General features: G+C 42.3%; 6 protein-coding genes across 8 annotated transcripts in view; 3 read left to right on the top strand and 3 right to left on the bottom strand.

Annotated features, from left to right (window-relative positions):
• TMEM272 (transmembrane protein 272) overlaps nt 1-6772 on the top strand; it is a 16602-nt gene extending 9830 nt beyond the window's left edge. Inside the window, exons 3-4 of the mRNA XM_074157950.1 lie at nt 3514-3596; nt 6410-6772. Of these exons, the coding sequence (XP_074014051.1) occupies nt 3514-3596; nt 6410-6772 (446 nt within the window). The remainder of the gene's footprint in view (nt 1-3513; nt 3597-6409) is intronic.
• An 11412-nt stretch (nt 6773-18184) lies between these two features.
• On the top strand, nt 18185-51700 carry DHRS12 (dehydrogenase/reductase 12). 2 transcript variants are annotated; one of them, XM_074151266.1, is made up of 10 exons: nt 18185-18276; nt 18756-18889; nt 22609-22691; nt 29535-29627; nt 31078-31159; nt 41704-41765; nt 43161-43265; nt 43799-43889; nt 45263-45400; nt 48634-51700. In XM_074151266.1, the coding sequence occupies exons 1-10, from the start codon at nt 18221-18223 to the stop codon at nt 48759-48761; spliced, it is 972 nt and encodes a 323-aa protein (XP_074007367.1). In that variant the 5' UTR covers nt 18185-18220; the 3' UTR covers nt 48762-51700. The 2 variants fall into 2 exon arrangements, with proteins under 2 accessions (XP_074007367.1, XP_074007359.1); XM_074151258.1 differs by having other exon boundaries at nt 18221-18276; nt 43161-43277.
• Nucleotides 51701-56324: 4624 nt separating this feature from the next.
• On the bottom strand, nt 56325-127241 carry WDFY2 (WD repeat and FYVE domain containing 2). Its single transcript, XM_074151639.1, has 12 exons — nt 127105-127241; nt 91503-91570; nt 86154-86227; nt 78938-78992; nt 70160-70310; nt 67667-67779; nt 66092-66218; nt 64198-64303; nt 60225-60326; nt 58580-58710; nt 58127-58235; nt 56325-57483 (listed from the first exon to the last, which is right to left on the bottom strand). Exons 1-12 carry the CDS (start codon nt 127239-127241, stop codon nt 57454-57456), a joined length of 1203 nt encoding a protein of 400 aa, XP_074007740.1. The 3' UTR covers nt 56325-57453.
• An 18597-nt stretch (nt 127242-145838) lies between these two features.
• INTS6 (integrator complex subunit 6) lies at nt 145839-194438 on the top strand. Of its 2 annotated transcripts, XM_074159797.1 has the most exons (19): nt 145839-145902; nt 146246-146406; nt 146669-146746; nt 147586-147735; nt 166622-166711; nt 176957-177140; nt 178024-178149; nt 179047-179201; nt 182121-182273; nt 182413-182545; nt 183053-183147; nt 183561-183671; nt 185260-185475; nt 185584-185710; nt 186987-187129; nt 187801-188035; nt 188776-189147; nt 189623-189716; nt 193849-194438. In XM_074159797.1, the coding sequence occupies exons 2-19, from the start codon at nt 146296-146298 to the stop codon at nt 193940-193942; spliced, it is 2667 nt and encodes an 888-aa protein (XP_074015898.1). In that variant the 5' UTR covers nt 145839-145902; nt 146246-146295; the 3' UTR covers nt 193943-194438. The 2 variants fall into 2 exon arrangements, with proteins under 2 accessions (XP_074015898.1, XP_074015822.1); XM_074159721.1 differs by having other exon boundaries at nt 145841-146406.
• A 1827-nt stretch (nt 194439-196265) lies between these two features.
• SERPINE3 (serpin family E member 3) lies at nt 196266-216750 on the bottom strand. The gene is made up of 8 exons (XM_074156900.1): nt 216492-216750; nt 211971-212204; nt 210508-210705; nt 203960-204158; nt 202794-202894; nt 199776-199862; nt 197338-197421; nt 196266-196306 (listed from the first exon to the last, which is right to left on the bottom strand). Exons 1-8 carry the CDS (start codon nt 216748-216750, stop codon nt 196266-196268), a joined length of 1203 nt encoding a protein of 400 aa, XP_074013001.1.
• A 27555-nt stretch (nt 216751-244305) lies between these two features.
• On the bottom strand, nt 244306-287564 carry FAM124A (family with sequence similarity 124 member A). The gene is made up of 4 exons (XM_074156611.1): nt 287506-287564; nt 276264-276295; nt 257506-258245; nt 244306-245109 (listed from the first exon to the last, which is right to left on the bottom strand). Exons 1-4 carry the CDS (start codon nt 287562-287564, stop codon nt 244306-244308), a joined length of 1635 nt encoding a protein of 544 aa, XP_074012712.1.
• Nucleotides 287565-288358: the final 794 nt, after the last annotated feature.

Raw genomic sequence — 288358 nt, 5'->3', positions numbered from 1 at the left:
AGCCTCTGATTTTCTGATAACATTCTGTTACCATGATCTCAGAGAATAACTTGCTGATGTGCCTCCAGTCATTTTGGCGCTAGCTTTCTGCAGAGGAAAACTGTGAGATATTTTCAAATGTTAACAAATAAATTATAATAATATTCATTAAAACTCAGAGATGAAGAACTGGTAGCTGCGGTAATAATTACACACTAACATTATACACTTCTAAAATTTGGTAGCACTGTAAATCACAGCATAAGTCAAGATACATGAAAAGGACTCGGCAAATTTTCCAAGCTCCAGACTTGCGACATCATTTAAGCCGCAGATTGTTTAGCAGCTTTCTAAGTTTTCCTTGCAGAGATGATCCCCTTTTTCTCACTAAACACTCAAAAAATAGAGCGAGCTATGGAAGGACCTTATAGAAATTTTTTTTGAGAATTTCTTTTAGTTTCCGGGACAGTGAAGGATTGCTCCCAATAACACATTCTTGTACTTTGTCCAGACTGCCTTTATACACAGCGTCCCCCAGGGGTAGCTAAATCACATCTGAAAGCTGATGACATCGTTTCCTCAATAGGCAGTCTAAATGTTCCTCTGTTCAGATTTAACCCAGTACTACCGCTCATGGTTATATCTACACCAAATAATTCCTCAACTACCAAGTGCTCCCGATAGTTGTCTGAAGCCTGTTCTCATACTCTGTGCCTTTATGTGGGAGCCAGTCTTGCTCTTTGGCGACTGTTGTTAACATAATCTTTCCTTGCATTTCAGTCCTTCAGCCACTCACTGTTTCTGTGCGCTTCTGTTGATTTGCTGAGATGCTTTCTGATAAAATGGTGCCCAGAAGCAATTACTTTGAGATAAATCCTCTGCAGCATCCTAGTGTAAAGACCACAGTCCAGGGCCCAACTGAGGTCTACGCTAAGTGATGGCAGCTGCAGCCGTCCACTAGGAACAACTGAAAATGGCCTGGCATGTTGTGTCCTTTGTCTCCTATTAGAATCATAGAATCATAGAATTGTCTAGGTTGGAAGGGACCTTTCATATCATTGAGTCCAACCATCAACCCAACACTGACAAAACCCATCACTAAACCACGTCTCTAAACACCACATCTACCCATCTTTTCAATACCTCCAGGGATGGTGATTCCACCACTTCCCTGCGAAAAGAGAAGATGGGGAGCAGACACCAGATTAGCCTTGCTATATAGCAGCCCTCCTTTATTATGGGATGCACTTTAGGTATTTTCAGCTACCTGAGAAGAGCAAAGCAGCTAAAATGAGGTCAAGCATCTCATGGATAATCACAAGTCACAAGGCCACTTGGTTAGTGTGGCATTTGTGGGCCATGCCACAGCACTGCCCAAAACAGTGTCCTTAGAGAAGCTCTTTTGCTGTCATATCTGCCTGCAATATTCTCCCAAAACCTACAGAGTACCGCTCCCTGTCATTCAAATCCTTCCCAAGATGGACTGCTGTCATGTTACATATATGAAAGGACTCCAAAATAGATTTGTCTGGGAAACAGAATCATAGCTTCATGAAAAAAAATGACATGTTTTCTTGATTAATTTTTTTTCTTTTGGCCTCAACTCAAAATCGCAGTAACACACTGGAAATAGCAATTGCCTAGGTTCCTAAACTGAAATACATTCCCTGAGATCCCTGGCCAGCTGCTTTTGTGGCAGGCTATTACAGGGCCAAGGACTCTGAAACCCCTGGCAGCTGCTTTCTGAAAATGATATAATTTGTGACGATTTCCCTGCTGCCCACCCCTGTAAAGTTGGGAGTCTGAGCAGCTCTCAGTGTTACATAGTGGCAAAACGGACAAAAAATTACAGCCTTGCAAGAGGGGACAAAAAGGGAAAGAGTCCAAATCAGTCTAAGTCCACCCCTTTCCAATTATGAGAAGGCTGGTAATAAATACTTAGTGTAGAGGAGTCCTCTGGACTCCACAGTCCTTACTCTCAGCAGATCACAAGACACCGCCTCGTATCCTATGACTAAAGTAAGACCTATAGCAAGCACCCACAATCCAGAACACTGCATTATGCTATGCAAAGAGCACAGGAGAGGTTCAGGACATCAGCAATGTTCTGGACCAGCAATAGCAGTGGATTTGGCATGCAAATTGATAAGCTGAAGAGGATTACAGGTACAGAAAAAAGCAAAAAAAAAAAAAACCAAACCCAAACCACTGGTACTTCTTTCCTGATTTCTCCTGTTCAGTGTAGTTCTGAACATGGAGGCAAGACCATGTTTAGCACTAAGGCAATGTTTAGCACTAAGACAATGTTTAGCATGAAGACCATCACATTACTTTCAGTATCCTGCATCTAGATAACCCCAATTATTCAGAGAAAAATTTCTCCTTGAAAATGACTTACACAACAAGAAGAAAACAGAAAATCCTTTCTGTCCCCTGCGACTGATGAGTAGAAGTCCTGAAACACGGGATCAATAACAATATAATTATAGTGTAATGAACAGTTTAAAATCGGCTAAAGATGCCACTGGGTAAGAGACTTGGGCAGGGGATTCATCTCAGCTAACTTTAGATATCTATAGCTGGCTGTCTAGATTCCTTGTATAGCCACAGAGAGAAAGACGCACTTTCAGGGCCCAACTCATCCGACCTATTTTAAATGCCTGTCTTAGGATGAGATGAATTGAATTTTACAAGTGTCTATTTCTCACTATTGACTATAAAGAGAGTCTAGGAAACTAGTTCAGATATGGATGCCTGCATTGCAGACATCTATATTTGGACAGATGAGTCTCTCTGCCACAGACCTGTATCACAAGCTGCCGTGTCTACTGCCAGCAACATCCTTGTACTGCCATACACTCCCTTCCCTAAAACTTACCCAGCTTTCTCTTTCTAGCAGTAGATTTTTGAGGGTTGCCAGGATCCTTGGCTCCATAACAACCAATGCTTTTAGCCTCCAGCAACCCAAACAGCCTGGAAACTGGAGCTTCTGTGGTTCCCTATCAGCTGCCTGGGAAGCTAAAATGGTTCCAGGCACTCCCATGGGTGCTGGGTCCCAAGCTTCAAGGCATTTAACTCGGGAACATACCACTCACGAGAGCTAATGAGCAGGCAAGGCTTGGGAGCAGCTTATCAGAATTCCTTCTTTTCACAAACAGTTTTGATTTTCAATGAATTTTCTACTGCTGATGAAAATGTCCTGTCCAGCTCCTTCAGTCATTCATTTAACAAAGATGCAGGGGCTGAAGCTAATGACCTGTGTACATGGCTCCAATCAGTAATGCCGGATCAACCATAATGCTGTTGTTACCTTTGCTCTCTCTCTTCCTTCTCCTGCCTTTCACTTGTTCACGGTCTCTCTCCTGGAGTGGGGGATGCAAACCCCCTTTAATTCAGCCCCTATTTCAGTAGATGCTGGATACAAGTCTTGAGTCTAAGCACCACACTTCACTTACACTATCTTTAGTTTTCACTGTACAGCTTGCTGCACTATTTGATCACTTGAGATAACAAACATTAATTTTTGCTGTTCAGGAATGAAGTTTTTGGAAGATTGCCCAGTTCAGCCACTAATTCCATTATATCTGCTGGTGGGTGGCGTGATTGGCAGCTTAAAGGTAATGTGCCTTCTGTGTGTGAGAAATATTTTGTGTGCCTAGACTTTGACTTGCTAGTTAAGACATAATGATGGCTCCAGACAGCTATGTGCATGCTGTGCTGCAGAGAGCTATGGGGATTGAACTGTGCTTGTTCCAGCACCTAAAGCACCCGTCAGTCAAGTGAGACACTAATAAGTTCAGCCTCCAGCACTGTCCCACACATTGTGGTGTGACTTCCTCCTACATCACAGCATCTGTGCAACCATCCCTCCTGAGGGAAATGACTACATAACATGGATGCATGTGGTAAATGGGGTCTTATTTCCACAGTCTTCCAAGCCTGCCAGACCTTTCTCCTTCATTTTCAGACACACAGGCTGGACAAAAAGTGAAGTTTCTCTCCTAGCTTTGGCAATACCATAAAACTACAGGTGTTCGTACATAGCCCTTCACAATTTCCATTTATTCCCACTCTGACCTGGCCAGGAGCAATGACTATGCAGCAGCATGGCTTCCTTCCAGAGTAAATATACCCTTGCATCACAGCAGGGCTTATTACTCTAGCACAGCATTTTCTAACCACAGCTACCTGTCTTCCAGTGGACTGTGCTCACTTATACCTTCCCTGAGCCAGAGCCTGGCTGCTTGACAAGTAGAGACATCCTCATATCCATGCTACACCCTGATCACTATAAAGCCATAACCCTGCGTTGACTGTAGGGTAAAGGATTGCCCCGTTCTGACAGTCCCTTTGCAGACGGTGTTAACTGGCTGCTAGTAGGCACGAAGAGGCTTCTCGCAACAAACTGCAGAGCTACTTTAAGGCTTCTCAGCAGAATTAAGCAAAACTGGTTTTTGCTGTCCCAACGATGCTCCTACCAAAGGAAGGAAGAGGGGCAGAGCTGAAAGAAAAGCTTTGGAACCACATGAAGAGCTAAGAAGAGCAAGTGCTGCTTCTGGGGAGAACATCTGTACTGGTAGCATGGGCTGTCCTGCATAGCTAATGGTGGCAGCAGCAACCCAGCACTCTTACATTCCCAGGAGCCTGGCACCAGCTGAGCAGATGGGATAGACCTGATGGGCTGTGGCCTGATGTTTCAAGGGACAAGCTTCTCCCTTGAAAGGGAACCTGCTAGTCTCCAACTTGACAGCATGGCATATTGCAGCCAGCAGACGCTGCAGACAGGAGCTACCTACGTTCCCCTTGGATAACATTTCTAGCCCCTTTTCTCTGCCAGGATTGAAAGAAAGGGGAAAGAATATTCCTCTGCGGGTCTCTGCATCCCCTGGACTCTGTCACAGTGGTAACCAAACTGCAGTAGATCACTGGGATATGCATCACCCCCCCGAGGATCTTTGGTCAGTAAATAAGTAAACGGAGAAAAAAAGAAAGTGCTTAATCTCGTTATAAGGAATTTGCTATGCTATGAGCTCTACTGGCAAATGCTTAGTCATTCGGTCACACCAGTGGACTTAACTGTATAATCAAAGGTTCATTTAATAATAGTTTAGAAAAGAATAGAGAAGAATTGAAAGGAAATTCTCACGCTGATGAATTGAGGCCTTCATCAAAAACGTTGACCGTTTCTTAGCTATTTCTGGTTTAAAGTCAGTTTTTCTCACCCTAAATAAGACGGTAAGCGGGTCAGTTGATATTCTTGCTGACGTCAAATAATTTGGCTTCAGTTGACAGCAGGACTGCCTTCTTTGCAGTCTGGCAATACATTTGGTCAGAATTTGATTGGCCTAACTCACGTGTCACCTCATAGTGCTTAATCTGTAGCCAAATTCCACCTGTCTCAACTCTGCCCTCTCTTATGTTCATCGGACCGCACCAACTTCACTGAGCACTACATTTGCTTGACCTCTGAGAGTTAGAAGGTCAGAGGATGGGTATAGGATGAAGTCTGAATGAACGCTGTCCTGCGACGGACATCATTTAGCGGCAAGTCATTCTGGCCCAGATCTGCCTTGTGGACTGGGGCAACTGTTTCAGATGCAGCAAGATAACCCAGGTTTCACAATGTTTGGCCCAAATCCTCATTGGGCCCTGTATATACCCCTCCTACAAATCTACCAAAATGAAGAAAATCACTTAGGGGACAGAAATTTAAAAGCTTCTCTACGCTGCAGTCAACCTACCTACATACTTTGCATTGCCAAGACTAAACTAGAAATCTTCTAAGCATTGCTGATGAGTCCTACTGCATTTCCCTGCAGACCAGGCCTTCCTAACCTCATGGTACTATGATATTCCATCTATTTCTTTGCTAGTACTGACTGAAGGCAGGAATGGAGCAATCTGAGAAAATGATGCTTAATTGAAGAAAACTTGACAGAATCATTCCAAGTATCTGAAGCAGTTTATTTGGGGTTTAGGTCAAAGTCTAGATCCTTCAAATTTTATTTAAGCTGATTCACCTATATATTATGGAAAATAAGAGTTAGGAGAGACAAATCCACCCACTACAAGGCAGGAACTACTCTACTTAAGTCATTTAGCAGTTACTCTAAACTGTTCTTAAAAGTCTCCAGCGTGGGAGCTGCTGCCATCTCCCTACACAATCTGTTCTCATGCCTTTCCATCCTTACCATTGGCAAGTTTTTTCCAATGTCTGGCCTAAATCTCCCTGGTGAATAAACTGTAGGGAAAAAAAAAAAAACGGGTTATTTTCCAGCAGGATCTGCCTCATTTGTGGCTCCTCAGCTTTCTTTTACATGATTTTGACACACTCAACCTTAATTTGGTCCAAAGGCTGGCCATGGCCAGAAGGTGTTCATACTTTCTGCAGCCAGTTTACTTATTCCTTTTTCTCCCCCAACGCCTCCAGGTCACTCTCCTGCTGTACGACTCAACCAGGATGAGGCAGCTGCTTTCCAAGTCTGTTGTGATTGATGATGACGATGATGACGAATATCCCTGGAGGCAGAACGCTCACAAGTACTACATCCATCTAACCCTCAGCCTTTTTCTCTTTCTCTGGTTCATTCTTGGGAACTACTGGGTTTTTTCTGTGTACCTGCCAAATTTCATCCCACCTTTCCATCAGCCTCAGGATTACTGTGACAAAACCCTGTACATTTTTGCTGTTGGTGTTCTCATTATTAGCCACACTGTTCTCTTTCTCCTTATCTTTTGTAGCTGCTGCATATATTGTTTTTCCAGGCAAAGATACTCCTCGGAGGAAGACTAAATGCCACATAAATAAAGCCCCAGATGTTTGGGAAAGAGTGTACAACAAAGGACAGGCAATAATTCACTCTTGTGTACATCTTTGTTGTACTATATATATGTATGATAGCAGTGAACTGCAAGAGGAAATTGTAAAATACAGTGCCATCTGGAAATAGCTAAGCTGGAATACAGCATAGTCAATGTAAAACTGCTGCTACAGGTGCCAGGGTGCACTCCTGCTAACTTCTACATTCCTTTTTTAACTCTTGCATATTCTATCTGGAGTAAGCTCTTGCAGGTGGCAAACTCTTCTAAAACCAGGTCCCCTTATGTTGTTTCAGCACAGTACATCTTTGCCTAAAAAAAGTAGCCATGTTGTCCTCTTCACTGGGACCTGAACGTCTCCATAGCCTTGCTGAGGTTTGTTACTGTCCCTGCATTACAGAGGAGGGAGCCAAGACAAAGAGATAAAGGGCTGTACTGGGACCATTTTGCATGGCATGTGGACTTTGACAGTAACTTAGATGCTCACTAGGGAGCTATTCAGGCCACTGCTGGACCAGTCAGTAAGTAGCTGTGATAGCAATACGAGCATGTATAAAAGGCAGCCTGAATATGGCCCCCAGGTCTCTTCTGAACTTGGATTAGAAAGCATCTATATCTAATTTTGGTGCTAAAACAGTCTGTACATATCCACACATATCCAACACATCCAACCGAGCCACAGCCACTTTGCAAGTCTTTGGCAGAACGACGAACTGAGCTACTGGGTATCAGAACAGTGCTTTAACCAGGGCTCAGCATCCCCCAACCTGGGGAGACTCCTCCACTTTTTGTATGGCAGTAATTTGTCGGTACCACACCAACACAGAGGTGGTTAATGAATGATTGTGATCGAGTTCATAGAAAACCTGATGACGTTATGTTGGTATTTTAAATATAAAATGATAATAAGGCAGGGATGTGAGAATTTCAGGCAGATGCATTTACTACAGCAGTTCTCTGGTTGTGGTGTGAGTGTACATTTGATTTATTCACCTTGGTGCTGTACATATTGAAATCTATACTTAATGGACAGATGTAATGCAAACAGCTTTTAAGCCAACAGCAGTGTCAGCTTTAAAAGCACCAGCATGCACAGAGACAATTGTTTTGTGACATGTAATGGAACAAGCGTGTAACTGGTCCTGGTAGATTGTTTTTTAAGTGTTGAAGAATGCAGTGTAAAAGTGCTCTTTCTGCTTTTGCTTTTATGGACTTCTGTTAATATGGTCAAAATGGAAGGGCTCCCCTCTCTTAAAGCATGAGGGTGGCCCCACGCACAGGAAGAAGATGTGTGTTTGGGGTATTTTTTCTGTTAAAACCCACACAGCTGAAACCTACATTTTAGAGAAACCTAAAAGACTTACACTATGCCTGTGGAAGGGCAAGATCTGAAAAAGAACATCAACAATATGCCACAACCAAACAAGCTCTGCGCAACCATCCTTCCTAGGACCGAGGCTGAACACAGCGTAACATCTGTGGGAAACATCTGTCCTTGACCATGAACATTTATGTCTGGGGCTACTGTATAGAAAACTAAGGGTGCATTCGGTCCAGAAGGATTTGAATTCAGGCCCTGGCTTTAAGAACTGTTCATTTCCCGAAAACTAATTCTAAAAAGAAGGGAGGATAAAGGGTGAAATAATCTCACAAGACGGCAGCATCAGTGTAGAGTTCCCCTGCTCTGCAGCAGCCACTCAGGAGAAGTCACAGTCAGGCTATCCCTGCTCAAAAATCCATGGAATGGGAATTACTAACACGGCTGGCTGACTTATGCCATGCATGGTTGCATGTAGGGAGATATGACCAATGGAAATATTTCCTTTTATTTGTGGGCCTCAGATTGTGTCTGGGAGACCTAGGCTGTGGACCTGCTCCACCCCATGCTCTCCACTGCCTCTCTAAAGGTACTGCTATTTCTGAAACACCACTGCTGCCAATGGTGGAACGCTAGAATTCCTCCTTTCCACCCCAAATACTTCACTGGCTCAGCACCTGGGCTCCTGGATTTCAGCATTCAGTTCTCAACTGGTCTAAGTGATTTTACCTTCAGTGGAGAGCATCTTTCATTCATTAAGATGTCGAAGTGTTTAAGAAATTGCCTATCAGCAGGCATAACTCCATCCCTCACTCAAATGCACCAAAGCAGCTGTTTATCATTACACACGAATTTTACCCAAAAGCTTGGAACAGGCATTACAAAAAAAGAAAATTATACTCAGTTGATAATGCAAAAGAGATTTAACAAGAAAGCAGCTACACACATTTCACCCATAGAATTCCAGTACAAACTTCCCTATTCTTGCAAAATGCTGCTAGAATCTTTCTTGGTGACAAAGGATTAAGGGCTCATACTCTGAATTTTAAGTCTGAATTGAGTCCCATGTTGCTGCGCATCCAGTGACCCTGCAGCAAGTGATGAAGTGTGCGCTCCTATCTGAGCAAATATGGGGTGATTTTAGCTCAGCCTGGAAGAGAAGAGCTGTAAGTGAAGTCACATTGCCTTGTGTTTTCTGTGTGTCCGTGTGAGCCCAGTTGCAGCAGCTCAGCAGATGTGCAAGGATTTATCAAACTTCAGCCACGCAATGGTAAGCGTGAGGCCTATGTCCCATTCACGGGAGGCTAAAGCTGACTGATTCTCTGCAGTCCACCATGGAGGCTTAATTCTTTAGGGATGAGAACCCGGTGCATTCACTGACATCGTGGGAAAGCACTGCCAAATCACAGTCCTAGACTTTCAGTACCAGGCTGGCACAAAGACAAAATGACAGAGGTATTAACGAAGCAAAAGGCATTTGTGAAATACTTTGAAGTCATACAGAGTAAACAACAAGCTTTGTTAGGACTGGCAGAGGAAAATTCTGAATTGATAGTATTTACCTTTACTTGTGTACATCAATAAGCTATGGCACATGGAAGTGTGAATATCAACACCTCCAAAATTGTTGGAGCCATCGTGTATCCAGAGAGATCTGAGCAGACCTTCTGCACTTTCACTGCTACTGCCTCCTTCAGCAGGCTGGAATCATGCATGTGTGGAGCAGGGACACCTGGTTTTGGGTATATGATTAAATACAATGGAATTACAGTGACTTGTTAAGTTACCACTCTTCTCCTGACCTGCCATCAGCAGCACAGTTTCTCTTGGGTTGCTCCAGTGGCTAAATAAAACACTCAGTTTAAGCCCAAATGAAAGAGGTTTAATTGAAGGTACTTTATCTCACTTTGGGGTAAGCTGGGAACATGTGCACGGTCCACAGCCCCTTAGCTTGCAAGCAGCAACATTTTAAATTGCCACAAACTGACGGTGTCCCAGACATATGCTCAGTCTCTGGAGAATTAAAATGTTCTTTTTTCTTTTTTTTTTTCACAGTAATATAAATGTCTTCTGGAAATGGAAGAAAATACACCCTTAAGCTAATTATTATGAACTCAGAAATTTGTTGATTACAATGCAGGAAACCAGCTGTAACTGTTCCAGTTAAATCACCTCCCCATCTTGAGAAACAAAGGTCTATTTCTAGCTTTTAAAGGGAAAAAAGGACGTAATTTCAATGGATTAGATAGCCTGCTCACTGCTAGTCATGGGTACTACAGGAATCTAATAATATAAAGACACAGACTCCAGACACACACAAATCATAAATGCAATGGTAGCAGCCATGAAATAAATCTCACTTCATTGCCCACAGTATATGTTTCCTCCCACTACTCCACCTTCTTCAGCAAAGGGCACAGTATTCCAAAGCTCTAGGGAACAGCTTCCCACAGCTATTTTAAAAGCTGCAGCCAGACAGGCAAATGCTTTGTTCCTTCATTCCAAATGTTGAACACAGACAGCTCCTACCTCCTGACCCAGAGAAGAAAGATGAGCATCACACATATCACAGACCTCATCTCCTCAGGAGCAGAAACAGGAACGTTGTGCTGCTGGAGAAGAGAAGTAGATTTCTCTCACACAGCACTCGCTCTGAGCATTATGAGGTCCCAAGAAATCACACTTTAAAACTACAAGGTGACTGTGCAGAAAAAAATAAAGATGCAGAAGCTATTCTAGGTTATGTCAAGAGCTGTTCTGCATGTCTCAGATACTGAAATGTGAACAGTTGGTGTAAATGAGCCTAAATGCTTTGACTTCACAGACAAAGGGCTATGAAGATTAAACCGGTGATAACTCCTATACCTTGTACAACATTCTAAACCAGATGAGTTTCTCTAAGTTATCTTGAATCTTACCTTTGATTGTTCATCTTCCCCAGATTCTAGTTGATAGGGACTTTGCATCACGATGAAGACCCATGTATGTTCTCCATATAATATAGAAAGGATTGTTACTTCAGGACTGCAATTTGAAATTGTTGCTTCTTGGCTTACGTTTCTTGAGGTTCCTGTTCATTACTTGAGTACATGAAAGTCCCACAGATGCTTGCCAGAAGAGGAAAAAGAAAACATTTTTAGAAAGTATAATATTTGAGGGAAAATAAAAAAGGCTGACAACTGCCATCTAATATTGCATAATACAAGAAAACAAGGTACAAGAAAGCTGCTAACTAGAACAATGTTATATTGCAAGAACAGGTTTCTGAGAAAATTGTATGAAGTTCTGAGAAATCACATATACTTGTTTGTAACAGTGGTTTTATACTAAATGTCTCATTTGAATAAAAAAGCAGTGAGGAAGATGTTGACCAGTGTAAGTGCATGAACCTATGTGATCAGAGTTTAAAAATTAAAGGTACTTTACATTTACCAGTCATGCTAATTATAATCAACCCTGCTGCAATTTCACTGAGATGAATAGCTATATCAGAGACTGATTTCGCCCACAAATTTGAATCTAAGCCATATTGACTCTTCTGTCTGATCATTAATACTCAAGCAAAGGGGGGAATCTGTGATACCTTTCTCTGTGCTGCAGTACAGCAGTTGAAATATGAGAGGTGCTCTGAGATGCAGACTGTGGGCCTGTAGGCCAACGTACATGAAAGCTTTTTTTAACAAAGTCCTCATGATGTGCATGTGAGTTAGGTACCTGCATATCTTATGGATTTGACTATTCTCAGTCCTTTGGAAGAAAATATTTAGCCTTTCAGTATCAATATGAAACGAGCACACAGGCTGCAAACAGTGGAGAAAAAAAAATCCACTATGCACACTTATTCACCAGTTGCTATAGACAACACCTTTTTATAATCATTGTTTATTATTTTCTTTTTGTACTGCTATTCTACTTCTGCATGGATTTAATATTACTAGTTCATAAATTCTATTTATTTTCAGAATATCTCAGAAGAAGAGTTGCTTCATTATTTTTAATGGACTTCTAAAAAAATTTGTCCAACAACAGGTGAAATAAGACTTTTAATAAGCAGGTCAGGTGGTTATTTGCAGGGGAAGGTTTGGCTCCATAGCTTTACATGGATAAGTTTTACATATTTCTGTGGGTTCTGTTACCACAGCATGTGGACTGCTTGCAGACACAAAACTTCAGTCCATTCCACTGACATTTGAACATAACATACAGCAACCACATAGGCTGAGGTGTGCCTGTTGCCCTGCTTGTAGATATCTCTTGGTGGATACATGTTACTAGATAGTACCTGCAATTTGGTAACAATCATGCTAAAATAATAAATGCTAATAAACTGAAAGATTTTCACAAGAAAAATAAAAGTATGGTCAATAAGCCCATGAGCATCCATCTCCAATAACTGGTAGTAAGAACAGTACGACCCAGTAGTAGAGCGGAAAGAAGACAAACACATAGCTGAAGAAAGTACTAGTACAGGTAACTACATTATTGTCACAGCGTAGCAACAAACGTGTGCATTCAACTATGTTGCCTACTGTAAGGGCATAAAGATAATTTTTCAGTCATGGGAATCATAAAATTTTTTATTGACCTAAAGATTTACTTTCTAAGATGAACTATAAAGTTCCTATTATGTTTAAAACAGCTATAAACTGAAGCATGCATAAACTATTTGATGCATACGAGATTAATTAGGTTAGCAGTAGGTTGACCTCCTGCTCCCTGTCAATTCTTTTCACTTTGGGAGGACACTCGGGAGTCCCTTTCCCTGCCAGGACATGCCTATCCCTGGGAGGCCCTGCAGGCTCTCAGAGACCAGGGCCCTCAGGAGCCGATGGCGCAAACCTATACTTCTGATAAGGCAAAGTGAGATTCCTTTTATGGGCCCCTGAGTAAAAAGAAGTGATTGAACTGAGCTGGTGACATACTGCCACATTTGTTTCTTGAGAACAAAAGGCTATTTGGTCTGCAGAAAGCTTGACTGTTCATTGGAAACAACACTGCTGATGACAGCAGCTGGCAAACTTGGTGATGACTTGGGTATAAGAGCACACAACAAAGAAAATACCCTGCTGTTCATAAAAACACCACACATACTAGAACTTCGACCCCTCCCTGAGTTCAGGATGGGCAGCTTTTTCTTCCCTCCCCCTGCTAATAGCACAAGCACTTCAGACGTGTGCCCGAGACCTCAGGGCCTGGATGTTCCTCTTTGACCGCTCGCCAAACCCCCTGCTTCAGCCAGGCAAAAGGAAGAGCACCGACTGCCTCTCCCCAGGCTGCTGACAGCTCTTAATTGCTATTACACTCACTGGGGCAGCGCTAGTTCCTAAAGCTGGAGTTTTCAAGTGTTCTGCACCCAGATCTGAGGCCAGCAAGGCAAACACAGGGTTGGGAGTAAGCCACAGCGACAGTGGCTTGCACATGGTTACCACTTCCTTTGAAAACCTGGCCCCAACTACAGATGCCAAGCTTTTCTGCAAATCTGGCCCTTAAAGCCTGCTCCAGTTCCCATTGCAATCAGTGGCGATGTTCTGATTGATTTAACGGGGGCAGGCATACAGACTTAATTAGAAAATTGGTAACTGCAAGGAAAGAAGAGAATGCACAACTGCCTGCCAGATCTCTGGTAGGAAGCAAGCAAAGGAGCCAGTTGTCCTTAAGACAGAGATTTTAGCCTCTCAAAAAAAAAAAAAAAAAAGAAGAGATTGGCAAGATGGCCTTGAAGCTGCTCTTAAACATCTTGTATAATTGCTTTTCAGCTCTTGAGAACTCTATCTACCTTTTAGATCTGTCCCCTGGGAAGAAAATATGAAACATGCTGAAACATACAGCCCTTAACAGCAATCAGTATTTTCAACTTTTGTGTTGGGAGGCAATTAAAACTTTGCTTAAAACTCCTTGCTCTTTGACAGGTACAAAGATGGATCAAGTCTAAAGTGTGTTTTTCATATTAGTCCAGCTGGGGGCCAGAGCGGCGCTTCTCACCAGCTCTTGTGTTTTAATAAAATACTGAGATTCTTAATTCATTACTGTATGAAAAATCCTAATATCTAGAGGCTCACACTCACAACACTCCAGAATTTTTATTTGCTTTGAGGATTATCTGCATTCATGGAGGTCCTACATAACAGATGCAGGGACTATTTCTACACTGGTAAATGCATCTGCCTGAAAGCAGGATCACCAGTGCCAAGCCAAACTGTGCAGTGTTAACCCTGGTGCAGTTTCATCCATAGTGTTTGAGAACAAATTTTTCCTTGAGCAACCTATCCCCCTGACGACATTTGAGCTTGTTTTGGTCAGATGTAGCTGTTTAATACCTAAAGAGAGTCTGGGCATCAACAAAGGTTTAGCTAGTTTGGGCAATAGAAGGATCAGGACCTGAGAATCTGCTATGAGTTATTTGATAGTGTAGATATACCTTAAGTGTTATAGTCCCTGAGGGGAACACTTAACTTGGGTATGTTACATCAGGACTAAACACCGACAGGGTGAAGCCATTTCATTCTGTGCTCAAATGAGGGAAATTTTAGGAGCTCGATAGACTTGTGGTTCTCTTGATCTCCCCACCTTCCAGTGGGGGAGCCAGGCTACATGTATATATCAGTTGCTGGCTGTGATAACTCTCTGAGATACTGGCTGCCTATCCATGAGAAGAACTCTTTATCTAAAAAATCCCTCACATTCAGAGCAGTGTCCTATCGGAGTTTAATGCTAAGCTAGTAGCAATCATGAAAGAAACCAAAAGCTGTAACTTTCCAAATCTCCAATCTACAGAATCGATTCTAATTCAGCTAACAAGGTGTATCAACCCAGAATTCGGCACAAAAGGCAACATGCAGCCAAAACTCTTGATATGGGCAAAAAATTTGCCTGCGAGAGCACTGTGAGGCTGGTCCTTCAGCAGCACCAGCCAACTCTTGGCAAAACTATGTTTTACCCTTCTCCTGTAACACAACCCATACTGCCTTATCCCTGAGATGGCTGGGTTAGCAGAGAGCACTCTACAATCTCTACAGTCTCCTGCCCCTGGAACAACAATACAAAAGCAAAACATCACAGGGGGTGAAATGAGGTAGCAGAAACATCTAGGTGTTAGGACAGTGTGCAACAGCTCGCTCCTGATGTGAAGCTGCTCAGACAGAGAGAGAGAGATTTCATGGCTGAAATATTTATGCATGGATGTGTCAACACCGTGCTGCGATGTTTCCTTTCTGGGTGCAAGCTTAGGGCCTCACTCTGGAAAAAGAAAGTGTTTCTAAGCAGAAATCTCCCAGCTGAGTGCGCTCAGGGATTGTTGCAGTCTAGCAACAGCATCACTTCTCAGCGTTTACAAAATCTCCTGAAAAATGGCATTTTTTAGAAGGGTAAGGCTAACACCACAGTAGTGGTGCTACAGTATTTATATAATATCCTCAGATAATTTTGTGTGTGCACCAGGGTGACGCTGGTTCCCAACCCTACATTCAGATGTCTTCCTAACAATCTTATCTTTTCTAATGTTAATAACAGTAACATGCTGTAATTGCCCATCACTGCTTAAATCCCAAAATACTGTAAGCTGTTCCCATTGTCTGGCTGCCATAATATATTTTTGTGCTTAACTCACGGACAGCTTCTGCCACACATACTCACATTGGTCAGTACCTCAGGGCTGCACCATCCAGCATCTTGCTGATTACAGTCCAAATGGTTTAGCCTGCAAGGAATTATGTGTATCTGTATACACCCCATTTACTTTCAGAGGTCAGCAGACTGCAGGGATGTACCCCCCAGTTTATGAGAACATAGACTGAAACTACAAACAAAACACATCAGAGCCATCATCCAATTTTTGCTTGTGCTAAGGCATAGTCTCAGTGCTTAAGAAATAAAGAGGGTAAACAGAGAAATGACAAGGGAATAAAGCACAGCCTGCCTTATTACATTTACTTACAGGAACTTCCACAGGGTTTTTGTTTTGTTTGGGGTTTGCTAATGTTTTTCAAGCCGAAACCATATTTCCTGTAAAGAATGCAGCCAATTCCGTGGCATGAGCAACAGTGGAACATTATTCTTCTCCTTAGAGCACACTGAGATGCACTGAGGGTTACAAAGCCCAAGGTGAGACATTCTCTAACTAGCATAAAAATGTGGGGCGGCACTGCAGTTTTCTGCCTGGATATTCGTAACAGCAGGCATGACCATATAATTCTCTGGTTTTCCCCTGCTGTGGGGTTTTCCTGTTTCCCTGAGCCAGGGTTCAAGGAAAGTAACCAGGCAGACTCATACAGGCTGAGGGAGAGGAAGAAGCTCAAGGACTAGCAGGGCGAGGGACTGAAAGTAGGAAGAGGTGTCATTATCTCAGCCTGTACTCAGGACTTGCACAAGCCTAACATCTGCTCTGTTCACAGCGAGTGTGATTATCTAACATCATTATAGCAGTCTAGGCTGTACGGTTTTGGTTGCTAATTGCATGTTGTAGGTGATAATCACAAAACTATTTCCATATAGCTCACAATTATATACTTACAGACATCACAGTATGTATCAGTAGTTCAGGCTACCATTCATTTTCCATTGTAGGAAATAACATTCTGCCACTCAGACTATTGCCAAGCTGTTCCTTTCTGGGCCAGAAGTCTCCATTTAGAGCATCAGAATCAGGATGAATTGTTTAGGAACACTTCAGTCAAAACCTCCTAGCCATGTCCAAGAACAAAATCAGTTAAAACTGACTCAGGCTGCTGGTTTTAAATAGATTCTTTTAACTGCTTTAATAAGGACAAGCATTTTCAGATTTGGTGCAAAGGTATGACATTTAGTGGCATGGTCTCTGTAGGGAAGAAAATATCACCGTGAAAGTGTGTCTTTTTGCCTTCTATAAACTCTTATTTCACGCACAAGACCTAGTACAAGTGGACAGTGCTGAGTTCAAAAGTTTTTACTTCATGGTGGGAAATACCTTTTGTGTGAGAGCCTAATACTTATACAACACGCTGAGAAAGTGGAAGACTTGAGTATGAGGCCTTTGCCAGAGTGAAGAGATTTAGAAAAAGAATTATCAGGCTACCATACAGGGTCAAAAAAAGACAGAATATTCCCATTCCTCCCCTATCTCTGCTACTGAAACCAGGTAATTTAAGCTCTTGATAGGGTTCTACAGTTCTTAGATAGTGTTCCCAAAGTAGCTTCTCTGCATGTGGCCCTGCATGCCACATAAAATACATGAATTTATCTAGCTTGCAGACCAAACTTTGTAAACGTGTAGTTCTTTAATGCGCTTTAAAATGTAATTATGCTTATAATGACAACTTCCTTATGGCTAACATGGGCTGTCCAGATGTGCAACTCCCAAGTGATTCTCTTGCGCTTCATAGGCCCAATACAAGTACCAGAGGAACGGAAAAGACATTTTAAAATTTCATTTCCCCTACTGCCACTTGTCTATCCTTTCCTACTGGTATACTTTACCCCATTAGTAGGAGCCGGGAATTTCACAGGTTTATTTGTTACACAAAATGCTACTTGGCATGGCACAACACCCTTGGTTATGTTTCTGCGAGAGCAACCCTTTGACAGCTTTCCAGGGCAGAAGATGCAGGCCCAGATCTGTAGCACCAAAATTCATTCCCAAAACCAGACATCCCATTTCCAGCCCCGGCTCGGTTGAAAACAGTATTTGTCCTGAGCAGGTACTCCATAAAACTCTCCCTCCTTCTCCCACAGCAGCCTTCACAAGGCAACATGGCACCCACTGTTGCAGCCCCCAGAGCGGCAGGGGGCTACCCACAGCAACCACCACATGGAGACATTCTAGCTGGGTGGCTAAAAGCAGCGCTCTTTCTCTGAGGAAAATGAAAAGGATAAAGAAAAAACAACCCACACACCGCTGTGGGAGAGGAGGGCACAACTCCTCCCTCCCTTCCCCCCCGACACACGCTACCCTCCCGCACACACACGGTCGTGCGGCCGGCCAGTAATGGCGGCGCCGACGGGAAGGGCAGGGCCGCCCCTCGGCCCTTACCTAAGGGCGGGCAGGGCCAGGCCGGGCGCCTTATGTAAGGGCAGAGGCGGGGCCAGCCCGGCTGTGGCGGCGGCGACAGCAGCAGTACCAGTACCACCGCCATGTCCTGGTACCGCAACGCCGTGTGGTTCGTGAAGGGTCTGCGGGAGTACACGAGGTACGGCCACCGCCAACCCCAGTAGCGCCACCCGGGCCGGTAGCGGGTGGGGCGGGCGCCGCGCTGTGGCCAGGCCGGGGGCGTTTCTGTGTTTAACCATTTCGAGGCGGTGGTGTTTTTTTAAAATATTTTAAATGGCAGTCCCCGTGCCGCCGCTAGAGCGGAAAAATTTTAAGGCTTTATCTGTGGGAGCTGCCCAGCGGCGCTGCCTGGGCCTGCCCCGCCCCGGGGCTGCAGCCGGGCCACCTCCCGAGGGACAAAGTTTGGGCTGTGTGGTTTATGGTGGCGGGCACGTGCCTCGAGTTGTTGCTACATCACTCCTAACAGTGTCACTGGTGCTGTAGGTGGCCTGTCCCACGAGTATGGAGAGTGATGGGGAGAAGGGGGTATGCTGGGCTGTGAGGGGAGAATGCGTTTTAACTGGGTTTTTTGGAAATACTCCCTTCTAGTTTTCTCACAGGTGTCTCTTGTTTATTCAGGAGCGGCTATGAGTCTGCTTCCAAGCACTTCAATCCAGCTGACACAGAGGTGAATGTGGCTGGAAGATCCTTTCTGGTCACCGGCGCCAACAGTGGCATTGGCAAGGCCACAGCCACGGAGATAGCAAGGAGAGGTGAGCCAGGCCCTGATGAGATCTGAGGGATCCATACAGAGAGGATGGAAGGAAGACGGCTTGGCCTTCCAGCACAAACACAAGGGCACAGTTCCCCGGGGACAAGGTGTCAGGCATGTTAATTTTCAGAGCTGTTAGTGTGGGTTAGGGGTTTAAGCATCATCTGTACTGTGAAAACTGGAATAATGGAACAAAATTAATGGAGAGGATCTGCAAAGTGTTTTTCAAATGCATGTTTACCAAAACTGTGTCACAGTGGCATCTGAGGATGTTAGTGACGGATCAAGGTCTGCTTAAGGCTGTGTTGGTACCAGTAGCAGCCTGGCTGCATTTGAACTATTTTGAAGAACTTGTAACTGTATCAAATGATGAAGAAAAACCAATTGGCTTTGCTAAGCTGAGATGAGAGTATAAAAGAAGCAAAAGCTGTGCATGGTCTTAACAGTTATAACCTGTGCCCTTTAACTGGTCACATGCAACCAGTTTTTCTGTGCTCGCTGCAAGCGAGGAGGTGGTGTAAACTGGAACTAGCTACTGTTGAAGGATAAACCTAATCCCTTCCAGAGTTGGTGAAATAATTCCTGTTGTGCAAGAGTGATAAGAGTTTTGGCATGTAGGATAAAAGGGAGGAGCTTGTGGCTCTTTGCTCGCTCTTTGTCTGCTTAGGTTTCATAACTATCTTACGAAGGAAAGTGGCGACTCAGTTAAATTAAAACAATTCAAAATTATTAGCATCAAAGAGCCTTTAGGTTAAAGATCCCCATCAACGCCAGTATGTGATCGATTTCAGGTTCCCACTACTGCCCTTATGTATAATAGCCTTATATAAGTATTGCCTTGTCTGGTGACTGTTTTGCTCGCAAATGGATATGTCTGCCAGGTTTTACAAGCTGTCAAGCTGACTGGATCTGCATAGAATTTGGTCACCATGTCTAGTATTTGGAGCCCAAAGAACAACCTTGGGCTCACACTGCTTGTCTGGTACCTTGTGTGGGTGTTGCTGTACATATGAAGTTAAAATGACTAAATAGTGTCTTCCTGATCTTATCCTTGCGCATGTCACTCTGAAACACAGTGTCAGTTGTTGGGGCTCTGGCTTCTAGTTGAATCTCTTCAAGTACATCATAACAAGAAAATAAGGAGTTTGGACTCAGCAAAAGAATAACCAAGCTACATTGGCTTTACCTTCAAGCACTTCAGATCTTTGTAAATAATGACAGTCCTGATGACAGTTTCTTTACCCTGAGCTCAGCTTTTCTCTGAGTTTGTGTTTTATGGGCGTTGCAGATTTGGGCTTCCCTGGATGGCTTGTGGACTGCACTTCAAGTTTGATGCAGTCTTCTCCCAACCACTCTGACAATACCCACGTGCTGTTTAAGTTCAAATTATTTCAATCTTTACCATGGAAAATATATTTAAATCCCTTTCCTAGCCCATAGCTCACGCCAAAACTACCCTCTGTCTTTAACAGCAAGGAAAACCTTATATTCAAAGCCCTTAAAACCCACCACTGTTTTTATTGAATGTTTTCCACTGTAGGCTATGAGAATGTTCCTGATCAGCTCAAAGGCCAGCTACTTCTTCCATGTGTTTAATTTGTACCTGCACACATTGCTTGTGCTGTCTCTTCTTTGGGAAGAGCTCCTTAAACAGCTGCAAACGCACCTCCTTAACTGCCTCAAGATCTGTAATTAAAGCCCTCTTTTGCAGTGAAGCCTGTAGTCGTGAGAATGCCCAGAGACGAGCATTGGGCATTGCCCCTTCTGATTATCTTTTCTCTCACTCATGAGATCTACTTTCTCTGGGGCAAAGACTGTCTTTCGTTCTGATCTGTATATATTCAGTGCCTGTCTGCGCACAGTTCCTTCCATGCTTGGTATATGTGTAACACAAACTGAAGATGAAACTTTTATTAAACATTGGTTAGTGTCATTTGTATGATTCTGCCAAATTCAGGAGTTTCCCACTGTGGTTGTGCACTTGGTAAAAGTAACCCAACCGACTCTGGCAGTGCAGTAGAAGAGTCACACTCTTAGAAATTTTCAGAAGAGCCTTGACGCTTGTTGCATGCATCAGCTGCATGCCAAGTATACTTGCTGTAATGGTGGCTAGTGGAAAAACATCTCTTGTAGACAGAAAAATTCATTATCAGATCCCATGCTAGGCTGTGCAGCGGGCAGTGACTGCTCTATCCCTTAAGGTAGACTTGGTGTCTTGTGTTTGGGTTCTGGGCACTAGAAGAGTGACCCAACACCATTGTTTCTATTATCACACCGTTGGGATTACATTGCTTGAGCCTTCCAGTAGTGGACTGCTAGCAACCCCTAAAACACCTTTAATAATAGGTAAAAGAGTGTGATTAACACGTTACTTGTAATCATCACAAATACATAATGATATAAATACAAAGCATACAAAGTGAATTATGCCTACCTGTATTTTAGTCCTGTTTTTGAAGGCTCCCTTTGATGTGGCTAAGATATGAGGTCACGATAAGTATCCAGGCCTTTTGAGAGGAGCCTTGGCCTGTGTATTCTTTTCATAGAAAAGTTGGTTGGAAGGAACCTCTAGAGGTTGTCTTGTCCAGCATCTCACTTGAAGCAAGACTGTTGCCAACACTAGATCAAATCGGCCATTGCTTTGTCTCGCTGGATCTTGAAACCTGCAAGGATGGAAATTATGCAGCCTCTTGGGACAGCCTGATCTGTTTAAAAGAAAACCAGTGAAAATGTTTTTCCTAGTGCCTGACCTAAGCGTCCTAAGCTGTGATTTGTGCTGTGGTCCTTGTCATATCTCTCACTGCTAAGAATTCTGATATCTGGCATTTTTAGTTCCTTTTCACAGAGCAATTCCAGTCACTTGTGTTGCTCAAGGCCATTATTGATCTTTCTAAGGCATATGTCAAAAGAAGCATTTACGATACATATGCCTTAGCTTCAATTGCCAGTGTAGCTCTGGTATTTTATCAGCACTAAACATGATGTGCTAACTTGACAGAAAATGGTTTGGACAGACAGCAACTAGAATGCAGTGGCGTTCTCCAGCCTTGGGAGAGGACCCTATTACAGCATGATGCTTTCTCCCTCCTGGGTGCCTTCATAGGGACCAGAGCCAAGCAGAAATCTTCCAGCTTTCTTACTACATCTGTTTTTTGTGTCCTAAACCTTTTGTTTAAAGGACCTGTAGCTCAGTCCTTTCACAGACCCTGTTGAGATTCTTAGTGTGTCTAGTTTGCCTGATGGTACTGGGTCGGTGCCTTTTGGGGGGAATTTGACCGCAAAGCTGGTAGACCTGGGACTGCTATGGGGTGCTGCGGCCCTAACCAGCTCATCAGCAGAGTCACGGGAGCCCTGAGAGCTCCACAGACCTGAGCTTCAGCAGGATTGATGAAAAGCCACCGCTTAGCTCTTGGCAGCAGAGAAGTGGGACTGTTGGTTGTGGGCAGCTCAGGAACATTCTGCCTGCTGGGAAGCTCTTGTGATATTTTGGTGACCATCTGACCAGTATTGCCACTGTTACTAGCAAGCTATAGATGTCCCACAAACTGGAATGCAATCACAAAAGGGTTTTTGTTTCATTCATGAGGTTGTATCAAAAACTAACCCCAAACAAACACTGCAAATTGCACATCCCTTCCTGGCACTCCCTTTTTGCTGATGCCTCCCCCAGATCCAGTTAGTAATTAATTACCAAATGTGTTTCTTGTCAAAATCCACCAGGTGGCACGGTTCATCTGGTTTGCCGGAATAAGGAACGGGCTGAGGTTGCCAAAGGAGAAATAGTGACAGAAACAGGCAATCAGGTGAGTTGTTTTTCAGTCTTTTGTTTACTCTTAGAAAGATTGTTAATATTAAGGACCTCAGAGGCCTTGATATATTCTGTTTTGTAATTTTGCTGTTGTGTTTTTAATAGTGTTTTCGTATGGACATGGAAACATCTAGTAGCTTATCATCCACGTGGTTTGAAGTGATTTAATTTCACTAAGTGCTGTTTTCTGTGATTATATTATTATATATTATATATATATTATAATATTATATATTATATTTCTGTGATCACCAGCAGCATGCTGTATTGTTTAATGCTTGTTTTTGTATGTTTTGTGATGTCCTTCTTACTATTCCTAACCATGTGGCTGAGACTTTTAAAAATTAATGCATTGCAACACCCTTGCAACAACATTTATGAGTTTACGGCATTAGAGTTGAAGGTTTTATGTGTCTGAATAACATGCTTTTGATTTGCTGAGGTTGGCTGCTCTGTGAAGTCCCATGTATGGTCCTAGTTCTATGCTCTACAGACTTTTCCATCTCCTTTTCTTATAGTATCTCTTCTTTACCTCCTCCCTTCTGTTACAGATCCTTTTTGCTCCTGCATATATCACTGTACAGTATAGCCCCGTAGCTGTCACTCTTGCTTTTGCTAATTATTCAGGAGGATGTGCTTATGGAGAAGTGCAGTCATTGTATTTCTATCTTGGTGTACTGGTTTTGGCTGGGATAGAGTTAATTTTCTTCATAGCAGCTCCTGTGGTGCTATGTTTTGGATTTGTGACCAAAACAGTGTTAAAACACATGTTTTAGTTATTGCTGAGCAGTGCTCCCACAGCTTTTTCTGGTTCTTGCCCTGCCCCACCAGAGAGCAGGCTAGGGATACACAAGAAGTTGGGAGGGGACACACTGGGACAGCTGACCCCAGCAGACCAAAGGGATATCCTTTACCCTATGATGTGTTGAGCAATAAAAGCTGGGGGAAGGAGATGGAAGGGGGGACACTCACAATTACAGTGTTTGGCTTTCCAAATCACTGTTAGATGTGATGAAGTCCTGCTTTCCTGGGGATTGCTAAACACCTGCCTGACAAGGGAAGTAGAGAATGAATTCCTTATTTTGCTTTGTTTGCACACACAGCTCTGCTTCCCTTATTAAACTGTCTTTATCTCAACCCCTGAGTTTTGTCTCTTTTACCTTTCCGATTTCTTCCCCCATCCCACTGGGAGGGGAATGAGCAAGTGACTGTGGGGCTAAACTGCCTACCAAGGTTAACCCACAACACTTGGATGGAAAGCTATCTTCGTTTTAAGGAGAGAGTGACTTGGCTCATGAACACAGTATTTTGATTCCAGTGATAGTTTTTAATGTGGATCAAAAATTCTGAAGACTTCTTATGGTTAGAGATACCACATTGACTAAATTTCTGCTCTTTGGTTTCAGCTCCCTAGTGTGACACAACCAGCATTACACTTCAGTTCTTTAATGGAGGTGAATTAGATCAGTCCTTATGTAGAAATAAATACTTTTCAGCTGTCTATAACTGTGTAATCCCATGGCTGTAGTAAGACTGGTGATTATCTGTGCTACCTCCTTTTCTAACTGCAGTCAGACAGCCTGGGAAGAGGGGTGAGTTCGATGACCTCTAAAGGTTCCTTCATGTTCTGTTTTCTGTCGTTTGGTGAAACAAAACTTGAGGCAAATAATGTTCTTCCTCTAAAAGCAGCACAATTGCTGCATTCCCACTTTTTGGTAGGCTGCAAACCTGTAGTTTCTCTAGTAATGAAAGAGTATGAGGGCACTGCAGAACTTGTTCATGACCCTGGGGAGAGGGCACTTGTACAGAAAGCAGCATTCAGTGAAGTGTTAGATGAGCTGTACAAGAGGCCCTGTGGGACATGTGACTGCACTGGGAAGAGTCATTTTAATAAGGAGTCCACAAGAACATCCTCCTTTATAAGCACTTATTCAGAAGCAGTCCAGGGAGATAATAAAATGCTTTATCTGCAACGTGACAAGCTGTATCCAGACTTAACTTGCTCTGCCTGATCATATGGACAGAGATCTTGTTGTAGTATATGCCAGAGATGTGTTTTTTTCCATCTTCCACAGCAACACATACTGGAGTTCAGCGTTGAATGGAGTTATTATTTGGCAGGCACCTGCACCCAGACCTGGGAGCTGGGAAGTTCTCCTAATCTGTTAAAGTAGATCTAGTCATGGAGATTAGGTCTCGCTTTGAAAATGACTTTGCCACCATCGAGGACTTTTATAGGGAACAGGGCTGTGGGTCCTTTTTCTGAGCCAATGTGACAGTCTTCAGCAGATAAGGGTTGATTTAGATCTTTTTCAGTCTCTGAAATCACTTGTAATATTGAACATCTGCCCAAAAAACTTCAGCTCTTCTGTTCCAGTAGATAATGGTAGAAGTTTAAAAAGTAGAAAGCTTTTAGAGAGCTATCCAGTTAGAAACAGTAGAGCAGTGTCAAGTTTTTGGTCAGAAATGAACATTACGATGAGAAAATTCTGACCTTACTCAAATAAGGAGCTGAAATCCAATGGCTCTAGAGAAAAAGTAATGTGTTTTTTATCTGCAGGGAAGCAGAATTATAGGCAGGGAATAATGCCTTATAATTTTCTCAGCTTCTTCACTTACCTCATTTGCTTGTATAATGAGTATTTAAAGAAACAGCTTTGAAAGAGAGGAGGTCTTTTAATGACTATTTGTTGTTTTGCATGAGAACACATCCTCTGCATAATTATTTTAGAACTGCCTTTTTCTGGGATACGTCATAAGACTATCTGTGGTATGTTTTTGAGACTAAGTGCTATCCAGGAGAAGAGTAGGAGTTCACATGCCTTTTGTATGCTGATAAATGCCACTGTGCTTGTACTTGGTAGAACACAAATTTGCAAAAAGCAAGAGACTTGCCTGTAACAAACAGTAAAAGGTTTTTGATGTTTTGTTGAGAGGAGATATTTCTAGCTTTAGTGACTTAGAAAATTATAACTTTGCTCGATAACAAGCTTTCTTTATTCTGTTGCATCCACATCCCTGGCCATAGTATTTCAAAACATTGCCAGGCTGTTGTGATGTGGGGCGGTTAACGGGGACTTAGCAGTTAATACAGCAGTTAGCATGGAAGGGGGTGCGGAAGGCACCCGACGCTCTGAGGCAGCTGGAGTGGGTGCAGTGATGCACCTGAAAATGTGCTTTTCTGCCCTGGTTGGAGCGACTGTGCCTGGCAGATGGGAGGCTGGCCCAGACAGAGCTCCAGGGGAATGATGTGGCAGATACCGGGCTGCAGGGAGTGACTGGGACTTTTCCCTGAGCCTGGGGCAGAGCTTGATGGCCTCATCTGTTGAGTTCTGCTGTGGTCAAGGTGCTGGGATGCCAGGTGAAGCACCTGCAGGAGATGAGCTGGCTGCATAACTGTAAGGGACAGAAACAGGAGATTGACGGGGTCTTTGCAGAGAGTAGGAGAGCACAAACCCCACTCTGCATGGATGGAGGGACAGCTAGAGGCTATGCTTGAGTAAGTGGTGGATAGAGACTCCTAAGATGGGGAGAAATGGAAGATTCTGCTGGCAACAGAAGGCAGGCTCGTTCTCTGTCTGCAGATGTGCATTTATAGGATAGGTATACTGCCATGGTAACCGATGAGGAAGAACAAGCTCTGTCAGAGGAGGTGTTGGAGCCAGATGAGCCTGAACTCTTGTCTGCACTGGGAGGAAGTGGTGGGTGATAGTGACTGGAGGCTCCCTCCTGTGGGGGATGGAGGCTTGATGTCTTAGGAGGTTTGTCACTTCCTGAGGACTCAGATCTAGGGTATTGTGGAGAGTCTGCTGAGGCTCATGTGGCTGTCAGACTAATACCTTTTGTTGCCCAACCAGATGGGCACCCATGGCATTGTGAGGGGTGACTTCATCGGGAGTGCTTACAGAGGGTGAAGGGCATAGGGGCCCAAGTAGTGCTCTCCTAAATCCTTCTAGTGAAAAGGAAGGGTTTGGGTAGGAGCATACGCACCCTGGAGGTCGACACCAGATATGCAGCTAGTGTCACTTTAGCTGTTGTCACTTTGTCTTTGGCCTTTATGACCTCTTTGACTTTCTCTGACAAATGAGCATTGCTGAGCAGGAATGACAAAGTGGAGCAAGAGTATCTCTGCCAACAGATCTGCTAAGCTAGTGAGGAAGGCTTTAAACTGGTTTCGTTGGAGGACGCAGTGACCAAACCCAGAAGAGTAGTGAAGTCACAGGAGAGTGAGTACATGCCTAGGGCACAGCAAAATGGAGGAAGCTCTTGCAGCTCTCATGTGAAAGCAATATGAGTGGGAGCCCATCTCAGATGCCTATACATGAATGCACATAGCATAGGGAACAAACAGGAATCCTTGCATGGTTGTACAGCTGTTATCTCACTGGGATTAGAGAGAGATGGTTGGCATGACTAGAGTGCTGGAATGGATGTATACAGGCCCTTTTAGGAGTGCAAGCTGGGAAGACAAGAAGGAGGAGTTGTGTTCTATGAAAGGAGTAGTTTAAATGCACGGAGCTTTGCTCTGAAACAAATAATGAGCCAGTTGAGATCTTATGGGTGAGGCACAGAGGTCAGATCAGTGCGGATGACATCATGGTGGGTGGCTGCTACAGACTGCCTGATGATGTAGAGGAAGTAGATGGAGCCTTTTTCAGATGGCTAGGGAAGCCCTGTGATCACAGGTCCTGGTACTCATGGAGTACTTGAACCATCCTGATATCTCCTGGCAACATGGCAGGGCATAAACAATCCAGGAGACTTCTGGAGAGCATCGACGACAATTTTTTGATATGAGTGTTGGATAAGTCAGCTAGGGGTGATCTCTATCGGACCGGCTATAAATAGCAGCCTTGAATAGCTGCCTTGATGGAAGTGGCCATGAGATTGTGGAATTAAAGATCAAGACAGGTGAGAAGGATCACTAGTAGAATTGCAATCTTTAGTTTTAGAAAAGCAGATTTTGTCTTTTTTGTGGACCTGGTCAGCAGGATCCCGTGGGAGACAGCCATGAAGAGCAAAAGGCTTGGGAAAGCTGGTTGATCTTCAAGGGAAACCTCCTCAAAGCGGGAGGTGCTTTCTGTGAACTGGAAAAAGGCAAACCACTTATCTTCAAAAAAGGCAAGCAGGATTTGAGGAACCACAGGCCATTCAGCCTCACCTTGCTCCCCAGGGAAACTATGGAACAAATGCTCACAGAAGCCATGAAAGACAGGAAGATGATTGAGAAAAAAACAGTGTGGATTTATCAAGGGCAGATCTGGCCTGACCATCCTGATTGCTGCCTTTGGTGAGATGATTTCTGCGTATGGACGAGAGGAGAGCAGCACTTGCCACTTTCCTTAACTTTGCCAAGGCTTTTTACCTGGTCTGCCATACTACCCTTGCAGCCAGTTTGGAGAGATGTGGTTTGAACTGGGGGATGACAAACTGGGTGGAAATCTGTTGGGAACAATTGGCTCAGAAAGTAGCAATCAACAGTACAAAGCTGATCTGTTAATCATATTATAGTAGCATCCTCCATGAGTCAACACAGGGGCAAAAACTGTTTAATGTCACTTTTAGCAACTTGGACGACAGAGTGAAGTGCAATCTTTGCCAGATTGCAGATGATGTCAAATGGGGGAACTGGAGAGCGGGGCTGCTATTCAGGGGGGTTTAACAGGTGAGGAGTGGGCTGACATGAACCTCATGAAGTTACCAAGAGCAGATGCACAATCCTGCCCTGGGATGGAGTAAGCCCGTGGAGCAGTACAGACTGGGACTAGCTAGCTGGAAAGCAGCTTTGCAGAAAAGGACCTGGGGGTGACAAGTTGTCCCTGAGGGAGCAGTGTGCTCTGGGGCAAGGAAGACCAACCACATGCCAGGCTGTATGACCACAAGTGTAGCCAGCAGGCTGAGGGAGGTGCATCTTCCTCTCCATTAAGCCTTTGTTAGACCACAGCAAGAGTCCTGTGCCCGGTTTTGGGCTCTGAGGGACAAGGAAGTCATTGATGTCCCGGAGTGAGTCCAGTGGAGGGCTGCCAAGGTGACTAGGGAGATGGGACATGTGATGTGCAAGAAGAGGCTGAGAGGGCTGATTTTGCTCAGTATTAAGAAGAGAAGGCTGAGATGGGTCTTACTGTAGTCTGCAGCTGTGTGATGGGAAGGTGTAGGGAAGGGAGTGCCATGCTCCTCTTGGAGGTCTGCAGTGAAAGGACAAGAGGCAGCAGACATAGATTGTAACAGGGAAAAATTCTGACTATATAGTAGTATTATTTTTTTTCGACTGTGAGGGTGGTCAAACACTGGAGCAGGATACTCAGAGAGGCTGGTGAATCTCCATCTTAGGAAATAGAACTTCCCTGGACAACCTAATCTCAGTTGCCCACCTTGAGACAGCAGTGGGACTAAGCAGCCTCCAGAGGTCCCTTCCAACCTAAATTATTCTCTAATACTGTGACCTTGAGCATTGCTTTGGAAAGGTGCTTTGAGCTACAGAGGAAGCTGCTGTATGAACTGTTTAAACAGAAGGTTTGCAATCTTGCAGTATTTTTCTAGTTCTCTGCTATGCCTGACTGTCTGTCACGTCTATTTGTCTAAGTAGCGCTCTCTTTTAATACATTGAGCATTAAAAAGCTATGGCTCAGAAGCAACTGATTTGAATGACTAAACATGTTTTAAGAACTATAATTAGATTTCCCAGTTGTGCATGTTAACTGTGTTTTAGTTGTGTTCTGGATAATAATATTTTTTTCATACTGCTTAAATACCTTTTTACCTAGTCAGTCCTTAGCAGTGAACAGGGTCTCTTCACTTTCTGTGTTGATTGTAACTTACTTTTTTTTTTTTCCTTTAGAATATCTTCTTGCATATTGTGGATATATCTAATCCCAAGGAAATCTGGAATTTTGCTGAAAAATTCAAAAATGAACATAAATTGAATGTGTTGGTAAGTTTGCATACTTAAATCACGTGTTTCTTTGGAGTGTGTAGCCTCTGAAGTTGTTCAAAGGGTGGTCTAGGTTTTACAATTTGACCTGTGGTTTTTTGCTTAGTTTTTCTCTAGATGTTGCTGCAGTAGTCTCCGTTGTCCATTTGCCCTTGTCTATTCTCAGTTCACATACACAGATATGACCCTAAAAAGAAATAATAGAGAAATGCAGTGATTCTTTAGCTGCATCTTTTGAGGTTCTCACCATGCAAACACCGTGGTCTTTATGTTGCATATCAGGCTATGCATATTCTGCTAAACAGAATATGGCAGGGACTGATGCCTCCTCCCAAGAGCAGATTACACTTGCTTCAAGCTCGTCCCACTTAAAGATTAAACTTTTATGGAAAGTGTAGTTAGAGCAGCCTAAAACAGAGCCAGGGAGAGAGCAAGCAGTTAAGCAGCGTGACTGGTAAGGAGCTCAGTACTTTGCTCTTTATTGAGCTGTGAAAATTTGCTCTGGGGGGTGAACTAAAACTGAAGCACCTGGAGCAATTGTTTTGGTGCTCACTAGATGAGGAAATTCTGATAGAAATGAGAAAATAGCTTTTGAGGAGTGGCCACAAACAATCAGGAAGGTATGTAGGGGCAGATATCTTTTTGAGGTGGAAAATAAAAGCTTTAGCTTCCTCTCGAAGGCAAAGAAAGAAGTGTGTCTGAGAATATGCTAGCTGCACACAGCTTGTAAGCTTCTGACTGTTCATGAGGTTTCACCTTACAGTGCATCCATGCTGTGTGGTGCAGTGCTGTTTTAGCAGTGTGTGACTCAGGTGGGGTATCTGTGCGGGATTACTGGGCAGAAAGAAAAGCTGGGGGTGCCTACAACCAGGGCACAAAGTCAGTATGAAGCACCTCTACTGGTTAGCTCTACTCTTCTCAGATCTAACTAGGATGCAGCAACCTGCTGACCTGGCTAATCTGCCAAGTTTGGAGCTAATTTATTTAATTTACTGAGGGTGGGAGTTCCTGCAGGCCATTCTACTGCATGTTGCACAGCTTCCCATAAGTGAACGTCCCCTAATGGAGAATCCATCACCACATAGCACAGATTGTGTGGGGTGAGTGTGGTCTCTCAGATGAGACCAACAAACTACACTGCATATTTATGTTCTAATATCTGCTCTACAACTTGCATAGTACTTTCTGTAAGAAAAAAGGCACTTAAGGGGACTGCTGGCTCTTACTGTAATACATCTGCGGTGATCCATTTCTCTGAAGATCTTTTGTGAAAAACCTTTGCAGTCAGTGACAGAGTGGTGCAACTTGGAATGGCATGATTTATTGAAACAGTTTGTAGCTTTGTGTTGCAGTGTCAGAAAACAGCAAACTAGTGTGGACTGCTTGAATGTATAGTTTTGTTTGTAGATATCTGTGTAGATTGTTTTTGTTTACAAGAGTTGTCTTACAGATCAACAATGCAGGATGTATGGTGAATACCAGAGAATTAACTGAAGATGGACTTGAAAAAAACTTTGCAACAAACACTTTGGGTGAGTGTTGAAGGCTTAGTTCAGAGATATGATACTTCTTTTGTTAAAGAAGTATGTGTTTACAGCTGGGTTTGTGAGGTGTGTGTTCCAGCTCAAAGAGTGATTCTACCATTGCTGTACAAGGGGAAGAGCGGGAAAGGAAAAGAAGCAATATTTGAGCTTTTTTTGGAGTGTCAGCTTTTAATTTCTCCATTTTTCTGTTGTTCTCATATCAGTGCCTTTATTTATCATAGCAGCAGTGGACAAATGCAGCTAAGATTTAATTAAACTGATTCTGAAGTTTGCTTGGAAGCTTTCTTCCAAACTGTGCTGCTAACGATATTCTCTTTGTAATAAGCGTGCTCCTGTGCCTTGGGTAGAGGTTGGAGTATGTTCAGATATTTAAAAAGACATTAAAATGTTTCAGTAGGCCTGAATAGCCCCATTTGTTGTGATGTAGGCACTGTATAGGAAGACTGTGCATTATATAGTGCTCTGGGCACTCTCAAGCAGTCACAACGTAGTGAAGCGATGGAGCAGTACTGGGTAAATCTTAGGCACCCCACATACAAGGGGTGTATACCATGAACTGTATGGTGGAGGTGGACAAATTAAAGTAAGCAAATGAAGAGGGAAAGGAGAGATGTGGATGAGCAGGGAAGACGGTGAGCGAAGTGGAAGGTTACCCCCATACAAGCCACGGAAAAGATGTGAGCAAACAGCCAGCCAGCAGAGAGAAGAGCTGTCTGCTGCCGTGGATATCTGTGGGGCTGAAAACTGAACCTCCTGCACATAGAGGTGTGCTTCCATCAACCAATGGTCCAGACTGTCCCTCGCCTCTGTGCAGGATAGGTGGCTTTCTCAAGAGACTGTCTTTGTTCCTGTGTTTTCCTCCTGTTCATCAGTATCTGGGACAAGGAAGAGGGAAGCTTAGGCTATAAAGATTGGGCATTTATAGAACTAATGTAGCCTGGAAAGCATTGTTGGGTTTTAGTCTTAGCCTTTTTCCTGCATTGCTTCCTTAACTCCTATTTACTTTTGAAAAATAACATTTTAGGTATAAATGTCTTGTGCTTAGCTGATATGGTGCATACAGATTGATTTTTCTGCAAGTCTGACTACATTAAACTGACAATTAACTCAAGTATAAGGGCACAGATTCATTTTCTTCAAATTAATCTTCTGCTAACATTCTTCTGTTTCTCATGGCCAAAATTCAAATGAATTTTATTTTGCCATCAAATTTCCCCTGGCTGCAGAAGTACAAGAACCTTCTACCTTGAGAAATTTATTCACCTTAAATTAGTTTAACCCTCTTGTGGTCTTTCAAACAAAAATCCAGCAATGTGCGAAGGTGCAGTTCTTCCAGAGAGAAGCAGAGTGAAACAAACACAACAGTCTGAATATGAAAGCATGTTTTGGTTTAGTTCTAAACATTGAGGAAATTAATTGCTGAGGAATTGTAGTAGTGCATCACTTGAATTGGATTTTATCGCACAAGTAGAAGCGGCAAGTTCTCCTTTCCCAGCTGTAAATCAGCCTCACAGGAGATATACAGCTGCACAGAGGAAGCTGCATTACAGTTGTAGTGAACTAGGAAAATGCCTGTGTTATCTTTTATGAATGTTATGTAGAGATCTCCTTTATTCTTTAGTCTATCACTTACTGCATGACTGTATAAGAAGGTCAAGGAGGTGATTGCATATTTGAGCAGATAAGGTAAAACTGATAACTCATCTTCTGTTGTCCAACTTCTGCAGAGTTCAGACAAGGACTGGGTTGTTTGCTTAGACTCTCTGGATTCTCTCTAGGCAACAATAAGGATTAAATTTTGAAGCTTTTAGAGCAGAGCAGGACTTGGTTGAGCTGGAAGAGGCTGTCTGGGCAAGAGAAAGCTTCTGTGCTTGCAGGTCAGACACACATAAAGGACCAATGCTATCAACAGTGCAAGGATTTTTTTTCTTCAGAGTTGAAGTAATAAATCATATCTGCTGGAGTCATAGTAGGAGAAAGCTGTATGGAGAAATATATATCAAAGTAGATGCTGTGTTAAATCATTTCCCTAAGCACTAAGTACCTTTGGGCATGCATTACTTTGGAGAAGTTATTTCTGTATCTGTAACTGTCTGTGGTTATAGGTTCCCGGAGAAAAACTTAGCTAAATTAGTATGGTTGCTATATTGGTTGGCTGTAAACTAGAATGTGGTCCGAGAGAACAACCTAAATTCCCTTCTCTGCCTCTTGCCCCACAGCTAAAGCCTGAAGGGTGACATGGGCTCAAGGCCCCTGTTTTGAAAATCTGCAGTTGGGCCCCTCAGCAGCAGCATAGAAACAGTAACTCATAACTGCCTGATTTCTGCAGAAATAAGATGGAATAATATTCATTTGTTTTTTTTCAGATCTTCATATGCTGAGTGTTCCTTCCATCTTTCTTTCACTGTTTGTTTCTACCCTGGATCTTGGCTCTGGTCTAGAAAAGGATTGTGTAGGTTGTGACTATCTAAAAATGCAATACTCTGAACTATAACATGCTTTAAATGCAAGACAGAGTCTTCGAATTCTGTATCTGATATCTGATTAACATTTATATAAGCTGTAGAATTGCTCATTTAGGTGTCTGAAATGCTGTGAAGCTTTTAAATCCAAACTAGGAATATTTTCCTCTTGACTGACTTGTTAGTCTGTTTTCAATCATAATGGATGTTAGAGTTAGTTCTAATTGATGATCTGACTTATGAAAGTAGTTTCTATCCTGATCGTTTCTTGGGCATACATGGGACAAAAATGAATGCATAAGGTAGATAAGATGAATATGTACAAAAGTAATGCAGGTTAGAATAGAAAGTAAAATTTCCTTAATGTGAAATACCACTGACTGGCTAATTGAGGAAGGCTCACTGAAACAGGAGGTGCAGAGTGTTCTCTGGTATTGTCACAAGATACAGGTGGGTGAAGGTCATGGAAATGCAAAATGTGGATTGATAGTTGAGGCTTTGTAAGGTTTCTCTAATATTCAGGTTCGAACTGTAAACTGCTTTGAGCATGCAGCAGCAGCTTTGTCTGTGCTGGTGCCTAGAATCCTCAAAACGGGGCTCAGGCACAAATGCCATGTGGCTTGTGGTTCTGTTGTTGCTGTCACATGAAATGCCTTACCTTTTTTCCCATGCTGGGTCCCCAGGGATTGTTGCTTTGATTGCTGGAGCTCAGTGAAGGCGCAGAAAGCAGAATAGCTGTGGAGCACTTAGACCATAATGTGGGAGCACTAGCCAGGCACCAGTCTGAAATGGCTCATTGCTGATTGACTCATGCTTTCAGTATGAAATTACCCCAAGCCAGTCGCCCAATGTGGGCTGATTTCCTGGGGAGCTGCCGATCCTGATGGGCAGATTTTATTTGTTTCCTTTACCTTGTGTGTTGTTGCCCCTGTGTTTGCTCCTGTGGGCTGGCCTTGTACTCAGGGTTGTGTCCAGGAGCTGGGCAGCAACAAGCAATCATTTCTTCTGATGAGACTTGCAGGCTTCTGAGTCAACACTTCTTTCGCTTTTTCTTTTCTTCCAATTTAATTTTATTTTACTTGTTTTAGTACAACTCCCAACAAAGACTATTCAAACTGACAGTATTCAATCATTATGAAAAAAAAACCCTGTCAGCATTGATAGGCTAGTGGAGGCAACAGAAGGGTGTTCTTATTGAAGCGCTAGACATTGAGCTGAAACAGTCATTGCTCCTCTATTTTATAGGCTGCCTCACTTTACTTTTACTCAACACATCTTCTTGCTTGACATGGAAAAATGGCATATATGTTACATTTTTATTGCTACTTAGCAGCCAAGGGGATGCTAAAACACACTCAGAGATAAATAAATGATGCTCCCAGTATGCATCTTTTCTTCAGTCTAATGTGCTTTCATGTTTTAATGATATAGCCATATACACTTCCTCTATGTGCAAGAAGAGGTAGGATCAGAGGAAATGAAGATGCTTTTCTACCATAGTACCAGTGTGGCCCATCTATGGCAAACTGTCTAACCTGTATGAATATTTGTTGGTCTCTTCCCTACACATAAACCATGTCTAACTGGCGTTTCGCACGAGCCAGCATTGCCTGGTGGACTGTGTTCTGAACTACTGGGAGGTCAGGCAACTTGGGTACCAGCTGTCAGTCTAGCATAAGGTCAGTGACTTGTCTTTGGCAAGACCACCTTGCCTGTGAAAAGGAGACCACAATACCAATTTTCTTTCTAAAGAGCTTTGAGACTTACAGATGAGAGGTGCTACGTGAAAGGATAAGGATGAATATACTTACACATCCACTAGCTATACTGAAGCCTGGGTTCCCAGGATATATACGAACCCTTATTGAGCTGAGCTTTGTAATTCAAGGGAAATGTAAACCTTTGTTTTGTCTTTCATGTTCATTAGCTCTTCCCATACACTCTCAGATACTGCTAGTGGGGTGGAATTGGCCCTCAGAGACAGCACACTAAAATCTTCATTCCTGATCTTGTACTCAGGAAACAGACTCAGGGATATCTCTTGCTTGGAACCGCATAAATTGAAGGCTTGAAAAGATAACCAGGTCAAGGAAGAATGTCAGTTTGTTCTTGGGGTTTTTTTTTTGTGTTGTTTTTTTTTTTTTTTTTCTCAAGACTCGGACGTAAGAAAAGCAAGCCAGTTTAACTGATTTTTACCAGATGAATGAGCTATTGAAATCTGTACAATAAAACTTTATTTTTTGTTCCCACTTTTTTCACAGTTGAAATAACACTGTTCCTAATAATATTGCAAAGCTCAGGCAAATGGAACTTCACTGAGTGTGGTGCTGGCTGCCTGCCCTTATCTGAATGTTAGCAGATTAAAAACCTCACCAACAGTTTACCACTAATTGCCAGATAGAATAGTTTTCACCTGATGTTCTAGAATCCACCAAGAGACTTTGGGTCTGCAATAATTGCATCATCAATTAATTTGGTGTTATAAACAGGTAGTGGCTTTACAATATTACTTCTGCTGAAACCATGATTTTCTTTATAAATTGATTTTAAGGTACAGGTTTTGGGGTCACTTTAAATCGGTAAAGCAGATAGGAGTATGTGTTTATGTACTATTATTATACATGATATCCTGCTGACTTCCAAAATCTGATGCATATGAATCCTAAGGAGTCTTCCAGGTTTTAGCAGGCTAAACACCAGTATTTTGGAAATCTGCCTTCACAGTGTTTGTTTATATTTTCTGTTAGGGCTGTTCTAGGTTTTGTTTAGTTTCATGTTCTAGTACAGAAAGATTTGTGGCCTTCTGTGTCTAATATACTGTAGGCTTCTGTTCCTTTCACTTTGGTTATGCTGTGGTAGAGATGCTGAGATCCACGGTGAACTAACTGTTGCCAGAACGTGCAGAGCTACCTTCCCACAAGACCTAACAATAATATGAAGTCCCCTCAGCTTCTACTTCAGGTCATGTGAAAGGTAGCCTCATTTTATTTAGGAGTTTATGAAGCAGACAGGCTGATTTTTTTTTTAGTTTTTTGGGGTTTTTTTTTAAAGCAACTTGGTGTTCGAATCGAATGTTTAACTCCATAACAACTCCTCATTTTCTGCCCTTACATCATTAAAGTTTCACTCTGATCGTGGAAACCACTGAATTACTGCTCATACAGGTTGACAGAGGGGTTCACTGTATGGGGTTAAAAATGGGAGTTGTTAATTAGCACACAGTATCAGATTACTCAGCTACATTGAGAAGATCTCAGAGCAAGTGGAGCCACAAGGGAATGCATGGTGATTCTATATGTGTATATATATATTTATTTTTTTTGGCAAGTAAACATGAAACTTAAACATTAATGTGATCAGCAGTTGGGAGGGTGTGTATGAACAAAGTGTGTTCTCATTAAGTGTCATTCTCGTTGCTTTTACTGGAATTACCATGTGTAATACACAGACTGACAACCCACACTGTCTCATCTACCACATGATAGAGTTGGTTGAATGGTGTGTAATGGTGGAGTTGCTGTATCCTTATAGGGAGGCTTTATGTATAGTATGTATGTACTATACATGATTTCCTATTATGTAAGCTCAGCTTCAAGACATAAAATTTACAGGAATTTTTCCAAAGAAAAACAAATGTTGAGAGGTTGTTTGTCTTTAAAAGAAATTGTGCATCAATTCCAGGCAGGAGCCACTTTAACTGGAGGAAACATGGCCAGCAAGTACCGTGTCAAACCTCATTACACAGAACAGGGCTGTAGCCTGTCCAGTAGGTTTCTCTGGTCAACTCTTTTATCTCAGCAGAGTTCAGTGAGGGTAAGATGAAATCCTTGGGGGTGACAGACTGGATGGTTGCTCACCGCCTCCTGCATTCCTCCTGCTTCTGAACAAGCTTCCAAATTCATCATGCTCAACTCCTTTGTGGCACAACAAATATTCCTTTTCAAAGGGAAGTGTTGTATACCATTTCACAGCAAATTTTCCTATTTTTTCCCCCCTGTTAAACCAGTGGGAGTCAAGCTTTCAGGCAACGTAGACAATACACCTTCCAATGGCAGGAAAAGATGATGTGTAAGAGTCTGTGGCCTCTGTCATGCAGTCATAAATGCAGGTAGTTCAGCCATATGTCCAGCACTGCCTTGTAGGTGTACTCATAGCTCCCTGCCTCCTGGGTCTCAGATGTGTGAGGGAGAGGCTGCTGCTCAAGTTCCTGCCACACGAGTAATTCGAAGTAGCCTGCTCTTTTCCACAGGCGCTCAGACCTGGATGAGAAATGGGACGTAGTCATAGAATCATAGAGTGGTTTGAGTTGGAAGGGACCTTAAAGATCATCTAGTTCCAACCCCTCTGCCATGGGCAGGGACACCTACCGCTAGACCAGGTTGCTCAAAGCCCCATCCAGCCTGGTCCTGAACAGTTCCAGGGATGGGGCATCCACAGCTTCTCTGGGCAACCTTAATGAATTCAGTGGCAGGCACATCACTGTTGATCGTCTTTCCCTCCATGCACCTTTGTGTTCTCTCTTGGTCGTCTTAACCAATTTAAAAAAAAAAAAACAAACAAACCCTCAAAAAAATCTGTACAGTTGGAACACAGTGATAATTAAGCATTAATCACATTTTATATGCTTTACCATTTTTAACTAAGCTCTGTGGGAGGAGGTTTCTCCTGTAACAGACAAAAATGATTTTTGTATCAAGGAAACCTACTAGAATGCTGAAGTGTTCATTTTGAAAAGGCAGAGGTCCAGTACATTGATATTAATAATTATTAGCAAAAGGATATATAATTTGCATGTTGTCTTAATTTCCTTACGTGGGGGGAGATGGGAATGTAGTTTCTTCTACCAAATCAGTCTTGGTTTCCTTTGGAATTTTATTTTTTTTTTTACTAAAAATAAGAAAATTTTCCTTTTATGTTTTTTATAAGGACTGTGGCAGGCAATGCATTCATTTGCGGCTTCCCCTTTTACTTAGAAATTCATTCCTGTCTTACTGCACGCTGCAGTACAGCTGTGATTGGCCAGATACATGTGATGAGGTGCAAGGCTGTGCTAGGCCTCTACACTGGCTGTACTTTGCATTGTTCAGACCTATTTGTTTGAATGTAACTATCAAACTACATGCCAGCTTTTACATGAATAAAAATGTGGATGTTTCAGTCACGGAATCATGGAATTGTTGGAGTTGGAAGGGACCATAAAGATCATCTAGTTCAACTCCCCTGCTGAAGCAGGATTGCCTAGAGCACGTTACTCGGGACTGCATCAAGGCGGGTCTTGAAAATCTCCAGAGAAGGGAACTCCACAACCTCCCTGGGCAGCCTGTTCCAGTGCTCTGTCACCCTCACCATAAAGAAGTTTTTCCTCGTATTTGAATGGAACTTCCTATGTTCCAGCTTGTGCCCATTGCCCCTCGTCCTGTCAGTGGGAACCACTGAAAAGAGTCCAGCTCCATCCTCCTTCAACCCACCCTTTAGGTACTTGTAAACATCGATAAGGTCTCCCCTCAGCCTTCTCTTCTCCAGGCTAAAGAGCCCCATCTCTCTCAGCCTTTCCCCATAAGGGAGGTGCTCCAATCCCTTAGTCATCTTACTTGCCCTATGTTGAACTCTCTCCAGTAGTTCCCTGTCTCTCTTGAACTGGGGAGCCCAGAACTGGACACAGTATTCCAGTTGTGGACTCACCAGTGCGGAGTAGAGGGGGAGAATGACCTCTCTTGACCTACTGGCCACACTCTTCCCTACGCAGCACAGGATTCCATGTCGATGGTGTATTCCAACCAACAATATACCTTATTAATAAGGACTATCTATTCTGATATTACTGTGCTAAATTTCTTGTCCAGGCTATTTTGCCTGACAGACCAGCCCATGCAAATAAGAATTTATAATACCCAAGTATAGTTGTGAAAGTATCAAGGAGTTTGTGTTTGAACACTTAAAATGGGGACAACAGTTGGTGAAATATTTAGTAGTGGGAGAAATGAAATGCTTCAGCCTTAACGCCTGATGTGTCACATCTGTGTGTGTTTTGAGGTACTTGTGCTTACCATAGGAAGCTGGGATCAAAACTGGTCTTTTTGCGCTCTGTCTCAAAGCAAAAGAGCAAAGTGGTTTTGTGGGGCAAAAAGAATGAATGCTCTGACTCTATGGGATTTACTGAATTCTTGATAAACTTGAGGAAGAGAGGAGACGCTGGCTTTGCAGTTAGTTTGTGGTTTTAAATAAGCACATAAACTTCTGACAAGCTGTAGTTGCTGTAAGCAGGATTTTTGGCATAGAACATTTCTCTCATCCAGCTGGAAAACAAAACAAACCCCAGTTGTTAATGAGGCAATGTTAATGCATTCATCTTTGCATCCCTTTAGAATTAACAAACCAACATGAAGCCCCTGAAAAGTGTAAATTAAACTGCAGAACGGTAAAATGAAGCAGGCTCATAGCTGGTGCATTGCAGCTCTGCCTTTAGGAAATGCAGCTTCTTTACCTGAGACATGATGTTACTTTGCATTTGAAGAATCCATAGCAAATCAAAATTTAATCCAGGCTCTCAGCTTGTACTGAAGTGAGTTATTTATTTTTATTTTTTTTTACATCGTGGCAGTCTCCCATGACAATCTGCAGTAGTTCTTGTCCTAATGATGTCATCGTTTAGTCTCCCCGCCACTATCAGGGGAGACGTACGGGCTCTCGTTACTCACTGGCGACTGCCTTTGCTTGCATTTTCTGCTGAAGACAGGCTGCATTTACTCATCTGCAGTGCATTCGCTTTGTTTGATTTGCCAGGGTTTTAAATATATTGTGTGCATATGGATGTCCCTCTGATTATATAGAGAAAATGAAGACTACTCTGACTGACGGGGGAAATGTACAGTTTGTTCACCAAGCACGTAACACGCTTGATTTTGGTAGCGTATTTATAAACATGCTGTATTTTAGCTGGGTGATCTCATTGCCTCTGTGGAAGAGAGGTTATAAAGACACATGCTGAAGTCTTCATGTCTAGTGAAAAACATGGCCTTGGTAACTCATGGAAAAAAATACGTTTATCGCTGACATAGAATTGTTGAACTAGAGCCATTTGTGAATTGATGAGAGGGGGAAGTATTAAACTCAACGAAGAAAAGCTAGACTAAATGGGGCTAGATCCATTTTGAATTAAACATTTTTTAAAAATACAGCTTGAAGGGAAAAAAATTAAATATCTCTGAAGAGATAAAGACAAACAAAAATCCCTGTGTTGCACTTGAGCGAGTGAAACATCACTAGGTGGGTCTGAATCAAACACACCAGCAGTTGAACAATGTTTTGCATAACAAACTTTGCTGGTCATGGTAACAGCTGTAATGGAATATATTTGTGTGGTGTGTACAAATCTATGCTAAACGAACTCGATTACAGTGGGGAAGGACACAGTTCAGCTTCCCCATGTAATCTTAGCTCAGCCTTGGGCACGCAACTTCAGGATTTTTTTTCCCCCAAGCGTTCCTTATCTTTTGTAATAGCCATTCTGAGGATTTAAGAGGCAGCTTTTGTGTGCGACACCAATCAGAAGTGTCGGGGTACTCTGAGTGATTTCATAGTGAGAAGGTAAAAATGGATGAGTCTTAAGAGCATATGCAAGGGCCTAAGAAACACAAGTGTGACGCATGGTTTCCTTCTCTTGTTTGTGACCCGGCATAGATATGTGTATTTGTGCCACACGTGGAGGGGAAATGCATTCCCTGTTTCTTCACTGGCATCGCCTCACTCCCAAGGAAATCCATATCTGAGCCGTTTTGCCTTCAGAGTCATGGTGGAATGTAGTGAACAGTTTGCTGTATAGGTACAATAAACATAAAAGTCTATAAAATAACTGTTGTGCCTTTTGATAAATATGCAGCAACGTGGACTGCTACAAGTTGAGTTGGCATATTGCAGGTGAAGCAGCAAAAAAAAATAAAAATCATTGAATTCAGGTCAAGGTTCAGAAATAAAGAGGCTTTGGGTTTGGGCTCGTTATAGAGGGTGGAGAGAGAGAAGAAAGCTTTTTTTAAAAAGAAAAGTTAATGTTGGTGCCTGTCTGTCTTGTAGGTACATACATTCTGACAACTGCCCTGCTGCCCCTCCTGCAAAAAGAAGCTGATGCCAGAGTGGTGAGTCCGTGTGTTATGGTTTGAGAAACCCCATAACAATCTATTGTCGTTAGACAATTATTCTATCACCTGATGACCCCTCCGCACCCGGAAAGGGGAATCCAGGAACACAAAGAAACACAAGGGTTGAAATATAAATAGATTTAATAGACTAAGACCAAATCATTAACAATAATACTAAAGAACCAGTATTAATCCCGATACTGATATAAGATATACAGGAATTATACTGATCCAATTCTATCAGTAGGAAGCTGTGCACTCCCAGCAGTGGACAGCAAATGTCGGACACTGGGAGCGCAATGGCTTCAGGAGGAAGGGAAGGCCTCAGGGTTCCGGCACCGGGGCAAGGAGTTGTCTGGACCACCGCCATCAGGGAGAGAGAGAGAGCGCTACACAGCAAACTTTTCTAATTTACATTGAATGTGATGTTCATGGTATGAAATAATCCTGTTGGGCAGCCTGGGTCAAATGCCCAGGCTTTCCTCCTCCTTGTCCCTGCACCTGACAAGGCTCGAAAACGCTAACCTTGAATCCCACAGAGCCTGGCTGGCTATAAAGCAAATATTTTCACAAATTCAGACACTAGAGTCTTCTAAAAGTGCAATTTTCCCCAGCATTAGAAGAAAAGTTAGTCCTGTGTCTCTCAACCCAGGACACCGTGATACTGCTGAAAAATGGTGTTTTACTATTCTTACCTTCTGGTTTGTGACAGCATTTCTTTTATTGTGCTAGCAGTGCAGGATTAGCTATAATGCTGTAAGCATCTCTAGAATCCTCTTGGATTTTGCTAACAACAGCCTCCTTTTCCAAGGCAAAGCTCCTGCCTGCTGCTCTCAACTCTTCATTGGAAATCAGAGTAAAACACTTCCTTTGGAAACTTCCCCTTTGACTTTCCCTGGGGCAAATTATCTCCTGCAGCATAGTGCAAAATACCTATAATAAGAGTATAGGCTTAAAAAAAAACCTTTCAGGTCGTGGTGTAAAATAGGACAGCAGGTACTTTTTTAAAACAAAATTTCCCAGGTTTTGTACAGTCTCTTGTTTTCTAATTAGCTTCCATAAATGCTAGACATATAAATTACAAATAGTGCTATTCTGCTATTTTCTTTCTCCATATTGCTTTTCAAAAGGAAGAAGCACAAAGTTCCCTGAAGGAGTCACCACCACATTGAATGAGAATCACTTTCTAAAAAACATTCTTTTCCCTCCACCTCATCTCCAGGTATGCTCCACTCATGAGCGCAAGCATAGTACAAAGAGCATGCAGAGGAATCCTGCTCCCGAGGGACTTCAAAATACGGCTTGGAGACCACGTTACATGCATGAGTGTGATTGTGGGGTGTTCCTGGTTTTGTTTATTCATTCATTTGCTTTTCATCCATTTGATTACAGATAACTGTGTCTTCTGGGGGCATGCTAGTTCAAAAATTAAACGTATCTGACTTGCAGTCGGGAAATGGGACATTTGATGGAACTATGGTGTATGCACAAAACAAGGTACAGTCCATGGCTTTGAAAACAAAGCCCAGCGCTTGTTTGCGAGGCGGCTCATACCGTCTGCTTTGCAAAAAGACCGTTGTTCACTGTTGCTTTCCCATTGCATCCAACCCATACAGAGACGCACAAGCAATAACCTTCAGGAGTACAATGGCGTGCACTTAGGAGCACATACCATCTTGCTCAGAGAGCACGGCTAGACTTTCACTTGATTTGATTTAAGTCCCAAGGGGGGAGAAACTGTCTTTTGCTGACAAACCCTTTCTGCCTGCTTAATTCTTACCTGCAGTCTGCGGAAAGTAGTCGTGGTCAGTAGAAGCAGTGTAACCGCTTTAAAAGTAAGCTTGTGGCCAGGATATGGATTGCGATGACCATGGTGGTCTCTGACAAAATGATCTAATAAATCACATCAGGATGAGCAAGGGTATATACATAAAGCCCCTGTTTCTTACAGCACATTTGATGTAGTTTATGTCCCTGGCGGTCAGGCTGTTGAACTTGATGCTAGTCTGGCTCTTTTTGTTCTCTCCTAGAGACAGCAAGTTGTCTTGACTGAACAATGGGCAAAAGCTCACAGAAACATCCATTTCTCTGTTATGCATCCTGGCTGGGCAGACACTCCAGGTAACATCTACTTGACATTCTGACTGTATTTTTTTTCCTGTACAGGTTTAGCCTAAAAGCAAAGAGAATTGAGACTTTCTGGTAGATTTTTCCAACAGGTGCAGTGATTTCATGGCTCCCAACTGGTGCCTGAAGTAGTTTTGTACCCCCTTGGTAGCTCTGTTCTGTGCAGCATCTGCCATCTGGATATAGCTAGAGAATAATAACGGGCAATGAATGAATCCAACCCCGCACAAATGCCCAGCCGAACCATACTGCATTAAGCTAACCTTCAAGTTACATTTGTAGTGGGACTGTTAAACACACAGATAAAAGCTTTTGCTTCCGTGAGTACCAGCGTGCAGTTGTTGGAAGTTTGCAAGGGCATATAGAAAAACAGAGCACGCCCCATCATGCAAGTCCTGTTCCTCTCCTCTTCCTCTAAACATTTATTGCTGTGGAGAAGCGGCGTGTTTGGGCAGACAGCTCTTTGTCTGAGCTGCAGCTGTTCTTCAGCGAGTGTGTCTCAGCAGGGGGCCAGCATCAGTTACCCAGGGTGCGTGTCACGTTCCGCAATACCTTACCAGCCCCTAACACCCAGGCTTGGGATGCAGACTGGCAATCTGATCTCTAGGTCTTTTCTAGGGACCCAGTTTCCCAAATTTGCTTCTGATGACAGAAGCATTTACCCTGTCTATTTTATGCTTGAAAGCTGCCCTTTCCAACTAAATATCCTAGTATTTATTTTTCTTTAAAATACATTTATTTTTGCACACCCTTTGTCTATTTCAAACCTAACGAACCATAAAGTTATCCCACCTTAAAGTTCAAGGACTCTCCAACCCCCAAAATAAACAGCTGCAGGGGATGGGCCTTCAATCATCACCTGTTGGACAAAATAAAAAGAATCCAGAGTTTAAAAATGAATTATGTAGTTGGTTTAGTTACTGTTCATCATACTGTTTTAAATACAATGTTGCAACTGGGTCCCTAAAACTGGTGAGAAAATAAGAGCTAAAAATCCTGTTAGAATACCTGGATTTTGGTATTTCTGTTTCTCTCATGTCTTAGTTCTTTGCAGTTTAGAATTGAAATTGGCTCAGCAACCTCTTGCTGATCCTGTTCTCAGTTCCTACTAGTTTTGTCCCTGTAATTTGACCCAAACAAACAACTGGTGGATCATCTGGCAGTTTAGCATTATTCCACCACAAGTCATTGTATGGGGAAATATGGGGAAATGCTCATTCTCTGTCATAAACTGAGATGTCTTCTCTTCTTCCTATGCTCACAATGGCAATTTTAAGCTGTTTGGGGTTTTTTTGGTTTGGTTTTTTTTTTTTTTAATTAAAAAAGCCTTGCATGACAGACCACCATTCCATTGTTATTCTTTCTAGCTGTGAGATCAGCAATGCCAGATTTCTACCAGAAGATGAAGAACGCTCTGCGCACAGAGGCCCAGGGAGCTGATACTGTTGTATGGTTGGCAATATCACCCGAAGCAACAAAGTTCCCGAGTGGCTTGTTTTTCCAAGGTAAGATGGTGAAGGATTTCTCAAAATTGTTCCAAGACTAAAGGCTCAAGTGAGCATTGTGCAACCAGAAAACAGCTGTGTTGTTACGTTCCTGCTTTTGTCCTCTAAAGGAGCTGATATAAGCTTCAAAGCATTTCTTTAGGGAGGGTTGGGGTTGTTTTAAGGAAATTGGCTGTATACAGGACTGTGTCCAGTGAAAGTGAATCACAGAAGTCAAACAACATCTTTTATAGTGTTGGGAAACTAGCATACTTCTCACAGAGCACTAGGGGTTGGCTTAGCTTTGACAGGCTCTTCTTCCCACTGTTCCATGCTAGTTAAAACTGCCAGTTCTCCCTTTCTCTAATGCTGGGCTTGAGCACAGAAGCATTTTTTGGCACTGTAAGCATAGGGGATGGAAAAATAGGGCAGAGCCTTTCTTTTCTCCCAGGCAAATGACAGGCATCTTAGTAGGAGCAGCTGGAAGCACAGATGTCTTAGTGGTGATGCAGGACAGTCTTAGAATCATAGAATGGTTTGGGTTGGAAGGGACCTTAAAGGTCATCAAGTTCCAACTGCCCTGCCACGGGCGGGGACACCTCCCACTAGAGCAGGTTGCTCAAAGCCCCATCCAGCCTGGTCTTGAACACCTCCAGGGATGGGGCATCCACAACTTCTCTGGGTAACCTTTTCCAATGTCTCACCACCCTCACAGTAAAGAATTTCTTTCTAATATCCAATCTAAATCTACCCTCTTTCCATTTAAAACCATTCCTCCTTGACTTATTGCTGCACTCCCTGATAAAGAGTCCCTCCGCATATCTCCTGTAGACCCCCTTCAGGTACTGAAAGGCTGCAATAAGGTCTCCCCGGAGCCTTCTCTTCCCCAGGCTGAACAACCCCAAATCTCAGCCTGTCTTCATAGGAGAGGTGCTCCGGCCCTCTGATCGTTTCGTGGCCCTCCGCTGGATCTGTTCCAACAGGTCCCTTTCCTTCTTGTGTTGAGGACTCCAAAGCTGGACACAGTACTGCAGGTGGGGTCTCACCAGAGCAGAGTAGAGGGGTAGAATCACCTCCCGCAATCTGCTGGCCATGCTTTTTTTGATGCAGCCCGGGATGTGGTTGGCTTTCTGGCCTGCCAGCGCACATTGCTGGCTCATGTTGAGCTTCTCATCCACCAACACCCCCAAGTCATTCTCCTCAGAGCTGCGCTCCAGCCATTCTCCACCCAATCTGTATCCAGCAGGAGAAGGATAAACCTCAGGGAAATTACTGGGAAGGCTGGTACTTTTGTTGTATGTGGCACTCAAATCCTGATTCACTGAATTTCTAGGCAGAACATGCAGGAAATTCAGACTCTTCTGGAGCTGGTTTGACTTTGTCCCTTCTCTCTCCTCCCAGATAGTCACACAGGGTTGGTTGACAGATATTTAACTAGACCTTTTTCATGTCATCACGTGGTGGATGCTGAAACCCTACATCCCAGCTGGTCAGTCTTCTTTGTAGAACCAGACTTTGCCTCTTTTGTAGTCCAGTCACTTTCTCTGGTCCTAATGCTTCTGCTCAGATGTTCTTGCTCTAGATCATAATTCCACCAGGCTCTTGCCTTTGCCCATTGTCCACCCCCAGCTTCAGTTAACAGGGAACATGCCTTGGCTCTTTAGCTGTATATAATGACTTTTGAGAGCTTTGGTCTTGGCATGACTGCTCTTAAGACTGCAAGAGAAGTCCTGTTTCCGTGTCCTGTGCTTATAAAATAGTGAAGAAGGCAGTTATTTCTCTCTCCTACTGCCCTACTGAGGGAGCCACACTTTAGTATGGGCCCTCTTCAGGCTCTTTCAGTGAAGGGCTTTGTGTGCAGCAGCACTTTACCCTGCTCTTCTGGTCCTAGATGGCATTTCCTCAATCAGTCACACCTTGCCTCCATTTCCTCTGTTCTCTTTTTATTTTGTTCCCTCTGAGTGCAAACCAAAGCCACCAGTTTATTATTTTTTTCCCTCAGTAAAAAAAAAAAAGGGAGCGGGGAAGGGGAAATGAGAACATGACTTGTACAACCACATTTCTCTGCATCTGCCAAAATAAATAAAAAAATGTTTGAGAGAGTCCTGCTTTCCAAAGACTAGAAGCATCTTGTCCATGGAACTCGGCTGTCACACATGGTTCCCAAACTTCAGCGCAGGCTACTGGAAGTGCTACAGTTAGGTAGGAAGCAGTTCCTATTCGCTAATGGAGAAGGGAACGTTCCTCTGCATGTTTCTCTCTCTGCAGTTTTCCATATGCAGAGGTTATGTGGTGTGTGTGCAGCCAGTTACAACACTTGCTCTTAAGAGAGCAAACATCTCCACTCCCCTGGGAAGCCTGATGGCAGCCCGCGAGGTTTTCAGAGAGATCTGCTGCCCAGTGTTGCAACAGCTCATGCTTTTAGTCTCAGCTGGCTGCCACTGAAGTTTGACTTACTGCAATAGACTAAAGGTGCTGCACCAGCGCTCTGACAGTTGCTTCCTAGACATCTGAGAGCATTGTCATAAGGTTCCCAGGCTCTAGACACCATGTTTTTTGGAGAGAAAAATCCCTTAGAATGGATGGTGATACAGCTGTATTTACACAGAGTAAGCGAAGAGGATGGGATTTGGAAAACCAATCAAAGCATCAAATTGAGCAAATTTGGTCAGACCTTTTTATGTTGGATACATGTTACTTATGGCGATTGAGCAATTGGCGTAAGTTCTTTAGCAATTAGAATTTAACTATTTATTTTTAAGGATGAAAATAAGCATTTTAAGATTATAATCCAAACTGCAAAGTCCCAGCTGGGGAATTTGTGTAGCACCAGAAACGTTGTCCAGGAGGCAAGGACAAGCCCTGTCTCGTTCTGAAAAAGCAACCTCTGCCTGCAGCAGTAATCTCAAGTTACTGGTCTTTTTCTATAGGAGTTATGCTAATTACAGTAATTTAATCCTCCTTTATCTATAGTGTCCCTAACTGCAAGTGAGGTTTTACTCCCCGCTCTTAAGTCATATCATGCTGAAGGACAATCGCCCTAGTTCCAGAATACAAATGAAATTAGTCCAATTTCTGGTTTGGAAGAGATGCTTAACTCACATTGTTTACAGATACCTAGGAGGTAAGTTTCCTGGCTTCAGGACCACGAGGTATGTTTGGGCAGTATAGAGCCTCACAGAAAAATCTCCTTTGTGCTAGAAGAGGTAGTTAAATGTACCCCTAAGGATTTTTTTTCATTTTTTGTCTTCCAGACAGGCAACCAGTCCCTACACACTTACCCCTGGCGAGCACCCACAGCCCACCGGAGGATGAGGAGAAGCTCATGGAGATGCTGGAAGAATTCTCCCAGAAGTTTAAATCCACTTCTCCAGGAACTTAGTGTTCCTACTAACAAAGCATAGCCACAAAGCTTCTAATTACACAGTAACAATACCGTAGTGTGCCTGCCGTTGAGGGGAAGTAGGATGGCATAGGCCCTTTAAAAATAAATTGTGTTCAGGTGTTCTCATCACGGGGGAGAGCGGTGCCTGCAACTTTTTTTTCTGCTTCTGAGTGTCTCTCCCATAGTGAATATGCACCTGCTGTTCTCAAGACACAGTAAGGTTGTGTTCTTTGAATTGGGAAGAAAAATTGGGAGGCATTAAAATAAAACCCGAGGCTTTGTGAAGTTCTCCGAAAGCTTTTAAAGCACTCAGCATACAGAGAAATGCAGAGGAGTGCACCTTCAGTAGCCCTCATGAAAGAAGCAGTGTTTTAAACAATGTTTAACCACTGTGTTTGACAGGTTGGTGGCTTCCTTCCCTGTGTGAGGGGGACTGGGCTCAAACCTGTAACCGGGAACGCAGAAGCTCTCTCTCTCTTGCATCGCCTGCTTCATTTAAACGGAAGGATTCCTTTCGGCCTTCTGTTTCTATAAATCAGTGCTGGTATGCAGAAGTGATCTGCTTCCTCATGTTTAAACAGCAAGAATTTAGGAACGCTGCCAAATGCCTTTCACATTACTTTATGGAGCCAGGGCTGAATATTATCCCGTTTATGTCAATACACCATGAAGTAGGAGGTTTCAACACGTACCGCACCCAGACGGGGCTGGATTCAGCGGAGAAATGGCTGGATGACTCTGGGCATGAAAAGAAATAACATGCTAAGCCACTTGCCATTTCTGTGAAAGATCAAAGGGAATTGCTTTATTATGAATGGATTAGGAGAGGGAAGGGAAGACTGGGGGGCACAGGTTTTAGAGGGGAGAAGCCCAGCTCCTGGTGGGAGGATTGTATTTTGCCTGGAACTGTTTATTTGCAGACACAGAGGATGGGTTTCATCTTACCTGACCTGTGGACATTTGAATTATTCATTGGGATTCTCAGTGTAAATCAGTAGAGAGAAAATAGGCTTTTTCACAGTGATTTACTGGATCTAGTTTAAGAAACAACCCCCTACATTCCTACCTCTTTCTACTGCTGGTGAAGACAAACCAGCTCAGACTGAGACATTCAGGTGGGATTAATTTCATCTTATATATTTCAGGTTTACTACAAAGCCAAGACCCTTAGTAACAGCAGCGGTAACACATTTTCTCCTGAACTGAGCGTGTTTGATAGCAAACTGCCTACAGAACCCAGCTGGGTTGCACTGCTGTTTTACACGTGGCTGTGGACTGGTGTGGGAGGACAAAAGACCTAGACACGAATCTGACACAGGTGTTCTTGAGCCCTCTGCAGTGACTGGTAGCTGAAGGCCACGCTGATGGGCAGAGGAGATCTCGTTATGCCTGCTTTATATAATTTAGTTTCCCTAAAGATATCCTCCTGGGTGATGGTGTTTACTCATTATTCAAAGGCATCCTGTTAAGTATCAATTTAGAAAAAAAACCTCCTCTTTTCAGCCTATTGTCAGTCTCCTTGGAAATAAAGGCTTTAGTATCAGACAGGCCCTGAAGTAAGTTTTCCCGTGACAAGCGGTGCTGAGACGCGTCAGGCTGTCACAGCTCTTCCTGAAGAGGCTGGATCAAGCTATTGCTTCATTTTAGTAACTTAACTCCTTCTCACACGACAGTGAAAAAAAAAGCAACAGCGAGGCTTGTACAAATGTTTACTTCCTAGAAGTCTGCTATTAACATTGTACAGGGTCCAAACTCTTAAATATAGTTACTGAGCGTGGCTTAAAGCATCTATAGTAACTGCATTTCTCTATCCAGTAGCCGCAAAGCTAAGAAAGACATTTGCATCCTGGAATATTTAAGTCAAGTTGCTTTTCAGCTCTGCAGTATAGAAGAAAAGTTTAATGACTGGTATTTAAGTAGCTCATAAAAATAACCAAAAGTGCACAGTATATATAAAACATGTATTTTCCTCCACGTGCTGTATTGATGTATTTGAATAGCCCGTATTTTTCTTTTTAGTCACAGCTTAAAAGTTAAGCCAAAAGTATGAAAACTGCTTTAATCGGGGTTTGGTCACAGTGCAAAAGAGCCAGATACTATGGTTTAAGAACACTTGTGATTTAAAAAGAATTAAAACACAGGACAGCGATGAAAAACAAAATCTGGGGTCTCCCACACTTTGGTATTATGGTCCCAGTGCTGCTTTATTTCAGCCCTTTGCCCCAAGAGCAAAGGCGCCATGTGGCTGTAAAGCCGGCGAGGCGCTTTGCGTTAATGCGGTTCAGAATGCCTTGTACCTGTGTGTAAGCAAACGCATTTAGTGCCACCTATAAAATTTTAGGGGCAAGGGGAAAGAAAATGTGTCCAGTGACAGATTAGCAGAAATAGGAGGTGGCATAAATCCTTGCGAAGCAGGGCACGCCGTGGGCTTCGCTACACACCTGGTTTGTGGGAGCCAAGCAACAAGCGGAGCGGCTCTTCTCACTGCCCTGCCCTTTCCACGCTCAGCCCAACGCTGCTTGTGTGGGCTTCCAGGCTTAGCTGGCTCTGACCTCGGCTGGTTTCCACATCCTGGAGGCTTTTGCGTTTCTCTTCATTTGGTGAAGGTTTTTGCTCTCAGGGATTTTGCACGAAGAGGAGTGCAGGTGCCCCAGACCATGTGTGGAACCGCAGAGCGTGTGTAGAGGAATTCCGTGTGACCTAATGGAGAGGCACAGCCCATCATCAGCTCAGCAGGACTCACCGCAGTGATGCAGGTGCCACTGAGACATTTCTCTGTCTTGGGTGAAAATTTTAGGAGGTCAATTTAACGGGTATCGGACAATTTTGTAAACTGCATTTCATCTTCCACTAAGTTTCATTTCTGGGCCATGTTTATTCTTTGTAAAAAAAAAAACCAGACAAAAAAATAAAACAACTTGTGGTTGATTAAAGGTATAAACGATGGTTTTTCGTCTGCCTTTGAATAGTGGCACCTTCCCATATGTATCTCCTTATTTTGGAGGGAAGGGCAAAGACCAGGTATTTGCATTCACACCAACACACCCACCAGCTTCTGTGCTGTCCTAATGCTCCACACTCTCTGGGAACAAGGTGCAAGCAGGGACACCCCTTCCCGTTAAACGTGACTCTGGTGGGGTGTTGGACATGCCCTGCTTGGGCTCAGAGAAAGAGGGGAGGTTTACTATGGCCTTCGACATAAGCAGACTTAAGTCAGTGTTGAAAAACTCAATGATGGTTAGAGTTGGAAGGGACCTTAAAGGTCATCTAGTTCCAACCCCCCTGCCACCTCCAACCCCACCTCCACTAGAGCAGGTTGCTCAAAGCCCCATCTGGCCTGGCCTCTGACATCTCTTCTCTGCAAAGACTTGGCCAGTAGACTGTGCTCTCTTATTTTCATTTTGGTTTGAGTTCGGTGCCCCAACATGGCACCAATTTCAATGCCTTGGAACTCAACGTCTTTCTGTTCTTAGCAACACAAAGTTGTCCTGCAGCAAACAAAATTTCAGAGATGGCTAAAGACCCGTCACAAGGGAAAATCCCCCAAACTGGAAAAATGCAAGGAAAGGTCACATGTGACCACACAGGGTTAATCTCAAATTCCAGAACTTCATGTTATTGTCAAATCAGGGACCACTTTTTTTTTTCTCCTGAAGAGCAACGATTTCCTTCCAAATTTCACATCCAATTTTGAAGAGAAAAATCTGTTTCTTCCTCGGTATTACACAAGAGGTCAACGCGGAAGGGACTTAGCACATTCATCCAGCCTGAAAAAAAGGATCAAGTTTGTTGTTCCTGCTGCATACTATTGTCACATATAGAAACAAAGTCTCCTAAATCCTAATTGAAAACATCTGGGGTGCTCAGTATGGTCTCCTGGAAAGGACATGACCCTGTAAAACCATGCATTGTAGACCTATTTCCTATGTGCTACAAAACAGAATTTTGGTTGTTCTTACCCAAATCCTACTGCAAACAGTGAGGATGGACAGATGTAGTATTTGATAGTACCCCAAGTATTTTAGATTTAAATAAAAATACATCTTATTAATTTATCTCATACAGTAGATGCAGACACTCAGTGGGCTTTGAATTACAGAATGGTTGAGGTGGGAAGAGACCGCCAAAGGTCATGTAGTTCAACCCTCCTGCTCAAGCATGGCCACCTAGAGTCAGCTGCACAGGACCATGCCCAGCTGGCTTTTGAATATCTCCAAGGACAGAGAATCCACAAACTCCCTGGGCAACCTGTGCCAGTGCTCTGTCACCCTCACAGTGAAAAAGTGTTGCCTGATGTTCAGAGGGAAATGACTGTGTTTCAGTTTGTACCTCTTGGCACCACTGGAAAGAGCCTGGATCTGTCCTCTTTGCACATTCCTCTCAGGTGTTTATATACATTGATGAGATCGGCCCTGAGTCTTCTATAGGCAGAACAGTCCCAGCTCTCTCAGCCTTTCTTCATAGGAGAGATGCTCCAGTATCTTCATCATCTTAGTGGACCTTTGCTGGACTTTATCACAGAATCACAGAATGGTAGCAGTTGGAAGGGACCTCTGGAGATCATCTAGTCCAACCCCCCTGCCAGACCAGGGTCACCTAGAGCAGGTTGGACAGGAACGCATCCAGGCGGGTTTTGAATCTCTCCAGAGAAAGAGACTCCACCACCTTTCTGGGCAGCCTGTCCCAGTGCTCTGGGACCCTCAAAGTAAAGATGATTTTCCTCATGTTCAGATGGAATTTCCTGTGTTCCAGTTTGTGCCCGTTGCCCCTTGTCCTGTTGCCGGGCACCACTGAAAACAGTCTGGCCCCAGTAGCTTAATCTCTCTCTTGTACTGGGGAGCCCAGAACTGGACACAGTTGGGAAAAAAGGCTGCATATTCTTCTCTAACAGTAATTTCCTCAGCAGGCATAAAGCAAACTTTTTCCCCCTATACCTTTTTTGGATCATACACAATCCTTTTTGCGCGTCCAGCCATCCGCCGCCGTATCAGCAACCAGCCCCATGCAGAGGGAACACACCCCTCCTTTTCCCAGTACCGGAGGTACTCATGCCCCCCTCTCAGGCAAAGCGCAGCTATCACTTTTGACGTGCTAAAAGTCAATGTGCTGACATTCAAGTTCAAGAGGATGAGGTTGGGAGGTGACTTGGGCTTCACTGTAAAGAGCAGCTGTAGACAGGAGTGCTAACAGCTGAGCACGCTAATGTCACCATCCGGGACTGTTCTCTGTTGCACTGGCTGACTTTCAGCCCAATGCACTACCCTGTTTCAACCATGTCAAACCCTGATGTTAGTCTCCCATAGACGGAAGGACCATCAGTGCTATCGTTACAACCGGTTACCAGCATTCTTTTCTCTTTACTTAAATATTTTCAGCTTAAAAAGACTGAAGTTTGGGGCTCAGGTTGATCTTCCCTCAGCCACCTGAAACACAAACGACCGGTGCCTGTGCCATCACCTGCTCAAGTGCTACAGATATTGTTAATTTTAAAACCAAGAATGCTCTGAAGATCACTGCTTCTTCCTCCAAGGAAACACCAGCTAAGTGAGAAATGAAAATCAATTTTTCTAAAGCGAAGAGCAGAGGAAGGCCAGCATTGTTTGTACGCCCCTTGGCGCAGCAGGAGGTATCACTAAAAGCCTGCTGCTGCACGTCAGCAGCCCTGGGGAAAAGGGACTTTGCTTCCTTTGAGTGTGCGTGGGGAGCTGCGCAGTTTACGTCTGTACCAAAACACACCCTACCCCTTGCTCCCCAATAACGCAATTCATAAAAATAACTCAGATTTATCATTCAGCAACTAAAATGGAAATAAAAGGAGCAGGCAACAGGGATCCCTTTTTGTGTGGATCTAGAAGACAGAAGAGATTGAGACTGTTAGACTAACACAGCAGAACAGGAAGGCAGGCATTTTAACTCATCCAGTGTTAAATCCTTCCTGTTTCTTTTGGGAGGAAAAGGAATTATTTTTTGAACTAGGAACAACTATTTTCCCTTCGTATCTCTACATTACAGCTCTTAGGGTCATAGCAAAGGGACACACTTCCCCTTCTCCGCCAGCTTCACTTTCAGCTTATATCACTTTCTAAGCCAAGACCACTCTGCCCCGAGACTGCAAGATAGGGGAATGTTCACGTTAAATTCAGATAACCCTGCAGGTAGTTTAGTTGGAAAGAACAGCAAGGGAAACTTTGCAAAATGGATTTGTATACCCAACATCCACCCATAAGCAACACTGAACCCAGAACTGCATGGAAGAGAAGGGGGGGTGGCCAAGAGTTTACTGCAGAGCAGTCCAAACACACATCTGTCCCAAATTTAGTCTCCTTTTGGAGTCAATTCCTCACCTTTGTTTGAATGTTACATGTGCAGAAGGACTAGGCGTTGACCATGGGGCAGATCCTCAGCTCACTGACTCCACCTCTCCACCAGGGCAAGCACAATCCACGCTGGAGTCCCAGGCTTGTTGCAACCACTACGTCTCCTCAGGAACAGAGCGCTGAAGAGTGACTTAAGTTCACTTCGGTGCTCCCATGTTTCTGCCACTGCGAGAGCTACTCTTTGCACAGCAAAACAAGTCAGGTCTTAGGCCAAAAGGCCCTGAGCTCAAGGTAACGTGGAACAGCATAGTCCAGCAAAACTTCATACATCTTCTCCAGCTGGAATGAAATATTGGCAGGCAACTTGCTCATCTTGCATAGCTTCGTCAGCCAAGAACGCTTCAGTCATCAGCAAACATGCACAAGGTGTAATGAAAAGCCTTCCAAGAGGAAACAAGCATCCAGCTTCCAGGAGAGAAAGTGGGAGGACTTAGAAAACAATTAACATTCAAGCTGGAAAAATAATCTTTTAATGCTGTGTGAATTACGTTTGAAAATATGCCTTAAAATATGCTGCCTAGACGGGAACCAAAAACAGGCTGTGTGACCAGGAAAGCCAGAGTGGCATCATTTCAGAGAACATGACTGCAAAACGCTTAAGCACAGTTTACAGGATGTTTGAAAAGAGAATTTTCCCTGAAAATACGTAGCCGTCCTGCAACATGCACATGAAAGTCCCCTCATCCTTTACTGTGGAAGCTCACTGGTCTAGAATTAATGCCATGGATTGCGTTAACCTTTCTGTTTCCTCAAAAGTGAATTACTGCCGGGCAAACAAAGGAGAAGCTTTATTTTCTTTTATTGTTACCACTCAAGCAAAACCACAAAGCTTCTCTAGGTAGCAGTGTGCTCTGTAGTGGCAAACATCCTGGCCTCCCCACTTTAAAGGGGAAAAATCAAGTCCAAAATGGGGTGAAACTGAGCACAGCTGATGTGCTGTGTCACAGCAGCTACAGACCACAAGGCCTCCTTAAACAAGAGACAGGGGAAAGCCCTGGGTCTGGTCTGCAGTTCTACTCTCTACACCAGTTCTTTTGAAGCACATCAGCAATAGGTTGCTAAAAAGTGAAATGGATTAAAGGAACAGTGAGCTGACTCTTCAGAGAAGATCCCTTTGGAAAAAAGGTTTTTTTTGTTTATTCATCTTGACAATATCCTTCTAAAAAGGTAATTGGGGTCAATCCAGGTTTTTAAATACTTTTTATTTTTAAAAGAAACCGTAAAATATGACAACAGGACAATGGGCATCATTCAGCAATATCAGTTTCTGGTTTAGAGAGGAAATTAATAAAAACCATCAGCATTTGAAAAAATAAATATGACTAACCATATGGATAATGGGAAAATCAAATTAATCTTACAACAACACAGACAGGTATAAATGCTGAAATGTTGCTGCGCAAGGTAGAGGTAGAGGTAAATCAGACTTTTCAGACTTAGATCAGTTTTAGATCTGTGCCCACCGCCCCCCCCACCCCACCCCACCCCACCCCTTTCTCCCCGCAAACACTCCCAAAAGTTCCTGTTGCCAGTAATTTAATTTGAATCAGCCTGTCAGCCTCATCAAACTCAAGCGGGTCTGTGTGCTTCTTGTAATGCTCTGAGCCGGAAAACTATTTCGGTTTTTGTAGAAATTAGTTGCTAAGCAACCTGCCCCCCTGGTTTTGCAACTTGTGCGGCAAGGAAAGAGGCAGAAAGCTGGATTTTAGCTACTACAAGCCAATAAAATGCTCTCCAGATTATGTCCTCTAGGACAAGTAGATGGTAGAGCCCTTTTAGAAATTGCAATAGTCCGCCAGCTCCTCGGTGGTCCACCTGGAGAATATGTGATGCCGCACCTGGAGTTCCTCCACTGAAGAGAGCATGGTCAGCAGAAACACCCCAAAACAATAGGTACTCGCTGTGGGGAGAGCCGATTGCCTTATACAGTATGTGGATACTGAAAACTCACATGGTAGGACACAACCCAAGAACCCTCTGTACAGAGCAGCAAGTATCTTGACACAGTGAAATAGAAAAAACTAAAAATTGCACCACACACGGATTTTCCAAAGTCGAGACAACCGAAAGTCAGATCGTACAAACCATTAGTTAAAAAAATACCTTCTCGTATATTTTGAGAATAAGTGGAAAGAGTCTTCGTGCAAATGTTCAGCCTTGATCAAGCAGAGGACGTAAAATCGTTGTAAACGCATTAGTTCCTTTCTCATCTGCCGTACGCGCCCAGCATTATTTATCTTCTGCAGTATGATTAGGGTTAGGAAATCTGTTCCGTCTGTAAATACCACCTTTCAAGTTCCACTGATGTACCATCAAGACACTACTGGTGTCATATCCCACAACTGTTAATATAGCAAGATATAATAACATAGTGAGTAATGGTAAAAGATAATAATATAGTATATAACATCATCTCTAAATAATTTGCACCTTGTTTTTTGCTTAAGAGAGGCTACACAGTTAGAGGTGGGTGCAGCAAGCCCGAAGAAGTTTGATTTCATTTTCCGGCACTCATGTCAGACTGGTTGAGGTTGACCAAATGACATTCTCTATGTTACTCTGCTTTACCCTTATGAGCCAGATTCATAGCTGGCCTACAGAAAAACCAAAAAACCCACACTATATTGCTGACTTGAAAGATCAGCATAGTCATAACACATTGCGAGCTGGTTTTTTTTTATTATTATTCAAGCTTTGTTATAAACTTTTTCATTGTTTTGGCTATTTCTTTACCTAGCCACACAAACGGAGATTCTCCATGTTGAAATACAGTTTGTCTTCCCAGAGGAAAAGCTACATTGAGCACTTGCCCCAGCCCCTTCAGGCAATAACTTTATAGACCAAGACCTCGTTGGTCCTTATTGGGCAGAAGTTCACCAGTGAGGGGTCTCTGGGTGGAAGAAAGCAGGTAGGACATACCTGCAAGCACATGGGAAAGGAAGGGGAAATGACGTACAGGAGCTAGAGCAACAGCCTTGTTCCTACCTTTATAACCTTGTCTGTCCCAGAGGTCAACAGCCATCCCCTGGTGGCATCAAAGTGTACGTGAACGATGTTGTGCTTACTGTCGTGGAAAGTAGCTGTGGGCGCCCGCCTGAAGAAAGAAATCCGAAAAATCAGCAAAGACTGTGACTGCAGAATTTTCCCCCAAAATATTCTCTATTGAGGAAATAAATATTTGAATGCTGCTGCAAGTCATTAACTCAGCAACCTCTCTGTAAACTCCACTTTGAGACTTTTCCAGCACAAGAGGAGCAGGAGTGAAGGGCTCTCCATCCCTTGAGGTTTGCTGGCACCACAGAGGCTTATCCTGCTGAAAGAGCTCCGGGACCACCCTGCTGTTCTGTTCCCACCCAGAGCCCCACATCCGCCCAGGCCCTCCCAGATGCGGGAGTTTTGCCCCACTCCAGTGCAAGCCGGCTCAGCGTCCACACTTACTCTTCATCTGTAATGGACTCGTGACAGCTATCGCAGACCCTCACTTCGAACTCAAACCCCATCAGTGGGATGGAGGAGCGCTTGGAGCTGCATTTGCCGCACACGGCTTTCCCACACTTCCGGCAGTGATGCTGTAGGAGACAACACACGGAAAGACATCCTCAGCCACAAACCCAGATCACTGCTCAGGTCCCACTGGCTCTACCATCTCACGCCAGCAAGACCCAGCCAAGGCTGCAGCCAACAGGAAAGTGACTCTTCCAGGGAAGATGAAGGAAAACAGGCAAGGACTTCAGAATAAATGGGGGGGAAACAATAAACAAACAAAATCTTGTTTTTTTCTCACTCCGCTACCTGGGGCAAGCAGCAGCTGATCATTAGCACGGACACTGGGAAGTGGCAGATAAAGCACTACCCAGGCTAGGTGGACTGTACCTCTCTCCCAAGCTCCAGGGTGACACCATTCACCACCCAGTAAATCATCGCTGCCTCCACCATTTGGCATCTGTGCATGTAGCTGTGGGTCAGGGCTTTGTCACTGAGTGCAACCAGTGTTACAGAGGGGTTTCAGCAGGATAGAAGGTGGAAGAAGGAAATCCAAGCTGTCATCTTTTTGTTAGCACAGCTAGAGATGGGATGACAGGACAAGGAGGCCCCTATGAACCTTGTGTGTCCCGGCCAGCCAGGCATTGGCCTCAGGGCTAGGAGCTATAATTACCCCTGTCCCTGGGAGTCTCACTTTGGGGGTGGTAGGGGATGACACCACCATTCAGCAGCACATGACACATTAAAACATCTTCAGGTCAAGGAAAGACAGGGCTACATTAGCAAAGTGTCATTCTGGAGTCCCATCCCAGCCTCTCAGTACCATCTAATCATCTCCGTCAAGTCCTTTGGCCATTTTCAGCCCCAGAAGCACTAGCGTTTCTGCATTTTGATGCTACCTGCCTCAGGTTTTCTCATGCACTGGCTGTGTAGGACCACAGGGCTGCCTCACAGGCTGCAGAAGAGCCAGGCTCTGCAGTGATGAGCATTACACAAAGAGAAGATGCAGCTCAGCTCTGCCCCAGACACCTGGCTTCTCCAAGCTCCACGAGAAAATCCCTTTCAGAAATTTTATGCCACTCTCCCAAGAGTCTGTGATCCGCAGACCTCTCCTGCTGGGCAGGAAAACACAGTGGTGTGTTCCAAGCAGACCAATTATCTTTTTCCAATATAGCCTGAGCAGTTAGAGATGTTTACTCAAGCCCATTAAAAACAACTTTTGGTTCTAGCACAATGTCCAAAAATCAGCTGCAAATTTCTCTCTACAACACAGTCAACTAACAATAAGCAAAATCCCACATGGCTAAAGCCATGGAAGTCCCCAAAACAATTTACTCAGCCCAAGGCCCATTACATGCATTTGCTCTTGGGACTGGCTGGGAAAAAAAAAGAAAAAGAAGAAGAAGAAGAAGAAGAAAAAGTATTCTGACCACAAAATCAAGCCACTCCAGAGGGGAGCCCACTGTCCCACTATCGAGCACTCAGTGGAAGAACAAAGTGCAAGTTCTCAAAGCTTTAGTGGAAAAAAAGGTTACCACAAGCTATTATGAGAGAAAAGCCTAATCGTACCATGTTAACACACCAAAGAATGCATACAAACCTGCCTGAGGCCTATTTTCTTACTGTCCCACATTTGCTTGAAGTTCCAGAAGAAAGGCTGGTCACATTTTTGACAGGAATCACTATCCAGCCACTCAGGGGTCTGCAACACACATACACATAGACAGAAAGAGGGAGTGAGCAACAAACAGAAAAGCTTCCAATGGAGCCCAGAGACGGGACAAGAAAGATGTATTGGGGTGTGTTAATGTGGTCAACTAAAAAGAATTTAAAACCCCCATTATCACAAGATGCCATTTTGAATGTTCTGCGGGATGTCTTTTTTGGCTCATTTCTGAGCCTTGAAGAGCATGGGAAGAACACTTCTCACCCAAATCATGAAGCAGAGTTCGATTATAAGACCATAAATAACCCAGGAACAAACAAGCCTCCTCCACCTCTCCAAGTTTGGAATTAAGCATATGAAAATATTCTGTCCTGTCCTGTCTGGACAGCATTTACCATCTGCTATTACCTTTGGTGGGAACTGGAGGCAACTAGTATTTCAAATAGCCAAGCTACTCATCTGGAGGAAAGGGAGAGGTATCTGAAATGCTCTGGTTTTCTAATTATTATTTCTTTCTTTTAATACTGTAAGAGGCGTTCCTGCTGTCAGAGGTGCCTGTGCCACAAATCACACATAGGGGTGAGCAAGATGAGATTCACTTGCACAAACCTAAAACCCAAACCAGCTCTTTTCCCTGCTCTTTTACACTAAGATGATGGAAGGAAGGTCTTCCATTTCCTAACATGGTGCGTAGCTTTGCATCTATGCCGTGGATCATAGAATCATAGAATCATCTACGTTGGAAGGGATGTTTAAGATCATCTAGTCCAACCATCAACCTAACTCTGATTAAAAAAAAAAAACAAACAAAAAACCAAAAAACAAACCCATACTAAACCACGTCACTAAGCACTATGTCAACCCGTCTTCTGAATACCTCCAGCGATGGTGCCTCAACCATTTCCCTGGGCAGCTCATTCCAATGCTTAATAACCCTTTCAGTGAAAAAATTTTTCCTGATATCCAATCTGAACCTCCCTTGGTGCAATTTGAGGCCATTTCCTCTTGTCCTGTCGCCTGTGACTTGGGAAAAGAGACCGACCCCCGCCTCTCTACAACCTCCTTTCAGGCAGTTGTAGAGCGAGAAGGTCTCCCCTCAGCCTCCTTTTCTCCAGGCTGAATAACCCCAGCTCCCTCAACCTCTCCTCATAAGACTTACTCTCCAGACCCCTCATCAGCTTCATTGCCCTTCTCTGGATCCGCTCCAGCACCTCAATGTCTTTTTTGTGATAAGGGGCCCTTAGATGAAGCAGGTAAGAAGATTTAAAGAAAGAAAATATTATAGGTACTTCTCTCTCCTGCAGCTAGGTTTTGCTGCACAGAGTAGCATGGACCAGATGCCTCATGTAGGGAAGCAAGTCTTGCCAGATCCTGAAAAAGCTCAGGAAACACCGGACATGGCAGGGGGACATGTGGAGGGAGCAGTCAATCTCCTCCCCTACATTTGGGTCCCTCAACACTTGTCCTCCATTGAGTTACTATGGGACATGCAGTGCATCTCCCCACAATGTTTAGGAAACCCTCCCTGGGATGTGAGACTTGGGAAAAGTCTTGGTTCTTGACCCCTCTCCAGCTGGCTGTCAGTCTGCCTGTCCTAACCTGGCCTAGCAGGAGCGACACTTCTTCCCGGCAGATGACTTCTGCTCCTTTCTCAGCCCCACCAGGACAAGAGCTCAGCCCAAAGCTGCCAAGCGGGTCCATCCTGTCCCTGCAGTGGGGCAGCCCCAGCCAGATGGGGCCAGCCCTGTCGGTGCTGCCTCAGAACTGCAATGTGCTCCCACCAGCCCCACCAACCCCATGCGACTAAATAAACACTAAATAACATCTAATACTTTGTAAGGAAGTGCTATTAGCAAACTGCAGTTTGTTTAACAGAGCCACCGGCTTCTGACATGCTGCAATTTAAAATGGCAGGAAACACAGCTGAGATTGAGAATTAAAAATAATACAAAGGCAAGGCGAAGATAAGGTAAGGCTGATGGAGGCTCTCAGCCCCCAGGACAGTGTTGACACCCAGCAATAAAGCAACCACCTGATTCAGCTTCTTCTGCCAGTTACCTTGAAGAGTAACTGGGACAAATCCCTGTCTTTTCTATCCGCAACAGTCTTTTCGTTTAATGCCTACAGATTTACATCTGTGTGTATAAAAGTTTTCATCTCTTAAGCATCTGAACACTGTACATGAAGAAGACATTTTGCTTGTGACAAGTAACTACATTGCAGTCTAATAGAAACACAGCTTCTAGCACCTTTCAGATGTTCTCCACTTCCAGCTTTTTAAAACTAGAGATTAAAATAAGGAATCAAGGGCTAAAATGGCTTAATTCACTCTAATGCAATCTCAGAGATGTGGGAAAATCTGACAGCATCAAAGTGAGTATTGAGCACACATCATGGAGAAAACCCCTAAGGGCAAAAATCCCAAATCCAAAATTCAGAAGAAAATTCTCTAGAACCCTGAACCGAGGTTTGGTATTAACAACCCCAAAGGTTCATGTTTTGGAGGTGATTTAGCACCATGAACACCCTATTGCGCCACTGATAACAGGAACAAGCCCACATAGCCATAGTCAGAGAAAGCAGCGCGCTCGTTAGCACCTGCTGCTAAGCCCTCATTTAGCTAATTATATTTCTCCTCCACTTTTCAAACCAGCCCTCTCAACCCCCCCTCAACCAGCATTGCTGCCTGTTTTGCGACAAGCCAGTCTTAACCCTTACTGTAGCCTTTCGAAGGCAGCAAATAAATAAAGGTTTTCATTTCTGGATGTTCGAGTTGCAGCAAAAAGGAAACATCTGTTGAGAAGGAGGAAGCCGCTCTGCTTTCATTTCACTTTTGGAGCCGATGACATAATTGGCCATTACATTAGCCCTTAAAGAGAGCCAACTGGAATGCTAATTCACATAAAAAGGGGAGCTCAGTTCCTGCCTAGGCCTATTTCAGTAGGGTTTTTTTTTAATCCAATTTTTCACTTAGCTTTCCTCCTTGGCTCCAGGGAGACACACAGGATGAGGGGAGGCCAAACCCCTTGAGAACCAGTAAAGCTGGTGAAAGCCCACGCTGCCAAAAGCCTCGCTGAGATCTACCCACTGCAGGGACTCGGGGTGCCTTCCTAACCCCTGTGGGAGCAGGGCAGAGGTTTTGCTGTGACTCGCATTACTGGGATTTGCCAGGCTGCCAAGCAGGGCTGATGCCTGACTCACTCAGTGCAGCGTTTGCTCCCCCTCTCTGAGTCAGGCCTCCGAAATTGCTGAGCGGAGGCTGCTCCCGCAGCGCCAAAGACCCGGGGATGCGTTTTTGCGCCCGCTTACATTAGTTGGCCACGCAGCACAAAAGCGATTAGGTGCGTGTGGGTGAAATCTTACTGTCTGGATCAGCATAGTCATCATTACTCCACTTCTGTGTGGTTACACCAGAGGGAAGCAAGACTGAGTAGCAGGTGAGATTGAAGCCCTAGTTAAATGTCTTTTTAGCTAGAACAGGGGAAAAAACAAAAAACAAAAAACAGGACTGCATGTGTCCAGAGATGACAAAGAGCTTTCTTGTTTTCTTTTCTTAAAACACCAAATTATTATCAATCCATCCATTTACCTCTGAACTGATAAAATTTCTCAAGTTGTCCTGAAAAACAAAGCAGAACACCTCACAATACCCTCCTTAGAGAATGCCTTTTGGAGCAGTAATGTAAAGGGTAAGAGCCATTTAGCAGCCTACTTAATAAGCATTTTCTGCCAGACAATTTCCCCTGTACCATATTATCAAAGGCACGGCATAATTGCTGTATAACAACTGGAGCATGTCCAAAAACATTTTTAAAGCCTGGAATGATATTGTTCAGGTTGAAAGTTCCACATTTTAGAATGTTCCCAACACTGTTTCAGACCAAATTGACAAGAACCAAGTATCTACCTCCTGCCTCTCAACATCCATGTTCCAGACGACGATTCCCCCATCTGCACCACAGGAGATGAGCTGCCGAGTGTGGTGAGCGTAGGAGAGAGACTGAACTTTATCGCTGAAAAAGAAACGAGACAGTTACTAATCAACTGTCTATGGCTAGCACACAAGTAAGCACAGAATATACAATAAAGCAGTATAAACTACTTGTTTGCCCATTTGACTCCCCCTCCCTCTCACTGTACATGGCATCTATCACATGCAAATCAGTCTTTGCTGGTCCCAGCTGGGACCAGAACCAGAGTGTCATTCATCTGGGCAGCACCCACAAAGGCAAAGACCTGTTCCGATAACTGCTTTTGGGGCTCCTGAGATGGGAGGTCACAGCTGCACTGAGAAGCCTGAACAGAGCTGCGGTGCCGGCCCTCTCTAAAGGCACACCTGGATGCAGAAACGCAGCCCCGGTAAGGTACTTTCTTGTCAGAAAGCCAGTAACAACTTTGTTTTTGTAAGTCTCTGCAACAACTACGAATGAAGAACTGAGGAATGACTGAAGACTTTCTTTTAGCACTAACAAGCATAGAGAGTTTCAAAAATAATATAGGACTCACTAAATTGTTCCTAAGCCTTCCCAAGGTAAGGTGGAAGATTTATGTGCTTTTGCTTCTTCTTTTAAGGAAAAAGCAATATGGGACAAATAGTGCAATTTAAACCCCCAAAGCTGTGCTCATTACTTCGTAAAAGAAAGAAAACCAGGCAACATCCTTAGGACCAGGTCTCTATGCTGTACAGTGCCAGCCAACAGATGTCTCTGCTCATTGCAGGGTGTTTGGACTAAATGAACTTTAAAGGTCCCTTCCAACCAAACTATTCTATGGTTAAGATCCAAAGGCTAACTTCGTATTAGGAGAACCGATTTCCATAGCAATAAATCTAGCAGCAGTCCATTAATAAGCACCACTGGTCAGGTACGAGGGTGATCTGGGAATTTCAGCAAGAGCTCTGCAGTGATCCGAAATCCCAGCAGCATCCAAATAGCTCAGCAGAGTGCAGCAACACTCAAAAGACAAGTACGAATATGTAAGAAACTGTTAGACCAAAACCACCATGGGATTTTGTCTCTCCAGACCTGAGCCTGGTACACAAGTCCCACATATATGCACTCCCAAGACATTGAAACAAACTAGTTGCATTGCTAGTGCTAAAAGGCCAGGAGGTCATTGCAACTAGAGCCATTCTGATCTCTCCTCAATGGCCAGGACAGGCTTACTGTTCTTCAAAGACATAGAATCATAGAATTGTCTAGGTTAGAAGGGACCTTTAGGATCATCTAGTCCAGCCATCAACCTAACTCTGATACAAAGCCATCACTAAACCATGTCACTAAGCACTATCTCAACTGTGAGGTCTGTAGGTGCAAAGACGAAGCCTCTTTGGATTGAGGAGATGGTGAAGGCTCCTATATGTAAAGCACATTATCTGCAGCCTGAGTTCTAAGTAAAGTGCTGTGGAAAAAGTTAGCATGAAGGAAAAAGGGACTAATTGTCCAAGCCTGATGCTCCCTCTAGGGGAAGGAAAGACCCTGACACCTAAAAAGCAAGAACTTCCCTGCAGCTGATCTCCTTTGAGGATCCTCCTCTTTCCAACAAGGGTGCAGGCTCTGGCATAACACATTCAGGACTGTAAATATTGTCCTTTCCTTCACCACCCTTTGAAAACTCTCAAACAAGCATGTGGGCCCAACACTGAAAAACTCACTACAAGCAACTTATTCCAGTTGTATACGGACCACACATACAAGCTTGAGACATGTGAAGACTGCAAACTTTGGGCTGTTTCTTTCCAGATGTGGCTTCTGCCTTTAGCTTTTCTCTCATAAAAGCAGGAGGAAGGGCTTAGAACGTACTTATGTCCTTGCAGCTCGATGGCTGTTCCTTTTCTTCCTCCAATGTCCCACATTATAATGGAATGATCAGAACTGCCTGAGAATAAAACTCGCTGTATAGGGTCCCAACAGAGAGCAGTGACACCACCTGAAATAGAAGGCACACACAACCATAATTTCATTACAGAAAGTGGAAGACAGGAATGTAGCTATATATATATATAAAAATATAACAAAAAATATGGAGAGAGTGATTAAACTGGTGAGGCCACAACTGGAATACTGCGTCCAGTTCTGGGCTCCCCAGTTCAAGAGAGACAGGGAACTACTAGAGAGAGTTCAACATAGGGCAACAAAGATGATTGAGGGACTGGAGCACCTCCCTTATGGGGAAAGGCTGAGAGAGATGGGGCTCTTTAGCCTGGAGAAGAGAAGGCTGAGGGGAGACCTTATCGATGTTTACAAGTACCTAAAGGGTGGGTTGAAGGAGGATGGAGCTGGACTCTTTTCAGTGGTTCCCAGTGACAGGACGAGGGGCAATGGGCACAAGCTGGAACACAGGAAGTTCCATTCAAATATGAGGAAGAACTTCTTTATGGTGAGGGTGACAGCACTGGAACAGGCTGCCCAGGGAGGTCGTGGAGTCCCCTTCTTTGGAGATTTTCAAGACCCGCCTTGATGCAGTCCTGAGTAATGTGCTCTAGGCAATCCTGTTTTAGCAGGGGAGTTGGACTAGATGATCTCTAGAGGTCCCTTCCAACTCTGACAATTCCATGATTCCGTGATATGCAGGTCTCTTTAGCAAAGGCCATGCAGTCACTGTGCTTGCCAGTTGAAAACTAACAGCCCAGAAAACTGACTGAAGCCCCATCCTGCTTTTCTGCGGTCAGAGGGCTCCACTGCCATTCGCATGGATGAATTCACTGAGCAGTAAAGCATGGTGGAAGGATGGTCATGGTGTGATTACACAGCTTTTCATCTCCATCATTCCAGGAGATAGATTTTATTACAAAAGAGAAGCAACTGTGGAATATTATGAGCATCTTCACAGCATCCTAGCACGAGGATTGAACTACCTTGTGCTACCTTGTGATTGAGCTATTAACATTCAATCAGAGAGGAGGGATAAGGAGAGAAAAAGCTAAGGAATGACCTCTATATCTTCTGTTAGATGGCAAGATCACATCCTGGAGTTGCTGTTTTTAAAATGTGATGGGGCACAACTCCCAGCAGCAAAACAAGCAGTTAGTGCCTCCAAGATGTGCCTATCCCACTTGAGCAAAAGCATCTACCAATACGGGTCCTCCTCTGGGAGGAACATCCTTTTCGCTCTCAGAGTTACCACAACTTGTTCTACTTTCACTCTGCTTTAATTAGCAGCTACTGATTGCGGTGTTTTCTGCCACAGTTGTCTGATTGCTCTTGGTTTTACCAATAAAGAATAAACTTCCCTGAGCTGTAGGGACAGTTTAAGGTCTATCTCCCTTCCATGCTGTGCACTGACACAAGCCATTCCAGTGTTTCACAGGAGAGTCAAACCACCATGATGCTGAGCACAGATGAAGAAACAAATTTTGTCTCCTCCTGAGGCCTTACCTGTGTGTCCCTTAAATGTCGTAACCAGGCTGCAGGACTCTTGCTCTAGTTTGAGTATGGTCACTTGCCCAGAATGATCACCAACAAACACATGCCGGGTTTCCACGTCAAATCTGATGGATAAATGCTGAGGAAAAATCCATTGCTTATACAAGCTTTGCATTCCTTTCATGACTTGTTAATTCTTTTAACATGAGTATACTGCAACCTTGTGAATAGCACTTCGGTCTCAAGGAGATATTCAGAGTGTACTTTTAGGCATCAAGATCATACCTGTTCATATTAATAGTGCAGTCTCCTTCAGTAAACCAAAGAGTGAGAAAAAATGAGGATGCAATTTGTATTTTTATTATGAAACACCTTTGAAGTAGACTTTTGCCATGAACATAGGAGTCATCTCCCCAGGCTCTCTAACTTAGGTGCTAGAGTTGGATGGTGTCCACTCTATTTCCCTTCCAAAAATTGTATAAGATACCTATTACTAGTTTTTTCTCCTTCATTATGGTTAAGTATAAAAGTACAACGAAAGAGCATTGTTTTATGTCGTATTTAAGAAGTGTCAGCTACATCAGGTGCATCACACATCATATTCTAAAGTGAATAAAATCTGGACCCATTCAACCACCTGGAAGAACCATTTATCTGGACAGATTCTGACCTCTTCATCCAATTTAATTCCACATTAAGAGTCCATACTAGATATTTAAGGAGCAACTGGAGCTTTCTCTTCTTCAGGCTGAACAACTCCAACTCTCTCAGCCTGTCCTCATAGGAGAGGTGTTCCATCCCTCTGATCATTTTGTGGCCTTCCTCTGGACCCGCTCCAGAAGGTCCATGTCTTTCCTGTGCTGAGGGCTCCAGAGCTGGATGTAGTACACCAGGGTGGGGTCTCACCAGAGCAGAGTAGAGGGGCAGAATCACTTCCCTCGACCTACTCACCACCCTTGTTTTGATGCAGCTCAGGATATGGTTGGCCTTCTGGGCTGCGAGTGCACATTGTCAGCTCATGTCCAGTTTTTCATCCACCAGTACCCCCAAGTCCTTCTCGACAGGGCTGCTCTCGATCCCTTCATTGTCCAGACTGTATTGATTCTGAGAGTTGCTCCATTACACTGCAGGACCCTCCACTTGGCCTCGTTGAACCTCATGATGTTCACATGGGACCACTTCTTGAGCTTGTCCAGGTCCCTCTGGATGGCATCCTACACCTCAGGCATGTCAACTGCACCACTCAGCTTGGTGTCATCTGCAGATTTGCTGAGGGTGCACTCAATCCCATTGTCAATGACATTGATGAATATATTGAACAGTACTGGTCCCAATATGGACCCCTGAAGAACACTACTTGTCACCAGTCTCCATCTGGACATTGAGCTGTTGACCACCACCCCTGGGATGTGACCATCCAACCAATTGCTCATGCACCAAACAGTCTACCCATCAAATCCATATGTGTCCAATTTAGAGAGAAGGATGTTGTGGAGGACTGTGTCAAAGACATTACAGAAGTCCAAATAGATGACATTCATAGCTCTTCCCTTGTCCATTGCTGTAGTCACTCCATCATAGAGGACAACTAGGCCATCATGATCTGATGACCCAAATTACATTGTCTTCCAAAATTTTGAACCACTCGAAATGGTCCATTCTCTAGAGAGGTTTAGGAAATACAGGACAAATTCCTGCATCACACTTCCAAAAGTATTTAACTTTCAACTAAAAATTAAGTTCCGTTTTTATGCTATTTAGATTGGCTGAATGATATAAAGCAAGTCCGTGTTCAGACAGTAATTTAGAGTCAGTCTCATTTCCCATGAACTAGCAAAACACACACCATCTATACCACATACACTATGGGGCACTAAAAAGTCTGTTTATGCTAACCCCTGGTTTCAGCCTAAGAGCTCATACTTTTCCACTTCCCTTTTCATTTGCAATAAAGCTGAATTAATATTTCTTTTATTGTCAGGCAGCTGGGGCAGCTCTAGGTGAATAAGCCACATGAGTGCCATTTCTGGAGTCATTTACTCCTTAGTTAACCCAAATTCCCAATACATACTGGGCTATTCCAGAGTGAAGGACAAGTACTCATTATTTTATATTAATGTAATTTAATTTTTACCATGCATACACACAGGCATGCTGACCTGATCACCGACCTACTTTGCTACTGTTAATTCTTAGAAGAAAGCATGCCCTGCATGTTTAAATGAAGGTCCTGTCCATATTTATTACAAAAGCAGACCACAATAGGTTGCAGATCGCCCATTGTTTTGCTCAAAAATGCTTAGACCTAAATATGCCACCATGCATTAAGGAGACAAAGCAAGAAGAACAGACAGTTTTTAAAATTGGCTTTAAATAACGGTTCCTCTCACAAATCGCTGAACCTACACAGGGCACAAAATTTGGAGGACAATTAGGAAAATAAACCAAAGAGGCTGTTTAAGTGCCAAAGAGCAGAAATAAAGCTGAGAGCTCAGCAAAGGATACTGCAGGCCACAGGCACCCGCGCTGGTGCGGTACCCTCCCAGCCGCTGGCCGCTCTCTGAACAGTGCCACGTGAAGTTTTTGTCTTGTCCGGTGCTTAGCACCCACTCCATCTCCAGGACAAACAGAATCATCATGACCCTGCTTTGATGAGCTGAAAATGAAGCAGACAGACACATAACCGCATTGTGGAGAAGAAGATAGGCACAGAGCACCACCACAGATACCAGCTGCACCCAAATTCCTCCACTCCCGTTCACCCTTCCCTACAGAAGCAGCTGGGTTTAACAATCCTGTTGACACGAGCTACCATGCAAGCTTGTAAGGTCCCTGCTCTGCATGTTCAGCGTTTGCACAAGAAAGAGCAGAAGCAAGACTTAATTCCTTCCATGCCTTTTGCAGCCATTTGTCTTCTACAGTAGCACAAGTCTTCCTTCCATCATCGTATCATCACCAACAGAGCTGCCATTGTGGAAGGCACTCTGGGCTCTACTTAAAGCTCTTTTGAGCTGGTTTTATGACAGCGGTGCAGATGCCTACGCTGCCGCTCCTCCTGCTGTGAGGTCTGGTGGATCTGGGCTGCAGATTGTGGTTCTCACCCCAGCAGAACGGTGAGTTACAGCACAGGCACAACCCTGCACCAAAGGGAAGTTTTAGCATTGCATGTAAACGAGCTAAAAAGGAAATTAGAGGAAATAAAATACCCCCCCCCCCCCAAAAAAAAAAAGATCACAGCTGGGCAAGATGAATAAAACAGCTGAAGGAATAAATTTCTACTGCTACCTAAATAAAGCCATCAAAAGCTTTTCATTAAAGCAAGAGAACCCAGGCTTGTGCAGACGGGTTTTTGTATGAATGACCAGTGGGCTTGGTCGTGAAGTGCTGACTGAGCCAGCTTTTTAATAAAACAAGTGGCTGGAAAGACATGCAGAATTATTCCCAGCTGTAACTTAGCAGTGAATGCCACACTCCTCAATCTGCCCTACTGCTTTATTACTGTTCTGAGACCCAGCAACATGTGTCGCACAAAGCGGGCTGCTTGTATTTGTTTGTGTAAAAGCTGACACACTGGAAAGATTAAACATCTTTGGAAGCTTACAAAACCAACCCAGATCCTCTGTTTGAAATGCAGAGAAATTGCTCAGAACAGTACGGGAAGATTGCTGCCTGCCCTATACAAATACACAGCATAGATAAGAGCTGTCTTCAAACCCTATGAGGGGGAACTAGTTGTAGCAGAGAATGGGAGGCTTGCACAAGCTAACATCTGCCCCTGATCCACACTGCTTTTTAGACCCACATTCCCCGAGGAGAAAAGACAATAGATGCATTGATGCAAGGTGACATAACTGTGATTGGCAGCTGGACTAGTTTACAGCATCAGAATTGAACTGCACTCAGATGCTTTCACCCTTGCCCATAGAAGAGCTCAGATTTTGGCTCTCATTTCCATACATTTTTAAACTCCATGTCTGTAATCAGGATAGAGGAATGGGGACCACACAGGAGTCACCTGAGCTCTTTTAAACAGATCCTCTCTTCTCTCCACCCTCCAGATTTCTTCTCTGGGAAGAGACTCAGCGACCCCATGGGTGACTAATGCTTGTCTTTACCTTTCTGTTGGTTCTGCTCTCCTGGGAGCATCTGCTCTAGCTGGTGGAGTGGTGCACTGCAGAAAGGTCCACGATGGGATGGGATGCATGCATCTACAAGCACCTGATGGGCTTGTACACATGTTCCAGGGGCTTGTGTGCACCAGCAGTGCCATAGACAGACCCATACACTTCCACATGTCGTGCAAAGCTAGCTGAGATCACACTGGTCAAGGCCACTCCAGAGATGTTGTCTCAGCCTGTGGCAACGGCTATCAAGGCCGCCAAGGGGGAGAGAAGGGTTTCTTTGACACTTGCAGAGCATCCCAAATGGCAGTGTTGAAACACTTGCACCACCCCTCCTCACACAAGGGAAGGAGTTGGTGCCTGTAGGAGGCCAAAGCCCCATGACCCACCCCAGAGTCCTGACTAACAGTGTGTCACGCCCCCAGTCTCTGCATTTTAATCCCCTTTTGAGAAAAGGAAGATTTTGCAAGTCCAGACACAGTGTCACAGCAAAACCTCTGCAGAGCATGGTGTGCCACCTCCGCTGCCAATGTTCAGTCGTCAGATGACACCGGACCTGGCCACAGACCCCAGCCAAGACCAAAGCACAGCTTATCCATGTTCTGTCTTTCTCTGTCACTAGCAGACCATTTGACAGGCATATTCATGGCCTTTCAAGATGCAATTAGTGTCCTTTAATCACTACAGCAGCTTCAGCTACTTAAAATAATACCTTTTTGTGGGACATGATCAATAACCAGCCAGGCGCGGGGCAAGAGGCTACTTTTAACAGCATTGCTGAACATTTACAAACAAAGCTAGGACAGGCAAAACCAGCCAACCATGGCTAAGCTAAAGCTATTTGGTAGACTAAATAAAATTATTTACTCCCCCTAAAATATCTTTAAAGGCCTTACTTGACAACTTTAGACAAAACCAAACACCCAACACTTTTTAAAGTAAGGTTTTTAACAAATGAACCACTAGAAGGCCACCATACTTAACAAAATTACATACTCCTTTTTAATTATGTTTTTCCTTGCCTGAAGCCTTTGCCAAGGTGCTTAAGCCAACCCCTATACCTTGGCACAGCCACGTGAGGAAGGTGTACTACAGGAATGCGATTGTGGAAGGGGAGTCACCCTGGACTAAGAGAGGAAGGTTCACCTCTGTTCGATCATAGAATCATAGAATCATAGAATGGCTAGAGTTGGAAAGGACCTTAAAGATCATCTAGTTCCAACCCCCCTGCCATGGGCAGGGACACCTCTCACTAGAGCAGGTTGCTTAAAGCCCCATCCAGCCTGGCCTTGAACACTTCCAGGGATGGGGCATCCACAACTTCCCTGGGCAACCTGTTCCAGTGCCTCACCACCCTCACTGTAAAGAATTTCTTCCTTATATCTAATCTAAATCTCTTCTCTTCCAATTTAAAACCATTGCCCCTTGTCCTGTCACCACTCTTCCTGACAAAGAGTCCCTCTTCAGCTCTTCTGTAGGCTCCCTTCAGGTATTGATAGGCTGTTATAAGGTCTCCCCGGAGCCTTCTCTTCTCCAGGCTGAACAACCCCAGCTCTCTCAGTCTGTCTTCATAGGAGAGGTGCTCCATCCCTCTGATCATCCTCGTGGCCCTCCGCTGGACCCGTTCCAACAGGTCCATGTCCTTTCTGTGTTGAGGACTCCAAAGCTGGACACAGTACTCCAGGAGGGGTCTCACGAGCGCAGAGTAGAGGGGCAGAATCACCTCGCGAGACCTGCTGGCCACACTTCTCCTGATGCAGCCCAGGACACGGTTGGCTCTCTGGGCTGCCAGTGCACACTGCCTGCTCATGTTGAGCTTCTCATCCATAAGCACTCCCAAGTCCTTCTCCTCGGGGCTGCTCTCCAGCCATTCTCCACCCAACTTGTATTTGTGCCTGGGGTTGCCACGTCCCAGGTGCAGGACCCTGCACTTGGCTTGGTTGAACTTCATGCAATTTGCACGAGCCCACCTCTCCAGCCTGTCTAGGTCCCTCTGGATGGCATCCCTTCCCTCCAGCGTGTCAACTGCGCCACCGAGCTTGGTGTCATCAGCAAACTTGCTGAGGGTGCACTCTATCCCACTGTCCATGTCACCGACAAAGATGTTAAACAGTACTGGTCCCAGTACCGACCCCTGCGGAACACCACTCGTTACTGGCCGCCACCTGGACATTGAGCCATTGATTGTAACCCTTTGGATGCGGCCATCCAGCCAGTTCCCTATCCACCGAGTGGTCCATCCATCGAATCCATGAGTTTCCAATTTTGAGACCAGGATGTCGTGCGGGACAGTGTCAAATGCTTTGCATAAGTCCAGGTAAATGACGTCAGTCGCTCTGCCCTTGTCTACCAAGTCTGTGGCAGTATTGTAAAAGGCCACCAAATTTGTCAGGCACGATTTGCCCTTGGTGAAGCCATGTTGGCTGTTTCCAATCACTTCTTTATTCTCCATGTGCCTTAGCAAGGATTTCAGGAGGATCTGCTCCATGATCTTGCCAGGCACAGAGGTGAGACTGACCGGCCTGTAGTTTCCCGGGTCTTCTTTGTTTCCTTTTTTGAATATTGGAGTTATGTTCCCTTTTTTCCAGTCAGTGGGAACTTCACCAGACTGCCACGATTTCTCAAATATGATGGAGAGGGGCTTAGCAACTTCGTCCGCCAGTTCTCTCAGGACCCGTGGATGGATTTCATCAGGTCCCATGGACTTATGCACCTTCAGGTTCTTTAAGAGGTCTCGAACCTCGTCTTCTTGTACTGTGGGTGCTTCTTCATTCCCAGAGCCCCTGTTCTTGCCCTCCGTGACTTGGGCAGTGTGGTTAGGGCCCTTGCCAGTGAAGACTGAGGCAAAGAAGTCATTCAGTAGCTCAGCCTTATCCACATCCTGGGTGACCAGGTCTCCCGTTTCCTTCCGGAGGGGACCCACAGCTTCCCTCGTCTTATTTTTATCCCTGATATATCTATAGAAGTTCTTCTTGTTATTTTTCACATCCCTGGCTAGATTTAGTTCTGCCTGGGCTTTCGCTTGCCTGATCAGGTTTCTGGTGACTCGGACAGCTTCTCTGTATTCTTCCCAGTCTACCTTTCCCTGCTTCCACCCTCTATAGGCCTCCTTTTTGGTCCTGAGTTTGTCCAGCAGTTCCTTGTTCATCCACGCCGGCCTACTGGCTATTTTGCCCGATTTCTTCTTTTTTGGGATGCACCTCTCCTGAGCTTGGAGGAGGCAATCCTTAAATACCACCCAGCTTTTTTGGGCCCCTCTCCCTTCCAGTTCTTTTTCCCACGCTACCTTACCAATCAGATCTCTCAGGAGATCAAAGTCTGCTCTTTTGAAGTCCAGGGTAGCCAGCTTGCTGCGCACCCTCCTTGCTGCCTTATGAATCTTGAATTCTATCATCTCATGGTCACTGCAGCCGAGGCTACCCTTGAACTTGACATTCCCGACCAGCCCCTCCTTGTTGGTGAGGACAAGGTCCAGCACTGCTCCTTTCCTCGTTGGTTCCTCTATTATTTGCAGAAGAAAGTTGTCGTCGACACATTCTAAGAACTTCCTGGATTTCCTGTGCTCTGCTGTGTTGTCCTTCCAACAGATGTCGGGGTGGTTGAAGTCCCCCATGAGGACCAGAGCGTGTGAGCGCGATGCTGCCCCTATCTGTTTGTAGAGGGCCACATCCTCGCTGTCACTTTGATCTGGTGGCCTGTAGCAGACTCCTACTGTAACATCACCTGCCCCCGTGCTCCCTTTAATCCTGACCCATAAGCTCTCTGTCTTGTCTTCACCCATCCCCAGGTGAAGCTCCATACATTCCAGCTGGTCCTTGACATAGAGGGCAACACCCCCTCCCCTTCTGCCCAGCCTGTCCTTCCTGAAGAGCTTGTAACCTTCCATTCGAACACTCCAGTCGTAAGAGCCATCCCACCACGTCTCGGTGATGCCAATAATGTCGTAGCCCTGGAGGCGTGCGCACATCTCTAACTCCTCTTGTTTGTTCCCCATGCTGCGTGCATTTGTGTAAAGGCACTTCAGCTGGGTGCCTAAAGGGGCCGACTTATTAGCTGAGATGGCAGGTTGAAGGCTCTCTTTGAGTTTTTTTCTGCTCAACCTACGCTTAACCCCCTCCCCCTTCGATCCTAGTTTAAAGCCCTTTCAACAAGCCCCGCCAACTCACTTGCCAGTATCTTTCTCCCCTTCTGAGACAGGTGTACTCCATCTGTTGCTATCCGACTCGGTGCCATATAAAATTCCCTGAGTTCAGAATACCCAAAATTTCGGTGATGGCACCAGTTTCTGAGCCACTTGTTTATCGCAGTTGCCTTTTTATTTCTTTCAGGATTTCCTCCTGCAACTAAGGGTATCGCTGAAAAAATTACCTGTGCCCCTGATCCCTCAACCAGTTTTCCCAGTGTCTTAAAGTCCTTTATGATTGTTTTTAATTTCCTGGATGTATTATATACATCATCACTGCCTACCTGAAAAACTACAAGGGGGTAATAGTCAGAAGGGTTGACTAGAGCAGGAACTTTGTCCAACACGTCCCTGACCCGTGCCCCAGGGAGGCAGCAGACTTCCCTGTGAAGCGGGTCAGGACGGCATATTGGTCCCTCTGCCCCCTTCAATAGAGAGTCACCCACAACGATGACCCTTCTGCTTTTCCTTCTTGAACTAGTTGTGATGCCAGGTTTGCGGCGACGTGGTCTTTCTGGCACATCCTGCCTAGTTGTACCATCCTCCTCTCCAACAGTCAATTCCTCCTGCAGGATTCCATACCGGTTCTGCAGGGGTAACTGGGGAGGTGGGAGAGGCAGGGAGGGGATTCGCCTGCTTCGCCGACTAGGGACCTGTTTCCATTCCCCCTCTTCTCTGAGATCCCCTTCTACTGTCGGGCGAGAGATGGGGAGAGGGTCCTCTGGCTTGTGTGGGGCCTCAACATGTTCTCTTACTCTCAGGGAGTGGGCCCACCAGTCAATCTCCCTCTCACATTCCCTGATACTCCTCAACCTTTCCACTTCCTCCTTCAGCTCAACCACCAGGCTGAGGAGGTCATGACACGCCTACCCAAAGGACTAACTGACCTTCCCTTGCATAGTCTCCCAGAGAACACGGCAAACATGGGGCCCTTCCCACCTTGTCTCAGCAGTGCTGTAGGACTCTAGTCCCAGTGACATCCCCAGTAAGCCCAGATCCAGCATCCTGGATGGAGGCAACTGTGAGCAGCACAGAAGTACCTTGTGGTGCACGGTCCAATGGAGATGTAGGAGCCTGTGATTAACAGCAGCTCCCAGAGCATCTCACTTCTGTGATGCTTCCCCATTTTCCAGTACAGGTCCAGACAAGCCCAGGGAAGTGGCAGAGGGGCTGCTGCACTCCCCTACCAACACATGGGATGAAGAGTGGGGGATGAGGAAGCATGACTCTATGGATGGGGGTGGTGGGAGGCACTGTGCTGCAGAGCAGCAGGCAGCCTCAGGTCATCCACGTGCTGCAAACAGCAGGGAATCAGCTTTGTTTTCCTTGCTTGAACTGTCCCTTGGGACTTTGAGTGACACTTTCCAGTGGAGCTGAGGCAAGCTGAGATTGTCCCTGAGTTGCTGTAACCTACTCAGTGTCACGTCATTCTTGGCCCGGACAGAGGGGGTTAGTTGTGAGGGGTGGGGGATGGAATCCATGATCACTGCTCCAGATGGTGCCCGTTCACTGGGACCCATGTCATTATTATTGTTATTATTCTAGTTGCCGGTTGGGGTTAAACCACCACACAGTCAAGCAGCTACTCTGCCATACTGACAAGATATATGTTCCCCACTTGAAAATTTTGAGCCTTTTCCCTGAAGAGCTTGGCAAGAAAGGTGGTCTCATGCACATGTTGTAATGCATGTGCAGAAGAAAAGACTTCAGCTTGCCCTTCCTAGGCTGTGATTAGTCTGCAAGCCTGAGTCCAAGCACGCAAATGCTCATAGCAAAGCAGGCTACAGAACAGCAAGTAGGAGTCTTCAGTGCAACAAGCCTCAAATATGAAACCTGACTGTGTCAAACTTTGGTGACTGTGGAGCAATCAGAATTTTGGATGCTAAAGATTGATACCATCAGACTGCAGCAATCTTAATTTAAGACTCACATATATGTTTTTCTTCAGCCTTTACAAGCCAAGAAAAAAAGCAGGCATTCTAGCTTAATTTTACAACACACCAGACATTCATGAAAGAGCTGAAGTAAAATAGTTGAAAGTCAATGCATGTTAGCCATGCTCTACAAAAAAATCAAGATTCTCTTCATACCTTAAAATCTAAATGTTACAAAGTGATCCCCAGAGCTTCCATTTAGAGATTTAAATTATCCTCCCAACCTTTCAAGGTATAAAACTCAAAATATATGAGTAAAAACATATTTTAAAACGTATGTGAGAAATCTCAAGCCAACATATCACAGGCTTCTATACAGAAACATAATGCTTAGCATATAATATGATATGATACCATACAATATCATACCACCTCTTAGTCTAACAGCAAAGGAGATACAAGAATAAATTGTCACATATATTTGTTACTTTAACAAGAATATCTATCTCAAGTGCAGTGTCCTTTAGAGGTCTGACAAGGATAAATAGCCAGGTTTCTTAAAGCACCACATTAGTGAATATCAGAATATAATTAGAGAAGGTATGGATTAGCATTTCTTGACCTTTTACTATGACATTAAAAAATACCTGATTATCAGGTATTCACTGATAATCTTGAGATTACTGAAACTGACAGTTATTGAAATATAACCAGATTAACCCCAAAAGCTACAGTCCTAAGTGCTTTAGCCCTAAAAGGCGGGTTAGTTCCCTAAGTGATTTAATTAGATACGCTGAATTATTAAAGATTAAAAATTAACACTCCTCTTCCCCAAATGCGATCTGGACAGTTTGTTTTCTATAATGATATTCCAAAGGAACATTTAAAAGGAAAAACAGAACATGAATTAGCTCTTTAAAAGTCTTGTAATCTCAGAACAAAGCAAATTATTGATCTATTGCTAAAACCAGTATTTACATTAGTTTAATAAATAAATAAATAAAATCACTGTAAAGGAGACTTCTCTCCATTCACACTCCTTAAGAGAACATTAAACAAAAATTAGTGACAATACAAACCAATTATCACAGATCATGCTTCTTACCCTGGTAATTTTTCACTAGTGTCATCTTGTTGTAATCTTCTGATAAAATGAATTCCTGAGGGAGGGGAAAGAAAAAAACCAAAAGAAACAGAGCTTAGAGATGTAAAGTGTTTGAGAATGGTTTTATCTGAATTTGTTACCAAGGTAAGCTCTCCCTTCCTTGCAACCACAGCCTTGTCTATAATTTTGCGTACCTCCACCTAAAAAACTAAATTATTTCACTTTTTAAAGCTGCCTAAGGAACAACATCATGAGTGCTTTTGAACAGAATGGTGGAGATAAAAGAGGAACTATTTAAAAAAAAAAAAAAAAAAAGGTCAAGAAAGCTGACAGAAATGGCTGGCTACGAGCTGAAGTACCACAAAAGGAGACCTGAGATCTGGTGTATAGCAAATGCCTGTTGCTTAGGACTGCCTGGGCAGAAACCTGCATGTGTGTGTCTATACACATGTGTACACTATGTACATACACTACACCCATGTGTGGTGGGACCCAGCCTGTGGGCTTGATCCTGTGGCCAGGGAAGAGCATACCTAGGGGGACTGGCTCAACTGTCCTGCTGCCTTGATGCTGCTGTTTAACCACCGATATGTCTTTGGCATGAGGAAATGATGAAAAAAGCAGCTAAGAGTCTACATGGGAGCCTCAGTTCCTGGAAAACCCCCATGTGGTTAAACTGACTGAGCACCTGGATGTCCCTGTGGTTGGTTTTAAAGAGGAGAGGTTGCTCAAAGCAGGGGAAACAGAGTGGCCACGACACAACTCCTGCAACATCTCTCTGGAGGAAACACCCAGGCAAGGGGTAGGCTCTGCAGCACCTCCGCATGAATTAGCTGTCAAACTGCTGTCAGGCATCTACATGCGTACACCACGTACTCAGAGAAACACAAAGGAAAAACAAGGAGTGTAAAAACACATCATATTAATAATTTATAGCAAACTACACAGAATCACAGTGTAGTTTTCACATAGAAACTCCCTGAATCACAGAAACTTCCTGAATCATAGAATCATAGAACTGTTAGGGTTAGAACGGACCTTAAAGATAGTCGAGTTCCATGGGCAGGGACATCTCCCACTAGAGCAGGTTGCTCAAAGCCCCATCCAGCCTGGCCTTGAACACTTCCAGGGACGGGGCACCCACAACTTCTCTGGGCAACCTGTTCCAGTGTCTCACCACCCTGACAGTAAAGAATTTCTTCCTGATATCTAACCTAAAACTCCTCTCTTTCACTTTAAAACTATTACCTTTTTTTTTTTTTTCCTATTGCTCCACTCCCTGATGAAGAGGGGACAGAAGAAGTAAAACCTAATTTATTTAATCTGGAAATAGGCTGAAAATAAGAGGATTATAAACACAACATAAGTTAAATTTTAAAGCATACGGTTGTGAAATATTCATGTATAAGCACTGCCAAAAGCACTGTGCAACAGCAGAGAAGACTGGACTTCAGAAGCCTACAAACTGTTTTTAAGGTAAACCAGACATTTAGTGCAAAAGAGCATGAGAAGACATTCTAACTACCAAAAAGCCATTATTTACCCACAGTTTCCAACCAAGAATGAAAAAAAAAAGTCATTCTGCATTTTCTGTGGGGTCACTGTAGGTAATCTGCACAGCTTTCCAGCACCAGGATGACCCTGACAGGTCATGTCTACTGCTTGGCATCAAGGTGGAGAGGCTACAATACTCATTGGTGAAAGTTCTACAGATCCCAGCTTCCAGGAAAACAACTGTGAGTCAGTTGAGGCAGCTATGCATTTTACTGTTTCTAGGTTTCTGTTCCTAAATTAGTTATAAATATGTTCTCTTAAATCGTTCTACTTCTTTCTTTCCTTAATCTGCTCCACCTCCCGTTAAGCTCTCCCCTAGCAGCTGAGGACTGCAGTGGGGAGTATTATTTAAACAGCAGTAACAAATCAATTAAGTCAGCTGGATTTCTATACCAGGGTCACCTTAACTCTACAAACCACAGCACGTTAAAAATCTGATATACCTCTCTAGCTACTTACAGGGGAAGTGGTTTTTGTTAACCACTGCCTGAAGAATGCTAAACCACCACATGAAATTCTTTACTACAAAGCCTACTTGAAGCAAGACCCTTTGCTATGAATGCTAACTTTCTGCTATTGTTACCTAAAGAGAAACATCTTCAATTGCCGCAAGACACGGTGGGAGACTATGTCTGCCTTTCCCACCAATTTGGCTTTTGTGGTACCGACCCCAGCTTTCGCTATGCTAGCACACAGATGCTGGTGACTTCAGGCAGGATGAAGAGTGTGGTTTGCATTCTCATTTTTCTTTGCATTTTCCCCTTGATAAATTTGATGTGGCCATTCTATCCCATGATCTGAACAGTCCAATAGTTTTAGTGGAAGACTGAAAAGGCTTTTGAGTCTGTCCATTATAATAGAGTGAATCAAACACTACTGCAGTTCTTAAGATTTACCCAAGTATTGATTAGCTCTGTACACTTTAACACAAACCACAGCTATGTACTATTAATATTCTGCTCCATCCAAAGAGATAAACAAACAGTACAAAATCAACGCAGTTCCATTAACCTGAATACTGGATATAATTTTTTCTTTTTTTTTTTTTTTTTCTGAAGACTTCTTGCTTCTCATTTTCTCCTTTGAAAGCATATGATAATTTGCAACGCATTTTCTTGTTTTGCATTTTCTAATCTTTCTCCAGTTCTTTTACACCCTGCTCCCCTTTACACTATCACATGTTCTTCCATTGCATTCATTCCCCTCTCTTTCTCAAGGCCAAATGTTTTAGTTGCGTCAATAGACAGGTATTTTAGCACAGGGCACCTTGCTCAAGAAATTCATGCCCTATTGCACATACATTGTGTCATCTGCACTACAAAAACACCGACTACATCTCTTTAACATTGTACCAGCAGAAATTGTTTTTTTTTTTTTTATCCTTCCATACGTAGATGTTTTGCTCCTCTTAGAGCTGCTGATGCACAGTTCTCATTATGCAGCCTTTTGGCTCTTCTTAATGAGCTAGAAAGGCTGGGGTCACCCACACAGCTCAGTCAGTGCTTGTTAACAGAACAGAGAAAAATTTCCAATTCCTTTGCGAGCCCTTTTGCAAAGGAGGGACATATATCAGAGCGCTCAAGATGGCAAAACCAAAACCTCTCCTTGCAGAGATTAAAAACATTTTTTCTGGCCAGATCATTCTCTGCTCTTCAGGGGGTTTTGGGAGCTACTTTACTACTCTTTTTGCCATATTGAAAATGCCAGTTTTCAGTCTTGGCTCTTTCAGGTAAGCTTGTTATTCAACAGTGACTTGGTACCATGAAAGCCTTCATAAAGCAGAAAGGAGAAATCTCAAGTATCTGAAAAGACTGTCCAGTTTAAAGCTCACTGTTGTACAAAGACTCAACTATACCTTCATGGAGCACACCTCCCTCACACTGAAACATATACACCCCCCACAAACATCTCTTAAGCCTAAGACCTCTGTAAATCCTCATCTTGGAGATATTATAAGGATTTTGTTTCAAATTACTCTTGTTAAGGCAAAAAAAACCCCCACACTCAGGTGTGTGCTATTTCAGAGGCTTGGCTACAGAGAGGGCTGACATGGCCCAGGCTTTAAGGAAGACTCACATCTTTCCAGAGCTGCAGGTGGATGCCAACTGATGCACCCCAAAATAGCACTACAGACCTCTGCTTAGGCAGCTGAATCAATTTCTGAGAGTTAATAATCTTTATTTATTGGTTAGGTGTTATTCATTGACAACCTAGTTCCCACCTCAGGGAATTTACAGTTCGTACTCTAATAGATGACAGCATTTTGACAGCACATTGCAGATCTCCTTAAAGGCTTGACTTTGTCCTGTTAACACAAGTGGCCAACAGTACTCTCACCATGTCTTCCAGAGATCAACAAACCTGCTTCAGAAATGGAAGAGAATGAAGACTCTTAAATCTACTGTCAGACCCTACATCTCTGTCTGTTGCAAAGAGATCTCTATAAAATGATTACGGTGTTTTGACTTTATAAAGTATAAAAGCTGGGAGAGGACAGAAACTATCACATCGTTTTCTTGAAGTTAAAAATAGCAAACTTCCCATAGTGGCAGAGGGGAAAGGTGCACATAAGCAGGTAGAGCCTGACTCAGTTTTGGGTATTCAAAGTATTCTTTCTATTCATGTAGACACCTGCAATATCAAATGATGTGGAAGATGAATCTGTCTTAATAAGTACCACTGCCAAGGAAAAATTCTGAAGGGGTTATTCTGGTGCCCTGTTTTCCTTGTGGCCTGCTCGAAGTGTGTAACAGCTTTGTCTAGAGCTTTGTACAAACATGCTTTGTACAAGCATGGTCAGCAAAAAAGATCAATTTAATTTAGCTTCAGCTACCCAAAAACTAAATCCCTCATTTAAATCTCCCAGAAACAGGCAGATAGATTTATGCCATTCTAAGACATCTCCTAGAGTAAATAACATGGGTGCCTCCAAAGGCACTTCACCTCTCCTCTACTGGCTGCAGAACATAATGATTAACTTTAGAAAGTTAACTTTCAGATAGACAAAATTAGGTGAGGAGTCTCGTCTTGCCTGTGGAAGTCTCTTGTCTACTGCAAATAATAGACCTTTCCTCTGTTTCTTCTTGAAATCTTCTTGTATCTTGAGAGACTTGCACCCATCAAAGCATGTTTTTCTCCACTTCAGAGCAAGGAATTTATGACCATGATAAAGTCTTTTGGCTTCCAAAAGGGACATTAGGGAGTCCCTAAGATGTAAAGTAACAGAAATGCAATTTCTTCTCAAAAAAAGTTCACAAAGTATAAAAAAAAAAAAAGATCATAGAAACTTTTTTTTTTCTTTAGGTACCACTGCTCTTCAAGCAAGATGCTAGACAATGTTTCACTCAAGAGAATGGTCTGCTGTGCTGCACAAATGTTTGTGCAGCCTTCATGTTGAGAAGTTACAAAAGGTTGAAAACAATCTCTTCATCTTTGTAGAAGCCAAAATTGCCACCCTGTTTCACAAGGAAAGGCGGCCATACAAGCTCACCTCATGGTGGCTTTGCTGGAACATCTTTCTTTGACAATAGCATTGCTGCCCGTCCTTCTCAAAATGCACCATACACATTTCTGAGGTGCCAGGCTTACAAGCAAAATCCATACATTTTACAAAAATTTCATGTAAAAGAAAAGAGGCAGTTCCACTTTCTTATCCCCATCTACATCTGAAAGCAAAAGCAGTACTTCCTTGCACTGCAAAAAGATCAGTTTGAGATAATGTGGCACTTGCATGAGTAATTATATCAGTTTATAGCCCTTGCCAGGAGTCCTTTCTTTCTACACAAAGCAAAGATGCAGAATGATTTTCAGCATTTTTTGTCATCCTGCACCCAGCCTACACAAGAGTGCTGGGCATTATCAGAAGTGCCAACATGGAACAGCTGACTAATTCCCAAATATTTCATGCCTCTCAAGTAAATTGCCTGTACTTTCCTTTTGAGGGCCATGCAGTTGAAAGTAAGGGCACCAAGGTCACCTTGTTGCAGTAAATTCTCTTATTTTGTGGTCAGTGTGCCTTACTTGTATACTCCTGTGCTAAACTGATCATCATAGCTGTGCCAGAGAAGAAAAACTTATCCTTTCCTCCAGAGGGTGGTTGTAACCCGCTTCCAAGTACCTGGGGGTTTTATCTTACACCCCAATATTGCTGGGACTTGAATATGGTGCTACCCTTGCTCTTCTTCCATTCCCACCTCCATCACTTCTTGTAGCACATTACAGTTGTGGCTTCTCTTACAAGCCTCCGGTTTACTATAGAGAGGAACATTTCATCCCTCGTGGAAGTTTGTGGAGTTCATTTTCTGCACAATCCTCTACCACACAACTGCCTGCAGCTACAGGGGACTAAATCAACCAACACAGACAAGCCCTTCCCCCTGTATCCAGAAGACTGGGAAAAGAAAAGCCCAGCTTAGCAACAAATAGAATCTGCCTTAGACATAGCAATATATAAGTACCCAAATTCACATGTTGGTTTCTCACCTGCTATCTCATTTACCTTCTTTAGCTTCAGAATGGAATTTGACTCCCTTCAGACTCAAGCACCCTCTGATTCTTCAAGGCATAATGCCTCAAAGACAAAGGACACATCTCTTCCATCATGCCATTTAAATACCTTATTTACAGTCCTCACATTCCTCCACATTCTTCATAGGCCTGGTGAAAACAAAAGTGTCCAATAGGACTGGCAAATTACAGCTATTTCGGAGTGGGAAGGAGGGAATTTCAGAGGTGCAGGGAATTCTCTGGCAGCTGCCCCATCTCCTACATACAAAAAGAGAAATCTCCTACAGGCACCAAAAAAAAAAAAAAAATATCTCTGCTACTAGCCATTAATAGCTTTATAGGTCAAAAACTTCGCATCTTTGATACAGCTCACAGGCAGCAGCTAAAAGGGTCACACAGCCTTTCCCAAATACCATCTCAGCTTTAGTGCAGAGAGCTGCCCTTATGTCAACCTGCAAACACTCATTCAGTTATAAAGCCCATAAGGCAGAGACAATAGCAGTAAAAATCTGAAATGATGGTAAAGTGATCTTAAACTGGAAGAGGAGTCTATTGATGAGGCAGAGGTGAAAAATACCTCTCTGACCCATGACTTTTCCACAAAGTGATATAGCTCTTTACTTATCATCCTACAAGAAATACCCAATGAATAAGGTTAACTGTTACCCTCTGTCCCAAATCTAAAAGACAGACTTGTTTTGTACCCAGCTTCCTTTCCACACACATAGATTTCTCTTAGGTGTTAATGAACCAAATCTTTCAGCAACAGAACTGCCAGTTAGGAGCAACTCCTCTGAAGATGGTTTTTCCCCTCTTAATAATTGCTTTCAGAAAACTTTGGTGTGGCATGATTAACAAGGCAGTCAAATTTAATAAAACAACAACTGGTTTTCTGTGTTGTTATTTTTTTTAAAGATATGCAAATTAAGACAGTTTGTTTAATTGCCTAATAAATATTGTAAATACCACCCAATCTCTTTGTGGCAGTTGGAATGAAATTTGTAATAAACTGCCATTTTCTACACTACAGCTTCAGTTCCACTAGCAGTAAAAAAGTCTCTCTCCCAAACACTAGCAAAAATATCCTCACCACAACATCACACATATACTTCTCAAAAGGGAAGCATTTCAACTAGAAATCTTTGGATGTACTTACTGAGATTGTACCATTGTCTAGACCTATGGACAGCCTTCTGGTTTCCGGGTTAAAAGACATGCATGAACATGGAGCTGAAAAAAATGAACATGTTGATGAAGTTAACAAAACTGAGATTCTCATTTTCTTGAAATTCTGGAAAGCCTAAAACTAGCTAACATGCTTTATGATGCTGTTCAGCATTTTTCCCCTTCCAATAGACAGCATTTAAAAAAAAAAAAGCGTTCTTGCAATTCATTCAACCCTATCCTATTAGGACATGGAACAATGGCTATTTCTTGCTCCAACTCCTTCATTTTTTCTTACTAGTTATCTGAAAACAGGCATGTCATACAAGAGCAGTGGTAGTGTTTTGATATGAGGCACCTGACATTTCAGTATAAATCTGAGAGATTACTTAGCTGAATAATTTTGTTTTTTACATTTGCCTGAACTTTACTGACAATAAAAGAAAACAGAGCATTATGTCAGAGCCTTGCATCCCATACCTGCAGTAAGAAAGGTAACTTGTAGGAATCAACATATCAGCCAATATTAAGGACTGTGACTCCAACTACCCCCCAGACAACACTATGACAGTATCACATACTATGGCCAAAATAAATGACTATTGAAAACTAGCCATTGCTTTATTATATCACAATCACTCTAATAAACATCGGGATATACTCTTAAATGGCACACAAGTCAGTCATACTATGCTCCCTTGAGGATCCGGCAAGGTTCACATCAAGTGTAAAACCAAACTTTTCTTGCAAGGATTCAAGAGCTCTGGTTGGTTTAATTGAGAAACTGAAGTTGCATTCAGAAGGCATGGATCTTTTTAACTGCTCCACACAGCAGCAGGCAGCTGGGAGCCCTGCTGTCCCGACAGAAACCTTCCAGAATCATTTTTCAGCAGCAATTGCCACGTGCAGCTAGGAGCAGGCATTCTTACTTCTTTGATAGTGATAAGAATGTTTTCTTAAACCATATTCTTGTGATAAATATAGAGCACAGTCAGATGCACTTTTAGCTCTGCTATCCTCCCCTCCCCTTGGTTTCTAGTCTCCTTTTTGATTACTCGCAGTGTTTCTGTTACTAACAAGCTTGGAGTCCCCTCTCTCTTTTGCAGTACTGTATATCTGGTATATTCTCATTTTGTGTAACATCTCACATAGGATTAATCAGTCCATAGCTCAGCAAGTCTTCCTTGATAGTTTAGTTGGCAGCAAAGCTATATGAAGAAGAGGAAAGTCTATGTTGACTGTTTAATAAAACTGGTTCTACATTCAGTATTGACTTTCCCTTGATATGCTTCCTAAAGGACAACCAACTGCAAGCAGAAAGCCTACCAGATCCACATCCAGGCAGGCACCTCCATTTATTTCTCTCCTGGAAGGGCTGACTGAATTAAATCAAAGAAAAAGCTTCAGTTCAAGGAAACTGCCAGAAGGGAAACACTTAAATTAGGGCTACTAACAGTGACATAATTGCTTCTTTCTATACCTCTCCCTCAGAAAAGGCAAACTCGAATCATGCCTTTGGATGGTGGTGCATTTACTATTATATTGATGCTTCTAGGGTTGTAGCAGAATGAGATGGTTGTAGGAAAAACAGACAGAAAAAAAAAAAGCAATTCTAAGCAGAATAAATATCAAATCCTTTTAAAGGCACTTAATGCCAGAACAGGCATATTTTACATATCAGCTTTCAAACACTAGGCACTGTGCATACATTGAAAGAGGTACTAGTAACTCTGAAGGCAATAAACAGCTCGCAGAGAAAAAGTCTTAGGTAAATTAGCTATTTGAAGTATGCTTTTCCCAAATAGCCTGAAACACTTCAGACACAAAAGGTGCAAGCAACTGCTTGACACAGGTTGATTACAAAAAAGTCCCTTCTAAATTCCTGTCTCCTGTGTACACAGCCATAGCAGTGTAAAGATACTTATTTTGCTATAACCATTTTCCTAAGGGAATTCTTCAGTAACATGTGCTCTTGGAAAAATCATTATGTCAGCACCAAAACTATGCCCACACAAGCTACACTAATGTAGTTAAAGTGATGCCAGTTGTAACAAGACTGCAGCAGCTTATGCTTTAGTAGAAATGACATTCAGATACTTAAGCACTTAGACTCATTAAGAAGAGAGGGAGGAAAAAAACCCAACAAACCAACAAAATGCAAACAACCCCCCCACCAAACTACCCCAAACCCTAAGCTTCAGAGATTTTTAAGATCCCTTTAAAATAATAGCCAGGAAAAATAACAGCACTCTGAAGGCTGCCTACATCAGTACCTAGCTATGATTTGGACTTCAGACTGGAAAAAAGATTGATCTGAACTACTACAGAGGACAGGCAGGATATTACTGATGCAGAAGTCTGTAGTCTTTTTCTTAAATACAGGGCAAACACACACTGATTTTAGCTTTTGGAAAATGAATTATGGAGTAAAAGCCCAATTACATACTTCATGCTCTCATCAGTGTATCACCTGTATTAGAGGATGACAGAAGTAGAAGAGAAATAGAAACTTTCTACCTGCAGTTTCAAGAACCACCCTTTGAAGAGCCTAAAAGCAGCATCGTTTAAGACTGAAGGGGCATGTTTTGCTTTGCAGTTTTTTTAACCTCCTGTTCCAAGCACAGGGTTAGCTAGGAAAACCATCATAAGACAGAGAGTGTATTATCTGCCTTAAAGACTGGATATGGATACTCCACTGTTCCTCACTACAATAAATCCTTTACTCTGTTTCACATCTGTGAGAGGTTTTTGGTTGGTTGGGTTTGGGTCTTTTTAGTTGGCTTTTTTTTTTTTTTTGGCAAACCTTACTTCTCTTGAATACAATTCCTTTCCATTTCATTAATTTGTGTCCACTAAGTTGGCTTTTTTCTCCTGTACAGATACTGCCCAGAAGTCACACATCTAACCACGATTACTTGTCTATAATCTGTGTTGCACATGTGTAACCAAGGGAACACATCAAACCATGAGGAGGGTTAACCTGCTCATCAGAGGTCTGTTGTTAATACAGCTGTTGAGACAACACTGGCTGGAATGAAGAAGATGCGTTAGGTAGGTTTCCAGCTTACCAACTTGCCTTACTGATGATTTAACAGTGTGTATAACATCCACAGCTTGCTCTTTCTCATGGGCTAGAGGAGTTGATCAAAAACGTGGCCACCATGCTGTCCAGAATTTTCCAACCACAGAAACACCCATAGGCAGGGCATAGAACTTCATAATTGGGGAAATCCCACCTCTTAACAGCAGCAAATGTAGCTATTTAGAAGGGATCTACAATCTTGATCTTTTTTTCCAGGTATTTAATGGGTTTCACGTTCAGAATGCACTGATGGCCTCATTTGGGTGCAGAGCTTGACCAAAGCACATGGCTAACTTGGCCCAACTCCTCATCCTCCTCATTTCCCAGAGTACCTGGCATGCAAACTCAGTTATTAAGGCTACCTGATATCAAATCATAAAAGGGTGTGCGTCATGCACCACCATAACCAAAGTCACAAGTCATGCTAAGGGCGTATCTATGGGTGGAACTGTCATTCAGAGCTTGCTAAGCAGCACAAAGGCCCAATCATGCCTACTACATTTTTACACAGAGAACCTCTGGGCAATTGTTGTTCTCTAGACAACAAAAACCAATGTGAACCTAAAGCAGAGGACCATCAAAAAGGTGTTCCACACAAACAGACAGAATGATCATTTCAAGTGAAGTGCAGACTTGTACAAAGGCTGACTCCGAGTCCTTCCTATGACTTCCTAGCTTAAAGCCATGGCTGATAGCAATGTAATTGGCATTGCTCCAGTCGTTAATTATACCTGATCATTCTTGAAACTGGTGAATAACACAGCATAATTTTAGTATCTTGTGGCTCAAAAGCTTACCAGCCTTCTAAGTGAAGGAGCAGTGTCAGGTGTTCAAATTTATGAAGGAGCCTTAAAATAGTCCCCTTTGAGTGGATCTGGATCTACTCCATCATTTCCAGTGAAGCTGTTATTACTGGCAATAACACAGCCTTGCTAAGACCAGAGGAGGACCTAACAAGATTTTAAAATGCAAGTGTATGCAAAAGTATCATATGGAAAAAGAGAAGGATCATTGCCAAACTGCTAAGACAGTCATTTCATAACAGTTTGACTGGGGAAAGCAGAACTCTTAGGACAGGTCAAGGGGACTCAGGCCACCGCTAGTGATCGTGACAGAGCTCCACAGACTGCCATATTGTTATCTGGTTTCCCATACATTTTCGAGCAAAATATTGAGCAGAAAGTACCTTTGAAGCTTGACATACTCTTATGAGCTAGTCCATCACCAAAGGAAGAAGAGAGATCCTCCTCTCTACAAAATGAATGCTTTCTTACAGCAGGCAGTCAAACACCATGGCCACTCTAGGGTCCCAAGCTGATGTTATTGTGGTATTAAAAGTTATATCTATTCAATATTTTATGTATCATGGAGACAGATGTCTCTTCGAAATCTAGCCATCTTAGCTTAAAATAATTCTTTTTACAGTAAGAACACCTTGATGGGACTTGATATGTGCTCCCAAATCTGTGAATTTAAGGTCAGCTTTATAAGCTTTCCAAAGACAGGCTAACCTAGCACATCTTGAAGCTGACTGAGGAGTATCAGCACACCCTTGCTGCTGGTGACCTGCAGAGTTATACTCCTGCACTCAGCCACAGGGGTCATGACAAACCGGTATGGCTGTGATTTCTTCAACTGTCTCCTGCAAAAACAGACACTGATCTGCAGTTTCTTTTAAAGCATGAACACTCTCTGTGGGAGAGAAGACATATAGCTGATCGTACTGGAGGGATCCATCAGGGAGACCTGGCTTTCCATATTTAATTGCAAGGGTAAAATGATTCTTCTTCACTGGAAGATCTGCTTTCCCTGTCTAGTATCCTCTCTATCATATAAGCTGCTGCAGGATATTAAGCTCTTATCAAATAAAACCATTTACCATTGCAGTCTAATGGACTGAGCACACGCAGTAGGAAGGGCAGAGTGATTTATACTGGAGACTTACAAAGCTTTACGGACACCATTAGTGGCAGAATATAAGACTACATTTTGAGCTCCCACATTTTTTAATCTATGTTTGCATTAAATGCTCGTCCCTTGCTAGCATATCTGTATCCTTTTGCTGCTGTAATCCCTGATGCCTCTCAGAAGCATTAGCATGCAACTTGGTAAAGCTTCACAGAAATCAAGAGGATTGTTCAAGAATAATATTTAACACAGAGTGGTAAGCTTGCATAACATAAACATAAAGCTTCATCAAAAACAGAAAAAGCCATTTTACAAATACACCATAGATAATGAACATCTCCTTATACTTACATGGCATTGCATGGTATATGCTGGGCCAGTACTGCCCACTGTCTCTCTTCAGCCAGACACGAACTGTTCTACAAAAGAAAAAAAACACAAGACACATGAGGAAGAATGAAAAAGTAACCATGAATGAAAACAAAGTGGTGACAATGAATGCACAAGACCTTCTTCAAAGTTAAATTATTTTTCTGAGAGGGGAAAACAAACATGCAAACTCCTACAGCAGCCTTGTGCATCAACCTCAAATTAACTTCTGTAAGGTGATGAGGGTAGCCCATTCCTTGGTTCCACTTAACACTTAACATCTTGGCTGAACACAACAGTATTTGGAAACTGCTATGGCTTTTTGTTCTTTGCTTTTCCCAAGGAGTGGAATACCACTGTTCATTCAATGCCTCAGATGAGGATTTGGGATACCCCTCGTGTCCCAGGAAGCCACACCTGTACCAGCCCATCCAGTTCCCTGCAGAAGCCTTCCCTCTGCTCTCAGGGTAGGCTTTGGTCCATCTGCTGCCTGTTGTTTTGCTTCAGGAAAACTTCTAAGCAAAGAAATGAGGTTCTGAGATTTTCAGCTTCTCTTTACTAAGATTATGTCCATTTGTGCCAACAATGAGCTCTTCAGCTTCAGGACCTTCCCCTCTCTCCTTGATGTACTCAAGAGTGCTATCAGACGCCCACTGAGCATCAGGCTGACAAAGCCAAACTCTTATCCTTCTCTGAAGAGGATGATCAAGGCAACAGGGAGCCTGGCAGTCCTCCTCTGCCCCATCAGTTTGGAGTTGCTGTCCTCAAACAGAGGCACCTACAACCACACAGTGCTCCAGGCCTCTCCACGAACACATCAGTGGTCTCCTCTCTGCTACAAAAGAGGAACGTATCCCAATGTATCTCAGGATTACTTTTGCTTTCTCATAACCATGCCATACTGGCAGCTCCCTGTCATTGAATCCACACCCTTCACACACTTGAGATGCCTGTTGCTTGTCTTCTGAGCAGAGGATTTGGACTGATATACTATCTGGGTCATTAAATATTTATTATTTCAGTCATCAGTGTCATCCACTTGTTTTGGTCCAGTCTCTGAAGCCTCTTTCTAATTGAAGCTCTCTCTTGAGTTCATCAGCTAATTTCATCAAACCATGCCTAGTAACAGTGTCACCAGCTAAAGCAGCAGGCAACCAGTAATCTCCTGCTGGTTCCTGCATAGCTGAGGTGACTGTCATCTCAATTACAGCCAACTGTTACCTGCCTTACTGTTCCTCAAATCCTTATCATCTTCATTTTTAACTAGTAAACTCTCCATATAATACTGTGTTCCATGTGTTACTGATTTACACCAAATATACTAACCTTCTCTAGAAAACTTAGTTATCCAAGACAGCATCATGTTAGTGTAGAACAAGAGATTTTTAACCCAACACCCACTTCTAGTCAGTCTTTTCCACCAAAGTTAGTAAGCAATAGTAGATACAAGAGGGATCTTTAAAACTATTGTTAAACATAGCCTTATTTTCCTGTATAAAAACTATAACTTGCACTTGGCAATATCAAGGAAAAAAAAAACAAAAACAAGCAAGAATGGCTCTTTCCAGTTCATGAAATGTGGAAATATAGCTCATGAAGAAGACTACATGGTCATTACACTGCTACCTCATTTTCATGGAAAAGCCGTTTTCAGCCCTTTTTAGCCCGGAAAAGTTTAGAGCAACATGTTAATCACAGAATGATATGGGGTTGGAAGGGACCTCTGGAGCTCATCTAGTCCAGCCCCCCTGCCAAAGCAGGTCCACCTAGAGCAGGTTGCACAGGAACGTGTCCAGGTGGGTTTTGAATGTCTCCAGAGAAGGAGACTCCACCACCTCTCTGGGCAGCCTGTTCCAGTGCTCTGCCACCCTCAAAGTAAAGAAGTTCCTCCTCGTGTTTAGATGGAACTTCTTATGTACGAGTTTGTGCCCATTTCCTCTTGTCCTGTCACTGGGTACCGCTGAAAAAAGACTGGTCCCATCCTCTTGACACCCACCCTTTAAGTATTTATAGGTGTTGATCAGATCCCCCCCTCAGTCTTCTCTTCTCCAGACTAAAAAGACCCAAGTCCCTCAGCCTTTCCTCCTAAGAGAGATGTTCCAGGCCCCTAATCATCTTTGTGGTCCTCTGCTATACCCTCTCTAGCAGTTGCCTGTCCTTCTTGAACTCAGGAGCCAGTTATATATATATATATATATATATAAAATATATTATAAATTGTTCTAAGATGTTACATTCACAAGTCTGAACAGAGATGTCATGCAATACAATAAAGCAATTCAACTAGTTATCCACCCTGCAAGCCTCAAGCTAAGTGCTGCACCATTATGTGTTCCCAGATTGCATATATCCAAAATCAGATTTCTGCTCATCCTTCCCTGCATCCAAACTCATTTTTCAGCAAGTATTTCAGAGACCTGCGTATTGGGCACCACAGGAGCTTCATCATTTTAGAAATGTCACAAGCATACACTTTGACACAGCACGTGGCTCTAAAAACCAATATTCCACTGGGTTAGAAAGCAAGTCCCATGGTTAGAAAGCACTCACAAATTACTCAAAACATGTAAAATTCAGTATAATTAACTTCCTAAGTCTAACCGCCTTTTTGCCACGAACACATTGCAAAATTTGAAGTAGATTTGAAGCAAAACCACTAATACTTTTTCAGGGAGAATTCATCAGCTGATAACAATGCTGATAATCGTATTGTCAATAGGGATAGGGCCAAATCCTTCTGTCATTCCTTGCTGTAGCTGACCATAGCTGTTGTCATAGCAGCACTCTGATTCCAGATCTCGGGTCTAGGAAGACATCCACAGGCAGAGGGCTCTATGCCAGGGTCCACCCAAAGGGGTCCATCTTTGCTAAGGAAGTGGTCACTGTAATTCCGGAACCACATCAGCCTCTCTGTTTCCCAAAACAGGCAAGCTCTTATTAAGGTGTTTATCCTCATCAAGTGAAGTTATTGCAGGAATGAATGAGTGTGCACAAAAAAATCATGGGATGAATCACAGGGAGCTGAAATATATATATTCAGTGCTACCAGTTTCAAAACTCCCAGGCTTTGACATAGTTGCCTCTCCTTTCCACTTTAAGGCTCTGGCAAATAATAAATCCAGTACAACATCTTACAGATAATTCAGCTTGTTAAAAAAAGACTATGCACAAGAAAAGATCTTTCAAAAGCTAGAGGAAATAAAAATCAATTTTATTTGCAAAAATGGCAATAATTTGGATGCTTTGGGTTGTTTTTTAAACTGTACCCACCATGGACTTACTAATTAATTTGACAAATATGTCAATGTTAAGACTGTTAGATGAATGATAGTAAAACAAAAAATATTTTCTGCTTAAGCTCAAAAAAAACCCCCAAACCTGGTGGAGGTTCCTAGTTAAGAGCGAAACTACTTTTACTAGTGTAGGCCTCTTCTGTAGGCAGACAGTATGCTCATTTCTTTACATTGTCAAATATATTTCCATTCAATGACTAATTCATGCAAAAATGAGAAACAAAGCATTCTAAGAATAAAAAGACTATGAAAAGATGTTATCTAAGCCTAAGGTGTGTGAAAGGGAACATAGTTCCCTTTCAGTTCATGTAGTTCATGTAACTCATTACAGAAATCCTTATCCCCCCAGTATATCATTTTAAATAAAGGAAAACAAAAGAGCTCATAAACAATTTATTTTAAAATTAAGGGTGATTACTATGCATATCCTCAAAAGAAGCATTTAAAAGTTACGTTAAGCATGATAATGGAATTCCAATATCTACATATCTGCTGATGTAAAAGCATAAACATTCTTCCTCATGTCAGAAAATGATGACTCATGATTTTCTTCCTTAAGATCACTGGATTAGATATGGCATTTTATTGAAAGAAGAAAAAAAACTCACCTCAGTTCATTAAACTTTTCCAGGTAACTTTTTCTCAAAGTAGATCTGGGCTAAAGTACAAACTGCACCAACAACTGAACTTGTGAGAAGACAAATGCTCTTGGAAGAGAGCGTCTTTTATTCAGCTGCAGTTCTGCATATTCTTGATACTTCTTAACACAATACTACCCACTAGACACCAAACCCAGAGCTTTTGAAGCTTCTAAAGAATGCAAAGAAAAAAAACAATCATGAATGAAAATAAGCTTTTTTATGGATATATAGCATGAAGAGTACTTGGTGGTTGCATGGTTACTGGACTCAAACAGAGCACCCACCCAAGTCAGGATGCATTCTTCAACTGCTCTAGAGCGATTCAATCAGCATCACCATGGAAATTAGTTGTCCCTTCATTTTGTTGCCAGTGAATTGGCTTGGAAAGATTTTTTAGAACCTGTCAAATCAATGGATACTCTTCTAAGTCTTTTCGTAACAGAGATGATTTATTTTTAAATGAGACAGGCTACGCAGAAATAATTGTGCCATGCAAAAGACAGGCTATGTCTTCATATATTAAGGGGATTTGAAAGAAAAATTGCTTCTCTCTGTTATGCTCAAGAGTACGTGTCTCAAGTCCAGGTGGCTGTGGTTGTACCGGTACATCTCAAATGCGCTGCTAGGCTGTGTACATCTGCAGGAGGTAGGCTTCATCTAAGCACCCACTACTCACAGAGGTGCCTATGTCAATAGCAGCACATCCACCTCAGCGTGGCAGCTCTGCTCTTCACCATCTACAGAAACTTATTCAAGTAGTGGTAAATGCCATGGTATCTTCTTTCTGGTAAAGACATTTTGCTCATACAAATCCTAGGGTGTGTATTTAGGTTGCAGTGTGCTCCATGAAAGCCTGAACAATGCTGCTGGGCAGGACGCAAGATTCTCTACTTGATCCCTAGTCTGACCTGAGCTGCTTCTCATCTCACTGCTGGAAAACTCAGTCGCGCTTGGAGCTGTGAAGCTGAATCTCTGTGACTGACTCATAGGCAAATTGAAATTAAGGCAAAAGACAAATATTGGTGTTACGTACAGTACAGACATATTAGACATGTCTAAGCATTGTCCCAAGACGTTCGCATGTTGCAATACTGTGAACTCTGTTGTAGGGAGATCCAACACCACCATTATCTAGAGAAACAAGTTATTCCTATTCCACTCCACTTCTTCAGAATATCCGTAAAACCACTAGTTCTAGTTGTGAGTGAAGAAATCCGATGTATCAGTGTCCCATATTAGATTCCTTCTCCCCTGTTTGTGGATGTTTGCCTTCCTCACTCCTGCCTTTTTAAACATTTATCTTCGCTGAGATGCACTTGTGTAATGCACTATGCCTTCATGCCCCAGGCATACGCCAGCTGTATAACAGAGCAGAGGTAGTCCTCAACACATACAATTTACTACAATATTTTGTAGGTATTCTTGGACTTCAGGAAACTGTTTTAGATGGCATTTTAACATATTCCTCATTATTCTTTATACCTTGGACCATATATTGTGGGTAGTTTTGATCTCCTGTCTTGCCAAGGGACCAAGAGGGGTAAGTATCAAACCCAGTACAAGCTTCACAATGAGTTTTATTCCTATTTGTAGTGAGTACCCGGTACAGAAATTTTCATGTCACTTTCTAAGTCGTATAAATCTCATCCAGACATCAACGCCTGCCCCATGCACATTACTGCTCCTTGGGAAAGGGAGGCAGGTCAGCAGTGCAAATGACTTTACATGGTTAAAAATGAAGACATCCCCTTCTGTCAACTGTCCTAACCACAGAGCTGATTGAACACAATTACAGAACAGTTTCCAAATAGGAAAAGGAAGACACTAAACTGTTGTGGAAAATCCTTTAAAATGCTAATCTAGCTATTTATTTGACAGAAGAAAGGAAAAGAGATTAGGATAATACTATATTCAGGGTTAGTGCAGTCTGTGGGGTTTCAGGCATAACTAATGGAGTATTAGCACATATTCTCACCATCAATATATCGAAGTCTTCTTTAGTGTTGAAACAAAAAATTTAAAAACTCTGCCTGTTCCTAAATATCCAATAATAGACAATTCAGAAGTATTCAAAAGCCATATCTCTCTGGAAACTAAATAATTGCATTAGAAACAGCAAAAGCTTTATCTGCTGTCATTAAATAAACATGACAATAGAAGCATTTGAAGTTGAAATACAGCACTGACAGTTTTACTACCTTTAACAGAGAGACACTGTCATTAGAAGTGGGATAAGGAAAAATATTTAACAACTGCACTAAAGATACTGCAGTACTATAAACCCCCCAACTTCTCCAGGGACTTTTGCGGGCAAGACATGTGAAGAGATTCTGACTCCCAGCAATTAATGACATGAGCTGCTACTGGGATTTTCTGAAAGAATAAAAGATCTTTAATGTTCAGTGGCAGCTCACGAACCACTGCCAGCGTACTGGAACCAGCAACAAGGAGTTTCGTTTCTCTGATAAATTTTGAAAGAAAATATATGAAAGCAAAAGTCAAAACCAGATCTGATTTCTGAGCCAGCCTGTGTTTCAGGGAAAACAAAAAGAAGTTTAATGGCAGAGTGGCAAAACTGCAGGCACCAAAAGGACTTTATCTAACAGGTCCTCACCCTATGTTCTCCTGAAAAAAAACCAAACCCAAACCAACCCAAATCCCCAACATTTCCACACCACCTCCAAACCCAGTCCCAAAACCCCAGGAAAGTGCATGACACTGTTTCTCAGGCTCACTCATGCTAGGCCCCACAAAAGCCCATCACACAACTCTGATGGAGAGTTCTGCATAAACCCTACGATTTTGGGCTGGATTCCAGTTTCTATCTTGTTTTCACTGGTTTTGATGAACAAATGTGTGATTTAAAATGAACTAATCAAGGGTTTACTCACTGTACTTTTTCTAAGACTATGAGACAGTATACAGCTATACATCACTGTAGACATGTTTCAGGTTCTTTCATATTACGAAAGGGCATGTTTGGTTTCTAAAATGAAGTGCAAGAGCTGCTAGTTCAGGAAAGGGAGACAATGCATGGGGAAAAGATTAAAGAGTTTTGAAGAACGGGCTTTATTTCAGGGCTGTTTTAGAGAGGTTCTCTCTTCGCAGCGATTACATAAGGGCATTTCTAGAAGATACAATATCTTCATTGTAACCTCAGTCTGTAACTCAAGCATCGTGCTTCCTATAAAATAAAAGCCTTTTGAGCAATAATTGCAATTGCACTCTTTACACTCTGTATGACTCAAGCCCTGCAACAAAGCAATAGAGTCATAGAATGGTTTGAGTTGGAAGGGACCTTAAAGATCATAGAGTTCCACCCCCTCTGCCACGGGCAGGGACATCTCCCACTAGAGCAGGTTGCTCAAAGCCCCATCCAGCCTGGCCTTAAACACTTCCAGGGATGGGACATCCACAACTTCTCTGAGCAACCTGTGCCAGTGCTTCACCACCCTCACAGTAAAGAATTTCTTCCTGATATCTAATCTAAATCTCCCCTCTTTCAGTTTAAAACCATTACCCCTTGTCCTATTGCTACACTCCGTCATAAAGAGTACCACCTTCAGGTACTGGAAGGCTGCTATGAGGTCTCCCCGGAGCCTTCTCTTCTCCAGGCTGAACAAGCCCAGCTCTCTCACCCTGTCTTCATAGAGTGGTAAGGTCCGGCTTCAAGAGGAAGCAGGGCCAGCTCCCAACAGCCAACACCTTTGACATCCTACTGTTTTATCCAAAAACGCCACTGCCATTGCACAAAGCTCAGAAGCACCAGAGAAATACGACAGCTGCAAGGCAACGAAACCAAATAACAGCTGCAAGCAGTCCTAGATGTGAACAGCACAGGGAGCATACCAACACCCACATGGGTGCAGCTGGATCTGGTAAAAGTTGCCTAGGCGCTAACTGACTAAGGAGTCTGATGAGTCCTTGAATGTTCAAGGGCACTGTCAATCCCACACAGTGATATAAACCCACCCCCCCTGCTTCAAATTTATCCATGCCCAGGCTAGCAGAGAATGTTTTTGGTGAGGTTTGTCACTACAGCAATCTCCATGATAATGATCTACATGGCGCTTGTCAGACAGGGGTTGATAAAAGTCCAGACTTCTCATTTCTCCTCCTGCCACAAAACGGCAATGCCAGATGCAGAATTTACAATGCAAACACTCATCTGATGCTGAACAGGCACCTCAGGAGCAACTCTATAGTCTGGTGCAAAGAGTAGAGTAAGGGGAAACACACAAAGGGTTTCACTCATGGACTTTTTTTAACCATAAGCTACTGGCAACGAATCTGATTTTTGCTACCTTTGATGATCCTCCTTATTAAATCTAAATAGTTTTATTTGCTCTCTTTCATAATCCTCCCCTGTGAACATCTCTTCCTCATCCATTCTCAAGAGTCACTAGTATAGTTTATTGGCTTGGACCCCAGCAAGACCCCGGATCCTACAAAAAGTAAAATATACATGTTATATAAAATCCTTGATCATGAATAATCTCATTTTGAGCCAACATCTCCAGCAAAGACAGGGAATGAGCTACTAAAGAGTTGTACAAACTAAGCTCAGAGGTTAATGGTCTTGCAGAGTGCTTTGCTAGTTCCTTTCTGCTTAGGATGAACACAAAGGAAAAATCTTGGAATGAAGCTCAGTGCAAAGGTACACTAGGGAAGAAACTGCAGACTTCAAGTACTGTACATTTACCACCTATCTTCAGCAAAAAACATTGCACAAAACAGTATGCCAAGCAATCAGGCAGACAGACTGAAAGGCAGGAATTTTTCACACAGAGCTTACGCAACATCCTAACTCAAACCATGCTTTATAAGTTATTTCCTCATTTAATTCATGCTGCTGTAAACTAAATGCGAATGAATATTGCATAATAGGGAAAATGTCAAAGTCTTGATAGGTTATATGCAGCTATAGAATCGCACGGGTTTATCAGGCAAAAAACCGTTACAACCATCAGTGGTACTTAGACCTAAGAGAAAGAGACGCCACTTTATTTAACACAGTTTTGGTTTACATAGAGGGCTTTTGGGGTATTTTGTGGGAAGTGACTAGAAAACAAAAGATTCATAGGAGACAATCTCAGGAGAAATGGATTTTAATGACTCAAAGCCAAATGATAGTGACATGACAGTTTTACTACTCAGTTGTGAAACAGTTTCCACCCATTTTTCAGTTTTCTGGACAATGAGCAATGCAGTTCAGTGATTTTTCCAGTTACTCGAGCACATATGCCTGGGAGCAGTACATGCTCTGCTGTTCAGGCCCTGGACCAAAATCAGATTCTGACCATTTTCCACTGCAGAAACTTTGGGCAAGTAAAGATAGAACAAGAAAAAATGAACCAGAAGTCACAACCACAGAAAAATATGGTGTTACCTTGAGGTTACTAGCACAAGGTTCAGAGAGCTGAGCTGCCTCAGGTCTTCAGCAGCTCCACAAAAGCACTGCTCATCATGTATCATATGAAGCAGTGCAGTGAGTATACCACATTCCAGCATAAATTTTGTAGGGAGGCTAATTTTATCTGCAAATGAAGGTAAATGCAGGGCTGGAGTTCTCAGTGAGCATCAACCTACAGCTTCGGAAATTATTAAACAATGAGTGTTATATCACGCTAGGATTTTTTTTCAAGCAAAGTTTCAAAATTAATTTCCTCATTAAGGCCTGTGCATCAGTCTTCCTTACAGAGCTTTGGGGTAATAAAATGATCTTCATCTCTCCCTCTTGCCCACAGACCTTGCCCGCCTACACCCCACCAAATGTGCTTCCAGAACAGATGCAGCTTTGGTGCTTCTTGTACTGATCGATTCCCGTTTGCATTCGGGAAGCATAAACAGACAACCTTTTGAAGGTAATCACATTGGATGATTTAATTATTGCAATCCAATTACTTTCACCTCCTTCCCACATTCAAATGTTTCAGTAATGGAAGTTATTAGAAAGATCCTCATTAGATTAAAATACAGGCCTGCTATGCAATAAGTGACTCAGTGGAACAATGCTAAAAATACCTACCGGATCAACGATTGGCAAGAAAGCAACCCTCCAACTCCCCTCTAAATTGTCCGTGTAGCAAAGGCGAAAAGCAAGAACCTACCAGGTCACCAGACTGCTTCCAGCTGCCCAGTAGGAATATCTGTCCAGAAGAACATAACACATTTTTTTTCCAAAGCTACTATGGACTATCAACTAAGTTAGTGATCATTTTTAAGTTATGCATGCTTCCTTCTGCATAAAAATGAATTAATTACTCAACAGATGAAAAAGTAAGCTTATGCTTTTGAATCTATGAAATGAAATCTGGACATACCCATTTTCAATATACATACCACCAGCATGACATTTCTTAGAAATTATATTCCTATACAGGTTAATTTACAGAAAAAGATTTATATTTGATCCCAAGCACTAAATTATGTCCCTAGCTGGAATTTACAACAAACATAAATGCTAGTATGCTGGGACAGAAAGAACTTCCTCAGCTTTACTCTTCTTTCCCAATTTGCTCTGAAATGATAACATGACATCAGTAAGAAAACAGCACAGCACCTTGGAGGAGAGATGAATGCAAAAGAAAAAACCCTCCAAGTAATAAAGGGATATGGAGGAAGACAAGAGATCCTGCTTCAAACAGTCATACCCTTAGAACTCAATTTATTTTTCATATAAATATTTTCCTCGGTTAACTATACAGTGCAGCCTCTAGTAAATCATGCCTTTACTGTGGGGGGAGGAACCCACATTTCCACATCCATAGGATGATGCTCTCTCTCAGCATTTTAATTTCTGGATGTAAGTCATCTGCATCATCCATTGTGAAAGACTAAATTAAATCATTAACTACTTCACTGCTTCTTGGAGGATATTTGATGTATTAAATGGTTTAACCATTCATTGCAGATATTTGAGAATCCTAGTGTAAGGAAAATAGGGTTCTAGCTGCAAAAAGGCAGGAGCATGCACAGCCTGTAAAAGTGTTATTTTCCCTGACAGTATACTTATGGCACTCAGTCAGAAAGCACCTACCATTTAATTAATGCAACACAAAGTTGTAGAGGAAAACCTGTTTTTTAGATTTTGAGAAGAGCATCAATCATATCTCAATGCAAATGAACCCCTTTCCAAGCAAGCAGCTGTTAAGTCCTAACATCTGCACAGTTACCATAAAGGTGTTACCTCTCAATTTACACATCTATTTCTGTCACTATATGAAATTTCACTTTAATTATTTTTCTCTGGTTTTGTTCTTCGTGAAAAAAAAAAAAACAACGAAACAAACCAAAACCTACCAAACCTAAACCAAACCCAACCTTCATACCCGTATGGTAAAGGTAAGTTCTTCAGCCGGCAAATAGGACAATCAGCTGGTCACATGTGGCTGTAGATGTTGAATGCTTATTGAAACACCCTCTCTAAGAACAGATAGGCTTTTGTATTTCAAATATTGATGAACAATTATGGCACTGTTTTTCCAAAGGCAGCAAACACACCTACTTGGAATGTATTTGCGTGCTCTGCACCACACCAAGATGCCTCTGGAAATGCTCTCCTTTGAGAAGGACTTTCTGCAGAGGAATCCCATTTCCAGTTTCTCCAGTTTACCATTGAACTTTAACAATGATTCATGGGTGATAAAATGTTCCCTCAGCTTTTCTCCTCATTGTTATTTTCCTCTCAGGGAAGCCTGACTCAGAGAGATTTTCACTGTCCTCGCACAAACCCAATTCTCCTACCTGCTTTGCTTTGCTAGAGGAGGCAAGAAGCCACTCTCTTGTTCTGATCCAGCAGGGCAACTTTGGTTGAGGACTCACGGTACTCTCTGGGAAGGAAAGCAGCAAGCCCAGCAGCTTCAGTGCCAGCAAAAAGGGACGAAGAAAGGAGGGCAAAGCAATGCAAACCCAACCCCGTACTGAAAGGTCTGCTCTTCAGCTGCAACCCTGAAGTGCCTTGCCAAGGGTTCTCAGATTTCTTCTTACCACTCATACTGAGGAACGTGTTGTTAGGTGCCAGCAAAGCCCAAACCTCTGATTCTGTAATTTAGAAGTGATCTGGCATTTCAAGGGCTTACAAGACAGTCATAGTTTGTCACCTCTGCATTACCATGGGGGTTGTGTAGGGAGATGGAAATCAACACAAGTGAATAGAAACAGTCTTCAAACCTGTATCACAAGACTGAACATCACATCCTAAACTTTAAGTTTCATAATTAAAAAAATTGATCTCAAACATTTAGTTTCTCTTCACATCCAGCTACTTCTTTCATACTTCTTTCATCCAGTTACTTTTCTTTCAAAGCCTCGTTACAGATTTCCCATTCTTCAGCATCTAACTTCATACTGTACTAATTTTATTCTATAAACTTTAAGATAGTTAATTGCTAATTTCAACATCCTCTTGCCCTTGGGTTACAAGGCTAGAAGTTTCTATTGTCTCTACTTTCTCTCCTGGTTAGTTGCTGTGTATACTCCTAGCATTTCTTACACACTTCCTCTTTAAGGTAATCAATCTTTCCAGTCCCTTCGGAAAGCCATTTGTGTATCTTGTTCTCCTTACCTGTCTTCCAATCCCTCTAATGAGGCAATATCCTGTCTGAACTGCCATCTTCTGTACTAAATGCAGTCTCAATCCAGACACAGACAAACCTGCTGAATTATAAGAGCATTATCATTCTTTTCTTTATCCATCTTCTCTCCGTACATACCCTAGCACTGTTTGTTTATTTGGCAGCAGCTTTACATGTTTTTTTTATTCACACTGGCATGATTTAGAAACTTACAAAATATGGATGAGAGAAAATGTATATTTATCAATACTAGATTCTCTCTGCGATACACTGCTGTCCACTTACGATGTTCTCCTGCAGCTCTTCCCATCTCTGCAAACCCAATCAGCTTATCTCCTAATTTGAGGCAGACTGTACTTGTAGGGGAGGGAACAGAAGATTCACCAGCTACAGCTTCTAGGGGCAATCCCAGAACCACATGTTCCTGGCAAAGAGAGGTAGAAAGAAAATGATAAAGGAGAGCAATAGGCAGAGGCAATCATAGGCCAGGGAAAACCTTGAAGGTATACAACACGCTTTCTCCTTGTGCGGATGGGACAGGAAAGTCATGTTTATTACATAAGCGTAGGGAAGGACACAACCAACTCCCTCCTCAGGTATGGAAAAATACATTATTTGAATATGTGAATACAGTGCAGCTTTGTAAAGACTTCTGTTGGAATTGTGTCTGACAGGAGGCCACTGCTTAGGTGACTGCTACCCATCCACTAAACCAATAAAGCCTGCAGCTGCTCCCGTTTATTTATCTTGTCATTGCCTTATAGGTAACTGCTGCTTTGCAAGAAGAGGCAGCTTCCAGTTCATGGCAAAAGCATCAAACATTAGAAACCCTCTGCTGGCACCTTGTTAGTAGCTTATTTTACAGACCTATCTTTCTCTAGAGGGTTACAAGAAGAGTCCTCTGCAATTCCTGTCCAGATGCTGTCTCAGCTTGCATTCTCCAGATCTTTATTGCTGCCATTCATAGAGGAAGTATCAGTCTGATTTTGGAAGAAACAGATTTGAGGTCTTGAGAAAAAAAAACAAACAGCTCTAAAGATCTGCCTCTTTGTTTTGCAACCCCTCACATTAAAATCTTATTCCAAGATAATACAAAAGGCAACATCCTGGAGGTCAAAAGTAGGAAGTTCTTCCTAGGTCATGCTATTAGGCACAGTGATCACAATAAAGTCTTAATATTTATATATTCACAGAAATCAGGGATTTGAGGCAGAGTGCTTTCAAAGCAAGAACTTTACGTCAGGACTTTACGTCATTGCTGATTTAACTACTGAGCAACTGTACACAGTGACTGGAAAAAGCTGATCAGCTTTCCCCATCCTGAATAAAGACAGGGTTCCTTACCAGAGACCTTCCTTTCAATAAGCTCCTGTACCAGCCTGTCCAAATTCAGACAGGTAAGGATTCTTGAACTCACATTTAAAAATACTGACAGATACGGAGATTACAGCAGATGTAAACCATTTTATAACACGTATCACAGAGCTGGCCTACAACAGCAGCACAGCAGGTATGAAGAGCATATCATCCACTGTTCTACACCATCAGAGACAGCGTATGCTGCGTGTAAGCACTGTATCATCCATCCCTATCACGGTCAGGGTGGTGCTGTGCCTGTCACTACTATTAGCAAATCAGGCAATCCTCTTGAAGTAAAGTAAAGATTTGGAGTGTAAAGATGTGGAGAGACTAAGCTATTCTACTAGTAACAAGAGGATGACTTGCATGGTTTCTTTTCAGGAGAGGATAACTTGGTGTTAACTGAGATCACACATCACCTATCTTTGAGTCAAGTAATATTTTCCCAGTGACCTGAGTTATGAGCAGAGGGGTTGCATGCACATGAACACAGCTTGTGCCACACCACTTCATCCAAAGATGTTGCCTTCCAGCAGGAGGCTGCTAGCTAGCATAGGCATGGACAGTGCAAAGAAGGTGTCTGAAGTAATGACTTCGGGCTATTTGAGGGCCGTTGAAAACAGAGGATGGCAGGAGATTGAAGCAGACTAGATCTGTCACTGACCTTGGCAGAGGACACAAGATTTTAAATGGTAATGTAAGATAGAAGACAGCTAGAGACCACCCATTGAGAAAGTAAATCCTTGTGCTATTAGTTAAAGCATAAAATCAGATCACAGCATCTGCCAGGAAAAGGATGAGCAGAGATGGGGGTAAGGGCAGTAAATAAGGGAAGGGTCCTCTATGATCCTGCTGCCTTGTGGGCTCAGCACTGCCTGAAGCGTTAAATCAGGTTTGTAATTCTGGCTCAGCTATTCACAGGTCAGACAGGATTCCTTCTTATGCAGAGGGCAGGGAGGGGAGGAACAGCTTTCCTTGCAGACAGTTAAGCTACTATGCAAAAAGGCTGAGATGACACGTCCAGTTACCTCAAGCCATGAGATATGTTTCCCACAAACTAAACCCCACTCTTTTGGTTTCAAAATCCAGGTGTTCTGCTGTGTCAAGCAGTTCCTCCTCCCACTCTCTTGTTCTGGTATCTGAGGCACGCTGAAAACATCCAGGTGGAACGACCTGATGGTCCAGTAAGTCTCTTGCACATGTCATATCTAACACAAATCATATTGTGTCTTCTTATCAAACACACAGAGTGAGCTCTGGAGAGATAGACACAATTTGTGAGCGGTTATCAAGAAATGTAAATCATTAACAATCTGCAGCAGATTAAGCAGTTTAGTTAATTCAGAGATGTCCCAACCACTGAGCACCCAGGAGAGAGGCAGCACACATGGAGGGCATTTAATAATTTACAGAGGCCAGTGGCAGGTAACAATTTTAATAATCAATTTTTATTCCAGTTGGAGGGGAAGAGGGAGAAGAAATTAGACAGAGCTCTCCTGTGGACAGGGTCTGGCCCCTAAAACAGATCAGCTGGACCGCTTGTTCTAAATAATACCAATAAACAGGAACAGCAGGTTTACAAGAAAGACCCAGAACAGTTATGACCTTGAACACTGTAGTGAACAAAAGGTTTGTTTTGGAAATACACACAAATTTTCATCATCTGTGCTGCACAGTATAAATAAAAGCAGGCTAACAAAGGCTCTTAGAAACGCAACAACCAGATCATTTCACAAATGCATTTTTGCCCCCTGGCACTGCACCATTAAAATACTTGCTTCATTCACGTAAGTCTGAAAGACCAAGGTTTGTCTTTGCTTTTCCCATTGACTTTTTTTTTTTCTTTTTTTTTTTTTTTGTGCCAGAGCATTTAATAGTTTTGTTTGATCAAACTTTCAAAAGGAAAATACTTCTGTAGAGGGAAACAAAAGCTCGTGGTATGGCAGCTAATTAGATGCCACTGAACACTGGGGATCACACCTTAGCTTTCCCAGTGGTCAGCCAGTAACCCTGCTTAAGACATAGGAACCAAAGATGACAGTCCAGTAGTCTACTTCCAAATCATACACTTAAAAGCTTAGAGACATTTTTCTGTACTCCCATCAGTTCTCCCAGTCATCCCACACTGTCTGCTCCTCTGGCACCCTTCAACTGTATGCACATTTCAACAGGCTACTTCTCTCCCCAGAGTTCTGGCTCCAGCACTCTGGTTCAGCAAGAGCTGACAGTGATTTACAAGTCCTGATAGACTTGGCCTTTTAAAAATATTCATGCTATTGGCAAGAACATAAGCTTCTGATGTGTATGTGTGTGGGAAAGGTGCAGGTACTCCCTCTGCATCCCAGTCCTTCTGTTTTCAGAAACACCCATTAACCAGTAGATACCTGGCTACCAAGGTCACCTCCCCTTGGCAGTAGAAAGCCTTCAACATTTGTGCACCCTCAAGCAACTGCCAAGGTAGCCCACATACCTGCTCAAGCAGCTGTTGTCTCTTTCCTCACTAAGTCAAACATGTCTTTGAAGTGATGAGGCAAAGGCAAACATTGCCATTCCCTCCACCTCATTGCAAAGGAAAGAGTCTCTTCCCATTTGATTTCCATTTCTCTACTGCTTGTAGTAGCCCTGTCCACTCCACGTTGCCTGAAAGGCATCACACATTGACTGTCTCTCAATTACTCAGAACAATTCAATGCTTTTTAAATAATATTGAAACATGCTAAAAAAAGATATCCATTAATAAACTGTTTTTCAGAAGGCAACATTTGGCAAATAAAAACTACTAAACACACTAAACACCTTTCACCTCACCAATGCTCAAGGTGGTTTTAATTAGATCACTGGTGCCAGTAGTTTTCCCCAATCCAAGCTGCCCCATTTTGACTTTCACAGCAGACGACTGCTTGATATTGGTATTTAACAGCAGTCAGCATTAGCAAGGATGTGCGGCTGCTCCCAGAGTTCATGCAGGATGGAGGCAGCTGTCCTTTTTTGAATTTGTAATTGAAAAGACGGGGTCACCAAAAGAATGAACAGGAAGGTGAGGAAAGGAGGGAGCGAGTTGAGAGGAGTTGCGTTAGAGATAAAACATGAATGGGAAGAGTAAGCAGTAGGGAATAGGTTATAAAGTACGAATGATACAAAGGCTGCAGTAAGGACAGCAGCGAGCAGCTGGTTCCGTAACCCCTAGACAAGAAAACTGAAACAGCAGAGTATTTAGGTAATAATATACCCAAATTGAGGCAACAAGCTGAAGACAAGCCCTTCAAACCCCAAGACTCTCCACGCATCTCAGTTACTGGGGTATCAAGAAGTCTGTGAATGAGGTCAGCCCAACCCCAGCTTCACACTTTGCATTTACGAAGCACTGAGGTGGTGTCAGACATGGTAATGAAAACACTTCCAGCTGCACTAGACAACTGATTATTACCCAGTGTGTAACCTCCAAATATCTATCGTGGATAGTATTTCCTACATTAAGGATTCTCCAGAGAGTGCACTTGCACTTACCTTGGTACCTCACAGATAGGACGTTCTTGCTCTGCTACTTGGGTCATTAAATTAATTAGGCTGTTACTGGTTTCCTGTTAACAGGATTTTTTTTTTATTTTTTTTTTTTGGCATTTAAGGCAAACAAAGGTTCTGTATCTATCATTGTGAAGTAACCATAGAGGAAAATACATGATAGTTTAAGAAAGGAAGTCATATGACCAAAGCAGATTATCTGAATTTGATTTCAAGTGGTCTTTTGCATCATACTGCAAAGTTTGTACTTGAAATAAAACATTTTCACTGTACATTTTTTCAGGGAGAGAAAAAGCTTCACTTCAATTGCCTTCCTCTGCAGTGCTCATGGAAAGTTCCAAGTCTCAGCACTGACTCACTTTGTAAGTTTCTCCTCTTGTTCCCTCCTCAACTTGAGTCAAGTTACTACTGAGTCTCAAGAATAAAACTTTTTTTCAAAGAAGCTTAGCTTTTGAATAAGCAAACACACACCATGGAATCAGGCTAGGTCCTATTGACAGAATATTTACAAAATATTACTATTAGTCAAAATTAAAAAACAGATGTTTGAGATCCTTCCAAATCAATCCTGGACAGGAAGAGAAAGCAGTGCCATGACCCAGCTTCACAAGAGAACTTAAGGACAGGGACACCAAACACCAGCAGGTCTAAGGTAAGTTCCCGGGTCTGGAAGCATTGCTCCCACTAAAGAGGTAGGTACTCAAAAATGGGACTTTCATTAAATATGGCAGTTCAAGCTAATCAATGCAAAATGCCAAAGAGATGTGTGAAAACGCACATGCTCCCCAGACCAGGACACACTCCTGCAATCCTAATTTGGACTGCATAAGCACCTGGATCCCAAACGCTCACCTTATGACACCAATTTTTACTCCATAACAGCTTAGCTGTAAGAGCACTCAACGAGGAGGACAAAGCAGGCTATAAGATTTCCTGAGAGTGCAGGGATTGACACCACCCTCCCCAGAATCAAAAGTCAAACACAAGTTGGGGCAAGGGGGAATAATTAAATTAACAGTTAATCTGGGTCACCTGGCAGGATGGACATTAGCCTGGTCATTTTCTCCCCAGGAGATTCAGAAACCACCTGTACCTACTAAGTTCTTACAACAGCAACTAACCACTATAGAAACTTATCAAAGCTGCACCAGCAGTTAAAAACATAACATAGAGACCAGATACACACCAACTGAACAAGAATTAAACTTCTCTGCAAAGCAGGATGGATAATCATACATTCCCTCCTTCTACAAAGAAACTTTCAATTTCTACTTTCAGCCTTGGCAATTTCCCCCCCCCCCCCCAATTGCCCAATTGTTTTCAGATCACACATAACCATAATACATTGCCAAATGGCAACACAAGTGTCACTCTGATCTGTGATTTCAGGAAACAATATCAATTTAGTTGCATAGCAGAAAGGGGAGCCAAGTTAGACATCTTGTTCTGTTTATTCCCATGTTACTTCTGGATAATTGATACCTATTCATAATTTAAGTTTATTTGACTCCAAAATCTGCCTCTCTCTCAGTATCTGGTTAAAACTGTTGTTTCCATAAAATTCGATGTAATGGAGGCCAAGCAGAATTTCTATTTGGGTTCAGAGTGAGAAAGTGCGATCTTGTGGTTCAGCAAAAGCAACAGATTCTGCTGAGAAATACTATAAAGACAGCCGTAAAACTTTTATGTCCTGGGCATTCAAGGTACACATGATTCTAAGGAAATCTTGTTTGTTTCTTGGTCTTCTGATCTTGGACCTTAAAAAGGCAATCATAACCTTGTAACAACTTAAGAGCTGGGCTAAAATAATCTGACACAATTTCCTTAGTATCAGAGGACCCATGCCAGAGAATAATTTCAGACCAACCATCCTGAGACCAGTTAAAGTGATATTAAAAACTAAACAAGAAAATTTTCATAGAAAAGGAGTAAACATAAAAGGCTCCTACAACAAGACATTCCATGCAAGAAACCCAAACTAGAATATATAAATTCCCTCACAATCCTGGAGGGAACAGTAACGTACTGTGGAAGATGAGGAAAGCCCAACACTCCTCACCACTGGAAAGCCTGACTCCAAGACACTAATCCCGGCTCAGCAACTTGTGTCAAGCTCAGGAGCAGGAGGAGAATGCAACCACCACAGGGCAGCACCATGCCAAAGAGTGTCAGAACAGCAACGCTACATCCAGCACATATTTTTTGACTCCACCACTGCCCCATCCCAATTAGTGTGTCAGTGACAGCTAAGGGATGCCTATCATCCTTCTGCCTATTGCAGCAGCTGTAGGTGTACTCCTCCAGTAATGCAAATATCAGCTGCGCTTCTGTAGCGCTCCTCTGATCCTGCTCACAATGAGGTCAGCAGCAAAACTCTCAAATGACACGGGAGCAGGATGAAACCAACTGTGATAATTTTAGTGTTTGCAAAAGCAAATTACTACTTCTTCCTAATGGGAGATACATTGGTGTTCCCACATCAGTGGGTAAACAATAAAAAAAAAAAAAAGGGACTGAAATATCGTGCAAATCCTCAACCAGATACCCAAATGGAAACAGCTTGTAGAAAAATAAGCTATGTAAGACTACAAAAGAGAGACTTTCTCTCCACAAGCCTTTGCCCTAATGACATCTGTAATTCCAGTTACATTGTCAGTGGCAGGTAAACTGGACAAGGCAGAAAGACCTATGCAATAATTACAGAACAAGCATCTCTAGCTGTACAGTGCTTTCTATTGCAAATGTGCTGTGAAGATTTAATTTAATTATTGTACCTCAAGTTTTCTATGCTTTTCTCAGGCAGAGAAGCTCACAAGCTACTGAAGTAGCACACTTTCTCTTCTTGATTCCTTTGTGGCACCACCAGTTCTACTAGGAAAAGAAAGTTTATTACCTTCTGTCCACCTCAAAGCTATAATACAACCTTCATATCCTATTAGAGTTTTCTATAGTCATACGGCAGCAACACCAAAGATCTTCTTGAAACCTTGGTTACATGAGAAGGTGTATGGGTGGAAAACAATGGTTGGAGTAAGGTCTGTGGCAACTGTACGCCCAATTTATTTCAAGTATTTTAGGAACTGAAAGAAGCAGAGATGTCATTTTTATGACTGAAGATCTTTTCATCTTTGAAAAATCTTAGGTAAAGCCTCCCTGTAGAGAGTCTCTGGACTTCCTTGATCTTCTCCAAGCTTTGCTCTACATTTGGATCACCTCAATGAAGAATTCTCTCTTCAGTCTGTAACACCCAACCGTATATGCATTTCAAGGGGTTTGTATTTCAAAATTGGGCATTACTACAGCTTAGTGCTGCTCTGTGACTTCAAAAATACAGGACCAAAGCTTTCCCTTGGCCTGAAACCATGGAGAGACCATCACACTTATCAGAAGTGAAGCTTGGGCTCTTCTACTGGCAACACATGGAACAGCCCCAGTGCAGCTGCAATGACACCAAGCCCACTGGAAGGATGTCACCCTAGGATGGTGTAAGCAGGGAATGAACTGGCATGTAAAGAAGCACCTGTGTCCAGTCTCGCAGACCTACAGGATGTGATGAAGCAATGCTCTGCTCAAACCAAAGATACTTCCCTGGGTGTCAGAAGCAAAGGCTCATAGAGACAAATTATCTCGATGGCTGTTGAGGAACATGAGATGTACTCACACAGGTTACAGGTCCAATGCCTGGGCCTACAGTGGTGCTGCAAGTGAAGACAGGAGTCTGACCACAGGACTTGGCGACAGAGGCCATGAGTGCCACCTCCGTGCTCCAGCTGGGTTCCAACCCTGGCTACGGCCTCATGGGTCACTGGCTGATGTTGCACACAGGAATTTGGCAGCACATGCACTTCGGCTCAGCGTTGTGGCCCCGGGAGACCTACACTCCCCCACACATCTGGCTGAAGTTAGTCTTAAGAATTATCAAACTATTTTTGGTCTCAGATTCAGGCTTTTTATTAAACTTATTGTTACAGATCTCAAACCAGCAGAAACATTTACAGTCTGACCAGTTTTAAGGGCTGTGTCTTGTTTAAACCACCAGCTTGGTTTGGTTTTGGTGTGTTTTTTTTTTTAAATCACAGAACCAATTTCCCATAGGGAATCTGACTTCCTGCCAGCAGGGACAGCCACATTGGTGCCCTGGAGATGTGAAACACACCTAGATTACCAAATTACACAGGCCTGGGACCAGTCTCTGGCAGAAAGGCCACCTGTCATAGAAAACAGCAGCTGCATTCAAACTGGGAATGGTCCCTGGTCCAAGCTGACTCCCAGACCCTGGCTGGGGATTGTTTGACGCTGTGCAAATTGGCTCACGGTGAGAACAGTGCCTGGTACAAACAACCATACTGTACAGCCAGCCAGATCTCCGTGCCTGAATACATGCCCTCATGCTACTTAATTTGTTAGAAATACAGTCATTACAGCAAGTGGCCCTGGGTTCAGCTGCCTGTTTTTCCCAGCTGGTTCATGCAGTCGTTGAAAAGAGGAACAATATTGATCCCGCTGAAGTCTGCCCTACATACACCACCCTGTGCAATATGGGGCTTGTTTAGAAGAATTGGAAAGTCAGAACAACAAGGTGTTTGCTGTCTTTGCTCACAAGAGCCCTCCTTTCTTGTTACATTGTACACCACAATAATATCTCAAGGTGATCCATATTTTTTCCAACTTTCCCTCCTTTGTTTTTATTAGCCTGAGGTCAGCGTAAAGGCATTGGCCAGCAACTGAATAAAGAGCAATTTCTGGCTTAACTAGAATCCACCATAAAGGGAAATCAAGCTAAAAACAAAAAGATGAGCATTGTCAGGATAATGCTTCAGAGTATCACAACAGCTGGCTTTCAAAATAGGGGCCTGCCTGCAAACACAGGGAGTACCTTTTAGTTCTGGAAGAATCCCATTGAGTCTGAGGTGTCAATACATGCATACACACCACCCTTTGAAACCACTGTTTGCACTTGTTAATCCACATGCAAAACACTTGAACAGATAAACTGGGACTGTTTAGTATGAGGAAGAGGAGGCTGAGGGGAGACCTCATTACTCTCTACAACTACTTGAAAGGACACTGTAGAGAGGTTGGTGCTGGTCTCTTCTCACAGGTAACTAATGACAGAACGAGAGGGAATGGCTTCAAGCTCCAACAGGGTAGGTTTAGACTGAACATTAGGAAAGAATTTTTCACAGAAAGAGTGGTCGGGCATTGGAATAGGCTGCCCAGGGAGGTGGTTGAGTCACCATCCCTGGATGTGTTTAAGAGACGTTTAGATGTGGTGTTGGGGGATATGATATAGGGAAGAACTTTGTAGTGTAGGGTAGATGGTTGGACTCGATGATCCCAAGGGTCTCTTCCAACCTGGACGATTCTATGATTCTATGATATCGTTAAGCAATTACCGATGTCATTTGCTTTACCCACATCCAGAATTTTTGTCAAAATGGTTATTTATCTACTTCTCCCACATGATTTTGTATACAAACCACTTACCTACATAGTTAATAGTCCTATTTTTGTGATTAAGAGCTGAATAACGATTACACTTGTTTCTAAAAGAATGTGGCTCTTTACGTAAAAATGCCTGTTCGTGTCAAAAAGTGCACGCGAATACAAGCTTAGTTTTAGAGCAAAGGAAAAACCATGGGAGACACTGACCGAGGCAAACCAACTCATTTGTTAGGTTTATCCAAGCTTCCTGCTGGTCACCTCAACCTTTGCAGGTCTTGGGTTGTTCATTCAGGTGTGTTCACACCTTGTAAAAAGCAGACAATGTTCATTCCTGATTCCTCAAAAAAGAGCTTATAAGTCATCAGGCTTTTAGAAGGACAAATATAAGCTGTGACCAAAAGGATGCTGTGGATGAATCCCTCAAGGGTCCGTGCTGGGATCGGTACTGTTTAACATTTTTATCAAAGACATAGACAGAGGGATTGAGAGCACCATCAGCAAGTTTGCAGATGACACCAAGCTATGTGGTGCTGTCGATACACCCGAGGGATGGGATGTCATTCAGAGGGACCTGAACAGGCTGGAGAGGTGGGCCCAGATGAATCTCATGAGGTTCAACAAAAGCAAGTCAGGGTCCTGCACCTGGGCCGAAACAATCCTCAGTATAAATACAGACTGGGGGATGAGGTATTAGAAAGCAGCCCTGAGGAAAGGGACTTGGGGGTGCTGATGGACATGAGCAGGCAATGTGCTCTCGCAGCCCAGAAGGCCAATCACATCCTGGGCTGCATCAAAAGAAGTGTTGCCAGCAGATCCAGAGAGGTGATTCTGCCACTTTACTCTGGTGAGACCTCACCTGGAGTACTGTGTGCAGGTCTGGAGCCCTCAATATAGAAAGGACATGGACCTGATGGAGCGGGTCCAGAGGAGGGCCACTAAAATGATCAGGGGGTTGGAGCACCTCTGCTATGAGGACAGGCTGAGGGAGCTGGGGTTGTTCAGCCTGTAGAAGAGGAGGCTCCGGGGAGACCTAATAGCGGCCTTCCAGTACCTGAGGGGGGCCTGCAGGAAGGCTGGGGAGGGTCTGTTTACAAAGGCCTGCAGTGACAGGACGAGGGGCAATGGTTTTAAGCTGGAGAAGGGAAGATTTAGATTGGATATTAGGAAAAAGTTCTTTACTATGAGGGTGGTGGAACACTGGAACAGGTTGCCCAGGAAGGTGGTTGAGGCCCCTTCCCTTGAGATATTCAAGGTGAAGCTTGACGAGGCCCTGGGCAACCTGGTCTAGTCGGGGGTGTCCCTGCTGACTGCGGGGAGGTCGGACTAGATGACCTTTGGAGGTCCCTTCTGGCCTGGACCAATCTATGAATCTATGAAACTAGTGAGGGATGGAGACTTCTTGGCTTGGTTTCCTGTTAATGAAAACTTATTAAGGAAAACCTCACCAAGCTTCTCTCTTATCTACCAAAGAGTCTGCTGGGGAGGAGGGAAAGAAGGAGTACAAACATCCTAAATCATAGAAGCTTTCAGAATTCAGATAAAGTTCATGCATTTTCTGGCACTACAGCATGTAAAATTTTTTTAAACAATCAGTACGTTCATAACTCCCTTTTCCTACTGCTTTCTCTGATATCTAATATTGGTCAGCCACAGTATTTGAGGAAAAGTTAACTGCTGGAAACCTAAGGACCATAACCACTAGCATTTATAGCATTTCTTGTTTAACAAATAAAACGACCCTTGCTTTTAATCCTTCACTACAAAACTAACTTTGGAACTGAAGTGGCAGCACAAGCTACTGTGGGATTTCCTACTTTCCCGCTGGTCCTGTGCTCCCTCACCATACAAGCAACCATAAAGAGTGTACAGAGAAGAAGATGGGGGGCCAATCAACAGAGATCACAAATGTCCCCCAGAGCAATGTCTGCAGCTGTGCAGAGACCTTGCCTGCAGCAGGGCTGAGGCCATGTCTCTGCAACAGCCCACCACACTCAATAGGGCTTCTCATCTGCCAGTGTGTCACAGCTCAGGCCACCATGGGACTCCAAGAAACACAGCATCCTCTCCAAAATTGTATGTGCTTTTGCTTTTTGGCTACAAATAAATGTAGCAGCAACAGGAATCAAGACATGAACCTGAAGGTTCTGTAAGTGTTTGTAAGGGTCTGAGCTGATGCCCCTGCTGAAGTCCAGCAGGATCACTTACTAGTTGATACTTTGAAAGCATGATGATGGATTTATATATTCCCACCCATTTACTGGCAGTTGCAGAGGTTAGCGAGACGAGATTTGTTCATGAATTCTGATTCGCTTCCTGAAGGGAAAAGACTGCGCTCTTCTTTGGAAATGGATTATTGCCTATAGATTGTGTAACCAGCCACTGCTACGTAACACGCTGTGCCAAGTCCAGTGGTCTACCACCCATCGCAGTTGATAGTCTTAAGCTTGCTGCTTCCCTTGCTCTCTCCTGCCTGGATAAATCCAGCATACGTCCACTTTTAGCTGGCAATGGCAGCTACTGCAGTCTCAAAAACTCCTATTGCTCCTAACTTCAGATGCAACACAACCTAGAAAACATGAGGTAATATCAGACAGGCTTTTGCTCACAGGACAGTGCTAAAAGCTTCAGCTGCTAAGGCAAGGCTCTGATAGACCTGACACACACTTTTGGAGCTTAATTATAGTTATTCTGACTGAATAGGACATAAAATAGTGCTCAGTGGACAGAATAAAATGCATAATTTCACTGTAGCAAAAAGCATCAACTTTTTCATTCTGGTCATTAAATAACTTTAGTCCAGGCTTAGGGTACAATAAAGTCAAAGTTGTCAATTTTGACTTGATGGATACATTATCTTCTCACCCCACTCCCTCAGCACAATTCATGTTGGGCCAGCTGTAGTCCCCTCTTCCCCCATCAGCACCTACCATATTGGTCTATTTTGATCTCTTGCTTTCAGTACAAGCAGAAGCAAACCATTAGCAAAGAAGAAAACCATTACCACAGCACATTAGAAACAATCCTTCAGCTGTGGAAGCCAATGCAGGGCTCTTCAGCAAAGGCCTTTCCACCTCCCCTTGGACTCCTGGCTGGCAGAAAGGAATTTACACTAAAGCTGCTGCCTGACCAAGGACTCCTGTGTCACAGGTGGTTGAAGCAATGGGACCAACAGGACAAGAGTAGGCACAAAGGCTGTATGCCTGACGTTGGAGAGCAGCATAGGCTTGAGATTTCCTACTGGGCTTCCAGTAATGGCAGAAGTGGAATTGGTCTTTCATCCTATTCTATGCATAGGCTACTGCAAAACACGAGGCCTTTGCAGTATCAATTTGAACCACTTGTTGGTTGACTCCGTAGCCCACATCTGCTCTAGCAAAACACATTGCTGCGAGGAGGGACAGAATTTCCTTCTATCAAATAGGAAAACAGGGATGGAGTAGGGGAGTGAGAAGATACAGCTTAATAACACTAAGTATCAAGAGGAAAACATTTAAAGTGAGAATAATTCAGCACGTAAGCAAAATGGGTGCAAACTAATTACAAATAAAATCTAAGCCATCTTTTCCAGTTTCATGGCATTGAGATTCCTGAAGGTTCCAACATACATAAAGGGGGCAAAATACTTAATAAGGACCTGTCGCTTAAGAGAGATAAGAGGCTACTGTTTTAAATGAAAAATCTTTTCCAGATCTTTGTGTAATAAACTGGTCCAGAAACACACATATAGGCAAATGCCTTACAGAATTTTGAGTTCAATAATATATTCAGCCAACATCTGGAAGGGAAGAAACCTCAGTGTACATGTTCTCAGAGAAGCATCCAAATCAGAGGAGACATCTATAAGATAAGCTTTGCTGTTCTGCTTCAGAAAGGCTAAACAGGAACAAGAAGGAAGGCAACAAAACAGACTAATTTTCAGTAGTCTCCTGCTTCATCTTATCTTGCAACAGAATAAACCTACTGGATTTCCTTTCAGTGACTGCCTATATCTTTTTTTATTCTAAGCCATGGATAAGCTAAATAGCATGGAAGTCAGAGACTGTTGATACCTATATATCTAAATTTGGAAACCATTATACCAGGAGAATGAATATGTACCACTTATCTGAACCAACACCAAAACCCTCTCTCATCTCCCATTGTCTAGCATGCATTACCTTGCATAAATGTAATTATGTTTTTACTATACCTTTTAAGCTAAAGTCAAAGCTTTAGCACCAACTCATGATTAGACCTTGCTAAAGCTTTAAAAGAAAAAAAAAAGCTGTTTACTTTAAGACCCTAAAGTACTACATAAGGCAGATGCACCACCTGCTTAAGAATACAATTAAGCCTTTATTTGCTATTATAAGTGAATTGGAAGCCGATGGTAAATTTATCAAATTTGCACTCACTGCTGGAGGTGCAAAATCTCATTATCTGTCATGTTCTAAACATAGGCAAGAATCTTCTTTCCATATCCCTTCAAGGCAGGGCACTGTATTTGCTCTATCACTTGAATCCAGATAATTCTAATCCAGATAATTCAACCTGGTGGCAAAATAGGCCAATTCACATTAGGACAGACTTCTCTCAGATTTCTCTCCACAGGACTCAACTCCTAAGGAAACTGCTATTACAGAACTGTAAAGGTCAAAAGCATTGCCTTCTGGGGCTGATCGATCACTACCGTTATTTCAAAAACCTGCTAAGAACATCAATCTTTTACTTCATAGTAAGAGGGAACAGTACAGGACTTGGAGAAAAAAGACAACTTTTGATCAAACTTCTCAGTAAACTTGGCAGCAGAACAGCAGTGCTCTCCTACCCAGAGCTGTGCTTTGGCATCGCCTTCGATTCAGTGCTCAAAACCTTAAGAGTTCCCTGAAAAACTTAATTTAAGTGGTGAATACACATGGTATGACAAGCAAAGCCCATATGTTCGAAGTCTGGCCAAGGTTAGTTACACAATGCTATTTCCTGCAGACTGACTAAGAGAAAAATTAAAACACCATTTTTTTTTAACCCAATCTCCACAACTGGTTCTTCCTCTTATGAGGATGAAGGCTGTATTTTGTCTATCTAAAATTTCAGCATACTCTAAATTGCAACATTTTTTTACCTGCTTTCTGATGGCCAAATATCCATTTTGACTGTTATTTATGCACACTTTCAAGCCATCAGGCACACAGACTGTGACATATGAAGAACCCTGAGAGATGCATATGGTTTCATGATTATGTAAAGCTCTCTCCCTGGAGGGCTGCCTGGTAAACTTGCCCTCTCCCGCTTCTCCTTTCACAAAATTGTCCTTTGCCTTCTCCAGGCTTGCTCCAGCTACTCACCCAACCTGCTTGCTGGGCTACCTGCCGTTCCTGTGGAGACGTTTGTTTTATAGTTTCCCCATTTACTGCATTTCATAATTCACCTCACAAAAAGTATAAAGAAGGAAGTTTTATTTTCTCTTTCCCAAAATGACCCCATGCAGGACAAGGCTCTGCTGAACAGGATGCATCCTGCTGTGTGTGGCTATTCTTGGCAGCCCACGGCCACTGCTCCCGTCCCCACCCATGATGCCCCATCCCAGCCTGTCACATCCTGCAGCACCAGGACTGCATCCATCACTCTCTCACACCATATGCAGAAGGGAAGCAGCTGTGGCTTTTTTTTTTGCTCCTCTCTTTGCAACAGACTGCACTAGGGACTACTGCAATTCTCATCAAATCCCTGGGCAAATACATGCAGATACTGGCAGAGTTTTATATAAAACAACTCACATTTGACAAGTATGTGACAGAAGCACCGTGGGCAAGGCAATTAAACATGGCTTCTGGGGTGCTTTAATGCAAATGGTCTTCCAGTGTCTGAGAGGTTACAGGGCACAGAACATAGCGATGTACATAAGATACTTGTGCAAAAGCCAGTTTGTCTCCTTAGGGCATTGCACATCATTTACAAAGCTTTTAGGGCTCCTGAGCAGAGGAGTGGTGTGTGCCTGCATTACACCCTCCAATTTTCTCATTTCCCATTTGCTCTCTTAAGACTGTTATAAGCAACATTATACAAAACTTGTGCCACTTTTGAGCAGTTCTCTTGCATGCGTTATCACATAGCTGAGAAATGTTGCTGGGAAACCTGTGCACAGACCATGGTCAAGAGATATCATGCAGGAGCTGGTGCAGTTGGAGAGAGGGAAAAAAAAACGAGTCTGCCTCAGTAACCAAAATCCTATAAAGTAGCTCAAACAAGCTAATGACATACTTCTATTGTGCTACAACTTCACATGCTATTTGAGATGTTCAGTCCGCTAAGTGAACCTCAGTGAAAGGCCAGCCATACTGAACTTGCCTGGTAGCTTCAAAACTGTTGCAAAACCTTTAGGTTAAGGTATTGCAACCATTTAACTTCGTAGCATTACTGCCTCTTCTAGCCCTCTTCAGCTTTAGGAGAAAAACCAACAAGTTTCCTGCAACAGTACGTTTTTACTGATATGCTGGCTCTGGACTGCACATATTCCATAATCAGCATTTGTTTTTCTTCCAGGGGCCACAGGGCATACACAGAGGTGGCATTGTGCAGCCTCCTCTCAGCGAGGAGCGTTGTTCAGCTGCAGAACTGGAGAGTCTGCAGGGGAAGGTTACCAAGCCTGACAGATACAAGACACGCTGATGAGACATCCAGCCTCTGTGTAAGCAGATGCCAGTGAAATTAAGACAGGGTCAGGGAAGACAAGAAGAAAAACAAGAACTAGTTAATGTGGGAGGTGGATGCACCATCCTGAAACTTGGAGCAATGCAAAAGCATTGTTCAGCAACTGGTAGAAAAAGAGACTACCATAAGGCAAACGGAAGGTGTATTAAGTAACTCTTCTTCTTCTAAATAAAGCTTGTTAAGATACAATACATAAAGAACTATCTCTAAAACACAGAGGTGAGTAAAAACCACTCCATCTCTGACTCTAAAACACTCAAGCGCCCCATGTTCCACTCTATTTTGATGCCTAATTGTGCTGCTGAAATTGGGTCTGTACAAGTCGTGGTCCAAAGCCACGTCACATCACATTTTTGCAGCTGCCACCTTGCAGTTAAGACATGAACTTCATACAACTGCAGGAGTTGCATTGATTTGCACACTGACCTCCATGAGCTAGCAGTTGAAGGATAGCTCAAATCATCAAGACAAGACTAAATGCTTGTGTTTTAAATCTTTAACTAAGTACTTGGGAGAACATCATAAGGTAAGGGGTATACAAGCTTTGGCAAACTTCAACAAGTCATCTCCTGGTGGCACAAAGGGCCACAGGAGGTTAAAAAAAAATACACTGCAAGGTGTTCCACAAGTTACTAAGTACAGTTTATCATCCCCAACAAATACTCAGAAAAACATTTTATGTGCTACTCCCAGGATTTTGGCATCTCAACAGGATACATGTTAGTCAAATCAGGAACAGTTACTTTTCAACATCTGCAACAATTTCTGAGTCCAAGAGCTTTTGGACCTCCTGTCTTCTCTTAAACCTCCTGCCAGTATCCACTTCTTTCACTCAAACAGCCAGCACTAACCTCCACCCTGAGCTTTATTCCAAACACAGTCATCAAGTTGCAACACATCCATTTAGTTTAAAAACATTCAGAGCAAATAAGTTGCATCTACAGCAATAGGTCTCCTAACGAACCTTTGCAGTGTTCATGGAGAGTTCCTTCATTTTCTCTCAACAATTTTATCGGTGACTGATGTTTTTATAAAAATTTAAAGAACCTCCAGGCAGGGACATGTCTTTTTACACCTGTGAAGAGTATCCACACCTTCTGGGCTGCTTGCTCATGCTGCAATAACCTGGGTGTGAAACCTACAGACTTGGACCGATGAACATACACAAACAGCCAGCACCCAAAATCAGTTCTCACACCACCTGCACCTCTGGTGCAAACCAACAGCCACACACAAAGCAGAGCGGCCCTCAGTGACATAACCCCGTGCTTAGGTAAGAATTACAAACCTATATTGAAACCATAGCTTTGCAAAGAAATCACTCTCTACCACTCCACCACAGGAGAAAGGAAACCCAGAGAGTTTACCAAGGGTCTGCAGTTCCTTGCGCCCTGCCTGGATGCAGAACTGAGTAAAGAATCCCACCTTTCCATTAGAGGTATTTCACAGGCATGAACTATAATGCTGCATGCTTTATGTTCTGGATCCGGACAAGAAAACCAGAAGGAGCAAAAGATTGCTTTTGATATATTTAAGGGTGGAAAGATCAGAGTTATCCATGCTAGAAGGCATGTCAGCAGGACGTCAAAAGACAATCCTCACATTTTTTGTCACATATGCACATTCCCATTCCTAGTTCACCATTAGTTTAGCAAAGTTGAGATTTCATTTATACAGGATGGCCATTCATTTTTTGTACCCCCTAAAATACCTGCTACTTAGCACACCCAGGAGACAAGTCTTGGACAACACAGTTAAGTGCACATCTGCATTTAAAAACCTCTTCAGTATACATCTGCATTCAGTTTTCCCTATGTGAGATGAAGATACTAATATGAACGTACATGACAAACCATTCAGGCTCACTGTTTATACAGCAATCCATACAAAGAAGCTGAGACATCTCAGTTCAAAAAGAACTTAAGATGATACAAGGTAGTGGAGAAGACAAAGATCTCTGATGCATTATCTAAAAAAAAAACCAAACAAAAAAAAAAAAAAAGAAGAAAAAAGTTCCTATGGCATAAATATTTTTTCCTCTAGGTTTTGTCACCTTCTAGGAGACTAGAATGCCTGTTGACTATGAAAGCTTTTACCTCCCATGAATACACTAAGGACAACAGCTCTTGACTGCAACACCTATATTTCCAAGGTCTGTAGCATGAAAGAGAGCACAGAACTCCCACCCAAAAGAGGGCACAGACCAGAGTTCAAAATTATCAAGAAAGTTGCCTACAACAGCACGTGTCTAAAATTTCCTCACTTACAATATAGCTAGTGGAAAAAAAAAGATGGCTAGTGGCAAAGCGCAGGTGTACCATGATGACACCTATCCCCCTCCTGCCAGTCTTTCACAGTGACACATGACCAGCCCATGGGACACCCAGCTGAATTAGCACTCACATCAGTGGCAGGCCCTTGAGAAACACAGAAGCGTGCAGCACCAAGCAGAATCAAAAGCTGGGTGAGTCAGTGCACTTCTCCCACCGTATCCCCACGCTCAGGTAAGATTAATGATACTAAATCTCCTCCGGAGCAGAGTTGATATGTCTCAACTTGACATGCCAGTGACCTACTTTTCAGACATGCCCAACACCCACATCTCCCTCTGAAGCCAACAAAAGACAAGGACGCTCAGCAATTTTGAAAAGGTAGTACACGCTTTTAACACACATGGGAAGCTGATGACAACTTAGGGCCAGCTGTGCACATTAGGAGAATCCCATTTTAGCTTTACATGTAGCACCTAGGGCATTCAATGCTATGGATCACTCAAGACTCCACACGTTTGGATACATGTGTCTGTTAATTCCACTCATTTGCTGGCAGGTGAAAAAGCATGGATGAAAGCTAATAATTTCATTCTTATAGCCTTCCTGCATCAGATTTATACATTCTTGGATAACAAATGCTGCCACTCCTTCAACTGTCCCCTGCCTAGACAGGTGCACCCCTTTTCCTTAGAAGCAAAGCACAAAATAAAATTACGTCTTATGCCTCCCATTGCACACCAGCTGTACTGTAAGCAGATAGAGGCTCAGTCTGTTTTACCCTAGTAAGGAATCAGCCAAATTAACTAAGATTAGGACACAATGCACATTGTTCAACTGACATGACTGACTAGGATTCAGAAGAGAAAATACGTAGAGCATACAGGTGATGAACACTTAAACTCCAGCCTTGCAGGTTATGTAAAGTTTGGATAATCTAGTTAAATATGTAATGTCCCCCTGGGAGATTCCTTCTTTCCCCATCTATGCCATTCTTTATGAGGAATAACCACACTCTCTATTATTACTTAGTTTTCATTTTATTTCTTAAAATACGTGCATGTATGTGCTACAAATGCAATGATTCAGGGCTATATGATGCATTACTATGTCTGCAAGCTATAGCTGAAACCACTTCCATGTCTCTTAAAACCAAATATAACCACTGGTGCCATAAAAATAGAGACTAGAGATGGAGCTCCTGCTTTGAAGGGTTTACTGATGTAGAGCCACATCGAGCACTACAGAAAACCTTTAAAGCAGTACCTAGTTGGCATATATTAAGACTACCAGCAACTTCAACAATGATATATATATTCGGCCATTAACCAGTAAAGCAAAGGAGAACTCCCTCCTCTTCATCTCCAGAAGACCCTTCCTCCTCAGCCTGAAGCAAGTGCTGGAGATGGCAAGTCGTTCCAGCTGAAATCCTCTGCAAAAGTTTCAGAACATTTCTCTCATATGAGCAGTACATATCATAGGCTGGGAAACATGGCCAAAACTTACTATTTAGCTAACAAAAGACAGATAACATCTCCTGAACCTGTCCTTTACAGTTTCCAGGAATCTCTAAAAGGTCTTCACATTCCAAGGCCATTAAACAATCACATCAACACTAACACTAGAAGGCAGGTCCAAACAGGAAAAGGTACGTAAGCATCTGCACAAGCCTAACCATAAGCCACAGGTATTGAAAGTTCATTAAACTCTGCTTCCACCCCAGGTAACCCAAAATCTCCAAGTTTGACTCCCAATCTCCTATTCCTTCCAAATAAGTTTTAGCCTTTGAATGCTTTAATTACAATAAAAATGCTAATGCAGGCAGAAAATGAAAGAAAAAGCCATCAATCAACATCTTCATGCCTAAAGAAATGAAAGGCACGATCATAGCTTATAGCATGTCAAAGACACTGCAAACCGCCCCACAAACAGGCAAATTATCTGCTTAGTGCCTTTAATCAGAAAATAGCCTGGAAACCTCCAGACTTACTATGGTGTTCTAATGTCCACAGAGCTATCCTGTATCACCAGCAAAACTTCAGACATCTAGCAGCACATCTAGCAGCAGATTTCTTTACCCAGTTTCATCAGCAAGCAGGACCTAACTGACCTACCCCAGGGGCTTGCTCTGGGATGGGAAGGAATAGGGATGGTTGCTCACGAACTAACAAGTTTCTTAGTGTGAAACCCCCAGCTTCCACTTCACCACTGGTTTCTTGATCCCGACATCTCGGTTACTAGTGAAACAAAGGTCTCTGATCAATTCCTTTCTCTACATAGAAATATCAACTTGGATAATCAACCTATTCTCAACAAGTCATACTTGCTAAAACAGCAGAAGCTATTAATTTTTTCTAAGGTGTGGGGACAGACAGAGATTGAGAGACCTATACGAGAGCAAATGAATTTCAGGAATAACTTTTTACAGATAAAGAGAAATGGCTGAGTAAGCCTAAGAAGCTACAGTGAGAAAAAACACACTCAAACTTTATTCATTTTCACAACAAATACATAAAAAAATGTAAAGACAATAAAAACAGGAGCTCGTAGCACTGTAAAACTCTGCTTAAAGTCGCTTTGACAGTGTACTTGTTTTATGTAGCTCAGTTCCTCTTGCTACGAGGCATGAGAGTTCACTTGAAGACCACAGCTTAGATGAACTTAAATGATCTTAAATTTGCACATATTTGACAACTAGCTGAAAACTAGCTCACAGTGAGGACAAAGATGAGATGAAAGAAATACTGACAGTTTTCCAGAAAGCTAGCAGAGACATAAAAGCAGACACTTAGCAGCATAACAGAGATAACATCCAAGAGAAACAGTCCACCAAAAAAGACTTGAGAATCAAAATACATTCACACACTGGGCAACATTTGTCTTTCAAGCTGGGGACACAGGTTACACCATGCACCCCAGTTGCAAAGAAACTCTGCTTAAAATAATTACTTATGGACTCTGCAACAAAAATAAGTTCTTACTTTAAAGGAAGACAGCTTCAGAATGGAGTTTTAAAGCTCCAGCTGCAGGGCTGAATGAAGTTTGAGCTCTTTCAGAAGAGATGGAGCTGCCTCGGGGCAGCCTCAGAGCTCAGCAAAACGGCCTGAAAACATTCTCCTCTTTGGCAGCTTTACAACACGGGATTTTAACTCCAAGATCTTATCACTGACACATGGTATTTTTAAACAATTACCAAGAAACCTTTGGAGAGGGGAAAAGGGAACCAAAACTACGGTTTCAGCCAATGCCACGGCAATCTTAAGGCAAGCTCAAAGACCTCCAAAGCCCCCTCCACCCCGGCAATCCTTGTGATGAAAGCGCTCTCAGATCCCATTTTACCTGCGTTAAAGAAGTCACTGAAGTCCTGCAAGTTTCAGCAGCGCCCCAGCCCACCCGCTGCTCTGACCCACACAGCGGTGGAGAAGGAGATGGACACCAAGCTGCACTGCCCTGCCCCAAGCTCCTTCTCCTCCAGGACCAGCTGGCTGTGGCTGCCTAAAGCCATGTCCCCATGCTGGACCACCACGACCCGCCTGGACTCCCGTGGTGGAGTTGACAGTCACATCAGTGATGGTGGTGGTCTGTCACCACCACCACTCGCCGGCGGTGGTGGTGGTGAATCACCGCCGCAGGACCTGTCACCTCCCACCATCACTGACCCGTGATGGTGGTGGACCATCGGGGTCCTGCGGTGGTGGTCCATCACCACCATTCCCGACGAGCGATGGTGGGAGGTGACAGGCCATCGCCACGGCCCCACAGGACCTGCGGACGCCCGCTCTCGGTACCTGTCCTCGGAGACGCTGATGACCCCATCCTCCTTGGGCACTATCGCTGCCATGTTCACCACGTCCTGCGAGCCCTCCACTTTGTTGAGCAGGAGGGGCTTGCGAGTCAGCGCTTTGGGCTGAGGCTCCGCCGCCATGGGCGCCGCCGGGCCGGCGGACACCGCCGCTGCGGCCGGAGGACGCTGCAGCCGCGGGGGAGGCGGCCCGCACTGCCGAGACGGAGGAGGGACTTGCCGGAGCCGGGCGACGCCGTCCCTGGGAAGCAGGAACCGGCGGGGCGGTGGCGGAGGGGGCGGTGGCGGCGCCGCCCCCGAGACGGGCCGGGCCGGGCCGGGCCGGGCTGGGTGGGGCGGGGCAGAGCGGGGCGCGGCGTTCTGAGGCGCGGGGGGGGGGGTAGGGAAATGGCGGCCGCCCGCCGCCATGTAAAATGGTGGGGCCACGGCGCGGCGCCTCTGTGAAGGAAAACCTTGGGGCAGACGGCGGTTTAAACACAGATCTCCTTCAATGGCCGCTCTCCCGGGGGTGCGGGCTGTCCGGGCCGGCCGCGGGTGGGCCTCAGGGGGCAGCCGAGTAAACCCGTCCCGCTTCTGGCTGGAGGTGCCTGGTGCTCCTCCCTGCCCCACTGTCTGCCCCCCAGTTGTCCCAAAGCGGGGTCGTTTACCCGGAGGGCAGAAGCCAATATACACAGAGTAGGGGTATTATTTATTGCTATTAACCCTTTTGTGAAAGAAAGGGGAGCAAAGATTAAACGGGGCGATTGCTTCCCTCTATTCACGTTACTATTTTCCTGTCCAAGTTTATCTTGGGACTGAAGGTCGGCACGTGAGGTAAAGATGGGATTCCTGCCATCAGAAAACAGCAAACTCGCACTAAACTTTCTGTGGTACGTTCTGCACCGTGCGAGGTTTACATAATTTAAAAATTTCTACGTGGATTTCAGTATTCGGTGTTGAAAATGGGTGAAATAGAAGACGGGGCCAGCCTGGGTGAGGGCCGGCAGAAGCCTTGGGCAGGCAGGGCCTGGCAGCGGGTTTGCAGTTTCTAGGGCTGTAGAAATTCACCATCAGAGAGCTTATTCCCAAGGGAAACGCAACAGACTTCCAGCAGCTCGTTTTCAGCAAGATGCTACTTTTGACTCCCTTTTCCTGGCAGATTCGTCGAGGTCCAAGAAGGTCAGGTAACTTACACAAAGCTCTGCGCTAAAGCCAGAGAGAAAGCGCTTCCTCCTGAGGTATATGCCAAACTTTCATAATCTGCCTCAAAAGATTCTGGAAAATCACGCTCAGTGTCTGAACTGTTGTCCTACATTGCAGAAGTTGTCAGCAGATTGGAAAGCGTTATTTCAGCTGTAACTTTAAATTTACCCACACTAAGCCGACGAGCAGCAGCTCTCCATTAAAAAAATTCAGTGCTCCCGCCCATCAGCAGAAAAACTGAGGAGAATTATTGTAAGAGTTCAAGTATGAAAAACTCAAAGATCAAATGTTTACTTTTTCTTGGTGAGTAATATACAGCAGCGTCAGCAGCAGAACAAATCCTGATTGCCCACTCGGCACTTATATTGCGTATGTAGTAGATACAGGCAACAGAGGAAAGATATAGTGAATTCTTTGGGGCAGAAACAAAATTTTCACAATGTTTAGAAATCTGTGTTATGCGAAACAAACAAGCAGTATTTGCAGGACCACAGCAAGATGTTTAAGCTTTACTCAACTAAACTATTCGAGGTTCCCTGTGGAGGGAAAGGTCTGGTCAGCAACAGCCCATGGCTGTATAATGGCTTATAGGAAATGAATCTGCAGTCTCAAGCTATTTCCCAGAGGATGTGTGATTGCACTAGATAACATCTCTTTCTCACAATTCTTAGAAGGGAACTACTACTAAAGAGGCAAAGACCAATCCTCTTACCGCTATGGATGATCCTGTGGTCCTAGGAATGCCTGTGTTGCTACTTGATGAGGCTACTTGATGAGGCAATGTGAGATATTCTTTGAAGATGGCCGTATACTTGACAGTTTTCAGAATGGATGTGTATCTAAAAATGTCTTTTAAAACTGAAGTCTGGCAAGGTCTGCTGTTTTTGCAGTTGTTTGCATTCAAGACTAGGCACTGTGCATCACTGACAGCTAAACAGGGGCTGTGAGTATGTGGGAGACAACAGACTGCCGGCTCTTGGGAGACCCAGAATACTTTTTGCCCAACAGGCCTTTAAGGAAGCAAGTAATCGAGAAAACGAGTGTCTTGATAGGCAAAGGCATAGTTCACAGGACTGGAAGTAGGTCCTACATATCCCCCAAATTGGCTGGATTTTCCTCAATTGCCCATTGAGACATGTTACTTTTCCCTATTAACCTTGTCTCTCCTACATCCTTAAACAGTTTCAGGTCCAACACTATTCCTTCAAGGTTTAAGACACTGTTTGGAGGAAAACACTGAAAGGCGGACATGCATTTTGGACCAAAGCCAAATAATAATATGCCAAAATCAAACATATGCTTTATATAAAGGTTTGGAAGTAGGTTACTTTTTGAAAAAACAACAACAAAAAAAAAAACCCTAAACCCACACCACAATGCAAGAGAGGCTCCAGCAGCCAGTCCAGATAAAAATCTTAGAGGCATGTTTTAAAGCTTATCTGTAACAGTGACTTCCTCCGCAAGACCGGGAATGCACTTGAATAATAGAAAGGTGCCTTGAGGTCTAGTACATCACTTTGCCAGGTGTCCAAACTTGAGGTCAGTGCTCTACTCTCTCTTATAAGATGGAGAAATAATGGTTTTATTGTACACAAAAGCAGTTTTGCTATGACAGAGGGAAAAAGAAGCAATATATGAAAAACTGCGGAGAGGAGGAAGGGAAGCAGACAAGAAACAGAAAGATTTCCAAGTGAGACGGGAAAGTGGAGCTTCCTCCTGCATTCCACCCGACAAGCTAAAAGAACATTGTTGCAAAGGTGGAAAAGGCCCTGAAATTACGAGCAAGACCTGGATTTCTCCCTGATCTGCCATGGTCACACACAATTCAATCAAAAACTTTTAAAAAACAATTTTGCTCTAAGGACAAAAGCTAATGGACAAAAAGACTTTAAGTTAGAATCACTGCAGACATCAAGTTTAACGAGTACTTACAGAAGCAAAATTAGGGTAGTTTAGAAAAGTATTTCCCCATATAATTGAAAAAAAAGAGAAAACCCATCAAAAAATAAATCTTATAAATACTTCTTATCCAATTTTTTTCATTTTCTTTCATAGCTTTCAGGTCAAATTGCATGGATTAAAAATATTGCTAGCGCCAAAAGCAAGATGACTTAGTAACTGAATTTGAAGCCAAGAAAAGCAAGCTTATTTAGTTCTTTCTCCACATTCAAAAAAAAAGTGTAGGGTTAAGAATTATATGATGCTCCTCTGGTATGTGCCTTTTGAAGGTAATCATAAAAGGAAAGAAATTCATATGACTACTTCATTTAAAGGTTCTTCTTCATAAATTCTGAATTGGTAGAGAGTGTGGTTACTAGTATGGTATTCTTGGATTATTTGAACTTTCTTGGAATAAAGTTCCATCAGTAGCACAGAGTGAAAAACAAGCTGAAAAATGCAGCTTACTTTATATTGAATTAATATTACCTCATCTTTGCTTCTCAGTGTCATTTCTCTTACTCTGCATTTTGGTGTGACACCACGGTAAATGAAACATCCTTCCCTCTGTTAGTTTTGGCCTGTATTTTCTTGACGCGGGTTGCCTTTCCCTCCTTTGATTTGGACAGAGCAGAATTAGACTGCCTGGTCTATGAGCAGTAATAGCAGCTGATGTCTTCATGTACAGGACGATGACAGAAGACCTCTGGGGAGAAGCAGCGCTGGTCTGAACCGATGCGTTCACACACAGTGGAGCCACTTTCCACACCCTCGTACCGCACCAGAGACTTGGGGGACTTTCTCCAATTCCTCATCTGCAGCCTTGTTGGAAGCTTGGGAGTTGGAGCAAATCGAATCCCCCATCTTCTTTTCTGGCAATTTGCTTTAAAAGCTGCTCTCTGGCTCCATCTTCTGTTTTGTCTGTTGGTTTGGGCTTGATTTTTAAAATTTTTTTTGTTTGTTTATTTATCAGGATGAGATTCTTCTGAGTTTTACCAACTAAATTTGTTTTAAAAAGTAGGTAAACATGTTTTGTGTGACAGTTGAAGCAAGCAGGAGAGAATCCCAACCCGCAGGTGAGAGGGTGGCCCAGAGAGGAGGGAGCTTGAAGGTCTCCAGATCTGCTGTCTGCCCTGTCTTTGGATGCTCCTGTCTGCAAAGCTCTTATTTCTGTTACAAGAGGAGGGGAAACCCCTTGGCCAAAAATCACAGCAGTACTGGTGCAACCGATGGGTTTTTATCAGAGTTAGGTTGATAGTTGGACTAGATGATTTTAAAGGTCCCTTCCAACCTAGACAATTCTATGAATCTAGGATTCAAACTGTGACTTTTCTGCAAAATTACGATCACTACAGGATCTGGCAACATCTCGTGTGACCTTCCAGCTGAAACTGGCGAGCACGGGAGCCACTGAGTAGGAGTAGGGCAATTTAATAAACAGGTTGGCCTCTTTGCAGATACTAAGAAAAACAGTCCTTTAATAAAGCGCTCAACAATAATAAGAGTAATAGTAATAATCCCAAGAACAAGCCTTTAATAAAGAAAAACTATTTTATGGCGATTAAATTTTAGGCCCAAACTATTCAACGCATGCCCCTTTGAGCCATTAAGTAATCTGATTCCAGTTGCTCTCACTCTGCAAGAAGGGAACTAGTGTGGGAGCGAAACTGCACTTTGACTGATTCAGTGCTTAAATTTAAAACTGCTCGGTTGACAGCGAGCCAGATTTCGGCTTCTGAGGCCTCTTCCTCAATCACCCATGCAAAACCAAAGAACTTATATACACAAAAGATAACCACATAAAAAAGGTAAAATCACTTGGCGAGAAGCAGAGCTGCCTCTCAACAGCTGTCAAACGTGGCAGTGTTTTGTTCTCTCCCGTGCTTTTCTCCTCTGCCTGTTTGTAAACTAAATGTTTTCCAGCTTTACAGTATATGGGCTTTACAATTTCTTCAAAACTTGCCGTTTCATGCAACTGCAAAAGTGCAGGCTTAAAATTCTCTCCTCCTGTTTTGTCAGCAGTGGTAGCCTTCATAAGATAGTTACTGAAAAATATTTTTAATTTCAGATGCTACATCATTCTTGGAAGCACGTGGGAAACAAATATAGATGAGCTCTTTATATAGAAAAGGCAAACTTCACAGAGCACCAAAACGTTCTGTGGAAAATTCACTTGTCCATGTTGCTTAAAAATACAAAACTTGCTGTAAAAATGCACCCTCAAATTTAGACACTGCTCCTTATTTTGCTCCAGGTATCTATCACTCACACAATGAATAGTGCTGCCTATCACATTTCTATTAATAAGGCCTACATGCTCATTATGAGAATTTTCATCTATATTTCATTAGTTTTGTTTTATGCAGGCATTCAGAAAATGAGGACCTATCAGAAGCACGGCTTGAATCTGCTGTATGTCAAAGTTATGGAGAAAAAGATTAGCTTTAAAAAAATATGCACGGCAGTATCGCTGTGTAGCACCTATCGAGGAGAAATACTCTCATTTTTTAGCTGCCATGCAAGTACTGTTGGCTTTATAACTAACTGTGAACATGTGAGAACAAAAAAAGTGATGCTGTGTCAGTGTGTGGGCTGCAAATGAGAACTCCTGGCTCATACATTCTGCCCCATAAGCAATTCTGGCATTGTATGCAGTCTTATTGCTGGTTCCTTTGTCCTCATTGATCCTGCTATAGTATTACTCACATTTTGGGCTCCCGACTTGCTGTAAAAAAAACTCTGTAATTTAATTCACTGTCTTTTTGGTCGAACTTTCTGACCACTAATTCTTCTAAGCTCATTATTATTGCGTTTTTCTAGGCCTCAGGACTTCAGAATTTTTTTTTTTTCCCTAAATCTTCCTTCCCCCTGTGATACTGAAGAATCATGGAGTATTGTCAATAAATACATCTTTTATTTGGAAAATGCATTAAAATCCCTTACGTAACCTGCTTGAAAGGTAAATACATTTCTCTTACATAATGCACAAACTATATGAAAGCTTCTAATTATTTCCTTTTATTTCACCTAAACTGTACCATTAAGAACAAGTCCAGGGAATATCAAGGAACATTTTCTTCCAAAAACTTTTGTCATTTAGCTATTTTTTTTAAATTTTATTTTCTCACCTTTGCTATGTATGGACCTACAGTGGATGTTGTTAGGTCGACAAAATGCTTCCAACCATCTGAAACTTCATGAGGTTCAACAAGGACAAGTGCAAGGTCCTGCACCTGGGTCAGGGCAATCCCCAGTATCAACACAGACTGGGGGATGAATGGATTGAGAGTAGCTCTGAAGAGAATTTAGGGATACTGGTGGACGAAAAACTGGACATGAGCTGGCAATGTGTGCTTGCAGCCCAGAAAACCAACCACATCCTGGGCTGCATCAAAAGAAGCATAGCCAGCAGATGGAGGGAGGTGATTCTGTCCCTCTACTCTGCTCTGGTGAGACCCCACCTGGAGTGCTGTGTCCAGCTCTGGAGCCCTCAGCACAGGGAAAACGTGGACCTGTTGGAACAGGTCCAGAGGGGGGCCACGAAGGTGATCAGAGGGCTGGAGCACCTCTCCTATGAGGACAGGCTGAGACAGTTGGGGTTGTTCAGCCTGAAGAAGAGGAGGCTCTGGGGAGACCTTACTGTGGCCTTTCAATACTTAAAGGGGGCTTATGAGAAAGATGGAGAGACACTTTTTTCCGAGGCTTGTAGTGACAGGACAAGGGGCAACAGTTTTAAACTGAAAGAGGGTAGGTTTAGATTGGACATAAGAATTATTGTATATTTTTTTATGAGGAAGGTGGTGAAACACCAGAACAGGTTACCCAGCGAAGCTGCAGATGCCACATCCTTGGAGGTGTTCAAGGCCAGGCTGGATGGGGCTTTGAGCAACCTGATCTAGTTGAAGATGTCCCTGCCCATGGCAGGGGGTTGGACTAGATGGTCTTTATTTAAAGGTCGCTTCCAACCCAAACCATTCTGTGACTCTATAATCTGAGCATATAAAGAGAAAATCAAACAAGAAAACTACTATTAAACAGTCATTTTTTGCTTGCTAATATTGAAAGTATCTTGAAAGTAGGAATGAAGGAATATTTTGGCAGGGAGGTTGGAAATCAATGATCTTTAAGGTCCCTTCCAACTCTAACCATTCTATGATTTTACAAAAAAAAAAAAAGTCTGATACAACTTACGGCCAAAAGATACTAACAGTGCTACTGCTAACAAAGCTCTGGCATCATTTTAATATGCATTTTTCCATAGGAAGGTTTTGGAGCTGGGCTGTTTTCTCGAAGTTAAGCCATTTTATAGATTTCCCCTTACTGCAATTACATGGAAAGCTTCATATTGTACAAAAGAAGCATCTGAGTCTTTAAAAAAATTGGTAGACCCTCACTAAAGCTGCCAATTTTTGTCGACACAAACCTGTGATTAAAGATTGCTTTAAAAACTTGTGGTTCCTGAAGCAGGGTGGCTGAATTCATCCTTCCTGTGGAAAACAATTCCTGAGAAGCAGCTTGAGAGCAAAATTGCAGAAGTTTCAGTGTATACAGGGACTTATGACTCAGTACCATAGGGCTGTTCCAGGAGTTACAAAAAAATCCCAGATTGTCTAATCAAACTTTTTCATGTCTTATTCTGTGCAAATGTTATGAGTCACCTTCACTTTAGCAGGTAAGTCAGCATTTCTGGCCATCACCGCAGGAAAGGGCTCCTCAGCCTGTAAGCATGTATATATGTCCCAGTGATGCCCCATTTAGATGGGCACTATTCACAGATTCCCCTATTACCTCATGGCCATTCCTGATAAGCATCATTTTTATTCTAGATAGATCACAGCCAGAATGTCTGATTCGCTTTGAACATCTTGCACAGTAGTAGGCCCATATGTCTGCAGTCAGAATCTACGGAGTGCCCTTTGATTTTGAAGAGAGAACCATATCTGACTCAGGTTTAGCTCCTTTGGGGAGACATCCTTTGGGACAAGAGTGGGTGTGGAAGCACTGGCCCATTCCAGGACAGCCACCAAATGAGAAAATTCATGAAAGTGGGAGAAATACCCTATTTGTAAAACAGTACATGCTCTAGAGACAAGAGGCCACACACATTTGCAGGAGAAAACCAATTATTCACTCATGTCCTCATCTGTAACTTGGTGACCTCCTTGTGTAAAAATATTATCTGACAAGATAGTTGAAATACTTCTGTTAAGACTGAGGAACCGGTGAACGTACATCGTGTATCTCTGAAAGTGGATGAGGAAACTCCAAATGGGAAAACAAAGAAAACCCCCGAGTCAGACCATCTGGAACTGACTGGAAAAAAGAAAGAAAAAAAAGGGTCTGACATTCCCAGTAGCTTTGATTAGCCCCTTATGTTCAGGCTAACTGGCCCCAGAATAGCCTCTGTATTGTATGCTTAGTATGAGCACAGGACAATTTTTGCACAGAGGCTCTAAATCAGGTATCAGTCTCAAAAAGAAATCAGGTATCAGCTCAAAAGGCTCCATATGAGGCCAAGTGATGCTCTTGAAGTCAAAAGAACTTGTCTGGTGTGTTAGATCAGTTCCCAGTAATAGGAGCGAACTAGAACAATATTTATTTTTCACTGAACCATGACAAGAAACAGGGTTCTGGTACCTTCCAGTCCCCCAGTTTGGCCACAATCACCATTCCACTGTAGGAAGAAGACATCTAGCAAACTTCTTGGCATTCAGGAGCTATGTGGTGGGAATTCCAGGCAGCTGCCGGGAGCCCGACTGCTACAGGAGCACTTGTGTGCAGGCAGTCCAGCTTCTCTCCTTCACAGTAGCACACAGCGAAGTATGAGCCATCCTCTCAAGTACTTCACGGTGCAGATTTATGTTCTAGGGAATTCAGCATCTGGCTTGCAGAATCCCCCCACAGGGATGTCTGACCAGACCCATATTTATCAGCATTCAATTCCTCTACTCCTCCTGCAAGAGGAGTGCTAGATGTTAGGGACTCTCTTACCTTCTCTTTGATACAATCCTGCCTGTTACTTTTCCTCTCCCAAGTGCTGATAGCTGAAAGGAGAGAAAAAACAGAAGAGAAACTGGGACAACTTCCTTATGCAGGGATGGGCTCAATCCTCATCTGAATGGGGAGGAGGAAAGAGGGAATGGTTGCGCAGCTGCAGCATGATTTTATACTGTGAACACATCACTGGCCGGGGGTAATGATCTGGCTCCAGTGCCTCCAAATCCTCTTGTAAGACTACATTTGCCGTATGCGTAAAAGTGACAGTTGAAGAGGCTTTCCTACCATGGACCTTTCTAGGCATCTACTCCTTCCCCAGCTTGAAGGCTAGCAGTGTCAGTTCTGACTTGTATTTACAGAAGTACTTTTTCTTTGAAGTTATATTTTGATTAATTTCAGGGGTTTTTATTCATGTCCTGTGTTTTTGGCCAGAAAAATACGGAACTATGTGCATTTATGTATGCACACATTCACAAACATAAAGATTCAAAAGACAGTGAGGGAGAAACACCACTTCTGACTAGGCGTAACTATTCTGAAGGGAAAATTTATACACATTTTATGCTTTTGTATTTTAATAAGAGGTGACATGCTGCCCTAGTGCTGACTTGTAGCAGAAGAGATTAAAAATTCTTGGATCATCAGTAGCAAGAAATCACAGGGCTGTACTTACAGAGGTCATTAACTGTCCAGACATCTGTTGGGTAACAAATTCTGCTAAACATAGATCATGAAACAGTTCTTGAATTATGCAGAGGATAATTTCACAATCCAGAAAACAGAGAATTCAAGCAGAGAAAAAGCCGTGTAAGAACCTTCTTATTGCCAGTTGGGGAGGAATTCACTACGATGTCAGAATTACAGGAAAGTTTGGTGCTCGAGGCAGTGGTCTGCTGGATTGCTACCAGTGTGAGAAGGGATTTAGACGATTGTCGCAATTACAGTTACATACTCCACAAAGTAACTGACATTATAGCAAAATTGGCCATATTGATTAGAGGGACACTGTGACAAAAGTGTCCGGCTAACTAGACAGAAGTAAAAACTCCAAATGTTTCAGTGCAAACTACTGTAAAACATGTTAACACACAAGTAATAGAATTCAGTATAAAAAAGGGAGTTAGGAAACAACGAGCAGATGCAGCAATGGAAAAATTGGTGCTGTGGTGGAAACAGGCTGGAGCATTCCAAACAGTGTATAAATTAAAGCATAACAAACCCTAATTCCCCTTGAAAAAGGAATACTGTCCCATTCCCCATAAATTAACTGAAGTAGCTGGTTGTAGACTCAAAACTGAGTCCAATTATGCTGCAATGGACTATAATTGGGTTAAAGGGCTGTCACTTACCTCTGAAACGAGAGCTCAAATGATATCTGTCAACCTTTGGAATCAGGAGTTACTCTGGAATCAGGAGTTACTTATTAGCTGCTGCAGAAGTCAAGCACAGAGCACAACCAATCATTGAAAACATGGAGAGTGAAAACACTTGTCAGGGCAAATGAGTAGTTTTGGCTTTTTTCCCTCAGCCAGCTGAGGAAAGCCATACTGAATATCTAAGTAGAAATGTCAAGAAAAACATATTGTTAACTTTTTCTGAAGGAAAAGGCAAGATGAAGAGGACTTGAAATGGAAGACATGAGAAAAATAAGAATTGATCAAGGAAAATAAAATAATAAAAAACCCTGCAATGCCTTGAAAGTAAATGGAATGAATAGATTCATTCCAATAGTTAAAAGCCTGATTTTTTGTCTCCTTTACACTGGAAGTTTCATCTTCCTTCAAGACCCCAGTTACATAAATCACTGTTAGCTGTGTATTCACAACTCAGATAAACCAGCCAACATTAATGCACATAACAGTGTCAAGGCCCTAGGAAAACAGAAATAACAGAAAATAGGAACAACTCAAAGGAGGGAAGGAGAGGAGAATATCAGAGAAAATATTACATTCATCATACAACCAGTGTAGTCAACACACTCTGCCAAACCTGGAGAAGTGTATGCTTAGCGTCAGCCTGTATTACAGGATGGGCTTTCTTGGACTTTTTAGTTTGGACTCATGTTTGGAAAATAACCATAAACCGTATATTGCCTTAAAAATGGCTTACCAACAGGAAAATATTAGAACTGATCCAAAAATGCTAGAGGCTTTCCGATTGCAACATCATGAAATTGAAAGCCATCTCCAACAACAAAAGAACTCATTGCTGACCAAAACAGCACTGTTTGGTGAAGACTGTTGTTATGAAAAAAGGTTACACTTGTAATTCAAGGTTCGTTAAAAGCTGGTCTCAAGTCAGTTCTAAAATTTTCTTAATGAGAAACTCAATGTAATCTCAACTCAGTAAGAATTATCCTTCTGTGCTTTTCAAAGCCATGTTTTAAGTCTCCTTTCTCCCTGTTTGAAATATTTCTAAACCAAGACATTATTTTTCTGCAAGTTGGTACAAGACAGATTTGCCCATGGTGGCATCCATTCAAGTTCTCTGTAACAGAAAGGCATTATATCAGGGCTTCAATGTGTGTGTAAAAGTAGAAAAAAAACCCTCTCACTTCATTTTAACTGTATCTTTTGAATAACATGGTCAATAAATAGTCCCAAACACCTTGCCAAAGGTGCTTGAAGTCAAGGAATACAGATGAACAGATTTCTTCCCTGGATGAAAGAGGCTTTATCAGGTTTGTTTTACTCCAGAAGACCTATGTCTGTGATTATAGATGGCTTTTGTAGAAATCTCCAATTAGCTGAGATTTGGTAAGTTTTCATTAACTGCTAAGTGGCAAAAGACAGACCAACTGGTCTATATTCCATTTGACACCAGTCACGCCAGCTGCTTTGCAGACAGCAACCAAGTGCATCTTTCTTTTAGAGTGTGTTTTGATTTTGGGCAAAAGCTGGCAATGCATAATAATCATGTTTAGACTAAAAGCTGGATAATAAACTTCTACAGTGTGGCAATATTTTAAAGAAAGAGCTCCCAGCTCTCAAATACCACATGCAGGTGTGATACCTCAGTGGGAAGCAATTTAGGGATGAATGAATAATTCTGTCCTCTTGTTTACCAAGACTATACCCATTACACTGGCCATTAAAAAGGAAAAGAAAGAAAAAAACACCCCATTGTTTTGCCTCTCTGAGAAGTGCTTGTAGAATATCTTTTAGCTGTAACTGCTTTATCCTCCAAGCTGACTGTAGCTGGAATTGGTGTCCCTTAGCTGCTCGATTAGTTAGATAAATTCTGCACGCCTGTGTCTGGGATCCATGGTAATGGAGTTACGTTGCTATGCTATGAGATGTGCGGGAGGGTCCAGTGCTTCGGGAAGGATATGATTTCTGGGGCTACTGAAACTTGGTAGCATAGGCAAGAAGGAATGCATGGAGGAACGAACAAAAGAAATGGCTGGAAGGCTGAGGGGGGATGGCTCAGGTCAGTGGGTACAGGCAGGGCACTGCCACCCCTGGAAAGCTTCCCTCGGAGGGATGTAACAGCCATTGGAAAGATTGTTTAAAAGTGGTTTAAACAGTGGGGAGGAGTATCCTAGTTCTGTTCCTGTCATCGGGAGGAGAGCCTGCATGGCAACATTGTGTGTTACAGGTATTAATGCCAAGGACTGCATTAACCCCTTCCCGGGGCTACAAGAAGAGAAAGCTACACAAAAGCAGGGTGGACGGCTACAAGTGATCTCTCTCAAACTGTCCAACAGATGTAACTCTTATCTCTGGCCATCCTGACAAGAGAGGATTATTATTTTTTTCCCTGGCATAATAAGCAAAGCTCACCACAGACCTGTTGTGCTGGTGAATGTAGAGGACTCCTGTCTTCATGGCCCGGGGAGGCTGGAGAGACGCTGAGAAGCCTCTACCAGTATTTCCCTGGGTGCTCTGGTGTTATCAGGAATCAAGTGGATGACTGCTGCTGCCTGCTGCTACCAGCATCTCAAGGATGGAAAATAAGTTAAAGAAAGACAGATAGACAGACAGACAAACAACCACAGGTAAAATACCTTAGCTTTTGTATGTTGGAGGGTGTTTTCTGTGCTCTTTGGGTCTTGACAGGCCAGCTGAGATACCCAAGAGGTGGAATAAATTTAAAGGCCTGGAGCTGAGACAAGTTTTTGGTTCTGACCAGAATCCTACCTTGAGTGAAAGAAGCAACATAGCACATCAGGAAGGATATATAAGAGCTGTAAATCTGTTTGAATTCTCATATGTATTACCTTATTACAGCTGTAATTTTTAAATGTTTATTTTAAGCAGCTTTCTCCATGTTAGATTGAATATTCCCCGAAGGTACCAACTAGGAGAGTCCTGCTCTGTTACACACTGTTAAATGCATATGGAGATAACTCATTGCCTAGAAAACCTTTCAATCTAAGGCCAGTAATACCAAAGGAAAAGCATGTATCAAATATACAGTTTAATTTGATTTTAATGACAAAAGCCTCCTTATCTTCTATTCAGGTGCCTTGCAACCTCTCCATCATTAATCGACTCACTTCCGCTGTCACAGCACAGATGGTCCTCAGAGATTAGTTTTTCCTCTGAAAATAATCTTACTGTGCACTTCTATCATAACTTTCTTTGGAAGAACCCAAGTACTTCACAAATATTCATGAACTTACTCTCCCAGTACCCACATTCACTCCATACAGTTAGAAAACAAATATATAATACCCGTTTCTTTGCAATTCCCCATGAACTATTCTTCCCCTGGATGGTACACTGCCGTTCACTGCGGTTCCAACTCCCGAGGCAGGAAACAGCAAGGGATTTGGATGACTGAAGGGGTGGTGGGGAATACAAAAATCCCTAGGAAGCTTCAAAGGCTATCCTCCGGGTTTCCCGATGGACGGACAATGAAAGGGAGGCTGTCTTTGAAGATGGGCCAAGAGAAGCCAGAATGCAGCTTCTTTTAGAGGTCATCGTTCTGCAAAGGGATGTAGTTTCACTGTGTTCTGGTGCTGGGGAAGCCAAAGTACAGATTTCTAAAAGGTGCTAGACAGTTTCAAAGGCAGGCAGCTGCCTCTGCAAATTTTAGAAAAATAGGCATCCTCAGTCCAAGTCCTAGAATATACATAAAAAAAGCTGAGATCCAGTTATCTTAATGCTACTTTTCTGAAAATTTTTTGAGGTTAGATCTTATCTGATCCCAGGCTTTGCAGTAATTACTCAGTCTAGGATGAGTTTTATATGCTAAGCTACCTGAATTTATAAGGCTAAATCCGTTTCTCTTTGGTAACAATTTCAGGAAGAGAAAAAAATGTAGGGTTGTACCCCACTGATTGAAACTAGTAAAAACAACCCAAAACCCCAACAACATAAGTGGCTGTGTTTGCAAGACAAGTGGAAAATTAAATTTTATTTATTAAAAAAAAAAAAAAAATCAAGTAAGTTGAATGCACAGAACTTGGCTAAAGGAAGACTAGAAGGAATAGGACAAAACTATTAAAAGATAATAAATTGAAGCTCAGAATGCTGTGTAAAGATATATATTATAATGATAAGCAGTAACATAAAATCAGGCAATGGAAAATACAAGCCTTCTAAACAGGAAAAAAAAAGTTTAATGGTTACAATCTACAAGGCTATGGAATGATATTCTAATGGAAGCTCTGGAAAATTCACCTATCGTTAAAACCTGGACTGACCAAGTTCTTGAAATATTCTTTGTGAAACAAATCTGTATTGAGGAGAAAGCCAATTATAAAAAAAAAGAAAAAGGTTAGACTGTCAATTTTAGTTCTCAGATCTGCTTGAAGGTCTTTAGCATAACATCTTCCATTCAAGCCTGCAGTTTAGGATAAAGTAAGGCTAGTGCTATGCGATAATACAACAAAAGTTTCACAAATATCGACTGTGAGAAGCAGCTGTTTAAGGAAAAAACACAACGTCAGCAAATGATACCAAAGTATTACAATTTTTTCAAATTTTTTTTTCAGGTATATTTTCATATTCAAGTACAAGTTTTGATTTATTGACTTAGCATTCGATTTAAAGTGAAATTTACATTTTTAATACTGTCTTATTTGTCCCCAAATGGACAACGCCCATTCTCAAAATCGGAAAATAAGTATTCTTAGACATGCATATACATTCATGCTTCCTCATGGATGCACGACAAATAACACGTATGAAGGTAGCTGGAATCTTTTGCATCATCAGGACAGCAAGAGTATTCCTCCAGACAGAACCGTGCTAAAATCATTCATCTAGATATAGAAGAAAAGGTAGAAATGTCTCATCTAGACTACGCATGGGGTATTAACTTTGCCCACCGTGTAAAAAAGCTGAAACCAAAGAAAGATGAATCTGTTTTCAGCAACAGTCTCAAGCTCTCTCCCCGCTCAGCTGTGTCAGCTCTACTAGTAATGAGCATAAGCACTAATATCACTGGGTTTTGCTCCTTCGCAGCACATCTCTTGTACAGATTTGTAAATGTAGCTCTGATGGCAGTACTACCCATTACGACTCTGACATCAAGAGGCTGATACACACTTAAGGCTTGGGTTGATTATCTACCTTTGAAAGAATCTTTCTCAATATTAATCAAATTGGCCCGCTCCCAGCAGAAAAGTACTAATGCCTACCACAGACAATGCACACCCAGCCTTGATTCTGCCCTATAGGGGATCTAATATGGATCTAATGTAAGATGCACAGGAGAGGGAAGAACTGAATGTTCCAAATGGCTTCAAAGGTAACAGCAAAAAGCCGGTACGTACAGAAAAGTACAGTAAAGTGGCTTTGCTTGCATAAAACCCATTGGAACTGCACGTAAGTTTTGTCTGCGAGATTCTTCTATCACCGATGATCACCAGGGCTGAGGGGACTAAGGATAGAGCAGGGCCAGCTGCTTCAGTCCCACCTTGTTGGTAAGAAAATTACGGTGTGCCTACAGCTTGCAATTTTCAAAGCTGGTTCAGAATTCATGCTGGTTTATGACTGATTCTACCACTAAGAGTTAACGTGGCTTTCCCCCTCCTCTCTCTTCACTTACTGGCAACAAAACTTAAAAATTCCAAATGACCCTCCAGGATTTACGCAAAATCTCCACAGCCCAGGCTGCCTTTCACTATGACATTTCCCTGGTAAGGCAATGACTCTAAAATGCCTTTTCTCCCGCACTTTGGAGAAGGAACCATTCCAGAAGTTTCCCAATTTTAGGATGCTCTCCAAGAAGATACACAATGCTTGACATATAAAAAGTGATGCTGTTTTTATTAGGAACGGTCAATGAAACATCAGCAACATACAAATGGGAGAGAAGATTGCATGTCTGAAGAATGTGCCTATCTCAGAGATTTAAAAGGAAGCCAATTAGAGGCCGACATCATACACTCACTCAACATCACTCCCAAATGAAGTTACTAATCCCAAGACATGATCTGTTAAAGCAGCACTGCAGCCTTTACTTAACAACTTGAATCCCACTGCCGTAGGGAGTCAATTACTACTGTAGCAGCAGCCACTCTTGCTGACCTCAGGAGCTGCAGAAGACACTTTCTGTGGGGAGCTGAGGGGAAGAAAGGTGTCCCAAAACACCTCTGTAGAGAGAAAATGGCTGTGAACCAAGTCTCTCCAATAGCCCAAATGTGTGACAGAGGCTGGCATGCAACTGGATTCTGGGGCAAGCCAGCAATGTGGCCTCTGCGGCACCTGCTGGTTTGCTTCCTCTGACAGCGGGGATTCAGATTAACCAGCAGAACCTGGACCAGAACAGCCTTGCTGTCGGTCACGAGACACAGCACCACTGCTGGAGCCCTAACACTGGACTGCTGGGAAGATACAAGCAGCTCAAGAGCCACTGGGGGCACGCAAGCTTGGCCACTCTTATCACCGCTAGCAGGATCCATGGAGAGAAATACTCATAGTAAAAGATGTTACTTCCAAAGAAACCTAGTTGCCTTATTTTGGTCTGCACCAGCTCCCAAGATTCCTTCACAGCTCTTGCAGGGTCCCTGAGATTGGAGATTCCTTAACGGCCTTGAATGGTGAACTGGGCTGAAAGGAGCATCTCTGACTTCACCCCAGTGCCTGAGAACGGGTGGCACAGGTCACAGATGCAGCCCCGACAGAAAAGCCAAAATAAGCTGCTCGCAGGCGTAAGAATGCATACCAACCTGTAATGGCAATATGATTCTATCCCTCTCCTCTTCCTAGAAACTAAATGCTAATCTTTCATTGGTCTTAAGGAAAAAAAAAAAAAAGCCCAAACCAGCTCTTGCCTAACAAGTCAGAAAGCTTGCCTGGAAAAGCAAGATGAATCAAACCAATTTTATCATGAAAGAAGGAAGGAGCACAGTGGCTTCATACCTTCTAGAGCAGTGGATGTGGGAGCACATCAGCTGGATCAGGCAAAAAAATATCAGATAGGAAGCAGAGCAATCTCCTGAACAGATTATACTAAGAAATGGGTCCGGCTCCAAGGCTATGAGAGCAGAAATGGCAGAGACTGAATTGCTGGGGAAAAAAAAGCCCAAACAACCAACCAAACAACAACTGAGAACAGAAATCTTCGGCATTAATTGGTTGGAAACACTCCAGTTAAATGACTTACAGAAAGCAAATTTGGAGTGCCTTAGCATGGATCAAAGAAACATTAGTGTTAATCTCTGCCTGTATGTAGGGGAAAAGGTCACAGCTAGGGCTAGCCAGGTTTTTGTGTTTGGTTTTTTTTTTTTTCCGGTAAGCATGACCAGACCACGTCTCTGGGAATTCACCACCACCAAAACGGTACCGAACGCCGCTTTCCACGCCCTAAACCCCGTGGATATAAACGACAACGCGAGGGCTGCCCGCCAGGAGCCCAAGCTCCCTTCACCAGCGACCCCCTGCTCCACCGGCCGGCCGCAGGGCCGGCGGGCTTCCATCTGACACCCTGGCCTAAGGGGGAGCCTTGTACAGCTCGCTCCCCTCCCTCTCCGCTCAGGGTTCCCTTTCTCCGGGGGAGGTGTGGGGGTGGGAAAGACCCACCGGGGCAGGCGGGGGGGCTCCCCGCGGCCCGGAGACCTTCCCGCAGCCTCAAGGAGAGCCGCGACGCCCGCCCCTTCCCTCCCTCCCGTGACTCACCCGCCCGCTCCCGCCGGGGACAAACCGCCAGCGCCCGAGTCACCGCCCCGGCTCCCCCAGGGGCCTCCCCCCACCAGCACGCCGCCTCCCGCCCGCCGCCGCGCCCCACAGCAGGCGGATCGGGCAGGCCGCTACCTCCCCGTGGGAGGCGACATCCTCGAGCCCTCGCAACAGCCCAGCCAGGGCGGCGGCAGGTCTCGGTCTCCCTCTCTCCCCCCGCCCAGCGCCGCCGTTTTCCCCCTCAGCCCCTCTCCGGGGCTTCTGCCCCGGGAGCGTTCACCGGAGGACCGGCGACAGCCCCCGCCCCGGCCCCTGTCCCTATCCCACCACCACTGCGCCTGCGCGGCGCTGCCACCGCTCCCTCAGCAGCTCCGGTCACCCCCCCGGTGATTTGAATATGCTAATGAGGCGGTTACCGGCAGCCCTATGGCGAGGCCGGGAGGGGGTCACGTGGGGCGGGGACGTGTCCTTGGGAGGCGGGGCCCGACCTGCCCAGCCTGCCTTAAAAGCGGGCGGCGAGCGAGGAAGCGCCTCAGTCAGAGCGAGAAAAGTGCCGGGGTGGCTGGGCTGCGGCTGCTCCGCCCGAAAACTTCTGAGTAACATCAACAGGGGGAGGGGAGGGCGGGCGGCGGTGGAGGAGGAGGAAGGTGGTGGAAGTGGTGGTGGTGGTGGTGGGGGAAGGTTAGCAGCAGCGCAGCCCTATCCGCCTCTCCCTCATATACCAGCCTGTGTCGGGCTGAGCAGGCCCCTCACACAAAGGAGGGCAGGGCAGGCAGGGCTGCCCCCCCCACACCTTCCCCCCCCCCTCCGCCTCGGCAGAGGGGCAGCGGGGAGGCGCCCTTCCCCGTGCAGAGCACTCACAGCCACTTACTCCTCTCCTGTCCCCCGTCTTCTTCTCTTCTTCCTCCCCTTCCTCCCGCCCCGCCGCTCTCCCCTCAGCCCCTCGCCCGCTGTCCATGTAGCCGCCCGGCCGCCGGCCCCTCCGCACTATGCCCATCTTACTCTTCCTGATAGACACGTCCGCCTCCATGAACCAGCGCACCCATCTGGGCACCACCTATCTGGACATAGCCAAAGGCGCTGTAGAGACTTTCATGAAGGTACCGGCTCTGCCTTTGCGAGAGGAGGCGAGAGAGAGCGAGAGTGGCTGCGCGGGGAGGGGAGGGGGAGGCAGGGCGCGGGGGGCTGCCTGGGCCGGGGGCGCGGGGCGAGGGCGGGCGGGAGTGCGTGTGTGTGCGGGCAGAGCGGGGAGGGCCGCGCCGGGCTGTGCCCAGCCGAGCCCGGGGTGGGGGGGGTTGGGGGGGAGCTCCGGCCTCTCGGCTCACCCCTCTGCTTTGTCGTCCTCCCCGCCCCGCGCCGCAGCTCCGAGCCCGGGACCCGGCCAGCAGAGGAGACAGGTACATGCTGGTCACTTTCGAGGAGCCACCCTACGCTATCAAGGTAACCCCCGCTCACCGCCCGTCCCCGTCCCTCCCCCCGCTCCCCCCCGGCCTCCTTCCGGCCCCTCCGCGCCGCTGCTGGCGGCCTCCCCCCCGCCCGCCTCGCCCGGGCTGCCGGCGGTCCGGGGGAGCTCGGCACACGGGGGCTCCGGCGGCGGCGGCGGCAGCGCTGACATCAACATGGCCGACATCTTTTTTTTTTTTTCCTTTTTTTTTTTTTTTTTTTTTTTCCTCCCCCCTGTGTGGTGTGTGTGTGAGCAGCAATGAACTGTGGGGGATATTTATTCAAGTTGGGAGAAGTGACAGCAACTCCCAAGGAGAGTTCAGCTTGGAAAGGGGGCGAGCCGGGGGAAGGACCGACTTCAGCCCGGAGAGTCCGGGCTCGGAAGGGGACGGGACTTCCCTCAGCCCCGCTGGGGTGGGGAGGGCGGGGGGAGGCGGACCCCGGGGGTGCGGGGGGGGGAGGGAAGGGGGCGGAGGGTGCACATGACACAGGACGGTGAACCTGTTGGAGGTCGCTTCACAGCGGAGTCGGCTTCCACCTGGAAAGGGCAGGGAGAGAGCGGTGTGAAGACCTATAAGGTTTGTGCATCGGTGACTGCACAGAAATTTTTCCTGTGGAACAAATCAGAAATCTTCATTGGACGGATGGGGAGGTCTAAGGTTTAAGAGAAGTATGTCTTTTCCAGCTCTGTGGAACAACACTACATATTAGTAACTTCTGAGGTGTTTTGTTAGCGTGTGTAGTGAGCTGCGTGCAGCATGGAAGGTGCTTGGTAGCCTAACAGGAAAGCAAAGCTCATATCTGGGCAATAAGTCTTCTCACATTTCTCTTTTCAGGCTGGCTGGAAGGAAAACCATGCAACGTTTATGAATGAACTGAAAAACCTTCAAGCTGAAGGACTTACGACTCTTGGCCAGTCCCTAAGAACAGCTTTTGATTTATTAAACTTAAATAGATTAGTAACTGGCATAGACAACTATGGGCAGGTAGGTTGACTGTTAATAGGTAGAAAAATCATAAAACACAAACTTCCCAGAGATAGCAATTAGGTAGTTGTCCAAAGTGGCATCTTTATGAAATATTCAATATGGGGGCTTCTTCAACAGTAAGCAGAGCTCAGATAGAAATGCAGTTGCTGGCTGTAGTTTGGTACCCAACTTTCTTTTTTTTTTAACTTCAGTTATTCCTCAGTTTTTGAACTATGATATAGCCTCCAAGTTGACCTTCTGGGTTAAACTTTGATTTTTTTTTTTTTTTTGTATCAAGTCTGTGTTTCAGAAACCTTAGCTGGTGAGCCTGAAGGGGTCATGAGGACTTTGCTTTCTTTATACAGTGCTGTATAATCAATTAGGTACGGTTTGGGAGATGAGCTGTTTTTCTAACAACACTGCATGTCCAAAAGTACTGATCGGAGCACAACTTCTTAAAAACCCTTTCTCTCCAATGAGTTTACTACAGCTTTTCTCTGCTGGGAGAACAGGACATCTGCATACCTATATTTTTATATATCTGCCTGTTGTATCAGAGCCTTGAGAAGCTGTGCTAAATTTCTATATTGCAGCTATCCCTTTAAAACGGGAATTCTTTTTGGGGTGGGCCAGCATTCTCTTGCTCAGTAGTATGAGTTGGTGAAAGACAGAAACTCGAGGTTAAACATGTGCTTTAGGAAGCATACCCAGTTCTTTCTGGCACTGGATCAAATCCTGGATTTGTTTTGCATAAAGCACGATACTAGTATTGGGCAAAGTGTATCATGTATTTTTCATGTGGGACATACTAACTTGATTCTTCTCTCTTTCATTTGTTGTTCACACGTAATGCTCCCTCTACTATCTGAGGATTAGTTACTGCTCTTGGTATTTAACATGGGAATGTGGTTGTGAAAATAAGTCCCCTTTCTCCCCTTCCCGTTTACAGTCTAAGCAGAGTCTATGTAGTAACATGCCATGTTTGTTTGGGAAGGAAATTTCTCTCATGTTACATTGTGTGGCTTTGCCACTAGGTGATCAAGTGAGCCTAAACATTTTTAAAATGCCAGTTTAGTGATGAAACTTAAAAAAAAAAAGTGCTAGTTCCACACATGGTTATTTTTTTGTCTGTTACCATCTGCTGTCCTCTTATACATCTGTGTGCTATTCTTTCCCATTTTCTGATGTTTTTGTTTAGTTACATGAGCTATATGAAGCTTTTTTGAATACTTAGCACTGTAGGCACACACATGAAATACTTGCTCTTTCCCGTTGCTACTGATTATTATAACACTCTAAACCCCTAATGTGTCAAACACATTAAACCCATGTCAAATAATTTGCTGTAAGTGAACCAGCAGTGCTCAACTACTCAATCAAGTGGGCAGTTGAGTCCTCATGACTGTTTTCACTCACTAGTAGTGTTCATTACTGCAAATAGCTGCTTTTTTGTCTGTGGAGCATTGACTTTTTCTTTGTCTGATCTGTTTTGGTTACAAGTCTCTATCTGGGCTTGAATCCACCCTTGCTTATGCATGTTTTTTGCTCTGTTCCACATGTGGAGCTGGCTGTTGAAGAGGTGTTCACATGTGCAGTCAGGTGACTAACTAGAAATTCTAACTCTGTTTAGTGTCTGCAAAAATAGATGAATATATTGCAAGTGCTGGGTCATCTGCTGCTGAAGTCACAGGTTCCCTTTTTAGCTATACTAATCAAAGTAGCATTTTTTCATAAATCAGATCAAATTTTCGAGCACTTAACTGGCCCTTCGGTGCTCGCAGGATGAGATCCAGGGCAGTTAACTTTCCTCAACTTCACATTGGCCTTTGAGCTATGTCATGTTATCCTGTCAACTTCTTATTGCTTGTGTCTACTACCTAAAATTTGCTCAATATAAGTGGGTGTTTAAACGTACATGGTATGAGAAACTTACAAATTCAGGATAATAAAAGTGACCAGAAGCTCAGTTGCATTTGAAATAATTTTCACTCAACATAAAGTGCTGATTCACTTTTTTTAAAGCAGTTACAAATATTAAGACCATAAAATATTTGAGTCATTTACTTAACTAAAATATAGCAGACATGTTTGAAGAGTGATTATCTTAGAGTGGGAGGAGAAGATAACTTTACAAAAATACACCATTTAGGTGATCTTAGGTGTGGTGTTCCGTGAAGTAATAAATCTAAACTTTTATTAAGCTTTGCTCTGGGAAATTTCTCTGTCTTAACATCTTTTGGCTTAACACGCTTGTTTTTTTGGTGTATTGACGAGCTTCTAAGATATGTGCTAAGATCCACTGATTCCACCTGTGTGAATTATAAAACAGTTTTTTATTGTACCTGCAAATGACAAGACATGATACAAGCTTGATGGGGTCCTCTGGTTATGTCATCCAATGCCATGATGTCTTGTCCCCCTGCTGAGTATGAACTGTTCATTTAAATGGCAGTGTGACTCACTATACTTGATTTCTTTCAAAGTAGACCAGAGTTCTCCATCAGCTGACTTCCTGAACAAGAGTGATGGCTGAACGGTCATTCTGAAATTGAGGAGGATCTCCTGCTTCATATTTTCTTGCAACATTAATGTTTGGATTTTTAATATGAGTATTTATGATACTACTTTTTCAGTAAATAAGTACTGACTCAGTTGCTCATGAAGATTGAGTTACCAAGCGTACGGCTGTATTAGCTGATCCTGGTATCTCACATTCAAATCTTAAAGGGACCCTGTCAACACCTTTAGGTTATCAAGAACCTGGAAGATTTTTTCATAAGCTGTTTCTGATATTAATGCGGTGGTATGGCTATATACACCCTTTGTCTTTCCTAGGGTTGTTAGATGCACATTTTTGTGAAGGTTTTTGTCAAAAACAAGAGATTTTAAAAAGTACACATATTTTAAGCTGATTATTCTTTTAATTTTTACTGTACTTTCAGATTGATAAATTCTATATTATGTTGCTTGAGTCCAATAATAGTTATAGGGCTTCCCCTGCCCCCCAGTATGCTTTGTGCTGATTATGATAGCAGAAGAATGAATTTTCAAATAGGCTGTCAGCTTCTAATGTTCACTAAAAATAGTGGTCCTCTTCACCTTCTGCATTTTGTGGAAAGCCTTGAACAAAATACAGGATTTGGATGTCTTCAGGAAGAAAGCAGTTTAAACACATTAAGTTCAATAGGTGCTCACTGTCATATCACACAAAACATTGTACTTCATTAGCCCAGTTTGCACTTAGCTAATTGACTTCTCTTTGTCATATTTACCCCAGTTCAGCTTCTCCATTGTTTCAGGTAGTCTGAAATACCAGACCTTTTACTAGCAAATTTTCTATCCTCTTAGAATACATTCCTAAATCTTATAGCTGTGGCTTGTTCAGCTGTACGTATGAAGTCACAATTTAACTGAATGGTTTTGAGTGAGGTAAACATGCAGCTTCTTATAGTTGATGGGAGGGTTAAATACTAATAGATGTGTTTCTCTTTCTGTGAAAACAGAAAACATAAAGAATGTAGCTATTTTTATAATACAGCAAAAATGTAAACAAATGGTTGAATCAAACCATCTATGTACTTGAATTATTTGCAGTTCGTAGTGAAGTTTCTAAGACCGAGCTCTGAACCTAAGGTAGGTAAAATATGTACCAGTGGTGTTTTGCTACTCACGTGCAAAGGACCAACACAACACTACCAAAACTTGAATCTGATGGATGTTTGAATTTGCTAAACCTCTGATTCTCTGATAGCCTGTGTGTTTCACCTTGCCTATTGTTATTTGCCTAACAAAGGTCTCTTACTATTTTTTCAGCAGTAATGCATAGAATGAGGTTTGAGAGGATAAAATGTACTTATTTGAGTGGATTTCAAAGTGATTGAGTTGATGTTTCAAGGTATTTTTCCAAATTTTTTCAGGGTGAAGATTCCTTTTAATATTGTTGCTAGAAACGGTGCTTTTCAATAACATAAGCTTTTTATGAGCTTTTTATCTCACTAGAGTATCTTGCACATACTCTTCAGAATCATAATTATTATTGATATGGTAAAACTGGCTTAGAGATGAGTTTTTGACTTTTAAACAAATTTGATGTAACAAAAGCACCTACTAACTTGGGTGTTGTGAAACAGAAAAACCAACTATAGTGCTTCTGTAATCCAAGTGGACTTGGGATAGGTATTTTTCATTCACAGTGATGAATAAGGTACCCTCTGGATTTAGACTTGTACAAGAAACACTGTTTTGATGACTTCCCAGGCTGCGTGCAGTCTTGGTGAAAGCCATTTTTTCCTGCAGTGCATTTCATGTATAAAAGTGTAACTAAGAAATTTTGAAACAAACTAAAATCCAAATGGAATTCAACTGAATAAGAATAGACCTATTTCTGACCTGAAAGTTGGAAGGTGTCCAGCATATAATGGCATTGTTTTTAAGCACCACATTTTTTCTCCAAGATTGTTATTTACACCGTGTATGACCATCAGACAATCTAATCTTAGGTTAACTTCTGCTTTATAGTTCTGTCTGAATATATGGTTAGATCAGTTTGTAGCTACAGTGGCAACATTGCTGATAATTTCACACAGTAAAACTTAGTGTTGGTCTGTAGAGAACAGTGTGTTTTGCCATAATGGCTTAAATACTATAGTATTCCAAATACATGTAAATAGTATACCTCGGAGATCAAGTCTAATTGTGCTTATAGGCACATGCGAGCTTTATTTTTAAGTCACGTATTGTAGACTGACTCCTTGCTTATCTGTGTCTAAAGATTTGCTGAGCTTAAAAAACCAACGATAATCACACATATGAAACACTGTCCCCTAACATTGCATACATTACACTTTTGCAGTGAAACGTTGTTTTCTTTAAATTGTCGAGCAGTTTATTTTCCAGTTGTTTTTTGAGGATTGATACTGAATTTCCTTGCTTTCAAAAGTCAGAATCCTTCGAGTATGACTTTTGTCTTGTCATTCTGGGGTTATAAACACTGCACTGGAATGGCCTGTGTTGCGTGTGCATCCAAATTTGGAACCAGAATTTGAGTTAGCATTTCCTGCTTTGTCATGCTGGCAGTGGTGGCACAGTCAATTTTCTTCTCATGTTGGTAGAGGATAGAGGTTTACACTTCTAGAGCAGCTCTCCCATTCTTTCCCCTCCCCCCCCTCCAAAACCAAATGGGAGAATTTCAGACAGTAGAAAATAACATAGCAACCTTAAGCATGGTAATGGCAGAAATACATATAAGAAAGGATTTCTCATAGGCTCCTGCCTTCTGTGGAATAGAGATGGCTTTAACATAAACCTACATGCCTATTAGGTCAAAGGTCTATATGTGAAGTGCTGGTGAAAGTCAGTTTCTCTCACCTCCTACATGATGAAATTAAGCGTATTGCTTCAAATTTATACCTTTTAGGCTGTAACCTTTAAACATGTCATCTTGTCCACCCTTGAAATGTTTGTAATTTTTAGTTTTGTTTTATACTATCCTTTAATGAGAACTATGTCAGGCATTGTTGCAAGGTTGTTTTCATGTTGCAAGGGTAACTGCCAGCCTTTCAGCCTTGCCAGAGCAACAAAGTTCACTGAAAATCTAAATAATAATAATCCGATCACACTGAAGTGTTCTTAAAATCACTTGTCTCGTTGTAATCCAGTATATTTTTAAATAATAATTTAAAAGTTAAAGCAAGCTTACTTTATTTTTTCCAATGAAAATGATCTCATCAGTCTGTTTCACTAGCAGAAAGAAGTGAGATGCTTCCTCATGTTCTGAATATCAAATATGCTTTGACCACTTTGAATGTTTAAGTGCTCGGTATTTCAATAAATTTGATTTGGAAGGGACAGTGCTATAACATGTTCGTTGTGGCTTTGATTTTGAAAGGTTGGGTGAGCGCATTCATGCTGCCAAAGCTTAAGCAGATGATAGAAATGTCTATCTCTGGGTGATATTCTTGGATTCACTGAAAAGTAATCAGAGGAAGTCTCGAGGACTGTTAGGAGTACCAAAATTTTATCTCTTGGCTTGACTTTCTGTTTGCCTCAGATACAGGTTCATTTGCCTCAGGTTGTTACAGATTCCATGGATTTACTAGATTTCTTACTTTGGGTGCTTAAAGGCATGTGTCCCACAGTTGAAGTATTCTTGTCTTTTTGAAATGTATTTCCACTTCATCACAGCCAATTGTCAGGGAGGCAAGGCAAATACATATAGATAAAGCTGGGAGTTTGGTTATCTTGTGAAGCACAAGTATTTATTTTTTTTTGCCAATGTCTCCATCGCTATGTTTATTCTCTTGAAGCTTGTTTTTACTTTTCCTACTGAATAGTTGCACTCAGTCTTGGATTTCTGTTGTAGGCAGTCCATATCTCTGAAGCTTGAAGGGAAGAACTTGTGTATGTGTCTGAGTTTTAATTCAACTGAGCCTCGGTTGAAACTAATTGTGTTGCTTCAGAGTCTTGCTGTTGCTTTTTTCTTGTAGCAGTCTGTACCTTTAGCAACACAGCGAGTCTACTATTTCATAGACTATTCCCTTCTCTGCATGTCCCACTTAAAGGGCATAAAAATGTCTCCACTTCATGTTGTGATTTTAGCATCATATTGTCTGTCCCTTGTTTCAAGTTGTTTTCGCTTGTTCTTTATGCAAAACATTGGAATTTCATATAATTTGTTACTGTTAGTATCTAGCTAATACGTAACTCTTATCAAATGTCCACTTTGCATTGTGTGATTATCATACTAATTTTAATATTCCAAAGTGTAGACCAGTCTCACTTAAAGAAAAATTAACATTGCAGATAGGAGAAAATGGTTAGATGTGTTTTTAGGATAAATCTTTCATAGGTATTAAAAGATCCTAGATTTTTTTTTAACTTTTTTTTTTTAAATGGACCAGCCTGTGAGCCCTAAGAGATTTCTGATGATCCTGTAGTATATGTCTGTGATGTCTACAAAGGATATCATGTCAGTGAAGTATTTTCCATGTATCAGCATCTTTTTACTATTACAATTCTGAATATTGACAGCAAACAGGGTTTCAGGTTCTCTATTATTGCCTGTAAATTTTATTAAAAAAAAAAAAAGATGGAAGGGATATATTTAATCACTCTGGTACTGTAAAGTTGGCCCCTTATGGACTAGATTTTTCAAAAATGTATTGTATAGGCAATTTCAGTCTTATATTAATGAGAAATCAAGTATGTTACCTAAGCACCTGTTGTTTTCATTCTAGAGACAGTGTCTTTGCCTCAGTTAATTGATTTGCCCTAGCTTACATAAATCTATAGTCTACTATAGGTTTAAGCCTACATTTTTTCTAGTAGGTAAACTAGGTTATTGCCTAGAGCTGAATTAAAATAGGTAAGAAGTTGCTGGTTGCAAGATATGATATGCACCTTAGTCAGGAACCTTGTATGACTATGATTGGGACACTGAATATGTAAGACTTCTGGTTGTATGAGAGGACAAGAGGATTTGTCAAAATCTGATCCTACTCTAGTTCTAATAGGGGTGGTAAGCGTGGATCTTGCACCAGTGCAGTGGTAGATAACTAGAGTAGCAGATAAATGTGTTGATTGTGTTTAACAGTTCCACATCTTTAACATCTGAGGTCTTTTAGAAGACTGGTCTAGCAGGAGCTGTGGTGCAGATGAGGTCTCTAGTTATGGGGTTTTGACAGCAATTCAAGGACTTGCATATTGAAAATAATGCTTAATGTCACCTTGTTGACTTGGCCAGGAAACTTCTACCCAATTAATGATATTTGATGTCTGCTCAGTGTAGCCACTCCCATTTCCTTTAATTTATGGGTGTTTTATTTTCTATCTACATGTAACTGCTGCTGCTTTTGGAGAGCAGGTTGTTAATCTGATGTCATCTAATAGTAATGTTTGAGGATAAATTACCTGAATGCACTGCGCATTTGTCAATGTCTCCTTGAGCCAAAAAGCTGCATTGAGGAAATCAAGAATATTTGTCATTGGAATCAGTTTAGTGCACTGATGTTCTTTTTTGATGCTCAGCATACATTATGGTGTCTCATGTTCTCATAGTTGTGCCGAACTTGCTCCAAGTTGTGAGTGTGATTTCGTGTTGTAAAATGAATCAATGATTGATCAAGATCCTTAGTAAGCGGGACTGGTGACCTGTGGTTTGGAATCTGTTTTAAAACAGCTGAGTTGTTCCTGCTGTATTGGTGATAAACTCCAGGAGGGAGTTGTGGGGAGTCTTGGGGCAGTTATTCAGAAGAATTGCCCTATGTTTGTGAGTCAATAAGCTACTTTCAGTCAGGTGGTTAGTACTCTGGATTGATAACCCCCAAAAAGGTGGGGAGAATTTTGTAGAGAACTCTTTTTGGTTTTTCTCTTGGGTGAAGTGTTTGGGGCTTTTTTTGGTGTTGCTTTTTTTTTTTTTTTGGTGTGGTTGTTTTGTATTTTGGTTTTTTTTTTGTGTGTTTTCCCTGCTCGGTGTGCTGGCAACTGTGAGATTCGTTACCCTTCTCCAGTGTATGGAGAATAGAGATCTGGCTTAGCACTGTGAATTGCACTGACTGAGCCAGGACCAGCTATGTAAAGTCATTGCTGTGAAGCAGAAAGGCTGCAGTAATTAGGGACTTGATCCAGGATTTGACAAGGTCAGTTATTTTTGGAATAAAACATTGAGGAATATTTTTAGGAAATAGGACCAAAATCATCTTTAAACCCAGATTCTTTGGGGCTGACTTTAAAGTTATGTTTGGTATGAATGGTTATTTTAGCTTTTTTTTTTGAAGTTTATAAAAGCTCAAATATCACCTCTTTTTAGCAGCTTGCATTTACTATATTCAGTCAAATAACTTCAGAAACCCCCAGGATTTGTTAGTTGATTTACCCAATTTGATACGATTTCAGTAGTGATTCATTTACTAATCTGTAACTAATAAGGTGCATGTTTTTTTAAGTAACAGTTTCCATTGCCTTAAAAATAAGGTACAAGTTTTCACCACTGTTTCTTTGCTGCTTATATATTTCAATTTATTTCATTCTGGAAAAGTTCTTCCCTTTTTGGGATTATCATGTATCTGTCATATTGGTGCTTAGGTGCTTCAAATGTCAGTGGCTTTTTGTTCTTCTTCATTTCAATGCTGTTCTTCACAGTTTAGTTACTTGCTGGAATTCACTGTATATGAAGTCCATTCTGTGTTTGCTTTTTTGGTGTTTGTGTGGGGTTTTTTTCTTTTTTTTTTGTTTGGAGAATGTCACATAATAGTGGAAGATTCAAGGACTGAGTTGTTTTTGAAACTTACCAAGGACCTCATCTAAATTGGAGCAGTTAGAAGTTAATCAAGACGTTACCACTTATATAATATGTTATTTAGAACTCAATTAAATTTGTTCTTAGATGAAAGAAACAGGACAAACCCTTATACTAAACTGGCATTTTTGAAACTCTGACTTAGTAATGTTGGGAACTCTATGATTTAGGCACATGACGACATCTTATCATCTTGAGATTTTAAGTTTGATGTCTTAGTAAATCCTACCCTGTATTCATCATTACGTCATTTTTGCTATGAACATAGTCTAAAAGTGCTCCCTTGACATGCATCCCTTCTGTTTTCACATGTGCACTATTCAATATGGAGATTTTGTATCCCAAAATGATAATTTCTTGCATTGGATCTCCTTTTCAGGCTCTTTGGGTTGCTTTTTTGGTTTTCTTGCAGCTAGTTTTGGTTTTGTTCTTGGCACAAACTTTTTGAGTAGAATTTCAAAATGACTGAAGTTGCGCAATTAAATATTCTTTAAGCAGTACATTCAGTGCCAGACTTGGAAACCCAGAATGTGTAAAGATATGAGCATCTATAAAAATGATACGAAGCACAGAGAATTCTTTTGTTGCATGTTTCAAGATGGGTATGCAATGAAATCATTGCCTTTAGAACGTAAACTTGCAAGCTCAGGCAAAGCAAGCAGCTGATATGCTTAAATATATTTCTGTGATTTTGTGGTTTTTTTTTTTTTTTTGGACGAAGGGTTTGTTGTCTCTTGTGGAATTCAGCTAGCTGTTTTTTCTCTGTAGTATTTTTAATTTTAGAAGTGATATTTGACAGGATCTTTGATATTTTTTTTTTGCTGTAGGGCTTTCTGTCTGGGCAGGACATGTATAAGATCACATATGTTTGGAGCTCCAATTGTTAATTGAAGCCATAAATGGTTATTTGTTTAGAAGATTTTATTTTTTATTTTTTTTAAAAAATGCTTAGGAGCAAGATACTGAGGAGCAAATAACTTTTTTCATCCCATTTATGTTCCTAAGTACCTTAAATTTGCTTTTCTTAAACAGGACTTACATAGCTTATGTTATAGAGGTACTAGTTGTTTCAAAAATGCTCCCTTCGTTCTCATATTCTGTAACTGGTGTGTTGAGGAGTTTAATTTCTGGCTTGACTTTAGGAAAAGTTGGCTGTTGTACTTGTATTCTGCTTTGAAAACATTTTGCTAACTGTTTTGGTTTGTTGTTGTTTAAACCTGCAACTCGTTCCACTCACCTGAAATACAGAAAGCTTCAGCTGTACCACCAAATCAACCGCATAACTGCATGTGCAAAAATAATTTTACCTACTGCTAATCTGTAGTGCCAGTAAGGGATGAAGCAAACCCCATGTAACTACCTTGTAATCCTCCATAGACATTCTAAATAAGAAACTGTGTTTAGTGCATGTCTTGGGCGTTGTAGTAACTCTTACATATTTGTAATTTGGTTAACTAAAGAATTGTCTAGGACATGAAAAATCACTTTGATTATAACAACCTTGCTTTAGCCTATAGGGAAGGACAGTTGTACATGGGTGAATTTAGGTTTTGGGATCTCCTCACCTCATGGAGGAAAGGTCTTTTTTGGTAGCCATCCTTACTGCAAAGTCATTGCCATTGATACCCTGACTTTTAGAGTGTGAATAGGTGCAGGAGAAATCTTGACTGCTTGAACAGCATTTTACATTTCCTTGGGGGAAAAGATGGTGAGTTAATGGAAGCATGAGTTCAAACCTTGATAGATCCTAGTTTCTTAAAACTCTGTTTTTTAAGGTCTTCTCCAAAAGATAAAATAATTTGAGATGGAATACTATTTTTTAGCTTCAAAAGAAAAGGAAGTGTGTGTGTCTGTAATATAGTTGAATGTTTATGACTGAGGCCTCTAAAAGGTAGGCAGTTGGCAGCAAAAAAGGGAGAAGTGGAATGATATTATGTGCTGTCCCTGGTGTCGGAAACCATGAACTAACTGTTGGATTAAATCATGAGATTAGGGTTCAGGGACTGATTACTTCTTATTTGTACTTACACAATAATTTAGGATTTTGTAGGTTCTAGGAAAGAAGTATATACCTGCTTCTATGTATTTTAAGATACTATATAAACAGAGCATACCTCGTGTTTATCTCGTTGTTACTCAATCACCTCATACAAGGGAGATAGATTTTATTAACTTGTGCCCCCTCTGCTGGCTAGTTTTCCAATTACAAAGTGAAAAGACAAGTTTACATAGGTGAGGTGTGCTATTTCGGCCAAACATCAATTTATAAAAGTCCCTTTATTAGGGTAAAACTACAACAAAACCCGTGTGAGTCCTGGTTTGTGAGAGTCAGTGGTGGTGTTGAGAGTTGGTGTTTTCATAGTACATAGTTACTGTCATGGGCTCAGTCAGGACTCCTTCAGCATTTGTCAAACCAGTTTCTTTCACTCATCCCTCAGCTGAAGAGATTTGGTGCTTTTACCCACCCTGTGTGTGTATATTGTTTCATATACAGAGGAACTAGATCTTTGGATCTATGGAGGACTACATACACTTCGAGCTTCTAAAACCTGCTACTATCATCTGCATTTCTGATAGGAGTTGTTTTCCCCTTAAGATGTAGAGCACTCTTCTTTTAGGTGTAGTAAGGGGCTCTCTCAAATTACCTTTAACACTTGATTAATTTACCTATGTTTTTCCTGAAACCTGTATTTTCTGCCTAGTATGAAGGGGAGATAGAGCATAAGACCTCCCATCTTGGATACTGCAGGGAGAACTAAAAGGTTTTAAGTGTTATGATAGAGAATATGTGTCCGTACTACAGATGTTTGTGGACTAGAGTTAGTAGTAAAAATCTTCCTGCTGTCCTGCAGCCGTTTCATAGAAACACTGGGCATTTTTTCTTTGTGGTAGTGTAATTCCTAGAATAGTGTTTCATTAGATTGTTTTGTAAGATTCGGATCTGTGAACGATTTGGTGTCTGTCTTTGCCATTAATCAGGCATCAAGGGAGATTTCTGGTTTATATTAACATTTCTTTTATGACTTGTGAACTTCATAACAGACTTCAAGACACATCCTGTGTAAAACTCAAACTGGTTAGTGTAGCTTTCATTGGACTTTCTTCTGAGGCTTCTGAAAGTGATCTGGAAATACATCCATGCTACAAATACCTGATCATCCACCAGTAAGACAGAATTGCTACCACTGCAAAACTACATTATCTATTTAATAATCAACAGCATCAAGAGAATATATCAAAATCTTACAGACAGCAAAACAGAGATGAGTTAGCAACTTGCTTTGTGCACAAAGTCTGGCTTGTCAGAGATCTTAATCCTGTACAGAATTCCAGTATGTTCTTCAGCTCTTACTCCTTCAGGCTGAAATCGCTGAAGTCTCTGACGCTTAAGTGGTTCCCATTCATGGGGTCAGTTCCTATTCTAAAACAGCCATAACAAATAGAAACAGCTTTGAAACTGTATTTATCATGCAGGTTCAGTCACTTGGATGACACCATGATACAGTTCAGAGGTGCTGTACTTTTCAGTCTGGACACAGAATCATGGAGCTCTTGTGGCATATCCTGTGAGAAGTCAGATTGATCAAAGCAAAATGTTATGGTAGAATCTGACTGCCCTTGCTCTTCACCCACCTCTCCCTCTGCGCGTGCCTCCCCCCCCCCCCCCCCCCCGGGTATTCTTGCTTGCATTCTGCTGGGTCACAGAGTTTAATAGTGTGTTTATGCTAAATATTAATTAAGTGATGTGCAGCATAACTTCATCTGGGAAAGCTTCCATTTAAAGACATTTTGCTTCTTATCAAGTAGTAGGAAAGAATTTACTAATCTACTGAAGTAGAAAGCACATTCATTCCTGAGTACTGTAGTGTGTACATATATGTGCATGATTACTGTGCATGTCTACATACATTTGAAAAAGTCTTAAAAGCAAAATAATTTTTTGGAAGAGTTATATTGCCAATTATGAATTCACTGAAATACTACTATGATGCCAGTGTATTCAGCTGTGTGGGTGGCTTGGGAAACAATTGTGTGAATGCATAAAATACAATTGATTCTATAGGTCTTCACAACTACATTGCTTGGTGCTGCAGGGATAATAGAAAATAGTCAAAGTTGCTGAAAATGCAAGTGGAACAAGTGAGAAGTTGCACAAGGTGCTACAGTTCTTATGTAGCATAGAGCAGCTGTTAAATACCTCTGTCTACTTGACTGATAGTGTTCTGCCTTGAGCAATGAAGGGGAAAGTCTCTAATAAATGTTAAATTAATGTTTTAGACATTTCATGATTTTGCTAAAGCATAACTAAACTGAAGTTCCTAAGATATGAAAAGCAAGTGGAAACTATGATGGATTTGGACCATCTGTTTCAGTTGGTTAAAATTCAAGCTCAGTGTTCTGGTATTTTTTTTTAGCTGTTATCAGTTTAAAGTAATAGCTTTAAAGCTAATAATTTTGCCATCATTTTGACTTCACATTTCATTTTAAACTATTGTTTTTGAACAATAGTTGCTCACAGATTCTCATGAGCATTTATGAGTATCTTGACCTTTTAAATTCTGAAAAACCTGATTGAATCGAAAAAACTGATAATGCTCTTCTGTATTTCCTGGTCAGATGACTAAATTTACTGGCAGGGCTGATACTTCTGAAAATAAAAAGGCTCTGCTGAGACAATGGAATGTATGATGGATGTGCAATACAACTTCTGTTAAATTTTGTGATTTAGTGAAATGAAATTATACCTTTTAGACATTTGATAGTGATCTGAAAATGTGTTTTTCCGAGTGATTAGTAGTGTGCTCTCGTAAAAAATATGTGCATTATTTCAGTTTACATTTATTTCCAACTTCTAGCCTTTCTTGGGCATGAAACTTTTGTACTACTAAATACTTCTTTTTATAGTAGTTGCTTGTTGAATGTGTCATTTTTAGTCTCTGACTTGGCCTTTTTTTGGTCATGTTTCTACCTCAGCTATTTCTTAAGTTTTTCAACACTTCTGACACTGAACTTTAATATTGAAATGTGTGCATTGAGATAACAATAGTCTTAAATCCATTTTCTCTTACTGCATGTATCATAGTGTATACTTGCATATCGAAAGGTCACAATAGCTCTTGAATTGCTTTACCTGTACACTCTGAAGAAGAGGAAGAAAAAATAATACTCCATTAATATATTAATCGGCCATACTGAAACTCGTTGCTAAGCTTACTTGCCTGTGAAAGTGAATTCTTCGTTCTGAGAGTCTTAACTAGACAATAATGTGTCTTGATAATTGGATACACTTCTGGCTGGGTCTGAGGGTCCCTCTCAGAACATCATGCAGGCTGGGGTGGGCTGGCGGTGCCTTTTACTGCCACCCCGTGTGAGTGGCGCAGAGCTCAGTGGTGCTCACAGCTCTCTCTTTCTTTTGTATTTGAGCACAGAACTACTTCAGCTGGAGACCGAATAAATGGCAACCGATGTAGCTGAGTTGCTTTGTGATTTGGAACAAATAGTTGTGAAGCTGTCAAATTGTTCAAAAGAATGTGTGTTGTGTAACAGATAAGTTAGTTTTAAGGCTTTGAATCTCTTGCTTGTTCCTTTTTAGCCTAGCAAGCTTGCAAGATTGATGCTGGTTTTTTTAAGTAACTTTCTTTCAAAAAGAGGTGTGTGGGGTTTTTTTTGTCTCCTTGGTGCATATCTGTCCTTGAAAACGCAGATTGCGGGTGAATGAAAAAACCCTCTTGACCATGTTGGACAGGATGATCAGCCATTAAAACCTTATGTGCTTCTTCCTTAGTGCTTTTTTTCACCACTGCTGCGAACTTTCAGAGGGAAAAGTGCATTATTGAAAAGAATTTGCAGTCAGATTACACTGGCAGCTATTTAGACTGAAAAGGGTACCAAATGAGGCAATTTGCCTACAATGACACAATTAGCTGAAGTCCCCATGACTGCTAGTTGCCACTGAATTTTCAGCTGGAAAAATAAGTAATGTTATTTAGGTTTTCCAAAATATGTTTGTAAGCAAATCTCTTTAAAAATAGGGGTTTAAAATGAAACTTGAAAGCAGTTTTTCAATTTACTGTAGCCTGAGTAGTACACTAGGACTTAAACTGCCACAGCTTAAATATAGCAGTTGAGTTGCCAGTGTCTAAAATGTTTATCCGCTATCAGGGGTTATAATCTGTCTGGAAACAGATAGCACAGAAGAACAGAAGTATCTTTGCTCCTATGCTTGTTAGAACAGGCCTATATAATGCTGGTTTAAATGACGAGTGATGCCCTTTTGTTTCCCAAGGTATTGGTACTGAGGCTGAGTTGATCTTTACCCTACTAACTTTAAGAACTCAGGGTTTCACACTTTCTATCTTTGACTTTCCTGTGTGGAAATGTAAGATGATACTAAAATTAGCTGCTGGATTATTTTTGATTTTGAAATGAACAAAACCTCATGGTGATTAGTTGGTTGTCAGAGTAAGTTGTAAACAGGGTTATTATTTACACCTTGGTATGCTGAGCTGATTTCCAGTGCATTTCGGCATACCTGTAAGCTGCCAAAGAGCTGATAATGTGTGCTCTGTCACTCACTGTTTCACCGCGTAACTGAAATAATTGAGCTGTGATGAATTAATTTCATATGCATTCACATATACATCCACAATGGTGCTCCTACGTATTTTGAAGAATACGATATTTCTAAGATGTGTAAATTCAGAGTGTTTTATTTTAATAGTATATTTTAATGGAAGAGTAATAGAAAATAATTTGATTAGATTGAAATAAAGTTCTAAAATGGTAATTGACAAAACTGCTGCAGTTTATGCTAAAAAATGGTGAGTGTAAGTCTTCTGGAATTTCATTTTGCCAAATTTACTAAAACATCTCTAAGTTTTTTGAGAGCTTATTTACATAAGAGGGCTGGAATTTTTTAGGAATACCTGGCAGTGCTGTTTTTGTATGCTTTCATGTAGCTAAGGTGAGGAGTAGGGTCAGAAGAGTCAATGGTTTTCTTTAAGAATTAATGACATGGAAATTTTTAGTCAAAAATAATAAACTTCAATAATAGACATTTCATCTGCAATTGTTCCTTGATATATCCTAATTATGTTTCTACTCCTTTAGGTGGAAGGGAGGTACTTGTTTCATGTTACTAAATTGCGTGGAGCTGTGAACCTCAGTGGAGCTAAGTGAACTCAGCTCTGTTCGCTTGTCTTCAAAAAATTCAGCAGTGAATTGTATACTCTGTGACTTGATTTCTTAAATTCTTTCTAGAAATGATAATATTTATAGCTCTATTGATGAGTTGATGAACTCAAGATTACTGTATTTTCACATATAGCTAGTGAAGAAGAGATTTCAAGGGGAAACCTTTCCCTTATTACTTAAACAGATGTGAGGCATTCTGCAACAGTGCACTGCTGGTGTTTCCACAGTTATCCTGTAGATGATACGGGTGGAAACATGAGTTACTTTGTCTTTGGAGTCTGAGATTCTCAAATCAGTTGTTACTCTGGCTACAAATGAATGTTATTCTGGTAAAAAGAGGTTTTTGCTTTTGTAAATTTGTTGCTATGTGAGGTGATTTTTGACATTGTATGTTGGAGATCATCTGTTGTGTAGGTAAAACACTTGTGAAATTATAAAAGATAAACTGAGGGTGAAGTTACTTCTCCCTCAGACATTTTTCGGGGGGTGGGGTGGGTGGGGGCTGAGCTTAGAATTTCTTGTTTCTTTCCTTAAAATTTCCTAATAATTCTCAGCCCAAAGTGTTTAAATTTAAGGCTTACATTTTAGATGGGTAAAATTGGTAAAGATTGTAGTTGAAGTACAAAAAAGTGCTTAAGATAATAAAGATATCTGGATAATAGGGGTTGTGAGAGACTAAATTTTTAATACTTATATTTCAAATTGGACTAGAATATTGACCTAAAGAGTATTGCCTATGACATTCTAAATCTAAAATTGTGTTGCTTTTATCAATTGACAATTTATTTTTACAATCATTTATTAGCAATAGTATTGAAGTATTTTTATGTTCAGTATTCATGAAAATAATATCCTCTTCCTCTAGTTAGAAACTCTGCTTTCAATATTATTTCAGTGCAATGTAATTAGCTTCCAGCTGAGATTTTGCAGTTGTGGTGAACTACTAGTTGGCAGAATAGCATGCCATAACTGTTCTTCAGAATTAAATAAGGCTAAATATTCTTAGGAAATTATTTTAATTAAAATTGAGTGTGTTTTGAGAGTCCTTAAATTCTTTTGAGTAATTGTTTAAATTGGATTAACTTTGCTTTCATGGGAGAGATTGATCTTCACTGTTTAATTTTATTTTTGCATGTTTTTTGTCTGTAGCAATGGTATGCTGTTTTAAAATAAAATTTTAGGATTTTACTAAGGTTTGAGAAAATATCGAGCAAATAACTTTCAAATTTTTCTGTTGGCATGTAGTAAATTGATCACTGGAAATGTGGTGTTGCCACTTTAAACTGGACACCCGTCAACAGACGTATTTCAAATTTTTAGGAGATATTTCTGTTCGAAGCACACAATTAGTAGATGATTTTTTTTATATTAAATGGGTTCTAAAAATGGATTTAAAAGGTCTTTTTCTTAACATCTATTAGTTCCCTCTCCGTATTTTTAAGAGTAATTTATAAGCATTCATAAGATAGTTTGTCTTTATAAGCAGAACTAGACTGTGGGTCTAGTTGTATTTTTCTTTATTGTTTTCTGAAGAAGAAAAATGAGGCCTTAAGCTTGCCAGTAGAAGGAGAGTAGGACCCACTAAACAAAAACTTGTGGCGACTTTTATCCAGTCTGTCTTTAACCCTAGCTAGAGTGGAAGGTGCTGCCTGGGCTTGGAGTTGACATGGGCACAGATTACTTTGGGATCCTCTTTTCAGGAGGGACAGAAGGCTCCTAGCATTCTGACAGTAGAAAAAAAGAAGTGCCAATAGCAAACCAAGTTTATTTTGTTACAGCTAAACTAGTTGAATGTCTTGGTGGGATCACAGAATGTCTTACCTTGTATATGTTTCTATCTTAAGTGATTCATATAGAAAGTTTATCTGTTTTTTCAGGTATTTGTTTCTGAAGTCTTGTGTGCATGGTTGAACCACCTTAGTCAAAATGTAACTGGTGCTATTCATGTCAGATTTTTCCTTAATACATAGAATATTAGTTCTTAACCTGGGGATCATGATCACAAGGTACTATGCAAACGCTTTAGTTGGTCACAGTAATTAAATCATGCATAAAGTCAGCTCTGGAATAGGGGGAATTGGAAGTATCTCTGGTTTGAAGAGAGAGTTGCGCCTCTAAGGAGCTGCTAGTTTGTCAAAATACTGCAGTACACGTTTTTCTTGAAGTCCTATGTTAACCATTTTTGCCATGGTTTTGTATGCATTTATTGAATACAGTTATATAAGTGTCCAGCTTTACATGGCCTTACTGCAAAAAGACTCAGAAATCCATAGCACTGTACTCCGTAGTACATGAGAATAAGTACCTCAGGCCTCATGGTTTTGTCGGTGGGTATCAGTGGCTGTTTAATGACTGAACAGAAGCTTATGAATTTGTTGCAGCATTTTAAATGAAATTGCCTTTTTTTTCCCTTAGGGACGAAATCCCTTTTTTCTGGAGCCAGCAATAATTATAACAGTTACTGATGGAAGTAAATTAACTACTACCAGTGGGATACAGGAAGAGGTAAGATCTGACCTCTCTTTACTGATGTGTACTCAACGTTGTGGTAGAATACTGTTTACAGTAGGAGCATAAATGACTCCTCAAAGTATGCTCATTAATAGCTTAAACTTGTGTGTGTTTTTCGTTTAATTTGAGGTAATTTTATGCAATAGTACGACAAAAATCTTGAATAGCTCTTTTTCCTTATCAGATGTGACAGAAGCATGTAGTACAACTATCAGCCTGTTTAGTAGACTCAGTTTGCTATTTCTGTCCGGGGAGTTCATGGCTTTTCAAATATGTTAGCAGAGGAAATTGGTTTCTGTAAAGCATGTGTGTCTTTAACTGGTATGGATGTAGGTTCTTTATGTATAGACCCAAATTAATGTAGTGATTTCCCAAAGGATGTGGCCACTAGGGAGTATGTGAAATATGTACTTCTTTCACACTGGGCTCTTACAGCGATTACAATCAAATCGGTTGTGTCCCTATAATCCAAGATAAGAGCTGAAGAAACGTATTTCAAATTAAATCTGTAGAGCGATTTAAAAAACCCAGATCTTAATATACTGGAGTACCTGCTGAGACATCTGGCAAACTCAGACCTATAGAAAATGCTGAGGCACTGAGCTGTTTTAACTTACTGGCTGTTTTGATTTTTTTTTTTTTTTTTCTTAAAAAGATGGAAGAGGTCATTAAGGATAGGGTTGGTCCTTACTATCATAGAATCATAGAATCGTCTAGGTTGGAAGAGACCCTTGGGGTCATCGAGTCCAAACATCTACCCTACTCTACAAAGTTCTCCCCTATACCATATCCCCAACACCACATCTAAACATCTCTTAAACACATCCAGGGATGGTGACTCAACCACCTTCCTGGGCAGCCTATTCCAATGCCCGACCACTCTTTCTGTGAAAAATTCTTTCCTAATGTTCAGTCTGAACCTACCCTGTTGGAGCTTGAAGCCGTTCCCTCTCGTTCTGTCATTAGTTACCTGTGAGAAGAGACCAGCACCAACCTCTCTACAGTGTCCTTTCAAGTAGTTGTAGAGAGTGATGAGGTCTCCCCTCAGCCTCCTCTTGCTCATACTAAACAGTCCCAGCTCCTTCAACTGCTCTTCATGTGATTTGTTTTCCAGGCCCTTCACCAGCTTTGTTGCCCTCCTCTGCACTCGCTCCAGCACCTCGATATCTCTCTGGTATTGAGGTGCCCAAAACTGGACACAATACTCGAGGTGTGGCCTCACCAGTGCTGAGTACAGGGGCATAATCACCTCCCTACTTCTGCTGGTCACGCTATTTCTAATACAAGCCAGGATGCCGTTGGCTTTCTTGGCCACCTGGGCACACTGCTGGCTCATATTCAGCCGCTTGTCAATTAGAACCCCCAGGTCTCTTTCTTCCAGGCAGCTTTCCAGCCACATTTCCCCAAGCCTGTAGTGCTGCTTGGGGCTATTGTGGCCCAAGTGCAGAACCTGGCACTTGCCCTTGTTGAAACTCATACCATTGATTTTGGCCCAATGATCCAATCTATCTAAGTCTCTTTGTAGAGCTTCCCTATCCTCCTGGGAATCAACACTCCTGCTTAGCTTGGTGTCATCTGTGAACTTGCTGATGATACACCCTATGTCCTTGTCAAGATCATCAATAAAGACATTAAACAGAAATGGTCCTAACACTGAGCCCTGAGGCGCACCACTTGTGACCGGCCGCCAGCTGGATTTAAATCCATTGAGCACCACTCTTTGGGACCTTCCAGTCAGCCATTGCTTGACCCAGCGGCTCATATGCTCATCCAGGCCGTGTGAAGCCAGTTTTTCCACAAGAATTGTATGGGGGACAGTATCGAATGCTTTTCGAAAGTCCAGGTATACAATATCAACAGCCTTTCCCTCGTCCAATAATCTGGTTATCTTGTCATAGAAGGAGATCAGGTTCATCTGGCAGGACATGCCTTCTATAAACCCATGCTGACTAGGCCTGATCCCCTGGTTGCCCATTATGTGGGTTTTGATGGCACTCAAGATGACCTGCTCCATGACCTTCCCTGGTATCGAGGTTAGACTGACAGGTCTATAGTTTCCCGGATCCTCCTTTTTGCCTTTCTTGTAGATGGGTGTTACATTTGCCACCCTCCAGTCCATTGGGACCTCCCCAGTTAGCCATGACTTCCTGTAAATGATGGAAAGCGGTTTGGTGAGCACGTCTGCCAACTCTTTCAGCACTCTAGGGTGTAGCCCATCTGGTCCCATAGACTTGTGTGCATCCAAATGGCATAGCAGGTCACTGATCTCTTCCTCTTTAATCGTGATGCTCCCATTCTGCTTCCCCTCCCTGTCTCCTAGCTCATGAGTCTGGGTGTCCAGAGAACAGCTAGTTCCACTGCTAAAGACTGATGTGAAGTAGGTGTTGAGCACCTCAGCCTTTTCCTCATCCTTTGTGACTAAGTGCCCATTCCATCCAGTAGTAAAAAAAAAACAAACAAAAAAAAACCAAACAAACAACAAAAAAAAGTCCTGTTTTCAGGGAAAAGGTTAATATCCAAAGGTCTGTCCTAAACCTGTCCTTAAGGGGAAGATTCAGGCTTTTCCATATGATACACCACACTTGACTATACAAAGTTGTCGTACATTGCTGTTCATTAGTTACTCCAATTTCTCCTAATACACTATGATATCACATTCTTATGGCACTCACAGAAGTTGTTTGAATGGAAAGTGGTATTTGAGTGTTTTTGTAATGTATCTGACTGTAGAGGAAGAAAGCCGAATGACCTGATAATCCTATGTGGGCTACTAACAAACAGCCATAGCCAGTAATGGAAAAGGAATGCCTGGATCCGTGATATCAAGTAGATTGTCTGTATAAAACCTCATTTTCATCATATTTTTTTACCCAATAAGCTCTTTTCAGCTTAATCCAGTGATTGATTGGGTGTGGTCCAAAATACTGAGTAGAATAGCAGCCTCATATTTATAGTGATTGTCAGTGAGCGAGTGTTAATTAGACAGAGGGTAGTGTGGCACTTTTAGAGCCTTCTACAACATTTAGTGCTATTAGCAGCAGAATACTGTTTTGTTTTTTTTAAGAGCTAATTGGGTAATCACTTAGCTGTGAAAGTCCTTTCTTGAGGACAAGCAACTTCTCTGCTGTCAGATGACTGGCTTGTAAAATCTGACATTGACATCCTGGAGTGAGGGACACCAAGATGCTCATGGTGTGAAGAAAACGACATGTAGGTGGAGGCTGAGAACTGGGTTTGTTCAGCCTTTAGAAGAGAAGCCTGTGGGGGATGTTTTACCACCATCTGCAGCAGCTTAATGGGGGAGGGAGCCTGGCTTTCCTTGGAGGTGCGCGGGGCTGACATGAGAGGCAGCAGCTGCAAATTGTACCTTGGGAATTTCTGATTGGATATCAAGAAAAAAATGTTAATTGTGTGGGTGACTGAGCACTGACATAGGCTGTCCAGTGGTTGTGAGATCTCCGTTATTGGAGGTGCTCAAAACTGAGGTGGACAAGGTCCCGAGCATTCAGAAGGCTCTGGACTATATAACCTTCACATGTCCCTTCTAATGTACACAGTTCTATGATTCTTTGTTCCTTTCATCTTGTTTATTTATCCAAAATTATTTAGGTAAGAAAGCTCTACTGGCTGTCATGAGCAGTTTTTCTTTCAGCAAGAGTCAGGACTTTTTATAACTAGAAAGTTTTTTGTGTTCCTTTTCCTTCAAATGTGAGTACAGCTTTTTCACCTTAGTCTTCAAAATGTCTTCTAAGACATTTTATGGTCAAGCAACCAGTTGGTCACAGATTCACACCTTTAAATTGTTGTAACTGATGTTGAGAAAATGGGTTTTCTGGTGGCTGCTTTAATCTACTGAATTTAAGCTTGGTATGTGAGCAGTGCTGACAGATAACTACACGCTACGCTCAGAGTTTTAGTGTCATGATCATGACATTGGGCCAGATTTCACACATAATGCGATGATTGTTAAACTACATTCTAGAGATTCAGAATCTGCTCCACTAATGTTAGTGAACTAATGATTTCTTGGTAAATGATCAAATTGCCTTCCAGAGGAACTGAAAGTGACAATTGCTTTTACTTCCTGCAAGACAAAATGCAAGTTTGAGTGGTCTTCCATATGTATTTAAAGGACATGTATTTCACATTCAGCAGTGGATGTGATTTTTTTTTTTTTTTTTCCCTCTTTTGCTGTAGCTGTACCAGTAGGAAAATCCTTAACGCTATCAAAGAGCAGGGGAACAAAGTATCCAAGGGTGCTTCTGTCTTTCAGGGATGATCTTTGCTTTTGTCAACATGTGACCTATTGATTACAATTTTTCTTAGTGTAGCTTGAGTGTCCTTTACGTTTGTGTCTCAAGTTGGGCATGCAGAAAGGAAGCAGAATTAATACAGTAATACCACCCTGAGGATAAGGAAGTTTGTTGTTGCTCTTCTGTTGAATAGCAAAACTTTTCAGTCACTTTGAAATGTCTCTTCTGTTCTTTGGGTTTGACTTTGGAGATACTTTTCAGAGTTGGTGTTGGAAGTGATCATAGGCCACTGGCCGTGACAACAGTGTTTTTACTTCCTGTGTAAACTTGTTATCATGGGCTAAGGCAGTATATTTTTAGTTCTTTTAAAACTTACATACAAGAGAACGGACAGTTTTCGGAAAGCCTGTGAAGCCAGCATGGAACCTTGAGGCAAGTTTTCTCAAAATTTTCATTTTTACCAATGAAATCAGCTTTATCACTATGAGAACACTGCCATTTGCCCTAGTGTGAAGCAGTTAAGCTTAAACCCTGTTCCAGAGCTCTTGCTGAATTCTTCGGATGTCCACTTCCTTTGTGGAATTTAATATGGGTTTTGCAGTTAAAGAGCCTTACCCATTCAGCGCTACCTTGTCTCTGATGTATGTGGTTCCTCAGATTGAAGACAGAAATGATGCAGTCTATGCAATTATAATCTCCACCAGCACAAGTTAGTAGGATTTTCAGTCCTGTTCCTTCTGGCACTGATTTTTAACGCACCAGTACCAGTGTACTAGGGAATACCAGCATCAGTTCTAAAATCAGCATGGCATACTAACCAAATTCTTCCCTGGATTCACTTGTCCCAGGCATAACTTTAGGGAAGGGATCAGCTCATACTGTTGAAATATCCTCCTTAATTATTGGTCTCATGCTATGGATTCTTCTTGGGGTGGCTTTCACTTCTGGCCTGATCCCTGAAATTTGGTCTTAGCCCTTTCCTGATCTTTCCTTTAAGAACTCTTTAATTGCTTGAGGGTATTTCTCTTATTCCTCTTTATATTACGAAATAAAATATCATACTTCTCCAGTTTTGCAGCTGCTGGCCTATCTTCCCTTTTCTTCTGTCTACATACCCTTTGTTTTAAGAGGAAGCGTTGAACTCCTGTTTGCAAGACTGAAACAAGGTTATTGACCAGTTGATACATTCTGATGAATGATTATGCAAGCAAAAAGCATGAGCAATGGTGCTTGGCTTCTGTGTGTTGCCATTCTTCCTCTCTTCCAGTTGTAAGAGACTCTTACCAGAGGAATCAGTGATTTTTTTTGGCTTCTTACCCCAGAATTTTTGGCATTGTCACATTGATTGCTCCCAGGGCTGATAATCTTGCATCCCTGCTGTGATAACTAACAAGTGGCAAGGTCCTGCTTACTTTCAAAAGTACTCAGGAACTATAAATGGTATTTTTAATCGTAGTTCCTCCAGCTAAAAATTTTGATTTCCAAACAAACTCTGCAATAAACGTGTCAGATCTCACTAGATGTGTATTCCCATGCTTCCTTGTCCATGTTATTCCTGTTCGCTGCAATCCTGGCAACTGCTGCTTTTAGCACTGAGCCCCAGAGCTCTTGGTGTGGAAATCCTGTGTAACTACCCACCTCAGTGTGCACTTGCTCATGGTTAATACTGGTGTCAGAATGGCCAAGTATATTATGTTGTTGACATGATGTGCCAGTTCACGTGTTGTTTCTCTGTGATCTTACTCCCAATGAAAAGAGCAACTTGTGACTTTCTGTGTCTGCATTATAACTGCAAACGATTGGATGAAAAAAGATAGGAAAACGTAATGCTGTTAACTCTAAGGACAGTTTCTCAGTCTATCAAGGGCTTGTCTTCTCAGTTGGGCTTGAATCTTACTGCTTATCCTTAGTCCTTCAGTCCTCTGAGGGTGAAATGCTGCATTTAGTTAGAATGTTAGATGAGCCTTGTCCTTTCATGGGTAACAGAAAAGCCTGCAAGGAAGGTTTCTTCCAGATGGCTTATCTTTTTTTTCAGATACAAAAGACAAAGAAGTTGGCTGTCTCTGTATGGATATTTTTGAGTACCTAATCGTGTAAAAACATTTTATGAAATTTCCCAACATGGAGCTGCCTGTAATTACCTGGGTACAAAAGCTTGAGCAGTGTTTGTGCTGCCATTGTAATGTATGAGCCTGTCTGTGCAGTCATTGCCAGAAGAGCATTGCACTGTTTCACCAACTATCACGCCACTGCAGAGTTCTCCAATGCTGATCTAGCTTTTATTCAGCATGGGATCTCTAGGATCTTCTGATGACTTTTTGAGGATTTTAGACTGTGCTGCTGCTTATGATTGCGTAAATGTATGTAGAAACAAGGACTCGAAATGGGCAAAAGACTTGCTCACCAATACCAGGGTTCTTGATGATCTCTTCAGTAACAGGTTGTCCTCCAACCCCTCTCCATTCTTGAACATTTTAGTGGATTTGAAGGCAGGGAAGGGCAGCATAAAGGCACACACTGCTATCTTATTGTAGCATTATGGCATTTGGGAATGGTAGGGTTTGTGTGTGCTCCTACAAACTAGTGTTAAGACGAAATGGCTGTTTTTTAGTACTAAGCTGGGAGGACATTCGTGTGTGATGATATATAGACAACATGTTGAAGACCATTGCTGGTAAATAACTTCCCTTTAAATTGTTCAGTCTATCTTTTTCTCAACAACCAATATGAAGGACAAAGAGGAAAAGATGTACATGCCTTCATATTGAAATATGCATGGGGAAAGAGAAACGAAATGCAAGGTGAACATTTCTAGGCCCATTTTATTTTCTGCTAGGTATGCAGTTGCTATAGTAATACAATACCGGTTAAAAAAAAAAAAAACTCGAGGTGAGAAGACCAAGTTATTAATGTCTATGGAGAATGAGGCCTGGTTTGAATCTGTAACTTCTCTGGTAACATGAATGTTGAATTTACTGGAATTAAACCGTGAGGAAAAAGAGTAAGAACATTTGACTTGATGCTGGTGGCTTTGCGTGTTGTCTTACAGTTTGAGAACACTTCTGATGGTAATATGTACATAATGCAATGGCCTGCAAACAGGTACTGTTTGGTTTTGGGGTTCTCTCAATACAACCAGCTGAGCCAAAGAAAGGTTTTGTAGTTTGAGATAAGCTGAACTCAGGATAGTGTTGGTGCAGTGTCTGATGGGATACTTATATATAAATATATATATTAAAATTATGTATATGTGCTGCCTGAAGAAAAACAGTGCTGTTACATAGGTATGTTTTGCAGATAAATTCTACTCTTCCGAGCTAGTAAATCTTCTGTTCAGTCAGATCCGAGTTGTAAAGTTTGGTGAATGGCATTCCTTAATAATAGCCCCAAGTGAAGACAATGTTGTGCTTGCAACTGAGTCCTCTTACAGACTTTTAACTGAATATCCTTTGTCAGGCAGGCATTGCTGGCTCTTTGTGTGAAAAGAGGAAAGACATGCATGTGAATTAGTAATAAACCAGGTACAGAGCTGAGTGCTCTTTGACGAGTTTCACATGAAAATAGTGCTCTTCTCACATGTGCTCTCTGCTTGCATTGGTAAAAGCGAAAACTCAGGAGGAAGCATCAAGTGCACTGAAAAGTCCAAAGCGTTCTGATTCTTGCTCTCATGTTACGAGAGTGAGTTTGTCGTGTTTACTGTGGGTTTATTGGGTTTACTGTGTCCAGTTATGGCCTCCCCAGTTCAAGAAGGACAGGGAACTACTGGAGAGAGTCCAGCAGAGGGCTCTACGAAGATGACCAAGGGGCTGGAGCAGCTCTCTTATAAGGAAGGGCTGAGAGACCTGGGTCTGTTTAGCCTGGAGAAGAGAAGACTGAGAGGGGACCTCATCAGTGCTTATAAATATGTAAATATGTCAAGAGGATGGGGGGCAGACTCTTCTCAGTGGTGCCCAGGGACAGGACAAGGGGCAGTGGACACAAGCTGGAACACAAGAAGTTCTGTCTCAACATGAGGAGGAACTTCTTTACTTTGAGGGTGACGGAGCACTGGAACAGGCTGCCCAGAGAGGTGGTGGAGTCTCCTTCTCTTGAGATATTCAAAACCCGCCTGGATACGTTCCTGTCCAGCCTGCTCTAGGTGGACCTGCTTTGGCAGGGGGGGTTGGACTAGGTGATCTCCAAAGGTCCCTTCCCTTCCTACAATTCTGTGATTCTGTGTTTGTTCCTGGCTTTGAGATTGTATCAATAAATTGATTATTTTTCAAACACGAAGACATGTATTTTCCCAATATGAGGCACTTCCAATTATGTAAATAGAAATAGCTGAGGTTTCCAGTTTGGAAGTTAGATTTAGTGCTTTCAAGTTCATATCTTAAAAACAAGGAAATAAAAAACCTGTTTCAACGGCTTGTGGCGAACTCCTAAACCTAATCGCTATGAACTAAACATCCAAGCCAAATTGTTGTGGGTGCTTTTGTGGACTTGCATCAAATTTAGGAAACTACTAGCCTGTTCCATTGCTAACATGGAGTTGAGATTGAGATTTGGGTTTTTTTGACTGCTGCATGAGAAGGAAAGTGTTTGAGAAAGCGTTGAGTTTGCTTCAGCTTTTGGGCTTAACCCTTGAATTTGGCCAAGTAGTGAAACTGTTTCCACCACTTGAGTCATTGTTTTGGGGACTTTTTTTTTCCCCTTTATGGCTGCAGTACTCCAGATGAAATGAGAATTTTGCTTATGCTGACAGTCAGGGATCTATCAAATTTTCTGAAATTTGTAATTACTTGTTATAAGTTTAGTCTATCTGTTCAGGGCGTCTGTGGTTGAATGTTTTGATAAGCTTTCTTTTTCCCCCTCAGATCTATGTGTTGAGGTATCTGGATGCAAAAAGAGAGGCGAGAGTCATCTGAATGCCTTGTGCTAAAGCACTGAGGTTTTTTTTTTTATTATTTTTTTCCTTTGTTTCAGTTAACTAGTTAAAAAACTACCGCTAACCCTGGGAATTGTAGATGTTCTATTAGTCTCTCTGGCAGTTGCTTTTAGTGGTTAATAAATAATACCCTGAGCATTGCTGTATCTTTAGTGCAGCATGCTTGAAGCCTGAAATTTGAATCTCTTTATCTTTTCTGGGAATTAAAGCAAGAAGAAAATGTTCCTATATATTGTACGTCCCTGGATGGCATCTTCAGTATTCTGAAGTAAGACTTCTGTGTAGCTCTTTGCAGACAGAGGCAACACAATGGCACATAGCAAGCAATTCTTCCTTGTATGGGTAACTCTGGCTATTGTTATCTATTACCTAAGAGTGAGACCTCATTTTGCATTTCAGTATTGATTTTAATCTTAATCTCTGTTTTTCCACGTAAAGCACAGTTTAGTTGTGGGATATACCCACGTTATGTGAAATCTCTGCCTTCTGATTCTATACCATAACTACCACATTAGTTCACTTTTTGAAGCTGAGTTATTTGGAGTAGGTGATCCTGGCAGCTAGATATTTTTGAGCAACTATACCCAAGTTACGTTTCTTCTGCAGGAGTCTTAGATTAACATTACCTTTTCATTCAGCTGCGCTTTTTATTTTGAAGAATTGAGGAAAAGACTGAACTGAGAATGGGCCTGTTCTACAGAAAATTGTTTAAACAAAAGAACGCTGCAGTGAAGCAGTTCTTACTGCTGAAATTCTAAAGAAAAGATTCTATTGATTCTGAAGTTTAGATCGGTTTTTAAAAGTGGTTGTTCCCACTTGGTTTGTAACTCTCAACTTTGTGTGTCATGTTGCCTTGAAATGTTTGAAGCATTGATTAATTGATGGGTGTTTTGCTTGTAATGTACAGTACCTGAATCAACTTATAAATATCTGTGGAAAGTTTGTAAGTGTGTGAATTCACTCTGTACGTGTTATATAGAGTGAATTGCCATCACTATGTAAGGTGATTTTTTTTGTTTTTTTAAAGTAGTATATTCAGAGATTTAAATTCCTTTTCAGCTTCATTTACCTCTCAATTCCCCTCTACCTGGAAGTGAGTTGACTAAGGAACCCTTTCGATGGGATCAGAGGTTATTTGCTTTGGTTCTCCGTTTGCCTGGTATTACAGCACCGGAATCAGAGCAGATGACAGGGGTACCGGTGGATGACTCTGCAATCACACCTATGTGCGAAGTCACAGGAGGTGAGTGCCCTGGTTTCCTTTGACAAGTGAATACTTTTGAAAATTAATTCTATTTAGCTCTACTAATCATGTACATGTCATGCAATAAGTATTGTCTTGGAAGAATGAGAATCTACTTTCTTCAGCATTTTTTTTAGAAGAAAAAACTTACTTTTTTCTAGTGCACCTTGGTATTGCAATTAGAAATTCTAAGAATTGAGTCTGTTCTGCGGTAGTTTTGCTAAATCCCTGTTATCTAAACAAGCGAAAAGTGAAGGAATGCAGAATGCAATGCGGAATTTCTGCAATGCAGGATGCATAATTATTCTGCAAAATTGATACTTTTCTCTCCATCATAACTTGTATTCTTAGTGTCTTAGAAATTATATTCCAGATCAAACTCTGGCATTAATTTTATGATTTGTGTATAAAAGTTTTTGATTACATCGCATACTAAAGACATAGTGATTCTTCTGACACATCAGAGGGGATGCGTTAGAGAGCAAACAAAGGGATTTAAAAAGCATTCCAAAAGGATTTCTTTGCACTGCTTTCTGACTGTCATTTAGGCTGTACTAACAGTACTTTGACTGAAATCCATGGACAGTTAAGTGTTGATGTCTGTCACAAGGGGGAGCCCATTTTCCATGTATGCAACCAAGAATTTGAGTTAAAGTCATTAAGGGGCTAAAACCCAAACATTTCCGATGAGGTGCCCATAACACTGTCACTGCGTCACTAGGCTGCTTTGCTGCTTAAACAAAGAGGGAGTGTTCGGGAGAAGCTTTAAATCAGAGATCCATACATAAATCAATGTGTGTGGTGGGTGAAGAGTTTTAAATGATCCAAGTTAAAATAAGGGCAGAAACACTGAACAACCTTAACCTTGGCTGTTTTGTTCTAGGTCGATCATATTGTGTGTGCTCTCCAAGAATGCTGAATCAGTGTCTTGAGTCATTGGTGCAAAAAGTGCAAAGTGGAGTGGTAATAAATTTTGAAAAAGCTGGACCGGATCCCTCACCGATTGATGGTACGTGGAATTTTTTACAGTGTTATCAAATGGCAGGGATGACTGTCAATATAGTTTAGTGAACTTAATGTAATAGTTGCCAAAACAAATGGAAAACTGTTGCAATTTAAAACATTGCTACAAAAAGGACCTGCTACGTGTCTGAAATTCTGTTGTACTGTTTGAAATTAACTGCCTATAGCTGCTAGACACTATGTAAAACCTCTACATTTGGTCATATTACTCAGTCTTAAATGCAGTTATTCATGTCAAGCATAGTTGAGTGGGTTCATGAGTTTTAAGCAGTAGTTTTCAACTGACTAGAAATGTAAATAGTTTGATATTGAAATACTGTGGGTTTATACGCTTATTCTTTTTTGTTTAATATAGTAAAGTGGCTGTATTAAGAGTTCAAATAGCAAATACGACTGCAGCCATAACTTCTTGTTCTAAATGGCTTAGCTAGGTCCCTCTTAGGATGTTACTGGGAAGTGTTTGTGGTTTGTTTTTTTTTTTTTTAATCCTGCTTTGCTGCAATAAAAAGTCCAGCAGTATTAATTGTGTGTATCAATTCTTTTTATGCATGGAGATATGAAGGTTGTCTGTTAATAACAATGGGAGGAGAAAGAAACGGAATGTTATGAAGGGCTCCAGATAATTGGCTTTCTCAGCTCTGATCCTATAAACATTCAATGCTTATTTGGTTTTTCATAGTTTGGGGGTTTTTGCAGAAATGCTTACTGACAACTATCTGCTATTCTTAGAAATAGTATTAACTGCAAGAAGAGCTTCCCTGGGGGTATAGTTCTTAAATTCTTCACAGAAATTGTTTAATATTCTTTGAGTTTTAACACTATTTTCGCTCATAAAGCTTTGGGGTTTTTTTGTTTGGTTGTTTTTTTTGGTTTTTTTCTGTAGATGGGCAGGTGGATATATCTAGACCCTTTGGACCGCAACCTTGGCACAGCTGTCACAAACTTATTTACGTCAGACCAAATCCTAAAACTGGGGTTCCTATAGGCCATTGGCCTGTTCCTGAATCCTTTTGGCCAGATCAGAATTCTCCAACGCTGGTACGTACTGAAGTTAGTTAAAGCAAGGGGTTTGTGTGTGAGGGAATATTGTAGGATTTCCTATTCACTTTTTTTTTAAAATCTTGAGTTAACGTACTTCACTGCAGCAGCTGTAACAGCAGTGTGACACAAGAGTGAAAGACACGTATAAACCCCTGCTGCAGTTATCCTGGAAAAATTACTGATGAGCAAATAATACTATGTGGTCTGCTTTTTAGTAACTTTGAAACTGCCTGTAACCAATTTATTTGTCGACCCAGTACATGCACATAGTGTTTCTGTTTGAGTGCTGTTAAGGTATCAAACCAGAAGTAAGGTGACATTTCGATAGTAGCCTATCAAATTCTATTGCCTTGCAGATGGTATGAATAGAAGATAGTATAATCTTCCCAATTTTTAATCCTTGTGATAGTTATGTCTTCATTCTAGCATTCTGTAATTTCATCTGCTGTTTTGCAGTGTAGCCATATCATCAATTTATCCCAAGTAGAGACACTCACCTTGCCTTTTTAAATACTACCCACAGAATTAATTTTATTCTTTTTTTTATAAAAGAATGTATGCCACTGCCTTTTATTTGGTCTGAGAACTAATCATTAGTATAGTATAATGTGTTTTTTTATTTCTGCTAATCTTTGAAAATCATTAAAGTGGAAACAATGCCATTGTATAATTTTTCTCTACATTTCATGACGTTTTATATTGAATTTGGGGATTGTTTTGATCTGAAACTAGTGTGCTGACTAGCAAACTCATTGAACTTCTCATAAGTTTTATCTCATTTATTTGAAAAATATATAAAGTCCTTTGAAATACAGGTTATTGAGGAGTGATACAAGTATAAAATTTTAGCCATATTTACTGTTTCCATATTGCGGGCTTCTGTGGCCACATTCTTTGAAGGACGTGGGTGCCCTTTTGAACTACAAAGCAAGCTAGCATATATGAATGAAAGTAAATCTTATATAGTCTTTTAAAAACCAAAACATTGTGTACTGGATATTAAAAAGCTTCGCTGTAGGAGAACTGTCTGGTGTACTCCTTTTAATCGCTAACAATGGCATATCTGCCTCCATTCACTGTATAGAGTCAGTACACTTTGTCTGCTACTGCAGATCTTGATTGAGATTGCTGAAATAGATCTTGCCAAGTGAAGAGCTGTTGAACTAAATCTGCTAAAAACGTGAGGTTGACTTAGCCAAATGGTGAGAAGATGAGAAAAAATTCTTCTCTGGGTTGTAGCATGTATAGCTCTCATAACTGCATAAAGCACTGGGTTATTGCATGTGCAGCTAAATTCCTGAATTGGAATTCCACATTGAACCTTCCTTATGCAACGCTGGGGACCTAAGTTTGCTGATAGTGTTTCAAGACTTGTATTTCCTTACTGTTCTCAAAATATACTGTTAAAACGTAGCATATGTTGTAACTCTTGTTTACTGCAGAGTCCATAGTTAAGATATTTTTCTTTTCCTCCCTGTTACCTGGTCCACAGTGGAGCTGTCTCAAACAGTCCTACCCCAACAACTGTTTCGTGTACTGTAGGTAATGATACTATCAAAGCTTTCTTAAATGTGTATGGAAGTCTGCTAATAATTATGTTGGCAGATCAACATGTAAATGGCTGCTCTTGCTGCTCTGAGGTAAAATTAGTTCTACTGTCCAGTCAAGGGTTATTGGACTTCTCAAGTCTTAGCATTCAACTTTTTTTGCAGCCTTTTTATTCCTAGTATAACTGCTTCATGGCTTGGTCAGAAGCTCCGCAACAATTATTTATTGGAGGCATCTTCTTTGAAGAGAATTGCAGTTTCTGCAGTTGCTTGGGCCTCCTGTTTTGTGTGCACTTGGACAGTACACCTTCCTCAGAGTGGAGACACTCAAGGCAAGACCAGCTCTGTGGGCAGATAACATTTGGATGGCTCATCCTAAAAGGAAGAGGCTAGAGCTTATAGACATAGAAAAATTACTTTCAAGGTGAGGTGGTAGGAAGATCCAAGAAACTCTGTGTTTCCCTAGTTGATCTGATGTATTTATTAGTTACCTTCTTGTAAAGAGAGTAAATGGAATGAGGCTTCCCAATTGAGCTCTTTCCCAGATTCTAGTGGCCCTGGAGCAGGTTTAGGGTAAGTATAACAGCTTACGTTCCTCTCCTGAAAACCCTTCAGTGGAAGGCACACAGCTCCAATTTTCATCACACACAAAAAATCAGCTTTCCCTTTCAGCAAAAGAGATTTCAAGTATATTGTTAACTTATACTTGAAACTCAAGGCACAAAGGCCTTTTCCCTGTGATTAACAAAAAGATTAAAATCCAAACACTTAAATTGCTTGAATTTAAATATTTTTTCACGGGTCTAGTTAAAATACAAATTCTTCTGAAGCTTCGGTTGTGTTTTGTTTTTTTTTTTTTTAATTCATGCTGCTCTTGGTCATTATAATTCAGTTTGAATTTTGTAACCATTACATTTGCCAAGAAGGAAGAGTGCTGGAGAAAGTCAGCAAATGCAGAAGTACAGCGCCTGCTTCTGTGGGGAATAAAAATGTTCATGCCCCAGAGTAGCGTTGAAGGGTTGTGGTGTGTTTTTTTTTTGGTTTTTTTTTTTTTTTGGTCTTCACTGGGATTTACTTCCATTTGTAGAGTTTTTGTGTATATGCAAGAAGTTTTACTTGCATACTGTTCTAGACTAATTAGGTAAAATAATTGGCATTTATTAAGAAAATAAGATTTCTTCAGATTTTAAGATGGTGCTAACATCAAAAATTAATTGCTTAGGACTCATTAATGATAAATATAATCCTGTATTGAATAGGCTCCTTAAATATGTCTGTTTTCAAAGAATCTGTATTACTTTAGTTGTCATAGCACAATTGCATTTTAATTGTTGCGCAGATTAACTAACAGTGGAATGCTTGTGTTTAGCCACCTCGCACATCTCATCCTGTGGTGAAATTCTCCTGTACTGACTGTGAACCAATGGTCATTGACAAACTGCCTTTTGATAAATATGAATTAGAACCTTCACCACTGACCCAGTTTATCCTGGAGAGAAAATCCCCTCAGACCTGCTGGCAGGCAAGTAGACTGCACACTGAACTGAGGTTATTTATAGAATGCTGTTTTTCAAAGACTTTATTCTATAACAAAAATAAGATGTAAAATTTCAGCACACGATATTTTGGATTTAAATACGATATAATGTTTTTTATTGCAGGTATACGTGAGCAATAGTGCAAAATACAGTGAACTTGGTCATCCTTTTGGTTACTTGAAAGCTAGTACAGCGCTGAATTGTGTAAATTTATTTGTGATGCCTTACAATTATCCAGTCCTCCTTCCACTGCTAGGTAAATACCACTTCATAAACATTTTCTTAGGTGGTAGGCAATTGAAAAAAATTGATCTCATCTAAATGGATTACTGCAATTAATGCCAGTATTAATCACACCTGTAGAAAAGTAGAATGTTGAGCAATGTATTTGTCATCAGTAACTTGTTTCACTTGTCACCAATTGGCTGACCTTCATGACTCAGACTCAATGTGTAAGATGATTTACTTAATCATCATACTTGCACGTATGTTTTGGTCTTGCTTCTTTTATTGTTTTAGGAGCCATTTTCCCAATCTATTGTCTCAATTACCAATTTCCTTTGATATATAATTTGTCAGGTTCCATCTTTTGGCTGCAACATTAATCTGGTCTGTGTGTTTGTTTAGTTTAGTTATATGTTAAAATACATATATTTAAGCATTGAGGAATTGGCATTTCTTTGAGAGTTTCTTTTATTAGAAAAGAAGATGCAATGCTGTGTAGAAATGTCTTTCACTTTGTCTCTTTTTTTATAATCATCAGATGACTTGTTTAAAGTACACAAGGCAAAGCCTACGTTGAAATGGCGACAATCATTTGAAAGCTATTTGAAGACAATGCCCCCGTATTATCTTGGGGTAAGATCTTACATCTTACTGTGTTAAAATTTCTATTTTGTTATGTAACTATAGTTATCTTTCGATTATTCCCTATTTCAAGTAGAGTATGTATTAATTTGAGAGAATAGCTAAACTTCACGCATAATGATAATTAGTGTTTTCACTGGAGCTCTCTGGAAGGCTTGAGACCTGAATGTTATGAAAATGTCATGAGCTGTGACTTGTATATAAACGTTATCTCTGTTAATAATTGCTTCTGTGTGAAAGGAACAATGCCTTAAAACAACAAAAGAAATGCTGCCCTGAAAGTCTTTGTTTTTCTTCTTTTCTAACTTTGAGGACCGCAGGTTTTATTTGAAATGGATAAAGTTAGTTGAAGTATGTATACAACACTTGTTAAATATGACTATGCAATATATTCCATGTTTCAGCCTTTGAAGAAAGCTGTGAGAATGATGGGAGCACCAAACCTTATAGCTGACAATGTGGAATATGGACTTAGTTACAGTGTCATTTCATATCTCAAAAAGTTGAGTCAGCAGGTAATGTTGAAGCAAAAGTGCAGTAAAAACTTATTCTAATATCAGGATAATCTTAAAATACTCGAATTCAGTGGCTTTGAAGGAAATACCTTCCCATAAGCAATTAGCAAAAAAAAAAAAAAAGTCATTTTTGTTTTCTGAATTGAAGGGAAACTTGACATTTAAATACAGACTTTATAGGCTGGACTATAATGATATGGAGGTAGAAATTGAGAATTTTTTTGTGTTTAAGGAGCATTGTTACTTGTATACACAGTAACATACTTTTGTCCAAATGAAAACATGTTGTCTTACCTTAGATATTAAAGATGTTCTAGCATTTTTTGAGAAACTAGAGATTTGTACTTTGTGCATCTGAATCAGAAAGTGTCCTTTCTTTGGCTTGTGAAATGAAATGGAAAGTGTTCAGTAAATATGAAGTAAACTGAAATAATTCAGAATCTTAAATAAGGATACAGATGTAGAAGTTGCAAGTGACCTTTTGAAATTGTTGACTGTGTTCAGAATAGTGCCCATATCTTTGACTAGTCTCCTGCACCAACTAAAGCATTTCTGCCCTGCTACCTCCACTTTTATTTTGTTGAACTGTGCATGTTAAGCTTTCTTGTTCAAGATAATAAAATAACGCAGTAGGCTTGAAATTTCAAGAAACAGTAGTGTGAGTACTTGTAACTTAGTTAATTAGTTCTTATGGACCAGCTTTTTCTTAAAACATTAATATAAATGATTATTTGAGGAAGCAAACCTCTTGGAGTTTACAGTATATCCTGTTAAATCATAGTCATATTGCTCAATATTCTGTGAACTCATCTCTCAACCTAGACATCTTAGACTCCTAAAATGTAGGCTTTTCTAACTTTTGAAAAGTTGTGCCAGTAGAGACTTAGCGTTCTTAAGTACATATTCAAATTTTGAGTAGCCTACAAATTTGTGTGAAGCTACAAAACCGATGTTGGCAGGTGTATTACTAAATTACTTTTGGTTCTTTGTTCAACTGTATTCTGCCAGAAAGCTGGTGTTTATGAACATGTTTAATTTTGGTACAAATATAACTTAATATTGGGGGTTAGGTCCTTCTAATCAAACAGAATTGGGTATTATCATTTAGTTCATATTTATTAATGTTATGACAATTCATATTGAGCTTTTAAAAAGTTGATATCATTGTGTTGACTGATCGCAACTATAGTTGTGCAAGAATCAGTCTTTTGAGGGTTAGTGTTCAGCTGTTATCGTAGAAAACAGTCTTTGTGAGTACAGATAGATTTGCAGAGAATTGCTAGTTAAATTATGGCATTTTATGAAAATAAAAGCATTGCATGCATATTGGTGCTTAGATACCATAAGGGGCAGCAGAGGAGAAATATGCAGAAGACCTAGGCACAAACTGTTCACTATATTTAAAATTGTAGTAAGCATTAAGTGGTTATGTATTTAAGCACTCCTTAAGCACTCTTCCTGGTTATGGTCGTCATAGTGTGTTAGCACATTGTTGAATCTTCTAGGTAGGAATTTAAAATGAATAAGTCTGACTAATTCTTTTAAGAGCATATTGTCAATTTTATTTATTTATTTATTTCAAATTAAGGCCAAAATAGAGTCCGATAGAGTCATTGGCTCTGTAGGCAAAAAGGTAGCGCAAGAGACTGGAATTAAGGTCAGAAGCAGATCACACAACCTGTCTATGGCACATAGGAACGATTTTCAACATCTGCTACAGGGGATTACTGGGGAAATTCCTCATAGACCTCTAGACCTCAATATGAAGGAGTATGCTGGGTTCCAAATAGCTTTGCTGAATAAGGTAAGCACCACTGTGTGTAATGTTGTTATTTTCAATATACTTCCATTGAAATGCTAGATATTGTTTCATACGTGGTATTAATTGGAACTTTATTTACTGGAACCATAGGATTTGAAACCTCAGACTTTTAGAAATGCTTATGACATACCCAGAAGAAATCTTTTGGATCAATTAACACGAATGAGATCTAATTTACTGAAGAGTACTCGCAAGTTCCTCAAAGGACAAGACGAAGGTTAGATAACAGTTTATTTTTTGCCTCACTGTGATATGATTGGTACTTAAAAAATGAAGACTGTAACAAATAGCTTAGTTCTTTAAAACTTACTAGATGTCTGATACTGCCTTTAAACTCCCATGTTTTTTAGGATGTTTTTCCTTAAATAACTTACTGGAGGAAAAAATAGTGAAGGTAGAGAAGATGTGGATTCGCTGCTCTGTCCTTCAGTCCATATGAGGAGACTTGTGCTTTTACATAAGATTCTTTGTTCACTGTTTGTTTTTTCCCAACTTTCATGATATATCTGAGAAAAAAAAGTCACAGGGCAGTTTTGAACATTGATTTCTCTCTGTAGAAGTGGATTGTGAGCAGTGGAAAAGTAAACTTGCTCCCTGGGTGCTGCCAATGTGATTCTTTTGCCCTTTAGGCCAACAGCAAATAGTTCAGTAGTCTGCTAATTTATTCCTTTACCTTTCTACTGTATCTTCTGGCACTGCTTTATGGCACCTTAACAAACAGAAGATAATGAAATAAGTGGAGCAAATGAGAAGGGCAATGCAAGTGCAAGTGTGTGTTACATTAGTCCTGCCACTACTTAGGTCAGATAAACATCTGTAATCAAGTGATAATGTAACGTGAAATGCAGAGGAGTTGCTCTTTGGGGAGGGGGTTAAACTACATAAAAACTAGTGTTAGGGGGGGTTCTGCTAGTATATGTTTTGCTTGATCAAAGGTTTGGCAACTTTAACTATATCCACAAGAAGTTCAGAATCAGGTCCTATGGTTTTAAGAATTTGTTGATTCCAGTGGTCAAAAATCACTGTTGCTTTGGGAAAATACTAGTCTCAACAATTAAATTTTGTGTGGCTAAAACTGAGCAGAGTTGTGTCAAAGATGTATGTGGTATGGCATTACCACTTTGCATTAATGTAGCTTTTGTTTGTAGCAGTGTTTTAGTTATTTGTTCCCACTCTGTTATTTCACCCATCTACCCTGTTGAAAACCTATGGTATGGATTGGAAAACTTAACATCCATGCATGACAACTCTTGCTTATTTCTGTGTCATAATGATAAATCTACAAGACACATACTGATTCACTGAAGCAAGTTTTCTGCACTCAAAACGCAATGTTAATAAATACCAGTTAGGCAAGAATAATGTTGAGTTTCGCACATCTATTTCGTTAATGCGTTTGATAAGACTGAAAATGGGACTTGTGAAGTGGATATAGACTAAATTCTCATAAGGTGAGCAGTATCATATATTAATAAACCCTTCTTTTATGGTAGATCAAGTTCACAGTGTACCTATAGCACAAATGGGAAACTACCAGGAGTATCTAAAACAAATACCTTCTCCGCTCCGAGAGCTTGATCCTGATCAACCACGAAGGCTCCACACTTTTGGCAATCCATTCAAATTGGACAAAAAGGTGACATTTCTCTAATGCTTTTTAAAAAATGTGCTGCTGTGAGTGTGTACGCTGCTGATTAGACCATTCAAAGAGCAATGTATTGAAGAAACACTTTGAAATATTTGGAAAAGTAGTGCTTACAAGACTCTCAAATGTTTTTCCATCACTAGTATCCTATGGAGGGCAGTCTTTATTGGAAACTGGTATTATGCCTCTGAATTACATTATAAATGAAATATGTTGGTCACTGTAGTATAGCTAATACCTAATCATGTTTCCTTTACCAGACTTAGTCCATAAAAAGCTTCCTGTAACTCTGAGAGCATGGACTCTCCCCTTTGTCCAAATCAGTCTTGGACTTGACCAAATTGCCAATATCATTTAGAGCTCTTCTTGTAAATGAGTCATTTTGCAATTACTGAAAAGGAAGGTTGACAGCCCACTTGATTGTCTTACTCGCCAGACTGTTGGATAAGGGCCTTAAGCACATTGGTTTGGTCTGGGAAGATTTGATACGGTTTTCTGTGTTACTTTGGTTGACAGTTGAGAATTCAGTGCACAATGGCATGTAGAACATGGTTACCTTATACATGGTAAACATCATTGTAACATCAAAGCATTCGTTGTATTTTATATTTTGTGGTTTTGGCTTAAAGTTTTAAGAATTCTCCCCATTCAATTAATTGCAGGGAATGATGATAGATGAAGCAGATGAATTTGTATCAGGACCTCAAAATAAACATAAAAGACCCGGAGAACCAAATATGCAAGGGATTCCAAAAAGACGTCGTTGTATGTCCCCCCTGCTCAGAGGTCGACCGCAAAGTCCTCCGGTTGTGAATAACCACATTGGAGGAAAAGGGCCACCAACACCAATTGCACAAGCACAGCCTGACCTTGTTAAACCTGTTCCTATTCACAAAAGTAAGTGAATCTTCATCTACTTGAGAGAATTTGTTTTTTAATTTATGCAAAAGACTTGCTTATGTAGAAATACCATTGGCTGGTTTCCCAAATATTGTGATTTTATCCCTCATTTTTTGAAAATGAGATATTTAATTGTGCATCTGGGGTTAATTACAGAAAGAGTTAATATAGTACTCCAGACAGAAGTCTCTTTCATATGAACTTGCCAGTATAAACAATGTATTTCCTGCATTAAATGAGGAGACAATGTAAACAGTCAGAAGGATGTTCTTCCTTTGCCTGGGAATTCAGATGCTCCAAAAGTATCACAAATGAAGTTAATTTGAATTTTGCTGTAGTGCAGTGAATTCGCTTCCCTTAATGTGGAGCTGAGGTGCTGTGTAAGTCTTGCTCACTGTTCAGCACTAAAGTAAACTTTGTCAGTACAATTTAATGGGGAAAGACAAGCATGTCATCAAAGCACGTTTTCAGGTGTGCTTTTCATCTTTTGATGGTAGTCCATATAGCAATTTCCCTTTTCATATAAAGAATATACCTGTGGTTTTTTAACCCATTAATTGCCAGGAGATACGGTAATGTGCTCAGTGTTACAACCCACAAACACATTTTCTTATGCCTAGCATGTACAGTACACTATGCAAGCTGGAGTGTAGCTTTACAAGAGTTTAATGTTGAACTGACTTCCATCAGATGATAAAGAATGTGAAACTGGCAAGTGTGATCTTTGTTTTTTTCAGCATCAGAAACAAATAATGAGGTTACAATGGATGATGTGGTTGAGAATCATGTTACAGACCCACTTTCATCAGACGTTTTCCCAAATACTGTGGATTCAGAGTTTTCAATGTCGTCTTCTCCATTCAATTCATTGGATCGACCGGCAGCTCATGCAGAGGATGTAGGCCATGAACATTTAGGGAATAACTTGAATGTTGATGGGTTTTTGGAGAATCATGAGGAATCAAGTAGTAAAGAACAAAGTAACGAAGAGAACTTGTCAATGTCTTCACCAAGCAAAGGGAAAAAACCAGTGCATTGCAGAAGTACCAGAGAGGTTAATATAGAGCTAAGAGCACAAATTATGAAAGAGATCCGAAAACCAGGAAGGAGTAAGTATATCAAATCTCTCTTTCAGATGGTTGGAATGAGAGCTAGACAAAGAATTCATAGTAGAACACTATTTTATAAAAACACTGAAGTCTGAGACTGAAGCAAAATAAACTTAAAGCTGGAAAGATTTGTTTTAAAACCTCTGCTAAAAACTTTCTGAAGTGATTAAAACAGTGCTATACCTATCAATGTTCACAAAAGTTTTGTATTATCAGTATGAGATAATTAGATAGTATTAGCTTGTTAGGTTTTCCAATGATATCCTGAACTGCAGTATTCTGTGTTTTTTAATGTTAGTGTTCATTAAACAGTATGTCATTGCTACAAGCCTGGTCGATAGGAGATATATTCTAAAAACTTACAAAACATGAATGAAATCTGTTGCATTTCACTCAGACTCAGATGTATTACAACCAGTATGTGTATAGGTCTCTCTTAAGTAACTGAGATTTTGCTCTTCTCTTTATCTTTAAGAGTATGAAAGAATCTTCTTTTTACTGAAGCACGTACAAGGAAGCTTACAAACCCGACTGATATTTTTGCAAAATGTTATTAAAGAAGCTTCTAGGTAGGTAACTGAATTGTATTAATCTTATAAAACTGCACCACGTACTGCCACACATAACTGCTTGACAACCATGCAGTTCCTTGTTTGAAACTTGCTTTGCACTGCAAGTAAATAATTCCCTAGAAAAAAATAGAAACACAAACTTCCTGATGTGTGGTTTTTGCACAAGCTTACCTTTTTGCCTCAGATTTTGTCTTAAAAATGTTAGCAGCTGTAACTGCCAAGTCACCATAAATGTAGATGGATAATGGTATAGAAAGAGAAGGTAACTTTAGAAAATCATTCAAGTTCCAAAATTCAAGTGTGAGTGTCCTGCTAATTTGAAAAACTGATGGAACTGCATCTTATTGTGAATTGGGCTTTCAGAAACAGTTGAAATTCTTTATTCTGCGTCAACTCAAAATCTTGTCCTAAAAATAGTTTTGGGATCCAGGTACACTTCCATAAAGATATGCCTCTGCTCTTCAGATTTATTTCCTTCTCTGAGGTGGTGGAAACGGAAGGTAGTTTGTCACTGGAATAGAGAGACTTGCTGAGGATTTAAACCACCCCTAAACATCCTTAGACTGACCGTACTTGCTTAGCCTTCTACATGTTAACTAAGAAGAAAGAAAGCAGAAACGTGTGATTTTGATTGGAACCAATAGTGTTTGAATTGAACTAAGAATTCTGGTGTCTTGCTTGGATCATAAATGTAACTGTGACTTTGAGGCTTATTTCAGAAGCCTCAAAGAATGGTTGATTTTTTTTTTCTCTATTCTGTTTTTGTAGTAGTCAGCTTTTTTTTTTTCCTGTGGCATTATTAAACAAATTTGCCAAAAATATCCAAAAATTCAAAGTAATTTTTGGATAAACCCATGCTGAGAGTTTAAGGTGCACTGAAATGCTGGACATTCATACAGCTCCTCTAGCCTTCTACTGCCAGCGCAGTGGGGTATATAGATTTATATAGACCATATTCTTTCTATAGGAACAACTACTTTATCATGCTTTTTCTTGATCTGTTTTTATTGCTATATCAGCTGTCAGAGTTGTTCCGTAGCCTGTAGATTATACATGCTTCCTCACTGTCCCAGAACACCAAAACAATATTGTTGCTCCTGGAGTCTGTGACAGCCCTTACTGGGATTGGAATATTTTTATCTCTAAAATTAGGTTCTTTAGATCATCTGTTATTCTCTTTTCTGTTGCACAGCCTCTCTATTCCAGTTATCCTGAATTGACTCTTTCTCTATAAATTTGACAGTGGTTGAGTGTTGCTGCTGGACACATCAGAATAAATCCTGTCTCTCACCATAGCCAACAGTTTTCTGTGTCTACTGGTGGAAAAAGTTGGCAATTCCATTTTTCTCTACTGCTGTTAAACTTTAATTTTTATTGGTTTGAGTGGAAGAACAGCTTGGTCTCTCTCCTTCCTCTTCTCTCCTAGGTTAGATTTTCATATTGTGGTCATTTTACCCGCTTGGATAACACTGCCTACAATCCCAATGCAATTCTCTGCTGCTTTCCTTGTCCCGGCAAGCTACCACATTTAACCAAGGTTCCCTGCAGGAAACATCTCTAGGCTTTCCAGAGTTGTCAAGATAGTCTTGTTTTGTTAACCGATAGCTGACCTTTGCAATTCCATGGAATGCAATTCGAATTTGGGATGCCTGCTTCCTTTCCCTGCTCCAAGGAGCTCTGACTCTGAACACAGACTTAAGAAAGCTCTTGAGCATTTCAGCAAGAAAGTGTGTGTTTAAAAACAGTCCCTGTTCAGTTTTAGAGAGTTGTGAGGGGAGAGGAAGGCCTCTAAAACAATACACAGTTTTCAGCTTCCTTTGGAAACCAACTGCCCCAGAGCTCCTCTTCTGATAGAAAAGCTGTCACTTCTGAGGCAGAAATCAAGATGGGGTAGACCATGGATTTTTTTCTTATTTTTTTTATTCCAGTCAATTGTAAAAGTATTAAGGGTGAGGAGATACCGCATCTCAATTTCAAATTCTTGGCTATTTGTGTTTTGACAAAGACTTTTCTTATGCTTAGTGATACACATTTGGCTCAGCCTGGGTGGGTAGTATTAGAGCTTTCAAGGAGTCCTTACTGAACACAAGAGACATGACTTCCCAATAGATGGCTATAACTTTGGATGCACAAAATGAACAGTTACTTAGGAAAGGGCTAAAAGAAATCAGCCAATGTAGTGGAGAGGTCCTCAGTATTTCTGGAGTTGGCATAGCAATCAATTTATGGTCCTAGCACTAACAATAAGTGTTCTTTTTATTCTCTGCTAAATAGTCTAGAGCAAAATCTGACAAAACATGGATCAAAGTTCTCCAAATCGAACAACTTCCTTCTCAGTATGAGAAATTCAATTCCCTTTTATTTATTTCTCCAAAGAGCTTTAAAATACTAATGCACGTAGCAAAGCCCAAAGCGTGCACCTAGACAAAATGCTGAGAAACACCCACTTGGGATAGAAGTGCTGGCAAGAATTAATACAACCCTTTTCAAAATAATAATGAAGTTTTATGCTCAACAGCTAGAACTACTCAAGAAGGTTTTATTAGTAAGGGTACTAATTTTCCTAGCAGAATGAACAGTTGAATTGGAGTCAATTCTGTTAAGCACAGTATTATTTAATGTGATAGCTTGTTTCTATTGCCTTGAAAAAAAAATTGCTTGCTGTAGGGTTCAGCATTTGGAAAAGAACTTCCAGTGAGATGTACTGAGGGGCTGGGCATAGTGCACTGTAAACCTGGATTCTTGTGCCAACAGTAATGTGAGAATAGTTAGCAATGTGTTTTTTTCCCCACCTTCCACCAGGTTTTAAGTTTCTAGGAAACGTCTGCTGTTAACTTGTACAGCTGCTTCAGAGGGGCTTGAAGGTATTCTGGAAAGTAACATTGCCCAGAATATAAGCATGTTAAATTTTCACTAGGATATACTATATTAAAGCACTTTGCTGTTAGCTTAAATAATTTGACTTTTACTAGAGGGAATGAGAAGGAATAATTATGTATTTCCCAGGTTAATACTTTTCAACAAGCAGGGAGCAGCTGTGAAAGCCATGAGGAAGAACGGAGGGGAAGCAGTACTTGAAGTGTGGGTTTTCCATGGGATTACTGTGGAGAACTGTGATGAGAAGGTTGGGTAAGGGCCCAGATCGTGGGGATTCAATGAGATAGTAAGTGGTTGGAAATGGGAACTTGTTTCCCCATAGTCAAACTGGGATTGTGGGGAAGTCTGCGGTCTGGGAATTAGGGCAGATAACGCGTTTCTGTGAGCCAAGAACATGGACTGGGAGGCCTGGCTGGGATTAGAGGCTTTTGCTGGGGTTTAATGGGGTCATAGGACTGAGCTTGGTGTATAGTTCAGAATAGTACTGAGTTGAGTAAGTGGGTGATCTCTTCATTGCTGCTGATCTTTGAGTATGTGTATGGCTGCCAAAGCATTGATCAGAAGTGCCTTCTTGGATGCAGAAGTGTTGCGAGGGGGAGGGCTAGCTGGAAGCAGCAAGGAGCTATATGCACCGAGGCAGGGCTGTAAGCAAAGGTGACAAAATGGTCTGCTGGTCAAATTTGCATAATCGATATGGAATAGAACTGCAGAGACTCCAGGTATGGATTACATCTGTGTTTTGTTTAGCTTCTTTCTCAAACTTTTAATTTGTATTTTCTTCTCAGGAAATTTGCTCTGCACTATGTAATGGCTATTACTTCACCAGTACCAACTTCACTTAACTTCTGTGAATGCACCATGGAGGCATGCAAATGATCCCTAAAACCTGTTGTCAACTTTAGGATTATAGTTCTTTTGGCATATACTTTATTTCTGTACTTCAGAAATTTACTTCTGGAAACAGCAAACTTAACTCTTTTTCCTGACTTTCTGAGGGCTAGGTGATGTTAAGCAAGGTGCTAGAATAAACTGTAGTAAGCACAGTTTTGAATTCTCTCATTAAATGAAATAGCAAGTTAATAGTTTACCAGAACTTTAGGAGACAATCTTTATACACATGAGGTACTTATAACCTAATTGTGCACTGAACCTAAAATAATAAGTGAAGTTTCCAGGATTCAGTAAAAGTTTCGTGAACAGTGTTTCATGTATTACTGTGTGCATCCATTATTATGCTTTCTTTTAAATACAGGTTTAAAAAACGAATGCTGATAGAACAGCTTGAGAGTTTTCTGGAAGAAATCCATCGCAGATCCAATCAGGTCAATCATATCAACAGCAGCTAAGACACACTGCACACAAGAGAAAGCCACAGCAGGGCACTGCTGTCCTTACTTGCATTCATTTTTGACATGCACTCTTATCTCAAGTTCTTATACCTGAAAGAATGAGAAGCTGCTCTATAAAATGATGAGGAAAGTATCCATCATCTTTTTTTTTTTTTCTTCACTTCTTTTATTTTTGTAATGTGAAAAATATCCCAAAAACATTTTTATTTAACTAAACGGAGAACTTCTTGCTTGTCATGGACTTGTGTCACTTTCCCTCAGGTTCTATTTTTCTTAATCCAACCTTCAAAACTATCACCTCTTAAGGTTGAACTTTGCCAAAAAGTTGCTTTGTAATTTTAAAAAAAAAAAAGCACATACATTAAACAAGGTAATGTTTTGTATATACAGTTATTTTGGATATATTATTGTAAGTTGTATAAATGTATTTTGAAAAATATTTAAGAAAAGCACTTTTGTTATTCCATCAATAAAAACTCTATTTTAATCTTTGTGTAGGATTGAGTTCAGTTTTTATTGGATTGGTTCATTTTGTCTTCCCTTGCCAGAGCTTCTGTATTCTAGTATCAGTGTCAAAGAATGGAGAGACAGTTTGTATCACTGGATATTTGTTTTTTAATCAGAGAACGAGTTGAAGGAATCTAATGCTGAATCACAAGTGTGGTAGGATGATATCCTGTGGCTTTGTGTACTTTGTGCTTCACTATTTGGTGACTGGTGTAACAAACTGATGTGCTTTATGCACATCCACAGCAATGAGAAAATCCACAGTTTTGTGAAGATACAGTGTAGTAATGCAGGGGTCAGTAGCCTTTGAGGAATTCTGCACAGAGTTTTAATGTCAGAAGTTTTTACATGTTTTTACAAATGCTGCAACAACCAGAAGGACACAGAATATCACTGAATGTTTTATTGGCCATGTCTTTAGTCTGTGCTAGATGCTCTTAACTTCTGGAAAGCTTGCTCTGATGCTTTTCCTAGGTGTCACTGAATTTCACTGAATTTTTAGAGTTGGAAGGGACCATAAAGATCATCTAGTACAACTCCCCTGCCGAAGCAGGATTGCCCAGAGCATGTCAGAGCATGTTGCTCAGGACTGCATCCAGGTGGGTCTTGAAAATCTCCAAAGAAGGGGACTCCACAACCTCCCTGGGCAGCCTGTTCCAGGGCTCTGTCACCCTCACCGTGAAGAAGTTTCTTCTCATATTTGAGTGGAACCTCCTATGTTCCAGCTTGTGCCCGTTGCCCCTCGTCCTGTCACTGGGAACCACTGAAAAGAGTCTGGCTCCCTCCTCCTTCAACCCACCCTTTAGATACTTATAAGCATTGATAAGGTCTCCCCTCAGCCTTCTCTTCTCCAGGCTAAAGAGTCCCAGCTCTCTCAGCCTTTCTTCATAAGGGAGATGCTCCAACCCTTGAATCATCCTCGTGTCAGTGATTTGCAGTCTTCACCCAAAATCTTTATGGGCCTGGGCTTCTGATGCTTGTGCCATGAGTTGCTGAATCTTGTACTAAAACACTCACGGTATCCCAGCTTTTGTCAGGATGCTGAAAATAGCATTATCTAGAGACTTCTAGTCTCATTCGGTGTTCTTCAGGAATGCCCATTCTATGCTGTGTTAATTTAAAAAAAAAAAAAAAGTAAAAGGTAGTAAAGGTAGTACTACTACCTTTTTTGGCAGTAATATTTGTTTGATCACTGGAGTGGGTATTTTTGCTTCCTGTTCTGTCAGTTTTGAAACAGCTTCTCAACTTGATTTCCTTTTCACAGCATTTCGCTGTTTGCTTCTTACCTTACTATCTCAACTGGATTATATCTAAGTCTAGGACCAGACTGAACTTTTATTTTGTTCTTAAGTTTTTGACTTCAGGACAGGAAAGTAAAGTTGTGCTTGAAAAATAACATATATCACAATATATCACAAAGTTTTCTTGTAGGATGATTTCTTTCAGATGACCTACGTACTCAACAACAGTCAAGCTGACTTTTTAGCCATGATAAAGAAGTTGAGCAGAAGCTGTTGGCCCATATTCTTAAATGTTTAGGTAGCAAAATCTGTTCATTTTATCCTCAAATGGTTATATGCTTACTATCTTTGCTGTAGTTGCGGTGCTAATGATTCCTAGACAGCTGTAAGTTTCCAACAGTGTGTGCAAAGGATTAAGGTAGTGGAGGACTTGCTCAATCTTGTTTTTGCAAAAGTGATATTGTTTAAAACTGTTTTAACTGTTAAGGCTACTATATATAACGTAGCCTTTAATTTCATTGAAGGAAAGCTCATCATAGGAGGAACAGAAGACTGTATTTTCCTAGTGTTTATTATGAAGGATTTTTAACTCTTCCTATAAAGAGTACTGAACCTGTAAATGAAAACAATATTAACGTTATTTCAGTTTGGGACCACATTTTCAAAGTGTAGTACAGTTTAAATACATAAATTAGGCACGGAGCTATCAGATTTGTGATCATTCATTGCTTGTATGGAAAAATAGTCTGCAATTACCTGCTTGCCTTAGAATAATATGAATATTTGTGTATTAAAATCAAAGGCCTTTCCAAATAGTTGGTAACCCAAACCAGAAATCTGCTAAAACCTGAAAAACTTACCTAAACCGTTTGCTAAAGAGTCACTTTTGAACTGAGCAAAACAGAGCCTAAATTCATTCCTTTCTGTTAATATTGTAGTTACAGAAGAGATTATTACAACCTCTTGAATGAAATCTCTGCCTCAGATTCATTGGATTTGTGGTTCAGTTGTTTGTATTGCTGTTAGCTTGCCTCGCCTTCAAAGGGAACGTAAAAGAATGCTTCTGCGTATTCTGAGCTGTCGCTGGGCAAAAGATTGTTGGTCTTCAGAATTTCTGAGTTATCACCCTAGAAAGTGCTGAGGTAGGAATTAATACAGGGAGTTTCAGGCCCTGGAGTTCTGGTGCCTGCAGGCAGAAGTCTCTGCTCTGTGCCATCTGCGTAGGCATGAATAAGTTTCATATATAGGGAAAGATTTGTATTTTGATTCCTTCAGTACGAATTCAACTGATCCAACCCATTTGTAATCTGAATTGCCCTGTGGAGGTCAGTCCCTAATCCTGGGACGTTTAAGATCTATAAGATCTTTCTAGTGCCTATAATTATGGTAGAAATATCTTCTGAGCACATACTGCATTTACACAGAAGAGTTCTAATCTGGCTTCCCTGACTTCTATGACTGTCATGTGTTCTTTATAAAGAAATTAAACTCTATTCTTTGTGCTTTAAAACCCCTACACCCACTGTTCCCATGGCTGTTGAAATTTTCTGGGCTAAAGAATGACACACTATTTACAATGAACTTCTTATTGATTTCAGTGCTATTTGTGAAGGATTCTGCTACTGAAACAGAGAGCATGCCTACCTGTGTTAGCTTGTCTCAAGAAAAATATGAAAGGTCTGTCTGCCTTGAAAATAGGCATTCGAGATCTTTTTAGTAATACCATTGCTGTAATGCAACAAAGAAAACATTAGTAAAATGTGTCCATTTTCATTCCATCTTTGTACAGTGCCCTCCACCTCTGATGTTCAGTACCTTGAGTTTTGAGTTGCTCCTCTGCTTTAAGAATGAAACAACAATTTTATCCAACAGTGAAATCAGTCTGGGGTGAACGAGAAAGTCAAGTGCTGTGAGACGGCACGTGTGAGTGATTCGGATGTATTTTGTTGCTGAAGTTGAGTCTTATCTGGCTTTGGATTTCAAAGGCAATAGATTTTTTTGTTGTTATCACAGCCCCAACTCTGCTGAAGTCATACCATGCTTCAGCATGGTATGCATGTTAGCATGTTAGCCAATTCCTAGCTGTGCTGTCGTGGTAAAAAAGATAAGCAAGGTACAAATGTGGTCTCTCTTCTAAATGGGAGAGAAATACCTACATCATCCTGGAATTGGAACTCTCAACAAAACCTAAGTATCCTCAATTTATGATTGTCCTTCCCTTCTCTGCTTCTGGGTTAATTATTAGATTAAATAAAGAGTCCTTAAGAATTACGATGACTCAGCTATTTTTAAAATACATCTTATTTCAATAAGTTCTTCCTTGTAGCTATATAGTATTTAAGAATACGTTGTCAAAAAAACCCCAATACTAAAAGCCCCAGATTTGGATTATTTTTTAATGAGCAGTTAAAGCAATGGAATTAAATTGAAAATTCAAGTAAGATTCAATAAAACTAGTTTGAGTGACACTATTTCAGTGCACCTAAAAAAGTGCCTGCTTTAGCTTTCAGGCCACTCTGTGACTAGATCCAAAGCTTTTAAAGTAAACAATAAACATAATTATACCTTTTAAAGTCAGCTGCTCAGGTTGGTCTGACTGGAGTTGAGGGAAGCTTTGGCATTGGTTTCCATGGGATAAAGGTCTGATGTCTGATTGCTATTACCCTTAGTCTTTGGTATGTATTGAAGCCACCTAAAAGCTTTTATTTTGTATGGGAATTACCTGAAAAATTACTAAAAATATTAGTGCCCCAGTAGAGAAGAAAACCGTCATAAATTAAAACTGTACAGCTCGGCAGAAAGGTTAACTTATTTATGTCAAACTTTCACTGTACACCCACGTATGTACAGCATGTGCCTTATTCAAAGTTGTTGGTAGAAGAATGCTACACCAAATCAGCTGTGCTCGGGTTCCTTTTAGCGTCGTGACCGTGGGCTGCGCTGTGGTGCTCTCCCTACCTGCCTCTTGGATTTCCTTCTGAAAGAAAGGAGGGCAAGCGGGAGAGATGGGAGAGACCCAGGTCTTGCCCTGATCTGCAGTCGGGGACCACCAGCGTTTGCAACGTGTGCGTGGAGCACATCTACAGTCAGCGCAGCCCCGGGAAGCAGCGAGGAGAGATGTAGCTAACCATCACCCTTCTGCTGGGCTGACGTTCGATCGGCTTGAGGACGTGTTCAGCTTCTGAAGAGAAGCAAGCGGCAGTAATGCCTACGTACTCCATGCAGGGGGCTACGGCTGCTGCTGCCTTTCACACTGACTTGTAGCATCTCCAGAGCGTTTCCAAAACGGAAACAAAAAAGCAGAGGCTGCCTTTGATAAAGCTCACGTGACAAAAATAAAAAGAAAAATGGGGATGGCATAGCTCTGTAATTTTACTTCCCCTGTTTTATTTAAGTTGTGATGGTGGATTTCTGTTGAGGTGTCATTCAGCTTAGGAAGGTCATTTATTGGCTCTTTAGTCAACAGCTGAGATTTTACTCCGAATCTCACCATTCAGGCAGCCCCAGCTGCTCACTTGGAAATGATCTTTTGGCAGAAACTACTGCACACAAAGGCCACGCCTCAAAGTACATAAGAAACAAGTCTGTCTTCATTGTCATGAAGGCAAACCTTTGCTGTCATGACCTCCAGTGCTCCCAAAGAGATCATCTTCAAAAAACAAAACATTAGTAACCTTTTTTCAGTCTTTGCTTTCATCATCTGAGGAAACAGATTTGACCAACAGAAAAAGAACTGATTTGTTTTCTTCAACTGAACTGTCTCTGGGCTGGTAAAGCTGATTTTCACTTGAGTGTTTATATGTTAGTCTAAGATCAAACATGGAAAGGGAAGAGTTTTAAGAGTTCTTACGAACAATTACAAAAGTAAAATGGAAGAGTTTTAAATACAAAAATTTAAATTTAGGTTAGGCATACATTGAAATGCTGCCATAGAATCACATGGGGTTGGAAGGGACCTCTGGAGACCATCTAGTCCAAATGCTGCTCTTTTTTTTTTTTTTCCCCTTAAATAAAAGACTGGTACTTGTTTCTGTAGTGATAATTTTCAGAAGTGAAAAGTCAAATTTCTGTATTTGATTTACCTGTAGCTCCTGATGCCTTTGTACCATCTTCTGTTACTTCAATCTCTGCTTTGTGAATAGCTTCTGAAAGGTAAAGACTACCTTGCTCTGCAAAAAACCCCAGAAATGAATATTAATACTTATTTTCTGAATTCCATTGCAGATACCATTTTCTTTTTTTCTTAATTCAGAATGCTTTCACCTTTTTTTCCTACATAATCTAAGGGTGACATAACTGTTAGGTATTTTACCCGGGCAACTAATTCAATGACAGTATACTGAAAACAGTACGTTGTGATGTTATTAGCTTTTCTTCTGTTGCAAATTCCTTCCGTTGGTTCCTTCACCACATCACGTTTGGAAAGACAGCCCAGTGCACGCCTCCCTTTCAATTCCTGTTTCTGTATCTGGCTTCTGCATTAGAAGATCCTCAATTCTAATTTTGACTCAGGTCCTGATTTTTCATACATGTGCCTGATACGTATGAGCATAGACAGTCTGAACTTCTAAGCTAGCTTGGTATGAAGGACTTTTTAGCTCAGCACGTTGCTGAGATAGTGTGACTAATACGGATTTTGGACCAGTGTGACTTTATGTGCAGGCAAGTTGGGGAATAAGCTAAAACGCTCGTGTGTGTCTTGGATCTATTTACCTAAACATGTCCTTTGTCAGAACGCAGCTTCCTTGATGGCCCAGGTGCCTCAGAGTTCTACGTGAAATGTGAAACCCGCTTTCAGACAAGCAGTGAACTTCTTAGGAAACAATCACTACTGTGAATGCAAAGATGGAATATGTTTCTGCTTAAAGGGATTTTTGCTATTGACTTCTCATAATTCAGGTCTGCTTTTTAATCCAGGGGAACAACAAGATTTTGACTGTGTTTGTATCAGTGTAAACCTGGAAGAGCTGTGAGGTGTCCTCACGTTCCTGCTTATGGAGCCGGTTGCAATCTGGCCCATTTCCACTGGTGTCCAGTGGTGGAAGTTGGGCTCACGCTACAGAAGAGCATTGCTTGGACACAGTACAGGAACATCTCCTCCCTCATTTCTACCTCTATTTACCTATTCTTTCATCTTTATGACTGTACAGATGATAGTGGACTGAATGCTGAATGGGTATTACTAATTTGAGAGGTCTCCAGGTTGTGGTGGAAAGCAAGGTAACATGGTGAGAGTAGAAACTACTTAACACAGTGGGGACAACGAGTCAATTGAGGAACCGTTGGAAGGGAAATTGTAGAAAAAAACACTCTTCATGAAGAAACAGTGGGACCGTGACATAAAATGGAGCTTGGAAAAAACGAATTTTTCCCAACTGACTGCAGAAGGCAGAAAGCAGGGAAGGTTGAGAGATTTTTTTTCTTTCTTGTCTGAATCTGAGGATGGAGTCTGACATATAGGTGAAAACAAGGAAATACTAGAAGACCATTTTATCTGTTTCTATCTGAATTCTGTCCAGTCAAAAAATCTAGAATGGAAACAAACAAAACAAAATTAAGTAGAGGCAGAATTTTTTAAATTGGATAAATCTAACATATTTTGGAGGGACAAAAATAGAAGCTTTCAGGCATAGAGAAGCTATTCCACGTCTGAAATGAAGTAAGATGTTTCTTTGCTAAATGTGATCTGGTTACTCCTTCATAAGGAAGAGGAACTGAAAGCTTACCTGTTCTTTTCCCAACTGTATTTATTGATTAAATAAAAGATAAACCTTCCTTACAAACTCTGCCTCGTGTAACTCTCGGACCATCATAGCTATAAACCTACTATTATGATACGTAACTGAGTAGTGTAAGAGTAGAACTGAGAAGGGCCTCAACATATCCTTTACTCCATAACCCTGCCACAGGCAGGATCAAATACTTTTACAAGCCTTGCCCTGTGTGATGCAAAGCAGAAAGCCACTGAGTTGCTTACGTAAGAAAGCAGCTGCTAAATGAGTTTATTTATGATGGAGTCTAATTTCCTCAAAGTGTTTATCTTATTGCAGTATATGTTAACTTTATAAAATGCATCCTTGTGGACTTTATCAGCATATTGACATTAGTTTGCAATAAACAAAGGAGCAGGTTTTAACAAATAAGTGGGCAATGAGAAATTATTTTAATGTGCATCTCTTTGCAGTCTGAGATATGTACCGCAATAAAACAGTGCAGTAAAAGGGGCATAAAAACCCCCATGTAAGTAATGTGCCTTCTGAGGCTTGTTCCAAGAAAGCAACTTTTCTGTAAAGGCAGCTTTGTTTAAATTGGAGGAATTCCTTCTTGTCGTACCTCCATTTATTTACTCACATGCACAAGAATTGCGTGAACTCTGCCATCTCTCTGGGCAGTTACCACGCGGAGTCTTTCCTATGAGCAGAAATGACTAAGTTGGAATAATTTATGTTACTGGTAGCAGTCAAAAAAAAAGAAAAAGGAAATAGGTAATTTGGATTTTTTTAGTATTAATATTAAATGGGGATAAAAATTTTCCAATAAGCGGGATGATTTAAGACTTCCAGACCCAAGAGAGTTTACAATCATAATGCTAGTATTTTAGCAAAGGGAAAGTATAATTTAGTCCACTGGTCACTGGATTAGCAAGACAACGTAGCATGGGCATATGTCAACATTGTTTGCGGTGTCAAGAGTCGGAATACAGACCTGTTGGACCTAACTGTTAAATGACTATTTATAAAACAAACATAGGAATGCAAGTTGTGTTAAAGTATCCTAAATCTCTGAATGAGTAACCATTTTCCAGGCCTACACTGCCTTGACAGTTTTAATCTTAAAGAAAGAAGGAAAAGAAAAAAAAAAAAAGCAAAAGCAAGACCACAAAAAGCCCTGGCCCTTTCAGTTTCCTCTTTCCTACAAAACAACAGCTCAAATTACAATTGCCAATAATAAAGTAGAACAGTTGAGTGTGAATTGTGTTTGAGGTCCACAGAGAAAGACGTACAATCAATTCAGAAGGCCCAGGTCTACTGAATCATTCAAATGTAAGAGTCTAAAGCTATTGGGACAGTGATCATTTTTTATTCAGTCAAGCCTCTTACCTGAAATACCTTTAAAATTAGCAGTGTTGGGATCAAATGCGTCTCTAATTCCCAAGGCAGAAAAAACTGTCTTTAGGTCAAAAAGGCTTTGAATACTGAACCTGAAATTAATATGATAGATTTTATTTAAGTGTGGGATTTGTAGTTCCATAGAGCTAAAAGGTGGAATAGATGTAATTTATTTCAAGCCTTTGCATTTCATCTGTCTATTTCTGCATGAGCCCAATGCCTTCTCTGATTAAGGGTACTTTGCAGCAAAGCGACTCATCTTCACCTGAAGACTTTAACAGAAGGAATCCCTTGCCTCCATCTATTGCAATCAAACCCCCTCTCAGTCTTCTTGACACAAGAACTCTGCATTTCAGCAAGTGTCCTCTTCTGAACAGTCTTTTTGGCCATAGCAAAGGGCCCGTTGAAACATTTGCAAAAGATTAGCTTGGAGAGAAAGAGTATTAGTGTACAAATTGTTTTTCAGCACTTCATTAACGCAGGGAACGTATTGTAAGAGATGTGTAATGAAGCCCTTCCATGCTGATCCATACAATGGGTACAGCCACAAAAGGCTCTCCCGCACCTGATTCCTCCTGCTATGCAATTTCATTTGAATAGCTGATAGAAAATAGCTCCAGGATATATGCATTTGCTAGCAACGGTGAATGACTAATGTGGAAAATGGATGGCTGAAACTTGCTTTGTGCACAGAAAGATGGGTAGGACTGGTGGGGTGCCCGCAGGTTCTTTGTAGAGTACTTTTGTTGTATACTAGCAAGTTATAAAAATATGCTATTGCATTTCTTCTAAAGGTTATATATTTACTCTTTCTTAAGCCAAAGAGAAAAATAGACTGGGAAAGGGCCAGGAACATTTCTGTCTTTTCAGATCTTAAAAGGATTGCTGTACCCCAAACAAATTTTTAATAAAAGCTGTAGAATCAAATGAAATATTTGGTTTTTAAACAGTACAGAGCATACCAGAAAGTTTTGGCATTCCCAGCTCACCTCTTCATGCCTTAAGAGAGGGTTAGAGCTTTTCTGATCATGTGATGAATAACAAAACTGAAAGCATCTCATTTGTTTTTATCTCACACATTGCTCTCGTCAGCGCTGTCACACAGAATTCTGACAACCGAAGCAGTGAAGCTATCTTGCACTATTAATGTCGCTTACCTAGGGAGAAAAATGTCCATCTTCGTTCTCTTTAAGCTGTTGGCCCAGAGGTTTATGGTTTTGGCAGAAAGGTGAGACTCAATCTGGGACAAAGACGTTCTTTTGTGGCTGGGAAGCACTAGGAACATGCTGAGTTTCTCCCCCAGGTAAGGTAACTCGACCACGTTGAAAGCCGCCAAAGCTGCAGTCTGGAATTGGCCTGTAGGTGGGCAAATATAGATCTTATTCAAGTAGGGAAAAAAACCCCAAACCCACAACTCAAGCCTGGGTCAGCAGATGGTTCAGAACAGCAGTGATGGGGTGTAAGGGGTTGTCTCCAGCACACGGGCCCTGGCAACCAGCTCAGTTGCTCTTAACTCACAACAGTGGCCCATCTGAACAGAGATGATTGCGTGATATCGATACATAGATATATCTTGGCAGAAAAATGCCAATGACAGTAATAGTACCTGGAGCACTGTCTCAACAGAGAATGGATATTTTATTATTGTCTCTTATAGTAGCTGTCCTCCTTGCTCAGAGTTTAAAAAACATTACCGAGGCAACGACAGTAAATTTATGGTGACTTTTCTGGCAACGCTTGTTCTTTGAGTAAACGTACAATTTTTAAATATCTTTCACTAAAAATTCACTACTGATAGAAATCAGAAAAACAAAACAGTGTCCTATTTAATTCAGTGAAACTTAATTTGCCTCATGTTTCCATCTTTACTACTAAAAATCAGTTTTAAGCTTATTTCAAAAAACAGTTACATCAAACATTAATGCACCAAACTTATTATTTTTGAAAATCTAGGCACAAAGACCTATCAGAAATAGATGAAGGTTATAAAAACTAGTCTGAAAAGTAAAAGCTGGTGGGCTTCCAAACTTGTAATCAGTTACGCAACAATTTGTAACAGCCATTTAAAAGTACCATTTTAGTTCCATATTTTGAAGAACAATTCATCCAGGCCTTTCTAATGGACTCTGTTATACAATAGAATAGATTCAATTATCACAATTTTATATTCTTATTTTTGCGTCTGTTAATCCAATAAATTAACCCGGCTGTGGTAGTTGTATCTTCAAGGGTAAATATGCTTTCTGAGTCAGCAGTTGTAAATAACTGAATATATGTAGCTCATGTTCATAATGTCTAAATATTTGCCAATAAATACATAGCTATAGGATGTCTCAAATGTTTAGTGTACAACATTTGTTAGTTTTGCAGATACGGACTAAATAGAAATTCCTTAAGTGTTGATTATTCTGCTAGATTAAATTTTAGGCTCTTAGATTAGCCCTTCCGCCATGTAATATGGACAGGGAATTGCGCTGTTAAAACCACCTCCTAGCGTGGGGATCGTTTGCTGGGAAAAGACCTTCTGGTTTGTAATGGGTAAGCAGGGAAGTTTTACATTTGTAGTGCGCTGGCCATTTAATTTGTGGGCACGCTGATATTTTGAAGTCAAAATGTTCTGCATAAAGGTTACGTAGTCCTTACTTGTTAATTAGAAAGAAAATCAAAGACTTGAAATTATTGAGTCAGAATTTAGTGTTCCTTACTTGAACTGATTTTGAGCATCCCATAAGGATTATATATATGCTAAATCAGTATTCAAATATGGTTAACAAATTGGTTGGAAAAATGAATATGTAAAATAACTGCAGTGTTTAAAAGGCATGTGTACACAGTAATGTTGACATTTTCTTAGAGCAGTGTTAATTGTCCCCAGGCTGATTTGTTCTGTGTGGCCATGCTAAAAGGATAAATAATGTTGTAAATGCTAAGACAATAACAGGCCACAGCTAATCTTTCTTGCTCTGTGTTTTGGATCCCGATGGGAGACAGCTGCTGTCATTTAATAATGAAGGAAAGTTATCTCCTGCCTTTGTTTTTTTTGTACCGAACCTGTCTTTTGTACTAATTTCAAACCGATTTGATAGAAATCTTTCTAGCATTTCTAGTGACAAAGACTGAATTGGCCCTATCAAATCTGACAACCAGCAAATTTTAAACGATCCCTCCCATTTCAACTTCCCTCAAAAGTCTCTCCAGCTGCAGGGAGCTCACACATTTCAGATCACGTGAGAATGCAATCCCAGTATTTTGGTTAACTTTCCTTTTCTGTCCGTATATTTAACACTCCAGCTACCTACTTAAGGATGATAGGATGGAGTTCTTGTGTGTAGGCAAATGGTCAGACAAGCAGAACTCATGATTTCACAGCAAGTTTGCAAGGGCTCAGGGGCAAATATATGGTCAGTCAATGCAGCTCAGCTGCTGAACTGGTCTTTACCTGAGATGCCCATTTGTACAAGCACTGGCAGCCCCTGCCTTCCGTCATTACAGCCCTCTCATGTCTTTATCTCACTCTTCTAAAAGAGAAAGTTCACAGAAAAAGCCTGTTCCTGAGCTAATAGGTGTGTGTTAGTCCCAAGAGACGTGTTTGTTTACCCAAACAGCTCGCAAAGCAACAAAGGATGAGGCTATTCCAGATATCACGAGTAGCAAAACCCCTGTGGTGAGCTGGTGATACGAAATCAGCCAGGGCTGAAAGATCAGGAGTTGATGTAGTAGTTTATGTTATTCAACAACGAGGATGATACGGTGTAGGGTTTTGGAAGGGGAAACTCTGCACTCGTGAGTAAAGTCAATTAACTTATAAAAGACTCAGAGAGGATGGGAATCACGGAGCAGATCCTCCTGGAAACTATGCTAAGGCACATGGAAAATAAGCAGGTGACTGGTGACAGCCAACATGGCTTCACCAAGGCTAAATTGTGACAACTTTGGTGGCCTTCTACAACAGTGTTACAGCATTGGCAGATAAGGGAAGAACAACTGACATCATCTACCTGGACTCGAGCAAAGCATTTGACCCTGTCCCACATGACATCCTTGTCTCTAAATTGGAGAGACATGGATTTGACAAAAGCACCACTCAGTGGATAAGGAATTGGCTGGATGCCTGTACTCAAAGAGTAGTGTTCAACAGCTTGATGTCCAAGTGGCGACCAGTGATGAGTGGCATTCCTCAGGGGTCAGCACTGGGACCAGTGCTGTTTTGTTGGCAACATGGACAGTGGGATTGAGTGCACCCTCAGCAAGTTTGCCAATGACACCAAGCTGTGTGGTGCAGTCAAGGTCAACACGCTCAAGGGAAGGGATGCCATCCAGAGAGATCTGGATGCGCTCAAGAGGTGGGCCTGTGCAAACCTCGTGAAGTTCAACAAGGCCAAGTGCAGGGTCCTGCACCTGGGTCAGGGAAATCCCAAGCACAGGTACAGGCTGGGTGGAGAATGGGTTGAGGAGAGTGACTTGGGGGTGTTGGTTGATGAGAGGCTCGACATGAGTTGGCAATGTGCACTCACAGCCCAGAAAGGCAACCATGTTCTGGGCTGCATCAAAAGAAGCGTGGCAAGCAGGTCAAGGGACGTGACTCTGCCGCCCTTCTCTGCTCTCGTGAGACCCCACCTGGAGTACTGTGTCCAGATCTGGAGCCCCCAGCATAAGAAGGACATGGACCTGTTGGAGTGAGTCCAGAGGAGGGTCATGAAGATGGTCAGAGGGCTTAAGCACCTCTCCTATGAAGACAGGCTGAGAGAGTTGGGCTTGTTCAGCCTGGAGAAGAGAAGGCTCCAGGGAGACCTTATATCAGCCTTCCAGTACCTAAAGGGGGCCTGCAGGAGAGATGGAGAGGGACTCTTTATCACGGAGTGTAGCAACAGGAAGAGGGGTAATGGTTTTAAATTGGAAGAGGGGAGATTTAGATTAGATATTAGGAAGAAATTCTTTGCTGTGAGGGTGGTGAAGCACTGGAACAGGTTACCACAGAGAAGCTGTGGATGCCCCATCCCTGAAAGTGTTCAAGGCCAGGCTGGATGGAGCTTTGAGCAACCTGGTCTAGTGGGAGGTGTCCCTGCCCATGGCAGGGAGATTGGAACTCGATGATCTCTAAGGTCCTTTTCAACTCCAAACATTCTATGATTCTATGTTTCTACGAATGCTCCAAGTCAGAGGTGTGAATGCACTCAAGACCTGCCAATCCCAACAGGAGGAAGAAGTGTGGTGGACACACCACGGATGGCCTAGAAGAAGAAACACCATAAAGAAAGATGTAACAGTAAGGACAAGCCTGCAAAGGGCGGGAAAAGTGGTTCCTTAGCCAGGTGAATTATGGTTCAGAGATGAATAGGCATAGAAATAATGAGTGGCCAACTGCCTGCCTCATGTGACTCTTGCACAGAAAAAGAAAATGTTTCAGCCATATAAGCAAGAGAAAAAAGAAGGAAGAATAGTGCTGCTGAACACTGAATTTATTTTTTTTTAGATTCATCCCATTTATTTGCTGGAACTGATGGGAAAGAAATAATCTGATGATATAGCAAAGGGTAATGGTGAGGTTCCTAAATGAAATTAGGAAAGAACAGGAGGTATTACAACACCAGAGACCAAAACAAAGTTTAAACTACTTGAGAGACAAATAATAACCTGGGGCCTGGATGATCGTCACCCCAGAATACAAAAAGAACTTGGATGTGAAATTGCAAATGTATCAGCAAAGATTTTTAATAGACCTGTAGATTCAGTTGTGTAACAATACTAGAAAGCAGGAGTATATTTATAAAGAAAAGAAAGTGATCTGGGAAATTTTAGGTCTGTCTTTGAGAAGTTTTAGAGCGTACTCTGAAGAAAAGAATAATCAAGTCACAGAGGGAAATAGAAAGAGAGATAAATTGCAATATCAGGTAGAGCCTAGCAAAGAAAGCTATAAGCTTTTTTGACTTGATGACTAATTTGACAAAAAGGCATAGATCCAGCCATCTAGTTTTAAGTAAACATATTAAACATAGTTTCACTGTGGCACTATTTACAGGTAGAAGTGATGTCAATTAGAGCAAGAAATGAAAGGCAGCAAGCAGCCACTTGAAGGGGAAACTACAATAAGCTAGATTAAAAGCAGGACTCCCAGGTTGAAAAGATGTTGCTGGTGGGTTTCCAAAGTATTGCCAACACTCAAGAATTTCATCAAAGACAAAAAGTGAGGTTACCATGATGACTGCAGTGGTGGAAATCAAATGGCGGTTCAAAACCACACAAAAAGGTATGTATCCATGGAGATTTCCCTCCCCTTGATTTACCTGGGACCCAACAGCTGGAAAAAAGTGGAGAAAGAAAAAAGGTCCAGGTGGGGTCAACCTTGAGAAAGCACCCTGAGCTGATTCTGTGGTGCGCTATGAAAGGTATTTTTAGCAAGTCACAGAAATATTAAGAGCATTTTATTAAGCATATATATGGCCTCATTAAAAGTATTATGTACATTCCTGACCACTTATTTTCAAGAAAGATTAATTTAAATTGGAAAAGTGCAGAAAAGGACTACTAGAGAATTGAAGTATCTGTTTTTTTAATAGATTAGAAGAGCTTGGCATCTTCAGCTTAGCTAACAGGAAATTGAGAGGCAGCTTGGTGACTGGCAAATGCATTTGGGAGTAAATATCAAAGTTGAAGAGAAACTATTTAAGTCAAAGGATAAAGCTGTCACAATGGTAAGAGATATAAATTGGCCTTGAAAAATTTTAGACTCGGAATTAGAAAAGTTTTTACCTAAGTGAAGTTTTGAAATTTAGGGTAGAAGGGAAATGAGATTTTTTTATTTTGAAAGGGATTGTAGAGCTAACTGGAAGAATTCCTGGTGGTAGAAAATCAAGCTGATGGCATGAGTCCTGTCAGCAACCCACACACTCCAGGCCTTTGAGAGTAGCATACACTGTATTCATATATTATACAAATAAAAGTTTGATCTGTATTTATACTGTTTTAAGCCCATGCTGAGAGTATCGACTGATTATAAGCTATTGAAAAATTCCTCTCCCTTTTATTGCAAAGTTTGGCCCTGAAGATCTGAAGTTTTACCCTAAAGCCTTGGAGACCAGCTGGGACAGGAGGGATGGGTGTGCAGTGCTGGTGCTCACAGGGATATTACCCTCTCTCCGGTGCTCACACACTCAAGGGGCAAACAGTGACAAGGTTGAGGGGCCAGGAAATTTCTTACCCACTCCACAAATCAAATTTGAAGGGCTTGATCTTGTTTTAGTCTTAACCGCCCCTCTGTCATGGGATCAGATACGCTTCCTACAGTTCTCCCTTCCTAGGCAGCTTTATTTAACAAGCTCCCTGCTATTGCAAAGGACTTTGTATGCCAAGATACCTCCAGTCCCTCCTGTTCCCTTCTCCTGGCACGTTCTCTTGGTGCCTTTCAATTGTTTGCAATAGCCGGTAAGTCTGTTATGGAGTGCTGGGAGATGTTGGTCTGTGGTGGATGGGGCATGGACAGTAGATATTTTAAGAACCATTTTGAACCTAGGATCTGCTTTGTGATTGCCTGCAATTATAAAAAGCCAATTCAGTCACCCAGGTGTTCTTTTTGTTTGATGGGATTTCTTCTGAGACTTCCCTAGGCTGGGAAAATATTACATCTTAGTGTGGTAGTTGTGGAAATTAAATAAATAAAACTGTTCCGTGTTGTACAACAGAGCAAATCTGGATCAAGGACAATTACCGTAGTTAACTTCAGCTGTGTGATGCATTGTGGGCACTTTCAGGGTTGAGCCCTCCTCTGTGGTAAAAGGCAACATCTGGGTATCCATAAAAGAAAACTTCTTTTGCCAGGTGCTTTTGAAGTACATGGTGCTTACCAGGGCCATCTGGCTGAGTGGTGACCCAGCGCTCTCCAATGGCATGCCATGGACATCCCCACCTGCACAGGAGAGAGGTGGGGAGGGAGACACCATCTTACTCACCCAGTAAATAAAGCAAGTTGGAACAACTCTCTGTCCCTAAGGGCAAGAGGCACAACTCACAAGGCACTATTAAACCCTCTACCTTCCCCTCCCCAGCTGTATGTGGACCTCATTGGGGTGCCTGTTAGTCCATGCTCTCCCCAGAACGGAGCTTGAGTTGGTCAATGTTGAGAGCCAAAGTTGTGCCAGGACTATGCTACTCGCTGAACAGCATGGATGACAGCAGCCCGGTGCTCAGCACCATGCCCTGGTCCTAACTGGTTTTCTAGGCTAAATGTGCTTGCATGTATCTTGGAGTGGTTCATCGTTGGCACTAGAAATCCCTCATGAAATGGATTCATGATTACAGACCGCTTATGAAGTAACTAAGTCAACTGAAGCTCATATCCTAATTCTTCTTCTCTCCTATTTACTTGACAGTTCAACTTGCTTTGGGTATCTGAAAGACTTTTGAAAATGTGATCCCTTTTAATTCATCGATATACCTGTGAGCACCACAATATGAACGTCCATTTTAGTACCTTTTTCTAGAGTAATACTTTTATATCATGAAGCTGGATCACTTATTACAGTTAATTTAAGAAGGATAGAGTTTTTTTTTTTCAATAGTAACTTTAATGTTTGTAATTACCATCCCCTCATGTTGATGGCCAAATTAACACTAACTTTACTGAAGGTGACAGGGCAAATCAGGAACTGATTTGCTCTGCTGCTTCTAAGGACTGGCTTTTTCAATTATTTTTTTCATTAACACAGAATTTAATGTCATTCATTTTCTTGCTTGTGTGAAAAGCAAATTATTTTTATTTCCTATTTTGACTTTTTAAACTCAGAGTCTGACTGCTGAGCTTGTGGCCCTGTGTGTTCCCCATAGCAGCATGAAAGCATTTGACACAGTGAACTCGGTCCCTGGGGAATTTGGCTGCTCCTCATTAAAACTGAAAACAGTGCAAAGGATTGCCATTTTAAAAATTAGAGGAACAAGGACAAGTGGTTACCAGCTTGAGACTGCAAACTTATACTCAGATTCAGACCTATTTCAGCTCTTTCATTAGAAATGAGCATCAGCACAAGAATTAGATTTACTGGCTCTCAGTCTTGGTTTGGACATCATGGAGTGTAGCAAAAAGCTTCATACTTGGTTAAATGCAATTTCTCTCACTGCTCTTATTTTACATTTTATTCATGTGCGTGCAATCTTTCTCGTGGGTGGTTACCTTACCTCCGAGGTTACCGGTGATCCATTCCTGTATTTGGGCTGTGGTTCTGTTGGGGTCAGTGAAGTTGGTTTGCTGCAGGCTGCTGTTTGCCCAGCGCCCAGCACGTGCAGCGAAGCGGGGCGAGAGCTGCACCCCGGTGTCCACAAAGAAGGAACATGCCAGCTGAACCGCCGTGCCTTGGCTGGAGTCAGTGGCTCCTTCGTACACAGCGTGCAAGAAGCCCTGCACACTTTGATCTGCCAGGCAAGAGAGAGGGAAAACCTGCAATTATCATGTTGAGGCTACGGATAGCAGAGATTGCACCAGGGCTCTGCAGCTCTCAACTCTAGTGCTGACACTGCTGTCCTCTGAAAGTTAAAGCACTATAACAGCTGAAGCACCCTTGACTTTATAGGGTATTATTGTCAAGCACTACTGTCAAGGATGGTGACGCGTTGGGCTCAGGAAAGCACTCTTCATGTTGCTGTAGAAATCACTCTAGTGCAGATATGTCAAGCGGCTGCTTTCGCATCAGGCTCACACCTCTCTGTAAACACAGCTCTTACAGTTCATAAGGTACATTATTTTTTTTGGAGCACTCTCTGAGTTCCCATTAGTGAGATCTAGCACCTCTGGATGTAAATGCTGCCGATGCCACAGGACCACTGTTTCCTTCTCCTGCCATTATCAATGCCACCCACCCCAGGAAAGGCACCTCCTTGACTGCCCCAGATCTGTCTCTGCTAGCATTGGCCCTCATGTGCTGTTTTATTTCTTGAAGGCTGGTGCCCCACACTGGCCCAGTGTTGCAGATGAGCCCTGGCAATGCGCAAAAGAGCTGATAGGTTGCGCCATTTGTGTTACAAGCGTCTCTTCTTTTTATACAACCCACAAGAGTGTCTGCTTTTTTTTTGAAGTACAATTATATTTCTTATTGATTTTTTTAATTCATAAGAACCCTCAAATCCTTTCCTAAAAACACTATTCTTTGGCTAATTTTTCCTCAATTTGAATGGCTGATTATTCCTTCTAAATGTAGAATTTTATACTTGTCCTTATTGAAAAGTGTCCTATTGACTTCACAAATTTCTCTGATTTTCTAAGATCCTTTTAAATTCTATTCCAGTCTTCCCAAATGCTTGTAGCAATTACGAGCTCAGCGTCATTCAAAACTCAGTAATGTATTCTGTAATTTGTTGTCTAATGAAAATAGTTGAATAGTGCTCCGGTTTCCTGTTCCTGAGGAGCTCATGGTAGTTCAACGGTGGTGGTTTCTGTGATGGATACACTGTTGAGGTGTGGGCCTAATGGGAACATGAGTCCTGTAAGCTTAGAGAATCTTGTGTTTTTAAAATCACAAAGTTCCTAGTAGGCTCCCCTGAAGGGTGATTTAGCAGCCATTTCTGGCTGCCATTATTTCGCATGCTGTAATGGTTTGTGATGGGATAGTTCGTGCTACGGTGACCTCCTGAGGCCTGGGATTTGCACCCAGTCTGGATGATGCTTGTGGACTCTGTGTCAAATCTTCTCAAACTTCCCATGTTCATGGTTCAGCCCCTTTCCTGTTTCCCTTGTGCTTTGGAAGAGACTTGCCTGCACCCAGCCAATAAAAGTCTTGTTGAGATTTTTACTTGCCTTTAAGACGTTTTCAGCAGGTTCCTCCTTCTGTAAATAAGCCTTCCACTAGAGCACTGCTTCTTCAGCAAGACCTCAGTACCTCTTGGTTCTGCGGGACCAACAGGACCTTTTTGATTTCCCCAAGTGTCCCAATTTCTGTGTGAAATCTTAGCAGCTCTCTGTTATATATGAATTGCTGGCCACCATCTCCAAGGAGGGTCAGTATTGTGCCCCTTGCTTCTCCAGGTTGCTGTACTTGGCTCAGATGCTCCTTTGCCTTGGCCTGAAACCTCAGGATGCCTTGGGCAGCTCACAGGTATCTGGCTCCCCATGGTCTTGTCTGGAATTTCTGTTATGGTCTGGCTGGAAATCTTTGTTTTGACTCAACGGAGACCTTAGGCAAAGGGAGGAATCACCTAGTTTCTCCAGACACCTGTGGGTGTAGGCAGGGGTGGAGGGAAGTCAGGCTGGGCTGCCACCTGGGACATGGGAAGTTTGGGGCAGCTAACTGGGGAAGTCCATCCCACCTGGACCTACCTGTTCCAGGCTGAGCATCAGGTCAAGGGCAGGATCACCGTGATCCTCCAGCTGCCAGACAGTCCATCAGGAGACTTTTACTACATTGGTTCAGATTCTTGATAGGTTAAAGGGAGAGTTTCATGACTACTGGTTTCTACCACCTGAGAGTGCAGTGAGTTTCTTTTAACCTAATAGCGCTCCTTTAATAACCTGTAGGAAGACTAATCAGCTATGGGAAATTTGGTATTAAAATTTAGATCTATTACTCTTTAAGGGATAAAATATTGAACTTCTTGAACAGATGTCAAGAAAACTCACAGGATCTGAGGTGTAAAGTGCTTTTCTTGTGTGTTTTGCATTAGTACAGGAGCATTTGGCCAGCTCTCTGGAGGATGTGAGAAGTCAAAGATGGTAAATTGGAAACAGATGTTAATGTGAGGTGTGGTATCCTGAGCTTGTAACTTCAGCCATATCAAGGTGCTTAGCTAACCAAAGTCCTGAATTCTTACTCGGAGAGTGGTTCAAAATAGCTTTTAAATACTCTACTGTTGATAAAATAAAACAGCAAAGAGAAAGCATTTTAAAGCATGTAATTTTGTCTGTGGTGTATAGAGGGACATCCCTTTATACATTGTTTTTCTTAGTGCTAGAATAAAGGTGAACAAATCTTTCAAACATTAAAAGAAGATTACAAGTGCATGTAAGAGCGGATTCTTTGTGAATAGTGAATGAACCATCAATGTTTTCATTGTTTTCAGCCTGCAAGATTTTAACCACATTCTTCATTATTGTTTAAGACAGACCAAAAGAAACATTAATGCAAACATCTAATGGATGAAAGGAATTTTATCAGATATGCCTACAGATGTAATTTGGTTGTACTCATCTGGTAGGAAATTTGATCTAAGTATTTGATTTATTTATTTGATTTAAACCATTTGAGGAAGAGGGTTCCTTCTCCATCACTGGAAACGTGCTGTTATAACCGATAGCAATAGATCCCATCCTACTTTATTTTCACATTCATGCATTAATATTACTGAAAGCCAAAGCTCATGTGGCTTGTGCCACAGACAACTAAAATGGACATAAAATGTCTGCTTGATATGATGTGCCATATGAGAAGAAGTAAAGGAGTGCAAAAGAGCCAGCAAGTCGTTAACAGCCTCTGCACTTCTCTTTGTTACATTTTGTGTGGAGATCTGTGCCTGAATTTCACTCTGCAATATTACTCTTAAGGTTCTTTCTTAATAACTGAGCCCCTAATGACCAATGTGTCAAGCAAGGTATAATCCTTGGGACGAATTAATGTTGTTTAAGATTACCCTATTGAATTTACAGAAACAGGAGTCTTATAGGCAAGACTTCATCATATCAGCAGCTCATAATGTAGATGCACTGTCCTTGTGTCAGTACATGCAGCTGTATCTGTATGTATCAGCCAGAGACAGCTCTTCCTGCTGTGTTGGTTTTGAATATCAATGCTACACAGAATGGTACTGGTGACAAAGGCAGGTCATAGCACCGGACGATGAAATTGCTGTAGGTTTTATCTTTAGTCTTCATACACTGAAAGTAAATTTATGCTGAGAAATAGCAGTGTCACCTCTATACATGTCTTGTATGCAAGCTGCAAATTTTGAAGATGAGGCAGTCATCTGCTTTTCATAAACATTGTGCTCATAATGTAAAATAGTTTTTGACGTGTGATGTGAGATGGTAGGATAATCCAGAGCTCAAATGAAAACAGCATCCTTAAATTCAGCTGACTTAATGCTGGATTTTAAGACATCTGCCTATTCCATATCCCTTCCAGATTCCCAGTGAGTTTTATTTTAGCTTGCTTTCAGGGAAAGATGCAATTGCACCATCCATCTGTCAATGTATATCTCTCTGCCAGTCTCCTTCTAATAACTTCTCATCTTTTTGGCCAGTTGTAATAACATTAGAAAAAGGTGCAAAACCTTTAAGATAATACAATTTCTACTGGTTTCATAAAATTTGGTAATGGGATAGGAGAGCAAATGACTGTCCTCTGTCTGGCATCTCCCCGAAGAGGACACAGGGGAGGCCAGGACACAAAGGACACAGTTGGCCTCTGGGAAACCAGGAGCAATTCTGCTGTTCATGGAAGTAGCATTTCTAGATGTAGTTGTATTTCAGTGCAGTAAAAGAGTAAGCACTGATCAAGAAAAAGAGAGGAATAGTAACACGCATACCAAATACTCCCTTGAGTTTCCTTGGTCCAGATGATACCTGGATATCAAAGATAGAGAAAACACTCCTAAGCTTCATCTTGCACGAGACAGAAGTTTAGTATGATGTGTGCAATTTCTGTCTCCTTAGTGAAGCTGTGAATTTATTGCAAAATGTACAACAAGAAGTACTTTTTAAAAGCAGTACATTACCATGAATGTTGTATCCTAGGGCATCCTGCAGCTCTGTAAAGGTATTTCCTTGAGCTCCAAACTGCAGCAGCTCCAAAGAAACAGCTACACTTGCTGGAGAGATGACCAGATTGGTTCTGTTCTCTGCTTCAGATACATGCCGGTAGAGATTGATGGCAAATTCAGTCTTCAGCTCTTTCAGCTCATCATAGGAGATGCAGTTTCCTTTGGTTAAGCAGCAAGCAGACAGGATAAATGCAGAGAAGAAAATGGGCAACATGAAGGCAAGGTGGGAACACTCTCCACCAACCAATCATACCTGCAATTAACAATACAGTTATATTTAGAAAAGCTGAGCTGATAGAGGAACTTTCTCTTTCCGTCGGTGTTAAGATGCCACTTACAATAGTAATGATCACTGTTAAAATACTTGTCCAGGTCTACCCAGTAGCTACTGTCATAAACCTCCTCCCCTCCCCCAATACAGAGACATAGGGACATGCTGATGACTCTATTGACTAACAAGAACCCAGTTTTCCAGTACCCGTAAAGGATGGTTGGCCATTACAGTGCGTGGAGATACAGAGCTGGTGAAAAAGTTAGCTACCTGCATGCATGATGGAACACCTCAGTGCAGTCTCTACCCTGCTGAGTGCCCACAGCTCCTTTCTGTCCCCAGCAGAAAGGGGGTCACATCCAGCACTCCCAGAAGGAAGGCACCTTGTGAGGTGCAGGTACCTAACTGGAGGCTCCAGGCTGGGCTTTAGATCCAAGTTTGCAAAAGGTTGGCTTCAAATTTCCCCCCAAGATATTTCTATGAAATTTATCCCAATGAAAAAAGGTTGTATTTGCAAAAAGCTCCAGTGCTTGTAGCACAAAATCACTGCTTCGGATTTTTATGGGAAATCAAGCATTGGTCAATGTTACATTAAGAAACACTTAGATTCATAGAATCATAGAATGGTTAGAGTTGGAAGATCATCCAGTTAAAGATCATCCAGTTCCAACCCCCCTGCCATGGGCAGGGATGCCTCCCACTAGAATTCATATTTAAAGGAAAAACGCTAAAATGACAGCATAGCTTTCTTTACAAAATTTTGCCTTTTGAAAATTGTATACAAGTATATTTTAAAAAATACTGCACCTTCTTTCACTTCAGGATTTCCTACAAATCTTTCTCCATGCCCTTTGCTCTAGAGAGCACCTCTAATGCCTCGCATTTACTCACAGTTAGCTCTGTTAAATTGTCTTGCCTTTCTGTGTCCTTCTGGGTGCCTGAATGGAAGCTGTCTATGTACGTCTTGTCTCCTTCTTTAATAGGTAGTGGAGTAAAGACTAAGTCATGAGACTGCATTTAAAGGGATAGTCAGTGATCAGAGTCTCTGTCGGCGATGTCTGTACCACTCTGTCCAAATTCCTGTAGGCTACAAGCTCTATGGAGAGCCAGGCAGAGCGGCATGCCACTGACCAGCAAATCCAAGGCAAGGAACAAAAAGGTACACATGGAGATACAGTCAGCAACTTCCTTGCAAGCCCTGCTCGAGCCTCATGAGACTTGTGACCTGCTGGTACTGAGTAAGGCATCTCCTATCTCTCTTCCCATCCCCCTCCTCCTTTTATATGAATTCCATTGATTCCTCTGCCACAAAGGGGAAGAGAAAGGGCTCTCTGTGTACCAGGCACACAGCTGTTTTTTTTCCCTCCACTTTGAAACATTATTCAGAAATCCCATGCAATTAAAATGTCTTTATTTGCCAGTATTTTTTTTAATGCCATCCCAAATAGAAAGGTTTTCATTCACCCTTTAGTCTTCAGAAGGAAATAAACACCAATGCGGTGCACTTGAAGTAGATTGAATGAGGAAGGTGTCTCTTTGAACGCACCAGAAGCAGAAGAGTTGTGGTTGTGACCGCTTTAAAAGCAGCTTCAGCTGTTCATGGTTTTCTTCATGTGACAGGATCAAATCCTGCCCAGCATACTCACAGGTTCAGCCTCACAGCTTCACAATGGCACCTTAAGCAAGCAAGGTTTCGGCTTAAAAATGAGTGTAAAACTTCAGCTTATTGATCTTCATAGAGTTTGACATTATATATATGCCTAGTTATTTCACAGCGAACATTCCTGTTGCAAGTGGGAAAGAAGACATGGGAAAAAAGGTCATTACAATCAAGCAGTAGCGTTTAGGTGCTGCTGTTTCATCCTTAGCAGGGAAGAAGCAGCCACACAATTGAATTATGGCCCAAACGAGAATGAAGCAATGGGCCTCCCTTTGTCTGCACTTGTGCTGTTCCTCTCTTTCTGCTGTTTTGAGAGGATGACAGAATAGACACTGTTACTGGGGTCTCAGGGTTTAGACCACATTCATTCTAGGACAAATGAAGGGCAAGACCTTGGCCGGTCCCAGTCTAGTACAACAGGCAGAGATTTCAATGGCAGTATCCTCATGCTGAAAATTACATGTGGGCTTAAGAGTTTTGCTGCATGAGGACCTCTGTGCTGAAGTTATCGTTAATAGTGTCCACTGGACTGGACATGTATTCAGAGAGAATGAAACGGAGGCCACCAAGTGATTTATTGAAAAGCTCAGAGCTGTCGATAGATAAATTAAATCTGGTCACTGGTGAGGACTGCACAGCTGGATTTCATGTCATGTTCCCAGAGGCTCCAGAGCTGATAAGACATTTCCTCTGTGCCCTGCCTGATACTCTCCTGTAGATTTATTAAGATTTGGAAGAAAGGTAGGGATCCCCTGAAGGTTTTAGGTATTACTATCAAAAAAATTGACGTTCAATTCCCACCTGGCAAAAATGTTGCTATTCAGATTTGGGGTAAGCATTTATGGAAGATGTAACTGAAAATTAGACCCAGTATAAATGTGATTTAGGAGAGCACAGTTTCTGTGGGAAAGGGAAAAAAAAACATTCTGGGTCATGTCTCACCACAGAAAAGACTTAGAAATTGGGGTCTTTATTTCAAACGCTCCCTCTCTGCACCTGATTTAGGAAAGGAAAGCTGTGGAGGAATCTTAGCAGCCAAACCAGTGTTTGCAGACGAGGAGAGAGGATTAAGAAAATTAAAAATCAATCAATGCTGTTCAAAGCAGCCATGGGGAATAAGAAATGTACTTTATATATAATGAATAAAAAAGAAAATCCATTAGTGAATGATTAGAAAGATAAAAGGCAGTAGAGTAAGAAAGAAGGAAGAGTCAGTGAAACTACCTGTGGTTAAAAACAAGTGATAAAATACTGGGGGAAGGGTATGAACATTTATCATAATCAAGGCCAGACCCAAAATTCTCAGCCAGGAGCTGAGCTGTCCAAGTGAGGGCAGTTTGGGGCATAACCCGGGGGCTGCAAATCAAATAGGCCGGTTACAGAAATTGCAGGACAAAAAGAGAGGTGTCCTAGACCTACAGAACTGTTAGGGTTGGGGCGCTGTAGAGAAAAGGAGTTTCTGGCTCTTTTTTAGGACTTTTTTTTTTAGAATCTTTAAAGTTACCTGTGTCCTAGTTTAGGCATCACATCTTTCTTTGAGTCTTAATCTGGATATGCATCACAAGGTACTCAGGAAAGCACTGATAAATTTGCTGGCAACCATTTTATTTTTAAGACATTGGAAACACATTTTGAAAGGAATGCAACTGATTGGTCCCCAAGATAACTCTTCAAAGGCAGAAAGGGGCAGAGGTAGAAGCTGTATTTTGAGAAATACTTCTTGACACTGAGATAACTAAGGCTGCTTGTCAGGGGAGTGAGGAAAGGCACAGACCAGAAGAAAATATGGTCTGGAGAAAATACATCAGTGTTTGGGTAGGAGGCTGGAGCACGTAGTGCTGTGCTTTCCCTGAGCTCCTCTGGGCATCTACAGGAGCAGCTCTGAAAGCTTCAGAAGATGCCAAACCTCTTTGCTCCCTCTCTGAGCAGAGAAAACCACCACTTTCTCAGAAGGAAAATATCAAAGAGCTTCCTGATGTGTAAGCAAACCACCAAACAGAGAGCAAAACTGGTGGAAAATGCTGGAGAGAAGCGGTAGGTGGTGGCTGATTTCACCGATGGATTAGATCCTCTCTGCATCTGTGGTTTGTCAGTGCTGTTACTGTATGGGCCCTCAATGTCCTCCCGTGTGACCATTGTGGTGGGCAAGGGAACAGACTGCTGAAGCATCTCCTGCCACTCAGCACTGACAGATGCCCTTGCAGGTGGCTCTGCAATGTGTGATGTGGAAAATACGCAGGAGTAGAAAGGAGAGATGAAGGAAAGAAAAACGGTCAGAGGCAGCTGTTCTCCAGAACTTCATCTTCAATGTCTTCATGTGACAGATTCTGCTCTGAGGTACAGCAGTGTAAATGTAAACCATCAACACCAACTTGCGTCCCGGAGCAAATGGGGAGCTGTTGGGGGAGTATGGGCTTGGAGGCTCCTCCGGGGAACAGAGTGCTCCCTGACTGTAGAAAACAGACTCAGAGTTGAGCCTCCGCAGTGGTAGCATTGGGGAGGAAAGCGAGGAGCTTGTTCTCCCCTGGAAGCAGCTAGAAGTTACAGGACTGAAATGAGAAACTGGAGGGAAAGACACAGCCTGCACAAGCACTGTGGGCTGAGGGAGATTTCTTTGGAAGTCTTTTATCGCCTTTAATGTTTCTCCCAGGAGACTGGAGATTTATTCTCTGATTTATTAATCTGTGCTCTAATAAAACTGAGCCCTGGTTTGGTGTGGCTGCTGAGAGGAAAGGGGGAGCAGTTCTGCTTTTGGGCTGTGACAGGTTTGGGCTCCTGCTGCACAGACTTTATGCAGCAATCTGGAGCAGAATTTGGCCCAGGGAAAGGATGGAAGAGAAAAAGGTGAGAGGACCAGGTGAGATGCAGGTTTTCCTCTTCATAACCCTCTAGTTTGATTTCCTGTAAGGTCACTCTCCAGCAATCTCCCTTTCGTTCTAGCACAACCCTGCTATCAGCAGGATTACCGTACATTTATCCCTTCATAAATGAGAACAGAATTTAACCTTCTATCTGCATCTGTTTTTTGTGTGCTTACTCTCTTTAACATATATAACCCTGGGGAAATTAAACTGAAGCCAAAGCAGCTTCCTTCCTGCTTACATCTCCCCTCCAGGAGAGAGCCCACACTGCAAGAGACCAACACATTTGCTAAGTCAGGAAGGTGGTTCTGCTGAATTTCAAGATAAGAAAAATTTGCATCATCATTTCATACAGAGCTTATTCTGTGGGGAGGCAGTTGGCTGTGGAGCCACAAAACACCCAGCTGAGCAAGTTCAAGTTAATTTGCTTACTGCTATCCACATGCCACATAAAACCCACCACTGTCTCTGCCTCCCACTGGGGTGTGAAGACAAAATCTGGTTCTTCAAAGGATGACCACTGCAGAGGATCACCTTCAAAGAAGAAGTCCAATGAATTTCTGCAGGGCTTTATTAAAAGAAAAACCAGCCAGCTGACCCTGTGACGGCATCTCAGACCAAACTCCACATGCTGGTGTGGTAACAAACTCCTCCACAGGGCATGGCCTTGCTGAACAGATGGGCTTGGTGCCAGCACCTGGCCAGCTGGGACCTGCTGGGGAGGACACACAGTGTAGAGTCCTACAAAGAAGCTCCACCATGCAAGAACCCCCGGACTGCTTCCCTCGCACGTCCCTGCCCAGCTCCAGGTGGAAAGAAGCACTGTTTAGCAGTGCTAAAGGCTTTTTGGCAGCTCTCACAGCTGGAGATAGACTCCCTGCCCATGGCTGGCTGTGACCAAACTGCACAGCACTTGATTCTCAGTCTCCTTCAGCCCCTGTGGCTCTAAAACATGAATATAACATTTCTGTGGGTTCGTTTTCCTGTATCTCTAATACTGCAAGTGGAATAACGGAGTAGTGATTTTATAGCATCACATTGGGAACCAGTGTTTCCTGCCCTGTGAGATGCCCAGGGGCACATCCCTTGAGTATGCAAGGGCTGATGGGCTAGTGTTGGAGGACTGTGAGGGACCCAGGCTAGACCAGGAGGTCTTTTGGGATAAGTATTGGAATAAACAAGCTTCAAATTGTACCCAGGGGCAGTTTTTGAGACAGGTAGTGGGAGCAACGCAAAACTTAGCCAGCCAATAAGTTAACAAGCATTTTGAAATATCAATGCTGGACTCAATTCCTTTTTCGAGTTGCAGGGTGCGTATTGTTAAACTGTTGTGTAATGTCTTCTGCAGTGGGCAGAATGGTGCCTTTCTTTGGTGGAAAGCAAAGCAAAGCAAAGCAAACACTTTCACTGAATGAGGTTAACACCATTAACAATGATGAGGCGACATGTGTTTCCACGTGCAGAAATTTAGGCTGAATAAGAGCCCAAATCAGGCCAGTCTTCTAACTGACGGTGGCCATTCTCATCATACAGTTTTCAATAGATAGAATTCTATTCTATAGATAGAATTCTAGGGCTGAGAAACCACAAGGACAAGATCACTTCTTTTTTTTTAGGTTGAGGAAACTTACTTGAATTAAAAAAAAAAAAAAGGAAGAAAAACTGATTGAGGAGACAGAAAAGATTTTGTACATCCTTATGTAACCCAAGTAGTTCTCCTGTGCATGTCTCATAGGGGAAGATGGCTTAAGAAACTCCAGGAGAAATGATGCGTGATCTCCAAAGACATAATCTCAGTTGTGTATATATTTCCTGCAGTGCTATACGAAGATCTTAGCAGTAAAGCCTCTTCCCTGTGGGCTCTGAATATATGCTAAGACCCTTCCTGAGTGCACAGCTGACCTGTGATGGCTGCTGTCACAGATCAGCTACTTTGCTGCCTGCAGTAGCTCAGAGATGCTGCATCAGCACATCCAGAGTTCACTTGCTGGTCTGTGAAATGCAACCTCTGCCCCTAAAAGTCACCCTTTTGGTATCTGCAGATTTAAAAGCTTCTGGGAGAGAGTCAGTACCCTGCATGGGGCCTGGTGGAAATTCACATTCAGACAAGACACTCCAGTGAGCCAAAAGGAGGAGTGGGGAGCAGCACTATGGCAGCGCATTTTCCTCCCAGATGACTGCATGAACTGACAATTTAAATACATTGACTGTTGGCAGGGAATATAAAGTATGTTAAAATCTGATTTTCATTCAGATACCCCCCAAATGCTTATCTAACTGACTATCACAGTCTCCTACTGTGCCAAATAAATGATGCCAAGTAAATGACATTGGAAGAGGTCCTCATATGAGAATGTTGCCAACTGCAATTTCTGCTACTGATCTGGCTGAAATGACAGGAAACCAAACAGAAGATGAAAGCATGAAGATGTTTATGAAGTTGCAGAGCTGACTTCCCATAAGAAGCCTGCTTTTCAGAAAGAGAGGTTTGGTTGAGTAGATGAGGGGGGTGAGATCAAATGGGAACTTACAGAGTGAATAATGTGGAAGAATGTTGTTTACAGGACAGCACTGCACAGACCAGTTCATCAGCTGTGTTTTTACCTCTCCTGTGGCCTGAACCGACCAGGTGGATCCACGTTGAAAGCCACATTGCCAAACTGGCTTAGCACCGAGCCACAGCTTTTATATCCTGCCTGTCATCCCACAGACTCCCTCCTTTCAGCCTGGGGATCCAGTCAGAAAACGAGCTGGACTCCACTGAGCAACATTTGATGGTCCTCTGGAGCTGCTGGGTCCACGCAGCAGGAACAGCACATCTGCAACATGTCCCATTGCAGCTTTGGTGTGTGCCTCCCTGTGCTCATTGGAGTTTCGCAGCGAGTCGTTTTCCTACCCTTTCCCTCATAGCTTGTGATGTATCCTGAGCTGGGCAGAGAGGCAAGATTGTGCATATTTGTACATGTTGCACATAAAAATAGAGCCAGACTCTTTTCAGTGGTTCCCAGCGACAGGATGAGGGGCAACAGGCACAAGTTGGAACATAGGAGGTTCCACTCAAATATGAGAAAAAACTTCTTCACGATGAGGGTGACAGAGCCCTGGCACAGGCTGCCCAGGGAGGTTGTGGAGTCCCCTTCTTTGGAGATTTTCAAGACCCACCTGGATGCAGTCCTGAGTAACATGCTCTGACATGCTCTGGGCAATCCTGCTTCAGCAGGGGAGTTGGACTAGATGATCTCTATGGTCCCTTCCAACTCTAAAAAAAATTCAGTGAAATTTTCTCACACACCCACTTTGGTGCACAAAAATTCACCCAAGCTAACCAAACCCTCCTACCCAGCCAGCCCCAATCTTCTTCCCTGGAGGAGCTTCCTCCTTGGCATTCAATGCTTCTTGGCCAGAGTGCCCCACACATTAATAGTTGTGGGAAAGTTCAGGAGTGCTTCACAGATGTCCCTGTATGTTGGGCATTTCTCCCAACAATCTTGGTGGCCTCTTTCCTAAGCAGATTTCTGTATTTATGCCATCTCAATGCTGGCACAGCAGCACCGAGGAGCAGCAGTGCAGGTGGGAGTCCCAGCTCTGGAAGGTCTGATCTAGCTCCCTTACCAGCCTTGTTCCACCAGGGCTCATGGCAGAACCTTAGCGGCTTTTGGTGGCAGCAGCAAGGGTCATTGCACCACCAGCTGGTCTTGTGTGGAGGAAATGGTCCTGCTCCACCATGACAGGCGGAAGAGAAAGGGTGGGTGGGGATGCTTACTTCTCCCTCTGCTAGCGGGGCAAAACAAAACCTTTCTTCTTTAGGACCTGATCTTACTCCCCACTTCAGGTTGGAAGCCTGGAGCTTACTCCCCACTTCAGGTTATAATCCCTTTTGGTGACATCACAGGTACTGCTGCAGCCGCCAAGGTGATGTCACAATGAGAAGCTTATGACCGTAAATGGGGAATAAGTCACGAGAACGGATGGCCTCAAAAGGAGCTAATATTCTGTTATTATATAAATGTCCCTAATACTTATATAAATGTGCCAGTAACAAAAAATAAGAAAGTAAAAAAGGCCCGATGGGCTCTCAGTGTATGTGAAGATGTGTGTAAAGTTGACATTTTCTCACAGGCCTGTAGATCCTTTATTAGTCTATCTTGCCTCTAAAAACCTTCCTACTATTATCTCCATTTATATAGCTGCTCAGGTTTTTTAATCAGCCTCAGGATCCTTCCTCATTTAAAAATGCTATTGCATTTAAAATTAAGATAAAAGCACAAAAGTTCTCCATATTTTGACATGTCCAATAACCACTTACATGCTTAAGGATAGCTAAGCATCTCAACAAAATATAATCTACATTTTAGTGTCAGGAACGTGTGAAATAATTTGAACACATAAAAGCAAGGAAATGTGTCTTTTTTGTGGAGACCCCTGGGCTCCATGGGGAGTGCCATAGACCCGGTGTAAATATGAAGCTATCTAATTATTAGCTATTGCATTTTTATGATAAATAGAAACTAATAAAATAGAAAACTAGGTACAATCGTATCCCAGAAAAAGCTTTATTTCAGCTATAAAAATTATACTTCATATGCTGAACTGAATTCTTAGAGGTTGGAAATAATGTTCAGAATCTCTAAGGCCTTTTTTTTTGGTAGATGTCTTGTCTCCATTGTGCTGCTGGTTTATTATTTTCTGTGGCCAAATATTTGTTACATTTCCTCCTGGAAATTTTTTTAATGGATTTTCTTGCTTTGATAGGATAAGATGCATGTTTAAATGCCTCTAGGGGTAAATAATTTCACATCAACGCTTTCAAGCACAAAGTCTGGATCTTCAGTAGGTTTTTACATTATGCAAGTAAACGTTTAAGGTACTTAATACTTTCTAACCTCTAGTGCCCTTTTTACACAGAGACAGGCAGTCAGCAGGGATTAGTCTGATCCTAATTAACCACAAACTCTTCTGATATTTGGTCGCTGCACAGTAGCGTGCTGCCAGGTACACAGAGGCAAACTGATCTGGATTATCTGCTGGTGCATGTGCTTCACAGAGGGAGGTCTAGTGCTCCGTGTCGTGGGCGAGTTACAGGCAGATACAGCTTTAAACACCGAGTGGGGAGACTGCCGTACGAAGTTGGAGGTGTAACGAAAGGGGAAAGCACTAATTAGAAGGCCTCTCCCTAATGGCTTTCTATCAAGGTTTCCTTTTTACAGGGAGCATTTGTCAATGGAGAGAGATCAGTTTCTTTTTCAACAGGAAAAACAGCTTCTCCAGGAGAACGCTGTGGGGGACGGTGTCAAAGGCCTTACCAAAGTCCAGGTAGACAATGTCCACAGCCTTCCCTGCTTCGAGAAGGTGGGTCACATGGTCATAGAAAGAGACCAAGTTGATTAAGCAGGACCTCCCTTTCATAAACCCATGTTGGCTGGCCCTGATCCCTTGGCTGCCCTGCTCTTGCCCTGAGAACTCACTCAAGATGATCCTCTCCATGATCTTTCCCGGTACCAAGGTCAGGCTGACAAGCCTATAGTTTCCTGGATCCTCCTTCCAGCCCTTCTTGTAAATGGGCGTCACATTGGCTACCCTCCAGTCATCTGGTACCTCTCCTGTTGACCAGGATTGTTGACAGATAATGGAGAGAGGCTTAGTGAGCTCTCCTGCCAGCTCTCTGCGTACCCTTGGGTGAATCCCATCCGGCCCCATGGACTTATGCGTGTCCAGCTGCATAAGCAAATCATTAACTACTTCCTCCTGGATTATGGGGGGGTTGTTCTACTCTCCATCCTTATCTTCCAGCCCAGGAGGCTGTACACCCTGGGGGTAGCTGGTCCGACTATTGAAGACGGAGGCAAAGAAGGCATTAAGTATCTCAGCCTTCTCCTCGTCCTTGGTCGCAATGTTTTCCCCCGCATCCGGTAAGGGATGGAGATTCTCCCTGACTCTCTCACAGACCTGTGGGAAGCACAGAGACCACAGCAAAGCTCTCAGACTGCTGTGGTCCAGGTGTCCTGGTGCAATCTAAAAGCCCCAAACAGCCTTCCTAAGACCAGACTCTTCCTCTCCCCTCCCTCCTGATGTGGGATCAATCACAGCCCATAGTGTCCTTAATGAGGAAAGGCAAAGCCTTTGGCTTGCTACTTCTGTAGAGGAACTGCTATGTCAATTATTCCTACCTAGCGATCCAGGCAACGGGCTCATCCTGTCCTTATGGCTGCTGTGAGCAACAGCCGAGGACACCTGATGGGACAGCCATGCACAGGGACAAAGAATCCTGCTGGAGAAAATGCAAGGTTAATTTACAGCAGTGAGGATAAGAGCAGGGGGAAGAGATCCAAAGGTGAATCAATAAATACATTCACAACAGCACTGGGATCTGGTAATGTCAGGCAAATTCACCATGGAGCTACATGGATTTTTTTCAGATACCACAGTGACTGGGCCACCTTCAGAACTGTGAGTACAGTGTGATTCACTATTTGGGGTTTACCTTTGTTTAGGCCGCTCCAAATGGGAGAGCCAAAAGCCAGCTCAGGCCATAGAAGTGGGCGAACACGCACTCGCATGAACAAGCGCTGGTTTCCAGCGTGGTTTGTTTGCTTTCTGTGCTTGTTCTTCTCTTTTTCCCCCTCAACTCTAAAGCATTCCTCTCTGAGCCATAGCCGTTCTAAAGATCAAGAGAGTTAAAATAATCCCCTGAATGGAGGTAATTTTGGGAAGCTGCCCTCTCTCGTATCAGGGTACAGCCTGCTTCATATCCAGCCATGAGGTCTTTCTGACACAGCTGGAGTCTGGCAGGAGAAAAGAGCTGGCTCCAGGCTGAGATTTCAGGACTCTAATGCAGGCCCAGCTCTTATAGAAAACATCCACTGCCTTCTCCTCCTTAAAACTGAATTCTGCTGGAATAGGCATCTAACAAAATAATACTCTTTTGCTTAGGTTTGTCTTTAATAAGCAACACTATGTTGCACCTAGGTTTGGGAACACAATGTTATTCTCAATTTTTCTTTGGGAAGATGGGGGCACCATGTGGTTGAGATCTTGTGTGAAGCCATGCAGAAGGCATGTGCCATTCACTACAGGATGGCTGCTGGTGTTACATCTGGAGTTGTTGTCTGTGCACTCTTGTCCCGAGATATCTTTCAAGCTAGGACCCTCAGCAGTGCTGTATTCCCAGCCCCTGAGGTTGTATGTTTGAAAATGGCAAATCTGTGTTCTGGAAGAAGACAAAATTAAACTGTTAAACTATCTTGTTTCATCAGAGACATTACTAGCAATAGAAAAGAAAAAGTGTTAAAAAGCTAATTGCTCTTTCTGAAGGTCACTTCTTCAAGGACACAATGATGCGCTGATTCTGCTTGAGAGGTGGCATAACACATATGCTCACTGCATGACTGTTGTAATTAAATGTAAAACATTTATTTCTCAATGGATTTTTTTTTCTCCTTGCTTAATGTGTTTCTGTTGCTGCTTTGTCTCATAACAACTCTATTAATTAAGAAAAAGTGTCAAAAGACCAGCTGATGAATGAATGAATCATGAAATTAATAAATGGTTGTTTTTCAGGGTTTTCTTTCTTTCATGTAGATAGAACAACTACATTGGTTTGTAAGTGTTCTTGTCAAATATGGGGATGTTTAATATTGCAGTTCCTCGGAAAACAAGACTCATCTTTTACTTCAGCGTTTCAAGAGAAAACATATTCATAGTTTGTTTAGGGGAAAAAAGAAACAGCTAGCAGTTGTCACAGTGTCAAAATTAATTATTTTTGGATTGATCCACTTGCCTTGATCTTTATAACCCTCAAGGATTCCAAATACTTATCAGTCAATCATTTAAATTGCTCAGCTAAACCCCGTACCTCATTAAATAAAGAAATAAGGGGGGTCTTGACACACTTTTCTTTAGTCCTGTCACTCCAGAGTCTGAAAATACAGATCATGGTGTCTTAAAGTACTCTCAGGAGTTTCCTTCTTAAATAGCAAAAAAGCCTTATGTTTCTCTATACAGTTTGTCACATTCTCATCTGTGACACTTTCTTGCTGGTCCCTCTTAGGACTAACTTCAAGTACTACCTTCAGTGGTGGAAGGAGACTGTGGGACACTAAATTTACTGGTGGCTGTGCTAATGTCACCAAACAATAAAAGACTGTTGGGTGCTCTGGTGGCCTGATGAAAAGCAAGGGGGGAGAGAAAGGGTGTACATAGAAGATGTATGGAAAAATGTAAGGTATGTGTGAACCTTTTTGTGTGTGTACTGACTTCTTAAAGACACTGGGGTCTAACGGGAATATTGCAGAATGGAAAGAGCTACTGAAAATATCAGACTATAAGAGTGTATGTCCCAGATTCTGTGAGTTCTTCATTCTGGGTGCAAAGCAAAACAGAAGTAGGCGACTCTGTAGCAGGTACCCTGCTGAGATACAAACCACACTGAAGAAAAGCAGAAAACGCCTTTGAGCATTACAGGTGAGACAGAAAATGGCTTGAAGGACAAAAAAAAAGTAAAGATATTCCCTCAGAAATCTTGTTACTGGTGCTCAGCTTGGAACAACCTGTCCATCCCCACCATGGCCCAGCTGCCCTCTCAGTGCTCAGCATGACTCATGGTGTCTCCTCAACACTGACCCTGTGCAATGGCAGAACAGGGCTGGGACCCCCTCTCACCTCCCTTCAGCTGCTTCCAAGTTAGGTTTCCTGTAATACCTCCATGATGGGACCCCATAGCTGAGCTATGAGGGGCACACACGCACATCCTCCCCTGTCTGATCTGCTGTGCAGTCAAAACGCCTGATCTCCCAGGAGCTCCTCCTTCCCTGCCTCCCACCACCTTCCCTGGGCAGCTGAAGCAAGCTGTTGTGAAGTCCTCCTGCTGGAACTTTCCACTTTGTGTAAGACCAGTGAAGTCTGTAGGAAGGCAGGATACCTGTTCATGGATGTAGCCAAGAGAAGCTGCTGGGCACACAAGCCCTTTTCAGGCTGCAGTGATGAACCAACCACATAAGAAATTTTTAACTGTTTCTTAGAGATCTGCACCCTGGAGTTGCCATATGAGTGTCTGGTTATACACCACATCACAGAGGGGAATTTTGCTTTCCCTGTGGCTCAGGGAATATCTGTCACTAATGGAGAAGGAGTAGCCACTGCCGTTCAGGGAAGAAGCCATTGTCAGTCTGAAGGGGGAAGAAATGATCGTTACTGAATTTCACACACCTTTGCTGAGCTAGACAAACACACATTTCACAGGGCTTCCAAAACCACACAAGTGCTCACTTGAGAGATTTTGGGCTCCCCTATATTGATCAGCTTTGCATTTCTTTGGGTCAAGACGCCAGTGCTTTGGTGAGCTGCAGTAGCGTGCATTACAGTATGCTCGGGTAACATCATTTTCCTCTTTCCAAACCACAATAATTTCACAGCCAAAGTTCTGCAAATGTATCAGATCCAATGTCCAAACTGTGCCAATAGATGCATCTCGTGTACATCATCCATTTCATTCCATCATACATCTCTATTGATTCATGAAAGCCAGCTTTTGCCCTGATCTGTGTTTTCTCATTTCTCCTCTGAGTATTCAGCCTACTTTTGTTCCCGCTTCTTTAGGATGGCAGAGCTGGTTTGTTTTCCACTTTCAGTTTTTCACATTTCATCCACTTTTCCCATTCTCTCACAGTGTGACGAGCATTACAAACCAGTATCTGGACCTGGACTGCTGTCAAAGGGGAAGCTGAAATCAGAGGCAAATCAGAGCTATTTATAAATCACATCTGAATAAATCTTTGCTGCAATTTGTGTCACACAGTATTGTGTACTGCGATAACTTGAAGGTGAAAGGCATCAAACATGCAGGTTGTGAAGAAGCTGAGAGTGCCAATATTCAAACTTAGTCTCCCAGAGTCCAGACTTCTCAAGCTTCTCTCCTCCTAGCTGGTAAGACCTCATGCAGCGTGGTGGCCTTTGTCCAGATGTCATGAGTTGCTGCTGCCAATAGCCCCCATTTCCCCAGGACAGCAGAGCAGCACTTAACTCCTTTCCTGATGTGTGAGTGACTTCTTATCATGCACCTTCATCTGTCAGGCCCTGTGGCCCCCGAAGATGTCCCTGCCATATGCACATATAGCATGTATGGAGATGTGCTACGCTGAAGTTGCAAAATTTGAAAATTGGCTTTCTTGAGGGTGGTGAGGCACTGGAACAGGTTGCCCAGGGAAGTTGTGGATGCCCCATCCCTGGAAGTGTTCAAGGGCAGGATGGATGGGGCTTTGAGCAACCTGCTCTAGTGGGAGGTGTCCCTGCCCATGGCAGGGGGGGTTGGAACTAGATGATCTTTAAGGTCCCTTCCAACTCTAACCATTCTATGATTCTGTGATTCTTGTCATCCTACTTGCCTCTCGGGGGTCTCAGGGGCAATGCCAGCACCTCCCAAGCTCTGGGATAAGAAGTGTCCCGTTGGTGAACATCAGGGGAGAAACCTAGCACTGTCACGTTAGTCCTTGAACTCAGTAAAAGTAGTTGATGCCCATCAGCAGGACCTGCACTCTTGTGCTTGTAGTTTTTGTCCCATGTAAAATCCAGATTGCATGTGGCATCTTCAGTTAAGCTTTCCAGGAAAACAATTATTATTTTCATGGAAAAGTTGTTGCTCAATCCCTGAGACTGCAGTGCCCCAAAGATTCTAGTTCTAAGAACCAGCAATAAGAAACAGGGCTGACTGTTATTACTATCCCCTTTGGGAGAATTCTCTTACGTAATTTAATTTATATACTTTTTTGTATATAGCATTCTTTTCATGTACCCGGAAACTTAACTCCAGTATCACAGATTGCAGTCCCCTGTCTGTACTTCTCATCCATCCATATCTCAAGTCTTTTTTTTTTTTTTATGCCAGTCTTTACACGATTGCATATCATTTTCAGAAGATTTCACACTTCTGAAAGTCCATATGGTTGTCAATTTCTTTTCTGATGCCACTTGTTTATGGCTTCAAAATAATCAACATAGATTCACACATCCTTTCCCCCACCCTCCCCTTTCCTCCCCCTAGTCTCTCTTGTACACAGCTCCGATAAGATTAATTCACTTCTTCTCCAAATGATGCTGCCAAACTTAACACATCAGCAGAAAAGGCCTGGGGCAAAAATCTGTTCCATCTTGCTATGCTCTTCATTGATGTCAAGCTGCAAGCTAGCTGTCATTCCAGAGAGCAGCTAGGTTTTCTTTGGACCTTCTACCAAAAATTGCAGCATCAGAAAAGATTCTGGTGACCTGGTAAATCTAACAGACAATGAGCCTCCATGCACAGAGAAGAGCAGGGCACACCTGCAGCTGCATCCTTGTGGTGTGACTGAACAATTCCCAGTGATGCTGAAAGCAGAGTTTTCTATCCTGCAGTGTGCTAGAGATAAGGTAAGGACCAAATCATCATAGAATTATAGAATCATAGAATGGTTAGAATTGGAAGGGACCTTAAAGATCATTGAGTTCCAACCCCCCTGCCATGGGCAGGGACACCTCCCACCAGACCAGGCTGCTCAAAGCCCCATCCAGCCTGGCCTTGAACACTTCCAGGGATGGGGCATCCACAACTTCCCTGGGCAACCTGTTCCAGTGTCTCACCACCCTCACAGTAAAGAATTTCTTCCTAATATCTAATGTAAATCTCCCCTCTTCCAATTTAAAACCATTACCCCTTGTCCTGTCACTACATCTCCTGACAAAGAGTCCCTCTCCGGCTCTCCTGTAGGCTCCCTTCAGATATTGGAAGGCTGCTATGAGGTCTCCCCGGAGCCTTCTCTTCTCCAGGCTGAACAACCCCAGCTCTCCGAGCCTGTCAAATCCGGTTGATTTAGTAAGAAGATGCTGAGGAGAGGAGTGGGCAGGGAGAGGAGCCTGGGTCCTGTCCTGCTTTGTTCTGGACACAGAGCTGCAGATGCAGACCCAGACTTGGGTCCTGTCTGAAGAGATGAGATAAGGGGATGTGTCGGGGAACTGGGGGAGCGGGCAGAGTGGGAGAACCTCCAGGCTCGTTTTGGCCAAGGAGGGGTTAGTGCTGTACTGAGTGGGATTTTTATGGGCCTGGGGTTTTGTGAAGGAGAAGGATGAGCTGGATGGGAAGAGAAAGAAAAGGGAAGATTAAGGGAAGGAAGAGGAAGACCATGGAAGAGCAGTGTCTGTGGGGACAGGCAGCATGAATCCAAGGGAACTCATCTGCAAAGGAAGGGGTTGAAACAGCAAACCAGTCCATCAGCTCAGAGCAAAGGTTGTCCTGGAAACTTGGAAAACACTCTGTGCATTCAGGCCCTGTTTGCAACCTGACAGCTTCAGCGTCCTTAGCTCCCGGGGCTGATGGTTCCTCTCCACCATCCCCCCATTTCATCCTATGTCTTGAAGAGCAGGACTTTTCATGGCCCTGTGTGCCTGAAGCTGGTGAACCATCTGGGGCTAGAAAAAGGGAGGAAGGTCACATCCTATTTTTCTGCTCCTCTCCTGCCCTTTGCCTTGTCCCAGCACTCCCCTGACCTCGTTGCCAGCTCTCGCCTCTCCATCTTCTACCCAGATGGGTGTCAGTGGCAGCCCCAGCAGTCGTTATTCCTATTGCTGCCATAGGCAGCTCTGAAACTCCATTCTTCAAAATTTCTGCACAGTCTTTACACACGTGGCAGGGTGGGAACGAGCACCCTCACCCCCTCCTGTGGGAAAACTACAGACCGACCAGCTCTTGAAAGAAAGCTGGGGAGTGAAACTTAAGGACAGAGGCTGTGTTTCTGTGGCTTTATGTGACACAACAAGGGAACACTGGCAACTAGTCAAAATCCACGAGCAGAGCCACAAAGTAATTAATTAAAGCTTTGCTTTCTTGTAACCAAAAAAACCCAAAGTAGGAAAAAGTGGGACTCGTAGCCATGTCATGGCAAACCATGTGAAAAAAACACCTGCTGCTAAGCACAGTCCAACTAAAAAAAAAGAAATATCTCCATGCAATAGCACGTGTGAACTGCAAAAAGGTGGCTGTTAATTCACCACAGTAGGAGGAATAAATAAAATTGGTATTATGTGTTGCATTCTTAAACTGCATCTGTTCCGGGAGGCCCTGTCACAGAGTTCATTGCACTGAAGGAGCAGGAGCGCTCTGGTGGCACTGCTAACCTCACAAGCAGCATTGTCTTGGTAGGAGTTGGGTCATACTTAGCAGATTATCTCCGTACCAGGAGGGCTAAAATTTTCATCAAAGTAAAGAGTGGAATTTGTGACAGCCAGCCAGCTTACCACATTGTTCTCAAGGGCTTGTTCTCAGCAGATGCTCGGCTCCATCCCGAGCACAGCCCTGCATGGTGGCCCTGTGGGATGTAGCTGCTTCCTCGCCTGTGGCTCCAGTGCAGCAAAATGACATGGCCGAGCTGTTTGGGTCATCAAACTGTTGGGTTCACAGAATCACAGAATGATATGGGGGTTGGAAGGGACCTGGAGATCATCTAGTCCAACCCCCCTGACAAAGCAGGTCCACCTAGAGCAGGTTGCACAGGAATGTGTCCAGGTGGGTTTTGAATGTCTCCAGAGATGGAGACTCCACCACCTCTCTGGGCAGCCTGTTCCAGTGCTCTGCCACCCTCAAAGTAAAGAAATTCCTCCTCGGGTTATTCCACTCCTGAGCTTTCTGATGGAGGGCAGGGCGACAAAGCACAGCAGTGGGGTGGAAGACCAGCACAGGCACTGTCAGCAGCTAATAGTGAAATGCAGGGTACAGAGGGTGCAAGAGCAGGCAGGTCTCATTGGCAGAGGCGGCTGGAGCAAGGCTTGCTTTCTACCACACTGTGAAGCGAATGCCACCGCATTCACCTCGTGCTCTTCAGGGATGTGTGGTGCAAAGTGACCAGTAGACCCTGGAGACAGGGCCACATCTCAGGCCATGCTGGACATCGTTGTGGGGTGCAGAGGGGACCGTGCCAGTGTCCCCCACAGCGTGCTCCGTGGGTGTCACTGCCAGGGCTGGCAGCTCCTTGTGCTGACACTTGTGTGCATGAAAACCACGAGATGGCACTAGCAACTTTTGCAGGCCGGTGGCTTCCCAGTGAGATATACACACACACAAAAATATAGCATACTGCATTGCTGTGATCCTGTCACAAAATACAGGTATTCTGCAGTCACGGAGATGTCAATGGAGTATTTCTCTTAATAACTGGTCAGCTCTCGCTAAATCCTTTTCCATTTCATTACGTTCTAATGGTCAGCAGTTTTTATTTACGATGGGCAGATTGGATTAATGGCCTCCACCTACCCAGCTATTTTGCATTTTATGCCTCATATCCAGGAGAAGAGTTTTTAAAAAGGACAATTTATTCTAAAGTGAACCATGCCTATGGAAAAGCTGAGTCAAAGCAGAGCCAGGGTGTGCCTGTTCAGTTGCTAAGCTCCCTCAGACTCCAGATGCCCTTTCTGTGGCCACATTGAAGCAACACTCTATCTGTAAATCGCTAAATAAAAGTGAGTTGAATACTGATTTCCAGTTCCAAGGCCAGCCCAGCACTGTTTGACTTGTGTCCATACCCTCCAGAGCTGTCCCATTGGTCACAGGCATGCCACAGGGCATCTGGCTTGGCTTCCCTCCTGGACTACTGCGGGATCCTTATGGCTCTAGGGCACAATTATCCCATTTTCCAGGGGAGGTTGTAATCTGAAATAAAGTGACAACTCCGTGGCAGTGCAACTGAGAGGTGTTTTTACAGCATGACCACGAGGGGCTGCATTTCATGCCTGGTGGGATGCCCAAAGGCATGTAGGAGCCCAGAAAGACGCAAAGTTTGATGGGACAGTGTTGGAGACAGAAGGGTCCAGGCTTCCTGCAGCCTCTTCCATAGTGAGAACAGTCCTTAGGGTGAAGGTGACCAGGTGGTGTCTTACAGAATGCTGCTTGAGGAGGTTCAAAACAGAGTCAACAAGCAACCAAATTATCCAGTGTTTGAACCTTCTCCTTGTCCCTCTTCCATTTGCTATTGTAGACAATTCCCATCACAGGATTTATAAGGCCTTGAAGGGCTTTCCACATCGAATAATTGTATCCCTCCCCCACACACAGACATCCAGTATATTTCCTCCCAGTTATCTCACAACCAACCTGTTCCCGGGCTCAGGGTGACAGGATCCTTCCCAGGTACTGAAGTAACATTGCCCAGCATGCTGCATTGATTTCTTCTGGAACAGGAAGCGCTCAGTGAAATTATCTGGGTGAAGGCTGCAAATAAACATGACTATCCTCTCATGCAGGGCAGGAATTCAGTGCCATTCGCTGCCATGAACTGCAGTGGAAACCCGAGGAATTAAAAGAGATTCAGCAGTAGATCTGACAAATTGATGGAGGATAAATCCATTGGTAGCACAATGTAGCAGTTGGTCACACAGTGACCTGAACACAGTTTTTGGCTCAGGAAGTCTGGATTCTGTGTAAATTTAGCAATTTACACTCTGCTGAGTCCTGGAAGCTGGGAAAGGATGCCACAGGGAGGATTGCTCTGCACTCAAATGACACTCAGACTCAAACGAGAAAGAATTCATTATCTGAACAGAAATAATTTTGAGTTACTTTGGGGAAGAGTCAACATGGTTTTATAAAGGGAAATCACACCTCATAAATCTATTAGAGGCTTCAGAAGGCATCAACAAATAAGTGTGCAGCTAGGAACAGTTTCCCGAAGTCCTTCATCAAAGCCTCTTAAAGAAATCATGCTGTGATGGTTTAAGAGGTACGGTTATGTGAATAAAGGACTGATTAAAAGGCAGGAAACAGAAGGTAGAAATAAATAGCCAGTTCTGACAGTGGAAGGAGGTTGGCAGTGGAGTCATGCAGGGATTTGTACTCAAGCTTGTATTGTTCAGCATGACTTAAACCTGGAAAAAGGGAAGCTTCGCAAGACGGGAGTTTGTTGTGGTTATGTGGTTATTAAGCATCCAAGACAGTAAAGATGCTGGACAACTGGAGAAGTTGCAGAAGGGTTTCACAGTACACATCAATGGGGCAATAAAAAGGTAGATGAAATTCAATGTAGCTAATTCTAAAATTAATTACATTAAAAAAATACATCTAATTTTACATACATGATAGTAGGCTCTGAACTGACTTTTACTGCTTGGGAATTGGACCTTGGAGCTATATAAAGATCTCAGCTGCAGTCAAAGCAGCACGTCACATTACTGGGAAAGGAACAGAGAATAAAATGGAAAACACCTTCAAGCCATTCTGTAAATCCACAGTGCATCTACAGCTCCAAAACTATGTGTGGTTATGGACCTCCTAGGTCAAAAAGCACATAGCAGAACAGAAAAAAATGCAGAAGGGTAACAAGGATGAACAAAATCATGGAATGGTTTTCCTATGAAGAATGACTAACTAGGTTAGGACTCCTCAGCTTGAAAGAAGAAAACAGAAGGAGGTTTTATAGAAATTTATAAAATCATGAGTGGTCTGAAAATAGTGAACAAGAAATGGTTATTGACTGTCTCTCCCTAGAGTAAACCTAGGGGGTGTCAAATGGAGTTAGCAGGTGGCAGGTTAGGGAGATAACCCTTCCTATACAACATGTAGTAGTTCCACATGTAGCAGTGGAACTCCCTGCCACAGGATGCTGCAAATGATAAATGGGCTCATCAAGCAACTGGACAAATTCAAGAGAGGAAAACCATTTACAAAACTGCTATGTATGGCACCTCAGACCTTCCTGAGCCGCACTATCATTTGTACTGCCTCTTGATACGTTCTTATAAAGACTGCTCAGGTGTCCAAGCTAGGCCACTGCAGTGTTTGCTACCTAGGCATGAAACTGCAGGTATCAAAAAGCTTCTGTACAGGATCAAAAGTGCTCATCTCCTTGGTGATATCAGCCACTGAAAACACCAATGTGTTCCAATATTCTGGTTTCTTCTATAGTTAATGCATCCATGGTTTTACTCTGCTTCTAAAGCCCTTTGTGAGATGGGACTGTCTTACCAAGACGAGGGTAGTTCCATTCTGCTGCTCAGGCTCGTGAACCTGAAAATCCCTCCTGAAAGACCTCAACACTCTCAGGATGTGAAACTAGATGATTAGAGATGTAATGGGGCAGCTACATAACTAGAGCTGCTGCGGCTGGATACGTGGTTTTTAGGAAAGGATGGCAGATGGTGGTGGGGTTTGTGCTCTGGGTAACTGAGTGGCATGAATGCATTCACATTTGTGAGGGAACAGAGGATGAGATGGTCAAGAGCTCACAGGTCAGGAGTAGCTAACAAAACGGATATTGTTGTGGGCCTCTCCCACAACTCACTCGATCAAGAAATGGAGAAAGATAAAGCCTTCTCTGAGCAACTGGAAACTAGTTCAGACCAGACTAGAACAGTTCCCATTTTCTGTATCTGGAAAAATCTGCTGACTGGGACAACCTACACCTTCAGTCACAAGATCTTCACTTGCAAGGTCTGCTGTCAGGCCTGATAGGTGTCTGCATGTGGCAAAGTTGGGAGGATAAAAGTGCTAATCACAATCACACTAAAGGAGGACTGAGTCAGGGGTGCAATAAGCTGGACATACAAAGGTCCATGGGGCTGGATTGGCTACATCTGACAGCGCTGAAGGAACTCGCCAATGTTATTGTGAGATTGCTTTCTATCAGTTTTGAAAGGTTGTGGTGCTTGGTGAAGTTACAGATGGTTGGAGGAAAGAAAACATCATACCCCACTTCAAGAAGTCCAAAAAGGACAACCTGAGGAACTACAGGCTGATCAGTCTAACCTCAGACTCCTGGAAGATTATCAAGAAAGCCTCCTCAAAGCCATTTCTAGGCACAAGGTGGACAAGAAGGTAATTTAGAACAGCCAGAATGTATTTACCAACAGTAAATCATGCCTGACTAAGCTGATTGCCATCTTTGATGAGAAGACTCCCTCGGTCGGTGGAGAGAGAACAGTGGATGTCATTTTGCTTGACTTCAGCAAGACTTTCAGTATAGTCTCCCATAGTATCCTTGCAGCTAAATCAAGGAAATATGGGCTTGATGGGTGGACTACAATGTGGGTGAATAACTGACCGGACTATCAGGCTTGAAGGGCACTGGACAAGAGTACCCTTAGTTTAAAGTCTATCTGGCAGTCAGCTGCAAGTGGCATTCTTCTGAGGCAAACACTGGGGCCTGTGCTGTTCAATGCTTTTGTCTACGTCTTTCATAAGGGGATGAAATGCACCTTCAGCAAGTTTGCAGATGACTCCCAATGGGGGGAGTGACTGATATACCGAAAAGCAGGCTTGTCATTCACAGAGACCTTCACTAGATGGAGGAAGGTGCCAACAAGAACCTCACAAATTTCAAAAAAGACAAATGCCAGTCCTGCACCTCATGTGGACTAACCCTGTACCACAGGACAGTTGGGCACCTACTGGCAGCTCTGTAGAAAAGGATGTTGGGGTCCTGGTGAAGAGCAAGTTGGACACGAGTAAACAATGCACCCCTGCAGTGATAAGGTCAGCAGCATACTGGGTGTTATAAGCAAGGGAGCTCATAGAATCATAGAATCATAGAATGCTTTGGGTTGGAAGGGTCCTTACAGATCATCTTGTTCCAACCCCCATGCTATGGACAGGGACACCTCCCATTAGCCCAGGTTGCTCAAAGCCCCATCCAGCCTGGTCTTGAAAACTTCGAGGGATGGGGCATCCACAACTTGATGAGTTACCATCAGGTTGATGGAAATAACTCAGCACCCTTCAAACCACATCCAGAGCGCTGCATAGTTTTGGGCTCCCCAATACAAGAGAGATATTGACAAAATGGAGAGAGTTCAGAGGGGCTGGAGCGATTGAGATGGTCAGGGAGCTGGAGTATATGACGTGCAAGGAGAAACTGTGGGACCAATGGCAGCCTTCCACCACCTAAAGGGGGATTATAGAGAAAATAGAGCCAGAGTTTCTCAGAGGTACACAGCAAAACAAGAGGGAAAGATCACAAGTTCAAACACGAGAAATTCTGACTGCAGATTAGGAAGTAATTCTTCACCATGACAGTGGTTAAGCGCTGGTGCAGGTTGCCCAGAGACACTGTGAAAATGCCACCTTTGGATATTTTCAAACCTGATCAGACAAGGTCCTGAACAACCTGATTTAATTTCAAAGCTTTCAGGTTTGAGCAGCTTTGCGCCTGCTTTCAGCTGACGTTTTGGACTAGACAACCTCCAGAGGCCTCTTCCAACTCCTGATGTTTCTATGATTCTATAACTGCCATATAAATATATTTAAAACCCACAATGTTAAACCATAAACCCATAAAAAGTAAACAAAGCCAAATCTACATTGCTTTGCATATACAATGTAATGTTGACATGCAGACTCATCCCGTGAGGAGAATAAAGAAATGTGAAATAGATAACACCACACACTGATGGAAATAAGAGAGACGTGCTATTATGAAGACCAACGTACATGAAGCAAACCAAGATGGGATTTAAGCATCCAGGATTACTAATATGTGTTACAGCTCCTATTTTATCATTCAGCTTTACTGGAGCAAATAATTTACAATAACACGGTGAAAAACAAAAGATCTGGTCTGCAGAGGCAAAGCTGAGTCCAACATAAAAAATATTTTTGCTATGTTTATTTTGTAATTATCCCACCGACATGCACTGCCAAGAGCTGGAGAGCTTGTGTCACTGCACTCATTTTGAAGCCTAGTTAAAATAGTCAGCGAGTCTACAGTACTTCATAAATAAGCACGCAGAAGGCCAAGCACAACTGACTTTTCATCTCTATTTTATTTCACAGAAGCAATGCATTTCGGGGTGAGAAGGAGAGAAAGTTCAGGGTAAACCTGCAGTTCTCAAATTACATTGTTCATAATTTAACCAAAACAATACAATACATAAGTAAACGCCATGAAACTTGTGCATATTCAACTCTCTGAAAAGATCAGCCCCTTCTTAAATAATGGGAAGAGAATTAATGAAGCCAACCTTCAGTGAAACACTCTTCAAACTCTGGCTTTCTTTATTATAGACAAAAAGCTTTCTGTACACTATCATCTCTGTTTTTCCCGACAGTAGGACACTCAGTTATTCCAAAATTTGGTTACAAGCACCATGAATGTAAACAATTAAAACTTTCATTTCTAGTTAACTATCAGTAAACAGAACAGAATAGAAATACTTGGAGATGGAACCAGTGGAGACAGCATAAACTCAGAGTCTGTGGAAGCTCGTTTGGCTTTCTTCCCGTTACTAGGATTAACGTGATAAAACCTGGAGCTGAGATGTTTGCGGAGCTGCCGGTTAATGCCGCACGTGAGCCTCACGATTGACACTTGAGCCGTCCTGTACTTGTTTGCAGACCTCCAGCACTAGTGCTTCCTGCTGCGTCTGGAGACTGCCCCCAGATGTGCTGAACTCCTTCTTGCAGAGGCGGAAAGATATTTCAAAGCCTCCTCTTCCTTAAAAGCCCCAAACAGCTTTTGTCAGGAGCCTGGGTGTTGGCATGATTCCAGGATCAGACAGACACATCAGCTCAAACCAGTTTTCGATTTCATGTTCAGATCATTTGCTATCTATATTATTAAAATATTGTGAGAAGGCCTTTGTTTTTTCCCCTCTTCCAAATAATGAATACCAAAATTTTTAACAGATTTGAACCAAATTCATCCTGTTGGATATCATACCTGGAAGTGGCTAGTGTTGATAAAATGGCTCTCACATGAATATACAATGCTATTTCATCATTTGTTTTTCTACTACCATGAATATGATAGAAAATAAGGAATCACAAATTTAAACCTGTGGAGCCTGACTGTCCTAGGCAGTGGTGAATTGCATGATGATGGAAAAAAGTGCTGGTCTGACCTCACAGTGTTTTACAAGTATTTTGACAGGGTACAAACAATAACATGGAGCACAACTTTGGATAAATCAGGTCTGCTGTGTTCAGAGAGGGTTTGATCCAAAGGCCACAAAAGTCAGTGGAAAGACTGTGTGGACTCTGAAGGAGTATAGAGCAGGTAAACACATGCACACCATGACAAACCCTTCATTAGTGCTATTTCTGGCCCCAGACATTTCCTAAGAGAACAGTTTACCCAAAACTGCAGTAAGCCTAAACAGTTTGGAGGGCTAGAGGAGGCTGATAATCTCCTGTGCTCTTAGAGCTTGAATAGATTTTCCTATTTATACATTGTGTTTAGCACAAAAGACAAGGTCTACCTCTGGTATATGCTATGATAGCATCTCACAAAGAGGAGGCTTCGACTTCAGCCTGATGCCTCTTTCCCCTTGTGGAGAAAATGACAGCAAAATGAAAAAGCCTTGAGGAGCAGCATCCTGGCTCTTGACTATCCCCCTGGCCTCTTCCAGATTGGGGGTGCAGCTTTAATGCAATCCCTCCTCCTCCCCTGTAAACCTGGACTCAATTTCTCCCAGGCTTTCTTCCAGAATTGTTTCTACAAACTGCTTTAATGGGCCAGGGGAGCTGTTCCACTTTTTGTAAATATTATTTAGAGTACGGGTGCACATTTTTATTTTTTTTTCCTTCAAAGCAGCAATTCTTCTGAGTAAAACTACCTGGTAATATAGCAAGCATTTTTCTCCACAAATGCATTTTTATTCCACCACAATACCATCACGGTAGGTCTTCAGCATCTGTAGCTGTATATAGGTTACATACAGTATTATACACACACATTTTAACACGGTCTTTTTCTCACCGGCTATGCCAGAGCTGCAATCAGCACCACTTCTCTGCCAAAAATGTAACTTTTCAGAACATGCACGATGCAATCTCTATATACAACTTAAATCCGGGTGAAGGTACTTAGCTGTCATATTCACAGCTTTTTACTTACTTCTTTTTTTTTTTAAATACCAAATGATTTGGAGCAAATCAGATTATCAAGAGCGTGTATTTTAAAAACATCACTTGAAAAGCCAGTAAAATTTGACTTGTTGACTTGTTCTCCCTCTTGACAGAGGTATTTGAGAAGAAATGCATTTTACTCAGAAAAAGGTATGCTTGCACTGGAAATATGAAAAATAAGTTTCTGCTTTAATTATTTTTAACAGAAAAAACCCAACTTTTTGAAAATTTGTGAGCTGCCATATATTTGGGACTAGTGGTGTAGCAATATATAAAAATGCTGGGTTATCTTATCTTACTTGTTTTGTATTCCAAAATGGTAAGCTCTGTATTGCCTGAGTTAGAAGTAGCAAACGTGGTTTACTTGGGTTTATCACTGTCTACATAAGCGGGTCAGACAACAGCCCAGATGGCACCCTTCCAACTGGAAAGGATGTGCTTTTTGAGGGGATGGGTTGAAAATGTTCTGTAAGGTTTCCCTTTTGGCACTTTCCGCATCTTGGACTGTAAAAGTGACAGATACAGCAGAGTTTCCTCTTCCCTGGGGAAGAAGTGAAGCTTCTTCCCACCCCAGCACTGCCAACTCAGAAGTTAGAAGGAACTATGTGTGTCCTCACAGGAAACGTCTTGACTGACTCTACTGCAGACATGTTACTGGGACCTGCTGTGCTTAGAGCTGCCTTTGGAACTTGTGAAGGGAAAGAAGACCCCTTTCTCCTACCATCTTTCCTGAGTTAAGGGAATTTCTCAGAAAAGATAAAGCAGGTTGGTGTCACAAAGTACTCTTCAGTTTCTGCCAAAGAAAACTGGATTATTATGTGCCTCTTCTGGCATTTCTTTCACTACCAGTCCAAGGGTCGGTCATAGAAACCATCCACCTTGTACTGCCATGGACAAGCCTCTGATCATCCCCTCCAGCACAAATGTACAGGATGAAAACTCAGACTGCTTTCCTGTACATAGTATGGGGATGCCCATCTCTGAGGGATCCAAATGCTTTCTTCAAATATTCAGTATACTCTGTTGCATTACCTCATCAGTAAGGAACCTTCTGCAAGATCAAGGTGGGCCCGCTGCTGTCATTCACAAGTAGAACATACTTGCCATGGAAGTTTTAAGATAGAGAAACCTCAGATGTAAAATTCTTCTTCATTCGCTGATGAAGCTGGGCAAACACTACCATGATCATCCAGGGAACAAGGAGCTGCTCTCGAGGACTGTTTGGGCTGCTTGGAGAGAGATGATGATGTGAATGAGCTGGAAGACCATTCGGAGAGAGAAGGCAGTGAACCGTCAACTGACTCAAAGGTATTGCACACAGTTGATACAGGCCTTCCACTGGTGGCTGCCTCTTTAGTCTTACTGATAGCTTGCTTCTGTGGGGGAAGAGAGGCTTTCAAGTCATTGCAAAATCCATTAAGGGCAGAGTATGCAGAGACTACAGACAGGTCTGAGAAGGATAGCTTCATCCCTGTGTCTACATCAGTCTCCTGGGCACCCTCCAAGTCATCAATGTTAAGCCTGGGGCTGCATCTCCATGTTTTCAACCTGGTTGCAGGTGACCCAATATTTAAAAACTGAAATGGTTCATTGAAATGAAAAGTCTCTGAGGCTGAGGAGGAGTTCACTGTGGGCAAGCAGAACAAAGACTTGCTTCGTTTAAATGACCATGAAATGCTGGAAGCACTGCTGGATCTGCATGTGAAGTCTCCTTGTTCACTGTGTCTCAAGTCCTGCTGGGAGAAACCAAGATGATGACCAAGGCCATTTGCGTGATGCACCTTGTTTTGGCCCATTTCTTTTGGTTGTTCAGGGACAGATCGGTGGATCTGAGGAAGAAAGGCTGGCAGAGTGGTGAAGCGGGAATCTGTTGACACAGATGGATATGGTTGTTTGTTCTGCTTTGCAGACTTCCTACACCAACCACGTGCTTGCTGCAGCCGGGAGAGGGAGAAAAGAAGACCACATTAATAGAGAATTGGCAGTCTTACAACCGTAAGTCTCCATTGCTGAGTTGTTACTGCAAATAATTACGAAGCAGACTTCATTCAGTATGCTTGCAGCAAATGTTTCACTTCAATAACAAAGAGAAAGCACCCTGCCAAAATCCCAAATATTTACATAAGGAGCCTTGAAGACAACAAGAATAAATGGTAGAGGAGCCCTGCCTTGCAGGCTGAATTACACTAGCTTGAAATTCTCACTTACTATTGACTTGTTCAGATTAATTCATATTCTGTCTTCCAACACTACTGCCTTAGTGGACAGCTAAAGAATAAACTGAAGAAATGGGAGAGGTATGTTACCATCATTAATATTTCTCATTTCTTGCTTACTGTGGTGCAATTTTTTTATTTTTTCTTCTGAAACATCAAAAAGCCTTTAGCAAGCAACCTCATTCTCTGTTGTCTCAATGGGAATTTACTACTACTTTCAATTCTTTCACATTTTTTCTTTTACATCTGGTTAGTTGAACAGTGCACCCTAGAACGCACTTGCTCTTTTATCTAGCTCCTAATGACTTTAAGGACAGCTTTGGACACCTAATTTCCTTGTAGACACCTAGACTAAAGATGTAACCTCATGGTTATGATCTGAGTCTGGACCTGAATCTCATCCCTAGGGCAGGATTCAGTTGTCTACCTGCCAGATACTCGAGCATTTGCACAGGTACAGCAGCTGTGACAAATGGGGAGACAATGTCCTTCTCAAGAAGCTGCTGGAGGCCAGGTGGCCTTCCTATGGAATTAGACACCGATGTGTGGGTAACTGAACTGAGTCCCTAGTGTCTGAGCAATCATAAGGCTTTTTATCATCCCTCTTATCTCAATAAGGCTTTTAGAAGTTCAAATTTTAAAAAGTTTTATTTAAAATGTTCTTACTGAAATTTCTCACATAACACAAAACGCTAGATTTCTGTCCCAAAAGGGACAGTTGGACAAAGTGCCAGATCATCCCCTTGAGTATAAACATTAATCTCAGCTATGGAACTTGTCAGTTGGAAACAACAGAGGAGAAAGTACTAGGTATCTCGGTCACTATGTGCTCTTAAAGTGACAATGCTGTGGCAAACACGATTCTGGGCAGTCTCAAGTGAGTTAAAAAGGTATTAATATGCTGTGTACAACACCGCTATGGCCTCATGCAGAATGCTGCACGTGACTCAAACCATGCCTATGTGAAAAAGAATAAATTCAAACTGAAAAAGATGCAGGCACAAGAGAAAAAACAAAGACGAACTATCCATTAAAAAACCTGAACCACAAACTAACAAAAGGTTTCTACTCACAACAGAAGATGGATCTTGATCATTTTACCAAAGAGATTATATGAAGTGATAGAAAGGGATGAGACCTGGCAACCAGGGAGATCCTTTGTATCCGCTGTCTCTAAAAGAACTCCGTACATTGCTGCTTCTAACATCTTGCTAGTGCACATCACATTGTCTTAGTGACCCAGATCTGTCATAGCCATCTCCTGTTTTTTTTTATTGCAGTGATTCTAAAGGCAAAAAAGGTTTTTCACATCTGCAAAAAATGTTTTGCTCATTCGTGATCATCTAGCTAGAGGTGATCTATAGGACAGCCAAACCATAGGAGTTCACTTAGGCATTGTAGATGAATATCTATATAAACACCAATGCATATGTAATGAGGTATATTAATTCATAACCTATTTCTGTATAATATAATAAGCTCTTTTCCTTAATGCCATAAAGAATTAAATGAATTAATGGGTAAATTAACCACAGTAGTGTAGCAGTTTCATTAACTGATAAGAAATTGAGTACATAAGAGTCAAATGAAGTAAGTCAGATTGTCAACACAACATTAACCAGAAATCACTTCAGACCTCCACATGCAACATTATTTTATTTATGCAATAGGTGAGCTAATTTGTTTAAAAAATTGCTCAGCAAGATAAAAGGCTTGTGTCCATCAATAAAATACCAGCTGTTTCTTAACTGAAGACATTTCTGGATAAACCAGCCAGACCAATATGACATGCTGAAAGTACACAAACAAATCACTGCACTCTTTTGATAACTTTGTTCAAGAAAACACTCCTATTATATTGCTGTTTGCACTAACCAAAGGCAGTATTTTTTTCTGTTCAGTATCTCTGATATCAGATACGCTACATGGACTCAACCACCATGCTTGCTGAATCAACAGAAGCACCCCCAGGACACTTTGCCGACCTCTCAGAGAGAAGATGGCGGATTGCCTGACCATGACTAGTTTTTGTGCTATATTTTGTGCTATATTTTCCCAGGGAAGTTGTGGATGTCCCATCTCTGGAAGTGTTTAAGGCCAGGCTGGATGGGGCTTTGAGCAACCTGGTCTAGTGGAGGTGTCCCTGCCCACAGCAGAGGGAGTTGGAACTCGATGATCTCTAAGGTCCCTTCCAACTCTAACCATTCTGTGATTCTGTGATTCTTTTGTTTTCGTAGTCTTAGCTGGTAATTTGGCAGATCAAGGACCCAAAGAAACCAAGGATCCAAGCACTGGTAATAATTGGGGCAAAACTACACCTGAAAACACAAGGCTTTGGGGGACAGATTGGACACTTGCACTGGGGAACGTTCTGTGAGCAGTACAAAAGCCTTGCCTTTACCTTGCGCAGACCATACCATCTGTCTATATGTATATAAGACAGAGCCTACAGACATCACATGTAGGATTTATTGTCTAGTTAATACAGCCAATGGAGTCTGGAGAGCAACTCAGTTTTTCCTAAAGACAAATTCCTGTGTCTGGTTAGCTGAATTGTTTTCTAGGTCCTTGGGCTGTACTGAGTACCATACCCATTGACTACAGTGAGAACACAGAGTGTAGGTCACACAAGAATACCTGCAGTTAGACACCAGTTTTAGATGTCTGAAGTCTGGAGCCGAACCAAATCCTGCACAGATAACTTCCACATCTTTATTTTGCTTTGGTGTATAGAGGAGGTATTTTGCACACTAGTAAAAGTCTCATGCCTTTAGATGATGGTAATAATTTGTTATTCTTATTTATTGACATAACTTTCGACACGTGTTCCGAAGAAAAAGTAATTTAATTTGGTCTCTCGGGTCACCATTAGTGAGAGATACTGGGTCTGATACAGATGTCTAATTGGTACAGGTGTCTGCTGTATCCTGCCTGGCCTGCAAGCACATGCACGGGCCACTCCATATCAGGTACTTCAGTGCCTGGGAATGTTCCTAGGCACATTTAATTTATTAATACAGGTGAAGTCTTAAGCGTTTTGGGGATAAAGCACAGACATGAAAAGAGCTGGTTTGAGCTTTTTCTAATATTTACAAACACTCCAGTTTAAATCAGGTTGTGTTAGTTTTGGATTGTAGCTATGCAACACAAGGTGCAACACAGGTGCAACCAAACTGCCAGCACTCAATAGGATGCTCACCTGAGGCATCGCCTACGACGGTGTGGAGCAGAGAGGCAACACCAGGATAAATGGATGAGGTGAGATGAAACACCCCTGCCCAAAACCCTAGGGGCTCTCACAGAGGAACTTTCTAACCAATATGCAGATAAAAAGTAGAAGGAAAGGGGAAATGGACTACTAAGTGGGAGCACTTGGAAAGGGCAACCTGCCCCATGCATCTAAATAGCTTTAAGTACCTGGAACATACTTACGCTAAGAAGAAAAATCTACTTTAGGTAAGTTATTAATTTTAGGGTTCTGTCATTTTTAACTTTTTCCCTAGCTCTTTTAATGCTCCTATGCTCAGATCAGAGCATTTTGTTTTATACAAGGTATTTGCTGTTATTCCTGCTACCGGGTTACAGCTCCTGGTCAAGCTCAGTTGGTCTGGCAGGAAGTAAAGGTGCATCAGAGAGGAGAAGGGGACAAATAAAGCCTACCCCTAGGATGGCTGCCTGCAGGGCAGGCCAAGAGACATCACTAACACAGCTTATTTCTGAACAGCTCTGTTTATAGGAAGAATTGTTCACCTTGATCCTTTTTTGTTTAGATGTGTTATGACTTAGAAGACTTATTTTCCAATGCTGCCCTTCATGACGTGGCCAGAAAGGGGAAATAATAGGGGGAGATTTTTTAAATACTTTCATCTTAAAGCAACACAATCGAAAACTTTCCTGACTGTGAGAATACCAGACTGCACAACTGTCCTACAGGTAGAGTGTCAGAAGCTCCATCTCATGAAATGCTAGTGAATAAAGATTACGGGCTAATCCTATATTGTAGAGAACTGGATTATGTGTCCTAATAAGACTTTTCTGTATCTACATTCTGTTGCTTGTCAGAGATCACAGAGGGGATTCGATGATTTAGTCAGGATTAAAACTCAGGAAAAACTAGCTCCTAGTCCTGTGCCAAGGCCGTTGACTGTGCTCCTTCGTACCGCCCTGGCAGGGCACAGGGAGAGCTGCATGCAGCCGGTGCATTCATGGGATCGCTCCTCTTCATTTTAACCTTACGGTGTCCGACAGTCCCACAAAGTTTAAACTGGATTTCCATGTGTGACTGCTCTTGGGAGAAACCACGACAGGCAAATGGGATACGCTGATCTCCTGCTGCCCTTTGGGCCATGGGATGCTGGAAGCAGCCAGACCTATTTCTGTGCCTTGAGGACGCTGTGATGCACGTGCAGCTACTCATTTCAGCAGAACAGCCTTCTCCTTCCTCCCCACCTCTTCCCTTGGCTTTGGAAGCTGTTGGATCTGCTTTGAATTTTTCTGAATTCTTTTCAAGTCCTTATCTTCAGCCTTCTCACAGCTTGCTTTTTGCACTGCCTGATACCTGGCTGCAGCCCGGCAGAGCCCTGCCTGGTACAGCCAGGCTGCCTGCCTCAGGCACAAGCGCAGTGGAGATGCTGGAGAGGGGGTCAGTCATCTGAGAGGACAAAGACTCGAAACAAACCCACACGTTGACTTTGACTGGAATTCCAAATACAGAGAGAGAAAGCTGTCAGACCTCGCCATAAAGACACGACAAAAACGGCCATTGAACAGATTAGCTCTCTGGCAGGACAGATTTTTTCATCTGGTGCTAATCTGCTGCTCATTTATAATCTCTGCACAAATCTTTGTGAAGCCTGGAGGGATTTAGAGTCTTTGTGTATTACAATGGGCTGCAGAAGAATTTCATGACGAATATACGGGAAAGCCATAAACAACTTGGGTAGAACCTCGCAGAAATGCACTTTCTACTTCACTTGGGCTACTTATACCTGACACAAAAAATCCACGGGTGCTCCTGCAGTCTATTTTAAGTTACCTGCTTTTTAAGAAAGCAGATAGTGATCTCATTACGCATTATCTGCATTAAGCACTGCCAGCAGGGCTCTGCTGAGGTCAGAACCCAGCCAAACAGCCAGCACGGCAACAGCATCACCATCCTGAGCCCAGGTTTTGCCTGCCTTGCTCAACAGGAGTGCGACAGTGTTTGTTTAACTGTATTAAAACCAGTGGGATTGATCCAGAAATAATAATAAAAATGAATCAACTTGAGAAAAAAATAGCACAGATTAGTCCTCAGTATCACCGTAAGTCTTACTTGAAAGGCAAAACCTATTCCCAAGGGCAGAATATTAAAAGGCAAGATGCAGAAATTAAATTTAAAATTGAGTTGAATATATTTGAAAAGTGGTGTGCACTGTGTTTATAAAACTAGAACAGGTAGGTATCTTGTAATGTTAAATATATTCACTCTCAAGAGTTTTTGCTGATGTACATAGTCATCGGAGATCTTACTATGCCATGAAAGATAACTGTGCTAACAGCCAAGACAAAGTACCTAGGCATAAAGAAAAACAACTGAAAAATCATCTCCTATTCCTCCATCAGTTAGTGACTGATTCAGCTGTGTCACCACCAAAACCAACCGTTAGCACTAAGAAGAATCGAACACCTAAGGCACTAAAAGGAAAGGAAAAGCAGAGTGGAAGATTTTTAAAAACAGGAGGCTAGTATTAGACATACAGATTAATTAAATCAGCTTAAGGCACCTCACTTGACCGAGTCAATTTTTAATCCGAAAGTCTCTCATTTTCACCACTTTCAACATAAAGTAAAAGTAATTTTTGCAAAGGTGCCCGTTATACATCCTCGCTTGTCCTTGATGCTCTTCTTACCTTTCTTCCTCTTTGTGTTCAGACCTGCTCTATCTGCACTATTAATTCAAGCAAGCTTGAAGTTCTTTTCTCAACTCCATTTTCCTTCTTGTAGATCAAACTGTTCTCTGCAAAACTGCCCCTTCGTTGCCTGTTTCTGTATTTCCTCTTTCCCTTCTCCACTTCCGTGCTCTCCCTTCTCTCTTTTACTTCTACTTAACCGTAGTGACTCAAGACTACAGCAGTGGGACTGCACTTTCTTTCCTTTATTTCCCAGTGCTTGCAGTTCATGATGCTTTTGAGTAACAGGGATGAGATGACTTAAGTGAATTTAAGACTACAAGGGTACATTATATCACCCAGTCTGACCTTGTATTCAACATTTTACAAATCATTGAGCCATTTCTTTATTGAGCCTTCTGACACTTCTGAAAGCATTTCAGTTTTCAGGAGACTAAATTGCTCTATGCTTCAGGCCAGGGCATAAGACAGAGATGCCAAAAAGCCCAAGGCCCCTAAAATGTCAGTAGATTGACTAATGCTCCTAGACTATTTACATGTTTTATCAAGATCATACTAATGCTGGACAACCACCAAGGCACCCAAACTGGAAACTAAGGGAAGGAAAAGGAACACTGCTTTGTGTTGGAGAGATGAAAGGCAAACTCAGGTGAGGTCTGGCAGGGTTTGGTGGGTCAGCTAAAGCAAGTGCAACCATGACTACACTGATCTGTGTCCTAAACCTCTCAACAGAAACAGACGTGGACCCTGAGCCTCCAAGGTTTGCCTCTCCTTGGCCAAGATAAGCTTGAGAGGCAAACCATTCCTTATGCTGCAAAGTAGAGTGAAATATTTCCCTTAGTCTCAGATGGGGCTGGGACAGGAAAAAGAAAAGCTTTGTCCTAATCTCAGATCTTGTAATTATTTTGACCTCAGCAGCTCAGTACTACCCACCCCTGCTGCCTATATATCTAAAAGAGGGTATTTTCTGTATTTCCTAAGTCATTTCACTGAGCTTCAGTTATGGCCAGTCTCCAGCACTCTGTAAGAAGGCCCTGTCTCCGCTCCCTCCTCTCAGCCTAAAACACTGGGTATCTTGTGCATCATGGAAAAATCTGTTTTCAGCTATCTTGAGTGTGAGGTTTGACTACAACTATACTTTTCATGCAGAAACATACATGTTTTAAGTAAGATAAGGGAAATAAAAGCACTTTTGTTCTCCTCATGGTCCCAGACAAAAGGGGGTGAAGAGACAAGTTCATGAGTCACAGACACCTGTATATACTACACTGAATAAACAAAGAGGTTTTCAGCTATAAGCTTTTAATTTTTTTTTCTGTACAACATATTTGCCGATGTCTGTGTAGGCAAGTAGCCTTCATGCTGCTTCCCATCTCCAGGCATTTTGCACTGCAAATGCCTAGCACAGAACACCTTTATACATGCAGCTGGCAGACATCTGCACCCCTAGATTGACTTCTGGAAACTCCAAAGATGTATTCGGCAGTAACATACTGATCTTGAACATAAATGACTGCAGCTGATGTCACAAAACCATTAGGGGATGACTACTGCCTGACCATAGATCTGGAGTACTCATTTTGTACACCAAGAGAATGGAGAAATCTCCAAGGTAGCAGAGACCTGAACTTGCAGGTAGCATAGCAGCAGGTTAATGAGACTTAACGGTTGGGTCCACAGGCAATCTCTTCTCAGAACTGAAGCTTCAGCTAATAAACCATGTTTCCTAAATAGGATTGTACCGCTTCTGAACTCAAGATTACGGTTGCTTGGTATAGGTAAGATGAACATTGGCCAATTACCTCAGCAAACAGCCTCAAAAATCTCTCTAACTAAAAGCTGTAATCAGTTAACACTTGAACTATTATTTCAGAGATGCTCTATAAAACCACACTAGGCAGAAAATAGCCACTCCATTAACAGTATAGGGTCATTAGCAATAATTGCCATAAGAGCCTTAAATGCCAGATCTCACTACCTCGTTTCAGGCAGGATTAGCAAAGACTCATCACAAACCACACATTTCTTGGGATTTTTACTTATCTTGGCTTTCTGGCAATGTTGTCTGCTTCTTTCTTGGTGCTACAAGTGCTGGAGTGGGAGGAATTTCAGCAAGAAATTGGTTATTACAGGGTGAATCAGGTGCCTGAACACAGATGTTTGATCCATTTTGGCATCTCCTAGGGTGCCTGCCTGGCACTCCAGGAGGGCGCAGCCCTCCTGCAGGTCCTGAGTCTAATCTGCCAGGAGACCTCCTCAGGGTGTTTCAGGTACCCTTTGGCATGCAGAATGCCGGTAGATCCTACACTGAAGTGCCGAGTCACTACCTAGCTGAGATATTCATTTGCTGTTGCCCACCTTCCTCCCAAGTATGTCTGCATGTCCCCCTTCATGCAGAGTAGCTAGGAAATTGGCACTGGAACAGGTTGTCCAGAGAAGTTGTGGATGCCCCATCCCTGGAAGTGTTCAAGGCCAGGCTGGATGGGGCTTTGAGCAACCTGCTCTAGTCGGAGGTGTCCCTGTCCATGGCAGGGGGGTTGGAAGTTGATGATTTTTAAGGTCCCTTCCAACTCAAACCATTCTATGATTCTGTTATTCTAAATTCTGCCAAAATGCTATTTTTATGTACCTTTCCACCCTATCCAAAGACATTCTTGTAATTTAAAGAAGCTCTCTGTGCATTTTCTTCTCTTTGCTCGCTCCCCTGGTCAAGCCAGCCCATCAGTTATTAACCTCACCTGCTTCCCATATTGCACAGCCAGCCATGCAAGTTCATTAGCGCTTCTGCTCTCTCTGTGGGGATTATGCCCAGAGGCAGCCAGGAATTTGGACAAGACCTAAAAAACCGGCAGTATATTCAGTACCCCAGTATATGGTGTATTCTTATTTACATATCCTTCCCACTGCTCTGACAAGAGGTCCCCAGAGCTCCTGCTTCTGGGCTTAGCCCAGGTGAAGCACTGTGGGTGTCTTCCCACAGGGTGCAAACATGCTCTTAAGCCTTGCTCCTGATAAAGCCAACTGAAGCTTACCCTTTGCCTCAGCGGGTATATAGCTGCAACCTTGAAGCTAACTTTCCAATGTGGAAAAGCTACTGTGACAAAATAATTTTGAAGGACTTCCTTGCAAATGAAGGAATAGTTTCTGTGGTATTAAACAGACTTATCCTGCCCATGAATAACTTTATTTTCTCCTGCACTGACTTTATCTAAGCCCCTTGGTAATTGCATTTGCAAAATGGGTTAAGAACATGGATCAATCTGGCTGGCAAGCATTCAAGTCCCTGTAAGCACACCAAGAAAAACACAGAGGTCACATCTTGTTAGTCTAACCATGGAGGTATATTCAAACTTCAAACATTAACCACTGCCTGTAATTTAAGAAGGATATTAATATACCATTTTGGGTATAATTGGTAATTATAATCTGTAAAAATGTGCAGTATCTATATGAATTAAATAAAAATATTCTGATGATTACTAAGTACAAACTGATGTGCAGGCAGAAAAATACAAGGAGGTCATTGTTTGGGTTCATATAACTGGGAAGAGGCGAAAGTTATTACCAATGCTGTGGCATTGATAAAATTGTTAATAGCAGCACTCCATGAGAAGTCAAAAGGTAGTCCTCTTACTTTACAAGGTAGATAATATAATTGTTTTGAACTCAGAATGTGTTAAAAGAATATAAGGAGTCTCCATGGATCACCAAATCCAGTATTTCCTGAAACCCATGCTCCATCATATAATCTCTTTTCTTTAACTGACCATCCTGTCTTGAATTAAGGTATTAATCTGTTTGCACCTGCTGGGTGGCTGTTATGTAGTTGGACATCAATATGTACAACTGCCAACTTAAATCTGTTTATCGACAGCTTTTGTTCCTGTGCTAGAAGAGTAATTTAGTGAAACAGCTTTTTCCCATTCCTGCCATTTACCTTCCGGTATATTTTCCGAGCACAGACAGAGCTCCCTTCAGACTTACTTTGTCTGGGCTCAAATGACCCTACTCTTCCAGTTTCCATTTGTAAGACGGTCTCTCCATTCCTCTGTATGGGGTGGAAGCCCTTCCCTGTACCCACACCTCTCTGAAGTCACCTTTCTGGAGCCCAGGGCTGAAGACAGGTAAAGTCCGGGTGACCCTGTGCAATGGCACAAGCGCTTCCCGTGCTCCTTAGGGGATACTAACTCCAGTACACACCAGAAACTGCACTTTTCTTTTCATGGCTGCATTGTACTGGTGGCTTGGAGTCATCTGAGTACAAACAGGACGTATTCCCATTGATTTAGTTATAGCTATCATTCCAGTCATAGTATATAGTTATAGAGCTCCACTTCTGATTGTACAGACTTGTTTAAAACCTATATACCAGGATCTAGCCTTCATGACTTTACAGTCACCTAAGTTAGGTCCCAAGTCTCTGTTTTCCCCTCATTTTGCATATATTAGACTTCTTTTGCTTCACCACACTTCCAATGTGATAATTTTCATTTCTGTAACTTCATTCCCATTTGCCATTTTGCCCTCCTGTTCAGCATCATCATCCTCACTGAACACAAATGAAAACTAATTGCACTTAGAGGCCATGCTTAGCAGGCTTTCACTCTTCTCTTTTGGTGCATATGGCTTATTCTGATTTTCTTTGCAGGGTTTACCTCAGCCTGCTGTTCGACAAGTCCCGCTTTACATCTGTACTGTCTGGCACCTGTTACTTCTGAAAATTTGCTGTTTTGAAGTTGAAAGTCTCATTTAGAAGCCTTATTGGTTTTTCGGGTATTTTGTTTGTTTGTTTGTTGGTTTTTTCCTGCCCTTCCCTTCAATTTACTTGAAACCAGTGCAAGATCCCATAAACCAAAGTAATATCACATAGCAGAAACCTCCTGAAGAAGAACAGGGAAAAGGGGACATAGGCGAGTGTGGTTGCTGTGTAAAAGTTTCCTGATGGCTCCTGTAAGCTTAAGTTCACAAGTTACCTCAGGCTAACACAGATACGCCTACAGTGCAAGCTGTAGCCCTGACAAATTGGTGACTACCTTGGCAGATGGTCAGGGAAGCTGAATTGCCTCCTGAGCCCTACACGTGCGCTGCTCAGCTCTGGCACAGGGCGTCTGCGGGCAGCCTCTGCAAAGTGGCATCAGAAGGTTTCACCACCACCTGGATCTGACTCACCAGAGCACAGATGCCCCGTGCACCTGGATTTTCAGTCCCAGGAGCTAGAAACCCAGAGGCACTGTGCTGCAGGGGGGTGAACACACCTCTCTGCACATTGAGAGGTCCATACAGTGGGAGGATAGCACCCACAACGCCCCTTCCATAGAAACAAGATCAGACAATTTGACAAGCTTCACGAATGCAACTCACTAAAAAAACACCCGACTTCGAAATCTGGACAAGGTGAGGGTCTGTGCTCCTCGATTTGAATGCTGAGCAGCAATAAATACCTCCACAATGCAGGAATGCACATTGACCTGGCTCCGGATCGTCACAGATACCCCCTCTGCAGGGCAGGCAGCTATTAAAAGCTTGCTGTTTGTTATCCCCTTTATCTCCCTCGGACGTGGTGTAGTGAAGCACAGCATGCTGGTACATTGCCCAGATATAGTGCCTACAGATGTCCTAACAAATAAACTCTCCTTCAGGACTTGGTTATGAGCACTTGAGATTAGTTCACAAAGAGAGTCTGTGGGAATGTCTCTCTCAGGCTGCTCTTCAGGGCGCATTTCCTTTCCTTCACCACCTCTCTCCCCATCCTGATAATCACTGTGCAAAAGAGAGATGCAGTTTGTCGCTCTGTGATGCTAGAAAATAATGAGTACCATCAGGAATTCTGCTTGTCTTCCATAAAAATCTCATAACTGAGAGCTATTTTATAAACCCCTGTCAGTTCTGTGCCTATATTTCTTCTAAAACTACACCCATCAGCCATCATTTCTCCACTCGGGCTCATAATTCCTTCTCTCCTCATACTTTTAAGCAACTATCTCATCTCACATCACTCTACATAAACTGGGGTTGACTGATATCTGGATAGTATCATCCACTGCCTCCTTGATTAGTTACACACACAGCAAGGGGTTTCAGGTTCTTTCTTTAGCGTCCTGGCTCCTTCTCCTAGGATAGAGGAAAAAAAAAAAAACAAAACCAAAAAAAAACCTCCTTTTCTGGCTGCCATTGCAGGTTAAGCTTTCCTGCACAAGTCTGTTTGTTTGTGTACTGGACTTACCTGCAAAAGGATCCTGTTTCCATCGTGGTCTTCTGTCTGCCACCTGCCTTCACTGATGGGGCTGCAAGGGTTGGGCAAGAGAGGCACCAGCTGCCCCACGTCTTTCACTCTGAACTCCAGCACTGCTGACTCTGTCGGCGTTGGCACTTGGCCCTTTGGAAGTTTTTTTAAAGAAAACTGAATGTCTATTTCCACGTTAGAATAGACAGGAAAAACACAAAAGTCCGCTTTTTTCTGACATACTGGTCTTTTCAGTATTAGCTCGTACAATTTCAAAATGTCGACAAAGTTTTCGCTCCTGCAGTATATAGTGAAGCGGATAATTTCTTTCCCGTAGTGCACTGGGCGAATGGCCCACAGAGGAGTCTCTGGAGCCAAAGTGTAAAAGTCCTGGCTGCACGGCATGTAAGGGAGGAACTTCCCATGCACTCGCTCTGTGTGGTGGTAATGCCAAGGCGGCCGCTGAAAGGTTTCGTGGAGCTGCAGGATTGGTTCTTCTCCATATTCCTCCTGCAGAAACAGGACGACGGCAAGGGCCGGCTGAGAGACACCAGCCTTACCTGGCTTCCTGCGCTTCTTGGGCACTCGTCGTTCCGAGACTCGAAACAGCTGGAGGTCTGGATGGATCCAGGCTAGAAGCTTATCGATGGCTTGCTGAAGAGTCTTGGATTCACCTGGGTCTGTGATAATATGTACACTAACAAGAAATGGGTCTTGTATGCCTTCCAGAGAAAGTTCACCTGAGAGTACGAAAAAGAAAAAACATCCTTGAAGATTTGTAACCAAGTTGTCAACATTTAGGTGATCCTTAAAGGAGAAACAGCCTACTCAGTCACACCAGGCTTCTTTTTCATCTCTCTCAAGCTCACCTGCAGTAAACTAAAAATAACGTACTGAGATGTAGCAACCAAGAAAATAATCAGAAGACAGGGAAGTTTCATTAAGCATAGCATAAGAGCTGCTGTTTCTACTGAGGTAGCATCCAAATGTGCATTTCTGTGTTAGAAAACAGCTGCCCCACACAGCTGAGAGATAAGAAAGACAAAAATACTGACGTAGAGTGGGGGTGAAAGGGACACTAATGATGTGCAGAATGATTAGGGTGGACAGTGTTCATCCCACCTTGTTTTAATTTATGCCAGTTGGCTCGGGGCATGGAAATCACACCACTGAACTCCACTCTTATCACCTTGACGTTGGAGTTTTCCACCCGGTTAAGAGTGTTCTGTGTCCTGGAGGCAACTGTTTTAATAAGTTAGACAAAGTTTGTAGGGAGAGGTAATATCTTTTATTAGACCAACTGATAACAGCTGGGAAAAAAAACAGACAAGCCTTCAGGCACACAAGTCCTTCTTCAGGAAAAGATATTACTTGTCCTTACAAATCCTGCACTGTTTATATCTTCAGACCATCAAGACTATAATACTACTGCTTCAAGGTTTTTATAAGATTAGGGAAGACTGGTAAAAATCAGGAAGCACAAAAAGTTACACTTGCTCAGGGGAAAACAGAAACCTCTAGTTAGCCTCGGGAATGTTCACAAGGACATTTCTGTTCTTGTCCCTGAAACCTCTTTGACAGCTCAGAAGCAGAGCAATGGCTGGTTGGTGGGGAGTAGAGAAATTGTCTCCTCTGTTCTGCTGGAGTCGCATGCCAATAAAGATGCATGTGAATGGAGATCCAAGAGAGTTTAATAAATTATCCAGGTAATCTGGATATTTTTGCTGAAACAGTTTCCCCTGTGTGGTGTTCTGAAACTAAGACCCCGAGCCCGGGCACACAGCCCAAATGTGTGAAGCCTTAGAAAGGCTTCCCAAGCTTTTCACTGCACAGACCACATTTAATAGGGGGATTGTCTCACAGGCTGTTTCCCCTCCTATTGGCAATCAGTACGAATCTCTACCTCCTCCCTCCTGGCATCAGAATAACATTCCTGTGATACTTCAACAATTGCTTTAATGGAAAAACAGCATTATACAAGTAGTGTATTTAAGTTGTCTTTCAATACAGAATAGCTGCGAGACCCAGCAAAAAGCTAGATGCGACTGCATAGCTTTCCAGAGATGACCATACCGTCAGCCTCAATTTAGAAGCTGCAGAAAGATATGGTATGCAGAGCAAACAGCAAGCACGCATTTTGCCTGGGGGAGACACAGAAAAAATCAAGTAAATAATCAAAAATACAATTACAGCAGAGTTCTTGTATCTCTGCATGAAATGGGTGATGTGGAGTGACTCTGTCAGATGCTTAATGGAAGAAAAAAATTGAAGCAAAAAAAATATCTGTGTCAGTATACAGCAAGAGGCTTTGCTGTGGCAATTGTTACTGGTAGGTACTTCTTTGAGATATGCCCTGTGGATAGTCACAGTGTAGGAGAAAGACAAAAGGGGGGTGGGGGAGGTCATCTCGTGGTCCTTTACATGGGACAGCAGGACAGGAAGGAAAACAAATTGCAGAGGACAGTGATCTAATAAAACCAGAAAGAAAGTAATCGCCATAGATACGCAGTCATTCATTTTCTAAGACTGGAACAGAAGATGTTCAGCTCTTTTCTCCCTCCGTTTCCTTTGTTACACAAATGCTATCAAAGCCTGCAACAAGTGACAGGCTTGATATTTATGCATACAAGAGACCGCAGCTCTGAAAGAAGCCTGGGCACAACAATGTGAAGCAAAGAGCCATCGTTCCTGTCGGCTTATTGTTCTGCATTGAAAAAACATAAAAAATAAAAAAAAATCCCTGAGCATGGCTTTTCTGCCCCCCTGTTGCTCAGCATGGTGCACGGACACTGAATGGCTGAAGCATTTTTCAAAAGTGGAGCCTTATGGGAGCCAGCCCCAGCATTAGTATTCTGCAGCCATCGCTGCCTGTGCCCATCAGCACCAGATGCTCACAGAGCCAGCCTCAGAAGACCACCAAAGCCCGGCACAAAGCCATCGTTAGGAGCTAGGGTTATATGTACAGCACAGCAAATCAGCCTTTTTTTTTTATTTTTTTTTTTTATTTTTTTTTTTTAGCTAGAAGCAACTCTGCTGAAGGGGAAAAAGTGTAAAAAATAAGTATAGAAAGAGCTTCCGGATCTATTTTATGTTAGCAAAGATGCTTTTACTGCAACACTTTTACACCTTTCATTATGTGGCTTCTGTGCTTATAAAATGGCAGCCCTTTCGGCTCTGGTAAGAAAAACAGAAACATAAGGAAAGCAGAAATATGAGGCAAGGAGCTAAGAGAAACTTTCCCTGAACTGACGATAAGTTGCAAATTGTTTCTATGTTACTAACAAGCCTTTTTCCTTCAACCGACAAGGAAGGGGGGGAAACGACACCATTTCTCATGACACAGTTCAATTTGCCCTCGGCAAATTGTCACAGAAGCAAATGAAAGCTCTGCATATGTATTAGCCTTCCTGTGTTACTAGTTAATCCCACAGAAAATATCAAAATGCTGAGGCATCTATTTGAAAATAAGCTCCACGGTTCTCACAGCTATTACATTTTTTTTTTCTTTCCTATGACAGAAGGGGATTAGTTCTCTTTGAGCTGGCAAAGCACTAACATTGCTAAGAGGTAATTACTACCAGGATTGAAAGAGCAGTTCACAATTCTAAACTTTTTACTCCTCTGTTCGGTAGTATTAACCATCCATGAGAGGTTAAAGCAAACAGTCAGCCCAAATGCTGCGGGGCTGTCACACTCGATGTCCTAAAGCTGGGAGCTGACAGCGGCCTGATATTTTATGATTGAGTTTTGGATGGGTTCTTCTCTACATATTATTTTTATTTTGTTGCTGAGCGGAGAAAAAGAAAGTCCTGCAAAGCTGAATGGCGCTTTTGCCCTGTGGTTCTTCCTCTCCTCCCCTCCTCTCCCCGCCCAGAAACCAGGATCTTTTAATCAGAAAGACAATCTGACAGAAAGCAGTGGGTGCTGTCACATCTGTCTGTGCCAGCCGCCTCATTTCGGTACAACTTCACTGAAATTCAAGCTGCCTTGTCTTGGAGACAGACAGGACTGGTACCTCTCTGTCTAGCCCACTTGCCTACGTCCCCTTCTGAGTGCATGGAGAGAGGCTGCTGCCTCTGAAAATCCTGTGGCTGATAATCTTGCCTTCCTAATTCCTTTCGTCCCCCTCACTCTTTAGGTGCCTGCAGAGGACAACCCTCTTGGCATCCAGAGCTGCCCAGCCCTCCCCCGGCCAGAGGTGCCTAGAGGGAAAGCTATGACAACAGTGGCGATCTAAGTGAGAAGCAATGGGTTAAGTGCTCTGCTGCCTTGGGATGGTGGGGAGGCACACACTGCCCCTGAGAGGTGCCATGAAGACCCAGGTATCTGGTAACACCATCCTTGCTGCAGCCGGTCAGGAAGGCAGGGCTCATGGCCCAAAGCTGGCACAAGTGGTTGTTGCTTCAGGTCAGCAACCCAAGCAGCTGGTCATCTGAAGGTACAGGGAACTGGGGCTACATCTCCTTCTCCCTGGAGCATGCATGCATTTTACATTAAACCACACAAGAGGTGAAATGTCCCTAGAAAAAATGAGCAGAGTTTTTTTCATGCCACCTGAATAACCCTAGATCAGAGAAGTCTCCCTCTTGCTTTGCTTTTTGACCCCAGGACTCTTGCACACCTGGCTCTAGCAGAACGGTTCCTGGGTTATCGACATGACCTGGCAGGCTGGTCCCTCTTCTACGGTATAACAGGCCCAGGTTGCATTCCCCCTGGAGCTGCCCTTCACGAGGACCTGACCGTTCTCGGAGCAGTGCTCCAACCACTTTTTTTTATTTCAGGAGAAGTCACCACCTTCAGCAGTCTTGATGACATCTGATTTTCCAGGCTTCTCCAGCAGACGTGGCTGGAAATCCACTGACTGCCTAAAACCAGCCCATAGCAGAGCTCAGGAAGGAGATTAAGTACCTGTCCCCCTGAAACGTCTCTCCCAACCCTCTGTTGGTGAATCGAGATATGGACCTAAAGACCTCTCAGACTCACCAGCAGATATTTAATGAAGAGTTACCTACAGGGTTAGGCAAACTTGGGAAGTATATGAGCTGGGTTGGAGTCTATGGCAAAGAGAGATTTCAAGCAGACTGGATCCTGGCCCCAGCTTGTGCATGGGAAAGTGCATTTCCAAACAGTGGCAGATATTTTCAATTTTCTAGCCACCTACATTTTCAGTTTTTTATCTGGGAAACTCAGAGGAAGTATTCAACTTATAAATACTTGACATAAATATTTTTTTTTAGCTGACCCACAATATTGCATTGAGAACACGAACTTCCATTTTCCCGCTGAGGCGTGCTGCTTCGTGGGAACCAATGCCTGAACCTCCCTGACACCGTACAGACTAGATTCCTTTATCACTACATCAGGCATTAAGATTTCACATTTCATTCTGACCAAATTGCATGATGCACTACAGGAGAAGTAAAGCAGGCAATGGGAAAGGGTCAAAATGCGCCAAGCTCCTGAACCGCAGCTCCCATCAAGCAGTGCTTCATTACCAGGAAATAATTGCTATCAGGAGGTAATGAAATGATTCAAAACTGAACATTACGGATCAGCATACTTTTTTCATTGTTAATAAATCAGAATATTTCAATTGTGGGAATGCAAAAAAAATTAAATCATTGTATAAATACTGTCAGAAAAAAGCCCTATAATATTTCCTAACTGAAACTTCCTGACATTTCTGTTGCTCAGAAAATGACAGTATTTCACTACTTCAATCCCATTCCAAAACCCAAAGAAATGTCAAAATGGTAGCATTTCTCACTGAGCAGGATCTTCACATTTTATCTGAGTTCAAGGCAAGACTGACCGTTTTAGGTGTGTTAATTGAAAGGCTCAGGGGCAGGCACAAAGACTGAGGCTATTTTCATAAACAAGGAGCATCGCTTTATGGGCAGCTGCAACAGAAATGTATACTTGCCACCTCTGGCAGCAGAACCCACTGCTAGGTCATGCTTTGATGAATTATGCAGCATCAATAATCTTTTGAACAAGGAGAATGTGACAGATTCACCAGCTCCTCCATTCTCTTTCCCTGCTGTTTAATAGCATCTGACAAACGCAGGGCTGCAGGATAATGTGCTTCTCAGCACGCCCTGCTTTGCACACCACCTCAAACTCATGAAGGATGCTCAGAAGCAATAAAAAAGGGGATATTCCGCAGAGCACAGTGACAAGCGGAGAAACCTCTTTCACGCTCCCATCAGAGCAGCATTTTCCCGCGGAGCTGCAGTTGAATGTTCTCTAATGGAGATAATGGTGCCAGGATGCTCACTCCTCCACCCGTACTAAGACAGTATAGACAATGCACAGCAGACCAGCATACTGACAAGCATGGCAAAATAGTCAATCTGCTCCTCCAGATGGGCACATGATATAGGCTCTCTGTGCTGTTATCCAGTTGCTGTAGAACCAAAATAAAAAAATAAAAAAAAAAACCCACAAAAAACCCACCACCCTCAAAAATAAAGCTGGAAAATTAAGCCCGTTATCTGCCTGATGGAGATAAAAAGCTTTCTCTGGTACATTAATATGAACAGTCTTACGAGGTGTCATTGCCCTTAGTGTACAACATGCAGCCAACGCCGCAGGAATGAATCTTATCTCAAAGTGATACTTAATGCCCACAGAGGCCCTGCATGATCAAGCAAAAGCAATGGCAGATCTCATCATGTGATATCTTTGCTGCTGGATGGTGCAGCAATTGCTGAAACTCCCCACTGCGCTACAGCCCCTGGTGAATTCTCATCCCTACCCCACACCAGCTACATTCCCCTCACCTGCCTAAGGGTAACCTTTCATGATGAACTTACGCTGCTGTTGAAAGGGGCCATCTCACACTAGTCACCTGTCCATGCACTCCTGCCTGCTCCCTTATGTTAGTCTGGGTACTTGTCTTAAGTGAATCATGCCACTGCACCCTGACACTCGGTCTCCTGTTTGCAGTCCTATGGTTTATGGTTTGTAGTCACACGGTCTATGACTGCCATCTTGGCTTGCCTTCAGAACTATATGACCCTCATCTTCTTCATAGGAAACAGCCCTTGTGGCCCACAGTCATCCCACGGAAGGTGAGGCACCCAACAGATGTCCCTCCAGCTGGCTGCCCTGGCCTCCTTTTGTAGTCCATGGTGAGAGGCAGAATCAAACCTCAGATAACACCCATCACTGTCCACAAGTGTAGTGGGAATCAAGGAACTCCACTTCCATCTTTAGGCGCCTCAGCTGTGCAACTAAAATTGGAGGGGAAGTTTGTGGGCCTGTATGCTTACCTTGAAGATCATTCTTGTTCTAGTATCTTATCTTGCTCTACCACTTTGTCAACAAATGAGATGTGCTTTTGTGATAAGCGTTATGGAAGAAGTGCTCTTGAACTATGTGACTGTCATGTCTTCTCTTACATCCTCCAAAACCAACTTCCTTGACTCCTTTAGTCAGGCTGCTGACTCCTCATAGCAAGGTGAAGAATCAGGGACTCCTTAGGTCACAGATATACTTTCAGTCCCCATTTCCCTCATCTCCTCATTCACAACACTGCAGCTTTATCACTTATCCCCTAACTACCTGGCAGACAAGAAGCAGTTCACACTTGGTATAAAGAAAGGTATGTGTGAGCTGCCTGTGGGCTGACTGTCCAGCTGTAGGTTAGGAGAAGAGGTATCTTGAACTCACATGACAGCCTTTTTTCTCCATGGAGACAAAAAAAGTTTGTCCCACTGCCCTTCATCCAGTTCCGGTGACACCTGTGGGAAGTTAGTGTCTCTGTGAAGCAAGATGGCACATGTTCACTTCACGTTCCCTTTCAAAAACAGGCTAAAAATAAAGGGACAGGAATACCACATTGGGTTTCTGGCTGTGTAATCCCACATCCCTGACACTACAGCTTTCTCCTTGATGCTTCTGTGTTTTCTACCTAGGCTTTAAGGAGCATGTGAAAGCAGAAGCTGTGCTTTACTGCATATTAAGCACCCAGCAAAAAAAGACCCGCAACTCTGAGAAGGTTGCGTGTTGGATCTTCATGCAGACAAACTGTAGGAATCCACGGTGGGTGTCTTCACACCATGGTTACAAGCAAGCAAACTTCCTGGCAGTTCCTCAGAAACACCCCCCAAGATAAGGATTTTTCTGCCAATGCTGTGGTTTTCTCCATGAGCTCTTTACTCTTGCTGCATGGTGCTCTTGAAACATGGTGTTCTCCTCCCTCAAAGTATGCTGCTGACACCATATGTTACATTGGCAACAGCAGTGTCAGAAATAATCAGAATTTTAATTTAAAAAAAATAAAATAAAATCCTGATCATCTCCTTATTCTCTGGAGAGCACTGAAGTCTTACTTCAATACTCTCCTCAACCACAGATTTAGCTACTAACCTGCTGAAAAGTAAGAACCCCAACATGCTGGTGTACTCATACTCCTTCAGGGATATTCTCCTGATTGTCATCTGTTGTCATTTCCCCTCTTCCCTCCCACACAGTTCACCACAGCTTGCGAGCTGTCTTGGAGTCTCAGTCTGCACATGTGTCCATGTCATAAAACAGATTCACATGATTTGGCATCTTCAAACTGTGTTCACTAGCTTAGCTGTCTTCACTCAAAAGCCACAATCTACCTCTTATTTGCCCATCTGGGGGCACAAATGGCTTCATCACACAGAGACTAATTCTTACAGGAGACCCAATACTCTTAAGAGAAACAGTAAGGGAAATTTTTTTTGATACACTGAAAAGTATTCCTGATCTGTGGAAAACAGCTGGTAATTGTCACTCTGTGTCTTTCAGAAATACACAAGAACCAGTAATCAGAAACCCCTGAGGAGGGACCGAAGCACAATGGGGAGATGCTGCTCACAATATTTGCCCCAGTGAGTTTGGTGATGCTACCAAACTGGGCCTGGGCATCAGGATAAGGCATGGGACTTTATGTACCTATATTGCTGTTAGATTCAGTCCAGTGGAGAAATACAGGGAAGGTACAGTAATCATTAATGCTCAACTATTCCATTAATTTGTTTTTTTGTTATTTTATATTGTATGTAGAATTAAAAAAAAAAAAAAAAAAAGAGTTGCCTCGCTTTTTAGGGGGTTAGGGAAGGGAAGAGGGCCTGAAATTGAAACACAGAGAGAGCAGTGCTCCAAATGGCTGCAGATTTCCACTTTAGAAGAGTTAAGCTTTGCAAAGATGCACGTCCTTCCCAATCATAAAATTTTCCTAAAGAAAGATATGGATCGTTGTACTTGGCAAGAACCCAGGCACCGATCTTTAGTATTAATATCAGATTCTGTACAGAGCTGCAACGTGTAGCAATTTGGTAAAACTCCCATCAGCAATCAACAGTAAATCAAAAGCTGTACAATGCATGTCAGCATTCAAACTGTGTCCAACGGCATACGGTTCAAAGTCCTTTGACTGCAAACATTGTATTTTCTTAAAGTCTGACTCCTATGTAAAGCTGAGATTCTCAAAAATATGTTTTTTATAAAAGGACAGAAAGAACACTGCCTTAAAAAAACCCACCAAGAAATGCTGTACACTTGAGCAGCTGACAAATTTGGTCCAACAATGAGCTCCATACCTCACACAATGTACTCTAGTTAACTAAGAGTGTGATTTTATGATGGGCTTAAGACAATTTAAAACTTCAGTGCTGGCAGTCTTCCCCATACTGTTCCCAGCTAAGTGTTTCCAGTGCTTCCCATGTGTCAGGTCTAGGTGCAAGTTGAAACAGCTTGCTGAACAGACTGAAAAGAAGCCCTCAGACAAGGAGTAATCAGGATTGTGCCTTCTGGTGGCAGTCAGAGAACTGATCTGGCTAAAAGAATGTTAATTTTCAAGCAGACCTCTTCTTTTGACCAGTTCGTGCTTTTGCACAAACCTTCCTGGTATCACAAAGAGGTGGCAGGGAAACCCAGCCAGAGAGAAGGCACAAGCCGCAACAAAACGTCTACACACAACACACATCTAAAGAAAATATGGGATCGAACCCTGAAGCGTGGTCAAGGACTGCCATGTTTGTGTCTCTGTAGACAATCAACAATATTAGCACTACAGCAAAGGAGCCATTTGGACTTGACAGTATTGAAAAACTATTTTGAATCTCATAATCCTTTCAGCCGACAGCAGTGTGCACTTCAAAAGACCTACCCCATACCAGCTGATGGAAAAGGGAAACAGTAATAGAAAGCATGCTTGTCATCAGTGCTTCATCCTGATCCCATATGGTTGCAGCCAGGAGTCACCTGGCAAAACATTTAATGAACCTTTTAGAAATTACAGATACAAGATTAATTTCTGAAACTGTTAATAAACAAATATGAGGTACCAACAAAAATGAGGAAGGCACTGGACATCTACTGCTCCAGAATGTGGCACACACTGATCATCAAATGTCTAAGTTCTTTACTGAGCTTACATAAGGTATTTAAGAAATGTGTAGACATGGCACTTCAGGGCATGCTCTGGTGCCTGAGATTGTTGGTTTGTGTCTGTTTGTGGGTGGGTGTGGGGTGTGGTGGGGGTTTTTTTGTTTGTTTTTGTTTTTTGTGGTGGACTCGATGATCTCAAAGGTCCCTTCCAACCATGAAGATTCTGTGATAAATAGATTTTATTTATTCATTTTTAAAGTTCAAATTAATGAAAATACATCATCATAATGTACTGCAGCCATAAAATGGGGAAACTAATTGTTGCCATTGTCAAAACAATATGCATTTAGTAGAAACTTCAGCCTTCACAGGTGTTTTGTCATTTGGCTCGGTGAGTCTGATGACTTTTCCCGTTCTACCACAACCAGTGCCTCTGAGTCAGGAGCTGCCATGGGACAGATTTATTTTTTTACCTTCCCTCTTTGGGCTCTAACAATTCAGACAGACGTCTCAACAATTTCCAGATCATTCTCATCACTGTACCAGCTGAACTTGGAATGCCAAGATCTTTCCTGCAACCCATTACTCGGGGTAAAAGACCCACTAAATGGCTGCCTAGCTCCTTACGGATTTCTGGGACAGCAGCAGTGACACTTCCACAGAGGGAAATCCAATCCACATCACCTCATAATCCAATTTAACTTCCTCTAAGATCTTTCCTGTAAATTTTTACTAGAATTGCATGGCACTTGATAGGTCGGTGTCTATCAAAGATTTCCTATGCTTCTGAATCATGTCTGATAATGAGAAAGATGAAATATTTGTTTATGTGTTTTTGATTATGACTAGGTATGCTTAAAAAAGGAGCTAGAAAAACATTCAGATTGTAATTTATACACAAATTATTATTATTCTTTTTAACAATTAATCCAGTTTTTATCTGCTGTATCTAAATGACAGGAAAAAAACACCTGACTGGACATGGTCAGAAGACAATATAAAAAACAAAAAAACCCAGAGTTTTGATAGCCCTGGTCCAGCAATTGTTTAGGGTACACTTATACCCCCACGATACAGAGATCCCAAGCTAGCTCAAAGCCAGCTGGAAGTTAACTGAACCATGGGATGCGCAGTTTGGTGTATGCTAAATGATCCCAAAGAGCGAAACTCTGATTTTAACCAAGAACAGAGCTACATGGGTTACTCCAAGCTAAATACATTTAAACAGGAACTTTAGTCTTTACAAGGGGAAGGGCAAGCTTGTGGTTAATGCCACACACTTGGCATGCAAAAAGCAAATGTAGATTTGATTTCAAGCACAGTTACACTTTCATTTGTGCATGTCCTTAGTCATGACTGTGCCTCATTTCTTTTTTATCTTCTCTTTCTGGCAGCTGTCCATCTTTAGTCATGTCTCCAAGGGCATGTTTCCTTTCTACTCCTTATGCTTCTAAATAACCATGTGTGGTTAAGTCCAACCTCAAGATGTTATCTCCCTACTAGAACAGCATCCTAACCTCAACTTCTTGAAAGGTAAAAGTGCAAATAACAATGTTAACTCAATATCAACATCTCCAGCGTGGTTTCCGGGCAATGGCGCTCAGCAGCAGGGATAACTTCACACCGTTCCTTATATAGGTAATGGACCCCTGAAAATCAGGATGCATCATCTATGGATGCTCATGGATGAGACTGGGATGCTGGTAGGGCTGGGAGGGGGGATGGTACTGTGTGATATACCACAGCAAAACAGAAAAAAGTTGATTAAAAAGTGTGCAACTGACAGGGAAAATTAGGGACTGGAGAGCAACAGGGTCTGCTCATATCGCTCTGGGCTGATGATTCAAACTGAAATACAGGAAATTCTTTTTAAACATAAGAAAAAACTTTTTACTGTGAGAGTGGTCACTCACTGGAAGAGGTTGCCCAGAGAAGCTGTGGGGATATTCAAAACATGATGGGACGTTGCCCTGAGCAACCTTCTCTCACTGCCCGTGCTTTCAGCAAAGGGTTCGGACCAGACAATCTCCTTCCAACCTCAATTTTCTGTGGTTCAGTATTATATTTTTCTACCCTGTACACAAACATTTTTTCCTTCATCATGGTGGAATTTGATGACAAGCAGCTATATAAACATGTTTTGCATAGCCAAAGACTGCTAGGTGTCATGTAGCAATGACATTTTCCTTCACACAATCCCAGTGGGAAAGAGCATTGCTCTTTAGCAGCATAACACAGGCCAGGCAAGATAAGCAGAAGATGCTCACTATATTTTCCACAGGAGATGACACTTCAGATTTCACTACTATATACAACACCTGAATTTGCAACATTGACAGATACTGCAGGCTAAGAGCTCTACATGATTTGGGTCCAATTTCCTCTTCCATTTTTCCTCATACTTTAATTAGTCTTCCTTTTATAATAACACCTTCTGGAAATGAAGCATGATACTGGCAAGCCCACTGTAAATTGTTTTTACAATTGTATTTAATGCAGCTCGTTGCCAGCCATTGCAAAAGCATCTCAGTTCTCTATGGAAATAAGAAACAACACAATTCAGTATATCTTTGTATTGTAGTAAAAGAATATAACTATATCCTTACACTTATTAAATTACATTGTTTGGAGAAATATACTTAGAAGATATCCAGTCCAGCAGCACCTTGGTCAGAACTGGTTTGAACTGACCTAATTTAAAGCAGGCAACTGTATTATGAAATTTTAGCTTTGTGACAGATTTTTAAAAGTCCAAATCAAACCCAGCCGCCTTCCAGCTCCTGGTTGGTTTTCATCACCTTTAACAGTTAAGTGAAGTCAGATTTTGAAATGATACACAAGTAATGGGAAGCCATTTCTCCATATGCTATTGTTACGAGGCACCTATACATCTTCATAATACTAGAGATCCTTACGCTCCTGTAGCTCCCGTTACCTTTGCAACCAGGAAGGCTACATCTTTTGGGTTTTTGTCAAAAGCTCCACTAGGGCCCATTTTGACAGATGCAATCCCTCAGTCTCTCAAGTGTTTGGTAACAAAAATTCTTAAGAGCTAGAAATGGGAGAATTTCTGGAGAGACAGACTTTGCTCTCCTCTATGAAGGACCTAGTGCTCAGGCTGGATCTGACTCTCTCTTATTCAGGGACTCATTTTCCTCTTCACATTTCCTTCCAACAATGCTTACAATCTAGTAACTCAAATAGAGGGGGAAGAGGAAGATTCTTGTCAGGTAACATCAAGAAGCAGATGCCATGGCGGAGAAAAAAAAAAAAAAAAAAAAGGAGAGAGAAAAAGAGACAAATCAGGAAGAGCAAAATAGAGATATTGTTACACACACACGGTATGGATGTGGTGTGAAAACTGTCATGTAACTGTGCCTTGGCCAGCTCTAAGCATGGATGGGACAAGTGGCCTAACACCGACCCCTCACAGCCTACCTGACGGGCTACATCTGCACCGGAGCAGATTTTGATGGGTCCTCGGAATGACAGTGCACACAAATATGTAATTTATACTTCTAATGTTGGCACTGGGTGCTGCAACTCCCTAACCTCACAGCTGGCTTCAAAGTAAACAAGAGTTACTCAAAATGAGAGCAGATAAATGCAGCACTGAATCAGCAAAAAAAGGTAACGCAGCTTCAGGAAAACAAAGGTTTACCTCAAATTCAGGACTGCGCTATCTTTTGGGGAACCATTTTTTTTTTCTTATTTGAATATTGTGACTTGCCTACATGCTGTTAACTTGCTCTTATTGTCTTAAATGAGAATTGCTAGGTGTCTTAAAAAGACTGGGTATAAGTCTGAAAGACAGGATGTCAATTAGGGTATGTCATCTTGGACTAGTTCAAGCTGCATACACAAACACAAGGTTTCAAGGGGGTTTTTGCAAACAGCCAGTACTGTAACGCTGGTGATTTCCCATTCCCCATGGCCAGATCCAGCACAAAGAGCAAAACACCACCCAGGAAATAAAATCTGCCATCCAAAATCTACCATTAGGCCAGCCTATTTCAATACATAGCTGGTGCACAGAGGTAAGATACAGCCTTAGCACATCACCGTGCCTCTGGAATCGAGAATAAGAGAAACGTTGCCCTTAGGAGCCCTCCGTAAAGAGAGGGCCCTCGCCACTTGTAGAGAAAAATCAGAGTCCAAAATCAGCCCAGGGGAGCTGATGCAGATGACACTGACAAACCACTGAGCAAATCCCCAAAGATCTGAATTTATACTGGCATAGGAACAGAATACCAAACAGAAAATAACTTAAAGGTAAATCTTATTAAAAAAGAAACATGCTTGGTAACTCACATATTTGTAAATCTGCCAAAAGAAACTGTCTTCCGCTTAATTTTTAGAACCAGAAAGTGGGTGAAATTCCATGGGTTAGGAAGTATGCACAACACGGAAATAAAATTTTAATATCCCAGCTCTCAAGTTTACCAGGGAAGACTAAGAACAACCTAAAAACAGCCCAGAAGGACTCAATCATTCCCCAGCTGCTGCAGGAAAGGCAGGGGAGCGGGGGAAGGCAAATTACCAGCTTTCTGACTGCAAAGCAGGTGAGCGACAAGCCCTTTACCTCATTGAGAAGCACAACATGAACCACCGCGTGCTAAAATCACAGGGTTTTACTATCTCAAATGCCCTAAAATCTGCCACAAACTTGCATCTCATCCCATAGGGCCAGTTCTACGTTTCATTTACTGACCTAACTGGAACACTACAAATGTGTATCCAGGCAGCTCCGGACTGATTGCCTAGCTGAAAAATGTCAGGGGAAAATAAAACAACTCACTTCCACAATTATTTCTATGACAACATTGTTAAATTGGCTCCAGAGCTGACTAGGTATGGAATATTTCAAATGTTACAAATCACAAAAGTCTTGTTTCAAAATGCCCACTTCTGGTTTGAGTCTTTCTGAAGAGCCATTATCATAAATGGAAAGATTATGCAGAGGAGAAAACAAGCACCCCCATCAAAACTCCTCCTCCCTGATTGAAAATCATCCCTGAAACACATAGCTCAAAGCAATTTGAAGATAATTAAAATGTTGATGTGCAGAGACTGTTGCTTATTGTACTGACCAACAACTAATTAATTATTTCTTTGTGATTCCAACTGTCTGTATCCATATGCCACCTATGGTGTTTATATTTTGGCATTACGTACTTTGGGTAAAGGTCTCTTCTGTGTGTGTAAAGTGTCTAGCACAATTCCCTCTCATATACGATTAGTGATCCCTAATGATAACTGAAAACTGTAATTGAAAACGTAATTGAAAATATGAACAAAAAGAAGTTTAATACATTTTCTAGATTAATGAAGAGCACACCAATGGGCAAAACATCCTAATAAGACAACGCACACCTCCTGCTAAAGGACAAAGGGAAAAGTGGCTACACACACCAGAATTCAGAGGAAAAAAAATGTCAACATTAATTTAGCACTTCTCTTCCCTGAAATTACACTGCTGAACCTTTCAAAGCTGTAATATCTCAAACCCCAGCATCAAGCAGACAGCTTTGCGTGGCCTATTTACTCTGCTCAATACGAAAAGGCAAAGTGGCACACAATCACCCTGACAACAGCCAGAGCCCGCACGGCAGATAACTGCTGTATTTTCTTGCAGAAATAAACACACTCGGCAAACGTTTGTACTCTTTCCCAAAGCACTTGCTGTACAAACCCACAAATGTTACAATGCTGCCAGTAAAAAACATTTTTGGGTTACCCGAAGCCAGGACATGAGGGCAAAGAAGAAAAGACTTGAGATGCTGCATAAGACCCAAGGTCCAGCCAACCCACCAGGCAGGGCTTTCAACTGCTGAAATAGTACATCGCCCATGCTAAGTGCTGCCATATGCTTAGGGGAAAAAAGTACTAGAAATAATGCATGTACAGAATGATCCTTGCATTGCCATATAGCAGCCGATGAGATTTGACTTCTGGCTTGGGGGGGGTCTAGGGTTCCTGTATACTTTTGCCTTGGTGCAAAGTCCTGCAGTTTGTTCAGCTGCTGTCATCGCAGCAAGTGATATAGGCACCTGTAATTAATTCACCTGCTAAATCTTTCTTATCCTTTTCTTGGCATGTCTGTGGAAAACCACTGCCCAGTGGAGTTCATCCAGAAATTCAGAAGATCATTGATTTATTAAACACTGAAATCAGAGCCTCATTGGTACCACTGACTAAGACCCCCATGAAACCAAATTAGCCCGTAATCCCTCTGGTTTAGACAAACTCCACCTCATTAGAACAGGAGCTTCAGGCAAAGCGGCTGTAGGTAATGGAGATTCTTTGCTTTTTAATTTACAACAGCTTACTTTGTGTTATGTTAGGGCCTAACAGCGTCATTGATTAGACTGCTTTGTGTACTATGAACGATACCAATTGCTGAAGCTTTTCACCAAAGAAATGAAAATGGCCAAATCACCTATTTTTCCTAGTATCTCTTCGCTAAGAATCTTTTCTTCAAATGTATTATGTACCTCCTGACCGCCAGCCTCTGACATGAAAGCATTTCTATTTTACCAAAATCCTTTTATGTAGCTTTTTCTGTTAGTCTTGCACTGTCTGACCAAATGACCACACAAACCCCACAAAATGCAAAGTTAAATACTGCTACTTGTGAAGCTCTATCAATGTAATTTGCCTTGGAAGCAGAAAAGAGAAAGGAGGAGACTGTCCTGTTTCCTGAGCTTCTGTGTCTTTGCTGGAATGATAATACCTCCTTGTACTGACAAATTACTGGTGTTGAAACACAACTGTAATCCCCACATATTCTGGGAAGCTGTGGCCAGAAAGACACTGAGGTGACCGCAGTTAGCATGACACACTGGAGCTGTCACACAACCAAAAATGACCCTTACAAACAGCTCATTTAATAAAAACAAAGATGTAAGTTGTTACCTTTATTTGTAAGACGTGCCGCAGTCACGCAAAGTTGTTAAGGTATCAACCCCAAATTTTTAGATGGGAAATACTTTACTTACACCTTGTCTTCTGAACTTATTTGCCAAATAAACACTTCTACTAGGCAAATAATCATCTGTCACCACCCAAAAAGTGGTGGAAGCTGGCAGCTTATTCCCCAAGCCATCACCCAAAACGGTGAGCTGAGGGGGTGGTGGGGCACACGTCTGGTGCAACCAGTCAAATCCAATATGCTTTTACTATCACAGAAAAGTTGATTGCCTGGATTTTGCCTCCCAACCATTTCAAGAATCATGCCCGACAGTGGGAAACCAGAAATCTATTGAAACAACTGAATTTAGGAAAAAGCGGTACTGAATTCTCTCTTTCTCAGATACATCCACACACACTGAGCAGATGGAGGAAAGACAGCGAGCTCCCTGCTAGTCACATCAGCTCAGGAGCCAGACATTACAAACACCGTCTGATCCAGCTCTTGTTGAAATCAATAAAAGCACTCCGCTAAAGACCATGGGAGATGGAAAATAACCCTCTCCACGCTTCAGCCAGAATGTGTGAATGAGAAAAAAACTGACAGCTTTCTTCCCCTCTGATTTTCACGGCGTGTAAAGACCCAGATTATAAAACACAATTAGTCATCTGTGAATTTTTGATCTGCTCGCTTGGCACAAATAAAGCCCACGTCTAGGTGTGAATCAGGGAGACAGGCATCACCTTGCACTTTGACTAGGGAGAGATACTAGTAGCTGTGCATGAATAGGCATTATTGCATTTCAAAGTGCTGTGGATACAGTATGTCCTACAACTAAGAAAACGGTTGGAGTGGGTAGAGAGAGGACCGAAAAAGCTCTCCTTGTTCGTTAAAAAAAAAAAAAAAAAAAGCCATTTTGCATTGATGAAAAAGAAAGAAAAAATAAGCCAGACACTGAGATTCATCTTCTATCAGCTGGATAACCTGAAATTCAACTGGCTGTTGTAAACATCTTGAAAGACTGTGACACTTACTAGAGCCTCTATCATCTCTGAAATCAAAGAAACGCTTCACAGAATTTGCTCTCAAGTGCTTCCTTGGCATCAGCTTACAATAAGCATTCAATTATTCCTGCATTCCCCAGCTCTAACGGCATTCATCACTGCAAACTCATTTGGCCAAGGACCCATTCACAGCGGCCACATCGTGTCTACAGATTTTTCTTCTCATTTTGCCTTGCATTCTTGTGAGCTCCAATATTTATGACTTTACACAAGGTTTATATTTTTGTCATAAATATCCAATCAGTTTAATTTTCTATACTCTTTCTAGATATAGATCCAAGAAGAAAAGGAATGGGTGTTTTACTGTGTCAAAGTTAACCCCATCATAACGCTAGGTTGATGTTAATAAATACTAGTGACCAGAAAAAATAAAATATGAGAATTAATTAAAAAAAAAAAAATCTCAAAGTTATACTCACTGCTAGTAGAGGACATACGGCTGTACTCAGACCTGCAAGACAAAAATTTTAGTTAGACCACATTCGATCTAAGAGAGAATGAAAAACGCACCAAATCTAACTCACATTGCATATTAAGATAGTTTAATGCCCATTTAGCATAATTTTTGTGCTAAGATAATAACTGGAACAGGTTATGAACATGGCATCAGAAAAACTGGCATCTCACATGAATTTTGAAAGCACCTACGTAGAGTGAGTAAAGCAACTAGGGTTTTATCTAGGGGCTATTTATGCTACCTAACTTTAGGCAAAAAAAATTAAAGCCCAGGAGACTCTATAAGGAAAAAACAGGCTGCTTCAAACACAGGCTAGGAGCAGAAGTCTACTAGATTTTGACTCTCATCTTCCTCACCTTATGGTCTCTAAATGCGGCTTTGCAGATTTTTTTTTTCTTTTTTTAAGAACTCTATTCGAAGAGCTGAATTTTTATTGTTCTTTGGTCACAACTAGCAGGAAAGACACAAAATGAGTACCAAAATATAAATATTTAGATGTCAAAGCTTTTTGCTTTAGGAAACCCTTTTCCTCTTCAAGACATCTCTCAGTAAAACCATAGACCCACTGATTCTACTTCAGTGCATACTAGATGTCCTGGTGTCAGCTGGGATAGAGTTAATTTTCTTTCTAGTGGCTGCTAAAGTTTCAGATTTGGTATGAAAGGAATGTCAATAATGCATTTATATTTTTTTTTTAGTTTTATTTTAGTTTTAGTTGTTCCTAGGTGATATTTATAGTATTCGAGAACTTTTTTCAGCTTCCCATAGAAGCTGTGAAGGAGCATAGACAGAACAAGCTGGCCAATGGAATATTCCATACAATAGACGTCATGCTCAGTATATTAAATGGGGGTTGCCCGGGGGGCGGGAATCAGCAATCACTGCTCAGGAAGGTACAATTCACCAATTTACGAGGTGGTGAGATGACTTCTTATTGTTATTACTGATCTTTTCCTTTTCTGATATTGTTCTATTAAACTTATCTCAACCCATGAGTTTGTTTTTTCCCCTTTCCCTTCTCTTCCTTTTCTCCCTCTTCTCTCTGCCCTTCTAGGGGGGAACAGGGAAAACTGCACGAGTGGTCCCAGCTGCCTGCTATGGTTAGACCATGGCACTGGATCACCCGTGAGAACGCCAGAGCAGTTAAATATTTTCAGCAACAGTACAATTAATTTTGCAGCTGCATATAACCCCAAACTCCTGAAAACCCCATTCTGGGCTGGTTAAAATTCATAATCATGATCCATTTATGTCCTAAAGATTCAGAAATACTAAGGTAAAACAAATATGCCATCACCGAATATTAAAAATAAAATAAAATAAATCATTTCCACTTCTGAGGCCTTACCTATGACTTCTGAGTGTTTGGGTTTGGAGTTCATAGCTACACAGCCTCCAGTCTCCCACTCGCTGGGTCCCAAGACCAGACCCCACTCATCAGAGCTCTCTGGCACAATTAACGTCTCCCATGTATGCCCTGCAGTGCCCTGAACATAACGGGCAAACTGTTCGGGGAGCCCTAACACAGTTCTTGGATCCAAACCTAAATGCTTGTTTCATATAAATAATTGCAACAAGTTTGTAATATTGCTTTGAATTAAAAAAACATGTGAGCCTTGACTCCTAAGATATTTGTCTGGAAATAGATACCATCTAAGGTACGGTAAGGACACCTTCATACTCTAGGGTCTCAGGCATACAAGGGAATAAAGGACATCAGCCCCACATAACTATAGTGGCCACTTTCAATTGTAATATGGACATACCTCTGCAGAAAAAAAACAAAGCAATTACAGTCATCCCCATATTTCAGAGCCCCATGATCAGCACTCAGCATTCTGCAGATCAGATGCTAAGACTGCTGGCGTAGGTGACAAAGGGAAAGGTGACACAATCTGAATTTCTCACAATACTCATGAAAAAAAATCCACCAATGTCATCGAGCACCATGAGGTTATCGTAGCTTTTGAATAAGCTCTGTGCAATGCTGGGGAGAGAGTTGCTGATGGGGGCTTGCAGCAGTTTCTTGCTCTCTCTATCTTTTACTAAACCCTGCACCCCCAGCCACTTCCGTAATGCCAGGGAGCAAGGAAACATCTTTGTCACACATGGCAGACACCACCAGATTAAGTCATTAGCAGCCCCTCTCACGACACCACCCGATAGGTACCTGCTGCATGCTGCCTCCTCCATGAATGAAATGCTGTCCCCCAACCAGCCTCCCCCAGGACCCCTGTGTACCTGGGAAAGGCAGAGGCAGCAATGGCATGAACAGAGGAGGAGACCTCCTTCCTACTTGCTGGGCCACGTACACACCACCGGTCACTTGGGCAGGGACCCAGGGGAAGCGAGACCAGGGTCTGGCTGAGTAGTGCTGTGCGGGCCACAAAGCTGCACGGTATTTTCAGCAGCAAGTCACGTCGGTTACCATTTTTTGGCACCACGTATATTTGGAAGGGTGTGAAAACTGCGTAACGTGTCGCTCTTCACAAGCCCAGAGGCAAGCAATATACATCCAGCTGCCTCCAAGCATCCCAAGCAAGGCTTCATTTAGCCTGCGCTTCTGTTTGAAAACAGCCCGGGGCTGTCCTTCAATCTATCTGCGTTCAGCAGTTGGCGGCTAATTCAATATGAGTCTGCACCGCTTGTACTTCAGATAGAGGCGAGACAACATTTTGCCTTTTGCTTACTGCAAGCAGAAGCAGCTTGCTATTACTTCACACTGTTATTTTATTACCCCAAAGTGCTGCAGGCACACTATAGGACATGGAGAATTAATGAGTCCTGAACCGAGGAAGTGGCAGCCTACGTACAGGCAGGACATGAAAAATGAGACAAGAGGAAAAATAAAAAGATGGGGAGTGAGAAAGGAGGAGAGAACAGTGTGCTTGGAGACTAATTGCACAGACACATTTTAATAGGCTTTAGAATTGTATTGGGGGTTTTTTGTAATTCTAATATGGTTCAAGCTAATATTTAATTCATGTTTGTTGCATAACTGACATACACAGAATTTAAAAAAAAAAAAAAAAGGGTAATTAAGCTCAAAGGCTTATGTCAACCTCAGATACCAAAATGAGGACTGTACCCTCCCTAAGGTCCCTCCTTCTATTGCCAATAAATGTCTGAAGCATGTCTCTTCCTTGCTGTTGTTTAGAGATGAAGCCTACAGAAACCACATTCCTAATGTAGGACCCTCAGCTACATGTCTAAAATCAAATGGGATGAGTACGAGCTTCTCTGTTTGCTCTCAGGGCCAACCTGAATCACCTTTTGTCTTCCCTCTGACTCCTTCCTTTCTTAGAATTTCTTTGTCCTGAATCTATTCCTTAAGAACAGAAACAACGGTGTTAGTAAAAACCTTAATATTTTCAAAACATTAGCATGAACCATTCAGATTCATGACATGCGCTGGTAAGTGGCTTGCAAAATACATTTTTTTTCCCCTTAGCATCAGCTATTTAGGATACTAAATTCTGAAGTTTCCATAAGTCTTTTAAGCTTTTTAAACTACTGTACACAACAAACATTCCCTTCGTCTAACGCATTAGAAAAATTAAGTACTGAAACAAACATCTCCTGGGTCACGTAGACTCTCTGGACATCAAGCAACTTTGTTCCTTGCCATTATTTCCATCCGTTTTAAACATTCTGAGTATCAGCTTCTATCAGATCCCTTGGAAGAGGATTTTCCCATTAGGATAACTCAAGAGTAAAGCGCTCACGGGCTTTAATGGTGACAGGCTGGGGCCATACTGGGGCTCAGAGGTTCCAGGCCAATTACATGGTCTTGCAGCAAGCTATTTCTTCTGATAGATATTACATTATAGATAAAAGGAAAGAGACATTCAGGACAAAACTGAACAAATGGAGGACTGTTCCCTTTATAGGCACATAATGAGGAAAAAAATGATCAAAAAGGGTATTGAAGCAGTGGGAGGTACTGAAAAGGAGGGCTCATCGCTCAGTCAAAAGACATATCAGTCTGCAAAGAATTTGTGCTTAACGGTTAGCCCACCAGCAAAGAGGAGCTGTGAACATGTCAAGAAACATTAAAACAGGAATGTAGAAGCTTGAGATAAATGTGGGACCTCGATTCCCATTAGCGCTGTTGAAGGAACTGGACAGTATGTTATTGGAGAGCATAAGACCATCATGAGCACAAACAATCCTGAGCAATGCTCCAAGACCAGCATGCACTACTCATCGCTGATTAGTAATACAGAGCCTCAAAATACCCAAGAAAGGGAAACAGCCCACTGAACACCAGTAAGGAGCTGCTAGCACAACTTGAAGTTTCTCAGTATGGTATATAAAACCACTCTAAACCTGTTTCTTTAGGTAAGAAGCACAACCAACGTACATCTCTGAATCACACAAGCAACGTAGCTACACCAGCGTCACGCTGTGCTTGGGTTGCTCCGGTGTGCCGATCAGCCACGGCACAGCATCAAGTTAACATAGCTACGGTGGTGACATCTACGCTAATAAACAAACGTGCTCAAGAGAACCACCTGGGACCGAGGCCAACTGCCATAGAACAGTCTGCACCTGTGCCATTAAAACCTCCTGCCTTCCAAAACAGACTGGCAAGTGGTCTGTCGGGAATGGTCCCTGGGGCATGGCAATGTGGTAAAACAAGTCCCTGGCCCACGGTAAAACACACCCAAGAACCACATGGGAGAGAGCTCGATGGCCCCATCCAAACTGATGCCGTCAACCATTTTAAGTATTCAGCAATACGGACCACTCTGTCCCAGTGCTCAGGGACATCCCCACACGCTGTTTAATAGACTGGCACGGCTCTAACTAGGGTTTCGAGTCAGGCAGCATCTCCACAAGGCAGTCTGCTGTGTAAAACAAACACACATTTCTCAAGTTATTCTAACACAATACTATATCACAATATGCCCAAGGTCTCCATTGCCAGGACCCCTTAATTCCTCCCCCCCAAAAAAATGAAATTGTGGAAAGTTTACTAGCTTATCTGCTGTCTGCATCCTTTGCTTGCCCAGGACTGATGGAAGGGCACCTGCTGGATTCACATTTCCCCTGCCTTTTCAACCTAGCGTTGTTTCAGATTTCACTGTTTCACAGTAAGAGCTGTATTTAACAGCTTCTTTGCCTTTTCTCCCCCAGAAAGTGCTCCAGGGGGAACACAGGAGGATTTTATAGCAGTTAGAGCACAATGTGTGAGTCAGAACATTTAGCTTTGTAGCTCTGTCTTGGGTTTCTTCTCACCAAATTCCCGTGGGTCAGATTACAATCTGCTTCGCTAGTGTCGGTCCAACGCAAATCCATTGCCTTCACCGTACTTCTACTTCTGTAATCAAGACAACTGCAATGGAATAACTCAGAGCATCTTGTCTTAAAACACCTTGCTCTGGATTTCTAGTCAAGAGACGAAGTCAGATGACGGATTCCCATCCCTCAGCTCTATCTACCACACTCAGGAGCTTATTATCAACAACACTGCTTGAGGCCCCACGTGAGAGACATCGTCATCATTGTATAAGGACGAAGCATTGTTTGCAATCTTTCAAAAAGCATCTGATGGGGTAGGACCACACTGTGCCTGTGCACCCTGCTCACCACTCATTCGCAGAGCACTCCCCAGAGGGATGCATCAGGACTCAGGTGGCACGTACCTGCGCTTCCAAAGCCAGTGGGTACGTTACCTTCCCAGGGTCCTGTCACTCTGAACTAACAGAAGCAGCCTATTTATACCAAATGCCTAACCTTCTCACAGCTACAGTTAGCTGGAGGTGAACCTCACTGCCTGCTGGGACCTAACCATCACAGGTGTCAGCACAGACCTCCTGGCCACCAGAATGTGATTTAAAGTCAGTTTCCACCTCACTTTCAGTGTCCGGCCCCAGTGCTACGTGCCAGCAGGTCTGCCTGCCCCGAGGTTCCACCAAACAGCTTCACTCCACCGATTAAATCTGGTTAGAAATGGTACCTCAACCCCGATTTGTGACAAATAGCATTATTTGAATGTCAAACCAGAGACAAGTAGTCTACCTTGGCACATCTGGGTTGACGGATATATAGGAAGTGAAAGTCTCAGCAAAAAACCCCAAACCCCAAGGTAAAAACAGGCCTTAAAATAGGTTTCAGCGGCAGTGATTTCGATTCCTGAGAGTTTCTCATAGATGGATGAAATATGTGACAAGACACTGACATGTCACATTGAAGGACTACCACACAGATGACAAAGTCATAGATGTTGAATCCCCTTAAGCTAGAAACACGTGATGTGACATGAAAACAACCTTTCACCCCAATAAACCGTTCAACTATTCATTTGATAATTTAAGCAACCCATTCTGACTGAGGATACGCATGAATTACAATTTTCTTACTACTTTTTCCATTAAGCGGGGTACACCCTCTTTTTTATAGGCTGTCATGTCTCCTATTAGCAATTGTATTTTCTGCTTTAGAGTTTCACGTTTTACAGAACTGCAACAAACAAAGAAAGAATTTTATGTCCTTAACAGATAAGTTAACAGCAGCTCAACTAATTTGTGATTTGGTGAATGCCACAAGGAAAACCAACAAACAAGTATAGCACAGTCAAAAAAAAATAACATGATCACTGCAAAATTAATTTGAGGGACAGAATCACAGGAGAAAATTAAAAGGAGGGATCAACCCCCCCTGATAATAAATGCAGCCAAACAGTAATGGATTTTGCTAAAAAGACATTACAAATAGCTGCTGTATGGTACAGTGCCCTAAGCTTCAAGCATCTTTTGTTTATCTGTTTTGCAATAGGTTTCTCTATATATCATTGAACTGTTCCTTGGCAGTTGTCTGTTACCAAAGAGACAGTATAGTTTTACTTCTTCCTAAAATTCACCAAATACTCAGCAATTAACTACTAATTAATTCAGTTTGCATCATAAATATTTAGGTTTTTAACTTATTATACAGGAAAAAACCCCGACCTTGTACTTCAATAATGTCTCCCCACTTTCTCAAAAAAAATAAATAAATTATTTGAAATACAAGTGGTGAAGTTGCAAATTCAAATAATTTAAGTTAAAAGTTACAATTCCTCAAAACTTTAAATGACTTCCAAGTGAGAAGAAAACTAAGGGTTTAGGCAAACTTTAATACTATTAGTGAGCTAATGATTAAAGTGTGAACCCTTTAAGACATGGACTTTCACAGCTGTCTAAGGGAACAAATGAAGTTCTGCAGTGAATCGTCACATGTATTGAAATCTTCATTAACGCCAGCTGTCTCACTGAAGTGTTACACTCAGTTAAGGCACATACACTTGATAAATAGGAAGCATTCCTACAGAAGTAGTTCCTGAACACAGCTAATGGGATCGAATAAAAGTTTAGGAATTAAAAGTTTAAGACTTTAGGTCTGAGAAACTACCTGTTTTCCACATTCACCATGCATCACTCGGCGTATCAGTCCTGAGTACAATGAGTTCAGCTGATGCTTTGCCCTTGACATCAGTGGTAGCAAGAATCTGTCTTGTTGCTTCAAAATTACATGCCTAACAACTTCTAAAATTGTTTACTTTGTCATCTTGGGAGTTTCAGCCCCCAAAAACTTTGCTCTGCTCTTCATAGTAAGGATAGTGAAATAATGGCATCTGCGTGGCTTGGAAAAGAAAATTTGAAAATGAATATTTCTACAACTCATTTTAGATATCTTAGTATTAATTTTTCTAGCTTTTTTGTTTTTCTTTACAATTTATCCACAGTTCTTTAAACATACATATTTCTCCTCCTCTCAATTTCTTCCACTTGCTTTTCCCTCTGTTTGCTTTCTAATCAGACCAAAGAAAAACCATTTTTTTTTCTTACTAAAATGTCATATTTTATAGTACAAACCCACTACTAAAATTATTACCATAGGAAGCTCTCTGTCTCACATACTTCTGGGCTAAAACTTTTCAATAGAAGATAAAATAACGTTTTTGTACTAAAAAGCTTAAAAACACATTTCCTGAGAAGACATAATTTGTACAGGCAAAATCTCTAAGACCAAGGATGGTCAAACTCTTTCAACTCTCATTAATATAAACTAATTGGCTTATATGTTCTACTCCCTTTATTTAGGTACTTGACACTACCAGCTCAATCCATTCTTATTGGATTCAGGAACTCAAAATACACTATTTTTGTTCAGCGGCGTCTTTGCCAACCCCATTTGCCCAGGCAAACGCAATACGGGGAAGGTATTTTCCAACAGATTAGGAAAATGAAGGCTTCAAAGTGTCTTGCCCGTGCAGCACAGAGTTTTACCTGCTCTTGTAGCTGGAAGCCACAGCAAAACCTTAAGAAACAGATGCCCTGTAGAGTACTTGATGTATTCCATTGGTGAGCTGCGATAAGCAGCTTCAGCTTAAGGCTCTCTATGAGAACTCACACATCGTTACATACGATCATCGAGATGACAAGGGCTTGCAGCGCCTGGATTTACTACAGTCACTATCCACTATTGTTCCCTGAGTGACAGAAAGGGACCACTTGATGTAAAACTGTTACTGAATTACTCTGACAGTTGTCTCTCCTTGTACTTTCAGAAGATGACAGCTGAACTTCATAAGAGTTAATTAATTTATTTTTTTTAACTGTTGAGTAATTGGAGAAAAACAAAACCAGCTCAATTTAGCAATAGCTATGATGGGACTGAGACAAAGCAAAAAGCAAATCTTCTGGGAAGAAGGAAAAGCAAGTGCTGCGAACAGTTGGTTTGGTGAGAAAGCTGAGACATAAACATTGTGAAAGAGACATACGCAACGTGTTTATGAGACTAAAATAGCTGCTAAACAGAACTAAAAATAATAACTGAAATGCAGAGACCCACTGCTTTTCAAAATAAACTTCAGTGCAAAGCGCTGCAGTTATTAATTGCCATATGTCATTGTTCAAATTCCTCAGACAGACCTACACCTTCCAGTGTCAAGCCTGGGACAGGGATGCTTCATAAAATCATCAGTGTTAGCACCTCTTTAGCAGCAGACACAAGCAGCTTGTCATGCTGGTCACCGAGGTCTAAAGGCTAATGTCACCAGCTGGGTCAAATCCTTCCAAGTGCCCCTCCCAAGGAAACCCAGGTTTTTCTACACCTGATAAACACATCAAATTAAGAGTGACTTGACCCACCAAGGATTTTTGAGCTTTGAACCAGCCATAAATTTCACTGGCTGTTTTTTCTTCCTTTTACCCACATTCCCCAAAAATGAACTAAAACACTGTTATCCCACTATCTGGAAAGAGGCCTGGATTTTTTTCTTTAAGCTCATGTCACATAAAAGATTTAAAAACTTTCCCCCTTAGATGTGACTACAATACTACAACTATTTAATGATGGAAAAAGACCTTAACTTTCTAGACCACAGAACAAATGAAAAAAAAAAAAAATTAATTAATAACTGGATGTATGAAAAAGATTGCCATATTCCATTCCCTTTTTTTTTTTTTTAAATTTGCAATATTGTTATGTCAGTTTTGGTGCTGTGCACCTGACACTACTTTGCAAAAAAGAACTGTCTTTATGGTTTTGTTATGCTCTTGGTCGTGTACATCAGCGTGGTGCCCTGATGCAATGGTAGGCGCTATTATTCACCAGTATCAGTCTGAGATTAGGGTACTGTCTTTTTCCCTGAACCTCAGCATGTGCTGTTACGGCAGGAAGAAGGGAAAGAGTCAAAGAATGAACAGGAATGCTGTCTGACCCGTGCCCATGTAACAGTCAGACTAGAAACCAAAGCAGATACACCAGACAAGGAGTTGGGAGAAATACAGTTGGGAAAGCATAGAGAGAGGAGAATGAAGACCTAGGGGAAAGCAGAATTAACATGAGTGGGCAACCTCCTTTTGTCCTTCTGGAGCCAGAGAAGGAGCAAAGGCTCACCAACAAGATGACATGGCAGCAGCACGTAGGACAGGCTAGTAAGCGCTTCCCTGTCTCTTCCACAAAGATGGGCTGAAGGTGGAAGCTGAATGGGGGATCCTATGGATCATCCTTGCAGCCCCATGATCTTAGAAGTCATCCAACTAAGAAACATTGCACACCTCCGGCAGCAGGGTCATGAAGTCAGAAAAAAAAAAAAGTCATTCTTGACTCTTATATGACAATTACACGCTGGACAACCACCAGCAAAGTTTGCAGCACTTCATAGGTCAGTACAGCGAGCACCAATTTCAGGGCGCCTACAAATCTAACCTGCTGTGGCTCTCTGATGGTCCTTCTAAAGAGTCAGCTCTGTCTGCCTGTTGTCCAGGTGTCACTGCCACAAGGACAGCACAGACAGCTGTGCACACTTCCGATACAAGTTACCCTGGGATGGCGAGGCACCAATCCCTGACCAATGTGTCTAGAGCCCATAAACCATACCACTGGGCCCCATCGCTGAGGCAGCACAACATGCTTTGGAGCTCAAACTTAAAGCCCATGGCCACGATCTCTTAGTGTCTTCCTCCCCGTGTGTAGAAGGAGGATGACAGAATCATAGAATTGTCTAGGCTGGAAGGGACCTTCCAGATCATTGAGTCTAACCATCAACCTGTCACTGACAAAACCCATCACTAAACCACGTCCCTAAGCACTACGTCTACCCATCTTTTAAATACCTCCAGGGATGGTGATTCCATTACTTCCCTGGGCCTGTTCCAATGCCTGATAACGCTCTCAGTGTAGAAATTTTTCCTAATATCCAAGCTAAACTTTCCCTGGTGCAACTTGAGGCCATTTACTCTTGTCCTATCGCTTGTTACTTGGGAGAAGAGACCGACCCCCACCTCGCTACACCCTCCTTTCAGGTAGTTGTAGAGAGCGATAAGGTCTCCCCTCAGCCTCCTTTTGGAGGAACTTTCCTCTACTCAACCGAAGGAGAAGGCAGATTCCCCGGGGCTTTTCGAGCACGGCGATGCGCCGGGGCAGGAGCGCTCCCCATCTCCCCAGGGGATCACTCAGGACATCCCCGGGCGCGGGATGCGGTCCCGTCCGTCGGAGGGAGGCTCAACCCAGGACACTCAACAGCACCCGCGGTCCCAGCCCCAGCCCCGCCACTGCCGGGACGCGGCCACCGGCAACAAGTGCAGCCACCGGGCGGGCGGCAGCTCCGGACCGGCAGGGAGCTCCCCGCCGCTTCGCCGCCACAGCCCGGCCCGGGGTCGGGGGGGGGAAGGTAGGGAAGGTAAGACACCCCTCCGCCCCCAGCCACTCACCCGCCCGTCTCGGCTCCCGAGTCCACGCAGTCGTCCTCGCCGCCGGGCTGCTTCTCCATGGCGGCGGCAGTGGCGGGGCTCCACGCCCGCCCTCCCGCGGGGGAGCGGCGGCTGCCCGCCACCCGCCTCCGCCGCCGCCGCTCCGCCGTCTGCGGGAGGCAGCGGCTGCCGCAGCCCGGCCCGCCCCGGCCCGCCTGCCCGGGGGTCGGAGCCGCTCCTCCGGCCCGGCCTCCCCCCTTCCCCGCCCGTGGCGGGCGCCGAGCCCCCCCTTCCCCTCTCCCGCCGCTGGGGAGCCCGGTCGGAGGGGAAGGGGGAGCGCCTGCGTCCGGCGGAGAAAACCCTTCATCCACGGTTGTGGACCGACCACCGTGTTTAGATGCTCGTATTTTAGAAACTACTTCGGCACCTTCATTGTGTCGCTTTTGTTTTTCCAGGTGGAAGAAGGGCTGGGAGGTTTAGGCACCCCGTATCCAGGGAAAGTTAAGAGAGCCCGTTGGATGGACATCCTCACTACCCAGCTGTTTTTGGAGTATCCGCTCTCACAGCCTTCTGTTTGAAGTCTTGCACTGAGTGGAGCTTTCTCCAGTCTCCCTTAGTGCTGCCTGGCACTTGCTTATTACATCAAATATAATCCTTTTGAAATTACACGCAGAAGCGGGCAGCGGGTGGTTTTCCAACCCCATGAAAACTTCTGAAAGAATGACAAAAAAAAAAAAAAAAAAGATGAGATGCAAAAGGAGCATTTGGAATGCTGCCTATGAAGAAATGCTGATGTAGGAAAGCCTACCGGTAGTGGGGCAGTCGAATTCAGTAACGTGGGAGTGCAGTGAGAAGTTGTGGATAAGCTCCTGTA

This window comes from Numenius arquata, chromosome 1, assembly GCF_964106895.1.
Source record: "Numenius arquata chromosome 1, bNumArq3.hap1.1, whole genome shotgun sequence".
Classification (NCBI taxonomy): Eukaryota; Metazoa; Chordata; class Aves; order Charadriiformes; family Scolopacidae; genus Numenius; species Numenius arquata.
The sequence above is the reverse complement of the archived record's forward strand: the minus strand, read 5'-3'. Positions and strand labels throughout refer to the sequence as shown.

Coding starts and splice junctions, on each gene's coding strand:
- DHRS12 (XM_074151258.1), top strand. CDS start 18,221: ATGTCCTGGTACCGCAACGCCGTGTGGTTCGTGAAGGGTCTGCGGGAG. Junction 22,692..29,534: donor TGACAGAAACAGGCAATCAG/GTGAGTTGTTTT, acceptor TTTTTCCTTTAG/AATATCTTCTTGCATATTGT. Junction 45,401..48,633: donor GAGTGGCTTGTTTTTCCAAG/GTAAGATGGTGA, acceptor TTTGTCTTCCAG/ACAGGCAACCAGTCCCTACA.
- WDFY2 (XM_074151639.1), bottom strand. CDS start 127,241: ATGGCGGCGGAGCCTCAGCCCAAAGCGCTGACTCGCAAGCCCCTCCTG. Junction 86,228..91,502: donor CATATACCATGCAATGCCAT/GTAAGTATAAGG, acceptor CATTTTTTTCAG/CTCCATGTTCATGCATGTCT. Junction 70,311..78,937: donor ACTAGTGAAAAATTACCAGG/GTAAGAAGCATG, acceptor CTTCATTTTCAG/CTCATCAAAGCAGGGTCATG.
- INTS6 (XM_074159797.1), top strand. CDS start 146,296: ATGCCCATCTTACTCTTCCTGATAGACACGTCCGCCTCCATGAACCAG. Junction 146,747..147,585: donor AGCCACCCTACGCTATCAAG/GTAACCCCCGCT, acceptor TTCTCTTTTCAG/GCTGGCTGGAAGGAAAACCA. Junction 185,476..185,583: donor AAATAGCTTTGCTGAATAAG/GTAAGCACCACT, acceptor CTGGAACCATAG/GATTTGAAACCTCAGACTTT.
- SERPINE3 (XM_074156900.1), bottom strand. CDS start 216,750: ATGTTGCCCATTTTCTTCTCTGCATTTATCCTGTCTGCTTGCTGCTTA. Junction 212,205..216,491: donor CCTAGGATACAACATTCATG/GTAATGTACTGC, acceptor CTTGCCTGGCAG/ATCAAAGTGTGCAGGGCTTC. Junction 196,307..197,337: donor CTTGAGACAAGCTAACACAG/GTAGGCATGCTC, acceptor TTTCATTTACAG/GTTCAGTACTCTTTATAGGA.
- FAM124A (XM_074156611.1), bottom strand. CDS start 287,564: ATGGAGAAGCAGCCCGGCGGCGAGGACGACTGCGTGGACTCGGGAGCC. Junction 276,296..287,505: donor TCGGGAGCCGAGACGGGCGG/GTGAGTGGCTGG, acceptor TTTGTCTTGCAG/GTCTGAGTACAGCCGTATGT. Junction 245,110..257,505: donor GAAACAGGATCCTTTTGCAG/GTAAGTCCAGTA, acceptor TCCCGGCTGCAG/CAAGCACGTGGTTGGTGTAG.